The following is a 288,358-nucleotide window of genomic DNA, read 5'->3' as shown; positions in this document are numbered from 1 at the left end:
ACAACCTTCAGAATGGGAAAAGGGAACTCAAATTAATGAACAAAAAAAGACCCACAATCCCATATATCACTGGGCAAGAGACAGGAATAGAACCTTCTCTAAAGAAGATTGATGAATGGCTAACAAAAATTGAAGCATTGAAAACAAAAATTGAGCATTGAAAAAAATGCTCATTCTCCCTAATCATCAGAGAAATGCAAATCAAAACTACCTTGAGATATCACCTAACTCCAATGAGAATGGCCCACATCACAAAGTCTCAAAGCTACAGATGCTGGCATAGATGTAGAGAGAAGGGTACACTTTTACACTGCTGATGGGACTGCAAACTAATATAACCTTTTTGGAAGAAGTATGGAGAATTCTCAAAGAACTCAAATTAGAATTCTTTTAGGAAGGAAGTATGAAGAGTCTCAAAGAACTCAAATTACTCCCATTTGATCCTACAATCCCATTACTGGGTATCTACCCAGAAGAAAAAAACATTTATCACAAGGACGTTTGCACTAGATTGTTTATTGAAGCTCAATTTACAATTGCCAAAATGTGGAAACAACCTAAATGCCCACCAACCCAGGAATGGATTAACAAGCTGTGATATATGTATACCATGGAATACTATTCAGCCATTAAAAGAGATGCAGACTTTACATATTTTGTATTAACCTAGAGGGAGGTGGAACACATTCTTCTTAGTAAAGCATCACAAGAATGGAGAAACAAGAATCCAACGTATTCAATTCTAATATGAAGGTAGTAGATGACCTAATACATGGTGGGGTGTTGGAGAATCAGGGAGAAGGGAGGAGGTTGGAAGGTCATAGTGTATGGTACACCTCTTGGGGGTGAGACACAATTATAAGAGGGACTTTACCTAACAAATTCAATCATTATAACCTCATTCTTTGTACCCTCAATAAATCCCAAACAATCAAAAAAAATTGCCAGGTTAAAAAAATTATGAGCCAGCAATGCCTGTAGCTCAGTGGGTAAGGCACCTGCCACACCTAGGCTGGTGGGTTCAAGCCCTGCCCACGCCTGCTAAACAACAATGACAACTGCAACAACAACAAAAAATATCCAGGCATTGTGGTGGGTGCCTGTAGTTCCAGCTACCTGGGAGGCTGACATGGGAGAATCACTTGAGCCCAAGAGTTTGTGGTTGCAGTGAGCTGTGACTCCATGGCACTCTACCGAGGGTGACATAATAAGACTCTCTCAAAAAAAAAAAAATTATGAGCAAAATTAAAAAAAAGAAAACAATGAATAAATGTTACCTATTGTTTTTGATGATGTTTTACACCTTCCAATGTGTAGTTTCGATTTGTACACACGATAGGTGCTGAATGAATACAAATGAATAAATTTGGTACTAAAATTATTTTGGCTTAGAGTTGTAGTTATGACTAGCTATCTATGCAAAAGCCAAGCAACCCAGTGCAGAACAAAGAAAAGCTGAGCAAGTGGATAAATGTAAAAGATCCAATTCCCAAGTCAATCACCAAGGAAAACACTTAACCGGGTCTCAGAAAAGGCCCTAAGTTCAAAAGGAGTAGTCATGAGGATACCTTTATAGCTCTAACAAATACTTAGCCAAAGACTCTCAGATCCAATATGTTACTATTTTAATCTTCAAAATAAAGAAATAAAGCCCAAACACTTCAGTAAGGGTGCCTGGTTTGAGGACAGATATTCAGAAAGGCATGTCAGTTATTAATTCCACCACAAGAGTAAACTGAGGCAGAGGAAGGGATTGCTGAAAACGAAATGGGTAGACCTTAAGTGACAAACTGGAAGACTTACTCTCAGTCCTTGTAAGTAGAGAGGCTGACTCCTCAAGGTGGATTGAAAGACTCCAGCTCTCTCCGCCATCAGCTGCCTTAAACGGAGAGTAATTGTTTTTTGTTTTGTTTTTTTTTTTTTTTAGATTTGAACTATAATTGGTAGGAAGATGGTAGAACTTCAAACCATCCTATGCCAATATGGATAGACCAACCTTAGAGGGATTCAGCAGTGAAAAAAATCAAAATCTTGCATGCCAGGCGAAGCCTTCATCTGATAAGCAAGCAGGAGACATAGGGTCACAGCAGCAGGGAACAAGACGGATTGAAAGAATGAAAGCAGTGATTTAGAAAGGTTCATCTGAATCAGAAGTGCCTGCAATGAAAGTAGGACCCAGGTTCAGGAGGCATGAGGTCTTGATATAACTTGTAGACAGATAAGAAAATAAGCATAAATTTTGGGCAAGGAGAGTTCAGACCAGCCTATTAAATCTTAATTCTTAAAACACAAATGGCCCAGAGTAAAGGACCATGGTTTATACAGGAAATTGTGCAATCTTGAGTGAAGACTCTTGTCAACTTTGTTTTTTACCCTGATCATGACCTAACAAGTAGCAGAGAATAATCATTATAACAATAATGACTATTACTATTATAGCCAATAATAACAATTACCGCTACTTATAGAGTATTGACTTTGTGCTAGGTACTAACGTTAAGCACTTTAGTTTAATGTTAAGCACTGAGCCTTACAAAAACCCTATGAAACAGATAATATACTGCATAACACAGATGATGAAATCAAGGCTTAAAGAGATTAAGTAACTAAATCGAGATAAAATAAGAGAAATCTGAATTCCAAATGTAGGTTTTGAAAACTGTATCTGAGAAAAGCCGAAGCCTACTCTTTTACCATATCAGTATACAGCAAGTATGGTTTATGATTTTTATACTCGAAGTATTTCTTAGTTTTTCTGCGATCAATTGGTCAATAGGGTTCATCTCAGGTATGCCCAACACTATTCATGTATTTATTTCACTCATTCATTATTTACTGAGTGCATACTGTGTCTTAGGGGAATGCCATGGTAAACAGATGCAGTTCCTGCCCTGTAACATTCTAGTTAGGAGACTTATCCTGAAATGCATTCATTTTGACCAAGCATGGCATAATGGTAAAGTTTTGAAAAGCTGACAAATATGCCAGGTACTTTCCCAATTCCCCATAACCTGTATTCTTTTCCCTAAGTCGTGTATTATGTTATCTCCTCTTCTGTCCTTCACACCCTCCAGTGTCCCTACCACCCCTTATGGCATCTCCATCAGCTAGCCACAGACTCCCTCATTGTGGCAGCCCACAAGCCACTAAAGACAGTTACCTCCCAGACAGTTCTTATGACTGGGCTGACTGGATGGTATCAAGGACCACTGTAGACTCAAGGGATACTGCTTAATTTAAACCCATCTGACTGCACTGAAAAGACATGCATCCACAAAAGCTCAGATTGAGTTTACTATAAAAAGCAATAAGGAGATTCTCACATTAATCTAGCTGTTAACAAAGCCAACCTCAATAAATCTGCACCAGGAGTGTCACTCTGGAGATAGACCCTAGCAGCAGTATTTTACCAATCTTTGCACTTGTATTCCACAATTGACAAAAATTAACAGCACTCCACGTCTGCTTCTTTCTGATCTGTTACCAACCGCAATTTTCCTCTTGGTTACTTGGATTAAATTCCTGGCAAACAGTGAGAAAAAATCATCTCTGCCTCTGTTTGGGCAGTGCCAGGCATCACCAGGCAGTCTGCTAATGGACTCACCTTGTTTGGACATCCAGCTCTAACCAATTGAGGTACTGGCACAGGAGCATGTGATTCAAGAATGGTACCCTAAATTTTGTTTGGTTTCTGATACTTCTCATCTAAGTGCCCTACTCCAGTTCTGGGTCAAAAACTCCTCTCAAAATCCCCATACCTAAGACAAAATGTTCTATAATTCTAACAATCACAATATTTTGAAGTACCATAAATGGATAGATGCCATTTGTAATACTATTTACAAGATCTCATTGCTTTGAATCATTCAAAAAGTAGGGGGGTGTGCTAAACTAGGTTCAAGAGAGCAGTGTGGTATAAGGGAAAGATTATGGACTTTGGATTCACACAGCCCTAAGGCTGAATTTCTAATTTTCCTTTCATTCTCTGTTTGATACCAATTACTCATCATTTCTGAACTTGAGTTCCCTCACCTCTAAAACAGGGCTAAAAATTCGTATGAGAAGTAAAATTACATTTAAAGTTCTTGGTAAATGTAGGTGTTTGATAAATATAAATTCTTTTTCAACTAAAACTTAGTATTTGCAAATATATTCAATTATTCAAAAGATATAAAGTACCTGTATCTAGGCTGGGTGTGATGGCTCACACCTGTAATCCCAGCACTCTGGGAGGTGGAAGCAGGTGGATTGCCTGAGCTCACACGTTTGAGACCAGCCTGAGCCAGAGCGAGACCCCATCTCTAAAAACATAGCTGGGTGTTGTGGCGGGCACCTGTAATCCTAGCTACTTAGGAGGCTCAGGCAAGAGAATCGCTTGAGCCCAGGAGTTTGAGGTTGCTGTGAGCTATGATGCCACGGTACTCTACCAAGAGCATCAAAGTGAGACTGCCTTAAATAAATAAATAAATAATAAAGTACCTGCACCTACACTGAACCAGGCACTATATTAGGGGCTAGAGATATAATCATAAATGAGACAGGCAGTTCAAGTCTTCTCAAGGAACTTACAATTCAATCTAATTATTTAAAAAAATGTTTAAGGTACATTCAATTTATCCAATACAAATTATGTGCAAGGAATCATGCTAGGCAATAAGGGGAAGAGGGACAGGAGGATACGAAATGAATAAAGATATTTATTGTATATAAATAGGAGCACATTCTAATTAGGCCTGAGATATGTACTTTACAGTGAAATTTATAGTTCTTTGACAATAGCTTCAAAAATCCAGAAACACAATTTTCGACTTTTAGAAGATAGTTTCTTAGGTATTTTAGCTGTTCAGTAATCTGGTTACATCTATCTTAAATTCAACAACTAGATAGTTGGGAGTCTTTATTAAATTCAAATAGCTCCTTTGCAAGCAGTAGGCCTTCAAAATTTGCCAGTTTACTCAGTTCTTTACCTACACCATTTTTAATTTCTGCTTCCTTTCCTTTAAAGTTTCAAAACTCCACACTATGTAGAATAAAGTAATTTTTCAAAGCTTTCTATCAGGCAGCTTTATTCATAATTTTTGAGGTTATTTTTTTCCCCTTAATTTCACTGATTTGCAATCTTAACTCTATTTCTCTCCTTTTTTTTTTTTTTTTTTTTGTAGAGACAGAGTCTCACCCTATTGTCCTCAGTAGAGTGCCATGGAGTCACACAGCTCACAGCAACCTCCAACTCCTGGGCTTAGGCGATTCTCTTGCCTCAGCCTCCTGAGTAGCTGGGACTACAGGTGCCACCCACAATGCTTCGGCTTTTTTGTTGTTGTTGTTGTTGCAGTTTGCCAGGGGCCGTGTTTGAACCCACCACCCTGGGTATATGGGGCCAGCACCCTACCCACTGAGCCATAGGCGCTGCCTTTAACTCTATTTCTCAATCATGTTTGTGTTTCTTTTTCTCATCTTACATTCCTTATTTATCACAGATTTTTAAAGTATATAACTGTATTATTTTAAATATTTGCAAATTTCATACATTAGGGCTACTGCCAGGGTATTAGCTTGATCCAAAATAAAGCCTATTTTTAAAGGACCCTTTCAAAAACAGATAACTCGTGGGTTTTAAAAATATTCCATTCTTGGGCTAAGCTGTAAAGTGTATCCTCCCATGACTACAGCTCAATCAGAAATTAAAGTCTGCCAGTTATGAGACATAAAATTTCTCATACAAATGACTGACAAAAGAAAAGCTACTTTCTTCTAAGAAGGAAAACAATTTAATGCCATTGATTATACACAACTATTTAACCTTCTTAGGCATAAGGTTTCTAAAAAGAAAGGCTAAGTATTGTTTTTATTTCTATTCATGACTTTTCAAAATCATAAGAATTTCAGAAAAGACTGAGTTTGGGGCAAGGATGAAAACACATGTTAGTCAGAATTACTAAATAAGTGCCAGAGCTGGGATTTTCCCAGTTTAATTGTTTAGTTGCAATTTGCAATAAAATCTCAAGGCTTAGAATTCTTAAACTGATCGGTTAATTTCAGCTATCTCAAATCGAAAACCTCCTCATAGCTCTCGAATTCATTGGTAGTCCTACAACTTAGACCCTAAACCACAGAAGTGCATCTATAATTAAGCAAAAAAAAAAAAATGCTTACTTGAAATACACTTTTTATTATTAAAAAAAAAATCCTGTAGTGCAAGTAGGGAAGGTATTATCCATATTTTATAGACTAACAACTGAAATCAAATGCTTTGAGCACACAGAGTACGTAACAGAGACCACGTAAGGATTCAGGAGTTCTGATTTCTAGTCCAGCTGCCGTCACACTTCGAAGTTGGCTTTGTTAATCCCTGGACTTTACATTCCTGGCGTTTTGCCGTCAAGAGCCTCCGAATTCCTGTCCTGACACAATCCTACTGACTAGGGCCCCACTCAAAAGTGAAAAACAAGTGGGCGGCGCACCATGACGCGCTAACTCTCAAGGCCACATAATCAGCGCCTGGGCTGTTTACTGAGGCGGTCTTGGAGCCCGGGGTCAGGTCATCAGACTCGGGCGACTACAAAGAGCGGCCGCCAAAACCCCACCGGCTGAGAGGACAACTCCGCGGCCTGCAGGTCCCGCCTGGCTGGGCGCAGTCCCGCCACGCCGCGCGCCACGTGAGGCGGAGCCTGCCCGCGCAGCGGCGCGCGCACTCCCGGGCCTCGCGTCGCGTGACTTGGCCGGGGCCCGCTCGCGCCACTTCCGACTCATCCCTGGGTTCAGGTTCCGGGGCGCCGCGGAGCTCGCGGCCCGTGCACCGCGCGCGGTGTTCTGGGGAATCCAGCGCCAAGCGCCGCGCGGCCGCCAGGATGGACGAGGCTGGAGCGGCAGTGGCCACGGCGGGGGAGGCCGAACTGAACTGGTCCCGCCTCAGCATGTCCCCCGAGAAGCTGGAGTCCGAGCTGGAAGCGCGAGGCGAGGAGAGGCGCGGCGCTCGGGAGGCGCTGCTGCGTCTTCTGCTGCCTCACAACCATCTGGTGTCGCTGCCACGGGCGCTGGGCAGTGGCTTCCAGCACCTCCAGCTGCTGGACGTGAGCGGCAACGCGTTGACCACTCTCGGATCGGAGCTGCTGTCCCTGCGCGGCCTACGCACGCTGCTAGCCAAGAACAACCGGCTCGGCGGGCCCAGCGCACTGCCCAAGGGCCTGGCCCAGTCGCCGCTATGCCGCAGCCTCCAGGTGCTCAACCTCAGCGGCAACTGTTTCCAGGAAATGCCTGCCTCGCTGCTGGAGCTGCGTGCGCTGCAGACCCTGAGCATGGGCGGCAACCAGCTGCAGAGCATCCCGGCCGAGATCGAGAACTTGCGGAGGTGAGCGAGTCTGCCGGAGGTGGGAAGAGCGCGGTGCGTTTGTCACGCAACTGTTCTGGTTTTTTGCAGGCTCTCTCCTTAACTGTGTGGTAGTCAGTACTGCTTGGCAGTCTGTGTAGTGCAGATCTGGTAAGATTACCTATATGACATAATTTGGTATGTTGTGTCTGATTTCTGAAGATTTTCGGGCCAGTTTTCATGTCGTCTTTCTTGTATCTTGGGCGTGAACAGAACTCAGTGGGTAATCAAACAGATGTAAAGTTGAGGTTTTCACTGGTTGCTCGAAAGTCTTCGGATCCATACATGCCTTTTCCATTTGACACTTGCTTTCCACGACATTCCTATCTCCCTTTTTTCTCTGTAGCAATAACAACAGTACCATTGTGGAGTTCAGTGAGCCATACACTTTCCCATTTAGGAAAAGCAGCTTGTAGGTGCTGGCACTGGTACCCAGTAGTTAAATACTTGTTGAGTGGATGCAGTGCCTTTGTGCATGTGCTGTTGTTCCCTCTGCCTGGAATGTTTTCTTCACCTGGCAAACTCCTATTCATCCTTCAAAACCTATCACAAGGGTAACTAACCTCTTGATTCCTTTCTTTACTGCTCCCTGCACAATAAATTATTGCCTAATATGCACTTCGTCTGTAACTCATTCATCCTGCCATTGCACTTAGCATATTGAATACAATCCCTTGTTTACAGGAATTATCCACCACATCTATTAGATTATCTAGTAAATATATATATATACATTTTTTTGAGACAGAGTCTCACTATATCAACCTCTGTAGAGTGCTGTGGCGTCACAGCTCACAGCAACCTCCAACTTTTGGGTTTAAGCGATTCTCTTGCCTCAGCCTCCCAAGTAGCTGGGCCTACGGGCGCCTGCCACAACACCTGGCTATTTTTGTTGTTGTTGCAGTTGTCATTGTTGTTTTAGCCGGCCCAGGCTGGGTTCGAACCCGCCAGCCTGGGTGTATGTGGCTGGTGCCCTACCCACTGAGCTATGGGAGCTGCTTAGTAAATATATTTTTAATTTAATGTAATGTTAGGAAGGAGAGAGGCAGGATAATAAAAGTCCCCTATAGGTGCCGTTCGGGAGAGGGAAATAAAACAAGAGCATGTGTATTGTTTGAAGTGGAAAATCCTGTAAAATGTTTTCACAACCTTTGTTGCATTTTCAGAGATAATAGAATGTTAGAGATAGAAGTATCACCGAGTTAAATATAGTGAAAAGAACATTGGCCTGGGAATAAGAACTCTTGGTGTCCCAGCCTTAGGCAAGTCACTTAACCATACCTATGTCTTAATCATAGGCATGAACAAAACATTTGGACAAGAAGTCCCTTCATTTACTCCTCAACAGATATTTATTGAGCACCTGCCATTCGTCAGGCACTATCTTAGGTGCGAGATAAAGAGGTGAACATGTTCTTGCCCTTGTGAAACTAACATATGAGTAGAGGAGATAGACTTTCAACAACTCGCTGTAAACCTCATTGTTTAGTAACAATGGTTGTAAGTTCTATGAAGATGTGCAGAGTGCTTTAAAATAAAATGACAGAGGGACCTGACTTATTTTTGTGCTTGAGCAAGTAACATTTGAGATTTTGGAAGAAGAGTCAAATTAACTAAGGGGTAGAGCAGTGGGATCAGTCCAGGTAGAACAGTGCTTGTGAAAGCCCAGACTTAAGAAGAAAAGTACTTCATCCCTCATTCTACCACAATGGCCTCCTTCTAATCAGCCTTCAAAATCTCCTCTCATCTCTCTACCCTCTCCCCACTCCATTCTTGCAAAACAGCAGCAAGACACATGAGCTTAAAACTCTCCCATGTGCATTTAGATTAAAATCCAAACTCTTCCGTAGCCTTCAAGACCTGACATGGCCTGACTGGTCTAAATTTATATTTGACACTTTACCCTCTTGCTCAATCCCTAGTACAATGTCCTTCTTTCAGAATTTAAGTACTTTTCTTCTTAAGTCTGGGCTTTCACAAGCACTGTTCTACCTGGACTGATCCCACTGCTCTACCCCTTAGTTAATTTGGAAAAAAGTTCCCGAGAGGTAAGTATATACTAAAAATCTTAACTTATTGTTATGATCAACTTCATTCCCCTGGAGTAAATTAATCTGAGTGTGAGCCATAAGTTTGCCAAAGTAGATTCTTTCCCTCAAAATATGAGGTTACTTTGCTACAAATAAACATAACTGGCAACAGTCTATGGGCAAACTTGTTTTTGTTTCATAATGCTGAAAAAGTAGGTTTGATTCATATTTTGACCTATTTCTTCTTCTTACTCTCTATTTCTCTCTGTTAGCTTAGGCATTAATTAAAGAAGAGCTTAATAATTTGTCATCCAGGATAGCAGACTTTAAATAAATTAAAGCTTCAGGGTTGTTCGGCATCTGAGATGTTAGATATTTGGAGAGTAGGTTTGAGCATGAGTTTCATTGGTACTCTTCCCCCACAGCCTTTTCTTTTTAAATAATGCCTTTCCTGTTTCTGTTCATGACCCCTCTCACTATCTGTTTAATGTGGTTTTTGGAAGATTTAAATATAACGATTGTGATAAAATAAAAGCTAAAAATTAATGCCCTGGGATGTTTTGAATCTAGTGTACAACTGGTTTAAATCTTAGGAAAGACGTGACATGATCAGATAGTGAATAGAATGTGGTAAAACCTTAATAAAACCCTTTTTCCCCATTTAGACTCGGATATTGAGTTTGTCTCTGGTTCTGAACTTTTCCCCTCCACTTCTTTCTTTTATTGCCTAAGTTTTTGGCACAAATATCAAGAGAAGATGCCTCTATTCATGTGTCTACTTTTGAACTTATATGTACTTTAAAATCCTGTTGTGAGTGATAGCATTTGAAAATGATTTAAGGAGTATGCTACTTCAAGAAAACTCTTTATTCACAGATGTTCTTATCTGGGTTTCTCTTCCTTTCTGTTTTCTCCCTCTTAGTACATCTGTGTTTTACTTTAATACCATCTCCTTTTAACCAATCATATAAGATAAGACTAATGTTATTGTAGTATTTAATGTCTTTTTATTTGGGTGAAGAAGCAAAAAGCATTTTTCTCTTTTTACCTGGGTTAAGGTTGATTGGCACTAAGGAGGCCAAGTGTATGTTTTCAGTAGGTCATTTTCCCTTGATAGAGAAAAAGCACCCACTTCGATATTCCTAAGGATTGGAAAGGTGATAAACTTTTCAAGAAACAACTTTAAGGATGGTCTGTTAATATTAAATAGAAAGGATGTTCTATAAATTATTATTAAGTTTTCCTAATTTCTGTATTTGTCAAAGAATAGAATTATTCTAACATTCTAGCAGTGTAGTGTTGACAAACCCAAGAACTTAAACTCTACAGTTTTGCTTCAAATTCAGCAAATTTTCTTTTTCCTTACAGAAAAGTGTATTTGGAAACTGTGTATTTTAAGAATTTAATTACCATAAATCAATGAAAGGCATCAAGTCCCTAGAACTTTGGAAATTGAGGTTGAAAGTAAATATTTAAGTGTAAATTTAATATGTAATCTGATTAGTGATACTTATCAATTGCAAAAGAGAATTTACATAATTGGAAAATTTTGGTCTTGGTTATATTTTAGAACTTACCAGATCCTTCTCTGCCAAAGTCACAGCAGCTACAAATGTTTGACATTTTTTCTGTGTGTTCCTCCTTCCGAGGCACTGAAAGGAGATACAGAGTAGTAACTGACCACCAGAGACTAGTTTCTCTTGGTTCCGAGCTTAGTAAATTCAGGCAACTGTGACAAAATACCACAAACTAGGTGACTTACAAATAATATAAATTTATTTTTGCTCAACTCTTCCTTTACAGTCTGCTCATTAAAGCATTTCTCTTTTCCAGGGTAGTTTCTTCTCCATTCTTGTGATACTTTACTAAGAAGAATATGTTTCAGCTCCATTCAGGTTAATACAAATGATACAAAGTCTTCATCTTTTTTAATGGCTGAATAGTATTCCATGGTATACATATACCACTGTTTGTTAATTCATTCCTGGGTTGCTGGGCATTTAGGTTGTCTCCACATTTTGGCAATTATAAATTGAGCTTCTATAAACAATCTAGTGCATATGTCCTTATGATAAAATGATTTTTTCCCCTCTGGGTAGATGTCTAGTAATAGGATTGCCGGATCAAATGGGAGGTCTAAGGCAAGTTCTTTGAGGATTCTCTATACTTCTTTCCAAAGAGGCTATATTAGTTTGTAGTCCCACCAACAATATAAAAATGTTCCCTTTTCTCCACATCCACACCAGCATCTACAGCTTTGAGACTTTGTGATGTGGGCCATTTTCACTGCGGTTAGGTGATATCTCAGGGTACTTTTGATTTGCACTTCTCTGATGATTAAGGGCAATGAGCATTTTTTTTAATGTTGTTAACCATTCGCCTATCTTCCTCCAAGGAGGTTCTATTCATGTCTGTTGCCCAATAATAGATGAAAATCGATTAAATACTTTTCTAAGGGGAGAGAAAGCATCACTGATGAAGAGAGGTCAAGGCAGCCAGTAGTGAGAAGAATTGATGAAAACATTGCAAAAGTTCATCAAATTGTGTGTCAAAATCATTGGCTGTAAGAAGTCTAGCAGACCAAGTAAACATTGATAGAGAAACAGGAAAATCTTGGCATGAGAAAGGTGTGGCTCTTGCATCACAACAATGCACCAGCTTACATGGCGTCTGTGAGGGAATTTTTAGCCAACAAACAAATAACTGTATTGGAACACCCTCCCTAATCACTGATCTAGCCCCCCATGACTTTTTTCTTTACCCAAAGATAAAGGAAATATTGAAAGGAAGACATTTTGGTGACATCAAGGGTAATATGATGACAGCTCTGATGGCCATTCCAGAAAGAGTTCCAAAAATGCTTTGAAGGAAAGACTAGTTATTGATGTATAGTTTCCCAAGGGGAGTACTTCAAAGGTGAGTGTAGTGATATTCAGCAATGAGGTACGTAGTGCTTTTTGTAAGGTGAGTTTGTGAACTGAATTGTGAGACCTCATAATTATGAGGGCTAAATGGACAGAAATCCATTTAGAATGAATCCATAAGCTGAGAAATCTTACTGAGTTATTCTGCAGTGCAGCACAAAGAGGTAAAGAAATGCAAAGTATGAAAAAAATGTTAAGGTGTAGAGGATAGATTTTCCAATCAAACTGCTAAGAGCAATGCTAGAAAGAGAATAAAGGCCAGGTGCAGTGGCTCGTGCTTGTAATCCTACCATTTTGGGAGGCCAAAGTGGGAGGATTGCTTGAGGCTAAGAGTTTGAGACCAGCCTGTGCAAAAGGGAGACCACATCTCTATTAAAAACAACAACAACAAAACCAAAAAATGAAAAATTAGCTGGGCGTGGTGGTGTACATATGTAGTCCTAGCTACCAGGGAGGCTGAGGCAGGAGAATCACTTGAGCCCAGGAGTTTGAGGTTGCAGTGAGCTATGCTGACACCACTGCACTCTAGCCAGGCTACATAGCAAGACCCTGTTTTGAAGGAAAAAAAAAAAGAGAGAGAAAAGGAAAGACAATGTACAAAGTGTTAATGGTCAAATTTCCCACAATTAAAGAAAGTGCTCTCTAATCTGATTATCTTGAAATGTCAGAGTAAAACTTCAGAATAATAAAGATGAATAGAAAAAAAAATGTTTAAAGCTCCTAACAAGGAAAAAAAAAAAAAAGACAGATTATCTGCAAAGGAACAATAGTAATATTGACTATAATAAAATAATGGAGCAGCATCTTCCTAGGGCCAACAGAAAGTAACTGCCAACCGAGGATTTTCTGTTCAGCTAAACTATTACTCAAGAGGGAGAGTAAAAATATCAGAGACAAAGGAATCAAAGTTTAATAACCATGAGTTCTTGCTGAAAGATTTTCTGAATGTCGTACTCTAAGAAAAATGACCCTTGCAAGAAATAACAAGCCTCCAAAAATGAGCAAATAAAGAAAATCGGTAAAATCTATCGTAACTGCTGATTGGAAATAAACCTATTTAGTAAATCAAGGTGGAGCTAATTCCAGATGACAAAAAGAGAAAGACAGAGAAGGGAGCAGGAGTATGTATTTTAAGCTCAAAGGAAATTGAAGGAGACACCTATTAGCAAAATGGAAATGACATATACAGTTCAAAACAGTAGAGGGACGAGGGGTGTGGTACATGTTTTGGGGACGGGACACAAATATAAGAGGGTCCTTATCTAACAAAAGCAATCAATGTAACCTGGTTCTGTGTACCCTCAGTGAATCCCCAACAATAAAAAATATCACATTGCATACCTCAAATATATAATTTTAATACAAAATAAAATTTTTTAATAAATAAAAAATGAAATAAAAAAACAGTAGAGGGAGAATGGAACAAAAGGAAACTTGATGAGCACAACAAAAAACAGAACTGAAGGGGAAAAGGTACTAAAATATACCATGGTATAGAAAACACAATTCCAGACATGTCAACTATCAGTTACATTTAAAATAATCATAAACCAGTAAATTTAAAGTAAAGGGCTAGAAAAAGAAACACCAGGCAGATATTACTGCATTGGGCAGCAGTCTGCTCCTCCTGCTTCCACTCCTGCCCAAGGTGCTCCCCACCATTTCTTCAGCTATTGGTCACACAGCAGCCAAAGTAATCCTTCTAAAGAGCAAGTCAAAGTAAATGACTAGACTTTGTTCAAAACTTTCCTTACAAAGGCACAAAGGGCCTTCTGTGATCTGGCTTCCCAGGCTACCTCTTAGACCTCTTTGATCACCTTGGTCCCTCAGTCACTCTGATCTACCCACACTGGCTGTGTGGCTGTTTGACAACACCAGTCACTTTTCCAGTGTAGGCGTTTATACTCACTCAGTCATTTCATTTAGATCTCTGTTCAAATGTCATCTCCTGAGAAACCTCTCCTGACCACTCTAGGGTATCACCTTCATCACTACCTGATTGCCTCCCTTTTTCTTTATGGCACTTAAAACTATCCAGCAGAATAGATGTGCACTTTATGGCACTTACAACTTATGGTACTTAAAACTGTCTGGCATAGGCTCAGCCCCCATAGCACAGTGGTTACGGTGCCAGCCACATACACCAAGGCTGGCAGGTTCGAACGCGGTCCAGGCCAGCTAAACAACAGATGACAACTGCAGCCAAAAAATAGCTGGGCGTTGTGGTGGGTGCCTGTAGTCCCAGCTACTTGGGATGCTGAGGCAACAGAATCGCTTAAGCCTAAGAGTTTGAGGTTGCTGTGAGCTGTGACACTGCAGCACTCTACTAAGGGTTATGTAGTGAGACTGTCTCAAAAAAAAAAAAAATTTGTCTGGCATATGGACATGCACTTATCTATTTATTGTATCTCTCTCTCTCTCTCTTACTAGAATGTAAACTTCTTCAGGTCAAGAACTTGGACCTATATTTATACTGTATTCCCTAAAATGGTGCATGGCACATGATGTTAGTTCATATTAGTTAACTAGGCATTTTATATTATATATGATATTATTCCATTTTAAAGAAGAGGAAACTGGGGCACAGCAAGATTAAGTAACTGGTCCAAGTTTTTATATTGGTAAGTGGTGGAATTGAGATTGAGTGAAATAACTACTAACAAAAATAAAACTGCTGAGCAATAGATTTCAAGACAAAATGTACTTAAAGAACAAAGAGAAATGCTTCATATAATTGAGGAACACTTCAAGAAGTTTTAGCAGTCACGAATGTATGGCTGTATAGGTAAGAGAGAACAAAAATTGATGGAACTCTGAAGGGAAGAAAGCAAACCGTGGTGATGAAAGGAGCCTAACCACCAAACCAAGAAGGTGAAACAGTAAGAGACACTATAAAAAGTGTGTTCGGTTAGCAAGCTCAATCCTGAGAGCTATAAATTTTTTTATAGGTTCAATACATGAACAAAAATAGAATATCCTCAAGGCCACAAAGAAACAAAGTTCTGTGAACATATATTTAATGACAACAAAGCTCCCAACAAATTAATGAGAAAAAGCCATATAATCCATGAGAAAGATGGGTAAATGATGTGAATAGGCAGTTCTCTACGGATTTACAAACGGCTAGAAACATGTGAAAAGATGCCAAATTTCACTAATAATTGGGGAACTGAAGAGTTAAAAAACCCAGAATAGTGTCATTTTCACACCTTTAAGTAGTTTAAGAAAATTAAAGCTGATCTCATTTAAAACATTTAATAAAATATTAACTCAATGTTGAAAGAAACCGTAACTTTAATTTCATGACAGTGTTCAATTTAGATAGACTCTGAAAAATGTATTTGCTGTAATAAGAGCAAAGGAGAAATTACAGATTTCAAATATGGTTTTTTACTCTTTTCAAAAAGAGGATAGTGGTTTTTCAGTTGCCTGTTAGTGCAGCAAATCCAGGCATAGCAGCATGGAATTCAGGAGTCTATAATCTGGCCTCTCTTCAGCCTCATGTCTGTATGCCTCAAAATATTTTTTCTCTTCTTCTATTAAAAGGTGTACTTTCTATATCTAAGAAGCCCTCTCCAACCTAATGTCCTCTTTCCTCACATCTACATGGGCTAAATTCATAGCCCAGCTGAATCCATAACATCTTTGGGAAGGCTTTAGTACTTCTGTGGCCTCTTATTTCTGTTTCTTTTCATTCAACTCCTATATCATTCATGAATTGTCCCTCTTATTTTGGTATTTTAATCATGTAATGCTTATTTTCGACCTTTTGTTTAACTGTAATAATGTCTAACATGGTATATTCTTGTCTGCTTAACTATAGGACCTCGTATAAGCTCCTGAAGAATGCATTATTTCTCTAGGGCTGTATAGCACATAACAAATCCTAAGTAAAACATTTGCTGAATGAATAGATGAAATATGTTCATTGTAGTAGAAACAATGAGTATCTTGTCCAGCTTGTATTTATTTACTTTATTTTTTCATTTATTTATTTTTTTTGCAGTTTAGAAAGTTTATATCTTGGAGGAAACTTCATCAAAGAAATCCCACCAGAATTAGCAAATCTGCCTTTTCTGACTTACTTGGTATTATGTGACAACAAAATCCAAAGTGTGCCTCCTCAGCTTTCACAGTGAGTTTCAAGCATTTATATGTACACAGATATCCACGCCTGGTGATAATTGTTTTTGCATTTACTCACATATTTTATGTGTAGAAAAGAATTAGGTATTCTCAAAGTAAATGTTATAATTCTGAGGTTATTTTTAATTTTCCTTTTAAATGCTCTTGTTTACATGATTGCAAGAGGGACTTTACCTAACAATTGTAATCAGTGTAACTGGCTTATTGTACCCTCAATGAATCCCCAACAATAAAAAAAAAAAAATGCTCTTGTTTATTCCTCAAAAATTTGGTCAGCCTATTTTCTATAATCAAAGAATAAAGTATTACTTTAGCATAGATTTCCCTGGAATTTTTAGTAATTTTGCTTTGTACTTGGTACAAAGCATTCCTATCATAATGAGGCTTTACACATACAATGTGAAGCATCTTCACTCCTGTTGCATCTGAAATCTTTCCTTTTTTAGATATCTGAATGATAGAGCATTCCCTCTCCCACCCCCACCAAATATCTTTAACTCTGATATTTTATATCAGCTAATACTAGAATACTCTGTAAGTATTCTAAGCTTGCTGAGATTTCAGGGACAGAAGTCCTTCATGACATTTACAAATTTGCACTCGGATCTGGTTTTAGCACTTTTTTATTTTACTTCAGTTGACCTTAATCTTACTTGCTCATTCTAAGGGAGAAATCAAGCTCTATACAATATAAGCCCCCCGCCGCAAACACACACAAACTTAATTTTCTTAGTAGCTATGTTGCTTACTGCCATTGATTTTTTATATATATATACTGCATTTATTCTAGGTTGCATTCTCTTCGTTCCCTCAGTCTTCACAACAACTTGTTGACTTATCTCCCTCGAGAGATCCTCAGCCTTATTCATTTGGAAGAGTTGAGTTTACGAGGAAATCCATTGGTTGTTCGTTTCGTTAGAGATTTAACCTACGACCCTCCAACTCTCTTGGAACTAGCTGCACGGACCATTAAAATTCGAAATATCTCCTACACTCCCTATGATCTTCCTGGGAATCTTCTTAGATACTTGGGGTTAGCCACCAATTGCCCAAACCCAAAATGTGGAGGTAAGTTAATTTAGTTTTCATGTTTTCCACTCATTTAGCTATGTTTTTTAATTTAATGATGTAAGTATTGTTTTAGTTACCTAAATCTTCTTTCAGAGAAAGATAGTGTCTGTTTCTTCCTCTCGTTCTTTTGCCCTTTTACCAGAAAGATATTTTACCCTTTAGATTTCCTTCTTTTTTTTCTTAATTTTTTCCATAATTTTAGAATTCATTTTACACAAAGAAAATATCCAGGAGGTCTCATCCTGTTTTGGAACTGTTACAAGATAATAAATCAAGATGGTAAAATGAACAAAAATACAAAGAAAGCATCAACAGTTCTGATTGTTTAAAAAGAATTTCTAATGTTTTGGATAGCTTTCATGTTTGTTTGAAGGACATTTTCTTAAGACTCAACATTCTGTATATCATATATCTTTACAGGGTGTGATTCATGATGTATGAAAGTGAGCTAAATGTATGCTGATTTTAGGATATACCTTAGAACTTTATATTCTTTTAAATCCATGGTTCAAAATTTTTTGATTTTGGATTTGGAGAGAATTAAGTAATACAAGGCAGAGTAAGGTAAGTATGCTAAAGAGTTAAAAATGTTGGAAATCAAAGGAAGGAAAGAGTATATTGAATGAGATCTAGAAAAGATGAGATGATTCTTGAGGTATGACTTAGATTTTGATAGGGGTACGATTAAGATTATGAAACTTTTCAGATGCAGAGTGCAAAATGGAGACAGCAGTATGGGGTAGAATGTTGGATTAGCAATAATTTTGCTCAGATGTACAATTAGGAAAGTAATGAGAGAAAAGGTACAGTGAGGCCAGGTTGCTAAAGGCTTAAAGGGCCCCAGGGTATATGTGTGGGTATTGGTGATCGATAGCAGGTAATTTTGTTTTGATTCCCTCATAAAAGACTATTTTTAAAGAAATCCAGTAGGTACTGAGGTAGTCCTACAGAATGATGATCAAAACCAGTTGAGATATTCCCTGGAAGTCCCATCTGGTCTTGAAACTTTTATAAGGTTAAAAAGAGAAAGTGATTGAATTCCTCAAAGATTATTAAAAGTTAAAAAAGACACTTTGGGTTTAAAAGCAGAAAAAAAGACAATACTCTAGCCGAGGTCCTCAAACTGTGGCCCGCAGGCCACATGAGGCGGTGTGATTGTATTTGATCCCATTTTGTTTTTTTACTTCAAAATAAGATATGTGCAGTGTGCATAGGAATTTGTTCATAGTTTTTTTTTTCAACTCCAATGGTCTGAGGGATAGTGAATTGGCCCCCTGTTTAAAAAGTTCAAGGATGCTTGCTCTAGGCCATTTCTAGTCATTCAGCTGGTAGAGGTTATAGTACTGTGCTAAGTAGGAAGTGCTTAAGGTTTTCTCAGTGATTCTCCTTTCTTGAATTGGCTATCATCGTGACAGAGGAAAACACAGAGAACAGCGTTCACACCAGGCCTTCAGGCCTCATCTAAATCTAGATTTAGTCTCTTCTTCGCTTCTTTGAATTCATCCTTTTTTAGAAAAGAACCTTTGCAAGAATTCTCTCTCTCTCTCTCTCTTTTTTTTTTTTTTTTTGCGACAGTCTCACTATGTCACCCTTGGTAGAGTGCTGTGGCATCAAAGCTCACAGCAACCTCAAACTCTTGGGCTCAAGTGGTGCTCTTGCCTCAGCCTCCCAAGTAGCTGGGACTATAGACACCTGCCACAATGCCTGGCTAGTTGCTTTTTTTTTTTTTTAGAGAGGCTCTCACTCTTGATAAGGCTGGTCTTCAACTCATGAGCTCAAACAGTCCATCTGTCTCTGCCTCCCAGAGTGCTAGGATTACAGGCATGCCCAGCCTTCTGATATAGTTTCTTAAGGACTTCTTTATTATACTGGTGTGCTGTTTATATCAAGAACAAAAATGATTCTTGAACTTTCAGTATAAAATTTAAGATAATATATAAAATCAGAAACTTTAGAAATTTTTGTCTTCAGATTCATAGTTGTTGATTAGTTGTTGATCTGTAAGTTAAAAGTACTTATATATATATATTTATTTTTGCTTTTAATTTCAGCTGGCTTATTCATTCTTCTTCGTTTGAAGTTTGTTTTTTTTCTCCCGTTCTTCCTTTAGCAGTTCTCTTTCCCTTTGCCTCCCAAGTAGCTGGGATTACAGACGCCTGCCACAACGCCAGCTTTTTTTGTTGTTGGTAGAGACAGGGTTTCACTCTGGCTCACTCCTGCTCAAACTGGTCTCAAACCTCCAAGCTCAGGCAATCCACCCGCCTCAGCCTCCCACAGCGCTGGGACTATAAGCGTGAGCCACCACACCCGGCCAAAAATACTTTTATATTTTGTGAGATACTTTCTTTTGTAGTCGAAGATCTCACAAATGACATAGTATTATATTAGTTTAGCTCATAGTAACTCCATAATGCTTTATTTTATTCCATCTATTTTCAAGAAGCTAACATATTTTGGGAGGAGTAATCAGTCTTTTGATTAATTTATTGAATATATCTACTTTCCTAAATTGTTCAAAGTAATACATGTATACTACAAATTTCCCCCTTTAGACTAGGAGGTATACTTTCTAAGAGATTAGAAAACTACAGTGCTAGCAGGGAAGTATCAGGGAAAAAAGAAAAATAGGAATCATTGTTTCTCCTTTGCTTGGACCACATCTTTTTATTTTGGTTCCTTACATGATAAAGATAAAGTAGTTGGTGTCAACAAGAAACTTAGCAGAGTATAAAGATGGAGATTCCTCACCAGAGAGGCAATGAGACCCAAAGTTCTAAATATTCTGGTTTTACTTCAATCATTGTAACAGTCTTTGTGTTTTAGAGATGTACAGTATCTTTTTAAGGATCAGCTAGAATCTGGAGGCATGGTAACTTCCTCTCAGCTCTAGCTCTATTTTTACTTTGCTGAGTGGCCATAGTTTAGGAGCACTACTAACTCAGTAATCAAAAGAGTTTAATACTGCTTTCAGTATACCCGACAATATATGATTATGTAAGAATCAAATGAGATCATCAGTGAAATAGCTTTGAGTCCTGTAGACTTGAGCCTATTGGAAATGTAAAATGACATTTTGTTTCTTTCAATTTTGCCTTCCCCATACATGAGAACAGGAGTACCATAAGCCATCCTTTCTACAAATTTTGTGTATAATAACTAGTTCTTTAAGATCGTTATTAAAGGAGTTCTTGTTTTGTTTTAGTCTCCTGACTATAAGGAGGTACCAAAATGGGTAGCTTGGGAAAGAGAGGGAGGGTACTTTAGGTATCTTACAATTTCCATCAGCCACACTTCCTCGAGTCACCCAGAGAAAATAAGCTAAGTAAGCAGTGTCCTTTCTGTGCCTGCTCCCTTTAAGATAAATCTCCTCGCCTTCTCTCTGTAGCCAAATTTCCCTAAGACCTTCCAGTAGGTCTATATATAACTATAGAGGCAAATATTACCTCTGCTTAAGATTGACAGAAGTTCCGTCTTTTGTGACATTTCTCCAGCACTCTGGAGAAAGGGTTGGAAAAGAAACTTGTTCCTTGCTTTGTAAAGATCACTTTGTATTTCTTCTCTCTAGGAGTCTACTTTGACTGCTGTGTCAGACAGATTAAATTTGTGGACTTCTGTGGGAAGTACCGCCTCCCGCTGATGCACTACTTGTGTTCTCCAGAGTGCTCTTCCCCTTGCAGTTCTGCCTCTCACAGCTCCACATCCCAGAGCGAATCTGACTCAGAAGATGAGGCTAGTGTTGCCGCACACAGAATGCAGAAAGTTCTTCTTGGTTGAACAAGGATGCGGGGTGGTGTGAAATACTAAAAACTAAGCAAAGGTGGTTACAAAAGAAAATAGAGCTTGAATTTCACTAGAAACCTTATCTTCATCCTGAGTATCAATGAAAGAATCAGGGATGATGTGAAGCATTCTGTTTCATCTGCCTATTCAGCAGGAATGAGTCCTGTTCCATGTTGGGATTCTTTGAGTACAATTTACTCTGAATGGCAGTTCTAAATTTGGCGGATCATTTGCAATTTTCATTCTAGTTTTGCATCAGTCACATAGTAGAATGAAGCATTCCAAGGAGCTGAGCTATAAAAAGCCATGAGTAGTGTTAACTTGTGGCAGTTGGGATGATGAAAGCAAGAAATTACCAAAGCTCTAGTTATCACCAAAGTTGTCCTAGGGTTTAGGAACACTATACCATAATCAGGATTAGCCTTCCCTTCTTTGTTTCCCATGTGTTTAGATTACACAGCTATTCAGATAAACTCAGAGATGTTACATAGGACCTAAACTTTTCTGAACAATTACTGGTAGAGTAAGGGATGTAATTTTTAAGTGGGATATTAAAACTCTTCAGTTCTTCTTTGTTCTGTATGTTTGTTATTAACATGTAATCCATCACTGTAACTGTTACATGCCTTTGCCTTAATCCTAGCAAGGATACAGAAAGTTATTTAAGAAATAATGCCAGAGTAACCTAAACTATGACATACTATACAGAATACTTCAAAATATGCTTTTTTTTTGGAGACAGAGTCTCACTTTGTCACCCTTGGTAGAGTGTCGTGATGTCATGGCTCGCAGCAATCTCAAACTCTTGGGCTCAAGCGATTCTCTTGCCTCAGCCTCCCATGTAGCTAGGACTACAGGTACCTGCCACAATGCCTGGCTATTTTTAGAGACGAGGTCTTGCTCTGGCTCAGGCTGGTCTCAAACCTGTGAGCTCAGGCAATCCACCCGCCTCAGCCTCCCAGATTACAGGCGTGAGCCACCGCATCTGGCCCATAAAATATGCTTTAATAGAACTACATAAACAACTGTATCTCCACTATCCGATGTCATGGCCATTTTAACTTCATTTTTTTTTTTTTTTTTTTTGGTTTAAATGTATAGTAAATCTCTTGTAAGCATATCACTTTTGCAATTAATGGGAGGCCACAATCTTAATTAATCTTTTTGGCAGAAAATTCTGGAAGAGATGCAAGTTAGGAAAACTTTATATCTTATATCTAAATGAGTGGACAAAAAAGTGATTCTTTTGCCTATGTCATCTGCTGAACTATAACTTTCTATAAAAAACTTGACAAGCCAAATAAAATTGGAGGAACTCTTTATACACAATATAACAGTTTCCAAAACTACTTTAATCATGGAATACGTTTTGAAAATAAAGGATTGATAAAATAGAAAAAAATGTATTAAATATTTGTATCCTTAAAGTATAGCAGAAAAAAGTTTTTACAAATAAATTAGCAGTAGAACTTATCAAATGTTTATTAACTAGTTTAATATGTAATAAATATTGAATAGCACAACTATAAGTTGATATTATAAAGTGCATAATGCTTACTATAATTATTAGATAACCAATCTATAATAACATGATTTTTTTGGTAACTGCTTAATATGCAATAATACACACATTAGAGAAGTGTTAGAACTTATCTGTATGATTTCTTCTCTGACTTCTGGCATTCTTGACAGGGCACACCACATCATACTTTTTTTTTTTTTTTTTTTGATATCTCAAGATCATTTATTATGGGCACACTATTTCTAAAAAACAGATTATTGTATGATATATATATGTATTGGGGTTTTTATATAATTTTTTGTTTTAGAAGATTCTATAGTGTAGGATTATTTAGGGTTTATGTGTTTATTTGTATGTTAATTCATGAAACTTCATGAGAGTTTCATGAACTGCAGTTGTGGGACGCTGCTATAGAGTGAATCCCCTCACCTTCACCTTGATAAAATGTAGTTTTTTTTTGTTTTTTTTTGGTTCAGAAATGTTCTATGTCCGTAGAAGTTATCTAATGTTTCTACTGCCTAGTGAAGTAACACATGAGTGATTATATCATAAAATAGAGGTAGTAAATTTTGCTTACTTCTCCATGTGAGCCACAGCATGCTGCAAAACTTCATAATTATGAAAGGTAAAGTTGACTTAGGCCACACCTAAAGATCAACCTAAAATGTTTTTAAGGGACTTAGTTGAGATACTTAAAATATTTTTGTAGAAAATATATTCATATTAAAATACCTAAATTGATAGGACCAAATTTTTCTGGCTTAAATAGCTCTGCTTATTTTCTAATTAATTACCAGCTTGACCTAAGTAACAGCTTCAATAGTCTTCTAAGAGTTAATCTTTGTAAAATAAATTGGTAGGTATGTAAATACAGTATTTAACCTTTCATACTCTTTCTGGCTTCCCAGGAAGAAGGTATACTGCTTCATCTTTTAGAGATATTTTAATAAGTAGGTCCAACCAGAAATACTTGCTAACCTTTGCTATGTAATGTAAGTACATACTACAGTGTTCTTTGAACATAATGTGTTTCTGTCTGTGTACAGTTGAAAATTCTGTGGGATTACTGTGCCACTGTCTTGGTAACTTTTAATGCAATCTACATTTTAACTGTTAGTTTTATCTTTTAAAAAAATCTTTGACCTAACCTTTTATAAGAGCTGCTAATAATTTCTAAGATTTTCCTTGTTTTCTTTCCCTGCCTTCCCTTTTTTCAAAACTGATGATTATAAAAATTTTTAATCAGAAAGTGAGATACAAGGGATTCAATTATCTAGATACCATCTAATCAGATCTTAAGTCACATAGCTATATATTTAAAATGATAGTCTCTTTAGTTCTTAAGTCACATGTTTGTGTTTAATTACTGTTGAACTTTAATTGGCTTTTTAAAATACATTTACAGATTCAGCAATGTCTAATTTTCATAATGAAATAAGTTTTGATACCGCTCTACTTGCTCTACTTGGATGATTTTAGTGACCAAAACTGTGACTAAAACTACTTCAGCAAAACATTAACATATTTAGAAAGGAATTCTTAGTACTAATTGGAATTGGAATTGGAATAAATACATTATTAATTCTTGGTAGTCTTTATTTCTAGAACCCATTTCTCTCAGCATCTCCAAACTGAGTTGGTGAGATAATCTTAGGATATTAGAAGATAGGAGTTAATATAATATTTTGATTCTGTGGTTCCAGGGATTGGCTGACACAAAGACCAGCTGGTCAGGGTTCTCAGTATTCCTGTATTTTGATTATTGGAGATAGATCCAAAAGGGACTGGTCATATTGTACTTCTAAATGTGTGTGGAAGATGTCTCTTGTTATAAAATTCTTAATATTTAGAACCTTGTTACCACATTTAAAAGTAAAGATTTGTATTGTAAACTATACCTTCAATTTGAGAAATTTTTGTGTTGATGTAAATAAAAGTAAAGGTAGTCCATAATAGTGCATTGTAATACTGCAGATCAGTTCTACCATGTTATAAATATCACATTTAAACAAAAGAATGTAAGGCTGATTGCTGGAGTGCTAAATAAAATTTTTAAAAGCAACAAAGGGCTGGGAAAGAAAAGTCATCAGACACCTAGGGATATTCCTGAGCCAAAAAAGCCCTTAAAGTAATAGCGAACTTTTTAAAATTTAAGTTATTAAGTGGCCTTACTGACTACCATTTGAAAGCCTTTATCACTCACTAAGTTTATTCAGCTTCTGCTGTTGGGAGATTATCCATATCCCTCCACAATGAAGGGCCAGCACGTAATAGGATTTCTTTACAGCCAGCCTTACTCTCCAAAGGGAGAAAGTAATACCTCATTAACCTGGAATTCATGCTACAGCTGGTAGCCTTGGTTAATGTTTACCTTTCATTATATAAAAAAGTAAAAACACTAAGCAAGTAGTGCAAATAAAGTGATCATTGAAAACATTTTAGTAGTAGCTACTTAAGAAGTTAATGGTTATTTTTCCTACATCTTAGTAAGATCCCGTATAGATAGATTAGTTGGATGGATATATAAGATAAGTTATGCTGCATTTTCTTTTTGAGACAGAATTTTACTTTTGTCACCCTTGGTAGAGTGCAATAGCATCACAGCTCACAGCAACCTCAAACTCTTGGGCTTAAGCGATTCTCTTGCCTCAGCCTCCCAAGTAACTGGGACTACAGGCACCCGCCACAATGCCCAGCTATTTTCTTTAGAGATGGGGTTTCACCTTTGCTCAATAGGCTGGTCTCGAATATGTGAGCTCAGGCAATCTACCTGCCTCAGCCTCCCAAGTGTTAGGATTACAGGCGTGAGGCCTCACATTTAGTTAGAAGTATCTAATTTTTAGCTAAAAGATCCAAAAGAAGAGATCTTTTGTCTTTATGTCAGTATAAATACTACTTACTCCCTATTTAGTCTAAAGTAATGAGCTTTTAAGTTGTTCCGAGCGTTTAACAACAGTAGAAGCTATTACATAGGTTTTTAGATAGTGTGACCTGTAATATGTATTTCTGAGACCCTCTATATTGGGGAAAAAGTACTTGACCTTCACCATTTCTATGTTAAGCTATACCCTGTATAACATGAATGAATTTAATAGTGCATGATTTTGTATTTTCATTGTCATTAGTGTGACCTGTAATAAGTATTTCTGAGACCCTCTATATTGGGAAAAAAGTACTTGACCTTCACCATTTCTATGTTAATGAATTAATTTAATAGTGCACAATTTTGTATTTTCATTGTCTTGATGCTTTTAAAGATAGCAGTGATTTCAGTTATGGTTAGAAAGTGTGTGCCTTAAATCCTCCACTGTAGACCCAAAGTTTTGGAATGGTAAATTTGGTGAGTTGTTTGTAACAGCCTCGTGCCTTTTTGAATTTGACTTGAGGGAGAAAGACTGATGCTAAGAGATTCCTAATGGCTTGATGTGTAGAGTCTAGGTCTAAGTGGGGGAGGGAGGAACTCAATCATGCTTTGTCCCGGAAGGTCAAAGCCATAAGGATCAGGGTCCCCTGAAATAAAGTCAGTGAAAGGTATATTCTCTAATATTTTATTTTAAAAATGTAACTGGTGCCACCAAAGGATGACAGCAATTTCGGATCATCTTAATATTTATAGCATCATATGAAGATATTATTATTATGGGGCCTACTGTATTTTGCCACTGGTCTCCTTTGTAGTAGTATAGGTTGGAAAGGTGATGTGTTATAATGTTTTTGCTTGTAAACATCTCCATTCTTTGTCTATTTCTCCTTGGTTCATATGTACTAAGAATTATGTAAAAAATAACAATTCACTAACATTATACATTATTGAACATTCACAGGGTAATACTGATTTGGGTGCTACTAAACTTTTAACTACCATTGATCAGTCTCAATAATTCTTATGGACAGTATTCAATCTAATAAATATTAAAATCTATAAGTTTAATGAAGGTTATTTATATACAGTCATGTCAGAAAGCCATAGTAGAAAGACCATCTGCATTCACCAGAACTTAATCTGTTCATTTGGCTGTCACTATATTGCGTAAGACTGTTTTGTTATAAATTTCAGCTGGGAGAAGATGCTAGGGGTAAGATGGACATTGCTACAACAAAACCTTACAAAATTGCTTAATTCTGTCTACAATTGATTTTTAAGAGAATCCTTTTACTAACTTAAATGATTCACATTGATGTGTTCTTGAGAAAGAATATTAACCCCAGCAGTCACTTTACAACAACCATGTAAAGACTTGTGTGCCAGCAGTTGAGGTTCTTTGCATTTCTGAGCCCATTTTGTGTGAGAAACAAAGAAAGAAGAAAATGGAGAAAATTTTAGAATAACTAGTATTTTAACTTTTCAGAAAGTTTGGAACTTCAAAGTATCAACAAAGGATACAAAAAAAAAGATACATAGACTTTTAATCAGATTAGTTTTTTTGCTCCAATTTCTTAATTTTCTATATTTGAAATCTTGTGAATTAGGAAGGTGTACAACTATAGATACAGAGATAATTACAGCTTAGTGGTAAAAATAAATGTTATTCAGCAAAACAATTAAGTTTTGGTTTGAGATGATATAGTTTATTGTGTCAAATTTATATACTGCCTTGTAATTGTAACTGTTCTAAAAAGAATAGGCTACTTCAACTCTAGTGCCCCCCCACAACATACAAGAGAATGTGATCTTCTATTAACAAATCCTCTGTATGAATTTTGCCTTATTGAACAATGTGCCTTATTAAAAATGTTTTTGTTGGAATTCATTTCTATATTGTGTAAAAGTAACCGTATTTTAGTCTTAATTGATGAGCATTTACTTTTAAAAAAATCTAAAATTTATATAATATTTGTTATTTGCCTGATTATTTGTTACATAATTGATTACATAATCAAGCATGTATTAGCATTTCTCTGCTAGATGAAAGGGATAAAGTTGAATTAGGCCTACTAGAGTTCTTTCTGCTTCCGTAGTCTGAACAGACTTAGGGATGCATGCTCTAAAGAAGTTGGTCAGATTATCTTGCTGAGTAAGGTCAGTTACTTCTTGCATTTAGTCCAGAATCACACACCCTTAACCCAGAGTAATATAGTTCCAGTGGAGCACATTGATATTATAACACTTCATATTACTGTTTTATAGTGCCATTATTTGGGGGAACTTAGAACCCCTTATAATTTTCTAGATTCCAGAATATGGAAGAATATTGTGGTTAGTTATGAGTTAGGGTAAATGGAGTAAGAAAGACACATTCTTTGCAGAACAGATAATGTTTCAAATTTGCTGAGATGGAAGAAGCTCTGGTTGGTATATAGGAAGGCTTTTGGTAAAGATAGATCCAGAAATTTGAAGAACAAGAGAAAAATCATCAAATATAACTCCAGTCTCTTTCCTGAGGATAAAAGCATTCTCCAACCCACCCAATTCTCCTTAGAAGTGGTGCCAGAAGAAAATTTTTTTATAGATGCCACATAGAAAGCCAGAGTATTCCAAGGGATGTGTGAGTCTTAGACATGTTCTGCCCATCACACTAGTGGCTTCTAGCTTCATGAGCATTTTATCACCTTTCCTTAGAATGTTAGAACTAGAAGAAACTTTAGAAGTCTGAAGTTGACTCATTTATTTTGGAAATGAAAAAAATGCAAGCCCAGAGAGACATATCCAAGATTCTTAAGTGGCTGAATCTTAAATCCAGTTCTGGGGATTCTCACTTCAACCCTAGTTCTGCTATGGTGTGCTGCTTTCTTTATTTAATATGCCATGACAGGAAATCAGTAACAACTGGTACTGCACTACAACCGGCCTACCAGCATTGAGCAATGCTGTCTAGACTATATCTTAATGTATTCAGAATTTTAGACCTGGTGGGAGACCTTAGATAAGTAAATATCAGAGTAGCTCTTCACTATTTACAAAGCACATTCAAAGGTCTACCCTTATCTAACACTCATGACACTGAAGTAGTACTAGATTTGGTGGTATGTATTGCTGCGGTTAATCTTAAGTTTTCCCCCTTCCTCCTTTCAAGTTTAAAATCAGTCAAGAAGTTAAGTAGACATGAGATAGGGATCTAAATATCAGCCTTATCAAATTGGAAGATAGCTTCTTACATTCTTCCCCTTAAATTGAATGTAACCAACTCAAATCACAGGTTTCTCCTGCAAAGACAGAGTCTATCCTTACATAGTGTTCTGTAAAACTGACCAGATTATACCACTTGGGTCAGGCAGATTCAAATGAGGTCAAATTTTCACTTGATATTAGCCAAAAGACGGAGAAGCACTCCTTAAACTACCCAATAGAAAAATTTGGACCAGTTATCTTCAGTCTTCTGCCATCTGAGCAGATGAATTAGTCTTTCTCCCACAGGGAGGAAAACAATACTAGAAAGGTTTCTTAAGGGCAGCTGCTCTCAAACCTGGCTGCACACTAGAACCACCAGAGGAAGTTTTAAAATACACAGATGCAGGCTTGGCGCCTGTGGCTCAAGCGGCTAAGGCGCCAGCCACATACACCTGAGCTGGCAGGTTCGAATCCAGCCCGGGCCAGGTAGACAACAATGACAGCTGCAACAAAAAATAGGTGTTGTGGTAGGTGCCTGTAGTCCCAGCTACTTGGGAGGCTGAGGCAAGAGAATCACTTGAGCCCAAGAGTTTGAGGTTGCTAAAAGCTGTGATGCCACAGCACTCTACCCAAGACAACATAGTGAGACTGTCTCAAAAAAAAAAATAGAAAAGAAAAAGAAAATCCCCTTGTGATAACTTGAGGTCAAGGGATTAGGGTTTTAACAGATGAAGAAATGAGAACAAGGTGATAAAGCAACTTGCCTAAATTCTCTTAAATAGTAACAGAGCCTGGGGTAGAATCCATTCATCTATCCAAAAAAAGTTTTTAATTGAATGCCTACTTTAGACCAGACACTGATTGCTAATCCAGCATTCTTTGCTTCTCTCAAATGAAAGTATTTTTTCTCAACTGAAAGTATTTTGAGAGCATAAGATGATATATTCAAGTAGAAAGGCCATATTGAAGCCAATTTTACCTACGGCAATTGGCCACATTGTGGAAAACAAAAACAGCAAATAGATCAGAAACATTCATGAAAGCATGACTTGGTGAAATAATTAGGTTACAGCCACAAGCAGGAGACAGTCTTTTCATGTATGAGGAAAACCTTGTCAAGTTGTGCCCTGGTTCTTTTGACCACAGAAAAACACACTGCTAACATTGTAAACAAAAGTGAACAGCATGAAATTTCTAGGAAAAGAAAATGTAGACATCTGCCTTAGACATAGTTAATTCATAAACATAGATTTGCATGATAGAAAACAGTAAGGAAATTTCAACTCCTCTATAAACACTATACATAATTTCTACCCTAGTTTCATTTAGATCTAGCTGCAATACTATGTGTCTCTTAGGATACTCCAAACAGCCCTGAACCCCACTGAGTTAACAAAAGAAACAAAAACATATCTAAAGAAAAAAAAGAAAAGATTTTTCAACTTAATTTTCTACATGAATGAAAGGAGATGAGCACTGTTGAGACTCAGATTAGTGGGTTAGAAGATCAAATGGAGAAATACCTCAAAGCATGAAGGAAAGATAAAGCGCAATTAAAATGATAAGAGAAAGGATAAGAGACTTGAGGAGAGATCCAGGAAGAGTAAACAGATCAATATAAAGACTGATACAGGAATACAAAAAAACAAATTGTACATAGATAATCAAAGACTGAGAATGTTCAAATGTTGATACCAAACAACCTAAAAAATGTATAAGGCAAAAACTGTTTAAAAAAAATAAGAAATATAAAAGGGAATTATATTGGAAGACTTAAATACTTTTGTTTCAGAATTGTACAAATCAGATACACAACAAATGTGGGATGACATAGGAATTGAATATACAATCAATAAACTTGATGTAATTATCTACGTATAGGATCTAACATCCTTCAAACAAACAACAAAACCTGTTTGGGTACCTATATAATATTTACAAAAGTCAGTCACATTTGACCACAAGAAAACCTGAAAATATTCTAAAAATCACCTTCTCTGATTTCAACCCAACATGTTGAAAGTAAATGTAGAAATGACCAGAATCATATATAGAAAAGTAATGAAAAAAAAAATTTTTTTTTACCAAAATCTAAATGTCACAATGGAAAGTCTTCTCAGAAGAAAATGTATACCTTAAATGTTGCTTACTGCCATTGATTTTTTTTTTTTTTTTTTTTTTTTTAGTTTTTGGCCAGGGGTGGGTTTGAACCCACCACCTCAGGCATATGGGGCTGGCGCCCTACTCCATTGAGCCACAGGCGCCACCCAATTGGTTTTGGGTTTTGTTTTTTTTTACTGCATTTATTCCAGGTTGCATTCTCATCATCCCCTCACTCTTCACCCATGCTTATGTAATTTGTCATACATTAGCTATTGTTCCTATAGTCTCAATTCTTAACTCTGGAATTCCAAGATTGAAGGGGATGTGCATGTAACAAATTTATTTCAAATATTCTCTACACACACACACACACACACACCATGAATACTATCAAATACTCTTTTCTTGTAGAGTATAATATGACATGGTTGTTCCGGTGAAATAATATAAAAATAAAGTTAATTTTTAATCTCAAGAAATTAGAAAAAAATAGCAATGAAGTAAATTTTTAAAAATTAGGAAAAGGGGACTGGGTTTGGTGGTTTGCATCTGTAATCCTGGCACTCTGAGATTCTCAGGGAGGATCACCTGAGGTCAGAAGTTCAAGACCAGCCTGAGCAACAGAAAGACCCCCCACCTCTACTGAAAATAGAAAAACTTAGCTGGGCATGGTGACAAACACTGCAGTCTCAGCTACTAGGGAGGCTGAGGGAGGAGGGTCACTTTAGCCCCCAAGTTTGAAGTTGCAGCAAGCTAGGATGATGCCACTGCACTATATCCCTGATGACAGAGCAGGACTCTGTCTCAAAAAAAAAAAAAAAATTAGAAAATGTGGACTAATAAAAAAGCTAAAATTAGTGTAATAGAAAAGAAATAAAAAGTACAAATAAATATAAATTCCTTTGCAAAATTTGAATTAGATCTAGCCTGATTAAGAAAAAAAGACTGACCAAAAGTTGATAAAATTAAGAATTCTGCAAGAATTCTAGAAAACTACAGATAGAAGAGAAATACATAGTACCCTGTTTCCCCAAAAATAAGACAGTGCCTTATTGTAAGGTGTGCTCCCAAAGATGTGCTAGGTCTTATTTTCAGGGGATGTCTTATCTTTCCTGTAAGTAGGTCTTATTTTCTGAGGATGTCTCATTTTCGAGGAAACGGGGTATTATAAGAGAAACCTATGGCAACTAACTGGAATTCTAAAGAAAATGGATGATTTCCTAGTAAAAATACAAATTAACAAATCGGAAATAAATAAATTATAAATAGCACAGAAAAACTTGGAAGGGTCATTAAAACTCTTACATTGGAAAGTATCAAGAGAATGGAAAAGCAAATATCCCATGTACTCGATACTTATATAAACCAGTAGATGAACAACTACACACCCAAACAAAAGAAAAACACAATTAAATTCAAGTAGGGAGGGAAAGAAGGGAGCGAGGGATTGGTGTGCTCTCATCTAATGGGCACAATGAAAGGGTATATGGCACACCTCCTGGGTGAAGAGCTCAACTACAGCGTAGAGTTTACCCAACACGCACAAACATTGTAACCTAATGTAACCTAATTGTTTGTACCCTCGTACTGTATTAACCTCAGAGCGGGGTGGGGGGGTTGAAAACAAAGTGGCTTAAATAGAAATAAAAAAGGCACATCTAAGACAGTGTTATAAACTCTCTAAGGAAAAAAAATCTTATATCAGAAAAGATCCCAAGATTACATGGGCTTACAGCTGTTAGTAGACCCTTACTTAATTCCAATGTTATTTTAACAGGGCCTAGAAAAAAAAGTGGGACTGTCTTCATGGTTTAATGTCAAAGTTTGATATAGTTAACACATATCATCAAATCTAAGACGCCAATTGTAAAATTCACATTATTTTATGTACCATTACAGAAGTATTTTCTTAGCACTTAGAATTTTTATTTTAAATGTACTGAAAGTGCTGCTTTAGGCTTATTTTAAAAGTCTTTTTAATATCTACCATTCTGTGTGTTCATAAAAATGAAAATATTCTCATATTTAGAGTATTACCCTTCTGAAGCATTTTTAATTCAGAGCTGCTGTTGGGTGTTTTTCCACATAACATTGTCTTCTGCACCAAAAAACATTGGCTATATGACCTTTTCCAAAAGAAGGATTCATTATTATCTCTGAGATTTTTTTCCCCAACCCACTGACATTCCCTTGGCAAATTTTGCTTTTGCCAGCAGGTGTCGATGGAAGGTTTCGTGTAAGTTTCCACCTTTACAGGTCATGATAGCTGGCATGACTTAGGCCAATGGCAGTCATCAGCTACATCACAATTTCAGAGGTACTGAAGGGTGAAAAATAGGCTTCATGGAATCAGAGAAGTGTAGTAGTACAAAACAGAAAATGCTAGACTAATATCACATATGAAATTTGAACACAAATGCCGCGGACCACCCTGTCGGTGGGCTTCAGTCCGAGGGGGAGCAGGGAGAAGGAACGAGGAAAGTTGAGAGGTCGGCGCAGGAAAGACAGTCTGACACACTACGGGTTAAAGTATGCAGCTGCAAATTCATTGTGAAACTTATGCAAGTACTTATACACTTCTGCTCACAGGCAGGGGCGTCATGGGTTACACAAGGGTCATTCTGAATTACTGGGAAAGTTACAAATTTTTTCCTTACGGTTGCAGTTTTGTGTTTAGGTAAGCTCTGATTGTTTTAGATATTTTTAACAATGTAATTACTCTGTCTCTGTTCGTAATTGATAGCAGTTAAAAGCATACCTAAAATAAACAGTATCACTCATGGTTGTGAAATTGTTTTACTCCTAAATCATTGGTATTTACTGTGATGGTATTTATTACTTAAAATGTTTTAGTGCCTGACTTATAGGCGGCACTGAGTCTAGCAGGCTTGTGCCTTATCTTATTCTGTAGTGCGGTGGGTTCAGCCTTGAGAAAGTACATTGTGATTAGTGTCAGAGCACACAGACCTATGCTAAAGAAAAACAAAGTAATAAATTTTAAAGGCTGCCACGGTCGTTCAAGCTCCTGCGGGTGACTTGGCACGTAGAGCACCGTTTCTGATGCCGTTTGTGCAGGGGTCGCTGGGGGCGAAGCTCCGTGGAGCACAAGCCTCCTTACCAGCGTTCTAAAACGCGGACAGCGCTGCCTCACTACGGCTGTGGTGCCGTGGGTGCGGCACACAAACATTCTGCAAATGCTGTTTAGCAACCACAGTCTTGCAGTGTATCAAACCAGACCCTCAATTCTGAGGAGCAGTTGGGCAATTAGCAGGAAGAGTGAAGATACTGAAGCCATGACTAGAACAGTGCAGCTATCACTTTTTTTCTTTTTTAGAAAAACGTTAAGTATTTTCCTGGAGACTAGAGTTATAATCTTAGTTCAGTCACTCATCATCTACAGTCCTTTTCAGTTCTGATATTCCTGCACTTCACAAATCTGGAACAGTTTCTCATCCACCAAGAATCCAGCCCAGATTTTATATAGGATCTTGTACATGTCAAACCCTTAGGTACTTGGGTAGAAAACTGGTCGCACTGCCCAATAAATTCTCCTGCTCTTTAATTCCACATAACAGCATGGAGGATAATCATAGATCAAATACAAATAAAAAATTACCAGGTTCCCCTTCCCAACTTATTTCAGACAAATATGCACGTCCTGGATGCTCCCCCGCATAAAAGCCTAGGGAGTCCTCCTACAGGATAGTCTTCAGGGAGAGTCAAAGACAAGGCATTGAATGCGTTTCTACTGCTGCCTTGGAGCCTCTCACACACACTCTCTTCCAGCAACTTCTTATTCTCCTCTTGATATTTCTTTTTATTTTAAATCAATTGATGTATGTATGTTTATTTTCTTTTTTATTGTGGAAAAATACACATAACTTAAAATTCACCATTTTAACCACTTTTTAAGTGTACAGTTCAGCCACATTCAATACCTTTACATTACTGTACAATCTATTTACTTACTTTTTCCACTTTGAAAAATAATCACATACCCTTAGTAACAACTACAAATAGCACCTAAAGGTAAAAAGTAAAAAGTGAAAGTCTCCTAGACATTCTTTCCAAAGGCAATTACTCAAGTTTCTTGTGGAGTCATCTAGCAATATTTTAAATTTGTATATCAATACACATGTGTATGCGTACTTATTTACATATGAAGTTTTATTTTTAAAGATTTATCCACATTTTGCTGCCCTGTACTTTTTTCATTTAATGAAGTAACTTAGAACTGTTTCTGTGTCAACCCATACAGCTGTGCCTTCTTCTTTTTCTTGTTTTTAAATGTGTGTGATTATGAGATAACTGATTTAACAATTATCTTTTTGGTGGCATTATGTTGTTTCCAGTTTCTTATGGCTATTTTTTTTTCTTGTTGTTAATGTAGCTTTTGCAATTAGAAATGTCACCCGTGCTTATGTAATTTGTCATACATTAGCTATTGTACCTGTAGTCTCAATTTCTAACTCTGAAATTCCAAGATTAAAGGGGATGTGCATGTAACTAATGTATTTTGAATATTCTCTTCACACACACACACACCATGAATACTATCAAATGCTCTTTTCTTGGTAGAGTATAAATGTGACATGGTTTTTGCTTTTCTAATCATTGCTTCCAACTATTGGATGGTAAATGCCCTTTGAGCTCTTAAGGTCATCTTGAGCAGATTCCATAACTTCCCAGTGCATTTACACTTCAAAGCTGCTGATTCAAAGCTCTTCCCTTCCTCTGAAGGTCTTGGAAAAAGAGATAGGGAAGAAGAATGGAGGTGGGGAGGAAGGGCAAACACTTCTTGCCTTTAAAGTATTTTTTTTTTTTTTTTTTTTTTTTGTAGAGACAGAGTCTCACTTTATGGCCCTCGGTAGAGTGCCGTGGCCTCACACAGCTCACAGCAACCTCCAACTCCTGGGCTTAAGCGATTCTCTTGCCTCAGCCTCCCGAGAAGCTGGGACTACAGGCGCCCGCCACAACACCCGGCTATTTTTTTTGGTTGCAGTTTGGCCGGGACCGGGTTTGAACCCGCCACCCTCGGTATATGGGGCCGGCGCCCTACCGACTGAGCCACAGACGCCACCCTTTAAAGTATTTTTTTAAAGTCTGTGCCAAGGCATCATCATAGTTCACAGGAACCTCAAACTCTTGGGCTCAAGTATCCCTCTTGCCTCAGCCTCCCGAGTAGCTGGGACTACAGGTGCCCACCACAACACTGGATCGTTTCTCTATTTTTAGTGGAGATGTGCTGTCAGGGTCTCGCTCTTGCTCAGGCTGGTCTTGAATTTCTGAGCTCAGGCTATCTACCCACCTTGGCCTCCCAGAGTGCTAAGGTTACAGGCATGAGACACCAAACCCAGCCTCACTTCTTGAGTTTAGACATTTCTTGTTGACTGTGCCTGCTAACATGGGCAGATGATGGATGTTATTTGTGTGGCAGGCATCCAAGATGTTGAGTTCTTTAAGAGGGGCTTAGGAGGCCTCCCTCTCTGTTACACAGCTCCCTGATTGCCTCTAGCTCAGCCTTTTATATCCCACCTCTACCCAACTGGACCACTGGAGTCCATTTCATAGCTGTTTCTCTCCACATGGTGACCTTCTTGAATGGGATATTGGCAAGATAAATCAACCCTATAACTACTTTCTGTACAGTTCTATGAACCCTGTCAGCAGTCAGAAGTCAAGTGTCCTTGCCACCCTGCCAGATAGTGCAGAGCAGACTGCTGCATCCTTTCTCCAACTTTTTCCCGCATGTTGGGTAGACACAGAAAGACAAATCTGTCTGTGCCTAAGCAGAACTCTATTGTGGAATAAAATGCCTATCTTCCTTTCTTGTTGGCACCCCTAATGTTTATTAATGATTATCTTGGAATTCTCATTCACCTAGATTCAGGGTAAAATATCCCTCTTTTCCTCCCCCAAAGAGAAAGGAAAATAGGCAGGGAAGGAAATAGGAGGGCTGTGATCACTGCAGTCTTTTCTCATAAGACTACTAATGACCACTACTGTCATTCCTCCCCCGTCTTCTTAAATGGACTCAGAATATTACCAGGGTGGTGTCAGTGGCAGTAGTGATGGTTTTGTCTTTTACGGGAATAGGAAGAAGAAGAAACCAGACTAGGAATGCAAAGGTCCAATTCCCCTGCTATCACAGCCTTATCTCTTTTGTACATGTAAGTGTTTTGTGGGGGTATGCTTGGCCTCTTATAATTAGCTACAGAGTAAAGTCTTGGCTCTACCAGCAGGAGAGTAGATATTACCAGAGGTAGTGAATCTATCATGAATGCTGGACCTGCAATGGCAGAGGAGAAACTGGCATCCCTTGAAGTCAATATCAAGGTGCTTAAGAAGAAACCTCAAACCTGGCTTATTGTACCCTCAATGAATCCCCAACGATAAAAAAAAAAAAAGAAGAAGAAGAAGAAACCTCAAAAGGAAGCTAATAAAAAAATTGGCTGGTATCTATAAGAGTTTGGGGGGCAGGCATGGTGGCTCACACCTGTAATCCCAGTACTCTGAGAGGCTGAGGCAGGTGGATTGCTTGAGTCAGGAGACCAGCCTGAGCAAGAGCAAGACCCATCTCCAAAAAAAAGCTGGGCATTGTGGCGGGCACCTATAGTTCCAGCTGCCAGGGATGCAGAGGCAAGAGAATCTCCTGAGCACAAGAGTTTGAGGTTGCTTAAGCTATGACACTAGGGCACTCTACCCACAGTGAGAGAGTGAGACTCTCGGGGAAAAGAAAAAAGAGTTTTTATAACACTTTCTTCTAGAATTCCTACAGTTTCATGACTTAAATCTTTTATCCATTGTGAGTTAATTTTTGTGAGTGGTCCTCTTTCGATCTATTATGACAAAGTGGCATTCACAACAACATCAAAAAATAAATAAATTGGACCTGATCAAGTTAAAAAGTTTCTGCACAACTGAAGACAAAATCAAAAAAGCAAATAGACAACCTACCAAATGGGAACAGATATTTGCATGCTATACATGTGATAGAGGACTCATAATAAGAATCTAGAAAGAAGGGCAGCACCTGTGGCTCAAGGAGTAGGATGCCAAACCCATATACCAGAGGTGGTGGGTTCAAGCCTGGCCCTGGACAAAAGCTGTCCCCCAAAAGGCTGGAATTAAAAAAAAAAAGAATCTACAAAGAACCCAAGCAAATTAACAAGAAGAGATCAAATGACCCCCATTAAAAGTTGGGCAAAAGACATGAACAGAAATTTTCTAAAGAAGAAAGACTGATAGCTAACAAACACATGAAAACTTGCTCAATGTCTCTAATCATCAGGAAAATGCAAATCAAAACCACACTGAGTAATGAAAAATTACAAATAAAAATGTCCATTAAAACTCAAGGAAAAAACCCAACACAATGAGATATCATCTAATCCCAATGAGAATGGCTCACATCATAATGTCCCAAAACAGTACATGGTGTTGTGGAGGTGGAGAGAAAAGAACCCTTATGTACTGTTGGTGGGACCGCAAACTAGTTCAACCTTTATAGAAAGTAGTTTGGAGATTCCTCAAAGAACTTAAAGTAGAACTACCGTTTGATCCGGCAATTGCTCTACTAGAGATTTCCCAAATGAAAAAAAAGACATTTTATTAAAAAAAAAAAAAAAAAAAAAAAGATGCTTGCATTCAAACATCCACAGCAGCACAATTCACAATCACAAAGTCATGGAAACAATCCAAGTGTTCATCAATATATGAATGGATTAATAAAATGTGGCATATGTATACCATGGAATACTACTCAGCCATAAAAAAAAACATTGAACACTTAGTATCTTTTGTAACAACCTGGATGGAATTGGAGACATTCTCTTAAGTATCGCAAGAATGGAAAAACAAACACCACGTGTACACAATACTAAATTGGAACTAGTTGATCAACACCTATGTGCTCATAGGAAGCAAAACTCAAGGAAATTTAGGTGTGGAGGGAGAGAAAGAAGGGAAAAGGTACATTCCCACTCAACAGGTGCTTCGAACAGGTTCCTTGCACACTTTTTAGGTGAGGGGCATACTTATAACTTTGACTTAAAATTTACAAAAGCAAATTATGTAACCAAAACATATGTACCCCCATAATACACTGAAATAAACTTGTAAACAAATGAAAAGAAATTGGCTGGTCTTTGATTCCTGAGTGATAACCTCTAAATCCTTGGAATTTTCAGAGTGAACAGAATGTCTTTGTTATTCAAAGACTACACCATGATAGTTTATGCTAAAGAGGTGACTCAAGGTGGGCCACTGGATCATTTATGCTAATGAGAAGACTCAGGATAGAAACTAGTCATGTCAGAAAGACCAACCATCAACTTAGGAGGACTAGATGTTAAGTGATATGATATCAGCTTGACTTCCAGGAAAGGGTGAGGGGCCAGAAATCAAGTTTAACAATATGTATGATGATCCGATTAATTATGCCTAAGTGAAGAGATCCCAATAAGAACTCTGGACTCTAAAGCTTAGGTGAGTTTCACTGGTTGTCAATACTCAGTGTATTGTCACACATCAACATTCCAGGAAAGTAATGCATCCTTGAGAATGATGGAAGCTTTGTGTTCAGGACCCACTCAGACCTTGCTTTTTGCTTCTCTGTCTTTTGTGCTTTAAAACTGTAAAACTGTAATTGTAAGTATAGTGCTTTCCTGAGTTCTGTGTGTTATTCCAGGAAATTATTAAACATGAAGAGATTGAGGGCACCCTTGACTTCATAGTCAACTTGTCAGAATTGAGGGTAGCCTGGAGACGCTTCAACTTGCAGCTGTTGTCTGAAGTGATGGGTGGTCTTGTGGAGGACTGTACCCTTCATCTGTGAAACTTTGGCCTTATTCTGGGGTAGGTGGTATTAGAATACATTAGGAGAGAGAATGTCTAGGCAGAATCTGAGACTGTGAGGTCTAGTTACCCCTACACTGAGGGAGAATCTATTTCCATGACACAAAGAGTTAAGAAAATGAATTCCCATTCATGCTCATTACTGAAATGTTGAGCAACTTTGTGACTTAGCAAATGGACTATCCATCTGCAATGTTCTCCCCTATCACTGCTTTAAAGACTTGGCCTAATGGGCTACTTCTACATCCCAAGGGAAGATAGTAGGTTCACCAGGGACCATAAATTATTCAACTCTGTGAATAGCTCTCTTAAAAGCTACAACAGTGCTTCCCTATAACATACTTACAATAATAATAGTAGTGTAATAATTTAATGGAACTCAGGAAGGTCCACATGTGGTGGCCAAAGGGCTTGTAAATCATCTATCTTATGGGTTTAAAAAGAAAATATCAGGCCTAAACAAGGAAAATTGAAAGCAAATGATTTTCACACTTTTGTGATGAAAGTTTACCAAATCACGAAGGAAGTGGATAAGGCAACCAGAGAGAGTTTATTCTCCATTAAATTTCAAAGTATTTAAATCTTGAAGCAGGAAATTTTAACACAAGCAATGTACACAGTGAGTAATGGACTGAGAGAAATGTTAGTTAATGAGCTAGTGCAAACTGAAAATATCAAAAGGGTTTAGAGCAGCGGTTCTCAACCTGTGGGTTGCGACCCATAGGAATTATATTAAGGAGTCACAGGATTAGAAAGTTGAGGGTGGCGCCTGTGGCTCAGTGAATAGGGCGCCGGCCTCATATACCGAGGGTGGTGGGTTCAAACCCAGCCCCGGCCAAACTGCAACAAAAAAATAGCCAGGCGTTGTGGCGGGCGCCTGTAGTCCCAGCTACTCGGAAGCTGAGGCAGGAGAATCATGTAAGCCCAAGAGCTGGAAGTTGCTGTGAGCCGTGTGACACCACGGCACTCTACCGAGGGCGGTAAAGTGAGACTCTGTCTCTACAAAAAAAAAAAAAAAGAAAGAAAGAAAGTTGAGAACCACTGGTTTAGAGGAAACTAAACAGAAACAAACCAAAGTAGATTATTTCTTAAGGAAAAATAAAAACTTAGGGAATTTGTCATAACTTTCTGAGGTCATAGAGCAGAATCAAGCATTTATATAATATGTACTTAGGATTCATTCCAGAAGTGGCGCCTGGGCTGAGATGAATGGAGATGACTCAATCTCTTTTCCTGAAATGAGGGAACCCAATTACATCAGACTTGGCCAAACCTGCTTAGGACTCTGAGGCTTACTCAGTTGCTCAATCATGCTGGAACTCATTGACCTGCCCTCAGACGTCAGCTTACCCCCAGAGAAATCATTTTAGTCCTTGCTCTCATGTCTCTGACAAAGTTCATTTCTACCAGCACTGTCAGGTACTCTGGCAAAAAGGGATCCTGGAAGAGTCTTGGCAATTTGTTCTTATTTATTGAGGAATCCAGCTCCAGGCCAAATTCCTATGTGTGCTCTTACAGGCCAGACCATAGGTCCTCCTCCCATAGCACTTTCACTGCCAGTGCATTGCAATTTTCTTGAGGGTGGGGCTGTGGTCAAGAACTCAGCTCTTCTTTTTCCCCACTCTAACCAGCCATGCTTATAGCCAGGTACCTATTTCCGTTCCTAGCCCTGGTGCCTTCATTCAGAGGCTTCCTTATTGGGAGCCTTGCTGAGGCATTGTTCTCCACTTTGACGTAGTACCTTTCCTCTCCTAGTCCTTCCCACTCTCTCTCCCCACCTGGCCCAAAGGTCTACAAAGAGAAAGGAGCCTTTTGTTTCATGATCTTTTGATAATGAAAGGATTCCCTCCATGTGCACTGCACGTACCTGAAAAGTTTTCAAAATATTTACTTCAACAACCTAAATACCCAGCATAAGGATTGGGCAAATAAATTTTGGTGCATTTATAAGATATAATACCGTGCAAATATTTAAAATGGTAATGAACATAAATGAAAAGACTATTATTACAGGTGTTCCAAAGCAACATGTACTCTATGTTTGCATTCATGGAAAAGAAAGTATGCAGGTGATGGTTATTGATATTTACCTCCACAATATTACCAATAGTTACCTCTGGGGGGGGGTAAGGTTATTCAGATTATATTTTTTGTCTATCTGTACTTTCAAACCTAGGGTGATCATGTATTATTTCCATAATAAGAAAAAACAATAAAAGTTGTTATTTGATATATACATACTTCTTTAAGGAATAATTCTATACTTAGGAATTCATGTTAAGGAGAAAATTTTAAACATGAATGTGAAGGTTTAGCTGTAGTAATGTTTATTGCAAGGTTGTTTATAATAGGGAAAAATTTAGAAATAATTCAATAATTCAAATAATTCAAAATAATTCAGTTTCTAGTATTAGGAGATTGGGAAAATAAATTTTAAAAGATTCATAAATTACATATAATATTAGGCAAGTAAATTAAATATTTAATGACCTGGAAAAAGTTTCATAATATATTAATAGGTTAAAAAACCCAGGTTACACAATAGGGTATGTTCATACCCTTTGGACCAGCAATTCCATTTCTAGGAAATACTTGCACAAAGAAACAAGTATAAATATCTTGATTGTGTCACGTCAGTAAAAAAAAAAAAAAAAAGAGGCTGTGCAAATTTTATCAATGGAGAAAATACTAAAACAAATAATGGCACATTCATATAATGGATTACTAACAACTGTGGAAAAGAATGAGATAAATCTCTGTGAGCTAACATGAAAATGTGATACATTCTTAAGTGAAGATATACTTGTATAGAAAGATTATGAAGTACATTCTAAATTTTATATGTCTATGCCATTTTAATACCTTTTCACAGCATCTATAACTTCTATAATCAGAAAAAAAGATTTAGAAACATATGTAGTATGTAGATTGTATGTGTGTGCACGTGTGTTTAATATGCCTAGCTCTGAAAGTATATTTATCAAAATGTTATTGGTAATTGTTTCTGGGTAGTGGGATTAGAACTCTATTTTATTTTATTAGTGTTGCTAATTTTGTATTCTTTGAGATTTTTATAATAAATATATTAATTTTATAATAAAAAATGTTAAACTGCTTTAAATTGAAAAACTCTCAATTTTATGCACAGCTCCTGGATTTCTAAAATACAGCTTCTTGTGGTTAGAGGAAACTTAGTTAAAACCAAAAAAGACAAAGCAGCTCAGATACAGAGGACCACTTTTTTTTAATTCCATTCATATGAACACCCAGTATACGGTTTTCTATAGAGATAGAAAGTAGGTTAGTGATTGTTCAGGGGTGGGGATGAGGGCTAAGGTAGGAGTTGGGGGAGCAGAAGATGGGGACTAGAACGTGGCAACTAAAAGGTATGAGATTTCTTTTTTCTTTCTTTTTTTAAACTTATTTTCTTTTATGTTTTATGTCATTTTACAAGATCAGATAATTAAATTTGCTAACTCGTCTTAGGAAATAGGGCTACATACCCTATTGCTGAATAGCACTACAGTCACCTTCAAAGTACTCCCCTTGGGAAGCTAGGCCCTGATCCAGTGCCTAGTCTATCTTCAAAGCAGTTTTCAAACTTTTTTTTCTAGAATGGCCATCAGAGCTGTTGTTGTACGAAGTCTGACAATTAAGTTCACAAAATTATCCTAGAAAAAGTGCCTTGATGGGTGGATTAGGCACTGGTGTCAGGGCACATCTTCCTAAGGGGAGTACTTTGAAGGTGCCAGTAGCGCTATTCAGCAATGAGATAAGTAGCACTTTTTCCAGGATGAGTTCGTGAGAAATTAATTGTTTCCGACTCTGTATGTTGGAGAACATATGCTACAGTGGTCTCATGGAATTTTAGATTTCAAGAAAGCTGCACAGCTACCAGAGCCACGCTGTGTTATTATTCCCATTTTCTGGAAGTTAGAGAAAACAAGGAGAGCATGTGTTGGTCACATGGCTCGCAAGTGGAGGCGACAAGCCTGTCTGCCCCGGTAGTGCTGCCCTTTCTGCACTGCGACTATGACCTTTAGTTACGTTGGAGATGGACTAAATACTATCTTTCTTCCCAAATGCCTCTTCCTGATGTCCCTTTTTTGTAAATTGTGGTAAATACATACGTAACAAAATTTATCATTTGACCATTTGTAAGTTGTGGCATTAAGTGCATTCACATTGTCCTGCAACCATCACCACCATCTAACTCCAGAATGTTTTCATCTTCACCAACTAACTCTCCATTCTCCCCTCTTGCCAGCCCCTGGCAACCTCCATTCTATTTTCTGTTTCTATGATTAGGACAATTCTAGGTACCTCATGTAAGTAGAATCATATAGTATTTAATCTTTTGTTATTGGCTTATTTTACTTAGCATAATGTTTTCTAGGTTCATCCATTTGTCAGAATTTCCTTCCTTTTTAAAGTTGAATAACATTCCATTGCACACATATATCACATTTTATTTATCCATTTATCCATTGATGGACACTTGGGTTGCTTCTAAATTTTGGTCATAGCGAATAATGCTGTCACAAAGATAGGCGTACAAATATCTGTTTGAGACTCTGCTTTCAATTCTTTTGGGTTTATATCCAATATTGAAATGCTGGATCATAAAGCAAGTCTATGTTTTTTATATTATTTTATTTTATTTATTTGTTTTATTTTATTCATTTATTTAGTTTTATTTTTTTGAGAAGCTGCCACTCTTTTTTACAGTGGCTGTGCCATTTTATATTCTCACTGGCTAGAGTTTTTTTTCTTGAGGTAATAAAATTATTCTAAAATTGGCCAAGCATAGTGGCTCACACCTGTAATCCCAGAATTTTGGGAGGCTGAGACAGGAGAATCATTTGAACCCAGGAGCTCCAGGCTGCAGGTGAGCTATGATCACGCCACTCCAGCTTGAGTGACAGAGGGAGACCCCATCTATGAAATAAAATAAAATAAAATAAAATAGACTGGGCAGGAGTGGTGGCTTACGCCTGTAATTCTAGCACTCTGGGAAGCCGAGGCAAGTAAATTGCTTGAGCTCAGGAGTTTGAGACCAGCCTGAGCAACAGTGAGACCCCATCTCTAAAACCTAGCTGGGAATTGTGGTGGGTGCCTGTAGTCCCAGCTATTCAGGAAGCTGAGACAAGAGGATCACTTGAGCCCAAGAGTTTGAGGTTTCTGTGAGTTATGACGCCACAGCACTCTACCAAGGGCAAAGAAGTAAGATTCTGTCTTGAAAAAAATAAAATAAAATAGACTGTGGTGATAGTTGCACATATCTGTGAATATACTAAAAATTGTTGAATTGCAGAATTATATTTTGTATGAGTACATAAGTAACGATTTTTTAAAAAATGCAAAAAGACATTTTTGTAAGAGAACTAAGGCAGAGCCCTTCTTAATACCCATCCTCAGGAAGAGCCAGACAACTAGCAAGCCTCCTGATCTCAAATGTCTGGCAGTTTGAATCAACTGTATTGTATTCCAGACATCTAGTTCACGGAGTCTGAGGTTCTTATTAAAACTCTCCCTCTGATGGGGCCACAATGCATAAAACATTTGGTGATGAAAGTGGGTTGGAAAATGTCCACTTTATAAACTTAATTATTCTTAATATAATGTGTACTTCATTTCCCACAGGTGTTCACCTCCATATCTTGTTCCTGCTTGTCCTGTGGACTCACAGTGAGGTGTAGGAGATAGGTTCCCTGCCAAGACTCATAATGGCAACCCTTTCCAATAGCCTCTCTCATTAATCCCATAAAACACCAACAAAAGATCTCTCCAACCTTTTTAAATGCTTGCTGAGGATTGAAAAGTTAACCTAAGAGTCATTTAGGTGCATGATTATGACAAGAAAAAAACAAATAATAATCTGCTAATTATTATTAACTCAATCTCTCTGGTTCACACAAGACCAGTAACCACACATGTAAGGACCAGAATTTGTGCTCCTGAAACCATTCTCACCCACTGCGTTATTGAAATTCTGGAAGCCATCTGCCCTTCTTTCAAAGATGCTGCTGCTGAAGCTTTTATTTCTTGCGATAGATTTCTCATACTGACATCAGGTATGCACCTAGTGTTTATATGAATGCATATTCACTTTGTCTCTCTGAACTTCGCTCTCTCTCTTTTTTTTTTTTTGAGACAGTCTTACTCCTTTGCACTAGTAGAGCGCTCTGGCATCTGGCGTCATAGTTCATAGCAACCTCAAACTCCTGGCTCAAGAAATACTTTGCCTCATCTTCCCAAGTAGCTGGGACTACAGGTTCCTGCCACTACACTAGGCTTTTTTTTTTTTTTTTTGAGACAGAGTCTCAAGCTGTCATCCTGGGTGGAGTGCTGTGGCATCATAGCTCACAGCAACCTCCAACTTGAGGTCAACCAATCCTCTTGCCTCAGTTTTTCTACTTTTAGTAGAGACTAAAAGTAGAGACTAAAAGTCTTGCTTTTTCTCAGGCTGGTCTCAAACTTGTGAGCTCAAGCTATCCACCCGCCTAGGCCTCCCAGAGTGCTAGGATTATAGGCGTGAGCCACTGCACCTGGCCAGGCTCGTTTTTCTGTTTTTAGTAGAAATGGGGGTTTTGCTTTTGCTTAGGCTTGTCTGGAACTCCTGTGCTCAAGTAATCCACCTGCCTCAGCCTCCCAAGTGCTTAGATTACAGGCGTGAGCCACCTTGCCCCTCCTTCTTTCTTCATTTTTAAAATGAGAAGTTTAAACTAAAGTAAGTATTTGTAAGATCTTTGCTAATTTTGTTATTTTATTAATGTATACCAAATAAATTATGGAGTATTTATTTTTGCGACATTTTTTTCTTCTCTTAAGGAGGTTAGCCTCCACTGGGACTTTTTTTTTTTTTCCTAGCTGGTCTCAGTCTCATTGACACTTCACCCATAGAAAGCCACACACTCTAGTTCCCATCCACCCGTCTTGTCATCTCTTGTTACTCTCCTGTAAATCCCTCCAGTTTCATCTGAGGGAAACATGAGCTGTCTGCCTTCAGCATTCCTGCTTCCAGCTTTCATGCTATTTCCACTACCATTTCTCATCTCTGATTTTTGAAAGTCTAACAACCTTCTTAGGCCGGTTCAAGCACCCTTTTCTTGGTGAAGATTTCTTCATTAAGTCCTTGAGAGAAGAAATCACGATTTATCTCTGTATCCTCAGCACCTGTCATAAATTCCAAAATATTTGGTGATGATATATACCCAAATCCCCATTTGAATTGTCATTATTTGTGTAAATGTCTTATCTCCACTACAAAACTACCCATTTCTTGAGAGTAAGAACATGTGTCTAAATTCTTTGGTTTCCTCAGATTTAGTGCTACAACAAATGAGTCTTTCAGAAGACAGAAAAAGACACTAAACAGTAATTTAAATCCACATGAAGAAATAAGAATACTGGTAAACATAACCAAGCGGGTAAATATAAAAGACATTATAAATGCATTTGTGTTAGTAACTCTTCTTTTAAATTATTTAAAAAACAACTGCATAAAGTCATAATTATAAAATTGTGTTGGTGGGTTTATAATGTAGGAAATAATACAAACAATATTTGAATGGAAATAATAGCATAGGGAGGGAATGGAGCTATAATGGAGCAAGGTTTTGGTATACAATTGAAATAAAATTAGAATTAATCTGAATTATATTAAGTTCAGATGCTAATTGTAATGCCTAGGGTAACCACTAAGGAAATAACTAAATATATACAATTAAAAGAAATAGGTAGATTTTGGGATTTTTTGTGGATGAAATTAAGGTATTGACCTTAATTTAAGACACCTCCATTTTAAAATTAAAGTTTCTAGGATTCCATTAATTCCCCTCCCTTCACCTACCTCCTCCCTCCCTCCCCTCCCTTTCCCCCTTCTCCCTATTCTTAGGTTGTAACTGGGTTATATCTTTCATGTGAAGGTCCTACATTAGTTTCATAATAGGGGTGAGTACATTGGGTACTTTTTCTTCCATTCTTGAGACACTTTACTAAGAAGAATATGTTCCAGCTCCATCCATGTAAACATGAAAGAGGTAAAGTCTCCATCTTTTTTAAAGGCTGCATAATATTCCATGGTGTACATATACCACAATTTATTAATCCATTCGTGGATTGATGGGCACTTGGGCTTTTTCCATGACTTAGCAATTATGAATAGGGCTGCAATAAATATTCTGATACAGATATCTTTGTTATGGTGTGATTTTTGGTCTTCTGGGTATATGCCCAGTAGAGGGATTACAAGATTGAATGGCAGATCTATTTTTAGATCTCTAAGTGTTCTCCATATCTCTTTCCAAAAGGAATGTATTAATTTGCATTCCCACCAGCAGTGCAAAAGTGTTCCCTTTTCTCCACATCCACGCCAACATCTCTGGTCTTGGGATTTTGTGATATAGGCTAGTCTCACTGGAGTTAGATGATATCTCGAAGTAGTTTTGATTTGCATTTCTCTGATGATTAAAGATGATGAGCATTTTTTCATATGTCTGAAGGCCGTGCGCCTGTCTTCTTCAGAGAAGTTTCTCTTCAAGTCCCTTGCCCAGCCTGCGATGGGATCCCTTGTTCTTTTCTTGCCAATGCGTTTGAGTTCTCTGTGGATTCTGGTTATTAAACCTTTGTCGGAGACATAACCTGCAAATATCTTCTCCCATTCTGAGGGCTGTTTGCTTGCTTTACTTACTGTGTTCTTGGCTGTGCAGAAGCTTTTTAGTTTGATCAAGTCCCAGTAGTGTATTTTTGAAGCAGCTTCAATTGCCCGGGGAGTCCTTCTCATAAAAAACTCGCCCAACCCAATTTCTTCAAGGGTTTTCCCTGCACTCTCTTCTAGTATTTTTATAGTTTCATGTCTTAGGTTTAAATCTTTAATCCAGTGAGAGTCTATCTTAGTTAATGATGAGAGGTGTGGGTCCAGTTTCAGTCTTCTACAGGTTGCCAGCCAGTTCTCCCAGCACCATTTGTTAAATAGGGAATCTTTTCCCCACTGAATGTTTTTAATTGGCTTGTCAAAGATTAAATAACGGTAATTAGCTGGATTCATCTCTTGGTTCTCTATTCTGTTCCAGACATCCTAGTAAATGTGGAATGTAAAGGTCTTAGCAAAATAACTAAGAAAATGCTATGAAAGCTATGTTAACTAGTGTGATGAAAATGTGTCAAATGATCTATGAACCAAGTGTATGGTGCCCCATGATCATACTAATGTACACAGCTATGATTTAATAAAAAAAAGAAAAAATTTAAAAAAAAATTAAATTAAATTAAAGTTTCAAATTCCTGAGACAGGGTGTCAACTCATTTTATTTTTGTGTTTTATGTCCTCTATTGTGGTCAGAAGAGTAGAGTTTCCAAACTGGCAGACCAGTAGAATGGCACGGGAGTGACAGTGGAGGCCTTTTTCCAAGGGGTGGATTTGGGGCCAGCAGAAAGAAATGCATGGTGACCACTAAATGTGGTAACTCTTTGTTAACCAGAATTTTGATGAATCAATGTGACTCTGCCAGATAATAATATACAGAAAATTGATACTATGCTGTAAACATGACTATGTTTGTGAATGGGGCAATGTGGATTAACAGTGAACTAAGTATGGGATGAGGGAATAGGATGGTGTGCCATATTCTAGAATACGTTGTAAAATACTGAAATAGAAGATTGGTTTCCCAACGAAGTTTGAAACTGCAACATCTGTTTTTGTTTGCTAAGCACTAGTTTTAAGACAAATGTTACATTAACTTAATGTCAACCCAAGTAAGTTATAATTTGTTTTAAAAATTACAAACATTGTTCATACTGGTCTCGAACCTCTGAGCTCAGGTAATCCACCCGCCTCGGCCTCCCACAGCACTGGGACTAAAGGCGTGAGAGTAAGACCCCGTCTCTACTAACATCAAAAACAGCCAGACGTTGTGGTGGGTGTCTGTAATCCCAGCTACTGGGGAGGCAAGGGAATAGGAGGCAAGGGGACAGAGCATCACCAGAGGAAGAACATTTGAAAAAAGAAGAAAGAAAATGAACAAAAACAAAAAAAAAAAAGAGTACTTCAAACGAAGAAGAATGAACAAGCAAGCTGAAATTAAAAATAAAAATTAAAAATTAAAAAAACTTACAAACATCGTTAAAAGGTAAACAATAGAGTAGGGAAAGTGCTTGCAATACATACAACATATTACAGTTACTCTCCTATAGTTATTATTTATAATATACAAGAAATTCTTACACAATGAAAAGACAAGGAACTCTAAAGAAAAATGAGCTAAGTATATGAATAAGCAATTTACAGATCAAGAAGTCCTGAAGGTAAAGAAAAGAGAAAACAGGGCGGTGCCTGTGGCTCAAAGGAGTAGGGCACCAGCCCCATATGCCAGAGGTGGCGGGTTCAAACCCAGCCCCAGCCAAAAACTGAAAAAAAAAAAAAAAAGAAAAGAGAAAACATGAGCAACTTCACTAGTAGTCAGTGAAATACTAGTTAAAAGAACAACAAACTATTACCATTCATTTACTGGAATGGCTAAAATTATGGAGAGCAAATTGTTACAGCCTTGTAGACAGCAATTATTAACATTTTAAATAGATCAATTTCATATCTGGTCATCAGTTCCTTAGAAATTAAAGTACCAGGGCATTTGGATATACATAAAAAGACATTTATCACAACATTGATGGCATTGGTAATTTTTTAAAGAAGTTGAATGTCATGGCTAGGGGAAGTCTTGAATAAATTTCAGTATATTCTTACTGTGGAACATTATGCAGCCCTGAAAATGAAAGAATAAATTCAAACTATCCCAGTTTAATCAGAAGAATTTTTTTAAATTTCAGATTAATATGAGGGTACAAATTTCAGATTAATATGAAGGTACAAATATCTGGATTTGTTAAGTGAAGTCCAAGCTGTCAGAGAATTTTTATGACTCACTCTTTAATGAGAAAAGCAAGAATCAGAGAAGCATACATAGTATGACATCCCATTTTATAAAATAAACAATAACAAACACTTCAGATAGAATGATGGGTATAGATATATTAGCATGGAAAAATTAAGGAAAGCTATTCATGGCTTAACCTTTTAAACAGTTGGAAATAGGGAAAAGTAGTAAGGTCAGGTAAAAAAAAAAAAAAAGACTAGAAGAGGGGCTGTCCAAAACAAAACACAACATGCACAAAATGATTCCATCTGTATATATATGAATAGAAAGGTGTGTAAAGAGGTGCATGAAAATGTGATTACCAAAACATTAACAGTGGTTATTTCAGTATATGAGGATTTATTTCCTTCCTTATATTTTTGCATATTTGAACTTTTGCAAGAAGCACACAGTTTATCTTCAACCAAAACATGGTTATTTATTTTTAAATGTGTGTGTGTATGACTGATTGATTGCCTTGGGGGGTGATGATGAGACAGAAACATACCCTGCCGGCCCTGAAAGTTAGTGGGGTGATGAAGACAGAGCCAGCTGTAGCATGCAGCTGAAAACTTGGTGAGGTCTGTAACAGAGGAAATAGTGTTGGGGAAGAGACATTAATTGATCCCACAGATCTGACTGGGAAGATCTGGAAGAAATTTAATAAAGGAGAAAGCATTTGAGTTGGATCTTGAAGGCCTGGAAGCAATTCAACAGGTTAAGATGGAGATAAAGAGAAAACGAGGATAAGGGAACAGAGTGAGCAAAACCAGCAGAGGCAGTAAAAACCCAGTGCAGATTCACTAATGACAATTGGCCCACCTTGTTGTTATAACTGGAACATAGGTATTGAGCAGAGGGAAGAGTGGAAAGGTTAGCTGGTTCCTAATTATGGAAGAGAAGACTGTAACCTTACATTGCACAGGGGTGTTACTACCAGTTTAGGAGTGGGGTAGAAGGGAGAGGATGTTTGCTTGTTTTGTCAGGAGAGTGACATTTTTTTTGAGACAGAGTCTCACTCTATCACCCTTGGTAGAGTGCTATGGCATTACAGCTCACAGCAATCTCCAACTCTTGAGCTTAAGCTATTCTCTTGCCTCAGCCTTCCGAGAAGCTGAGACTACAGGCGCTCACCACACGCCCGGCTATTTTTTGTTGCAGTTGCCACTGCTGTTTTAGCTGGCCGGGGCCAGGGTTGAACCTGCCACCCTCGGTATATGGGGCCGGCGCCCTACCCACTGAGCCACAGGAGCTGCCCGAGAGTGACATTCTTAAGTCTGTGTTGGTGGTGGGGAGAGACGAGGTGAGAAAACCAGGTAGGAAACTATTATAATGATTCAGCCCAAGATAATAAAATCTAAGAAGAGCAGCAGTGTAGGAATGAAGAGATGACAGTTTCCAGAAACATTTCTGAGATACATATGGCAGGCCTGAGTGAAAGATGAAGACCTTAGTGCCTGTCAACTGAGGGGTTGGGGATACTGTAATCTGAGAAAGAGGACATGGGGACCAGGTTGAGAGAAAGATTCCAATATCTTGTGGAGTATAGAGGGAGTGATGAGGAAAATGGGCTAAAAGCCCAGAGGAATTTCAAAGTAAAATAAAAGCCCTACGGAAATCAGAAGGGCAAATCCTTAAACAAAACTATACAACCTCCCCCCTCCTCTCTCATCCTCCTCCACTTCCCTCCTTCATCCTGGGCTATAGTTGTGATCTATCTTTCACAAGAAAGTGTGAGTTTGATAGAGGGAAGGTAAACGGTGGGACCACACCTATGGAGCATATTGCAAAGGTACAAGTCAAATCTATCAAGTATAGAACATAAATGTCTTAACACAATAATTAAATAAATGAGGTGAAAGCCATATTAATTCATTTGATGTAAGTATGCCAAGTTGTATAAAAAATCAACACATTGTACCCCACAAATGCATAAATGTATTTATGATCTATGTGTATATGACTTAATAAAAGGAAAAAAAAATAAAACTATAGAACCAAAGATCTGGTTCTGGACCCTGAAGTTAGCTGTCCCAGGGAAAAGGTGGAGTCCCAAGCTTTCCTAACTCAAGCAGCCTCCAGGGAGATCAAATTAGACATTTTCAGTTTCTGCAGGTTCCAGATGAAAGGGTCTAGCTGTATAGATGAGAAATCTGGAGAGATTTCTGGGTAAAATCTCAGGCATAATTTATGCTCCTGGGAACCAGCTTTTTGCTCATTGCCTTGAGGAAAACCTTGGCTATCCTTTATTTCTCTTGTTTTCCCTAGAATGTTCTACTTTGTTGTTAGAACAGGGTCAATGTGACCTGACTTCCCCTTTAGCTGTAAAGAGGAAGGACTTACAGCTAAAGGTTTCCTCAAAGCAGTCATAAAAGTGAGGGATTTTTCAACAAGCATAAATAGATTTTAAAACAAAATACATGAAAATATTAAAAGTCTAAGTGGGCCAAGCCTGGTGGTTCACCACCTGTATTCCCAGCACTTTGAGAGGCGGAGATGGGAGGATTGTTTGAGGCCACGGGTATGAGACTGGCCTGGGCAACACAGTGAGACCCTATCTCTACAAAAACTTAAAAAAAAATAGCTAGGTGTGGTGGCATGGATCTGTAGTCTCAGCTACTTAGAAGGCTGAGGCAGGAAGATCACTCCAGCCCAGTAGTTTGAGTCTGTGGTGAGCTTTGATCATGCCACTGCAATCTAGCCCTGGTAATGAATGAGACATTGCCCTAAAAAGAACAAAGTCTAAATGGATCCCCAGGATCCTTTACAGATCTCTCCTTAAGGATGTCTGTGGAGGAGGGGGACGGGGGGAGAGGGACTGGTGTGCTCCCACCCAGTGGGCACAGTATAGGGGTATACGGCACACCTCCTGGATTTGAGACACAACTGCAACAGGGACCCTACCTCACGAAGGCAAACATCGTAGCCTAATCCTTTCTACCCTCGTATTAATCTGAAATTAAAAAAAAAAAAAAGGTGTCTGAAACGTCTCACACATATTAAGGGTTCTGGACTCTGAAGTGGGTTGGGGGTGAACGTCGTGTTTATGGCTTCCTTATAGCATTCCTGGAAAAAGTAATGCTCTAGTCTTCTGCCCTTTCTGATTATAAAATAAACACAAATTCGACATAAATGATTGGGAAGCCCCAGAGGGCATAAAATAAGAAAACTAACTGGTAACTCTATCCCAGAAATAAAAAGGAGCATTTGCTGGGAATCCTTCCGGTCTCGTTCCTGCAGCTGTGTGGGACGCAGCCCGAGGCTCCAGGGTCCCGCTGCTCTGACAGCAGCTGGCCGGAGGCCCGGGCGGGGGCGCCCCCCCAAGGAAGGGTCCCCGGGGAAGGGGCCCGCCCGGGGAGGAGGCGGGAGGCAGAGCTGAGGAGGCGGGGAGCCGCGCCGAGTGCCGGGTCTGCGGGACCCGCAGCCGTCGGCCCGGTCTGGGCGCCCACGCGGGGCGGAGCCAGGGACGCGGCCCGCGCGGCAGACGGTGCGCTCACTCGGCGCGGGCCGCACTGCCTTGGGCGCCTCCTGCCCTCCGCCTCCGGCCTCCCTACCCCCGGCCTCCCGCCCGGCTCCCCGCGCGGCGATGGGCGCCGGTCCGCGTCCCTGTCCCGCCGGCCCCGCCCGCCCCGTCCAGCCCCGCGAAGCCGGAGACGCTCCAGACCGCGGGCCTCCTGTGCGCAGCCTCAGGCCTGGCCTTTCTCGGCCGTCGGGGACCCGGTGAGGTGAGCATAGCGCCCTTGAGGACCCTACAGTCAGGATCTTGAGGGCCTCTCTGCGAACACCGTGCACCCACGAAACTTCACTTATTAATAATTACAAAGTAAAACGTGGACGAGGGCAAGGGGCTTTTTCTTCTCTCCTCTTTGGAATCTGGGCGTTTCTTTGGAAACTGTAAAGAAACTCTTAGAGACTTGCGGCGAGCGTGGGGTCGTTCGCTGGGATTGCAGACCGCAGTCCCAGGAGAGAGAGCGAGGAGAGGACTGGAGTTCGGTGTGAAGAGGAGCGGTGGCGGTGACGCCGAGTGAGCCGCAGTGCTGAAAAGGAAAGCTCATGCCCAGAGCGCTCATCGCGCGCCCGTGTCCCCGGCTTGGCCGGAGCACCTGCACAACCCGGGTGCAGAGCGGTGGGCAGGATGGGCTCCCCCCGGGACTGTGAGGTCCCCCAGAGAGACCGTTCCACTTCACTGGACTCTTCAACTGCTTGCGGGCTCGGTGGAAGGAGTCGCCCGGGGGCTGCAGCAGCCTCTCCCCTCACCAGCAGCCTTTCCCCCAACCAGCAGCCTTTCCCCAACCAGCAGCCTCTACCCTCACCAGCAGCCTCTCCCCTCACCAGCAGCCTTTCCCCCAACCAGCAGCCTCTCCCCTAACCAACAGCCTCTGCCCAACCAGCAGCCTCTCCCCTGACCAGCAGCCTTTCCCCCAACCAGCAGCCTCTCCGCTCATCAGCAGCCTTTCCCCCAACCAGCAGCCTTTCCCCAACCAGCAGCCTCTCCCCTAACCAGCATCCTCTGCCCAACCAGCAGCCTCTCCCCTCACCAGCAGCCTTTCCCCAACCAGCAGCCTCTCCCCTCATCAGCAGCCTTTCCCCAACCAGCAGCTTCTGCCCTCACCAGCACCCTCTCCCCCAACCAGCAGCCTCTCCCCCAACCTTTCCGAGTTAGCTCTGTCGGAAACTAGACGCCTTCTGTGCGAACTCTGGGTATCCACGTGCTACTGCAGCGTACGGGCCTTGAGGTTTTCTTTCTAAAAATTGAGTTCTGTTGTTAATATTTCCGGATTGAAACCTGCGGAGTATGGAAGTCGTGGCACGGTGTATCCCTTTGTTGGTTTTCTAGGTACGCGCGTGTGTGAATCGTGAGTAAATTACCTCCTAGCCTGTAACGAAATGGCTTTTCTTCTGTATGTAGTGCTTTAACGCAGAGAAAGATGTTCACGTGGGAGTTGAGGACTGGAAAAATTGTTGGTATAGTTGTGTTAGGCAGCAAGGCCTGCAAAGAAAAACCAATTTTTTCTCCACCAATGGCTAAATTTTGCACAGAGGTCTCCCAACCGGCAGGGTAGCAGCCACGCTTGTAGGATCGTGCCTTTTCATTGCTGGGGCAAATGGGCACGCAAACAAGTGGCTGGGGAAGCGCTTGCATGTGGGTTAAGGAACTTTGAATCTGGACGGTAAAGTGCTTCAGCAGACTTTGGTTGAGTTAGGGGTCTCTTGGGAAAGGTGGAGATGGCTCTGTGGTCCCCACTGCCAGTCCAATTCCACTTCAGGGCCACCGTTGTCTCCCTTGGTTTTCCCTTCTCTTCCACCCCCAGCTTTTAGCTTCTCCTTTTCCCCCAAGGAAGTCTGGAGTTGAGCCTGGTCAGAGGCAGAGTTATGGTAGCCTGGAGATAGAGAATCTCCAATATGGTGAAGGGACCAAAGTAACCCTAGGGGATGGTAGGATGAAAGAACTCCCAGTCTAGAAGGCTCTCAAGAGAGTGGAAGAGTAAGGATTCAGGGAAAGGGATTTTCTGGAAGGGAGAATAGGCACATAACAGTTTGTTTCCTGTTGAGAGTTTTAATCTTTCCTTTTTTGTTGCTTGACCATAAGGATATTTCCAGATAGGATAGAAGGATGAGGCCTTCTATCCCATCTGGAAATATAGAATATCCCTCCTGTCCCTGAATTCCCATTTTTATTCCATTCTTGAGCAGGTTTTCAGAGAGTAATTAGAGGCTGGGTGAGAGAGAAAGAAGCTCAAAGGCTCTGGCAGGCTGCAGAAATAATGGAACATGCACTGACTTGGGCAGCAAAGTTAGAGCAAGACTTGAAAGGAGTGTTGTGTTTAATTAAAAAATGAGAGCCTTCATTTTGCAGAAAGGTATTGAGAACCACAACATTCATGTTTAGTTGCTGATGAATTTTCCTCATAAAGGATGCAAATCCCTCTTTTACTTTTTCTCCAACCTTTTATTATGAAATACTTTGGACATACAGAAGAGTTACCTCTCTTTCTATAAACTTATGATTTTCTTAAAATATAAATGTGTTAATAAAAATCAGAGTTTAAAATATAGACATATGTGATCTGGTCCTGGACAGAGCTTGAATCATAAGTGGTTAAGAAGTAGATGTGTGAAGGATATTAAAAAACATTTTGAGGAAAAAAAATATGGATCTTACTCTTCTGACTCTCCATAAGAATCTTGGGCATATCTCTTAATCTCCTTCTTTTTCCCATTTATAAAACATGAGTTGAGTTGTATCATCCCACACTTACTACCCTGCAACACCCCTCCCCATCTCCCTTTTGAATATCATCCAGCTCTCTGGACAGGGCTTACTGAAGCCTGGTGTGATCTGACCTGTTTGACCTTGTATTCTATCCCTCCCTCTCACTTACCATGCTCCCTGCACCCCTGCTCTTCCTGCAGCCTGAACACTCAAATATTGGCACTACTTTCCTCAACTCACTCAGGTCTCTTTTCACATGTGACCTTCTCAATGAGACTTTCCCTGGCCACTGGATCTAAAACAACCCCTTGTCACTCCTGTTCTCTGACTCTGCTCTATCCTTTATTATGGCAGTTGGCACTATCTGACATTATACAGTTTACCTATTTCCTGTTCATTATGCATATCCCCCACTCTAATGTAAACTTGATAAGGACAGGGAATTTTTTGTTTTATGTGTGGCTGTGTTCCTGTTTGGCATATTAATAAGCAATTAAACAATGGAATCAAGTGACATTGGTCAATGGAAGACATTGATGCCCATGAGGCTGGCAGAACCCTTTGTAAAATACCAGAAGTCCTTTTAGGTAATTGGTATTAATCAATATTTTATAGGTAAATGATGATCCTTTAGATCAGTGGCCTCACAGTGCTTCTAAGTTAAATCCTGTGCTAGAAGTTGGACCAGTTTGACAAACCCACATCCCAAATAACACATAACATTTTTTAACCCCAGAGCTTTCCCTAGGCCTCTTTCTAATCACCCCCACCATTCAGAAGCAGCAAACTTTGTTCTGATTTCTATTATTATAGTTTAGTTTTTCTGGTTCTTGAATTTGATGCTATTATACAGTATATACTCTTATGTTTGGCTACTTTTTGTTCAACATAATGTCTGTGAGATTCACCCATGCTATTTTTGTTGTTATTGTTGTTGTTGTTGTTGTTGTAGTTTGGCCGGGGCTGGGTTTGAACCTGCCACCCTCGGCATATGGGGCCAGCGCCCTACTCACTGAGCCACAGGTGCCACCCACCCATGCTATTGAGTACAGCACCAGTTTGTATCTTTTTATTCCAATATAGTATTTATTGTATGAATGTTAACCACGTGTTTATCCATTGTCCTATTGATGGACACTTGGGTTGTTTCTAGTTTAGGACTGCTTCGAGTAAGGCTGCCATGAGCATCCTTATAGCATCTGCCTTATTTTGATTTCAGTGTGCTTTATTTGCAAATCTTCTTATGCCTCCAGTGCCCAGAGAAGTCTGTGAGCAAAGTGGCAGCCTGTCTACAGCCTAGCCAGTGCCCTCTCTGGACAGCTCCACTGGAGCTACCCTGCCTCCCACTTTAGAGGGAGAGCACTTGGAAAATGAGTGTCTATGCAAGTTATGGGATCTCCTGGGGTACACTTTAAGCGCTTTTAGGTCTTTGAAAGAGACACCATAGAATGCCTGCTGCCATTGCTGTTGTATTTTCCCTCTCCCATCTCAGTTCTTCATCCCATGTTGACTCTAATCAGCCTCTGAGCATTGTGCTACTGAGGAGTTTAAATATTTATAAGTGCGAGCCTTGTCCAGAGCCTGATAAAATATTTATGTGTTTCCATGGGGCATTGGTTTCCACCTAGACTTCTCAAGGTGTTTTTCTAAGATGCTTATCGAATCGTGAAGTGCTCAGAGATATATATGGCCTGAGAACACCCATGTTATTGAACCCTACCTTGCAGAGCACCCTGCCTTCTGGGAAAAGAAAAGAATGAACACATAAAAAGATGGGCATGAATGGTGGCTGGATCAGGGGAAAGTCTGCATGTGCTGATAAAATGACTTTAGAAAAGGGCCTATTAATGTAGTACCCATAAAGGTGTGAATCCTGAAAGGACAGAGGAGAGAACTTGTTAGAATGAGGAAGGATTAAGACGGGATGTATTCATTCCAAATAGAGGAATGGAGGCGTTGGTGTTGTACATGGCACAGTTCCTTTGACACTGGTGTGGACAAGGCCTGTATGAGACAACTGTGCTGTGTACTGCATGAGGTTGTCACAGCCTGGTGTGAGAGTATGCAGGTAGGAGTGGAGGCCAGCTAGGGTTTTCAGGTGGAGGACAGAGGGATATTCCAGAAGGTCATTATTTTCCTCTGAGGAAGAAGTGGCTTTTGAGTCAGGTTCTGATGGAGGTGACTCTTTGGCAGCTGTGGTGTGGAAGGGCCTTTCCAGAGAGACGGAATAACTTGAGATGACATTTGAGTCGGAGCCACAGTGCCAGTGTGGTGTGAGTAAGGTGAGGAGGGAGTGAGGAAAGGTCAGGGCTGGGTCACAGTGAGAAACAAAGCGGGAAGCTGAAGGCCAGCTTATGCAGGCTGCAGAAGGGACTTTAGTCTTTGTCTGAGGGAACCATGCAACTTTGGACCAGAGATTGGTTCATTTTTAAGCAGTTTTGGTGAGGTACATCTAACCCAGGCAAGGCCTTAGAGGTGTGTCTATGTCCAAGGCACTTCTATAATATTCCGCTGTATCCAACTCAGTCTAAAGACTCTGTGTAGTCTATTCTAAGAGAAGTAAACCAGAGAAGATCAGATTCATTCAATACGTGTACATCCCCAGGACTGACCTGCAGCAGGCTCACCAGCCACCCTCCTGCCCCCAACACATAAGCACACAGATATTGTGAGCTAAGCTGAACCCCCAGGCTGTGTGCTGCATCCTCCAGTCTTCTCCATCCCTGCTTTGCCTCAGTGGGGGAGCTGCGAGCATCTAAGCACCCCTTTATTGCCTGTGTGGTTGGAGTTGAAGGTATAGGAAGGGCCTGAAGGCATTGCCCTGGCAAGACTTCAGACCAACAAGGCCTTCCTTGGCTTTAATCTAAGATATTCCTTATTTCTGTGTGAGGTGGAGTCTCTCAAAGGTCATGTTAGCCTTAGTCTTTCCTCTGCACAGGTGAACAGAGTGCATGCTTGATTGTGCCTTTTCTGAACACAAATTTTGATGAGTTTGTGATTGTGCCAGAGCCGGTGATGGATACCTGCTTTTGGAGATCAGAGGAAAGAGAGAGAGGAAAAGATAATGACCGGAGGCAGAAAAGCAAAGACATTAGTGAAGTGCTGGGGTCATAGGTTCCCAATTACCTACGAGTGAGAAAATGGGATGCAAGAAGATCAAATAACCAAGCATGGGAATCTTTACATGCAAATATTGCTGACTTCCAAGGCAACGTGAGAAGAAGGGAAAGGAGGAGACATGAAGGCTGCTGTCACAGTCAGTCTGAGAAATATTTATATAGAATTGTCACACAAAACACATAGCCATATCACCACCGCACAGGTCGCAGCTGTCCAAACCCTTTTTCACATGTCCACGTGTTCACTCATATTCATTCCCAATATTAGGTATTTATGAGACATCCATATAAACTTGCAAAGATATGCAAATGCAGACTACTTAAAAGGGTAAACAATTCCAAACTATTACTGGTGAGATTATAAATGATGATTTCTGTTTTTTCACCTTATCTATATTTTCCAGAACTATATGATGAACATGGATTTCTATGAAAACATTAAGGAAAAACCTATTAAAGAGGCTAAGTAAGGAGACAGAGGAAGAATCAAGGGTGGGGGAGAGTGTGATTATAGAAAATAAAAAGATGTTGGAAGATGAGTGAACAATTTTAAAAGTTAATTCTTCATAGACTGTAGCTTCTGTGCATTTTTCTATTATTGAATATCCTGTGTCTGTTGCCCCCAGAAGATCTGAAAATATCTATGAGCATGAGACCAAATTGCAAATACTGAGCCAAGTATCCCACCTCCAAGGCCATTGCCCTGGCCATCCCATTCTGTGGGTGACACTGGAGGGCTCACAGGTAGCATCCAGCGGTGCTCAGAGTATCTTCCACCAAAGGGCCAACACAGAACACTTCGAACCTGGGTAGCAGCCTCTCTCCCACAGAGTTTAATATCTATTTCTGCCGAGGTTGGGCCAGCTTTGTGCTTCTCATGTCTTAGTAAGAACAGGAGCCAACAAAGATTGTCAATAGTTGGAGTAGTGGGATTTTCTCAGACAAAAGCCTGTGCTATTTTCATCCATGCCTTTTCTCACCACTCACTGCTCTAGGCAGGCCCTTGAGAAGCTCTGTGGTTAAGGATTTGGAGAAGTAGATACAGTTTTTGTTTCACAGCCACTTGCCTTTTCTAAAGACACTGTCAACTCTGTCAACCAAGCTTTAATTGGCTTCTGTTGAGCAATACTAGGTGAGCTCTCTCTCTTTCCAAATAGAAATAAGTTGCTATCTCCCTTTACTCACTAGGATCAATTTAAAACAAATGCCAGAGAACCACATACTCTACTGAACTCTACTGAACTCTGGGGTCTGGTTACGGGTAATTATAAAGTCTCAATAAATCCTTTCATAATATAACTTTGTTACGTTTTTAAATTATAAAAGTCCACATAGCAAGTCTAGTAAGACCACAGTCTCTAGGAAAATATTACCAATTTCCACTTTCTCTCCTTCCAACCAACAAAACCACTGTTAAAAGTTCAGTGTGAGTTCCTTTTCTCCTTTTCTATGTTCAGAAAGACATAGGTAGAACTATTTTCTTTTTTGTATGTAAATTGGATCATATAATATCAGTTATTCTGTTTTTTATATATAATCAGTTATATCAGCATATAACTGATTTATTATTTTTAATAGCTACCTAATATTCCATTATAGGAAGTTTTATCATTTCTCCCATTATGTCCCCGTTGATTAAATATTCATGTTTTTCTTCAGTCCTTTTTTTTAACATAACAAATTATGTCACAATAAACATTCTACATTTATCCTTACACTTTGGTTTTATTTCTGTAGGAGAGAGTCCCAGAGTTGGCATTTCTTGGTCAAAGGGAATACACAGTTTTAATTTTCAATGTAGGTCTCCTCTCCAGCAGTTGTTTCCTTCCCTCCGTTTGTCTTTGTCCCTGTGTCCCACTGCCTTTCTCCAGGAGGAGAGCCTGCAATGCGAACTCGTCCATGCCAAGAGTGGATTATAGCAGCCCAGTGGGGAACGGGGTGTACAGTATCTTGGTTGCATTGTGTCTCTCTTGCTTTTGGTTGCCCAGACTGCTTACAATTCCCCTTGCTCATTTATTCCATGCTGTGGAATTATACATGGTTTTTCGTCTGCGGTGGGAGCATCTGAGGGATGGCGGGGGGAAGGGTGCACATTCAGGGATTGACAGCACTTTCTCACAAAGCCATATCTGGCATGTTTTTTAATTATGCCCTTTCTTTAATAGTTGGATTGAAAAAGGTTCTTCAGTTTCCATCTCAGCCTTCTGTCTTCATTAAGGACTTGGGATTTAGAGAGTTTTATGAGTATATAGTCAATCAACTGTAACTGATTATTTGATGTGGGGATAATTAGTTAAGAAGGTAGGGGTCTTGGAGCTTAAGGACCAGTGCCAAGCAACAGATGTGAACAGTTTTAAACAAATGATTTTAACAAACCCAGGATTAGGAGCGAGCTTCCCTGGAGTACTTGGCTTTCATTTTTAGTTTTGCTCTTGTTGGCATGTAAAACTTTAGTCTCGTCCACCAGACTAGAGAGGAGTGGGAATTCCCACCACACCAGGGCTGGAAAAAAATGTCAGAGAAGCATTAAGGGAAACTGGAGAGTACAAATAAATGAAATATAAATGTGAACTGACAAACTAGTGAGAAGTAAATGAGATTTTAAAATCCTCAGCTGAAGATTGTTGTGTGACCAATGGACCTGTGAGCTAGTGGATACTTTATAGAAATCTGTGATCTCTAATCCATGTTAAAACCAGAATGCCAACCTGAGCTAAACAGGGGAAAGAAATTATTGAGTCCTGTCGGCAGATATTTTGCAGTTGGCTTCTATAACGTATGCCATGATTTTTACTTCATAGCTTTGGAATGGATTTCTGTGTCCTAGATTGAAGACTAAAGTAAAAGAAAAACAGAAGTTATTGCAATTAACTTACAAGGACGCGTTTGTAACTTTGGTTTGCATACACATATACCTGCAGAATAAGCTTTATCCTTTGTGTTAATATATATGTTTACATAAAATTTTAATTTTCAAATATGCACTGACATGCAGGAATGGTGATAGCAAACTAGACTCTGAAGTAGGTTGGTGCTTTGTAACTTAGACATTCTATAATGTATCTTAATTGGTCTCATGGTTAATAATGATAGTTAATACTGTTTGTGCTGTCATTTGTGTTAGTAAAGATTACCTCTAGACAATTTGGTCTTGTCAGTAAATAAAGTTTAAGGTTAAACATATTACAAGACACTAAACACCTGCTTCTGGCTATAGTAGACTATCTGATAGTATACCATTGCTCACATAGAGGAAATCTAGAAAAGCTGGATTTAAAAAATCTATTAGAAGGCATAGAAGACCTATTAAGGCATCGAGAACTTTAGAACTAAGACCTCAGAGAGAAGAGAAACTCATTAAGTGTGCCACACATTTCTAGGCTTCTTCTTCTCTTTAGACAGTTACTTTTTTTTTTTTTTTTGAGACAGGGCTTGCTCAGTCACCTTGGGGTTGAGTGCCATGGTGTTATAGCTCACAGCAACCTCAAACTCTTGGGCTTAAGTCATCCTCTTGCCTCAGCCTGCCCAGTAGCTGGCTGGGACTACAGGTGCCTGCCACAACGCAGATGGGGTCTCGCAGTAGCTCAGGCTGGTCTCGAATGCCTGAACTCAGACAATCTACCAGCCTCAGCCTCCCAGAGTGCTAGGATTACAGGCGTGAGACAGTGCACCTGGTTAGACATTTACCATTTATTAAGTGACATGCGAAGAAAAGCCCAACAATAAGCAACTGGTGAAATCAGAGAAGCTGAACAGAATATTCCACAGTCTTGATAGATCTATGGAAGAAGAAAAAATTGGAATATAAGGATACCAAATGGGCAGGACGTGAGAGGCCATGATCATTGGAAGAAAAGAGTCATAGAGAAATCAGCCTGGTAGTCTAAGCAATTTTCCTTCCAAGTCATTCACTGAGTTTTAAGTAGCACAAACCAAGAGGTTAAAAAAAATCCAAACAGAAAGAAGGCACTCAGAAACTGAGGAGCTAATCAGAGCTACTTACAGTCTTGTTATGCTGGGAAGATAGAGATTAGAGTATAGGGCCCATCGAGGTAGAAGGGCCTGGAAAACATCCTAAGCTTTCAGTTTGGATTCCTGAAGGATTATGCCTGACCAGTTAGGGGGAACCAGAAACAGATGAGTCTTATAAAGTACTGAAATCCAATTTCCAATCAGCTCAGTCACTGATTAGATTAAAATAATTTGGTTTTTATTTTAATACCTATCAGAAGCCTTCCCATGTTCTCTGGAGAAGAGAAAATGAACTAGAGGTTGTTTGTTTTTCATGCATGATTTCTGGCACTCAGTGGAAAAAAAAAAAATCAAAAACAGGCACACCAAGATACAGTTTCCAGAATATGATGCAAAAAGAGAGAACTCAGACTCTCTGAGTTAAACTAGATTTTTTTGTTTGTTTGTTTGTTTGTTTGTTTGGCTAGGGCCAGGTTTGAACATGCCACCTCTGGCTTATGGGGCCAGTGCCCTACTCTTGAGCCACAGGCACCACCCAGAAGCTAGAGTTTTTAGGACAGAGTATTGGAGAGGAGAGCAGAAAGAACTGCAGCGATCCTCACAGAGTACCTGAAGTATAAAGCTGAGTGATGGTCAGCACATGCAGGTGAAGAAACTACCTGGTTATGGAGGAAGAACCACCCAAAAGGATTAGAGGAGACAGTACTCATAGCTCATACAGGCTGGAATGCTCATAATTGATGGAGTATTGGATAGCATGCTCTGAAAAACCATGCCTTATTCGTGGGAAATACGTAGCCCTAGTTTGAGTAGTGCTCTGATCTTGCCTAACAAATCTTAAAAGACGATCTCCAAAGACCAACCTGATCCTAATAATTTGACTGCATTCCAAAACAAAGCTCAAGAATAGTTAGAGGTATTTGGGAGTAGCACTATCAGTATAAGAAAAAGTATATTACAGAGCAGAGAATATTATAGAATAGAAAATCTTTCCATAATGATAAAGGAGTCACTTCATTAGGAAGACAATAGTATTAAACATTTATGCATCTGATAATAGAGCTTCAAAATACATAAAGCAGAAATCAATAGAGCTTCAAGGAGAAATAGACAAATCCATAATTGTAGTCCAAAATTTCATTATCCTTCTCTCAGTAATGGACAAAACAAAAAGACAGAATATAATTAAGTATATAGGAGAAGGTAGCAGTTCAATCAACAACTTTGACCTCATTGCTCTTTATAGGACATTCTACCCAACAACAGCAAAATAAGATGTTTCTTTCAAGTGCACCTGGAACACGTATTGAGACAGATCATATTCTCAGCCATAAAATGAGTATCGATAAATTTAAAAGGACTCAAGTCATACAAAGTGTGTTCATGACCACAGTGGAATTAATTACAAAGTCAATAACAGAAATCTTCAAATATTTGGTAACTAAGTAACTTCAGAATAACTCATGAGTCAAAGAAGAAATAAAAAGGGAAAGGAGAAATTGGGGTTGAATGAAAGTGAAAAGTCATGTATCGAAAGCAATACTCACTTGGGATTTTACAGCATAAAGGCTTGTAAGAAAAAAAGCCTCAAATCAATATCCTCAGCTTTTAACTTAAGAAACTAACCTGTCTCCCCCCAAAAGAAGCAAAGAAAATGCAAAGTAAGCAGAAGACAGGAAATAATAAATATCAGAGCAAAAATCAATTAAGTAGATTAAAAAGTAGAGAAAGTCACTGAAAGCAAGTGCTATTTGTTGAGAATATCAGTAAAAATGATAAGCCTCTCAACAGACTAATCAGGAAAAAAGAGAGGAATATCAGAGATGAGATCTGTGACATCACTACAGTTTTTACAGATATTAACAGATAATATGGGAACATTATAAGCAGCTTTACTTCAATAGTTCCATCAACTTAGATAAACTGAACAAATTCCTTGAAAGACAGAAGCTGCTGAAGTTCACTCAAGAAGTTTAGAGAATGTGGCCAAGCATAGTGGCTCATGCATATAATTCTAGCATTTTGAGAGGGTGAGGTGTGAGAGTTACTTGAGATCAGGAGTTTGAGACCAGCCTGAGCAAGAGCAAGACACCCTGACCTCCACCCCTGGCCCCATCTCTACAAAAAATAGAAAAATTAGTTGAGTGTGGTGATATGCATCTGTAGTCCTGTCTGCTCAGGAGCTGAGGCAGAAGGATCACTGGAGCCCAGGAGTTAAAGGTTGCAGTGAGCGAAGAGGATATAACTGCACTCCAGCTCACAGCAACAGAGAGAGATTTTGTCTCAAAAATAAATAAATAAATAAAGACATATTAGAGAATATGAAAGCCCAGATATTTTAAATACAAAGTCTCAAAAAGCTGAGAATAGAAGAGAACTTCCCTAACCTGATAAAGAGAATTATGCAAAATCTGTATCTAACATCATACTTAATGATAAAAAAATAGTAATATAGTAATTTTTTTTTATTCAATAAACTGTTATTTTTCCAAATATACAGTTGGTTGGAACTATTCATGCATCTTCTCCAGTAGCTGGGGCTTCTCCACCGTTGGTATTTCTGGTGTAAATTACTTGGGCTCTAGTTTCAGAGCCCAAGTAATTTACTTGATAAGTCCTTTACTAAGGAGCTCCTGAAGAGCTGCCCTGGCCAGGGAACATTTAATCTTCAGTCTCTCAGAGACCACAGCTAGAGTTGCAAGATTATAGTTAAGAATGTCCTTATAGAGTTTGTCATATGTGGCTTTGTCAAACAAGACTAGGTTGTTGGGCTTGTCCTAAACTTTTTCTTCAGACCACTTCTTTTTGCCCTTGCCCCTAGATTTGTTCACTGGTTCTTTGTCTTTCTTGGCTGACTTTCTGGCTTCTTTCTTCTTCTTATTATCCTTGGGTGGCATCATGAAGCTCAGAGAGGAGCTGCTGTAACTGCAACCTTGCTAAAATGTTGGAGAAAAAACAATATAATCGATTTTTAACTTAAGTATAGATGACTCCAATTTAAAGGCAAAGACTGTGAGACTCGATAAAGAATAAACATATTCAAAATTATTAAAATGTTTTAATTGGTGATAATTTGTCACACCCCTTTATCATTCCCATGCATCATGCTTTATTTGTGCATGGTCATAAGGAAATATTTGCGTTTATGAGAACACTATCAAGAATAGCCAAAGAACTGTTTTCCCTTGGCTTCTGATTGGGCTTTGCAGGAGGGTTTGTGAATGGTCTGTGATTCTCCTATTTGATATTGTATGTAAAATATTGTATATTTATATATAATTTTTTTCAGGAGAGAGTCCGTACCTTTCATCAGTATATCATGACCAAAAAATATTTAGGAATCATGGCCAGAATAATGAAAGAATTGAGTACTATTCAAAGTGTCTAAAATCTCAATTATACTTTTCTGACATTAATTTTGGTAGAATAATTCAAATGACATCAATTTGTGGGCCTAAGCCTTATCAGAGTAGCCTGAAATAACAAGTTAAATGTTACTCTGAAGGTTATGTGGTTCAAACTCTAATGAAAGTCTTATATTTTTTATGATGGACTGGGGTTCTCAAGGTATGAGTTCCAAATCAGTAGCAGCAGCATCGCCTGAGATCTTGTTAGAAATGCATTCTTGGGTGGTACCTGTGGCTCAAAGGAGTAGAGCGCCAGCCCCATATGCCGGTGGTGGGTTCAAACCCAGCCCCAGCCAAAAACAGCAAAAAAAAGAAAAGAAAAGGAAAAAAATGCATTCTTAGGCCCCAGTTGATAGCTACTGAATCACAAACTCTGAAGGCAGGAACCAGCAACCAGTGTTTTTGAAGGAGCTCTCTAGGTGATTCTGATCTGCATTGAAGTTTAATAACCACTTAGACCAGGGGTCCTCAAACTGTGGCCCGCGGGCCACATGAGGTGGTGTGATTGTATTTGTTCTTGTTTTGTTTTTTTACTTCAAAATAAGATATGTGCAGTGTGCATAGGAATTTGTTCATAGTTTGTTTTTTTTTTAAACTATAGTCCGGCCCTCCAACGGTCTGAGGGACAGTGAATTGACCCCCTATTTAAAAAGTTTGAAGACACCTGACTTAGACTGTACTTGGAATGTCCTATTCTCCATTCCTGCTTCCAGGCCAGGTTTGGAACAGTTTGTTAAGAAAGTGTGCACAGAATGACCAGTCTAATGTTGATAGGTTATTATTTTCTATTTTTTTTTTATCCTGAAAGAGCCTAAATTACTCTCACACAAGTGTCTTTGGTTGTATAGCAATGTCTAACAACAGTTAGAGAAACCCAAAGTTCAGCAGAATCTGGAATTTAGAGACAAAGCTCACTCATAAAAATTCTGACCAGGAGGCTTTTCAGAGATAAGCCCCAGTAATTCCAAAGGCCTTGGCTCCTAGCCTGCTTTGAGGGGTAGAACATTCAGTCTCTTGAACAGAATGAACTTCAGGAGTGAGGTCTTATATATCCCCTTCTAGCTGTGTGGCTCCCTCACAAACATCCTTTAAAGGAGCGCTCAGTATCACCATGTTTCCATCACAAAGCAGCTTAATGAATTCACACAGCCAGTATTCTGAATACCCAGAAGGACAGGGATCTCATCTGTAGCAGCACAAACTTGAACTGTCAAAGCCAGCCTCTTGACGCCAACACCTCCAGGTGATCATTCTGTCGATCCTACTACTGCCCGAAGCTTGGTTTGTTGGGATGCCTTACTGTTTTGCTGATGAGATATAGCATAGGGTACTTCACAGCAGTTCTCATTAAAGGAGGGCAGCCAAGTGGAATTCATTCCTGGCTCTTAATAGTTTTCAAAGGAGGATTTTATTGCATATTAATGAGCACTAATTGACATTTCTGACTGGTTTTTATGGAAATTGTGAATATATAATTTGCATAATAGTACCTAACTGATTTTTGGTAACAGTGCAACTCTGGGAAGTTTGTGAAGGTTTTATATGGTGGTTTTTTTTTAAAAAAAAAAAAAGCCTCAAACCCCAGACCCTGGAAGAGTATAGAATATAAACAAGTCTCTAGGATTTGAATATAAAGCAGTAGTGATTCAGTTCTTGGGGCTGTGGCAGCTTGTAACTGAGAGTCAAACACATCAGAGCAGCTAAAAGCAGATGTTCCCAAGGTTGCCAGGGAGCCTGTCCTAGTGCTTCCTCTACCTTCATGAATCAACCTTCCTGCTTCTCCTGAGTTACAGGAGTATCTGGAAGGTCCGGAGGATTGTTCCTGGGACTCCTATGCTATGTAACGTTTTCTGAACGTCTTTGGGTCCATGTCAACCAACGTGTATTGATCATCTACTATGGACCAGGTACCGTGCTAGGTCCTCAAGCTAGACCCATGCTGACTTGCCCCCTGCTGCATCCCTAACTCTTAGCATAACTAGGAGGTAACACTATCAGCTAATGTTTATTGAATTAATGAATAGATCCCTTGAGGAGCTAAAATCCATTATTCTTAAAAAATCTGATTTTAAATACAGTATAAAGATTGTTGCTTTTCGTGTTAGAAGAAATACTAATAATTTAGAACTTGGGATTCTGTTAGGACATTTAGATAATCTTGGTTTTATGAAGTCAAATAGTTAAGTCTGAAAACTGATCCCAGAAACAGTGCTACACACTCCATTGCTGAATTTCATGATGGTCACCTTCAAAGGACTCCCCTCGGGAAGATATGCACCCATGCCAGGGCCTAGCCCATCCTTCAAAGCAATTTTGGAACTTTTTTTCTGGAATGGCTATCAGAGCTATGATATGAGGTATGACAATTGAGTTCACAAACTCATCCTAGAAAAAGTGCTACATACCTCATTGCTGAATATCACTGTGGTCACCAGATGGCCAAGGGGTGTATTTCAAAGAAGATCATAGTAGAACTTAATTGTCCTACCTTGTATGTGGCCCAAGTCTTCTGCATAGATGACCCTTCTAAATTGTAGAAATGACAGAAGCCAATATTCATTAATGATCTGGTATGTATCCGTTGCTTTTGCATATATCCTGTACTTTGCATGAGTTAAACATGAACAAAACCTATGCTATGTAGATAGTATTATCCCTGTTTCATTGAACAAGTAGCCAACAATTGGAGAAGTGACTAACCTAAGGCACCCATAGATATAAAATTATGGAGCTGAAACTTAAATTCAGCCTTGGCTTTATCTATCACAGTGCCATTATTACAGTAGATGATCCTAGGATATGTGGAGTGGAGCCCAGCTGTCTTGGGATGAAGGGGTGAATTGGCCCAGGAGTCCTGGAGTGTGCCTTTCATTCAGTTGACTTTATGACGAACCTACTAGACTCTGTGGGGAACCCAAACCAATAGCCAGTTTGGTTCACACTAATTCTATCCAGTAGCCAAAAAAGTTTAAACACCATGTAACAAAGGAATAAATCAAGGTTTAGTAGAAGAAAAGTTACAAGTAATGAGAAAAACTAAAAGGTTGAGAATAGTGTTTACCCAACCCTGCCCACCTTCCTGCCAATGATCCCATTGATCCCATTCTGCTTGTAAAATCCCTTTAGAAGGATGTGTCTGAAGCAGCCACCTCTCCTCTCCCTGCTATCCCTTATGGTGAACCAGGATTTCCACTCCATCAACCAGAGAAGTATGTAGAAAACTTAATGAGAGGCACTTCACAGGCTTTAAAAGGGAACTTCTATCATTTTTCCCTCTTTCATAAGGCAAATCTGAGTTTTGGACAAGCAGATTAATTCAGTCCACTTTACATTGCTGGGGAGAAAACATTCAAGTCCCAGCTCTTATATACTCCAAAGAGAATATTCTTTCATCTTTCCCCTTCCACTGGTGTGCCTTTTCTCTCTTGTGCCTGCTTCACAAACGTCTAACCACAGTTCTAGAATTGTTACCCCTGTGACCCTGCCTACTCCAATTGTCTCCACTTGTCCCAGACCCACTCTGTATATTCAGATCAAATTTATCTTTTACCCTTCTATAGTCTGTCTTTCCTTCTCCAAGTCCAGGCCTTTACCCTGACTCTCCAAACTGTGTAAAAGGTCACCCTTAACTCTTCTTTTAAATATCATTTAAAGTAGTGTACAAAGAGCACCAAACTCCGAAGACCTAGACTCTGTTCCTATACTTGCTATGTGATCCTGAGCCTCTCACTTAACCTCTGTGGAGCTCAGTTTCCTCACTTAAGAAATGATATCTAAGGTTGTTTCCAGTTCCAACATTCTGTGACTTTTCATCTGCTTTCTTTATCCACCTTAATCTCGGGCTCATGCCTGCTTAGCAAGTATTTATAATTGTGAGCTATCTTCTATGTTGAAGATCTGTGTGGCAGGTGGGCTGGGGAAAGTTTAATCCTCTCTGCCCTGGTTATACCAGCTTGCTTTCACCACCAGAGCATGGTATGTGCAGAGAATAGAAATGAATTTTACTATTAGTTATAGGTGACCCATATTCAAGATATTTGTAGATTTGCTATCAGAACAAACACAATGCATGAAAAGGACTTGAAAGTGCATTTTCTGACTGGGTGTTCACACCTGTAATCCTAGCACTCGGGGAGGTTGAGACAAGCGGATTGCTTGAGCTCAGAAATTCGAGACCAACCTGAACAAGAGTGAGACCCCATCTCTACTGAAAAATATAAAACAAATAAACAAACAAACAAAAAAACTAGCTAGGCATGGTGGTGCACACCTGTAGTGCCAGCTCCTTGGGAGGCAGAGGCAAGAGGATCACTTAAGCCCAAGTGGGTTGCTATGAGCTATGATGACACCGTGGTACTCTACCTAGGGTGACAGAGTGAGACTCTTTCTCTAAAAAAAAAAAGGAAGAAAATGCATTTTGCATTTCCATTTCCTGCTATTTATAATTAACCAGGTATCTATTCCTGACACTAAGATAGTAAATGAAGAGCTAGTTCTTCAGACAATATTGATGTCAGAAGGAAACTACACGAACCATCTAGTATGATGCTGTTGGTTTGCACCATCTATTGTTGGTTTGCATTATGCGTTTTGCATGAATTCACGTGTTGGTCTGTCTTATCTCTCTGAGTGGGTAATCTGAGACTGAAGTACTTCAAATAATGTATCTATTTGCTCACATAGGGTAGAATCATCCCTAGTACTTTAATTTAATCAAAACATGTTTCCTCACTTATAAAATCAGTTTTAACTTTAGGTTAACTTTTAATTGAAAACATATAGTTGGATGAAAGACACAGAGATAAGGAAATCAGGAAAAAAGAAAAATAGTCATAGGACAACAAAATGAACCAGAGATACCTAAACTGTACAGTTGCTATAAATGAGCCACAGATTTTATTCTAGGTTTTCCGGTGGCCAAAACAGAGAGAATCATAGTATTCTTCATGACATAAACATGTATTTGTATTCCTCTTATTGGAGAGGAAGAGAAATTTATACCATAGGCCTTCATGAAGAAACCACCACGTATATGTGGTAGACCACACTCTAAACAATATCCTATTACTACCTGCAATGCTGAATCCATTCACTAAGCGTTTGTTGAGTGCTTACTCATGCCCAATGTTTCAGGGCATTATAGTAGTTATTCTTTCTGATGCTCAAATTATCCTGTTGAGAGCCCATTGCGTTGACTCCTACATCCCTTTGCCATGATTCTGTACAAACTGATAATTTTTTTTCCAATATGACAGGATATCCCAGGCTCATCTTTTATATTTCTTGCTCCATAACTCAAGTCACCCATTTTCCTCAAGAAATTTGATTTCTTGGAGGCGGAGCAAGATGGCGGCCGAGTAACAGCTTCCTTGCATCTGGGCACCATGAGTCTGGGAGATAGGACTCCAGGCATCTCTGGCTGGTGGGATCTGCCCATCACCCCTGTGAGGATTCAAGGAGTCAGCGAGAGACTTCTGGACCCCAAGAGGAGGACGAAAACAGTGGAAAAACGTCCACAGGCACAAGAACTTAAAGAGCAAGAGGAAGTGAAAGGAAAATTAGGGCAAGGAAACAGATAAAAGAAATCACTCATGAGGAAGAATCAGCAGAAAACTCCAGGCAACATGAAGAACCAGTCCAGAAAAACCCTGCCAAGGGACCATGAGGTAGCTACTGCAGATGATTCCACCTATGAAGAAATGTTAGGAATGACAGAAAGGGAATTTAGAATACACATGTTGAAAACAATGAAAGAAATGATGGAAACAATGAAGGAAACTGCTAATAAAGTGGAAAATAACCAAAAGGAAATCCAAAAACAGAATCAAATAAGAGATGAACAATATGAAGAATATAAAAAGGATATAGCAGAGCTGAAGGAACTGAAACAGTCAATTAGGGAACTTAAAGATGCAATGTAAAGTATCAGCAACAGGTTAGACCATGCGGAAGAAAGAATTTCAGAGGTAGAAGACAAAGTTCTTGAGATAACTCAGATAGTAAAAGAGGCAGAAAAGAAGAGAGAGAAAGCGGAACGTTCACTGTCAGAATGATGGGACTTTATGAAGCGTTCCAACATACGAGTTATAGGAATTCCAGAAGGGGAAGAAGAATGCCCCAGAGGAATGGAAGCCATACTAGAGAATATTATAAAAGAAAATTTCCCAAATAACACCAAAGATTCTGACACACTGCTTTCAGAGGGCTATCGGACCCCAGGTCGCCTCAACTCTACCTGAGCTTCTCCAAGACACATTGTGATGAACCTGTCCAAAGTCAAGACAAAAGAAAAGATTCTGCAAGCTGCCAGGAGTAAGCACCAGTTGACCTACAGGGGCAAATCCATCAGAGTGACCGCAGACTTCTCTAATGAAACTTTCCAAGCAAGAAGACAATGGTCATCTACCTTTAATCTACTTAAACAGAACAATTTCCAGCCCAGAATTCTGTACCCTGCTAAGCTAAGCTTAAAAATTGATGGAGAAATCAAATCATTTACGGATATACAAACATTGAGAAAATTCACCACAACAAGACCAGCTCTACAGGAAATACTTCAACCTGATCTGCACACTGACCACTACAATGGATCAGCAGCAAAGTAAGAACTCAGAAATTAAAGGACAGAACCTAACCTCCACACTGATGCAAAAGATAAAACTAAGCAATGGACTCTCACAAAATATGACGAATAGAATACTACCACACTTATCAATTATCTCAATAAATGTTAATGGCTTGAATTCCCCACTGAAGAGACATAGATTGGCTGACTGGATTAAAAAACACAAGCCATCCATTTGCTGTCTGCAAGAAACACACCTGGATTCAAAAGACAAATTAAAGCTCCAAGTCAAGGGTTGGAAGACAATTTTTCAGGCAAATGGCATTCAGAAGAAAAGAGGAGTTTCAATCTTATTTTCAGATTCATGTGGATTTAAAGCAACTAAAGTCAAAAAAGACAAAGATTGTCACTTTATATTGGTCAAGGGAAAAATACAACAAGAAGACATTTCAATTCTAAATATTTATGCACCCAATTTAAATGCTCCCAGATTCTTGAAACAGATCTTACTCAGTCTGAGCACTATGATATCCGATAATACCATAATAACAGGGGACTTTAACACTCCTCTTACAGAGCTGGACAGATCCTCTAAACAGAAATTAAACAAAGATATAAGAGATTTAAACGAGACCCTAGAACAACTGTGCTTGATAGGCGCATATAGAACACTCCATCCCAAAGATAAAGAATATACATTCTTCTCATCACCCCATGGAACATTCTCCAAAATTGATCATATCCTGGGACACAAAACAAATATCAACAGACTCAAAAGAATTGAAATTTTACCTTGTATCTTCTCAGACCATAAGGCACTAAAGGTGGAACTCAACTCTAACAAAAACACTCGACCCCACCCAAAGGTATGGAAATTAAACAATCTTCTGTTGAATAACAGATGGGTGCAGGAAGAAATAAAACAGGAAATCATTAACTTCCTTGAGCATAACAACAATGAAGACACAAGCTACCAAAACCTGTGGGATACTGCAAAAGCAGTTTTGAGAGGAAAAATTCATCGCTTTAGATGCCTACATTCGAAAAACAGAAAGAGAGCACATCAACAATCTCACAAGAGATCTTATGGAATTGGAAGAAAAAGAACAATCTAAGCCTAAACTCAGTAGAAGAAAAAGAAATATCCAAAATCAAATCAGAGATCAATGAAATTGAAAACAAAAGAATCATTCAGAAAATTAATGAAACAATGAGTTGGTTTTTTGAAAAAATAAATAAAATAGATAAACCATTGGCCAGACTAACGAGGAAGAGAAAAGTAAAATCTCTAGTAACCTCAATCAGAAATGGTAAAGGGGAAATAACAACTGTTCCCACAGAGATACAAGAGATCATCTCTGAATACTACCAGGAACTCTATGCCCAGAAATTTGACAATGTGAAGGAAATGGATCAATATTTGGAATCACACCCTCTCCCTAGACTCAGCCAGGAAGAAATAGAGCTCCTGAACAGACCAATTTCAAGCACTGAGATCAAAGAAACAATAAAAAATCTTCCAACCAAAAAATGCCCTGGTCCAGATGGCTTCACTCCAGAATTCTATCAAACCTTCAAGGAAGAGCTTATTCCTGTACTGCAGAAATTATTCCAAAAAATTGAGGAAGAAGGAATCTTCCCCAACACATTCTATGAAGCAAACATCAACCTGATACCAAAACCAGGAAAAGACCCAAACAAAAAGGAGAATTTCAGACCAATCTCACTCATGAATATAGATGGAAAAATTCTCAACAAAATCCTAGCCAATACATTACAGCTTATCACCAAAAATGTTATTCATCATGATCAAGTAGGCTTCATCCCAGGGATGCAAGACTGGTTTAACATATGCAACTCCATAAATGTTATCCACCATATTAACAGAGGCAAAAATAAAGATTACATGATCCTCTCAATAGATGCAGAAAAAGCATTTGATAAAATCCAGCATCCTTTTCTAATTAGAACACTGAAGAGTATAGGCATAGGTGGCACATTTCTAAAACTGATTGAAGCTATCTATGACAAACCCACAGCCAATATTTTACTGAATGGAGTAAAACTGAAAGCTTTTCCTCTTAGAACTGGAACCAGACAAGGTTGTCCTCTGTCACCTTTACTATTCAACGTAGTGCTGGAAGTTCTAGCCAATACAATTAGGCAAGACAAGGAAATAAAGGGAATCCAAATGGGAGCAGAGGAGGTCAAACTCTCCCTCTTTGCTGACGACATGATCTTATACTTAGAGAACCCCAAAGACTCAACCACAAGACTCCTAGAAGTCATCAAAAAATACAGTAATGTTTCAGGATATAAAATCAATGTCCACAAGTCAGTAGCCTTTGTATACACCAATAACAGTCAAGATGAGAAGCTAATTAAGGACACAACTCCCTTCACCATAGTTTCAAAGAAAATGAAATACCTAGGAATATACCTAACGAAGGAGGTGAAGGACCTCTATAAGAAAACTATGAAATCCTCAGAAAGGAAATAGCAGAGGATATTAACAAATGGAAGAATATACCATGCTCATGGATGGGAAGAATCAACATTGTTAAAATGTCTATACTTCCCAAAGCAATCTACCTATTCAATGCCATTCCTATCAAAATACCAACATTGTACTTTCAAGATTTGGAAAAAATGATTCTGCGTTTTGTATGGAACCGGAAAAAACCCTGTATAGCTAAGGCACTTCTTAGTAATAAAAATAAAGCTGGGGGCATCAGCATACCAGATTTTAGTCTGTACTACAAAGCCATAGTGCTCAAGACAGCATGGTACTGGCACAAAAACAGAGACATAGACACTTGGAATCGAATTGAAAACCAAGAAATGAAACTAACATCTTACAACCACCTAATCTTCGATAAACCAAACAAGAACATACCTTGGGGGAAAGACCCCCTATTCAATAAATGGTGTTGGGAGAACTGGATGTCTACATGTAAAAGACTGAAACTGGACCCACACCTTTCCCCACTCACAAAAATTGATTCAAGATGGATAAAGGACTTAAATTTAAGGCATGAAACAATAAAAATCCTCCAAGAAAGCATAGGAAAAACACTGGAAGATATTGGCCTGGGGAAAGACTTCATGAAGAAGACTGCCATGGCAATTGCAACAACAACAAAAATAAACAAATGGGACTTCATTAAACTGAAAAGCTTCTATACAGCTAAGGACACAATAACCAAAGCAAAGAGACAACCTACACAATGGGAAAGGATATTTGCATATTTTCAATCAGACAAAAGCTTGATAACTAGGATCTATAGAGAACTCAAATTAATCCACATGAAAAAAGCCAACAATCCCTTATATCAATGGGCAAGAGACATGAATAGAACTTTCTCTGAAGATGACAGACGAATGGCTAACAAACAGATGAAAAAATGTTCATCATCTCTATATATTAGAGAAATGCAAATCAAAACAACCCTGAGATATCATCTAACCCCAGTGAGAATGGCCCACATCACAAAATCTCAAAACTGCAGATGCTGGCGTGGATGTGGAGAGAAGGGAACACTTTTACACTGCTGGTGGGACTGCAAACTGGTACAACCTTTCTGGAAGGAAGTATGGAGAAACCTCAAAGCACTCAAGCTAGACCTCCCATTTGATCCTGCAATCCCATTACTGGGCATCTACCCAGAAGGAAAGAAATCGTTTTATCATAAGGACACTTGTACTAGACTGTTTATTGCAGCTCAATTTACAATCGCCAAAATGTGGAAACAGCCTAAATGCCCACCAACCCAGGAATGGATTAACAAGCTGTGGTATATGTATACCATGGAATACTATTCAGCCATTAAAAAAATGGAGACTTTACATCCTTCATATTAACCTAGATGGAAGAGGAAGACATTATTCTTAGTAAAGCATCACAAGAATGGAGAAGCATCCCAGCTACTTGGGAGGCTCAGGCAAGAGAATCACCTAAGCCTAGGAGTTGGAGGTTGCTGTGAGCTGTGTGACGCCAGGGCACTCTACCAAGGGTGATAAAGTGAGACTCTGTCTCTACAAAAAAAAAAAAAAAAAAAAAAAAAAGAATGGAGAAGCATGAATCCTATGTAGTCAATTTTGATATGAGGACAATTAATTAAGGTTATGTGGGGGAAAGCAGAAAGAGGGACGGAGGGAGGTGGGTGGGGCCTTGGTGTGTGTCACACTTTATGGGGGCAAGTCATGATTGCAAGAGGGACTTTACCTAACAATTGCAATCAGTGTAACCTGGCTTATTGTACCCTCAATGAATCCCCAACAATAAAAAAAAAAAAACAGAAAAAAAAACACAAGTCACCAGGATGAAAAACAAAAACAAATCACCAGAAAAAAAAAAAAAAGGAATTTGATTTCTTTTATTGAAAAGTGGTTTTATAGAATACAATATAAGCACTTAGAGTATTATTTATCATTATTTATAAGACTTAGTGAAGTTTGAAATTTTAGAAAGATAAAAATAAACAACAACAAAAAAAACATAAATCCTGAGTCCATACTGATGTTTCTCACTTAAATTAATGATTAAGCATTTTTCAGGTAGGGTGGCTGTTATTAAAAAAACAAAATTAACAAATGATGGTAAGGATGCAAAAAAAAAAAAAAGGAAACTTTTATACATTGTTGATGGGAATATAAACGTGTAATACAGCCACCATGGAGTTTCCTCAAAAAACTACAAATAGAACTACCGTATGATTTGACAATCCCACTACTAGGCATTTAACCAAAGGAAAGGAAATCAATATATCAAAGAGGCATCGGCACCTCCATCTTTATTGCAGCACTATTCACAAAAGCCTTTCGCAGGGAGAAAGGGGCAGTGTAGGGGGCGGGGGGCGGGAGAAGATAGTCTGGAATGAATAGGCCAAAGTGTTAATGATTAATTCTGGGTGCTTTTCAGTCTCTATACTTTTGAGTTTTAAGCCTATCTAAGAAATAAAAAGCAGCTGTGTACCAAGACAACAAAGGAAAGCTCTCAGGAATCACTGAAATGTGAAAGTCAAATGGGATTAGATCAAAGAGAGAAATTTCAGGTGAGGATGTGCATAGGAAAATTCTGTAAAAGGTTGGCCCGGGTCTAAACAGAGAGCTCTAAATCCCCGATGAAGGTTATCAGGAATATGTGAGATTGCTGAACAAAAGAGAAGAAGCAAATACTCCCTAAATTTAGTTCTTAGTTGATAATTGTCAATTGACTTTGAGTCGAGTTGTTCTTTTGTCATCAATGCCATCCTTGTTCCCTGCAATAACAAAAGAGATTAATGTGGGAAGATTATGAGGACAAACATGACAACTTCACTTAAAAGTGTTTCACCCTCCTTCCAGTATTCCCAAATGCTCTTTCTGTGACCTGCCTTTTCTTCCACTGACCTCAACACCTTTTAACATTATTTGGTTTTAATTTAAAAATATTAAGGGGGTACAAATGTTTGTGTTATATGGATACTTTGTATAATGCTTAAGTCAGGGCTTTTGTGTGCCCATCACTAGAATAGTGTTCATTGTACCCATTTGGTAAATTTGTATCCCTCAGCTCCACTCCCATTCTCTCTCTTTTTGGTTTCCAATATCCTTTATGCCTCTTTGTGCTCATGTGTAACCATTGTTTAGCTACCACTTATTAGCGAGATCACATGGTGTTTGGTTTTCCATTCATGAGATACTTTCCATCACGGTCTCTAGTTCTATACAAGTTTCTGCAAATGACATCATTTCATTCCTTTTTATGGCTGAGTAGTACCTCATGATATATACATGTACACCACATTTTCGTTATCTACTTAGGAATTGATAGGCATTTAGATTGGTTCCACATCTTTGCAATAATGCTATGATAAGCATTAAAGTGCAGGTGTCTTTTATGATTTCTTTTCCTTTGGATAGATACCCAGAAGTGGGATTGCTGGATTTCATAGAGGAATCGCCATCCTGTTTTCCATAGAGGTTGTGCTGATTTGCATGCCACTAATAGTGTATAAATGTTCCTTTATCTCTGTATCCATGTCAGCATCTGTTGTTCTTTGATATTTTAATAATAGCCATTCTGATAGGGGAAAGGTATTATCATACCATAGTTTTAATTGTCATTTCCCTGATGATTAGTGATGTTGAATATTTTTTGTGTGTTTGTTTGGCCATTTGTCTATCTTCTTTTGAAAAACTTCTGTTAATGTCTTTTTGCTGCTTTATTTTTCTTACTGATTTGTTTTGAGTTCTTTGTAGATTTTGGATATTAGTCCTTTGTCAGATATATATTTTCTACTGATCTGTAAGTTGTCTATTCACTATGTTGATTATTTCCTTTGTTGTGCAAAAGCTTTTTAATTTAATTAAGTCCCATTAATTAATTTTTTTGTTGTTGCTGCATTTGCCTTGGGGGGTCTTCATTGTAAATTCTTTGCCTAGGCTGCTGCATAGAGAGGTTTTTTCCTGTGTTTTCTTCTAGAATTTTTATGGTTTCATGCCTTACATTTAAGTATTTTATCCATCTTGAATTAATTTTTGTTTATGATAAGAGGGTCCTGTTTCATACTCCTTCACGTATGAAACAATTTTCCCAGAAACCATTTATTGAATAAGGCTTCCTTTCCCCCATTGTATGTTGTCTGTTTGTTGAAGCTCAATTGCTTGTAGCTATGTAGTTTTATTTCTGGGTTCTCTATTCTGTTCCATTGGACTATACCTCTACTTTTATACCAGTACAATACTGTTTGGGTTACCATAGCCTTGTAGTATAATCTGAAGTCAACTTATTGATGCCTCCAGATTTGTTCTTTTTGCTTAAGATTGCTTTGGATATTTAGGCTTTGGGGAGCTACAAATAAAGGTTAGAATTATTTGGGGAGGCTCTGTAAAATATGACATTGGTATTTTGATAAGGATTGCATTGAATCTGTAAATCACTTTGGGCAGTATGGACATTTTAACAATGTTTATTTTGCTAATCCATGAACAAGAGATTTTTTTCCATATGTTTGTGTCCTCCATGACTTCTTTTATCAGTGTTTTGTAGTTATCTTTGTAGAGATCTTTTACCTCCTCAATTAAGTATATTCCTATGTATTTCATTTTCTTTGTAGCTATTGTGAATGGTATTGAGTAATGGATTTGACTCTTAACTTGACTGCTTTGAGTGTATAGAAATGCTAGTGATTTGTGTACATGGATTTTCTTTTTTTCATCCTTTTTTCTTTCTTCTTTTTTTTTTTTTTGAGACAGAGTCCTTCGGTCACAGCTCACAGCAACCTCAAACTCTTGGGCTTAAGCAATTCTCTTGTCTCAGCCTCCCAAGTAGGTGGGAATATAGGTGCCCGCCACAATGCCTGACTATTTTTTGTTGCAATTATAATTGTTGTTCACCTGGCCCAGGCTGGGTTCAAACCTACCAACCTTGGTGTATATGGCTGGCACACTACCCACTGAGCTACAGGTGCTGCCTGTACATGGATTTTCTAACCTGAGACTTTGCCAAACTGCTTTATAAATTCTAGTAGTCTTTTGGGAATCTTGAGGGTTTTCTAGATAAAAGGTCATATCATCAGCAGATGAGGACAGTTTGACCGCTTCTGTCCTGCTGTGGATGTCCTTTGTTTCTTTCTCTTGCTTGATTGCTTTAGCTTGGACTTTCAATGCTATGGTTAATCGAAGTAGTGACAATTTTTTTTTTCTTTATTGTTGGGGATTCATTGAGGGTACAATAAGCCAGGTTACACTGATTGCAATTGTTAGGTAAAGTCCCTCTTGCAATCATGTCTTGCCCCCATAAAGTGTGACATACACCAAGGCCCCACCCCCCTCCCTCCGTCCTTCTTTCTGCTTCCGCCCCCCATAACCTTAATTGTCATTCATTGTCCTCATATCAAAATTGAGTACATAGGATTCAAGCTTCTCTGGGGTAATGCTTTCAACTTTTCCATATTTGGTATGATGTTGCCTGTAAGTTTGTCAGATGTAGCTTTTATATTTTCGAAGTATATTCCTTCTATGCCTAGTTTGTTGAGGGTTTTTATAATGAAAGGGTGGGGGGTTTTATCAAATGGTGTTTCTATGTCTGTTAAGATGATCATAAGGTCTTTGCTTTTGTTTCTGTTTATGTGGTAAATCACATTTATTGTTTTACATGCATTAAACCATCCTTGCATCCCTAGGATGAAATCTACTTGGTCACAGTGAATTATATTTTTGACATGTTGTTGAATTCGGTTTGCTAGTATTTTGTTGAAGATTTTGCATCTATGTTCATAAGTGCTATTTGTCTGTAGTTTTCTTTTTTGTTGTGTCCTTTCCGCACTTTGGTATCAAGATGATACTGCCTTCATAGAAAGAGTTTATAGAGGACTCATCCCCTTCTTCTCAATGTTATGGAATAATTTCTGTAGGATAGGGTAACAGTTCAGCTCTGAATCCATGTGGTCCAGGGCTTTTGTTGTTGTTGTTGTTGAGAGATTTTTTATTCTGCTGTAACCTCATTGCTTGTTTTTCCCTGTTCAGGATTTCTATGTTTTCATTATTCATGCTGGGGAAGTTGTATGTTTCCAGGAATTTATTCTTTTCCTATTTTGTGTTTCTGTAATATCAGGTATAATGTCTCCTTTTTCATTTCTGATTGAACTTATCTAAGTTCTTTCTCTTTTTCTGGTTAATCTGGCTAGAAGTGTGCTGATTTTGTTTATCTTTTCAAAGAATCAACTTTGTTTCATTGATCCTGTGTATTTTTTTTTTTATTTTTGTTTCTGTTTTATTTAGTTATGCTCTGAGCTTTGTTATTTCTTTTCCTCTGCTGGTATGAATTTCGTTTGTTCTTCTTTTTCTACTTCTTTGAGATATGACATTAGGTTATTAATTTTTTATCTTTCTGTCTTCCTGATGTAGCCATTTAAGGCTATGAACTTTCACCTTAGGATTATTTTCTGTGTATAACATAGATTTTGAAAGCCTGTGTCCCCTTTGTCATTCTGTTCAAAGAATCTTTAGATTTCCATCTTTATTTCATCCTTGATGCAAGGATTGTTCAGCAGCAGGTTGTTTAATTTCTGTGACTTTGTGTAGATTTGTGTGTTTCTCTTGGAATTGATTTCTAGTTTTATTCCACTATGCTCTGAGAAGAAACATGATATGATTTTGATTTTTTAATTTACTGAAACTTGTTTTGTGGCCTGAGATATGATCAGTCTTAAAAATGTCCCATGCACTGATGGGAAGAATATATATTCAATTGTTTATGGGAAGGATGTTCTGCAAATGTCTGTTAGGTCCATTTGTACCAGAGTCTTCTTTAAGTCTAGTGTTTCTTTATTCATTTTCTGCTTCAATGATCTGTCCAGTTCTGTCTGCGGGGTGTTGAAGTCCCAGGAAATTAAAATGCTACTGTTTGCTTGCTTAGGGCTAGTAAAATTTTCTTTATGAATCTGTGAGCTCCTGTATTAGGTGCACATATATATAGGATTGTTATGTCTTCTTGTTGAATTGCTCCCTTTACCCTTATTTAATGACCATCTCTTTCTTTCTTTCATCCTTTGTTTTGAACCATTGTTGACTTAAAGTCTATTTTATCTGATATGAGTATGGGTACACCTGCTTGCTTCTGGTTTCCATTTACATAGAATTATTTTTTTCCATCCCTTTACTTTAAGTCTGTGTGAGTCCTTGTGATTTAGATGTGTTTCTTGAAGACAACAAATAGTTGGGTTGTTTTTTTCAGCTATTCATCCAGTCTATGTCTTTTAAGTAGGCCATTCAGATCATTCACAGAAGTATTAGTATTGATATGTGTGGTACTCTTCTGTTCATCATGTTGGATGATACTTTATTGTTTTCTTTTCCTTCTTGTGCTATTTCTTAAAGGAGCTGTGAGCTTCAACTTTTGGATGTTTTTACCCTGGTGGCTTTTGAACATTTCCTGTAGAGCAGAACTACTACTGACAAATTCCCATAGTGTTTGCTTGTCTGGGAAGATCTTTTTTTCTCCATCATTTATGAAGCTTAGTTTTTCAGGATACAAAATTCTTGGCTGGCAGTGATTCTATTAAATCAAGAAGACAAAAAATGAGGCCCAAATCCCTTTTGGCTTGTAAGACAGACTCCATTGAAAAGTCTGCTATTAGTCTGATGGGCTTTGCTTTGTATATTAGTTATTTTGTCTTGCAGCATGTAGAATTCTCTCCTTTATTTTGACTTTGGTCAGAATGATGACTATGTGTCTTGGAGATGTTCTATTTGCTATGAATTTTCCTGGAGTTTGCTGGCCATCATGTATCTGGATATCTGAATCAATGGTGATACTAAGGAAATTCACCTCAATAATTTCCTTGGATATGTTTTCCATGCTTTACACTTTTTTCTTCTTCTCTCTCTGAGATACCTATAATTCATATATTGGTTCATTTCACATGGTTCCATATTTCTCTGTTTATTCTTCTTTATTATTTTTCTACATATTTGACTGACTAGGTTAATTCAAAAGCCTTGTCTTCAAACTCTGAGGTTCTTTCTTCTGCTATCAAGATGGCAAGATGGTGGTGGCAGATGCCGACGGCTATTGGTTACCTGCTCTACTCTAATTTCTGGGAGGTGGCTGGTACACAGCATCTAGTCAAAGTGCAAATGAAAGTGACTGCTCTTGGCTGGCAGGGATATTGGGTAAGTGGTTGCAGTGGAGATGACCCCTCTGTAGACATGGTGCTCTAGGGTTAAGAGCACAGAGTGCTGTCCGTTGCAGCAACTTGAGATCATAAGCTGGCAAGAACCCACTGTGCCTGGTCTCTAGTGTAATGCTGCTGTATAGTCTTCAAGCAGCTCCCCAATCAATTTAAAGGCCTGCTGTGGTGGAGGAACCCCCTCATAGCTTTGGTTGCAGTGTCCACTGGGGAAGTGAGGACTTTCAGGGTTCTCTGATCTGACCCATCCCTGTATGTGGATTCTTTCCCCCGGTACTTTCCAATCTTGCAGAGCAGATAACCCCACCTCTCTCTCCTACTTTAGGTGTCTCCAGCCACTTCTCTGATAATTCACAGTGCTCTCATCAAGGTGATCCATTCATGGGCAAAACTCTACATGCAAACCTTGATCCTTGAGAGTAGTGAGTGCAGGCTGCTTCTAGTCTGCCATCTCGTTCCTCCCCTCTTTAACGTTATTTTGTTCATTTATGTATTGTGCCCACTTATTATTGTTTGATTACTCCCATTGGAGCACAAATTAGTTAAAGGTAGGGATTTTTATTTTGTTCACAAGTGAACACCAGGTGCCTAGAATAGTGCCTGTCATATTGTTGGTGCTCACAAAAAATTATTAAGTGGATGAATATCAGTGGCAATAGAGTTTTGGGGAAAAAGGGGATGTAACCATGGAATTCTGCACTAATATATATTTATTATACCCTTATGTATTCATCCCATGACTTCCTAGCTCCAGAACTCTGTTGTGATTTGGTTTTATTGTTGGTAGTGCAGGCTGCAGCTCAACTGGCAATGAAAGCAAGGCAGTAGTGTGTGAGAAATGAAAGAATAAAGGTGCCACGCATGTAAAGGAGAATTCAATATATGTGTTATTTTCCAATAAGTATATGTTTATGAGCATAGCTTTAAAAAATAATAAAAACAGTTTTTATATTTACTCATATATACAATTTTGAGCAATCTTCATTCCTTTGTATATATCAAAATTTTCAGCTGGTATCATTTTATTTCTTCCTGAAGAACTTCCCCTAACATTTCTTTATGGTGCATGTCTCTCAGATTTTTTCTGAGAATGTCTTTATTTTACCTGCATTTCTGAAAAACATTTTTAGTAGGTACTGTATTTGGGGTTGACTTTTTTATTTTTTGTACCACTTTAAAGATATCATTCCATTCTGTTCTGGTTTGCATAGTTTTTGATGGAAAATCTGTTGTGGGTGTTTTTGTTATTCCTCTGTACGTAATCTGACTGCTTCTAAAATTTTATCTTATTTCCGCATTTTAGGAATGTCATTATTATGTGCCCTTCTTTTATGTTTTTTAGTGTTTATTCTGCTGGGCACAGGTTGAGCTTCTTTCATTTGTGAGTTTATACTTTTGAACATATGTGGAAAAAATTTGATCATTATTTCTTTCAAATATTTTTTCTACTCCTTCTGCCATTTTCCTCTGGAACACCTATTACACGTATGTTAGGCCACTTGCTCTTGTTCTGTAGTTCACTGAGGCTATATTTATTTTCACCAATCATTTTTCTCTCTGTAGTTCCTTTTGGATATTTTCTATTGCCACCAATATTTCTAATCTGACATATATTTATTTTAGGTACTGTATTCTTATTTCTGGTAGTTCCATTTGGGTCTTCTTTATATCTTTAATTTCTCTCCTCGTTTTATTAATGTTTTGCTTTATATCCTGGAGCATGTTTATAATACTTGTCTTAAGATCCTGTGTGATTGTTATTTCTGTGTTTATTTTATTGATCTGTTTTTTTAAATTTTTGGTTATGCATCTTTTTTTTGTTGTTTATTGAATGCCTGATAATTTTTTATTGGATATTGGACATTTTGAATTGTATGTTATTGAGTTTTTTGTGGATCACTTTAGTCCTTTTGAGACTTTCTTTTAAGTAATATGTAAGCAGATCCAGAATAGCCTCTATTGTTGAGGTAATTTAGTTTCACATGTAAGACTTAGTTTTTCTAAGGATTCTATACATTGTCCTGTTTGTTGTGGGGTCTCTCAACTCTGGCTGGTGGGAACACAGAGTAGTCTCAGCTCCTTAAGAGCTCTGGGAATTATTCAGCTACTGCCTACCAGTGGTTATTTCTTCAACTTCAAATAGTTACCTCTCAGTCATGCCCATATTTGTACTCAGTAAAAGACTGAGGGAATCTCCTGCAGATTTTCAAAGTACCTCCTGTCTCTCTCTTGTCTATACTCTGCCCCACAAATCTAGCCACCTCAACCTCCCCAAACTCCAATCTATTCTCCTTATCTCAGGAAGATTTTAAGTTTCTGTCTGGTTCTCCCTCTAGGTTCTGTGGCCTGGAAACTACTTCCAGGCAATATGTCTTAGAAACCATATTCCTATGGTATGTGTTATCCAGTGCCTGAAAAGAGTTGTTTTATATGTTTTGTTATTCCTATAGTAGTTAATTCCTCATGGACAAAAGCAGAAGTTCTATTAATTACAACAAAACTTGTTAAAAGACAGTAGTGGTATGCTTAGTTTTTCCATGTCCAGAAATAACATGCAGAAGAAGAGGGGAGATTTTGTGGGGGAAAAAATAGGGCTGTTAAGAGTTATGAATCTATAAATTGCCATCAGTATAGCTGATGCAGTGTCTTTTGCCTGGTCTTAATCACTGGGCAGGATTTTATAATTGCTATCAAACAAATTGCAATCATTACCATGCATAACTTTGAATCCACTGCTTTCTATGACATGAACAGTGTACCCTTAAAAACTTCTGACAGAAGGGTTGCTTTTGGGGACCTGACAGAAGGGTTGCTTTTGGAGGGCCCTGGCAGACCTTTCTCTTTGTGCTTTGGATTCTGTGTCTGTCTTGTGGCCAAGTGCATCACCATTACCCCCTCTGACTACTCTCCACCTATTTTCCCAATCGCTCAAGAATTTTCAAAACTATTTAACTCTTTGCTGTCAGTAACTGAGCCATCACTATTTAACCATACTCTCATGTGTGAACCTCTGTGAATGTTTGCCAACTTGGAAGTTGAATGCTTATTCTGTGGGGGGCTCTATGTTATGGTATATAAAGTTTCTATACTGGATGTCCATAGACTAATGGGGAACCTGGCATTCAAAGTTCTATGACAATGAGTTCAGTATTCAAGGGAACATTTAGAATATACCCAAACATTTATCCAAAGTCAGAGTTGCATCCCCTGTGACTTTCAGATGAACAGGCCCATCATGTTTACAGAATCTCTCGAAGATTATTTGGGCTTATGATTATGTTAGCTCTTTTGGAATCCACAGTGTTGGCCAGAGTTTCTTTTTGTTTTTCTTGAGACAGAGTCTCACTATGTCACCCTTGATAGAGTGCCATGGTGTCACAGCCCACAGCAACCTTGAATTCTTGGGCTTAAGCAATTCTCTTGCCTCAGCTCCCGAGTAGCTGGGACTACAGGCGCCTGCCAAAATGCCCGGCTATTGGCCAGAGTTTCTTAACCCTAGAACTATTGATGTTGGGGAGCCAGATAATTCTTTGTTGTTTGGACCATCTTGTGAATTGTAGGATATTTAACAGCACCCCTGGCCTCTACCTACTAGATGTGAATAGCACCCTTTTCCCAATTTTGACAACCACAAATGTCTCCAGACATTTCCAAATGTCCCCTGATGGTGCAAAATTATGTGGTTGAAAACCACTGGCATAGATATGCTATGGTATGCCATACTCCAGGGAACACACGGAAGCACAGCCCTGAACCTAAATCTGGAGAAACCCAACAGACCATTAATGTCTTCTGGGGAGAAATCAGTCCTGAGTGTCTGCTCCATGTGCAATGTACTGAGAGAACATTGACCTTGGAATGTAAACTCCTAGATTCCTGCCTTTGCAGATTTCAAGCAGGGTTCTCCATTTCTTGCTCTTTAGTTTCCTTATTTGAAAATGAGGAATGATGCTTGTTATGTTACATAATACTCCTATAGTGAGAATAAAATGAGGTTTTTTACATATAATTATACATATTAATACATATACATATATATTTCTTCCATGTCAGGATATATAAACATGAAATTAATAATGCTTCAAATGTAAGTGTACTTATGATTACAAGACAAAATAGGAAAAATACATCTTCTTCCAACCCTTCATGTAGCATAGGCCTCCCTGTGATTTGTGATATGCTAGAAGGCATAATAGGAAATGTAACTTTTTTTAAAAGGAAAAAAAATTATTTTTAGCAATTAAAATCTCAACCAAATTAGAATGCAAATAGGTTTTTATATTTGCTCCTTAATTTTGCATTCTGTAATCTGACCAGTCTATGCAAGAATTTAAATGTCTTGACAGGAGATTGTGGCTTTTAGATCTCTGGGGATTTCATTGTAATGAACCTGGTAAATAATTCAGGAACATATGAGAGGCCAGTGAATGGGCAGCACCTGGTGCTGTATTATTTGTGCCTAAGCACACAGAATCCAAAGATGGCATTCTACACCTGTCACCATTGTTCTAACTTAAATATGGGCCCAATTTTGGTGGGTACTGAAATAGTAGTAATTTATATTTTTTGCCTTGTCCAGTTTTCCTCCGTAATCAAAGAAAACTGTGCTAAGCTATTTCAAAAGCACAAGGCAGAAGTGGGATCCTTTTTTAAATTGCCACTGGTAACATTTCTAATCTGTTTTCTCTATTAAGGGGTTGATTACCTTAAAGAATTAGGATATGTCTCTTTTCTACTGGTGCTAATTTGAGCCTTTGTGTTTTTCTACCTTTGCTCTACAAGACTGAGCTTCTTTTTAAACACAATATTCATATTGCAAGCATCTTCTGAGAAAAACACCATCCTCTGGCCACTCACTCTCTCTGTGGGAATTCCCAGAGCTCCTCAATTTCTTTCCCTATTGCCCAAAGTAGCCTATGTCACCTCTTTTAAAAACAAACAACAAAAACTCTTGCAAAGGGCTTGACTGTGACCCCAGTTAACTAGACATAGAATGTTCCTCTACTTACTGAGAGAACAAGAGCTAGAGTGACTAACAGACCACGTATGGAGACAGTACAAGGCACCTGAGGTCAGTGCCACCCAGGGTCACACAGAGCTTATGCCATGAGCTGCATGGAGAGCTCTTGAAAGGTTAGCGTGTTTCCTAGTAGGGGGAAAAAGAAAACATCTAAGGTTTTTACAGTGCTCAGACATAAAAAGGATTTGAAGAGGGAGACTTCAGAGTTTTTACCTGGTAATTTTTAGATATGCTTTATTTTTGTTTTTAACATATTGTTTATTACAATGGCTTAAAATATTTTATTTAAACATATTATATTTAAAACCTTGGTAATATATATAACAATGTATATCATTAAAATGTATAAAATATTTTCAAAAGTCTGTAATAAACCATTTGTGTGTCTGTGTATTTATTTAACAGATTTTATTGTTTCCTTTTCTTCAGGAACCCATGTGGAGTCTTTGGAGCAGTGACTGCCATCTGGTGGTAATCCGGAATCATCACTTTGTGTATCCTGATGGCTACTAAGAGGCACACTGGTGACTCATGTTGTATGCTGGAGGGTGTCTGATGAAGAAACCTACTGAAATAATCCTGTGCCTTCCCCTGGATGAGTTGTTCATTCTGAATTCTGAACCAGGAGCCAACTCCAAAATGGGGCCTCTGAAGAAAAGATTTGAGTTGCTCTTGTGTTTTAGTCCAAGATCTGCTTCTCTACCAGTGGATAATAACCAAGACTGTGAATAAACACACACCAAGAAGGGCATGTGGTGACATGGAGCCTGAAATAAACTGCTCTGAATTTTGTGACAGTTTTCCTAGCCAGGAGCTGGATCGAAGACCCATTCATGATCTCTGCAAGACAACCATTGTAAGTAAGCAGCCTTGCGGTATCAGGACTGCTCAGACATACCTGGTGGTGGTCGCTTTAGTGGGAGGAAGAGGTGGAGGAGAAGGAACTGCTCAAACAGGACGTGCATTTCCCAGCTTTGATGACGATGGGGCGGTTCCTGTTTGATCTATTGGAAGATCCTTCATTCCAAATAGCTTCCCTTTATTCTGTCCTCAGACATCTTCCCACCATAGCAGTAAGACCATCTCTTCATTATCTCCTGTCCTCTTGGGTATTGTTTGGACATTTCTCAGCTGTGGACTTCTGCTGATGCTTTTTTTTCTTGCCTTCACAATTCGCTGCAGGAAGAACAGGTAAGCATCCCCATGCCCAGTTTCTCATTGCCCATAGCCAGTCTGAAACCCAGACTGCTGGTATCATTTGGCACTACAAGCTGCTAGCTGCGGTCAGCAAAGATTGTCTCTCACTGTGGTGTTAAGCTACATGAGACATTCCCCGTGAAATAGTCCGGCCTTGCAGTAAAGTTCCCTCTTGTGAAGCAGAAAGATCTAACCCAGTGCTGGGCTAGCTACTGCGAGGAAATCCGAAGAAGAGAATGAAGAAAGTCTCTCCCCCAAAAGGAGGTGTAGTCCTGAGATGATGAAGCATTTGTATTAAAAAATGAAGACATGTAGAGAAAGATTCCAAAGCAACATAAAAGTTTGTAGACAGCACAACGGAACCAGTCAGGGGTGTTAAAGTTTCTGCAAAAACAGTGAATCTCTACTGCCTGGTTATTTGCTAGAAAATTCTGGAGGCTAGAAAGTAGGTGAATCTGGGTGAATTTTTTCCAGAGAGATTTATAGTATCTTGCCCTGGCTGTAATTTTATTCTCCTCTCAGGGCCCATCCCTACCCCAGCCCTCTGCCCTCTTCCTGCCCAGCGTGTGGGCTGCCTCCTGATTAGCCCTGCTTCTACCCTCTCTTCTTGGCCCACCACTGACTCGCTGGATGGAACAACTTCCTCAGACAGTTCAAACACATCCAGCCCACTCTAGCTTTACGCTGAGTGGTGACCAAGCATCATATTGTGCTCCATTGCCTATGGGTTAAGCACTCAGATGTGGATCCGTCAGTAACTTTTGGGGGTGCCATTTGCCATTTTAGGCATGGAGGACCTGGAATTGTTAAGCAGCAGTGACTTGGTTGCTGAGTCAGCCTCAGCATAGTGGTGACATGTGCCACTCCAGCTGGAGTGTACCCAGAGGCTGCCCCAGCCACCTTACGTTCTGTTTTGCAAACTCACTAAGCTCGCTCCCAACTGGAGGCCTTTATACTTACCATGCCTGTTCCTCTGCCTGACAGTCTCCCCAGATCTTCCCAGGCCTAGTTCCTTCTCATCTTACAGGTCTTGGCTTCAGCATCATCTCTTCAGAGAAGTAGCCTCACTACCCAGAGGTCATCTCCTCACTCACTTCACATCACCCTGTTTTAATTGCTTTATATCAAGTATAATCCGATATTACCATATTTATTGATTTACTTCTTGGTCATCTGTATCCCCCATTAGAATGTTAAGTCTGTGAACAGAGAGACCTTATCTGTCCTATTGTGCTCTCCACTGTTTCCAGCATTTAGAACAGACTCTGGAACACAAGAATCAGTAAATGTGCATTCAGTGAGATTAGGAGGAAGGAGATTTAAATTCCTAGGAACGGCGCTCATAGCTCAGTGGGTAGGGTGCCAGCCACATACACCAAGTCTGGCGGGTTTGAACCCAGCCTGGGCCAGCTAAAACAACAATGACAAGTGCAACAACAAAAATAGTAGCTGGGCGTTGGCCTGTAGTCCCAGCTACTTAGGAGGCTGAGGCAAGAGAATCGCTTAAGCCCAAGAGTTTGAGGTTGCTCTGAGCTGTGACGCCACAGCACTCAATTCACTGTGACAGTTTGAGACTCTTGTCTCAAGAAAAAAAAAAAAGAATATTACTAGGAAAATCATCATTTCAAGATTAGAAAACTATGGAGTACAGTCTATTCAGCTGCAACACATTTCTATAATGCAAATTAATATTCAATTGGTGATAGTTGGTTTAAGAAAGTATGTCATTGTTTTATATGTAACTTTTCCTCAGTAAATCAGTGGTTTAAAGCATTCAGAGGCAAGCTTTCTCCTAGTTAAAAAAGGAAGTCTTAAGCTAAGACTACTATAGCAGTTCCTTCTCTGAGGGCAGGTGGTGGCTGATTTAAGTCTTTAAGAACTGGTGTCCTCCCTTTAACATGAAGCTGTAAGAATAAATGAAGAAACAGAAAAGACATTTGCCTTATATTTAAAAACTTGTATTGATGGTTGCAGAAAGCACAGATCCACAGCAGATTTTTTTTTTTTTTTTTTTTTGTAGAGACAGGGTCTCACTTTATGGCCCTCGGTAGAGTGCCGTGGCCTCACACAGCTCACAGCAACCTCCAACTCCTGGGCTTAAGCGATTCTCTTGCCTCAGCCTCCCAAGTAGCTGGGACTACAGGTGCCCGCCACAACACCCGGCTATTTTTTGGTTTCAGTTTGGCCGGGGCCGGGCTTGAACCCGTCACCCTCGGTATATGGGGCCGGCGCCTTACCGACTGAGCCACAGGCGCCGCCCCCACAGCAGATTTTTAATTTTGGTGACTGTATTATCTATTATAGAGAATGCCCTCGTGGACCTATATTTTGAGATTTAAAACTAGAAATCAATTGTGATCCTGGGTCCAAATAATAGTAGACATATACTGAATGATAGTGGTTTAGCTGGAATAATTATTATTTTATGAGTACTCTGGTTACAAAGCTAAAGGTTTTGAGTGTCATGCCCTCCTTCTATTTTTTTCCCACAACCCATTATTTTTATAAACAATTTTGCAGAATGCAAGGTTTATCAAGCATTTATATATACTGTTAAAGGACGAGCACCTATACACAGCATTATAGTAGAAATACCTGTATTTCTTTCACTCCATCAAAGATTTTGCTGTCCATTTTGTTTACATGAGAGCATGACTTGGAATAAAGAATAAAATATTAAAAGGCACTGTGAATAAAGACACGTTCTATAATTAAGTAGCTTACAAGGTCAGACAAGGAAAGATAAAATAACCCAGTTTTGAAAGTGCTTTATTGAATAATAAAATCTGTTCAAAGATGCAGCATTATAGTTGGATGTGTTATTTCATTCCAGTTCTGGGATCTCTAAATTTGTGATTATGGGTGTATATACGCATACATGGGTGCCTACAAGAGGAAGAAAAATATTTTAACAAAATAAAAATAATAACAACAATATTTAAATTCAGTAACAAAACTAATACAACAATGTTTAAATTCAGTAGTAGGTATTGCATTTTGGATAAAAATTTTAAATGTGTATAAAAAAATTAGTAAAGATATAGAAAACTTGAACACTATCAGCCAACTTGACCTGACATTCATATTACCCTCCCCCAACAATTACAGAATACATATTCTTCTCAAGTACACATAAAACATTTACTAAGAAATATCATACTCTGGGTCACAGAAAAAGTCTTATTAAATTCAAAAGGATTCAAGTCATATAAAGTATGTTCTCTAAAAACAATGATATTGAAATAAAAATCAGTAACAGAAAGATCTCTGGAAAATCCTGAAATATTAGAAAAGAAATAAGACACTTTAAAATAACCTGTGGTCAAAGAAAAAAATCAAATGGGAAGCTAGAAAGTATTTTGAACTGAATGAAAATGAAAATACAACATAAAATTTATTGGATGACAATAAAACACCACTTAGGGGGAAATGTGGAGCATTATACTCCATATTAGAAAAGAAGAAAGAACTCAAATCAATCATCCCCCCCCTTTACAAATTGAAAATAAAAGAGAAAATGAGTCCCAAAGTAAGTAGATGAAAGGAAATAATAAATATTAAAGTGGAAATTGATAAAGTAGAAAACAGAAAAACAATAGAAGTCAGTAAAACCAAAAGCTGACTGTTACGGTCTCTAAAATTGATCAAGTTCTAGCCAAAGTGATTCAAAAAAAAAAAAAAAGAAGAAGAAAGAAAAAAAAAAAAGAGTGGGAGAGGTGACATTACTATAAATTCTCCAAATAAGAGAAGGATAATAAGGAAATGTTGTAGGTACTGTGGCTTGAAGATGTTCTCCAATGATTCCCACCTCCTTGTAGTCACACTCTTATGAAATCCCTTTCTTTGAGTATGAGCTGGCCTTACTTTCTTATTAATGAGATGTTACTTTTGGTATTAGGTCGTGACCATTGTGGCTTCCATCTTGGATCTCTCTCACTCTCCACTGGCTTACTTTGAGGGAAGCCAGCTGCTATGTTGTGAGTTGCCCTGTGAAGAGGCCTGCATGGCAAGGAGCTTATATTTCCAGCCTGCAGCTGGCAAGTACATGGAGCTTACTAACAGCTATGTCAGTGAACTTCAGAATAGATCTCCCGCTGATAGCAATGTCAATGAGTATGGATGGAGGCAAGGTACTCCCCCAGAGGAGCCTTCAGGACTGCAGCTGTGGTTGACACCTTGACTGCATTCTTGTGAAACCCTGAGCTAAGTTATGCCTTAGAAATATTACCAGTTCAACTCAAACTCTTTTGAAAAACTGAAAATAAGGAACTACTTCCTAGCTCAGTCTGTAAGGACAGCATTACCCTGATACCAAAATCTAACAGGCATTAGAAGAAACAGAAAAAAACAAACAAATATAGGCTAAGAACCCTTGTGACTATAGATCTGAAATTCTAAACACAATTTTAACAAATTGAGTACAACCAAATATTAAAAGAATAATGCATCATGACAAAGTCAGTTATATTGCAGGAATGCAGAATGCAGGTTTATTTAATATCCAAAGACTGATCAATATAATTCACCATATTTACCAACTAAAAAAGAAAACTATACATTCATCTCAATAGATATAGAAAAAGCATTTGACAAATTTCAACATCCATTCTGCTTTCTTGATAAAATCTCAACAAACTAAGAATAGAAAAGAACTGATAATGTGCATCTATAAAACCATTTAGCTAATATTTTGAATGGTAAAGACTGAATCTTTTCCCATTAAGTTCAGGAAAAAAAAATGTCCATTCTTACCACTTTTATTCAACATTGGAGGTTTTAGTGCAATAAGATAAGAAAACAAAATAAAAAGTTTTTATATTTAAAAACTAAGAATGAAAATATCTTTACCTTCAAATGACCTGATCGTCTATGTAGAAAATCCAATGGAATTCATTTAAAAAGAAAAAGCAGGGCCAGGCATGGTTTGCCTGTAATCCTAGCACCCTGGGAAGCCGAGGTAGAAGAATCATTTGAAGTCAGGAGTTTGAGACCAGCCTGGGCAAGAGCAAGCCCCTGTGTCTATTAAAAATAGGAAAATTAGCCAGCTGTAGTGGTATGTGCCTGTAGTCCCAGCTAGTGGGGAGGCTGAGGCAGGAAGATCACTTGAAGCCCAAGAGTTTGAGGTTGCTGTGAGCTATGATCGTACTGGTGCACTCCAGCCAGGGAGACAGAAAGACTCTGTCTCAAAACAAACAAAACACAAATTACTAGAACTAATAAATAAGTTTAGCAGGGTTGCAGGATATAAGATCAATGTACAAAATTCAACTGTATTTCTATATATTAACAACAAACAATTGAAAAGTCAAATTAAAAGCAGTATCATTTACAATAAATAGCATAGTATGAAATATTTATGAAAAATCTAACAATGTGAAATACTTGCACACTGAAAACTGTCAAGCATTGCTGAGAGAATTAAAGACAACCTAAATATTAGCAAATATATACTGTATTCATGGCTTGGAAGGCTCAATATTGCTAAGATGTTCGTTCTCCCTAATTAATCTATAGACTTGACTCTATCACTGTCACATTCTTTTTTAAAATATATATACATTGACAAGCAGATTCTAAAAGTCCCATGAAAATATGGAAAACCTAGCCAAAATAACTTTTAAAAAGATGAATTTGGGGCCAGGCTAGGGAGGGCGCGACGCTGAGATGGGGGCACGGCGGCAGAAGTGGACTAAACGCTTCCTGTGGGCAACCTTGAAACTAAAGTGACAGAGGAGCTCCTTTTCAAGCTTTTCCACCAGCAGATATGAAAGAACTGTGGACATGACTCCATCATCACAGATAATTCAGAGGTCTTTCTCTTCTCCAGAAAATTTTCAGAGACAAGCAGTGATGAATAGTGTTTTAAGACAGATGTCCTATGGTGGAAAATTTGGTTCTCCACCTCTGGATCAATCAGGATTTTCACCATCAGTTCAGTCATGTAATACTTTTAAGCCAGTCTTCAAGCTCTCAGTGGCACCAAGATACACCATCATCACAGCATAAAGTCCGACAGAACTATCAGCCCTACCTAGCAGATAGACATTATGGCCGGGAACAGTGTTACAGTGATCAGGGGTCTGACCATCATTATAGAGGAAACAGAGATGATTTCTTCTATGAAGATAGAAATCACGCTAGCTGGAGCCATGACTATGATAACAGAAGAGGCAGTAGTAGAGATGGAAAATGGCGCTCATCTCGATACTAGTAAGTGTTCAAAAGACACTTTTTTAAATAGAGTCATGTTAGGCCCTTTGACTCAGTTGATCTGGAAATAATTTTATTGAAAACTGTACAGAGCTGCTTTAGAGGTTGACACATTTCTTTATAAAAATTTAAAAACCTGGTTACAATTTAATACAGAAATGAGAAGAATTGTGGTTCCAGTTTTATTATATTAATAACCTTTCACCTCAGGGTTTTATGAAGAGGAAGGGTTTTATACAAAAGAAAGTGCCACAATTCCTAATCATTTTAGACACTTTTGGAAGTGAATTATATAGCTTGGTTGTATGATAAAGGAAATATTTTAATTATTTTTTATCTTTTTGTATTGCAAGAAATTTCTTGTTAGGGAGTCAGATTTTGGTGTATATAATAGAAAACAATCCACATTGACAGTCTGAAATGGCTATTGCTATATTTGTTAATAAAACTTTTGGCTTGGTGCCTGTAGCTCAGCAGCTCGGGCGCCGCATACACCAGAGCTGGTGGGTTCAAATCCAGCCCGGACCTGCCAAACTATGACAACCACAACCAAAAAATAGCCAGGTGTTGTGGCAGGCACCTGTAGTCCCAGCTACTTGGAGTTTGAGGCAAGAGAATCGCTTAAGCCCAAGAATTTGAGGTTGCTGTGAGCTGTGACACCACAGCACTCTACCAAGGGCAACAGCTTGAGACTCTGTCTCAAAAAAGAAAGAAAGAAAAGAAAAAGAAAATATAACTTTTCAGTGATTCGTTTTACTAACATTTGATTTGAGAAAGCTGATTCATAAAGTTTGGGGATAAATCATATTGCTTAACTTCTTAGAGAATTTAAGTATAAATTCTGTAACATGCTCTTGAGTTTTACCCTAGTTGAACATAAAAGTATAAATCTGCACATACTGTTTCATTCTAAAATCTTAGAATCTCTTCTCTAAATCATGTTTTTATGACTGAAGTCTACAAGTATATTTTTACATTTAAAATACAATGTTAGGGTAAATGCCATTTTCAAGTACAAAAATGTCAGTGTATGGTCAGATAAAATGGTAAAATGTTTTACTGAAAGTATACCTTTTTGGAAGAAAAGTTCACAAAGCCTTTTAAGTGCTGCCTCTATTAGACTTTAAAAATGTTAACATTGTCAAAGTGTCCAGCACACGTATAAGGACACATTTTATGGAGATTGTATAGGTTGCTTTTGTTTGAACCTTTAAAAGAATTTATTCTTAACATTTTCTGATTTAAAAAATTTAAAATCTGTTTAACAAAACTTTTATGTATCAAGCTAGTTTCCTTTTCATTGATGAGTTTATAAAAATTTATTCCTTGAAAAATATGAATCCTTTTTAATACCACAACATTTGTACTATGTTGCTTTATAATATATTAAAAAAAATAAAAGGACGGAAAAAAGATGAAGTTGAAGGACTAGGACCACCTGATTTCAAGACTTATTTAAAAAATTAATGATAATGAAGATAGTTTGATAGTGGGTAAGGATGGATATATAAATCAACAGAACAGAAGAGACTCAAGAAATACGTGTAAACTCACATGTATATGGTCAATTTATTTTTAACAACCATAGAAAGGCAATTCAGTAGAGAAGGGACAGTTTTTTCAACAAATGGTGCTAGAATAATTGGATGTGCAGAAATGAACTTTGATCTGTCTATATTTTTCACTCTATTCAAAAATTAATTCACAATGGATTATAGACCCAAGTATAAAACCTAAAACTGTAAAACGTATAAAAGAAACAAGATAAAAATTTTGTAACCTTGGAATAACCAAAGATTTCTTGGATACAACACCAAAAACACGATTCATGAAAGAAAACACTGATAAATTGGACTTCATAAAAATTAAGAGTATCTCCTCTTTCAAAGGGAATCTTAAGAGAATGAAAAGAAAGACACAGACTAGAATAAAATTTTTGTAAATCAAGTGTCATTAAAATACTTGTATTCTGAATATAAAAAAGATTCTAAATGTACAGTATAGTACCACCCTTATCTGTGGTTTCACTTCCCATGGTTTCAGTTACTCATGGTTAACTGCGGTCAAGAAGTTCTAGATATACAAGCAATTATATTGCTTATATAAATAAGCAATTCATAAGTTTTAAATCGTATACTTTTCTGAGTAGCATGGTGAAATCTCATGCTGTCCTGTTCCCAACCTCCTGAGACATAATTGTCCCTTTGTCCAGCATATCTATGCTGTAGATACTACCCACTCTTGATTATCAGATGAATTATTGTGGTATCACGGTGCCTTGTGTTCAAGTGATCCTTAATTACTAATGTTTACTTACTAACGGCCCCAAAGTGCAAGAGTAGTGGATTCTGGCATGTTGTTATAATTGTTCTATTTTACTATTAGTTATTGCTGATAATGTCTTACTATGCATAGTTTATAAATTGAACTTTATGATAGAAGGGGGGAAAAAACAGTATATGTAGGGTTCAGTATTATCCATGATTTCAGGCATCCATTGGAGATCTTAGAACATATTCTCCCTCAGAAAAGAGAGGACCATTATAATAAGAAAAAAAGTTCAGTTAAAAAAATGACTAAAAAATTTGAATGATACTTCACCAAAGATCTGTGGATGGCAAATAAATATGTGAAAAGATATTCAACACCATTAGTCATTAAGGAAATGCAAATAAAACTATAATGAAATAGTACCACACACATGTCATAATAGCAAAAATTTAAAACACTGACTAACTCAAACATTGGTATACACTTTGGTGCAAACATAATATGGTACAACCACTTTGGAAAACAATCTGGAAGTTTCTTTGAAAGTTCAACATACACCTACCATATAATCCAGTCATTCTACTCTTAGGTTTTTACCCAAAAGAAATGAAAGTATATGTCTGTACAAAGACTTGTACACCAATGTTTATAGTAGCTTTATTTTCAATAGCTAAAAATTGGAAATAGCACAGTTGTCCATCAGCAGGTGAATGGATAAACACATTGCAGTATATCTATACAAGAGCAGCCTGCTCAGCAGCAAGAAAAATGAATTTTGGGGTACTTGGAGGAACATGAATGAATCTCAGAATAATTGTACTGAGTGAAAAAAGCTAGGCAAAAAAGACTAAGTACTATGTAATTCCAATAATACAAAATTCTAAAAAATTAAACTAATCTATTGTTAACTAATCTGTAGTGACAGAAAGCAGATCAGTAGTTGCCTACAGGTAGGTGGGATTGATGACGAGAGAAAGAGATTACAAAGGGGTATGTGGAAGCTCTTTGGGGTGATGGATATTTTCATTACCTTGATTGTGTTTATTTCACAGATACACACACGCATACACACAAACACAGACATACATAATCAAAACTTACCAAATCATACATTTTAAATATGTGCAATTTATTATATGTCTGTTATCTCTCAATAAAGCTATTAAAATATATTATTATTAAAATATAACATTATTTTTCTGAGAAGGTTCTCATGGGTAAAAAATATACCATATCTAATGTCCTTTTCCAGAGCTCTGCTAGGTGTCCTTAAACCCCATCTGATAACTTTATTGATATTAATGATTGATATGGGGGAATGTTTTCTTTTTCCTAGGTTCCTTTGGCAGCTGAATAAGGACGGTAATAACTCAACTCTTTGAACAAAGCAGATATTTCAGGCCCAAAAGGAGGCTCTTCTGATGCCTCCTCTGAAATGCACAAACTAAGGGAAATGTTGCACAAAGCTAAACTTGTTCAATTAAACTAAGGGAAATGTTGTACAAAGCTAAACTTGTTCAGTTAAAGGACTACCTTTTATCTTGAGATGTTCTTTCACTATCATTGGTAAAACAATGATAATTGTTGTATGCATAGTGTTACTTCTCGGAATTAAAGGAGCCATCCCCACAGTGATATCTGAGATTTTACTGCCTGGGAAATCAGGAAGTTTGAGTAACAAGAATTGTATGAGCTTTTACCTTACTTGCAACTTAACAAGTTAGCCTGATACTGTTTCATGGGTAAAAGCAAAAGACGTGAGACTCCTGGTTTAGAAATAAAGTACTTCATTACTCACAGCAAAAAGAACAGTCAGAACTTCAGAACTTGGGCTTGTGCTGGTTCCCACATGCCCAAGCCATGTGAGGACAATGAAGGGCCCATGCTGGATGCTCACACACACAGCGGGCTGCTATTCAAGGAGAGGAACCCTGAGCCTGGCAGCTTCACTGCTTTTATCCTGAGATGTGACAAGGCTGTTCTTTGTCTAGAGGGAGATGCTAAACTGCAGACGCAGCCCTGAGAAATGGCCTGGATAAAGAGTACTCAAGTCCTTGCTTCTTGGTGAACTTTGCAAGAATGTACAGAGTTGTTTGGGGCCCCTGGTGGGTTTGGCTCCAACACTGGGAATTGTGCATAAGGAACCTGCCACCTTTGCCTGTACACTGGGCTGACATGGCAGCCAGAAACCCAGATGCTGGTGAATGGAGAAGCAAGTCCATCCATGTGGCCTCCTCATGCCACTACAACTTCCTTCCCAGTTGTGGTCTTTATGCCGACCTCTGGCTACATCTGGCAGGGTTGAGTTTCATATTTTCATGTACACTGTTGTGTTTGTCTTCTCTGCCTTTAGAAGACCCAATATGCTACTTAAGTTACGATTCTCAAGCATGTTCTTGTTATACTCTTCTCAGAATCTCTCTGACTCCTTAGGAGTCACACTATTTCCCATTATTATAAAAAGTTTCAAGCTCTCTGTGCTTTTTAGAAGGGCTAGATTCATCTTTTCTTTATTCTTTCCATTCCTGAAAGCCTTATAATTATCATCAGAGTGAATTTTATCTGTCAATGTAAGTAGTTAGTAAATATTTACTGAGCCAAATACTTACTGTATTCAGGATACTGTGTAAAAGGTGATTTAAAGGCTCCTAGAAACTTTAAATGCATCACCTGGGTGGAAAAACATGAGCATGTCAAAAAATTATCCTCTCTTTTTTATTAAATGGCTTATAAAATGCCTTACTGCAGGGATAGAAGCTGGGCTCCATTTATATTGATCATCTCAAAGTCTGTCCTCTTTGTGGTTTGAGTAACAGGAACTGAAGGGAAGGTGACTGGGAAGAAAGGAAAGCAGTACTGATCTTTTTGGCCGTAAGAAAATGTGCACACTATTGTGCCCTCTAAGGACTGGGACCTCCTCTATAACCCCTGCTTTCATAGCTACTGGCCAAGAAATATTCTAGGCCTGACCAAATAGCTCATTCTGGGAGTGGTTGTGCAGGGCCAAGGACTGAATGGAGGAGAGCAGGGATGGGGTCTTTCTTGGGTACTGGCCGTGGGATGGAATGCAGGTCAGTCAGAGGAAGTTAATGAGTAGGATCAGGGTTAATGTATGTGAGCAGTTTCTCATGCTATTTGTCTATCCTGCAATCAGGCCTAAATCAGTATCAGCTCTACGTGAAGTGGTCACACCGCTTTTTGTACAATTACTGTTAGGACATGGCTGTCATCATTCCATCATCAGTGAATGCCGATGGCGTTTACTAGATTGAAGGAAGGGGGCTCTGTATCCCTCCAGATAACAGGCTCCTTGAGTTTATTCATCTTTGTGTTTCCATTGTGCCTGGACTACACTTTGTTTCCTGAATGAACAAATTAACTGCCCAGAATATAGTAGATGATGAAGATGAAGATAACTTCTTAGAACAGTGATCCCCAACCTTTTTGGCACCAGGGACTAGTTTCACAGAAGACAATTTTTGCAAAAACAGGCATATATGGGGTAGTGGGAAGAGATGGCACAGGAGGCAGTGAAGTGAGTGATGGGGGGCAGCTGTAAATACAGAGGAAACTTCCCTCACTCAGTCGCCTGCTGCTCATCTCCGCCAGGTGGTCTGGTTCCTAACAGGCCACAGCCCAGAACCTTTTTGGCACCAGGGACTGGTTTTATGGAAGACAATTTTTACACAGACGAGGCAGAGGTGGAGTGAGGAGAAGGGATGGGACAGAGGCAGAGCTCAGGCAGCGATGCTGTGCGGCCCAGTTCCTAACAGGCCACGGACTGGTTTATGGCCCAGGGGTTGGGGACTGCAGCCTTAGAAGATAACAGTTTTCATTTCTCAACCTGCTTGATATCATATGAACTCTACATAAAACTGTGCCATAGCTAAGCAGTTGCTTTTCACGGTTCTCCTCCCTCCCTCCTGGTGGTTGCTCCTTCCAGTAGCCTAAAGCATGACTTCCAGAGCCCCAGATTCCCAGCCCTCCTGGTTAGGGCTCTTCATTCTAAACTATCATTTCAGTCTTATTTTACCATTAAAATCTGCTCTTGATGCATTATGGGTCACCAAGCTCTGTATTTCTTATAAGGCCTTCTTATAATCAGGTTCTTAAAAATGTACCCATTGTTTTGAGATTTTTGTAATGTGGGCCATTCTCGCTAGGGTTAGATGGTATCTCAGGGTGGTTTTGATTTGCATTTCTCTAATAATTAGGGATGATGAACATTTTTCATATGTTTGTTAGCCATTTGTCTGTCTTCTTTAGAGAAGGTTCTATTCATGTCTCTTGCCCATTGATATATGGGATTGTTGGCTTTTTTCATGTGGATTGATTTGAGTTCTCTATAGATCCTAGTTATCAAGCTTTTGTCTGATTGAAAATATGCAAATATCCTTTCCCATTGTGTAGGTTGTCTCTTTGCTTTGGTCGTTGTCTCCTTAGCTGTACAGAAGCTTTTCAGTTTAATGAAGTCCCATTTGTTTATTTTTGTTGTTGTTACAATTGCCATGGCAGTCTTCTTCATGAAGTCTTTCCCCAGGCTGATATCTTCCAGTGTTTTTCCTATGCTTTCTTGGAGGATTTTTACTGTTTCATACCTTAAATTTAAGTCCTTTATCCATCTTGAATCAATTTTTGTGAGTGGAGAAAGGTGTGGGTCCAGTTTCAGTCTTTTACATGTGATATCCAGTTCTCCCAACACTATTTATTGAATATGGAGTCTTTCCCCCAAGGTATGTTCTTGTTTGGTTTAGGGGAGAGCAGAGAGAGAGAGGAGGGAGGGAGGTGGGGTCTTGGTGTGTGACACACCTTTGGGGGGCAAGACACGATTGTAAGAGGGACGTTATCTAACAAATGCAATCAGTGTAACTTGATTTCTTGTACCCTCAATGAATCCTCAACAATAAAAAAAAAAGTACCCATTGTTTCAATAAATACATATTAAAGTGGCCTTCAGGCACTATACTAGGTGCTAAGGTAAATCAAAGAACAAAGTACGCAAAAATCACTTCATCATGGACTTTGCTTTCCTAGAGGGGTGGGCAGGCAATACATAAAATAAATTATGAAATATATGGAATATGAGTAATCTTAGCAGAAAAAGAAAACAGGGAAAATAAACAGGAATGTCAGGGTGGTAGCTATGACTTAAAATAGTTTGACGAGGGAAGGCCTCCCTAACGAGGTAACATTTGATGGCAAGAAACAAGTCATAGGTAAAGACCATTCCAGGCAAAAGGAACAGAAAAAGAAAAGGGGCTCGGTGCTGTAGCACAGTGGTTACGGTGCCAACCACGTACACTGAGGGTGGCAGGTTCAAACCCACCCCAGGCCAGCTAAACAACAATGAGAACTGCAACAACAACAACAACAAAATAGCCGGGTGTTGTGGTGGGCACCTGTAGTCCCAGCTACTTGGGAGATTAAGGCAAGAGAATCGCTTAAGCCCAAGAGTTTGACGTTTCTGTGAGCTGTGACACCACAGCACTCTACCTAGGGTAACGTAGTGAGACTCTGTCTCAAAAAAAAAAAGAGAAAAGAAAAAAGAAAATGAATAGGTTCTGGGTTAGGAATATACCTAGTGTTCAAGGAAAAGCAAGGAGTCCAGTGCAGCTGGAGCAGAGTAAATGAGGCAGAAAGCAGGAGATGAGGTGGGGAGGTGGTAGGGGCCAGACCACGTGGAGTCGTGTAGGGCAATGTCATGACTTTGGCTCTTACTCTGAATGTTATACTAGCCATTGTAGGATTTGGAGCTGAGAAACGGCATAACTTGACTTACATTTAACAGGAGATTCAGCTGCTATATTGAGAATAGACCTTTAACATTTGAAAGAGCTATGTATAGCACTACCTTAAATAAAGTCATGCTTCTTATACCTTATGGCTAGAAGTGGAATTTAAGAATCCCTGGAAATGTTAGGGGGCGTCCTCTTTGGTTTCCTTCTGCTTGGGCTGGTAGATGAGCAGCAACTCTATATCTTGGCTGGCTGGGGTTTCCTGGCAGAGCAGTGTGCACATGGATTCTTTTATCCTCTGCATTCTTTGCCACAGGTTCACTGTAAAATTGATAGTGCACAGTAGAGGCTATCTCAAGGGGCAGTGCCCTTATTTATCTAAGCCAAGAAAAATTTAGTTCTGAAAATAATAAGTAATTACTGCCAATGGCACTCCTTGTATGCACTTAGAGTGAGCATGGGCCACAGAATAAAAAAAAAAACTAAAAAACAAATAAATAACAAATAAAACAAAATAAATAAATAAAAAACAAAAAAAAACTAAAAAGCAAATAAATAACAATAAAAACAAAAATAAAACTTGGCCTGAAGGACTGTCGGATTTAAAAAGAAGGAAAAAACTTATTTGTAGATAATATGATTATATGTATAAATAATTCAAAATATTGTTCATATAAATTATTAGACTTAATAAGTGGCCTGAAATTCTGGGAATTTCAGGTATAGTGATAGTGGCAGTGGTGGGATAGGTTTTAGATCTTCCTGAATTTCATAAAGACAGAGAAACTAAGTAGAAAACATAAAACTCCATGGGCAATAAAACAAAACCTATTTTTGTTTCCAAGAAAACTAGATGACAAGGTATTTCTGTGAGCTTAAAAATATAGTCATTTGGAGACAAACCACCAGTAACAGCCACAAGAGCTGTGTTATTTGTGTCTGTGTAGGAGAAATAAGAGATGCAGTGGACATCTGACAGACCTCAGAACAGAGAGCCCAAAATAGCCCAAAAGTATTCACTGGAAAGCGTGAGTGGGGCAATTTGAGATCAGCAGCTGAAATCCAATAAGGGGTGAGTGCAAGGGATCCATGTCTGGAAGATCTAAAAGGGATAGAGAGTCTAGCTGCTAGGAAATTTCAAAACTGATCTGCTGAGGTTCCTTTCCAACATAGAGCTCCATACAGCGGAGAAACTGCTGGGAGTAGAATCAAGACTGAGCAGAATGAAGGTAATATAGATAATATAAATGAAGGAAAAACAAGATCCAGATAAAAACAGAGGAACATACCAGAACCAGGAAATCTTGGAAAGCAGCCAGAATATCTTTTAAACACTATATGATGAGCTGTGAAGTTAGAAAAGCTACATGAACCAAGTGTCTTTTTAAGATCACATAAAAACAAAATTCACATGCACAAAAACTTAGCAACAGAAAACATTGAGGCCAAAACCAATAGAACATTAACTTAAGAAAATAAAGATAATAATATCTTGTAGACAATGAAAGCATGCCATAAAAAGGTGTGCTCAAACGTAGATCAAATCTCTGATGTACATTTTTGTGTATGTTCAGTGACATTAAAGAAATCATGTAAGACATGGAAAAGCAACAGAAATCAAATTAGTAAGTTCACAAATGAGAATTAACAATTAAAGAAAGAATTCAAAATAAACATTTTGGAAATGAAGACTGAACTAGAACTCAATAGCAAATGGATACAAGGTAATTCCTTAAGAGAAATAAAAGTAGAAAGGAAGAAAAATCTTTAAAAAATAAAAAGAAATGAATAAACATTTTTAAAAGCTTTGAAAGAAAGCAACACATTTTGAAAATAGGCAAAGAAGATCAAATGATTAATAGGAGCTCCTGAAAGTGAAAATTAAAAAAAAAAAAAAGACAGAGAGGCTGGGCGTAGTGGCTCACACCTGTAATCCTAGCACTCTGGGAGGCCAAGGCAGGTGGATTACTTGAGCGTAGGAGTTCAAGAGCAGCCCAAGCAACAGCGAGACCCAGTTTTTACTAAAAATACAAAAACTAGCCAGATGTAGTGGTGCATGCCAATAGTTCCAGTTACTTGGGAGGCTCAGGCAAGAGGATTGTTCAAGCCCAAGAATTGGAGGTTGCTATGAGCGATGATGTCGGGCGTGCTACCCAGGGCACAGAGTGAAACTGTCTCAAAAAAAAAAAAAGAAAAAGAAAAGAAGTATTAAACAAGCAAACAAAACCCTCTAAGACAACTGAAAATTTAAAATTACATGTTGAAAAAACATAGTCTGTTGAGTATATCTGTTCACAATGACCAACACCAAGACATTCTATTAAAATTACTGAACTTATAAAAAGAAAGAAAGAAAAGACTCATATGGGGGGAAATGCACATAACTTATAAGGAAAAGACAATTAGATTATCATCAGATTTTTTTTTCACACCACTATTTAATACCTCCCAAAAATGGAGTAAAATTTTGAAATATTTAATAACAGAAAACGTAAACCAAAGATTTTATATACACATAATATACCTTAAGTTTAAAGGGAATAAACAGAGTGTTATCAGCATGTGAGGACTCAGAAAATATTTTTTCCATGAGCCCTTTCAAAGTGGTCAGAGAGTTATCTACAAAAGGGCTAGTGATGAGTACAAAAATATAAACTTACTTGTGGAACAAAGACTAAATGGGGGGTTAGAAGTGAGAGAATACATCACATAATGACTATGATGTGGCATTGTTGTTATAGTCCATCCATTGGAAAACAGGAAGAGGATAGCACATACAAATAATTTTAAACTGTTTTCAGTACCCATATTTTGGGGTGATATTCTTAGTATTGTTTTGTTATGCTAAGACTTTTGTACATATAAAAGGGGATAAAACAACAAGTAATTACGAGATATTCAAATTCTATTTATTATCCTCTGTATCCTTTGAGAACCAAGATTTGGTGTGATGAAAAAAGATGTGCAGATGTAAATTAGTTAGGAGATTAAGCAAAACCCTGTTATGGGACTTTGAAACAACAGTCTGAAATTACATGGTTTGTGTGTGTGGTCACTTTCTGAATATGACAGGGACCCAACTCATTACCTTGAACACCAGGAAAACAGAAAGAATCAAGCCTTTCCTATATGGACTATTGAGCAAATGAAAAGAAATTAATAAGAAATACCTTATAGAATTATTCCAATTAATTAATGAAAAAGAAATGATCAAATCAGCACATAACCCACTTCACAACTCCCAAGGGATTGATAGATCTAGGCATTGGTCATATACAACTGCAAGTATCAAAGAAAAGCAAAAACTAGACAGGTGCTTTTCAAAGAAATAACATGCTATCACTTGTAGTCTTGACAAAGAACCTTGATTAAGCCTCTAGATCCAGATGCCAATTGTTAAGAACTATTAGGGACACTGGAACATGTTGAAATGCACCATGATTGTATAGTCAGCAAAATCCAGACTATGGGGAACTGCATTGGTTGAACAGGTCAGGTTCTCAAAGAGATAAATTGCAAGGAAGGGGATGAGAGGATACTAAAAGAAATGCAAAGATATATCAAATTCGAAAATAGGCAAGACTAAACAGTAGTGCCTTAGGGGTGTACACTTAGATGATAAAACCATAAAGGTATGCAATATTTTCAAATCATATATCTGATGAGGGACTTATATTTAGATACATAAAGAATTCTTACAACTCTTAGTGAATAATAAAAAGACAAATAGACCCATCTGAAAATGGGTAAAAAATTTGAATAGAAATACCTCCAAAAAAGATAATATTAATGGCCAATAGGCACGTCATTACCCATGAGGGAAATCAAAATCACAATGAGATACTAATTTACATCCACTATTCACTTGTAATAAAAAAGTTACTAGTGTTTGGGAGGATGTGGAGAAATTAGAACACTCATATGCTTCTCCTAGGAATGTAAAATGGTGCAGCTACTGAGGAAATAGTTCGGAAACTCCTCAAAATGTTACAGAGAGCTACAGTATAACCCAACAATTAAATTGCTAACCATCTACCCAAGAAAATGAAAACATGCCCATGTAAAAACTTGAACATGAATATTGAGAGCAACATTGTTTATAATAGCCCCCAAACAAAAACAAACCTAAATGTCCATCAATTGTTGAATGGATAAATGTAGTGTAATATTTCTTTTTTTTTTTTTATTGTTGGGGATTCATTGAGGGTACAATAAGCCAGGTTACACTGATTGCAATTGTTAGGTAAAGTCCCTCTTGCAATCATGTCTTGCCCCCATAAAGTGTGACACACACCAAGGCCCCACCCCCCTCCCTCCTTCCCTCTTTCTGCTTCCCCCCCATAACCATAATTGTCATTAATTGTCCTCATATAAAAATTGAGTACATAGGATTCATGCTTCTCCATTCTTGTGATGCTTTACTAAGAATAATGTCTTCCACGTCCATCCAGGTTAATACGAAGGATGTAAAGTCTCCATTTTTTTTAATGTCTGAATAGTATTCCATGGTATACATATACCACAGCTTGTTAATCCATTCCTGGGTTGGTGGGCATTTAGGCTGTTTCCACATTTTGGTGATTGTAAATTGAGCTGCAATAAACAGTTTAGTACAAGTGTTCTTATGATAAAAGGATTTTTTTCCTTCTGGGTAGATGCCCAGTAATGGGATTGCAGGATCAAATGGGAGGTCTAGCTTGAGTGCTTTGAGGTTTCTCCATACTTCCTTCCAGAAAGGTTGTACTAGTTTGCAGTCCCACCAGCAGTGTAAAAGTGTTCCCTTCTCTCCACATCCAAGCCAGCATCTGCAGTTTTGAGATTTTGTGATGTGGGCCATTCTCACTGGGGTTAGATGATATCTCAGGGTTGTTTTGATTTGCATTTCTCTAATATATAGAGATGATGAACATTTTTTCATGTGTTTGTTAGCCATTCATCTGTCGTCTTTAGAGAAAGTTCTATTCATGTCTCTTGCCCATTGATATAAGGGATTGTTGGCTTTTTTCATGTGGATTAATTTGAGTTCTCTATAGATCCTAGTTATCAAGCTGACTAGGATTGAAAATATGCAAATATTCTTTCCCATTGTGTAGGTTGTCTCTTTGCTTTGGTTATTGTCTCCTTAGCTGTACAGAAGCTTTTCAGTTTAATGAAGTCCCATTTGTTTATTTTTGTTGTTGTTGCAATTGCCATGGCAGTCTTCTTCATGAAGTCTTTCCCCAGGCCAATATCTTCCAGTGTTTTTCCTATGCTTTCTTGGAGGATTTTTATTGTTTCATGCCTTAAATTTAAGTCCTTTATCCATCTTGAATCAATTTTTGTGAGTGGGGAAAGGTGTGGGTCCAGTTTGAGTCTTTTACATGTAGACATCCAGTTCTCCCAACACCATTTACTGAATAGGGAGTCTTTCCCCCAAGGTATGTTCTTGTTTGGTTTATCAAAGATTAGGTGGTTGTAAAATGTTAGTTTCATTTCTTGGTTTTCAATTCGATTCCAAGTGTCTATGTCTCTGTTTTTGTGCCAGTACCATGCTGTCTTGAGCACTATGGCTTTGTCGTACAGACTAAAATCTGGTATGCCGATGCCCCCAGCTTTATTTTTGTTAGAGAGAACTGCCTTAGCTATACGGGGTTTTTTCCGGTTCCATACAAAACGCAGAATCATTTTCTCCAAATCTTGAAAGTACAATGTTGGTATTTTGATAGGAATGGCATTGAATTAGGTAGATTGCTTTGGGAAGTATAGACATTTTTACAATGTTGATTCTTCCCATCCTAGAGCATGGTATGTTCTTTCATTTGTTAATATCCTCTGCTATTTCCTTTCTGAGGATTTCATAGTTTTCTTTATAGAGGTCCTTCACCTCCTTCGTTAGGTATATTCCTAGGTATTTCATTTTCTTTGAAACTATGGTGAAGGGAGTTGTGTCCTTAATTAGCTTCTCATCTTGACTGTTATTGGTGTACACAAAGGCTACTGACTTGTGGACATTGATTTTATATCCTGAAACATTACTGTATTTTTTGATGAATTCTAGGAGTCTTGTGGTTGAGTCTTTGGGGTTCTCTCAGTATAAGATCATGTCAGCAGCAAAGAGGGGGAGTTTGACCTCCTCTGCTCCCATTTGGATTCCCTTTATTTCCTTGTCTTGCCTAATTGTATTGGCTAGAACTTCCAGCACTACGTTAAATAGTAAAGGTGACAGAGAACAACCTTGTCTGGTTCCAGTTCTAAGAGGAAAAGCTTTCAGTTTTACTCCATTCAGTAAAATATTGGCTGTGGGTTTGTCATAGATAGCTTCAATCAGTTTTAGAAATATGCCACCTATGCCTATACTCTTCAGTGTTCTAATTAGAAAAGGATGCTGGATTTTATCGAAAGCTTTTTCTGCATCAATTGAGAGGATCATGTGATCTTTATTTTTGCCTCTGTTAATATGGTGGATAACGTTTATAGACTTGCGTATGTTAAACCAGCCTTGCATCCCTGGGATGAAGCCTACTTGATCATGATGAATGACTTTTTTGATGATAAGCTGTAATCTATTGGCTAGGATTTTCTTGAGAATTTTTCCAACTATATTCATGAGTGAGATTGGTCTGAAATTCTCCTTTTTGTTTGGGTCTTTTCCTGGTTTTGGTATCAGGGTGATGTTTGCTTCATAGAATGTGTTGGGGAAGATTCCTTCTTCCTCAATTTTTTGGAATAGTTTCTGCAGTACAGGAATAAGCTCTTCCTTGAAGGTTTGATAGAATTCTGGAGTGACGGCATCTGGACCAGGGCATTTTTTGGTTGGAAGCTTTTTTATTGTTTCTTTGATCTCAGTGCTTGAAATTGGTCTGTTCAGGAGCTCTATTTCTTCCTGGCTGAGTCTAGGGAGAGGGTGTGATTCCAAATATTGATCCATTTCTTTCACATTGTCAAATTTCTGGGCATAGAGTTTCTGGTAGTATTCAGAGATGATCTCTTGTATCTCTGTGGGATCAGTTGTTATTTCCCCTTTATCATTTCTGATTGAGGTTACTAGAGATTTTACTTTTCTCTTCCTCGTTAGTCTGGCCAATGGTTTATCTATTTTATTTATTTTTTCAAAAAACCAACTCCTTGTTTCATTAATTTTCTGAATGATTCTTTTGTTTTCAATTTCATTGATCTCTGATTTGATTTTGGATATTTCTTTTCTTCTACTGAGTTTAGGCTTAGATTGTTCTTCTTTTTCCAATTCCATAAGATCTCTTGTGAGATTGTTGATGTGCTCTCTTTCTGTTTTTCGAATGTAGGCATCTAAAGCGATGAATTTTCCTCTCAAAACTGCTTTTGCAGTATCCCACAGGTTTTGGTAGCTTGTGTCTTCTTTGTTGTTATGCTCAAGGAAGTTAATGATTTCCTGTTTTATTTCTTCCTGCACCCATCTGTTATTCAACAGAAGATTGTTTAATTTCCATACCTTTGTGTGGGGTCGAGTGTTTTTGTTAGAGTTGAGTTCCACCTTTAGTGCCTTATGGTCTGAGAAGATACAAGGTAAAATTTCAATTCTTTTGAGTCTGTTGATATTTGTTTTGTGTCCCAGGATATGATCAATTTTGGAGAATGTTCCATGGGGTGATGAGAAGAATGTATATTCTTTATCTTTGGGATGGAGTGTTCTATATGCGTCTATCAAGCACAGTTGTTCTAGGGTCTCATTTAAATCTCTTATATCTTTGTTTAATTTCTGTTTAGAGGATCTGTCCAGCTCTGTAAGAGGAGTGTTAAAGTCCCCTGTTATTATGGTATTATCGGATATCATAGTGCTCAGACTGAGTAAGATCTGTTTCAAGAATCTGGGAGCATTTAAATTGGGTGCATAGATATTTAGAATTGAAATGTCTTCTTGTTGTATTTTTCCCTTGACCAATATAAAGTGACCATCTTTGTCTTTTTTGACTTTAGTTGCTTTAAATCCACATGTATCTGAAAATAAGATTGCAACTCCTCTTTTCTTCTGAATTCCATTTGCCTGAAAAATTGTCTTCCAACCCTTGACTCGGAGCTTTAATTTGTCTTTTGAAGCCAGGTGTGTTTCTTGCAGACAGCAAATGGATGGCTTGTGTTTTTTAATCCAGTCAGCCAATCTATGTCACTTCAGTGGGGAATTCAAGCCATTAACATTTATTGAGATAATTGATAAGTGTGGTAGTATTCTATTCATCTTATTTTGTGAGAGTCCATTGCTTAGTTTTATCTTTTGCATCAGTTTGGAGGTTTGGTTCTGTCCTTTACTTTGCTGCTGATCCATTGTGGTGGTCAGTGTGCAGAACAGGTTGAAGTATTTCCTGTAGAGCTGGTCTCGTTGTGGCGAATTTCCTCAATGTTTGTATATCCGTAAATGATTTGATTTCTCCATCAATTTTTAAGCTTAGCTTAGCAGGGTACAGAATTCTGGGCTGGAAATTGTTCTGTTTAAGTAGATTAAAGGTAGATGACCATTGTCTTCTTGCTTGGAAAGTTTCATTAGAGAAGTATGCGGTCACTCTGATGGATTTGTCCCTGTAGGTCAACTGGCGCTTACTCCTGGCAGCTTGCAGAATCTTTTCTTTGGTCTTGACTTTGGACAGGTTCATCACAATGTGTCTTGGAGAAGCTCGGTTAGAGTTGAGGCGACCTGGGGCCGATATCCCTCTGAAAGCAGTGTGTCAGAATCTTTGTTGATATTTGGGAAACTTTCTTTTATAATATTCTCTAGTATGGCTTCCATTCCTCTGGGGCATTCTTCTTCCCCTTCTGGAATTCCTATAACTTGTATGTTTGAAGGCTTCATAAAGTCCCATAATTCTGACAGTGAACGTTCTGCTTTCTCTCTCTTCTTTTCTGCCTCTTTTACTATCTGAGTTTTCTCAAGAACTTTGTCTTCTACCTCTGAAATTCTTTCTTCTGCATGGTCTAACCTGTTGCTGATACTTTCCATTGCATCTTTAAGTTCCCTAATTGACTGTTTCATTACCTTCAGCTCTGCTATATCCTTTTTATAGTCTTCATATCGTTCATCTCTTATTTGATTCTGTTTTTGAATTTCCTTTTGGTTATTTTCCACTTTATTAGCAGTTTCCTTCATTGTTTCCATCATTTCTTTCATTGTTTTCAACATGTGTATTCTAAATTCCCTTTCTGTCATTCCTAACATTTCTGTATAGGTGGAATCCTCTGCAGTAGCTACTTCATGGTCCCTTGGTGGCATTGTTCTGGACTGGTTCTTCATGTTGCCTGGAGTTTTCTGCTGATTCTTCCTCATGAGTGATTTCTTTTAACTGTTTCCTTGCCCTAATTTTCTTTTCACTTCCTCTTGCTCTTTAAGTTCTCGTGCCTGTGGACTAAGGGTTACAGGACCAGAAGGGTGAGAAGGTTGAAGAGCAAAAAAGGGATGAAAGAAAGGAGGACCGAGTGTTAAGAAAAAAAAAAGAAAAATAGAGAAAGGAGAGGGAGTGGGTAAAGGAATATTGACAAAAAGAAGAGAGGCACAGAAAGAGGGAGACAGAGCAATATAGGTGTACAGTAGGGTACTTTGATACAACCTTAAAAAAAAACCACCTTCTGGGGGTGCCCAGTTGGGTGGTTCCCTTGAGGTCAGCAGCTCTTTGCTAACCTGATCAGACACAGTACCCCACCTCCACCAAGTAGAGAGGAAAGACAAAAATGCTATAAATCAAACCAAAACAAGCAAATAGAAAACTTTACGGGATAAAATTGGGTGGAAAACCAAATAATAGCAGTAAAAATACTAACAAAAATGAAGTTCTAATTATTGAAATAGGCAGCAATGGGAAATTATAATTAAACTAGAAAATTGAGAAAGAAAAAGGATCTGTATGGAAAAGGTTGAACTTAAAAAACAAAACAACATCAACAACATCAAAATAAACAAAAAAACCACCAAACCAAAAAAAAAAAACAAAAACACAACCAAAAATAAAGCAGTATGTATATGTTATTGAATATTGTCTGGGCAACACGTGGTCTTCTGGGGTATGAGATGTTAATCACAGTTCTGATACGACTGGAGGCTGCTAGTTTCTCAAACCCCAGCAGGTAGACACCCTAAATCTCTCTTCAGCCCACTTAAAAGGCACTTTGATCTTGTTCACTTGCTGAGCAGAAACTTTCCCAGGGAAGTGCTTGTCACTGGAATCACTGCTGAAGTGGCTATCCACTTACCCTGTGTGCCAAAACTGGTCTCCCTCTGCCCCCGAGGGTTAGGGCTGCAAAGCGGCTCAGACCCCGCCCTTAGGCTACTTGGTCGCTGGGTTACCAGCTCCCACCCAATTCTAGCTCTGCGACCCTGAGGGTGGAGCTTGCCGGGGCAGATCGCTCACAATGGCTGCCTGTGACCCAGAGCCAAACACTATTAGCTCCGTCTGGCTCAGCTCCTTAGACTGGGGCCCTAGACAAAGGCCAAAGTTCTCCACACTCCGGCTCAGGCTCTCCCCAAGGCAGTTCAGCTGAGTGCCAAGTCCAAAGACACCAAAACAGTTCACAGGTAAGGCCTTTCTGGTTTGCAGTCTCGCTGCTACTGAACTTACAGTTGCGGGCGGGTTTAGACGGATTGAACACATGCGACCACTTGCCAGTTTTCCACTGTTTTAGTCCTCCTCTTGGGGTCCAGAAGTCTCTCGCTGACTCCCTGTATCCTCTCAGGGGTGATGAAGGCAGATCCCACCAGCCAGAGATGCCTGGAGTCCTATCTCCCCAGACTCACGGTGCCCAGATGCAAGGAAGCTGTTACTCGGCTGCCATCTTTCTCCACCTCTGTAGTGTAATATTTCCATACAATGAAATATTCATCAACTAAAATGATGTATTAATGCGACATCAATGTAATGATGTGACAATGATGAAACTTGAAAACATTATGGTAAGTGAAAGAAGCCACTTACCAAAGACCACAGGTGGTATGATTTCCCTTATATGAATTGGCCAGAATAGACAAATCTATAGACACAGAAAGGAGATTAGATTATATATAATTGGAAAAAAATGCAAATTAAAATTGAAAAGAGAGACATACCAAAGATTGGCTTAAATATAATGGTAAGATAAAGATGTGAAGCTATGAACCTCTTATCTTTTTATGGTGAGAGTGCAAACTGGTACAACCACTTTGGAAAATAATTTGGCATATCTTGTAAAATTAACAATACATATACTTTGTGAGCCAGTAAATCCACTTCTAAGTTATACCCAATAGAAATATGTGCATGTATATACTAAGATATGTATTAAAATATTCATAGTAGCATTATTTGTGATCACCCAAATGTTCATGAGTAGTGGTAGGAATAAGTTACGGTATCTTCCTGCAATGCAATACTATATAGCAGTGTAGATGAACAAGCTGCAATTATACCCAGCAACATGGAGGAATCGCACAAACAACATCAAATAAAAAGGCTGATCACAACATAGCCTGCACTATATGATTCCCCTTTATAAAATTCAAAAGTAGGAAGAACTATAGTATTAAAAGTCAATATTTTTAATACAATAATGGTTAACCTTTAGAAAAGGTAATGATTATGAGGTGGAAGTTTGAGGTATTATAATTTTCTCTTTTTTGATATGGGTTATGGTTACATAGCTGTTTTCTTTGTGATAATTCACTAAGCTATGCATTTATAATTTGTGCACTTAAAAAATGCTTTTCTTGACCCAAGATAATTTTTTTTAAAGGGAGTCTCTCAGGGATTTACAGTAGTAGGAGTCATGAATAGAAGTGGCAATGTCTTCAGGGGACTATTACATATGAGAACATAGAATCAGTTTCCAAATACCTATTTTATGTAATACCAAATGTTATAGAACAAATTTGTTCACCCAAAATTCGTATGTTGAAGCCTTAATCCCCAATGTGATGGTTCTTGGAGACAGGGTGTTTGGGAAGGTACTTAGGGTTAAATTAGGTCATAAAGGTGGAACCGGAATCCAATCAGGATTTGTCCTTATAAGAAGAGGGAGACATCTGGACCTCTCCCTGCATGCACAAGAAGAGGCCGTGTGAGGACACAGCAAGAAGACTGCTGCCTAGGAGCCAGAAGGAAGCCTCACAAAAACCAACGCTGACAAAAGCTTGACCTTGTACTTCTAGCCTTCAGAACAGTGAGAAAATAAATTTCTGTTGTTTAAGCCCCCCAGCCTCTGGTATTTTGTTATAGCAGCCCAAGCAGACCAATACACCAAACGTTCATGTGTTCAACTGTTTCACCAGAATAGCCTTTCTTACTTTGATTGAATTACTGCATCAGAATTTGATCTTAAATTTCCTGTTCCTTTTGCTTTTGTAAATGTAGCTGAGCATCCAAATTTCACTTGATTTGGATGCTAACAAGATTAGACAGTAATCTGACATTAATCATTGCCTGATCCTAGCCTGTGTCTTCCCTCACTACTAAGGAGCTTGCTTTTTTTGTTTCTTTTGGTCAAATAGTAAACCTTTTTGCAGGCTTTTGGATTTTGCCTTTGCAAATGGTGAAAGATATTCTCTGTTTCTCTCTGTATGTGTGTGTGTGCTTGCGTGTGTACGTGTTGGGGAGGTTGGTGATCAGGATGCTAATCTATGCACAGTGACCTTTGTTTCTATCTGGCTGAGCAGATGTAGGAATTAATCATTGTCACTCCTGGATGGTGCGGCGGCTGCTGTCCCCCACTGCCTTTCTGCCCCTGATAGATTTATTGGAGTGTTTTGTTTGCTGGAAAACATGCCTCAGCACAGAAGGAATGACAGATTAGAGCAGCTTATCTGTGAGTATAATTTTCTAGAAACATGTTTTTTTTTCCTATACATCTGTACCTATATGCTCTGAACTCTTTCTAAAAAGAGGAAGAAGAGGAGAAGAGAGAAAGGAAAAGAGACAGGTAATATTGTTTCTTTAACGACTGAAGTTATTCCCCATCTGAGAATTTTCACATTGGATCAGTGTCATGGCTGTCCAGCCTAGGGTTGCAAAGAATTGATTGTCTTCTAACCTCTATATTCTACTTTTTGTGAGTGCCCCTGACCCCTAGTTCCCATCTATTAGCCAGAACCTTGACATACTTTGGCTCTAAGCACAAGAAAATATGTGGTCTGGGTTTACTTAGTGCTAAATTCATGTTATAGCAGGCCTTGCTACAACCTTCAGACTATAAACAATACTTTCTGGGCCCCCTACACCCCCACTATGTGGACATCCCTGCAGCTTCACCAAATTCACCTGTGAGGATACTGACACCAGCCTGCATGGCAATCAAAGTACACCTTGGACACTGGGAGTCAGCCCCAAATTCCAGCATAAGTTTCCTGGGCCTGGTCTGTCTATTTTCATTTCACCCTCCCATCCCACAGGGGTAGAACCTGTGGCCTTCTGAATCCTTGAGTGTAGCCTTTCACCTGAAGCCAAATTTAACAAAACAAATCCTTTTAATAAAGGGATTTGGTCTGTGAAGTCTGGATTCAGTCAGCATGCCCTCAAGAAGAGTGGCCAGGGCTTATTCAGAGTCGGGTTATTCTGTTCTAGTGATCCATCAGCTGCCCAGAATCCTGGACCTCAGCCTTAGAAATCTATACTAGCCTGGGCCTTTCTGGTACCACTCCTCACTCACTGGGACCTCTGAAAATTGTCTGCACTCCCTGACCCTGTTTGATAGACTATGACTCTCATAGTTTACTCATTTCTTGACTCTTTTGCTATCTTCCTCAGAATGATGTCCTGGTTTAAATATCCTTGCAGTTTCTGTCCCTAAATCACCAATGCTTGTTCTTACTTTCATATTCCCAACTGTGGCATATGAGTCTCCCTCATCTTATGGGTCTGCCTAGACTCCTGAATTTAAACTCTTCCGGTCTCAACTCCTTGGCCACCATTTGAGCCTCAAGTCTGAGGATTTTTCTGTCCCTAATAGTGATTCCAAGCATCTTAGTATGAGAGGACCTCTGAATGTCAACTAAGTGGTTAGGCTCATCTCCCAAGAAAAATGAAACAAAAATTCCATCAGAGGTAACTCATTTTGGTTAAACCATCTATTTTGGGACCTTTCCTTTAAAATTTTATTTTATTACTTATAACATCTCTTGCGAGATAACGATCAAGCTTAAATTACTATTTTTTGTGAAGTTAGTACTTTATTTTTATGTCCTACATTTGCATATCTAAACCTCTAAAAAGTATCTTCACAACTTTAGGCTATGATGAAGGAGGGAAGGGGAGGGCGAGGGATAGGGAGGGGGTGGGAGGGAGAGTAGGGGATAGTAGGGGGACCACAACTATGGAGCACATTGCAAGTACAAGTTGGTTCTATCATGCGTAGAACACAAATATCCTAATTTCATTGGGTAAATGAAATGAAAGCTATGCTGATTAGTATGATGTAAGCACTCCAATTTGTACAAATAATCAACAACTGAAATGGGCACAAATGTATTTATGATCTATGTACAAAAGATTTAATTAAAGAAAAGTATCTTCATTTTCAAGTATTTTAGGATTTCATTCTGCCGTACTTCATATTTTATTGTGATTTAATAGGTTTTGATGACTTCCTCACTGACCTTCTCCTTTCCAAGCAGCAGAATGGTCTGTCCTCATTCAGTAGAGACTCTGACCTTCTAGTTTTCCTTCTCTACCATTTATTTTCTTCATATCCTTCCTAAGTAAAGGTGACTAAAGCCACATGTTTCCATTCTGGCACAGTATGAGTCTTTACCTTGGGCTTTATACTCTCAGAAGAAGAGAGGAGGTGGCCTACTTTTATATGAAACATATACTGAACAATAGTAAAAATAGAAATGTTACAGGCAAGGGGAATCTTTCTTAAATATCCAGAAGTAAGAATTTCTCAAACACATAACAATAGGAATAGACTTAACTTTTTTTTTCTTTTGCAATATTATTAGCATGCCATAAATTCACTTTTTTTTTTTTGTTTTGAGACAGAGTCTCACTATGTTGCCCTCAGTAGAGTGCTGTGGCATCACAGCTCACAGCAACCTCAAGCTCTTGGGCTTATGTGATTCTCTTGCCTCAGCCTTCCCAGTAGCTGGGGCTACAGGAGCCCACCACAACGCCCGGCTTTTCTTTTCTTACAGTTGTCATTGTTGTTTAGCTAGCCCGGGCCGGGTTCAAACCCGCCAACTTTGGTGCATTTGGCCAGCACCATAACCACGAGGTACGGCGCTGAGCCAAAAATTCACCTTTTTAAAGTTTGCAATTTAATAGTTTTTCACAAGGTTGGATAAGCATCGTCACTAATTCCAGAACACTTTTGTCATTCCCTAAAGAGAATTACCTGTTACCTGTTCACAGTCTCCCCTCCTTCCTCCCTCTCCCCCGCCCCTGGCAGCTACTGGTCAATTTTCTGACTTTATAGATTGGCCAGTTCTGGACATTTTATACAAATGGAATCATACAACATAGAGCCCTTTGTGCCTAGCTTCTTTCATTTAGCACAGTCTTAGCATAATGTTTATAATTTTTATCCATGTTATAACATGAAGAATTAGCTAATTCTCTTTTATGGGTGAATATCCAATTGTATAGATATTCCACATTTTGTCAGTTGATGAATTATTTATTTGTTTTCACTTTGAGGCTACTGTGCAACTTTTATGTGTATATATGCTTTTACTTATCTTGGGCACATACCTGGTAGTGGAATTGCTGGGTTATATGGTGACCCTGTGTTTAACATAAGTGGAAGAATTGTTTTACAAAATGCCTGCACAATTCTACAATCTCACCAACAATGTATGAGGGTCCAATTTTTTTGCATCATTGCCAACACTTGTTATTTTCTGTCTTTTAAACTCTAACCATCCTAGTGAATATAAAGTGGTATCTCATTGTGGTTTTGACCTGCATTTCTCTTCTGACCAATGATACTGATTGTCTTCTTATGTACTTTGTCTGTTTCTATATCTTCTTTGAGAAGTGTCCATTCAAATCCTTTGATAATTTTTTAAGAGTATTTTTGTATTAGAGACAGGGTCTCATTTTATCACTCAGACTGGAGTGCAGTAGCATGATCATAGCTCACTGCAGCCTTGAGCTCCTGGGCTCAAGCAATCCTCATGCCTTAGCCTCTCAAGTAGCTAGGAATATAAGTGTGTGTCACTTTGCCTGGCTAATTAAAAAAAAAATTTTTTTTTGGAGAGGCAGGGTCTGGTTTTGTTGCCTGGGCTGGTCTTGAATTCCTGGCTCCAAGAAATCTTCCTTCCTCTGCCTCCTAAAGTGCTTAGATTATAGGCATAAGCCATTGCACCCAGATGACAGTTTTTAAATCCAGATTGTCCTTGGTATATACTTAAATCAGTAATTCTCAAACTTGGTTCCCATTAAAATCTCCTAGAGAGCTTTTAAAAATCCTGATACCCAGGCTTTACCCTTGGCCAGTTAAATTACAATATCTGGGGTAGGACCAAGGCAACAGTTTTTTTTTGTTGTTGTTTGTTTTTTTAAACAAATCAGGTAATTATAATGTTTGAGAATCTTTACTAAAGACTAGAAGACTAAGCTGATGGTAACAATACAGAAATGTTAAATATTTGGAAATTTAGAAATTATTCCAGGTATTAAAAATGGGAGACTTGACCCAAAAGTAAATTGTAAAGTGCCTAATCAGGTCAAGAGGTAGAAGTGAGCTTTTCAATAAAGATTTCTGATAGGATGAACTTTCCTACAATAAGCAGTTTCAAACCACCTATAGCTAGAGAAAATGTCCTGATTGTGGTTCTTCCAGAGTGATTAGTAGTTAGTTTTATGAGATAACCATGGGTAAGCCAATAAATGTGAGTGATCATGACACAATTAAATCTCTAAGCCCAGAAAATTTATCTCAAATATTCAGTGTTCATTGAGGAAACTGAAAAAAATGTGAGTATTAGCTAGGAGAAAAGTCATAGGGAGATTGGAGACTATTTTAGGAGACTTTATTGGAAGCAGATAAAGAGTAACTGAGAATTTTTGAAAAATCCGGGCACATAAAAATCTGACAGTCACAGTAAATGTAAAAAGAATGTAAAAAGCTCTCAGAGGAGAGCAGGGAGCTCACAGCATATGTTAGGTTAGGTACAAAATAAGAAAAAAGACTTTGAGAAACACTTTTGAAAAGAATCCAGAACACACAAAGTTATTATTTAAAGTCTATTAAAAGGAAAAATCTAGGAATAACAGTGGGATCTTTTGCTGAGAATAAGGGGGCACAGGGAGTGTTCAAGTACCAGAATACAATAGACTAAACTAATTATATGCCTCTGGATTTATTGAGAAAGATATGAAAGTGATTACCCCTGTCAAACTGCGTGCTATAAATGGATCAGTAGGAGTTGAATAAATGGTTTTCTGTGTTTTGCAAATTTTAAGTTAGGTAGACAGAATAAATATTGATTAATAAGGGAAACTGTTGGTGTTCCTCTTGAGACTTTTGAAGGCCTCTGGAAGTAATTTTTCTCTTAGTCATGCCTCTCCCTGAAGTCCCTGCCCCAGCCCTCCCTTCCTGTTCCTACCAAGCTTCTTAAGCACAGTATTTACTACCCACCTCCACTTTCTCATCTCCAATTCCTTATTCAACTCATTCTTCTAACTTTATTGAAAGGTCATTACATCTGACTCCTTGCCAAAGTCAACAGATCTCTTTCTAGATTTCGTTATTTTTTTTTTAGCCTTTAAGACATATAACACTGTTAACCATCTCCTTTGTTCCTCCTTTCTGAAACCTTCTCTTTTCTTAGCTTCTACCATACATGAATGTCCTTTTACCTCTCTGCTTCTTACCAGCTGTTTTTACTGGCCCCAGAATTATCTATCCATTTAAGTTTGATATCACCCTAGGTGCCAATCTTTATTCACTTCTTACACACCTTTCACCTTGTTTTAACCTCTCCTATTACATATCCCCAGCCCTGCCTCTCTTTAATCCCATTTTCTAATCCCAGCTTCACAGTTGATGTAGCTATATGGATTTTCTATAGTTCACTCAGACTCAGTGTCTAAATGCAGTCTCATATCTTACCACCATATGGCTCTCCCTCCATGTAATTCCTATTTTTGTTAATAGCACTACCATCCACTCATTTTCCATTCTGGATTACTTTGTCTCCCTACAAAATCCAGGTAGACACCAGGTCTTAGGTATTTATTTATTTATTTATTTTTATTTTTTTATGTAGGCATTTGTATTCTGCATTTAGTAAGTTTCGCCTGTACCCATTCTAAGATGCATCGTAGGTGTGACCCCATCCATTACCCTCCCTCCACCATAACCTCCCCCCTCCCTTCCCCTTCCTTGGTCCTTTCCCCATAGTCTTGTGTTATAGTTGGGTTATAGTCTTCATGTGAAAGCCATAATTTAGCTTCATAGTAGAGCTGAGTACATTGGATACTTTTTCTTCCATTCCTGAGATACTTTGCTAAGAATAATATGTTCCAGCTCCATCCATGTAAACATGAAAGAGGTAAAGTCTCCATCTTTCTTTAAGGCTGCATAATATTCCATGGTATACATGCACCACAATTTGCTAGTCCATTTGTGGGTCGATGGGCACTTGGGCTTCTTCCATGACTTAGCAATTGTGAATTGGGCTGCAATAAACATTCTGGTACAGATGTCTTTGTTATATTGTGATTTTTGGTCTTCTGGGTATAAACCTAGTAAAGGAATTATAGATCGAATGGCAGGTCTATTTTTAGGTCTCTAAGTATTCTCCAAACATCCTTCCAGAAGGAACATATTAGTGTGCATTCCCACCAGCAGTGTAGAAGTGTGCCCTTATCTCCACATCCACACCAACATCTCTGGTTTTGGGATTTTGTTATGTGGGCTACTCTTACTGGGGTTAGGTGATATCTCAAAGTAGTTTTGATTTGCATTTCTCTGATGATTAAGGATGATGAGCTTTTTTTCATGTGTTTGTAGATTGGGTGTCTGTCTTCTTTAGAGAAGTTTCTCTTCAAGTCCCTTGCCCATGCTGAGATGGGGTCATGTGTTCTTTTCTTGCTAATACATTTGAGTTCTCTGTGGATTCTGGTTATTAGACCTTTATCGGAGATATAACCTGCAAATATTTTCTCCCATTCTGAGGGCTGTCTGCTTGCTTTACTTACTATGTTCTTGGCTGTGCAGAAGCTTTTTAGTTTGATCAGGTCCCAGTAGTGTATTTTTGATACTGCTTCAATTGCCTGGGGAGTCCTCCTCATAAAGTATTCACCCAGGCCGATTCCTTCAAGAGTTTTCCCTGCACTTTCTTCAAGTATTTTTATAGTTTCATGTCTTAAGTTTAAATCTTTTATCCAGTGAGACTCTATCTTAGTTAATGGTGAAAGGTGTGGGTCCAGTTTCAATCTTCTACAGGTTGCCAACCAGTTTACCCAGCACCATTTGTTAAATAGGGAATCTTTTCTCCACTGAATGTTTTTAACTGGCTTGTCAAAGATCAAATAACGGTAAGTAGCTGGATTCATCTCTTGGTTCTCTATTCTGTTCCAGATATCTACTTCTCTGTTTTTGTGCCAGTACCATGCTGTTTTGATCACTGTCAATTTATAGTACAGTCTCAGGTCTGGTAGCGTGATTCCTCCAGCTTTGTTTTTATTGCTGAGTAATGTTTTGGCTATTCGAGGTTTTTTCTGATTCCATATAAAATGAAGTATTATTTTTTCAAGATCTTTAAAATATGACAATGGAGCTTTAATAGGAATTGCATTCAAATTATATATTGCTTTGGGTAGTATAGACATTTTAACAACGTTGATTCTTCTCAGCCATGAGCGTGGTATGTTTTTCCATTTGTTAACATCTTCAGCTGTTTCTTTTCTTAAAGTTTCATAGTTCTCTTTGTAGAGATCTTTCACGTCCTTTGTTAGGTATACTCCCAAATATTTCATCTTCTTTGGCACTACTGTGAAAGGAATAGAGTCCTTGACTGTTTTTTCAGCTTGGTTATTATTGGTATATATAAAGGCTACAGATTTATGGGTGTTGATTTTGTAGCCTGAGACATTGCTGTATTCCTTGATCACTTCTAAAAGTTTTGTAGTAGAATCCCTAGTGTTTTCCAGATATACGATCATATCATCTGCGAAGAGTGAAAGTTTGATCTCTTCTGACCCTATGTGGATACCCTTGATAGCCTTTTCTTCCCTAATTGCAATGGCTAAAACTTCCATTACAATGTTAAAGAGCAATGGAGACAATGGGCAACCTTGCCTGGTTCCTGATCTAAGTGGAAATGATTTCAATTTAACTCCATTCAGTACAATATTGGCTGTGGGTTTGCTGTAGATGGCCTCTATTAGTTTAAGAAATGTCCCTTCTATTCCAATTATCTTAAGTGTTCTGATCATGAAAGGATGCTGGATATTATCAAAAGCTTTTTCTGCATCAATTGCAAGAATCATAAGGTCCTTATTTTTTAGTTTGTTTATGTGTTGAATTACATTTATAGATTTACGTATATTCAACCAGCCTTGAGACCCTGGGATAAATCTCACTTGGTCAAGGTGTATAATTTTTTTGATGTGTTGTTGGATTCTGTTTGTTAGGATCTTATTGAGTATTTTAGCCTCTATATTCATTAGTGATATTGGTCTATAATTTTCTTTTCTTGTTGGGTCTTTCCCTGGTTTGGGGATCAAGGTGATGTTTGCTTCATAGAATGTGTTGGGTAATATTCCTTCTTTTTCTATATTTTGGAAGAGGTTTAGTAGTATAGGTACTAATTCTTCTTTAAAGGTTTGGTAGAATTCTGACGTAAAGCCATCTGGTCCTGGGCTTTTCTTTTTAGGGAGATTTTGTATAGTTGATGCTATTTCAGAACTCGATATAGGCCTGTTCAACATTTCCACTTCGTTCTGGCTAAGTCTTGGTAGGTGGCGTACTTCCAAGTATTGGTCAATTTCTTTCAGATTTTCATATTTCTGAGAGTAGAGTTTCTTGTACTATTCGTTAAGGATTTTTCGAATTTCTGAGGGGTCTGTTGTTATTTCATCGTTACCATTTCTGATTGATGAAATTAGAGATTTTACTCTTTTTTTCCTGGTTAGATTGGCCAAAGTTTTATCTATTTTACTGATCTTTTCAAAAAACCAACTTTAGGATTTATTGATCTGTTGTATAATTCTTTTGTTTTCAATTTTGTTTAGTTCTGCTCTGATTTTGGTTATTTCTTTTCTCCTGCTGGGTTTGGGGTTGGAGTGTTCTTCCTTCACCAGTTGCTTGAGATGTCCCATTAAGTTATTAACTTCCTCTCTTTCCGTTTTCTTGAGGAAGGCTTGCAGTGCTATAAATTTCCCTTTTAGGACTGCCTTTGCAGTATCCCAGAGGTTCTGGTAATTCATGTCTTGATTGTTGTTTTGTTCCATAAATTTGGTGATTTCATTCTTAATCTCGTTTATAACTCATCTATCCTTCAGGATAAGGTTGTTAAGCTTCCATGTTTTTGTGTGGGTATGCAGGTTGCTGTTGTTATTGAGTTCAATTTTTATTCCATGATGGTCTTAGAAGATGCAAGGAATAATTTCTATTTTTTTTAATTTGCTGAGGTTAGATTTGTGGGCTAGGCTGTGGTCGATTTTGGAGTATGTTCCGTGGGCTGATGAGAAGAATGTGTATTCAGTTTTGTTGAGATGAAATGTTCTGTAGATGTCTGTTAAGTCCAGATGTTGAATGGTTGAGTTTAAATCTAAAATTTCTTTGCTTAGCTTCTTTTTGGAGGATCTATCCAGCACTGCTAAAGGGGCGTTAAAATCTCCAACTACTGTGGAAGTGGAGGAAATCGAGTTGCTCATATCTGTTAGAGTTTCTCTTATAAATTGAGATGTGTTCTGGTTGGGTGCATAAATATTAATAATTGAGATCTCATCATATTGAGTACTACCTTTAACAAATATGAAGTGTCCATTCTTATCCTTCCTTATTTTGGTTGGTTTAAAGCCTATTGCATCTGCAAATAGGATTGCAATGCCTGCTTTTTTCTGCTTTCCATTTGCCTGGAATATAGATGACCATCCCTTCACCTTGAGTCTATATTTGTCTTTTAATGTAAAATGCGATTCTTGTATGCAGCAGATGTCTGGCTTGAGTTTTTGTATCTAGTCAGCCAATCTGTGCCTCTTTAGAGGACAGTTTAAGCCATTCACATTAATTGAGAATATTGATAAGCCTTTCGAGAGTCCGGTGGACATTTTTAATCCTTTTGTGACTGTGGAAGGTGGAATTTGATGAAAATTTTCTGGGTGGGTTTACTTTGGTGGTGGAGGATTACGCTGGTCTTTATGGAGGATAGGTATGAGAATATCTTGGAGAGCTGGTTTAGTTATGGCAAATTTCTTCAACATGTGAATGTCATTGAAGTATTTAATTTCTCTGTCATAAATGAAACTCAGTTTAGCTGGGTACAATATCCTGGGTTGAAAGTTATTTTGTTTTAGGAGATTAAAAGTAGATGACCATCCTCTTCTAGCGTGAAAGGTTTCAGCAGAGAGATCTGCAGTTATTCTAATATTCTTCCCTTGTAGGTGATGGTTTTCTTTCGTCTGGCAGCTTTCAGAATTTTCTCCTTCATATTAACTTTCGTGAAATTGATTATGATGTATCTGGGGGATTTCTTTTTTGGGTTGAGTCATGCTGGAGTTCTGAAACTGTCTGCTATCTGAATTTCAGAATCTCTTGGCATGTCTAGAAAGTTCTCCTTCATAATCTCATGGAGAAGAGACTCTGTGCCTAGTAATGCCACTTTGTCGCTTTCAGGGATCCCTATAAGACGAATATTGGTTTTCTTTGAATTATCCCAGAGCTCTCTAAGAGAGTGATCTGTTTTTGCCCTCCATTTCTCTTCCTCTTTGAGAGTTTGGGAGCATTTGAAAGCTTTGTCTTCCATGTGAGAAATCCTTTCTTCTGCTTGCTCCATTGTGTTACTGAGGGATTCTACTGTGTTTCTCAGATCTTTGAGGGCTACAATTTCTTGGCTCAATGTGTCAAAATTTTTGGTCATTTGGTCTTTGAATTCTTTGAATTCTTGAGATATCTTTTGGGTTACTGCGTGGAATTTTAATTCGATCTTATTTGCTATCCAGATTCTGAATTCGATTTCTGACATCTCAGCTATTTGTTTGTGCAAGGGATCTTGTGCTGTGTCTGCCCCATTGATCCTTGGGGTAGTTGATCTACTCTGATTATTCCTATTGCCAAAGTTTTTCTGTTGATTTCCTCTCATGATTGTTTTTCACCATTGCCTCTGGCTGTCCTCAGAGTTGGGGAGGTATCTCTCCAAGATTAGACCCCAGTGGGATCACTCTATTGTTGCTGGATCTTTGTAGGGAGTGACCCTGTGTAGTTCCTAGGGGGCTGACCCAGCTAGGGACTTCTGGTTGTGGAAGCAGCTCTGGCGTGTGACACACCTGGATCCAGCAACAGGGCGGGAGGTGATGCACATGGTTCTGGGAGTGCCTGGTGCTCAGTAACTTTGGCACAGAGCGCCCAAGGCTCCATCAGTCTCTTTCCAGGAGAAGGGCTCTGCCAGGGAAGGCTCCAGAGGGCACGTGGCTACCAGTATCCCTGGCCAGATTAGCGAGCCAGTGTGGAGGCAGGGAGAGGAGGAAGGACGCGGGGTTGCGCGGCTCCCGCAGTTTTTGGTCAGGGCATGCGGAAGACTGGAGGGCACGGGTCGCAGGTCGGGGGTTGTGGCACAGCTCTTAGGGAGATCCAGGTGGTGCCAAGCCCTGGAGTTTGAGGTTGCTATCAGCCATGATGCCACGGCACTCTACCCAGGGCAACAGCCCGAGGCTCCAGTGTGCCAAAACCAGTCTCACTCTGCCCCTAAGGGTTAAGGCTGTAAGGCAGCTCAGTCCCCGCCTTTAAGCTGCTCAGTCACTAGGTTACTTGCTCCCACCTGATCCTTGCTCTGGGACCCTGAGGGTGGAGCTTGCCGGGGCAGTTCTCTCACAATGGCTCCCTGCAGCCCAGCTCAGCAGCTCAGTCTGGGGCCCTAGACAATGCCCAAAGTTCTCCGCACTCCTTTCAAGCTATCCCCAAGGCAGTTCAACTGAGTGCCAAGTCCAAAAACATCGAAACAGTTCACAGGTAAGGCCTTTCCAGTTTGCAGTCTCACTGCTGCTTGTACTTACAGTTGCCGGCGGGATTAGGTCGATCGAACACTTGCCAGTTTTCCACTGTTTTTGTCCTCCTCTTGGGGTCCAGAGGTCCTTCGCTGACTCCCTGTATCCTCAAAGGGATGATTATAGGCAGGTCCCACCAGCCAGAGAGATGCCTGGAGTCTTATCTCCTCAGACTCACCATGCCCAGTTGCAGGGAAGCTGTTACTCGGCCACCATCTTGCTCCACCCTCCAGGTCTTAGGTATTTAATCTCTGAAATGTCTCTCAAATCTGTCTCCCATTTTTTCTTTCTTTCTTTCTTTTTTTTTTTTGGTAAGTCCATACTGTCTCCTATTTTTCAACTCCATTACCCAAGTACAGTCCTAATTTGCTTTTCATCTGGTCTTTTGCAGTAGTCCTTAACTAGTCTTGCCCACTTTATTACCCTCTTGCCAGCATGTTTTTCCCCCAAAGCCCAACGTACTTTTGAAATAGACTTCTATTGCCTACATGGTCCCCAGGTAAGCATCTAAGGTCTTTTGTAGTTTTGTCAATTTCCACTCTTCTCTTTTAAATTAAGCTGTGCTCTGGTCATATAAGAGAATGGCTATTTGTCAAGCATACCATGCTTATTTATCAGCATACCTTTGTTCACACTCTCCCTTATTTCTTATTTCTCACCTGACAAACTCCTGTTCATCCTTTGAGATAAACTCTTCTTTCAAAATGTGGGCTCTGGGCCAGCAGAAACAGTATCACCTGGGAACTTGTTAGAAATATAATTTCTTGGGGCCCAACTCTATACTCTACTCTTTATACTCTACTTATTCAAAAACTCTGTGAGTTGAGAGCTAGTAAACTGTATTTTAATATGTTCTCCAGGTGATTATGATACATTCTAAAATTTAAGAGCCATGGCATGATTTCTTTATAAATGCCCATAGTACTTTGTACTATATTATTTACTGCATTATTTCATAACCATGTTTACTTATTCATTTATCCATCTATTTCAATAAATTTTGAGTCCTCAAAGTCAAATACAGTAATTTTGCATCCTAGCACCTGCCACATGGTCTAACACATAGGAAGTGCTTGATAAGGGTTCAGCATACTAAAACATATTCCCTGCCCCTCCCCTCCAGGATTCCATCCAGTTAGAGTACTACAAACGTAGAAAGATATCCCATGTTCATAGATTGAAATAATTAACATTATTAAAAAGTCCCAATGAAATCCCTACCAAAATTCCAATGTCAGTTTTCACAGAAACAGAAAAAAATCCAAAAATTCTTATGAAAAACAAAAAAGGCCCCAAATAGCCTAAGCAATCTTGGGAAAAAAAAAATAAAGCTGGAGGCATCACACTACCTGATTTTAATATCTACACAAAGCTATAGTAATCAAAACAGCATGATACTGGAATAAAAACAAACACATAATCCAATGGGACAGAACAGAGAGCCTAAACATAAATCCATGCATTTACAGACAATTGATTTTTGACAAAGTTCCCAAGGACACATAAAATGGAAAGGACAATCTGTTTAATAAATAGTGTTGTGACAACTGTTTATCAACATGCAAAAGAATGAAGTTGGACTCTTATCTCATACCATATGCAAAAGTCAGCTCAAAATGGATTACAGATTTAAATGTAAGACCCGATACTGTAAAACTACTAGAAGAAAACAAAGGGGAAAAGCTGCTGACATTGGTCTGGTAGTGATCTTATTTTAGATAAGATCCCAAAAGCACAGGAAACCAAAGCAAAAATAGACAGATGGGATTACATCAGACAAAAAAGCTTTTTTGTACAGCAAAGTGTGTATGTTGTCTCTTCACCGTATACAAAATAGACAATCTACAGAATGAAGAAAATATTTGCAAATCATACATCTAACAAGAGGTAAATATGCAAAAAAATATAAGAGATTCAAATCAATAGCAGGAAAGCAACCTGATTAAAAAATGGATCAAGGACCTGAATAGACATTTCTCAAAAGAAGATATATAAATGGCCAGCAGTTATATGAAAAATGCTCAACATCACTAATAATCACAAAAATGCAAATTAAAACCACAATGAGATAGCACCTCACACCTGTTCAAATAAGTATTATCAAAAAGATGAAAGATGAGTATTGGAAAGAGTGGAGAGAAAAGGGAAGCTTTGTATACCATTGGGGGAATATAAATTAAATTATGGAAAATATTATGGATGTTCCTCAAAAAATTAAAAATAAAACTACCACATGATCCAGCAATTCCACTTCCAAATATATATCCAAAGGAAATGAGATCAGTATGTGGAAGAGATATTTGTACTCCCATGTTCATTGCAGCATTATTCCCAATAGCCAAGATGTGAAACCAAGAGTCCATCAACAAAAGAATGGATGAAAGAAAATGTGGTATATGTTTACAATGGAGTACTATTCAGCCTTAAAAGGAAGGAAATCCTGGCTTGGCACCTATAGCTCAGCTGCTGAGGCGCCAGCCACGTATACCAGAGCTGGTGGGTTCGAATCCAGCTGGGGCCTGCCAAACAACAATGAGAACTGCAACCAAAAACTATCTGGGCATTGTGGTGGGCACCGGTAGTCCCAGCTACTTGGGAGGCTGAGGCAAGAGAATCGCTTAAGCCCAAGACCTTCAGGTTGCTGTGAGCTGTGACACCATAGCACTCTATCCAGGGTGACATAGTGAGACTCTGTCTCCAAAAAAAAAAGAAAAAAGGAAGGAAGGAAATCCTGTCATTTGCAACAACAGAGGTGAACCTGGAGGACGTTGTGCTAAGTGAAATAAGCCAGACATGGGACAAATACTACATGATCTCATGTGTGAAACCTAAAGAAATTGAACTCATACAGATAGAGGGTAGAATGGTATTTTATAGTTGCCAGTGAGTGACTGGGGTCAGAGTGGAAGGTGGAAATGGGGCACCGTTGGTCAGATCAGAGCGTACAAAGTTTCAGTTAGAATGAACAAGTTCTGGAGAGCTATTGTGCAGCTTGGGGACTATAGTTGTATACTTGAAGAATGACGAAAGATTATATTTTAAATGTTCTTACCACAAAAAAATAATAATAATAAGTATGTGAGGTGATGGGTATGTAATTACCTTGATTTAATCACTTCACAACATATACATATATAAAAACATCATGTTGTATACCATAGATATAAAATATTTGTCGATTATACCTAAATAAAGCTGGGAGAAAAAAACACTGGAAATAATCTAAATGTCCTTCAACAGGTGAATACATAAACTGTGGGACATCCATACAATAGGATACTACCCAGCAATAAAAATGGAACTAACTATTGATATCATGCAACAACATGTATGTATCTCAAGGGAATTATACTGAGTACAAAACTCCACTCTCAAAAGCTTAGACATTGTATGGTTACATTTATATAACATCCTGGAAAGAAAATTTATCATGATGGAGAATAAATCAGTCATTGCCAGGAGTTAGGTAGGAGAAAGGTTTGACTATAAAGGGTGGTGTGAGGGAATTGTGTGTGTGTGCACATATGTGTGTGAGCGAGAAGAGTTCAGTATCCTGGCTCGATGCCTGTGGCTCAAGCAGCTAAGGCGCCAGCCACATATACCTGAGCTGGCGGGTTCAAATCCAGCCTGGGCCCGCCAAACAACAATGACAGCTGCAACCAAAAAATAGCCGGGCATTGTGGTGGGCACCTGTAGTCCCAGCTGCTTGGGAGGTGGAGGCAAGAGAATCGCTTGAGCCCAGGAGCTGGAGGTTGCTGTGAGCTGTGATGCCACAGCACTCTACCCAGGGCAACAGCTTGAGGCTCTGTCTCAAAAAAAAAAAAGAGTTCAGTATCCTGATTATGGCTGCGATTACATGTGATAAATTTCACAGAATTACACACACACACAGAAAGAGTGTACATAAAAACTGGTGAAATTCAAAGAGGGCTCATATCAGGCATCCTCATACTTTTTAAACAGGGGGCCAATTCACTGTCCCTCAGACTGTTGGAGGGCCGGACTATAGTTTAAAAAAAAAAAAAAAACTATGAACAAATTCTTATGCACACTGCACATATCTTATTTTGAAGTAAAAAAACAAAACGGGAACAAATACAATCACACGGCCTCATGCAGCCCCCGGGCCACAGTTTGAGGACCCCTGGTAACATTGCAGCAATATCAATTTCCTGGTTTTGATCATGTACTCTGGTTATGTAAGATGTTATTGGGAAAGATGAATAAAGGGTACACAGGAACTCTGTAAACTGTTTTTGCAACTTCTTGTGAGTCTTAAATAATAAAAAAATAAAAAAAATTTTGAGAAAAAGAAAGCACAGAGAGCTTTAGTGATAGTTAAATTAGAAAGTTCTGCTTGCCATAATGCTAAGCCCAGAAAGTGGAAAGCTTGCTGCTGGTGGAGGTGGGAAAGGAGGAAAGAGAAGCGGTAGACACAGCCTCTCTCCTGTCAGACTCCTTGCTCAGGGAACAGTGTGTGTTGGGCCTGGAGAAGGAAGAGGAAAATCTTTCCTCAATAGGACTAGGTGGGACAATGGAGAGAAGAGGATAAAAGTTCTTTTAACAGTGTTCATAAAAGGTTAAGTATGTGAATGGTGAAAGATTAAATTAAATGGTATAAGAACTCAGGCTCTCCAATCAAACCCCACCTCCAATCCCAACTCTATCACTTACTAGTCACGTGGTTTGATCACTCTATTGAACTTTTCTAAATCCTGTTTCCCTATTTAAATACAGGAATAATGATACTACCCATCTCAGAAGGCTGTGACAATTACAGCAGACAGTGTATGCAGAGCACTTAGTAACTGCTTAGCATGTATTAAATATATACTCAATGTTGGCTGCCCTTTTTGATATTATTTTATCATTACCAATATTCTAAGAAGTAAAAAAAAATTGCACTCAGATCATTCTGACTATAATGTAATTTTTTTAAAACAAGGGTCTTGCACTGTTGCCCAGGCTAGAATGCAATGGTATTGCATAGCTTGCTGCAGCTTCAAACTCCTGGACTTAAGTGACCCTCAGCCTCCTGAGTAGCTGAGACTGTAGTGCACTACCACACGTCTAATTACTCAATTTTTTGTAGAGAGGCTCTCTCTATGTTGCTCAGGCTAGTCTCAAACTCCTGGCCTCAAGTGATTCTTCCACCCACCCCTCCCAAAGTGCTGGGATTACAAGCACGAGCCACCACACTTGGCCTCTAATGTAATTTTGATGATTCAAAAGTTCTTCAGGATCTGTCAGTTCTTTTCCAAATTCATAAAGTCAGCACTTAGTTCCTATATGTGTAAATACAATTTAGCTTAAAATCAGTAGTTGTTACTTTCTATTACGTATCTCTTACATGCTTTTCACTTTACACGCATTATCTCTAACCTTCATAGCATGCAGGGTAAATACTATTTTCCCCATTTTCAGATGAAGAAACTGCTTCAGCGTGGTTAGGCGAATCACCCAATATACATAGATAGGTGTGCTCCCAAAGATGCGCTACGTCTTATTTTCAGGGGACGTCTTATTTTCGGGGAAACAGGGTAGTAAATCCCAGGCAGTCTGATTTTGAAGCTGTTTCTACTACACCATCTTACCTCAATATTAGTCCATTAAAGATGCATAAACATACACGGACACACAGTCTCTTAGTTCTTTTTATATCAAATTACAGGACAGACTATATAACTCTTGCCACAGCCTGAGGCAGACACTTCCAAGCCATTGTTGGGGCCAAGACTTAGAGACATTAGACAATGACAGAAATCAAGAACCTGAAGCCGACTGTAGCAAGAATTCAGACTGACGTTCCAGCCACTTAGGCAAATCCAGGAGGCATGATGTGAGTGAGAGCCAAGGTCCAAGTTCCAAGCCAGCCATCAGAATCTGAAGGGGCTGGCAAAGTCCCGCAGAAGGCACTTTGGGCTTTGTGCACCCCAGGGGACTCAAGACAGCCTCCTGTCTCCTCTTGATGACTCTGCCAGCTAAACGGGGCCTTTGAAGGGCCTCAGTTGAGGGCAGGTGAAAACCTTTGTCCTACCAGCACTACTCCAGGGTATTAGAAATCAGGCCCTGGGCTCAGGTTCAGTAGGATCTAAACAGGGTCCCAGGCATCAGGACGTCTGGATTAGCTGTCCCAACGTGGTCCCTACCTGGCTGTAAAACCACATGAAAGTTCCTTCATCTTAAAATGAAGGAATAATTTCAGGTCACTGTTTTCAGGCTGTGTTCCTCAGCACGCTGGGACCCAGCCCTGCCCTAGGGAACCGGTCGGAGTGCAGTGGTAGGGAGCAGGCAGGCCCTGCCTTCACAGCACTGTTCCTTTGATCTCTTCCAAGTGCTGACTTCTGAGAACCCTCTAATTCTAATGACATATACAGTTTAGCAAACATTTAAGAAGTTTCTATTAGGTCCAGGACCTCAAAGAAGGTGCTGATGGGAGCAATGGTGATTAAAACCCAGTCCCAGACCCATGAACTCTGAATTCTGGCCTAGTGGGGAACAGCTCTAGGAGCTGGAGTTGTTGAGTTCTTCTCAGGTTCCCAATGTTCTCCGGCCACTAACCTGAGGCAACCTGAGGATGAGAAGAGGGGAAGGAAACTTAAGGCAGGCAGTCTTTCCTGCCTCTGAGAGATCAATTTACACATCTCCTGGTAGCTGATCACATTCTGGTTCAGCAGCAGACTCCTCCTGACTGTTTCCAAGAGCTGACTGTTCTATGCTTTATGCCCTACTTAAAATCAGGGCATCTGCTTTGCCCTTTTGGAATAGCTCAAGTCTCCTGCTAGGAATTGCTCAAGGCTTTTTCCTGCAGCTAAAAGGAGAAAGGAAGTCGAAATCACTGCCTTATAAATTATAGTACATGTTGTAACCGTAGGGTCTATGGTTTTAGGAAAAGAAAGGATTGATGTGTGTTTCTGGTGTTCCCCTCCCAACCCTGCCCCTGGCCCTGTACCCTGTTGTTTAAAGGCACAATTAAGGGCATGTGGGCAGCAGAGCCAGCTGTGAGGATGCGGGCTGGGCAGGAGCTGGTGCCGAGGAGAGAGAACAGGTGTTTCTCTCTGAAGGCGTTACTCCAGTAAGGCACAGTTGATGTCATAGTCAGTGTCTGTGTCACCTGCTCCTCTCTGAATTCTTAATGCTGGCTCCAAGATGAGGTAAACAAGGGAGAAAACTCCTCAAAACAGCATAAAAATTCTATTTTTCTATTTCTGAAAAAAAAGGCACAATTAAAATAGATTTATAATTGCATGAGATATGGCAAAAATATATCTGGAAACTGATTTTTTAAAAAATTCAATGTGGCATGTGGTCATAATACTCCTAAGTAAAGCCATACAACCCTTCCAGTAAGGGGACCCTTTGGGGTTTTTTCCTCCTTTCTCCTCATCAGTTTACCTTGAATTTATCAGTACACTTCTTCACTTCCTAAAGTGCAGTTGTTACAATGAGATTATAGTCATTTGGTCTTATGTCTGAATTTCCATATTTCAACTTGTAAATTTCCATATTTCAATTGTAAGGACACATTTTTTAAGTTGATCCTTAAGCCGAGTTATAGTCCAATAGAGCTATGAATTCTGAAATTTGTACATGTCAATTTATATGTATATTCAGATATTAATATTCATAGTAGACATACATTCATATACATATACAGGGACAGCTCTGATGACCACTCCAGAAAAAAGAGTTCCAAAATTGCTTTGGAGGGTAGACTAGGCGCTGGTGTCAGTGCGTAGCTTCACAAGAGGAGTACTTTGGAGGTGACATAGTGATATTCAGTAATGAATATATAACACTTTCTCTAGGATAAGTTCGTGATCTTACTTGTCTGACCCCATACATAGATTTTGTTAAGTATCCCGCTGTATGTTGAGATAACAACTCCCAATATGAAATTAAAATGTTATTCCATCTAAAAGAAGAAAAGAAAGAATAAGAAAGTTGTATCTGCAGTGAAAAAATTAGAAACCAAGGAGGTAGTGTCCTAATGAGCTGAAGGCAGAGATTAGATCTCAATTGCCTTCCTATCTCCAGTTCTGAATACCCCAACAAGTTGAGATTTAGGAATTGTTGAATTAATTATTTGATACATGGAGATCATTAAAGTGATAACTAAGAAAGCATGGAAACACTGAAGTCATCTGCTAATGGAGATTTAGGGAGCAGAAATTTTTAACTAAATATTTTGTTTGGTTGATTGATTAATTTGTTTGATTGATTGATTAATTGTAAATTGTACTGCATTTCTGGTAATCAGGTCAGCCTGTTGTGCGTGGTTAAGGAAAAGAGGCAGAAATGCAAAGTGTGACTGGCTTATTAAACCAGGGGTGTGGGAAAGAAATTTGCCTTTAGAATAACTTGAAAAGGGAAGAGCTAGACCGGAACTTTGGTTTAACCAGATCCCAGCACTGCTACCCATTCAGCTATTCTGTGGGCAGAATGCCTTTGTTCTTCCAGGTGCTCTCCACCTTCAGCAGCTGTGGGCCTGAAATGACAGAACAGGGGAGAGGGAGCTCACTCTCAAGCCCTCTGGGAAAGCAGGTGAATTCAGAGAGGCCAGGCCCACCCAGGACAAATGGTAATGCTGAATGTTTTGGCTCATGATAAAACATAATTTACTGGCTTCAAGGATGTAAAAAGAAGACATGCTTCCTAGCCCAGCTGCAAGGACCAATTCAGTCTAAGATCAGCAGATTTTCTGAAGCCTGGGAATGGGACGCATGTTCTTAACCTCCACTGAGAGTCTGTAATCTGTGTGGTCGTGAAGATAAGTTGTCGTCCATCAACTACTCTACAAGGGCTTCATATCCCTGGACCTGCATGGCGCTCAGCATGCGATGTAAGAGACATATTGGAAAAAGAATTTCCTGGGGGAATTCCCTAGGAAGAATCCAGCCAATGAGAAGGAATCTCTCAAATGGCCTGATCTCATTGGAGACAAATATATATATGCACGTGCATCTGTGAATACACACTGACCAAGACGCTGCACTTTTCTAGAAACAAAAAAAAATGAAAAAGCAAAAAGCTTCACACATGTCCCACTAAGATCCTTTTGAGCACCATGCTGAAAGGGGAAAGCAAAGGAAGGGCCAACCCAGACAACCAAGTTTTTAGTGAGGGATTGGGCTATGGAGATTTGCTAAATGGTCAAAACACAGTGACTATGGAAGTCCAGTGCACTCAGAGCCCCCAAATTATCTCTGGCCCATTTATATTCAGTAATGTCAGAAAATTCTTAGCCATTGCAGGGAAGACCATGGGGATCCTCCTAAAACCACTACCATCACCCAGAATGGGCCCCTCTTGTCTGAACACACAGGCTTTTAACCCATTGATGACTCTCCCTCTGACTCTCAGGCGTCCCTGATACTGTAGAGAGCCATTGGGCTCATCTGCCTTGCCCTTATCCTTCTGTCTGACAGAAGAGAACGTTGACAGGAAAAAATGAGAACAGTAAAGAGAATAAAGAAAGGAAGAAAAACCGGGGCTTCCAGTTCCATTAATGAGTTCATCATTCAACAAATAGTTGTGGAACATTTACCATTTTCCAAAAACTATGCTAGGAGCTGGGTTTTAAATGAATAAAAAACAGCTTGGCTTTTGAGGAGTGAAAGCTGTCTGTTGGGGCTAACATAAAAAGGCAGTAATATAACCTAACAATTGTGTTGATGCACATAGAACCAGGTGGTATGGAGACATAGAAGGAAGGTATGGGGACACCAGACCCGGACCAAGGGCATCATCCAGACAGATACATGCCCTCATTTCTTTGAATATAATGAGTTAATCGCTCACAATGAGAATAAAAAGAAATACCTGCTAGAACAAATTTAAAAATTGGTGATATAGTACTGTTGGGTGATTGATGTTGTAGACCCTTGATTTTGGTGGCAACAATCTGCAAAGTTGTATAACTTTCTCCTACACACTCAGCTGCCTGATGTGAAAGCAGACAATGGATTATAATTTTTATCTGAGTTTTATTGGACAGATGCTGCAGAAGGGCTTTTGTTGGAAAGGGAATTGAGTGTTGTTGAGATCAACAGTTCAGAAAACCAGTCAGGAGGTTGAAATTGGGTAGAGAAAGGAAGAGACTGACAGACGGTGTCAAAGCAAAAACCCAAGTAACAGAGATCCGTAGGGTGTCAGTGATCATGAGAGTTAGGAGTAAGTGTGTGAGACAGCTGGAGGCCAGTGGAGTGGCCCATCCACTCAAGTGTTGGTCGGGTATCTCCAGTGTCCAGGCAGCATTCTAGTGCGGAGAAGACCTCATGATCAAGTCTAATTGGGAGAAGAAAACAATGAGCAAGAATGATAATACACAAGTCGTTATGTAGTATGTTAAAAGGTTGTAAGTACTATGAGAGGATGGGGAAGGAAAGAACAGCAGGATAAGAAGGATTCAGAATTCTGGGAGGAATAGTCTGATTTTAAATGGGGTTGTCATCATAGCCCTGGTTGAAAAGGTAACATTTGAACAAGAAATCAAGGGAAAAAGAGAATGAACCATGCATACATGTGGGTTGAAATATTCCAGGCACAGAGAGCAGACTTCAAAGCCTCACGGTGTCTGAGTGTCTGGTCTTCTCAAGCAACAACCAGGAGGCTGTGTGTCTGGAGTGGAGCAGGCATGGGGAAGAAGTAGGAAATGAGGTAGAGAAAAAATGGGGACCAAATGCGTAAGCTTTGTAGACACTGGTAAAGACTGGCTTTTCCTCTGGAAAATGGAGAGCCATTGTGGGGTTTTGAGCAGAGAATCACATGACCTTATTTGTCTTTAATGGATCACTCTGGCTGCTCTGTTAAAAATAGACTTTGGGGAAGTTACAGGGTAGAAACAGGGAGACCAGCAAGGAGGCTGTGACAATAATCCAAATGAGAAATGCAAAGTAAACTTTGATCAGGTGGTGGCAGCAGAGGTGGTGAAAAGTGGCTGGATTCTGGATGTATTTCAAGGATAGAGCCAACAAGATCTCAGAACAGATTGGATGTGGGTGGTGAGCAAGAGTTAGGATGACACCAAGGTTTTTGGTCCAAGCAAAGGGAAAGATAGACTTGCTGTTATCTGAACTAGAGTATAATGTGGTAGAAAGTTGAGGGACTAGGGGTCACAGACAGTGCCGTATGAGCTCTTTCCTTTTTTTTTATCAGTGAACTCCATTGGGACCATTTTGCACACACTCTCATGCCAAAATTTTCATTAAGATTTTCCTAACTTTCTCTATTGATATTTACTTGGTCTGCTATGCTTCTCACAGACAGCCAGTGATTTTGACGCACAATTTAATGAATTTTTGCAATGTTTTTGTCAGTGCTGCTCATTGCCAGCCTCCCTGACTGCTCTTCATCAGTGATACTTTTCTCTTTCCTCAGAAAAATGTTTAACCCATTTGTACACTGCTGTTTTCTTCATGGCATTATCCCCATAATCTTGGACAAACATATCCCTGATTTCACTTCCACTCTTGCCAAGTGTAACGAGAAATTGAATGTTTGTTCATTGCTCTAATTCAAGCTCCATCTGACGTTCTTGCAATGGCACACAAAAACACGCAACAACAATAGTGAATGCCACTCAGCACAAACACAGCTATAAGATACTGATATGCTAAGGTTATAAAACCTTACTTAGCTCTTTCTACAGTGCCACCAATGTAAACACATGATGGCAAGTTCCCACAATGGCGAGTTCACCAACTTGTCAGACCTCTTCTACACTAGAAATAAGCAAGATAGCAAAAGATCAAATTTACTAAGCATATCAGATAACATGATAAAGCTGTTTGGAGGGTTTTTTCTTTTTTTTTTTTGAAATAGATTTATAATCCCCTTATAGCATGGATCAAACACAGTGGATTAAAAATAAATTTCCATAATTTAAACCTTAATCATTTTATTGGAAATATTTTTGGAAAGTGATTAATATTTGTTTTTAGATATGTTAAAACTCAGTGATATCATTTATATCAATTCTTGGAGCATTTTAGAAAGCATGGAAGGCACAGTCGTGTGATGTTTTAGGAAGGTTTGATCAGTCATAGCATACCAGAAAGCATTTTCTACCCCGTTTTCAGGCCATGTTTCCAAACTCAATAACTCCAAATATTACTAAACCCTCAAGTTGGGACATCATATCATTGAACTGGTGGATGTCACTTAAGTGTCTGAATTCATTAAAGACTATTGAAATGATAAGCTGGGATTATACATCTTCTGCAGATGGAGATGGATATTTATCTAGAGGTGTTTGAGACCTGACTTGAGAATAGAAAAATCAAGCACGCTCTTGCCTTACATTTCTAGTCAATAAATAAAGAGGAGGCGATAACCACATGATCTTTTTTTTTTTTAAATCTCGCCTTGTTTCTGACTGCTCATTAACCCAAGCTAGGCTTTTAGTGTTTCAAAAATGAACACAAGTAATCTAGATGGTACTGGCTATTTATAATTAAGTATACAATGCTTAAATCTTCTTGCTTTGTGGAAATTATGTGTGTTTGTGACTAAAATATTCAACCATGTAAGCTTCATCATTTAGTTCAATAGATAAATATAAATGACATTGGTGGTTGAATTCCTACCAAAGTGGCAAAGACATTCCCTAGACATATATAATTTATCAGTTGAATTGGTGATGATTCACCTTTCAGTGACTTCACAGGTGTTAACACGGCCAAGTAAAATAGGGAAATCATCTTCTATTCATTTTTCCCCTAAGGCAAGTTTTCAGTAAAATTATTCAGGAAAAGTATCAAAATATATAAGTCCATAGCATGTCTATTTGAACAATGAATTAGCATCAGCATCTGAGATGTGGACTATGTGATGTATACTTTGTCAAAAATCACCAAATTTAGCTCAATCTAAATAAATCAGAGAGGGAAGGAATTCCAAGTCAGGAGTTCATGTGGTGCTGCATCACTCAAAGAAAACCTGATTGCACAGTGGTGGTCAAATAAAATGGATTGAAGAAGAGAGAACTCTACCCATGAGTTGTGCAGACACGATAGACGCGTGGCTGTGAAATTCAGACAGTTGCTCGGTGAAGAGGTCACCCTAAGATAGCCATGGCTTGTGTGTAGGCACATGTGAGTGGCCATGGGGAAGAACAGACTGTTGTTGGCCTTCTAGGAGCCCACCCCCTGGTTTTGCCACTGCCCAAGCTTCTGACTACACCAAATAGCCAGTCCCAGATTAGTAATGCCCTCTGTTCTAAATCAGTGTCAGCACTGATCTTTTTTTTTTTCACTTTAAAAAAATTTTTAATGTGAGGGTACACATGATTAAGTTACATTGTTTGCATTTGTAAGGTAAAATCAGAGTTGTAGTTGTTTCCTTCACCCAGGGAAGGAAACATACTTACAACATACCCATGCTTTGTTCTCTTTAGGGGTCTTGTCAATATATTATTTTTCTTTAAAAAGAAAGGTCTTTGTAAAGCTGCTGGTTATCATTGTTCTTACTTCTGTAGTTAATATTCACTCACCGCATACTTTATGTGGAGAAACAAAGACAGTAATGATGATCACTCTCTCTAAGTCTGCAGTTTGAAGACATTAGACCTGAATGAGTAAATGGATAGTAGAATAGGGCTACACCTTGAACTTCAACACAGGGCACTTAAGGAAAGCAGTAGAAGATTGTACTTCACACATGTAACTCTTTTGCTAAGTGATAAAGGTGGTATTTTAAGAAAATAACATACAGGATCTATTAAACGGGAAAAAGAAATACATGTTACAGAGGGCAGAAGGTGACACCCAAAATCTAAAAATTAATATTTTTGCACCACCTTAGAATTTGCAGTTTTGACACACACCTCATTTAATCCTCACAATAATCTGTGGGGTAGATACAAAAAAAATGATATTATGTTCATTTTACAGATGAAAAAACCCGAGCCTGTTTCCACATTAAATGGGCTCAGCGTCACCCTGCCGTGCGTGAGTAGCAGAGCCAGTACTCCCACCTGTTACACTAGATTCCAGTCCCCTTATTCATCACGCGACTATATCTTGGATAAACATACTGGCAGGAATAGAGAGTTAGGGAAACTCGGAGGAACTTTGAAATAAAAAGTGACAGAATTTGGCAATTCATTTGGGTATATCTGATAAAGAAACAGAAGAAGGAAAAGCTGTCTACTAGGTTTCTAAAACCTGGAAGAGGAAAATGGTGGAATTAATAACATCAGCAGTTAATGTTCACAACATCCAAATCTATGTGCCAAACACTTTGCCATATTGCCTCATTAAATCCTTACAATTCTTTGGGGAGTTTTGAGGGAAGATATTGTAATTATTATTATTTCCATTTAACAAAGGATGTAGATCAAAGTTGTTTCTCCTTTTAGGAAAAGAAAAGAAATCTTCTCTCCAAGATGAGGTTAGGCTCAACTGGACGCATGGGCCAATGGTGACAGTACTAGTGGCCTGAGTCCCAAGAGCAGTGGTTTGGTCTTCTTGTATGAACATACTGCATTGCGAGCCATGAAGTAACCAAGCTGGACCCATGGTGGTTATGGCATTTGCAAATCCAGCACTGTCAAACAGTTTACTGTCTCCTAGGTACTTTGCGTCATTGAAATAGGCTGCACTAAGTGGATGGTTTTGCTTAGCCCTGGCCTTTAAGGTGGACGGCCAGGTAATCAAGAGACATAGATAAGAATGCTTTCCTTCTTAGTTATTATTTGAAAATGAAAGCATTACGTATATATCCCTGAGACTATGTACATACTCATCAAATGACTATTAGTAGAAATGTTGCATTTTGTAGAGTATTATTTAGATTAAAATTCTTAAATGCAATTGCATTCCTTCTTGATACTTGTTACTTTTAATTAATGATTATCAGTCTCTTCCCCATGTACACCCAGCTCCTGAACCTCTGTTGCTGTCCAGGGTTTGTCTGGAGACCACAATCATCCATGTCTCCCTCTCCCCTTCCAACTGCTCTCCAACCTCATTTAAAACTACTTGGAAAAGACCATTCCCCAATTTCCTGCTCTTGATTCCTGCTTCCCATTTCTCTCTTGTTAAGTAGAAAGAGGAAAACAATTTACGTATAAAGTGAATAGTGGCCAGGCGTGGTGGCTCACATCTGTAATCCTGGCACTCTGGGAGTGGGTGGATCACCTGAGCCCAGGAGTTCTAGACCTGCTTCAGCAAGAGCGAGAGACCCCATCTCTACTAAAAACAGAAAAACTAGCCAGGTCTTGTGGTGGGTGCCTGTAGTCTTAGCTACTCAGGAGGCTGAGACAAGAGGATCACTTAAGCCCAAGAGTTTGAGGTTGCTGTGAGCTATGATGCCAAGGCACTCTACCCAGGGCAACAGAGTGATATTCTGTCTCAAAAATACATCCATGCATACATACATACATATGTACGTACATAAATGGATAAAGTGAATAGAATATGAAGAAAATCCCAAACCCCTTTCCAAGCAGCAGTTTCTCTTACAGTTCATTTCTAGAAGCTCTGAACTGTCTCTCTAGCTATTCACCTGCTGATTATTTATTCACTCAGCTGCATACAGCGGTCCCATGGCAACCATAGATTTCATGGATAGAATCTTACCTCTTCTCTGATACCACCTGTTTATAGGTAGTCAGCCTTCTTTTAAAAGACTTGAAGTTATATATACGCAAGAAGTGCCAGAATTTCATTCTTTTTGAAAATAAATTTAAATAAATCATGAGTTTTCACAGGGCTACAAAGTGGTTTCTTCCCCACAGCCCTTCACCCAGAGGCTGCATTGGAGACACTGCTGGTGGGGAAGCTTTGATCTTTATAGGTCATGGACCTCAGGGCAAAGGGCCCTGGCTGTGTCTTTCTTCCTGATCCCTTCTAGGATTGTGAAGATGTCCAGTCCCAATCTAAACATTGTGACCTTACTGGGCAGCTGTCTGACTTACAGCAGTGCTTACCTCTTTGGGATTCAAGATGTTTTCATTGGGAGCTCAATGGAAACTCTCATTCAGGTAGGTAAAGTTTTTAAATTTAGTTTTGAATGTAGTATTAAAGTTTTGATGATTTTTTGTGAAGTGTCTCATTGAAGTTATAAATTCTGATGATTTTTGAAGCCAACTGCTCCTGTGGGTAGGGGTTACCTTCATCCTTTGTGTGGGTGCTTTTAGAGGCAATCCTTGGAACCCTTAGAAAGGTAGCCTTCCACCCCGTGCCTTCTTGTGGGTCCGAGGCTTTGCAGATCACAGTTTGTGGGGAACCAACAAAGCTTCCTCTCTTGTGACTCTTGATTCTGTCCCCTTCACCTGTAGATAAGGCTGTCCATGCTGTGCATTGGGACCTCCCTTGTGTTTGGCCCCATTCTGGGGAAGAGCTGGCGACTCTACAAGGTGTTTACCCAGAGGGTCCCAGACAAGAGAGTGGTGAGTAGGTGGCAAGTACACAGTGCTTGGCTGCAGATGGCCTCTCCACTATTGATTAAAGGCTAGAGAAGCTTGTGTGGATTTCTGAGTCCTGCTCCTTTTAGGACATCTGAAGTTCTTGTTTGTCACTTGAATGCTTGGACTTGTGTGGCCTCATAAAGCCACAGGCCTGGAGGGCTGAGGGTCAGTGCTGTTGGAGGACAGGTCTTTGAATCTGGGCCCCGTGTATATGGGTAAGTGAGCTGGTCAATACCTGGTGCTGGGGTGAGAGGGAACAAGATGCCCAGAGAGACTATTGCTTGGCACAGGGGTAAGTTGGAAGTGAAGAGAGGGAAAGTGATCACAGAGAAGCTATAGCAAGTAAGCAGAGTTATTTCCTTCCCTGGAGTCCAATTCTTTTGTATGAAGAAGGCAGTTCTCTGTACTGAGAAGGGTATGCCTAGAGCAGTGAGCAAGGAAGAGCACACCCATTTAGCAGATATTACAGAATCAGCCCTAGAAGTTCTGTGGCCACCAGATCACCTACATGTCTCTGATATCAGGCATCAATTTAGCTACATTCCCTCATTAGGTTCCCTTATAAGACTGGCCAAACCTCCATGCCTGACCAGCAGCATCTGTGGCTGCAGGCCCAGACCTAATCTATCAATCAGTTGGTGTTTATTTCTCTGGAATTATGGGATTGGTTTTTTTAGCAAATGTTATTGAATCATGGGAAATACTTACCAAAAGCTCAGCTGAGTAACTGTACATATGAAGATGATTGTCTAAAAGGACAAAAAAATTCATCCATCCCTCTAGACTAGAACACTGATTCATTTTTTAAAAACAGCTGTTTTGAGGTATAATTGACACGTAGTGAACTTTACGTATTTAAAGTATATGATTTAATAAATTTTGGCATGCAAACACACCCATGAAACGTGGTGTGTGAAGAACGCGCACACTATTCCCCAAAGCTTCCAGGGGTCCCTCTGTTATCTCCCTCTCCTGTCCAATCTTTACATCCCCATTCCTGTCCTCAGGAAACCAGGGAATTGCTTTCTGTCACTATATATTAGTCTGCATTTTCCAGAATTTCATGTAATTTGTGTAAATGGAATAATACAGTGTTTACTCTTTTTTTTCTTTTCTTTTTTTGGTCTGGCTTATTTTACTCACTGGATTATTTTATGAATATTATAATTATTCTTCCTTGCTGTGTGCACAGTAGTTCTTTCTTTGCTTAGTGGTACCCCAGGGTGTGCACGTACATTTGCTTGTCTGTTCAACCTGTTGATGGATGTTTAGGTTGTTTCCAGTTTGAGGCTATTAAAAACAAAGTTTCTATGAACATTCATGTACAAGTCTTTGTGTAGACTTGTGCTCTCATTTCTCCTGGATAAAAACCTAAGAGTACAATGGTTAGACCATATGGTAAGTATATATTTAATTTTTAAAGAAACTGCCAGACTGCTTTCCAAAGTGGTTGTACCACTCTACATTCCCACCAGCAGTGTATGAGGATCCATTTCCTACACATCCTTGCCAGCACTGGATTTGGTCAGTCTTTTGCATTTTACCTATTCCAGAATTACATGTAGTAGTATGTATCCTTTGGGGTTTTAACTGGCACTTCCCTAATGCAATGGTAAATCAGTGAGTATTCTCTAACTTTCTTCTTCTCTTTCAATGTTGTTTGGCTAATTTAGGTCCTTTGAGTTTCCATATGATTTTTTAAATCAATTTTCCAATTTTTACAAAAACTCTTTTGGGATTTTGATTGGGATTGTGTTGACTGTATGTATCAAATTGTGCTAAATTGACTTCTTACCAACGTTATGTCTTTTGACCCATAAACACATTTATTTTGGTTTTATTTAATTTCTCTCAGCAATTTTTTTGTACTTTTCAATATTGGTCTTTCATATCTTTTATCAAATTGATATTATATTTATATTTATACTTATATCTAAGTATTTTATTTTTATGCTAGTGAACATGTTATTTTTTAAATTTCATTTTCCAATTGTTTGTTGCTAAATATAGAAATATAATTGATTTTTGTATGCTGATCTTCTATGCTGCAACCTTGCTAAACTACATATTAGTTCTAGTAGCTATTTCATAGATTTTATCAGATTTTCATATGATCACATAATCTGTGAAAAAAGATAGTTTCTTTCCATTTTCTTGTCTAATGGTTTGAGGTAGAAATAATAATACAATCATGAACAGAAGTAGTGATAGTTTTCTGTTTTGCTCAGAGTTTTCCATTAAGAATTAATGTTGGCCTGGTGTTTATTGAGATAATTATATGGTTTTTCTCTTTCAGTTTATTGACATGGAAAAATACATTAAATGATTTTAGGATATCAAGCCAACTTTGCATTCCTAGAATAAACTCCACTTGGTCGTGATGTATTTATCCTATTCATGGATTCTTGTATTAATTTTTGTAAAAATTTTACTTGAAATTTGTGTATTTATGTTCTTAATAAATAGGCACTGCAGTTTTCTTTTCTTCTAATATCTTTTCCTAGTTTTGTTACCAAAAGAATGCTGGTTTTATAGAATGAGTTGTGAAGTATTCTTTACTCTTAAATTTCTGGAAGAGTTTGTATATAATTGTATAATTGGCATTCATGTATATGTGTCTTAACATAGCATGTTTTCATTTCTTCCCAGCCCAATCTTTGTGGCATTATCTTTCATTTTAAATATGTTAGAAGACTCACAATTTTTTTGAACAATCAATTATTTTTTAGAGATACTTAAATAATGAAAATTAATCATTTGTTTTCCACGTAGTTACCATTTCCAGTGCTTTTAATTTTCTGTATAGCTCCACAATTTTATTTGATATCATTCACCTTTTTCCTGAAGGATAACTGACCATCTAGTATGGGTGTGGTAATGTTGAATTCTTTCAGCTTTCAGCTTTTGATTATCTGAAAAAAATCTTTGCTTTACCTTTGTTTGCTGAAAGATATATTGCTGGCTATAGAATTCTAGATTGGGGTTTCCTATTTTTCTTTTGGTACTTGGAAGATGTTCCTGCACTTCTTCTCAGTTGGCCTTATTTCTGATGAAAAGTCTGATGTCTTTCTTATCTCTGTTCCTCTACATATAACGTGTCCTTTCACTGTTTGCTTTGAAGATTTTCTCTAGATTTGAATAGTTTGAGTAAGCCACCAATTTGTTTTTATCTTACAAACACCTTGAATCATGTAACTGGTTGTGCTTCTTTCTTTTACTGGCTGTCGAAAGCTCAGATTCACACTTCTGCCCCAATTAATGAATGCTGTACACACTCTGTATTTGAGCTTTTATCATAATTCCCCTTATTTACTCTTTATTGATAATTTCAAAGTTTTAATGCTAGCACAGTATATATTTTTTCTTAATTTTATTTTTGTAGTCACAAAAGTAACACATTCTCTTCATATTAAGTCAAATACAGATGGCCTCCAACTTACAATGGTTTAATTTAAATTGTTTTAACTTTACAATGGTGCAAATGTACTGTATGTACATGTATTTGGTAGAAATCATACTATAAGTACCCAGAAAACCATTCTGTTTTTCACTCAGTATAGTATTTAATAAATTGGATGAGATATTTGATACTTTATTATAAATTAGGATTTGTGTTAGATAACTTTGCCCAATTGTTGGCTAATATAAGTATTCTAAGCACATTTAAGGTAGACTAGGTTAAGCTAGGATATTTGGTAGGTTAGGTGTATTAAATGCATTTTAGACTTACAATATTTTCAATTTACAATGAGTTTATCAGCACATAACCCCATTGTAAGTCAAGGGACATCAGTAGTTCATGTGTGTATAAAGAAAATGCTAATAATTCTTCCTGCACCCACCCCTATCTCCGAATGCTACCCTCTGAGTTAACAGTCATTAATAGTTTAATGTGAAAATTTCTATATCTGTGTATGGGTTCCACACTTATTTATTTTATAAGACCCCTCAAATCCTTTGTAGAAAAAGGTAGGATATGGGAGAGTTAAACAAGTGGAAACGCTTAATGGTAATGATGATATAAACATAGAAGTCATTGCAAATATTTGGTGTCTATTTCCTTTTTTTTGTTTGTTTTTTGCGACACAGTCTCATTTGATTGCCCTTGGGGTCTCGCTTTGGCTCAGGCTGGTCTCGAACCTGTGAGCTCAGGCAGTCCTCCCACCTCAGCCTCCCAAGTGCTGTGATTACTGGCGTAAGCCAACATGCCGGCCTCTATTTCTTTTTTGATGGCTGGATTTGAAGCTCCTTAGTAAGGCTGACCTTCGGAGTCTGTAGCTCAGAGCCTGGGGAATGCTCTAGCCCTTATATCATATAGCCAGCAAACAAGGGGAAGTTTTGACCTGGACTCTTTTGCAGATTATCAAAGACCTGCAATTGCTGGGGCTGGTGGCAGGTCTGGTGATGGCTGATGTGATTCTGCTCGTGACCTGGGTACTGACTGACCCCATCCAGTGTCTCCAGATCCTCAGTGTCAGCATGATGGTGAGGCGCCCAATCCTTATGGGATCTAATTCATGGACCAGTCTGGCTTCTGTGGTTACACAGGGGTCATCCTTGCAACAAGAAGATAAAGCTGTCTAGAGGAAGGAGAGTCAGCAGCTGGGGCTGCCATGCGTGCCTTGCCTGGGCCTGCAAGGTGTGCTGCTGCACGCACTACCTCTCTTGCCCCACGTCTCTTTATGGGTGTCTGCTGCGTTGTCAGCAGCACACTGGGATCTCGCAGTTCTCGCTGCTTCCACGTTATCAGTGAGGAAAAATTCCTGCCATGAGCCCCAGCCATGATGTACCCCTTATCGCCAAGAGGTCAAGGTAGTCTTTGGAGGTGGCGTTTGGAGCCGGTCAGGTCTGGTTCAAATCCCAGCCCTGCCAAGTTCACCAGCCTTGTGACACTGGGAAAGTTATTTAACTTCTCCAAATCTCTGTTTCCTCAAAGGTAAAATGGAGATGTTATTACTACCTATCATAGGGCTATGGTGACGATTAAGTGAAACAATGCAGGTAAAGGACTTAAGTGTCCCCAGTGCTCACTGAATAGAAAGTATTATATGTCTCCAGTCTCACAAAAAGGTGAGGAATCATGACGATGTGATATAATGTTAAATGTTCAACTATTTGAAAACAGCAGGTCCGTGATGAAACAGTTTGTAATTTGCTGAGGCACTAATTTGAGGCACAGCTCCACTGTGGCAGCAAAGCACATCACTGAGGATAAGTCCTGCTGCCGCTAGCAGCTAGGCATGAACATGTCAGCTCCAACGCTGAGTCACTCTCATCTACCTTCTACTGGAGTCACGTACATTTACAGTTTTTACATACTGAGGGGGAAATGGTGTGCTGTAGAGGAGCTCGCGCTCCAGAATGTTCACAGAGATCTGTGTGTCCCTGGTAATTGTGAGTCCTGACTCTGTGTCCCTCCTAGGTGACGGGGAGAGATGTGTCCTGCTCTTTGACCAGCACTCAATTCTGTGCTTCCCGGTACTCCGATGTCTGGATCGCTCTCGTTTGGGGTTGCAAGGTTGGTAACCACACCTCCCTGGAATGCAGTCTGTCACCAACAAAATGGATATGAAGAGAGAACACAGGAATTAACGAGATGATGTTTGCAAAGAATCTTGAACTCTGAGGGGGGAGTCACTTTTCCAACTCTTTAGACTCCCTAGTTTAGTCCTCCCCAAATCACACTGTTTCTCTCATTTCTTAGTCTGGCTTTTTAATTGATTTAGCAGTGCCAGTTTTCGGAGACATCTGACCCAACTTAATTTTTTCTCCTAAGTGCCCCTTATTATGCTTCTGTGTTTCTTCAAGATATGGGTCAAGGTGTCCTGCTGCCTTTCCTTTCATCCACCTCACTCTTGCTCTGGTGGGAAGCAGGGCTGGCTCTGAGACAGATGACAACATTCAGGGCATCCTTTGAGGTGTCCCCACTGTCTCAAAGTGTCTCTCATACTGCCCTAGTCTCCTGTCTTTAGACTCATTTGTCCTGTTAGATGAGCAGAAGTTGGGTATTGTTCCCAGAGAGTACAAGATACCTGCCTGAGACCCTAAGGGAGGTCCTCAGAACAAGATGGCTAGTTTTTAGCCTAGAGGACTGGCTCTGAGGGGTAAGGACAGACCTGTTTCAATGTACAGGGCACACCCTACGTGGCAGGAGGCTGCCTGTTGACTATCAGAATAGGAAGGCCTTATGAATTGATTAATGGCAGGGAGGAGGCATTTTTTTTTTTTTTAAGACAGAGTCTCACTCTGTTGCCCAGGCTAGGATGCCAGGGTGTCAGCCCAGCTCACAGCAACTCTAAACTCTTAGGCTTGAGCAATCTTCTTGCCTCAGCCTCCCTATTAGCTGGGGCTACAGGTGCCTGCCACAATGCCTGGCTAATTTTTCTGTTTGTAGTCGTTGGAAGTCTTGCTTTTGCTCAGGCTGGTCTCGAACTCCTGAGTTCAGGCAGTCCTCTTTCCTTGGCCTCCCAGAATGCTGGGATTATAGGCTTGAGCCACCGCGCCCAGACGGGAACTTTACTCATTCCTCCATCAGGAAAGTCTAAGAAGTGGTTGCTTCTGAGGAGCAGCCTGGGGGTGGGAAAGGCTAGGGCAGGAAAATGTTGCTTTATAACTATGTGTGTAAGTCACTCTGATGGAAATGTTTAAGAGAAAACGCTAGGAAGTGAACAGCTCTTGATCACTAGTATCTTGCTAATGGTTAAGAAAATGAGCTTCAGGCGGCGCCTGTGGCTCAGTGAGTAGGGCACCGGCCCCATATGCCAAGGGTGGTGGGTTCAAACCCAGCCCCGGCCAAACTGCAACAACAAAAAAATAGCCGGGTGTTGTGGCGGGCGCCTGTAGTCCCAGCTACTTGGGAGGCAGAGACAGAGAATCACTTAAGCCCAGGAGTTGGAGGTTGCTGTGAGCTGTGAGGCCATAGCACTCTACCCAGGGCAACAGCTTGAGGCTCTGTCTCAAAAAAAAAAAAGAAAATGAGCTTCAGAATGTGACAGACCAGAGTTTGAATTCTGACTCTGCCCTTTCCTAGTTGCTCTTGAGCCTCACTGAAAGAACCTCATTGAGTCTCAGTTCCCATGTTGTAAACTGGGCGTGAGGATAACAGCTTTTCTGAGCTGCTCTAAATTTCTAAAGAGTTCATGTATGTTAAGGGTTTCAGCCACTCCTGGCACAAAAGAGCTCAATAAATACCAGATATTATTACTACTTTTTTTCCACTGCCCCCGGACAGTTCTGGAAAATACAGTTCCTCTGTTAGCTCTTTGAGTCCCTATAGAAGAACAAGTCCTCCCAAGCCCAGAAACGTGGCATGTGCCCCACAGCAACTCACTTTGTGACTCAATTTGATTTATTTCCTCCATTGCCTTTTATATGCTCCCATTTCCATTTTATTTCACTATAATATCTCTCTACAGGACAAAGAAGAAAAAAAGAGTGGTGAGCATCAGGAGCCAGACCCCAAAGGCTCCCTGGCCAGTAAGGTGCTCCTAAAGAGAATTCCAATCTCCAAATTAAGTTCCAAGACCCCCACACACATCTGAGCCTATAGTTACCCCACAACCCACACTTCTCAGCAGTTAACGCAAATGATATGCAAGGATCAGATATGACTCACTCAAACGTGAGCCATGGATATGTAGAGGTTTTATTCATAGTTACTTCTCTTTTAACAAGAATTTTAATGAAATTAAAACCTTTGAATATTATTTGAACATTTCAAAATCATAAAATTAATTTCATTTGCCTTGATTAAATTACTAATGATCCAACTCTGCTGATTACCACCTGATGGCATCAGTCACCCAAAAGTCAGGCCACACTGGCCTCCTGACTTATGGGTCCTCTAGTGGTTGAAGATCTCAGGGTGGCCACATTTGGCCCTCGGGTCACATTTGGGAGACAGAGACAGCTATAGGCATTTCTGCCATGTTGATTCCGTCCCTCCTGGCACGGCCATTTCTCAAAAAAATTGTCTTTAGTGCTATCTCGTCAAGTAGGGTCAGTCAGTTGTATGATTTCAGGGTCACTAACAGGTATCCTGCTGACGCCTGACCTCACTTTCTTATTTTTGCAGTTTTTGGCTGGGGCTGGGTTTGAACCTGCCACCTCCCGCATATGGGGCCAGTGCCCTACTCCTTTGAGCCATAGGCGCTGCCCTGACCTCACTTTCTTTATCAGCTCCCCCTCTGAATACCATGGCTCCCACCCCACCTGGTTGCCCGTGGCATCTTCACATGCTGTGTTGTAAACGTGGACATTTGTGTGCTTATGTTAGATCTACCTGCCAGACTGGGTGCCTTAAAAGCCAGGGCCATGACACATTCTTTATAGCACTGTTCTCTGCCCTACACTTAGTACGCGACTTTGAACATACGTTGAACTTAGATACTGTGTATTATTGATTAAAAGTGTTGATTTCTATATAAATGGAGCTCCTCTGGGAGAGGCAACACCTTAAGGGGCTGCAAAATATGTTCTTCCTGGTACAAATGAGAACACCGAGAGCAGGTTTATATTCCCAGGAAAGAGGAAAGAATAGGGCTCTGGGGTCCTTGTGGTGGGGGCAGGGAATGTCACCAAGAGAGTGAAAGGTAAAGACGGGGCTTTTGCTGTCTGTGCCTACCTCACAGTCCTGCCTAGGTCCCAGCCTGCCCTTGTCTTTTTTCATCTTCCATAAACACTCACTGGCACAGAGCCACAGCTAGCCTATAGAGAGCCTTTGTGTATGTTAGGAAACAGTATCCCTTCTAGGCAGATGCAGTTTTGCAGTTGCAGAGCTTGGCAAGCAGATGGTTCCTTTGGGTAAATTAGAAAAAACAGCTCCTTCCTCTGGGCACCGCCCCTACTGTGGCATGTGACTTGACAAACAGATCAGGTCAATTTCAGCTTCCAGGCGGCTCTCTGTCCTCCTGGTGCCCAACAGCTCTTTCTGTAGGACTGAACCCACCGGTGTGTTCCTGTGCCTTGTCGCAGAAGAATCCTGTCTGGTGGGTGACTTGCTGATTCTGATTAACTAATTCTTAGTGAAAGAGAATAAAATATCATTGATGAAGTACCTACTAGGTATAAGGGGCTGTCCCAAGTCTTACTATTTGTTACCTTAGTAAATTCTCATGGAAACCTTAGATGTATTATTGGTATTATTATTATCCCAATTTTACAGAGGAGGAAATGGGTTCCCACCTTACTGCTCTTCACCGTGTGATTCCACTCCTTTGAGCCTCTGGTTCTCCTCTCTGCCCCAGGGTCTGCTGCTGCTGTGTGGTGCCTACCTGGCTGGCCTCACTAACCACGTCAGCTCTCCTCCTGTGAATCAGTCCTTTACCATCATGGTTGGGGTCAACCTCCTGGTCCTGGCTGCTGGGCTGCTTTTTGTGGTCACCAGATACTTGTACTCTTGGCCCAACCTGGTCTTTGGACTCACATCTGGAGGCATCTTTGTTTGCACAACCACAATCAACTGCTTCATCTTCGTCCCCCAGGTATGCTACAGGAAAAATCTGACAAGACTGGTCCTCTTGGTCACGCTATTGTTTTTGCTGGATGCAACCAATTGCTCACTTTGTTCTCTACTGATAACCCCTCTATGTCATTTGTTGGAGAGTCAGAAATCAGGCAGGATTCCCAGTGAGCTGGACAACTCTGCCTTTCTTCACTGTCCTGAAGGAAGACAGCACTGCTCCCTGGTCATCAAGGATGGGAGGCCAGAGTGGACCACGCAGTGATGGCAACCCCCATTTCCACCCTTCGCAGCTGTGGTGCCTGTTCCTTGGGCAGGCATCAGAAGCAGCTCCACCCACCCTCCAGTCCCCTGCTCTCCTTCCCAATCCCCCCTTCACTTCAATCATGTTATTTTTTTCATTTGTCTGGAAACCTTTATGTCTTTCCAATTGGGGATTGCAGATTTACAAGGAAAGATCCATTTAGAGCTGTATGATTTAAAATGCTTTTCCTGTCTTCTTATTAGAAGAATCTTTATGAAATATTGCTTTTTTTTATAAGAAGGAGAAATAAAAATATGTTTCATATTATGAGGATTAAGAAAAATATCAGGCTGGGAGCAGTGGCTCATGCCTGTAATCCCAAAACTCTGGGAAGCCAAGGTGGGGGGATTGCTTGAGTTCAGGAGTTTGAGATCATTGTAAGCAAGAACGAGACAGGCCCCTCCCCCATCACTATTAAAAACAGAAAAAAATTATCTTGGCATTGTCATAGCAGGTGCCTGCAGTCCCAGCTATTTGGGAAGCTGAGACAGGAGGTTCACTTGAACCCAGGAGTTTGAGGTCATGTGAGCTAATTTGCCACAGGACTCTAGCCTGGGCAACAGAATGAGTCCTAGTCTCAAAAAAAAAAAAATAATAATAAAAAAAATAAGAAAAAGAAAAAACGTAAATGAGGAAGGAAAGTAGAAGCAGAAATAGCCAGATAGCAAAAAAAGAAGAAAGAGAGCCAGAGGAAAAGAAGGGATCCACAGGCTCAGAAGGGAAAGTGATCAGTAATGTTCGTGTTGTGCCCTAGGGATTGTGGAACCACTTACATCTAAGTTAATGAACTCAGCGTTAGGCACTCCCTGTTTCCCTCCTAGTGCTCCTTTATTCCCCTGTGAGGCCCCCCTCACCCTTCTCTTCCTGAAGACCCCATGCTGATTCCCAGTGAAGCTTCCGGTTGACTATTAACTGCATCCTCTGGAGGGAGCTAACTGATCATTTAAGTGTTGGCTGGTGGAGGGTTATGGTGCATTTTTGAAAGGGGGAGTGTACCTTGAGTTGTGATGGTGTGACACAAGCATGGGCCCTTTACACTTCTGCTTGTTCCTAAATTCTCATGAAAACACTGAACAGAATAAATGAACATGGAAAACTCTGCTGCAGCAGCACTGGAAACCAAGGACGGATATTGCCTCCATGCCAGAAACTGAAGGGACGTTTGCCAAATCTTAATGTTATAAGAACTGGAACGAAGGAAAGAACTGAGAGCTGAAGCTTATTTGTCTGGAATGTAGCAGAAATGGTCTCTGAAAAGCAAGGACTTTTGCTCCCTAGGAGATGGAGAAAAGCAAGTGGGCAGCGGACTTTGGGCAAAGCCCGATGGCTAACATCATTGATTGTTAACTTCTTTGCCAACCCTTTTCTTCCATGTTTATCTCCACTAGAGAGATTGAAAGAACTAAACTATTGCTTTGCCAGCCTCCTTGACAGCTAGTAGTGCCAAAACACCACTATTTTGAATAATAGCGGTTTTCTGGGAAGCTTCTGAGAAAGCTTCTTCTCTCCGGAAAAAAAAAAAAAAATGATGAGCATGGTTGAGATCACCTCTTTTACCTTCTTCCTGCCTTGAATGTATGCGATACCTGGAAATATAACAACCATCTTGTACCCATGAGGAGAATATAGCTCTTCTCATGTAAGACTATAAATTTAGGGGGAAAGGATCTATGAAAGAAATCTGCAGTTCACAAGAAAAAGACCACACATTTCTCAAGTTCTCTGAAGTAGAACAGAAGTTTTTAGAAGGCACCTGATTTGTCTTGGCAATGAAATTCAAAAAATATTGCCTCTGTCAAACTAAAGCAAACTGTCATGAAAGGACATAATCTTAGATAATGAAATATTGAACAAGGATGAGAAACAGTGTATTAAATAAGAAACCCCAAAAGAAATACTGAATAGACAATTAGACCTTGCAAAACATTGAATTAATGAATTCATTTAAGGAGACAGAAAGGAAGAAAACAAATAGAAATGGGAGATTAGGTAAGAAAATAAGGAAAGCATCTAGGGATATAATTGAAAGCTATAATAGGAGTCTCTGAAAGAGAACAGAATAATTCGAAGTGATCATCAAGGAACTATTAGAGGAAAGCCTTCCTGGCCCCAAACAAGACCACTGTCTGAAGATGAAGTGAATCAGTGACCTATAATGTTGCCCTGCTTACATCTCTGTCCACCCTCTCCTGTCACACTACCTCCTTGTACCCCAAACCTCTGCCACATGACTTCTGCTTCCTCTGGTGCACCTAGGACAGGAGTGACATCTGAGTGCTCTGATCTACAGACCAAAGGGCAGGATAAAGGACAGTTTGAAATGTGACTTGCAGGTTTGAGCTAAGCCACAGGCACTGGATTTGTCGGAATAGGAGTAGAAATGAACGACTGTGGGGTGCAGGAACTGGGGAGGGACAACACTGGCCTTTCTCTTTCCTTCTGTCTGGCCCTCTTCTCCTTTTCCTCCTAGTTTTCTTGAACTTCCTTTCTCTTACTCTATCTTTCCTCTTCTGTTTTCTTTCTCATTCTTCCCCCACTGAACTGATGATGATTTGAAACTAAAAAATATATTTTATAAGCTTAGGAGGTAAATTCTTTTACAAAATGTAAAAATAACTGAGGTTAGTCAGTCTTGTGTGTGTTCCTCTCAGGCTCAGAGGTCTGAAGTAAACGAACAGATTCTCCTCGAGAGACTTACACTGGGTCTTCCCAGGAGAGTGGGACAGCTGACAACATTTAAGCAAGTGTGTGAGGGGAGCTGCGTGGTGGCAGGTTGGAGGGAGGGGCGCTTGCAGCCGGGTGGGCTTCCCTCCTCCCACTGAGCTGTCAGACGGGGTGTGACGGGCAGGGGTTGGGAAAGCAAAGGCACAGATTACCCCCCAGGGGCAGCCAGGCGGCGCCAGAGAGCTGGGTGAAATGGATGACGTTACTGAAGAGGCAGGTGGATCCAAAGCTTTCTGCACAGGCCCTCAGGAAATGCCAGGAGTGTTTATGCCAAGCAGTAGCCGTAATCAGCCTGTCTCTGCTTTTGTGACTGGAATGTGACCCGTCCTACCCCTCACTCGCTCTGAGAGGCAGGCAGGTCCTGAGGTAAGACATTTTTTCTCTAAGCCCCAAAGTGTTTCATCTCCCCTCCATGAAGACAGTTAGGGCCTTGTACTCTGGTTTATAGTTACTTCTTGATGTCCCAGCACCCTTACTAGACCATCGTTTGTTAAAGGAAACCTTCCTTCATTTGTTCATGTATCCATCCATCCAGGTACTAACTTCTGGGAACACAGTTGAAGACTTGGCCTCACCTGTAGGTTTAGTAGGGAGCAGACATGAACCAAATCATGATACATGTGTCGAGAGCTTTGGGTACGCCAGGCTAAGGAAGACCCTCCCCGGTTTGCCAGGGAACTCAGTGACTCCTTCTCAGAAAACAGAGTGTTTGAGCTCAGTCCTGAAGGAATAGTAATAGTTCATTAAGCAGATGATGGCATTTCAGATAGGAGAACCTCATGACCAGAGGCAGAGAGGTGTAGGGAGAACAGGGTTTATTTAAAGCACAACAAGTCTTCGGTATTTTTGAAACACAAATGGAAATGAGGAGAGAATGACAAGAGGTAAGAAGGGCAGGCCCTGGTGTGTCCTGTCAAAGACTCCACATTTTATCCCCTTGTAATAGCTTCCTATTGCTGCTGTAATAAATTACGACAGATTTAGTGGCTTAAAATAATGGAAATTTATTAAGTTACAATTCTGGAGGACAGAAATCTGAAATATATTCTGACTAAAAAAATCAACATGTCAGTGGATCTGTACTCCTTCTGGAGGCTGCAGGGGAGAATTCGTTTCCTTATTTTTTCCAGTTTCTAGAGGCCACCTGCATTCTTTGAGTCACTGTTCATCCCTCCAAATCTGAGCCAGCAGTGTGGCATATTCAAATCTCCCTCGATAGCCTCTGTTTTTGTTGTCACATCTTCTACTCTGCCTCAGACCCTCCTGCCTCCCTTCTGTGTTACTTTGGGTGCACCTAGATAATCCAGACTAATCTCTCCATCTCAACATCCTTAATTTGTTCTCATTTGGAAAATTCCTTTTGCTATGTAAGGTAGGATATTCACAGGTTCCAGGGATTAGAAGGTGAAGAACATCTCCGAGGAGCCGTTATTCAGCCTTCCACATCCACATAGCCCAGAGGCTGAGAAAGCCGGAACATGTCTGTCCTTCTGAAGGGTCAAGTCTTGAGGACCAACATCTTCACAAATAAGGAATTAAGGGAGGTGGAGGGAGCTTTAGTCACCGAGTACCTGACTTGACTCCACCTGGCCAACTTAAAGAGAACAGACTGGAAGTGCCCTCACGCCAGTGTTGAACTATCCTCCAGCAGCCCTGCAGAGATGCCTCAGACTGGGGGTGCTAAGGGAAAGAAAGGAGAAGCTGTACTGCTAAGGAAAGGGGGGCAGGGACCTGAGCAGAAGCAGAAACACTGCAACACCGCCAGGGTCAGTGCTAGAGGAGAAATCCTAGGAGGTCTGCTCCGTTCCCCAAGACCAGGGAGTGACTGTGTGGTGCTGGCTCCATTGGTTCATGAGTCAGGTGGTGAGCTGATGGCATCCCTCAGGGGGAGAGGGGCCTTTGAGAAGGGCATCTGAGAGGTGACATTCCTGGCCTGACCCTGCACAGGTCACACAGGCTCCTGACAAGATGGACTCATGCTGAGTCAACAGAGGACCCAAGAGGACTTGGGTGAGAATGTGGTGTTGAAATTGATGGTGGGGATTTAGAATTCTATCTGAGATTTGTAAAATCTGAGTTGCATTCCATAGTCAGAATTTAATAAATGTTTGATGAGTAAGCCAGGAAATTCCACATTCCTTCTGAGGCTACCCATAGATACCTCAGCACCATTTCTAGAACTCATGCACCAAACCCCCCAGCATCTATCACTAGGATGTTTAGTTATGGGGATTCCTAGGGGAAAAAGAGAGGTCTCTACCACAGTGGCATCCTCTGTCATTCACATCGCTGGCATTCCCCAGGTAGAGACAGTGTCCCAAAGGCTTGGGAAGACCCCTGTTTGTGAATGTTCTCTGTTCAGCTCCATCCCTGCTAAACTAAACAGCTCATGTTTGCACAGATTGTTTCCAAGCTCAGTTTTTCCTAAAGAATCTTCCCTAGGACCTCCACAGTTAACAGTCTCTCTCTTCATCAACTGCGTGAGCTCATATGGAGGGGCCCAGTGCCCTGGTTACAGCTGGCGTTCTGCTGGTAACTCTGGCTTAGACAAACTCCTTTATGATCTTTTCTCATTTGTCAGCTCTCAGACCTAACATTCTATCACAGTGTTTCTCAACCTTCCTAATGCCGCGACCCTTTAATACAGTCCTGTGGGTTGAGAACCACTGTTCTATCATGTTTATTGACATTTGTGGCTCTCTGTTTGAGCCTTAATAATTGACTTGGATTGTAAAGTCCACCAGCAAGGAACTGGGTTTTCAATAGAAGCAAGTACACCATTAGTGAATAAATGAGAAATAATTAAGAATAGCTTCATACAACTAGAAATGAGTTCATTTGAAGCATTCAGTGTATAGATGGCTTGAACCTATGATAGCTCCTAAGGGCTGGCTTTAGAACATGGCTCTGGAAGTGCACTTCAACTCTGGTTGTGTTTGATAAGTTTGGCAATGGGGCAGCATATGGGCCAAGGTTGTTCTATTTCATCTGTCATCTTTTGGCATTTTTAAAACTCTCTAACCTTAACGTTCTCTTTACATTCTGTCATTACTGTCTATGAGCTCTCCAGAGGAGAGACAAGCTGGTGCACGTGTATATCCATGGCAGTGCCCTCCCTTGGTGTTTGCGAGAGAGAGAGAAGGAATGTGCTTCTTGATGTGTAATTAAATAAGTAACATGTGTTCTTTTTATCTGGCAGCTGAAGCAATGGAAGGCATTTGAAGAGGAAAACCAAACAATCAGACGCATGGCCAAATATTTCAGCACTCCCAGCAGAAGCTTTCCTACCCAGTATGGTGAGGAACAGAACTGCCGCCCAAGAGGAGAGAAAAGTTCCATGGAGAGGCTCCTCACGGAAGTAAGCTGCACCCCCGCCTGGCAGATCCCCTGCAAAGAAGAATTCTGGTCATGCAGCAGCGGCCCCCCAGATGCTCTCATGGCTACTATTCTTTTTTCCTCCCATTCTCCCACTTCCCTGAACAGCAAGCAAAACTTCAACATTTCCCCCGTGACCCACATTTGCTTCATTCATTCAATGAACAGACGTATATTAAGTCACTCGTCAGCATTATGCCAGCCATTGTACTAAGTGCAGATGGGCAAAAACATAGTTCCCACCCTCATGAAGTTCACAACTGAGGAAACAACATATAAATTGTGATAAGAATTATGAAGGGAAAACTCAGTGTGGTAAGACAGAAAAATGGGGTAGTGAGGGTGAGGGAACCTGGTCAAAAGATTCTCTGAGCTAAGGGCTGAAGGTAACAGTACATAGTGGTTGGGCAAAGAGTACAGGGAAAAGCATTCCAAATAGAGGGAACAGCAATGTAAAGGCCCTGAGCTGTGGTGGACACTGGCTTCTGTGTGATACTCTTTTCACATAGAGTGGTGCCATCGTGTCCAAGATCTTATGGGGCCCTGACTCTTTCCCAGATAGTGACTGAGGATCTCAATCAGCCCAGAGAGTCCAGACATGGGGAAGGGGACTAAAAAGGGGCTTCTGAATGTTACTATAGCACCAAGGAGGAACCAGGCAGCCCCTAGCTCTTATTTCTTCTGTGCTCGAGCCAGAGTTGGCTGCTGTCCCAGACTTGGGCAGTGTTGTGAGTGCTTGAAGAAAGCACGTGGAAAAGCTTGAAGGCTGCATTGACTCAGGAAGAAGGCACAGGGCCCAGAGGAATTAGTCAGTATTTTGACACTAATTGAATTATATTCCATATTTTATTCAGTTCAGAACACATCTAAGTAGGTGCTATTTGGAAAATTGGGCCTTTGTGTAATTGGACTGCCACCTGGGAGGTAATAGTCCCTGGTGAGAAGACGGTTTGATGGGAACCTACAAAACACAATAGATGAAAGGGTCTGGTCTGCCTAGGCACCCACCGTCCTCTGGTCTCCCACTCAGTACCCTTGGTTCCGGGCCTCTTTTGTCCACCAGAGAAATATCTCTCCATCTCTTTTTTATTTATTACGTATTTGTGATATTATTTCAAAGCCAGATTTCTTCCCACCTGGAAAGTGAGTAGCATTGCCTTTGATACTCTATGAAGTATCAAAGAAGCATTTCCCCCCCAGCTAAACAGGAGGCCAGAAACTTGGCTGAAACACCCAGGACGGTTTTCATTCACCATCAGTTAATGTTGCAACAGCCAAGTGGACTGACTCTTAGCCTTATGGTAATGTGCAGCATGCTATTTGTACTCCTGCCATGCTGCCCTGCTTCCCACACAGGGACTCAATCTGCTCCATTCTAAAGGATGCCTTGAGTCTGCAGAGGAAAGGCCCTCCACATAGGCAGTAAAAGCTGGCCTTCCCAGCACACACTACCCTGCAAGCCCTTCCCCAGAGCTGGCCTGAGAACCAGCATCTGATCCTAGGGCCCCATGGCAGGCCTACACAGAACCCAGTAGTTTCGTCCCCAGCTCCAGTGCTGCCCACCAGGTAAACATAAATCTCTCTCCTGCCTCAATATGTGCACCTGGGGTGGCTCATGGTTGGAGGGCCCTATAAAGGGCCCTCTGCCGTTCTGGTGCCCCCTTTACTTTAACATGCTCTCAGCATCCATCTTCGCATTCTTATCTCTTCTTGCCCCGATGGCCAGGGGTCCACCAGATGCTGTTTAGAATGGCTTTCCTATCTTGAGTGAAGCCCGGTAGATAGAGACTTCTACATTCTGCCACCAAGGAAACCCACCTATGACTTTTCTTCCTTGAACCCCAGAAACAAGAGGTTGATTCCATTTCTCCTCATGGCCTGCACCCTATGAAACACACCAGTAGTCATGTTGCTTTCCCTAATGTACCAAGAGTAATAATTAATAAGCTCATTGAAATGCAACTGCAACTGTGGTCAGATTTTGGTCTCACAATGGCAGCACCTCACACTACGCCTCTAATGAGTATGCAGCCAGGGTGAAAACAGTCGCACTTCCTTTTCTGGTAGAAGGGGTATTTACTGTTTAGGTTGACATTTCTAAATATGTCAGCAGCCAGCTTCAGATGTTTGGTTTGCTGAGAGAAGATTATTCTTCCCAACTCAGTATTTATTCTGTTTTTCTATACTCAAAAGACTTTGTGGATAAAGCACTAAAGGCAGCCCTCAGATTTTGCTCACTGGAGTATTTGTCATCAGATAACTGCTTCTTCGTAACTCTGTGAGGCAACAGAGGCCTGCGGAAGGCCTCTGTTGAGAAAGTGCAAGGTGGGCTGCAGAAGGAGGGGCTGGGAGAGGAGGGCAATTGGGGTCCTTCCTGTGCAGCCATCACAGTCACCCCGTGAGATCCTCAGAGAGAATTGGCACAGGCCAGATGCCATGAACAGGCCGAGTGTCCCCTGGTACTCATCCACACGGCTCCTAGTGAGTCCTTGAGTCATCTGCACTTAACCAGCAATGCCCAGACCTTATCACTCTGTAGGTGCTTAGCTGAAAGTCCCTTCTGCTTTATTCATCAGCTGCTCACTGGTCCTCAACTCTCTCCTGATGGTAAAAGAAGTAGCTAAGCCAGGGTGAAACTGGAACTGCTAACTATTAGAAAAATCCCCTTCCTGCTCATACATGGGGAGCAGTGCGGCTGCCTAGGGTGGTACTAGTCAGAATATTGGGCTATTTTACTTAACCTATGTTCCCTTAAAGCTACAGTCTCCAGCCCCCAGGCCGTGGACTGATAGAGGTCCACATGTGGCTGCACATAGCAGTGGGAGAGAAGCAAAGCTTCATCTGTGTGTACCGCCATTCCCATCACTCACTGATTCTACATTATGATGAGTTGTATAATTATTGCATTATATGTTACAATGTAATATAACAGAAATAAATTACAGCCAGGTGTGGTGGCTCATGCCTATAATCCCAACCCTGTGGGAGGCTGAGGAGGGAGAATTGCTTGAGTTGAGGAGTTTGAGACTTGTCTGAGACCCTGACTCATAAAAAAATGAAAAACCCGCCAGGGCACTGTGGTGAGTACCTGTAATCCCAGCAGCTTCCAGAGGCTGAGGCAGCAGGATGCTCACAGCTGGAGTCTGAGGTTGCTCCCCTGAGCTATAATGCCATTGCACTCTGCTCAGGGCATAGGATGGAACTCTGTCTCAACAACAACAAAACAAAACAAACAAAAAAAAAAAAAAAAAAGCAAGGAAATAAAAAGAAAGAAAGTACACAATAAATGTAATGCATTTGAATGAATCATCCTGAAACCATACTCCCACATCTGGTCCATGGAAGAATTATCTTCCATGAAACTCGTCCCTAGTGCCAAAAAGGTTGGGGCCTGCTGCCTTAGAAGATCATTCTAGGTCCCCAACAATAAAAATATATATATATATAAAAGAAGATCATTCTAGGCAACTTTCTCATGTAAACTTGGTTCAGTCCATAGGCAGCTTATATTATTATCCTAAAAAGGGAACATCCTTTTGTTTCTAGGGCATAACTATTGTATGTCCAAATGTCCATCCTCAGTTTCTAAAGGTGATGGCAGCAAAAGGCACCATTTTGTTATTCTGATAAGCACTTCCTAGAACATAATACTTATGTTTTTACCTTCCCTGAGCTCTTAACACCATGTTATCTGCCCAAGCCCAGCTGTTCCCTCCTGAAGATCTCATCCCTGCTTCTCTGCTTCTGAGCAGAAGAAATTTCCAAAGGGACACATAGCTGCTGTATCCAGGAAAGCTGTCCAGGGTCTAGTCGTTCCCTACACATCCACTGCCAACAGTGCCCCAGAATCTTGCAGTTGGGATCACATACATCTCTGTAGTTGTCATCTGCCAGCCCTCTTGGGCACAGTCTGGTGGTCAGCTATGTCTATGTAGCAAGTAAGCAACTCGGCAGCAGAGCTGCCCCAGCCTTGTTCATCTCCTGGACTCCATTCTAGGTCAGTTGAATCAAGCTTTCAGGGACTTAGGCCCAACAATCCTCTTTTTTGTTTTTTTTTTTAAAGCTTCTCTGATAGTTCTGATGCATTCACTTCTTTAGGAGATGCCAGCAACCGATACCACCCCAGATTAGCTCTGCCTCTCATCCAGCCTAAGGAAGTGCTGACACTGACCTGAGATTCTCTTTGGCCCCTCCTAGCTCCAGTCTTTTTTATTTGGCCCAGGAACCTCCACCCTTCTCCTTGTTCTTTCTATCTTCTAGACTGTTTAGCAAGAGGCAAAATATGTGTTTCCTCATTTGTTCATCCCCTACAGATGTACTTCAGATTCATTAATATTTTGCAAAAGTATGATAAGCCCAGAGTTGGACCATCCCAAACGTCACTCAGGCTGGCGTCCTGCAGAATGACCTGACCCTCTCAGTTCTGGGGTAGGGTCAGAGGGTGCATCTAAGCAGCACCGGAGACAATGCCACACAACCTGGGGATGTATGGGGGAGATGACAACAATGAAAACTTGTCGCTATTTATTTCACCTCATCACTGCCAGGTGTTGTGCATATCAACTCATTTCACCTCATGGAGGAACCTCTTCATCGGGGAGGCTACCAGCCAATAAATCCCTTGGACAAACTGGAATTTAAACCAAGGTCTGAAGCCACAGTTTCTCCATCCTGGGAGGCAGCATGAGACCCTCAGCAGCATCTTTTGTTGATGTTTTTCCTTTTATTTTACAGAAAAATGCTGTGATTGAAAGCCTGCAGGAACAAGTAAATAATGCCAAAGAGAAACTAGTGAGGCTGATGTCAGCTGAGTGCACCTATGACCTCCCAGAGAGGGCTGTCCCACCTGCCTCCTCCCAGAGCAAGAACGTCCAGACCACAGCCTTGGCCCTGCGGCCTTTGGAATGCCTCTCTGGCTCTCAGAATGATACCGGTGTGGCTGCCCAGGACCAGCATAGCTCAGTGCCCGCCTTAGGTGCACTAAGCCCTGAGAGGCCTGAGAAGGATACCAGCCCCTCCCGAGGGCAGCAGGAGAAGTCTGATCTGAAACAATTTTCGGATCATTTAGACTCATGTTGTAGCCAGAAGGCACAGGGTGAGCAAGCCAAGAACACAAAAGGAGGAAAGCAGGTTTCTATTGTCCCCAGCCACAGCCTCCTACCAGCTATGGGAGGCACTGATGCCCAGACACTGAGGCAGCTGGAGAACTCAGAAGCACCCCCAGAGCAGCCGTCAAGGGTCAATTCAGTGATCAGGGAGAAACTTCAGGAAGTCTTACAAGATCTGGGCCTGGGCCCTGAGGCTCCACTGCCCTCCTCCCCGGCTCGTCCCCAGCAGCTATGGAATATCTGTTCTACCTTAAGCCCCCAGAAGATGCCCGTTTCCAAGGAGCTGGGCTTCAGCCCGTACCTGATTAGGAGAAGGTGGGCAGCTCAGCGGGCTTGCTCACGCCTTCCTGGCTCTGTACCCTCATGCAGACCAAATAGGGCTTTTCCTGGGGCACACGGTGGGCTGAATATGCAGAATACGGACAGCCCCAGGCTGGCCCCCCAAACTGCTGATTCCAGGGTACCAGGACCTTCTTCCAAGAAGCCTTCTTTCCTTCCAGATCCTCAAGGCAGGCCAAGCTCCCTAGAGGGGAGCAAACAAAGCCAGACAGATCCCCAGGGAACTGGAGGGAGCGATGTGGTCTTTCCTTACCAGCCTTCTGGTTCTGCTGCCCCATGTCTACCCACACCCTCACCTAACTTGCCTGAACAGTGGCAGCTGTATCCCCCAGCGTCCCCAGGCTGTCCCTCCCTGTCTTCTCAGTACAACTACTTTGACACTGAGTCCAGCAGCTCAGATGAGTTCTTCTGCCGCTGCCACCGACCCTACTGTGAAATCTGCTTCCAGAGCTCCTCTGAGTCTAGTGACAGTGGCACATCAGACACTGACCCTGAGCCTGCCAAAGGGGTGGCTTCCTGGGAAAAGCTGTGGGCCCGCTCCAAGCCCATAGTGAACTTCAAAGATGACTTGAAACCCACACTGGTGTGAAAAGCAGCAGAGCTGGTCTGGACCTAGAGGTGAGTCCATGAGAAGCCCTACGAAGGCCCTTGGGCAGAGAGCCGATTTCTGGTCTTTAGGAAACAGACCAGTGCCCCACACTGAACCAGCCCTTAACATGTTTCGGCTGTGCTCCAGCTTGCTCCCTGTGTTACTATGAGCACTTCTTGATCTATAAAAAGAAGGGTATTGCCTGTCTTCTTACTATCTCACAACATCACTGTAAAAGACTCCAGCTGAGTGACCATAAAAGATGCTGACTCCTTAGATGAAAGGTGCTAAATGAGCACATAGGGTTTTCTGTCTGGGTCAGCCTGCATTCTACAGAACTAGTAATATGTGATACATAGCAGGTGGACGGCTGAATGGACAGACAGGCGGAGAAATGGATAGGAAATTTCTGTAGAACTTGCACCATGGGGTCCAACGGGCCTTTTGGTGGACAGACCTGCCAGGAAGGTGGCGATTTTGTTTCTGCCAAAGTCTGTGAACAGTACCACCCTGAGATTCTGGTTTCTGGACCGACTGAGCTCAGAGCCACATTTACACTGCTATTTCTTGTTCTCGTCTTTCCACTATTATGTCACCTCACCCTTGTCCCTGAGACAGCCAGATCTCCACACACCCAGAGAATACCAGATCTTTCTCCTGGGCTCAGTATGTGCCTGACACCCAGACTGTCCCCTGCTCTGATGGCCCATCCCTTTGACTCTCCCACTGGTGCAGTTTTGCACTGAGAGGAAGCATGTACCAGAACTCTGTTGGGGCAGGGGAGGTTTTGGTGCCACTGGGATTACGTGACTACAAATAGCACACAAACCTGGAAGCCGGATGAGGAGATCAGAAGGAAGAAGTGTGGGGCAAGAAATCAGGAAAGAAAAAAAGTCTAGCACTGTACTGGGCAAATTTCAGTGATTCCTCATGATAGCTCTGTGAAGTAGATACTCTTGTTTTTATAGACGGGGAATATAAGGCTTAGAGGAAGGAAGTAACTTCCCTCAACGCCACACTGCTGGACAGAGGCCAATGGAGGACTTCCAGCTCCTGGAACTCCATGTTGGTGGACTTCCCTGGGGACACAACTCTTCAATCATTCTTCTGGGAGCAGCGGGCAAGGCTTGGTAGGTCAGATAGTAAAGCAAGGCCAGTGTGAGACACTTGCAGTCTGGGATAACAAAACTGATTCTTCATCTCGGGAAGCAGGCCTCCACTTCCTTGCTGCCCTGGGGCACACCCCCACCTCCCCAGGAAGCTGGTGAAGGATGAGCGCCAGGAACTTGTCCACTGCCAAAGCCACAGGGGGAGCACAGCTGGGTCCACTCTGTTTATTGCTGAGCTGATTGTTGACAGGCTGTCATCTGCCCCAGTCCCGTGTGTACATCTGTGGGTGTGCACATGCGTATGTGAAGGACTTTGGCCCTCATTAGATGTGCTCAGTGGGGGCCTTTGGCTCTACAGGTCTTGTGGATTTATCATGGACTCTTGAGGCTGCTGACACCCTGTGATTTCCCCAGCCACTGGACCAACAGGCCCTCCTGGTAGCACAGCTTCTTCTATCATCTACTTCAACATATGAACTTCTTAATTTATTCTATGTGTGGGTTTATCATTTGTTCTGTGTTTGCTGTCCAAGTGGTACTTTAATAAAAGAGAAACGACTCCCAATGCAAAGCTCTTCAGAAATTTTAGTTTTGGGCTGGGGAAAACGGGCCCCGAGTAGACTGAACCACCCAAAAGAGGGGAACCACAGAAGTTGCTACTGGATGACCCTGAATTCCAAGGGTACCTTCTACCAGACTTCTGTCTGTAACAGACCCTTCTGTTGTCTCCCTGTGCAGCATCTTACCCCAGAAACACTTCCCTCACTGGGTAGAGGAAACACTGGAGACCCTGAACTCATCCCACCCCCTGGGAGTCCTGTGTCTGGGCTTCCCCTCCCTCAGCCCCATCCCGCAGTCTACCACCACTAGCAGCCTATTATTCACTAATAAGGACCCTGCAGACGCTAAACCTGGCAGTCCTTCTTGCCATGTCACACTGCTTCTAGACCAGTGATTTTCAACCGGTGTGCTATGGCACCCTGCTGTGCTGTGAGAGGATCTTAGATGAGATGTGCTTTGAAAATATGTAAAGATCATTAAATTATTTTTGAAAGAAGTTCAAAGCATGGTAAGTATATTCTTTTTATTTTTTCACTCTTTTTTTATTAACATAATTTGAGTGCCGTGGAAGTTTAACTATACATTCAAGTGTGGTGTGAGATTTAAAAAGATTGAAAAACACTAGTCTAGACCCTTGGCCTCCCCATCCCAACCCTTCCACACTTCCATCCTTTTATCCAGAATTTCTTTCCCCACTTTGTGTACCTTGTGAATTAGTCACCTTTCCAGACTCAGGTGTGAACGTACATTCTCTCTTCAGCTCTTCCTGAACATCCCCAGGTAAAACTGATGGGTCCTCTAGTTAAATAAGGAAGAACGTTTAGGGGGTTGTCCTTTGGATTCAGCTGTATAGAAACTTCTATCATTCCTTTGACCTAGAATGACTTTGTAATCCTTGCCAGACCTAGTGGAAAAGGTAGAGAATTTACCCTAGATATTCCTTATTTGTCATTTGGTTTGAATACTACATACCAAACACCATGACTGCCTGCCCCAAAATATTGTCTCCAAATCTACTGTTTGTTCTGTGTACTAGTCGTCTTCAGCTCCTTTCCTAAATCTTCTACCCAAGACCAGCTAATCCACTGATGAAATTCTTAAAAGGCTGAGTGTGCAATGAATTGTAGCCTGCTCTTGGTTGTTAAGCTCTTGAAGAAAGGGCAGTAAATTGTGCGAAGGAATCTAAAATAAGTAAACATTGTCTCTGCTGCTGTCACTATGCTATGCAAGTCTCTGTTTGTCCCAAGGTGCAGCATGGAGCCAGTCTGACTCTGACCCCAGCATATGTTCTCTGCTGACTGAACATCTTGGACTTGGACTTGGACTTGCATCCACTCTGATCCCAAAGTCTTTTCTTATCTCCTGGCTTGTCCCAAACCCTCTTTGTACTTGGCCTTCCTGGACTTCAAAGAGGAGAAAAAGCATTAGATATAGGAGGCCTAGTTTTTGTTTGTTTGTTTTTTAATTTTTTTAGGGCCAAGTTCTTACTATGTTCTTCAGGCTGGCCTCAAACTTCTAGGCTCAAGCAATCCTCCCATCCCAGCCTCCCAAGTAGCTGGGAATACAGGCATGAGCCACCACCAGGCCTAGTGTAGGAGGCCTGTTTTTATGGAACCACATCACTTGGATAATGTGTCATGAGATTAGAGAAAAAAATGAAAAATAAATAAATAACAAAGAATCATGTAACTTTGAAAATGAAAAAGAGGAAAGCCTGGAACTTGTTATAATTACCTTAGAATCCCCTCACACTTAGCACTGTGCCTGGAACATGGTTGCCCAGCAAGTGTTCGTCAAAAGAAATCAATTAAGAGAGAGTCACTTCATTAGAGCTATTTCAAGGGGGAGCACGGTAAGGCAGCTCACAACAGTTCACCCAGGAAGCAGGGCTTAGGTATCTTATCAGCTTATATTATATATCCCTATATTATATTATGTTGTTGACTCACCTAAGTTTAAAGTTGTTGTGCTAATATTTGAACCCCTTGTCAAAATTAGTAATTTTAGATGGGCTCTCTCTTGCATTAAATTTTTTTTGAGACAAGGTCTTACTCTGTCACCCAGGCTAGAGTGTAATGGCATCATCACAGGTCACTGCAACCTCAAACTCCTGGGCTCAAGTGACCCTCCTGCCTCAACTGCCCAAGGAGCCAGGACTACAGGTGTACACCATCACACTTGGCTAATTTTTCTATTTTTTGTAGTGACTGGATCTCGCTCTTCCTCAGGCAATCTGCCACCTCAGTCTCTGAATGTGCTAGGATTACAGGTGTGATCCACCATGCCCAGCTTCCATTAATTTTTGTACAATAATTTTCTACCCCTATTGCAATGCCTGGGCTTAGACACCCACGTGTCTGTGTGGCTGCTAGCAAGTTGCATACATAACCTTTTTGTGGCTCAGTTTCCCCAGCTACAAACCGGGATAAAGCACCTACTTCATGAGATTGTTATGAGGGCTTAATAAATTAATATTTATAAAATGGTTTGAACTGTGTCTGGCATATAGCAAGCATTATACAAGTGTTTTTGAAATAAATAGATAAAATGTTTTAGAAAGGTGTTTGGAAAACACCTTTATTTATTTTCAAAAATCCTCTTCATGTTTTCTTGCTTTATACCAAAATTCCCTATCTCTTCAAATTGTTTCTGAGGGAACAGATCTGGCAAAGTGACAATTGCCTTTAGGGCAACGTAATTTTGTCCCTGAACCATTCTGAATCAGGTGCACTGACTGTGGGGAGCACTTCCAATGTCAGGATGAGACCTAAGGGAAAAGTGTACTTGGTAAGTCAGGAAATCTGATGTTTTTAGGATGGAGCCAAGCAACACAACTAATTTTCTTTGTAGAAATATTATGCAACTTTATAATTTAAAAAAACATATACGGGGCGGCACCTGTGGCTCAGTCAGTAGGGCGCCGGCCCCATATACCGAGGGTGGCAGGTTCAAACCCAGCCCCGGCTGAACTGCAACCAAAAAATAGCTGGGCATTGTGGCAGGTGCCTGTAGTCCCAGCTACTTGGGAGGCTGAGGCAAGAGAATCGCTTAAGCCCAGGAGTTGGAGGTTGCTGTGAGCTGTGTGATGCCATGGCACTCTACCGCTCTACAGAGGGCCATAAAGTGAGACTCTGTCTCTACAAAACAAAAAAAAAAAACAAAAAAAACATATACAGGTCTTAGTAAAGCATTCCAAGAATGGAGAAGTATGAATCCTATGTACTCAATTTTGATATGAGGACAATTAATGACACAGTGGGGGTGGGGGAAGGGGAGAGCAGAGACAGAAGGAGGGAGGGGTGGGGGAAGGAAGAGCAGAGAGAGGGGAGGATGGTGGGGCCTTGGTGTGTGCCACACTTTTGGGGGGCAAGACACGATTGTAAGAGGGTCTTTACCTAACAAATGCAATCAGTGTAACCTGGTTTCTTGTACCCTCAATGAATCCCCAACAATAAAAAAAAAAAAAGAAAGAAAAACGTATACAGGATACCCGCTATGTGCCATTTAATACTTTTGTCATTTATTTATAACCACCCAGAAAAGTAATTATTGCCCCTGTTTCACAGATGAGGAAACTTTAACTGAGAGAGGTTGGATAACTTGCTGAAAATCACACAAGTTAGAGGCATAGTCAGAGTTTGCACTGAAATCTGACTTAATTCCAAAGCCCTTTTTGGATGCCCCAGTGCTGATTACTGAGCATGTGTTTCAGGCATGCTACAGAAGAGAGTAAGAATTTTAAGGCAGCAGGGCAGGGACCCAGGCTGAGGTTTTCTTAGGACACAAAGGCTTTCTTAGGAAAAGCTAGCTGGTCTGGTTCTGCAAGCCTATTGCAAAACCCTCTACTGCTGAGTCATTGAGTCACCGTCCTGAAGGCTAGAAGGAAGCTCTTTCTAAAGCTACCTGGTTACTCCCTACTTCAGGAAGTTCAATACCGGATATGAGTGATGCTTGTTCAAAAAGACCAGTGAGTCCCCTGAACTGAAAATATTTTCTCAAGCATTGTGCTCATTAAGTGGCACAAAAAGATGATGAGGGACCCAGATGACCCTGTGACAACTTGACCTCAGATCTTCTGCTGAACAGGGGGAAGAGACACAGACTCTCTTTTCAATTCACATAGCTACTTTGCTGAAAAACCTTCCTTGCTCTCCAATTCCTACAGGATGAAATCTCACGTTGGTTGAGGTTTGAGAGCTCCCCTGTCCTGAACTTAACCTTAAACTCCCCTTGTTCCTGCCAAATGGGTTTACGGTCTATTTCTGGAGCATACCCAGGCCAGGTCAGACTCTGTACTTTTGTTTACACCTGCCCCTCTCTCCTTCATCTCTCAACCCCAGCCTGAAGTGGTCTCTCCTCCTGACCAGTTCCAGCTGTTCTCAGATTTACTAGGCAATAAATCATGTATTTCTGACGTGATCCTTTACAACAGTTCTATTGATGTGCTGGGCTGTTACATAAATCCTTTATTGTTAACTTTTCACATGCTCATATCTTGCCTCTCCCAATAGATTATCAGAGACTGGAGAGCAAGAGCCATGTCTAATTTATTGTTACATTTCCATCCTATCTTATGTGTGTCCAATACTTAGTAGACATTGGACCACTGTTGAAGATGAGCCCTCCCTTTGCTCCCACCTTTCTCTTGGTACTAAGACTATCCTGAGCAGATAGAGAATTTGATGATATTCTTCTCTCAAACTGTACTTGAAGTTTAATTTCAGAGAATCTCTGCTGTCTTATTGTAAAAGGAGGATACAAACATTTCTGAGAGCCTCCTGTAAGCCAGGTATTACAAATGGGGGTTAGATATACTGTTGGAAGAAACTGAGCCAACAAGACCCAAGCAGGAATGTCTTAGTCCATTTTGTGTTGCTATAACAAAATACTACAGACTGGGTAATTTATAAAGAATATAAATTGATTTCTTACAGTCTTGGAGGCTGGGAAGTCCAAGATCAAAGTGCTGCCTGGTGAGGGATGCACCCTCTGCAAGGGAGGGACATTGGGTCTTCCCCTGATGGAAGGCACAAGGACCAGGAAGCTAAAGGCTGCATGGAGGCTCTTTCATAAGGGTCTTATTCTCATTCATACTGGAGCAGCTCTCATGGACTGAGCAGCTCTCATGGACTAATCACCTCTTAATCACCTCTAACTCTTAATATCATAGCTCAGTGGGGTAACACTTGAATTTTGGAGAGGAGACATCCAAACCACAGCAGTTCCTAAAACCATGAAAAAAAATTTCCCCAACATCCTCAATATCCTCAACAAATAAAAACAACAACAAAATACCTCTCTGGATGGTTTCTATCCATGAACCACTGCAGGAAGTTGAAGGGGGCAAAAAAAAGAGGGAGACACTAGTTAGTCCTGCTACTGTTGCTCTGTTCCCACCATAAAATATAGCATAAATTGGAAACAGGATGCAGATCCATCAACACATTCTACTGATCTCATAAGCAGCTTTTTATTCTCAGGAAAAGCGGGCCATACCAGTGGAATGCAACCAAATGCCTTATTTCCAGCAGTTATACTTGTCACTCTGGAACTGCAGATGCCCCATGCCTGGGCCAGAGTGGCCTAGGCCTTGTAGTTGGAAGCCACTGCTTCCCACCTAGGTCCTAAAAGGATTTCTTCCCTCTGGAGCCTTGCCTGAAGTACTGGGATAGACTATGTCAAGGTGAGATCTTGAGGTTAATGTTTTTTAAGTTTCTAAGATGATTCTAATGTGTGGCCAGAGTTGAGAACCCCTGAGCTTTGGCTCTGATCTCTTGGGATGCCAGAGTAAAGCTTCTGGGTTCTGTCCATCATCTACATCCCCAGCCCTTGCCCAAGTCTGGCCTGGGCCAATCCTACTCCTCCCTATACTTAGCTTCTGGGTATTAGGGAAGGCAATGGGTATAAACATTTTATTCCCCTATACTCTCACAGGTTCCCTCTTTCATCTCAAGTCCAGGGGCCTTCTTCTCCATTGGCCATTTCCTACATACCCTCGCCCACTGCACCTTCCTTTTGGCAGCAGTTATGGTTTAGCACCTGGCCAACACACACTCACCTATCACATGGTACTGGAATGCCACCCCTTATGTGGGCATGCTTTAAGTCCTCCACGAAATCAGAAACTTCTTGGAGACAAGAGCCATTCCTTGTACCTCCTCATTCTCTGATAGTGACAAGCATGGAAGACTATGCACACAGTAGACAAGTAGACATAAGAGGAGCTCAGGTATTTAATAGAGAGATGGGGGAAAGGAAGAATAAATTATTATTCAACACATATTTCTTGGACATCTATCACGAAGGTAGTAGTGAAACAAGTAAACAAAGAATAGGGGAGAAAAAAGATGGCTGACGCCAGCTGCCAGATCATCTCAGAAAAAGGAAAAGTTTTAGATGGAAAAGAATAAACAAACAAACATAGATTGCATGGAGGAAAGCGCCAGAAACTACAAGAGATTTCACAGGAAGAAGTTGTAAAGCCGAACAAGAAGGAACATGATGTAAGCAGAGGTCAACTCCCTGGAAAGCTTAGAGTCCAGCAAAAAAGGTAGGTGGAGAGGATTTTTCTCCTTCCTTCACATTTCTGGCAGTCAGCAGGCTCTTCAGCAGCTGGAGAGCCTTTCTACCCTCACAAGCACAAAAGCTGGTGCATTAAGTGAGCCAGGAACTTCTTGAGGATAAAACACAGGGCTGCCAGACCCTTACGGCACTTGCAGTCACCATGGACCCAAGCTGAGAGAGCAGGTGCCATACTGCTTCTCCACCCACCCTGTATCTTTGTCCTCAGGACGCTTCATCCCCTCAGTTTTCTTCTTGCTCATTCCCACACAAATATTTCCTAACTAGCCCAGACCGTGGGAGCCACAGGGAAACAAAACATACTGCTGATAGATAGATTGTGAATTTCAGATGGCCCTTCCCCAACACAAGGATTTTGTGGCTGGATGGAACCTCCCCAGCCCCTCCCTGGCAACTATCCCCAGAAGCCCAGGAGCAGATCTTTCATCCCTGCTAAAACAGTTACCTTACCAGCTTTCGTGGAGCCTGAGGGAAGGCTCACCCAACCCAGCCCCGCCCAGCCCATTCCCCTACCTGCCTCTGCTGTGGTGGAGAACAAGGACTCACCTAGAAGTTCCAGGCCCTTGCCCACCACCCAGGGTATCTGAGTCTTTCTCTTGACAGGCTAGAGCCCATCACAGGGCCAAAAAACAACACTGGGCCAAAAAACAACACTGCAGCTTATTCCTCTGGCAAGTGCCACCTATTGACAGGGAGGTCAATTTTCACAGCCCTTTATAGTATTTGCTGATTCAGTCATATAGAGTGTGGTTAATTACTTTCAAACACCACGTACTGTCTCTGAGATTAAATGTGGCATGCCAATACAATTCACACTGTTAAGAATAACACAAAGTTAGATGAACAGAAAGTATTCCAAAGATTTCCATCCTCCTTCATCAAAGAGAGACAAGGAATATGCCCACACACATAGCTCACCACTGCTACAGGCAACAAAAAACTAGCAAGTGAGAAAAACTACCATACTAAAAATCTCTATAACCAAGGCATCAATCCATAACGTGGATCACCATTAAAGTACCCACAAGCAAAGCCAAAGGGAATAAATAAATAAATTTATGGGAATAAATCAGTGAAAAAACCCTGGACATATAAAAAATCAGAATAAAAGGACATCCTCAACAGTAAGCACCAGCTCTCTAGCAATGGATATGAACCAAAATAAAAATATTGACATGACAGATAAAGAATTCCAAATATAGATTGTAAGAAAGGTCAATGAAATCCAAGAGAAAATAGAAAAACAAACCAGAAAAACAATTCAGGAAATGATTGAAAAATTTGCTATAGAGATTAACCTATTAAAAAAACATAGAAACTTCCGGGAATGAAAAATTCTTTTAAGAAAATACAAAACAGGGCGGCGCCTGTGGCTCAACGTGTAGGGCGCCGGTCCCATATGCCGGAGGTGGCGGGTTCAAGCCCAGCCCCGGCCAAAAAAAAAAAAAAAAAAGAAAATACAAAACATAGTGGAAAGTTTTAAGAATACAGTAGAATAGGCAGAAGAAAGAATCTCAGAGATTAAAAACAATTCCATCAAATTATTTCAGTCAAAAAAACAGAGAATTAAGAGGAATGAACAACGCCTATAGCCAAATATAAGAATCATAGGCACCCTGATGGACGAGGGCTGGAAAACCTATTGGAAGGATTAATTGAGGAAAATTTCCCTTGTCTTACCAAAGATACAGACATCCAGGTATAAGAAACTGAACAAACATCTGAGAGATTCATTGCAAAGAAGCAATCACTAAGACGTACAGTATTCAGACTCGCCAAAGTCAGCACAAAGTCATGAAGTAGGAAGTACTGTGAGCTGAGGTGAAAACATAAAGTAACTTACAAAGGAAAACCCATCAGGCTAACTCCAGACTTCTCAATTGAGATATTACAAGCCAGAAGGGATTGGGGCCCTATCATCAGTCTTCTTAAACAAAACATCTGTCAGCCTAGAATTTTGTGTCCTGCAAAACCAGGTTTTATATATGAAGGAGAAATAAAGACTTTTCCAATCCAGTAAACACTAGGGGAATTTGTCAAGACCAGAGCTGCCCTGCAGGAAATACTCAGAAGCAAATTATACATGGATCAGCACAATAGACACCCACCAGTGTAAAACCACTCAAAAGCTAAAGCTCAGAGCACATATAAAACAATAGCACAAGAGGTAAAACATAGCAATAAGGTACTACCAAACAGGATGAATAAAATAGCATCCCACATATCAATTCAATTAATTAGCATAAACGGTCTGAATGCCCACTCAAAAGACTGGCTGAATGGAGGAAAAAAAAAATCAAAACCTAAATATCTGCTGTCTCTGGGAAACACATCTAACCCACAAAGACTCATACAGATTCAAGGTGAAGGGATGACAAAAACATTCCATGCAAATGGAAACCAAAAGAAAGCAGATATAGCCATTCTCAGATCAGACAAAATTGACATTAAATCTGAAATAGTAAAGAAAAACACAGATGACCATTATATAATGGAGCAATTCAACAAGAAGATATACAAATTTTAAGTAGCTTTGCACCTAACACAGGGGTACCCCAATTTATAAAGCAAGCCCTGCTATATCTAAGCAAAGAGATAAACAGCCGCACCATTATTGCAAGGGACTTCAATATCCCACTGACAGAACTGGACAGATCATCAAAGCAGAAAATAAATAAACATTGGACTTAAATGGCACTGTAGAATAAACAGGCCTACTGGACATCTACAGAGCATTTTACCCCAAAATAGCTGAATATGCAGTCTTCTCATCAGCACATGGAACATGTTCCAAGACTGATCACATCTTAGGCCACAAAACATATCTCAACAAGTTCAAAAAAAAATTGAAGTCATAACATAAATCTTCTCAGACCACAGTGGAATAAAACTAGAAAACAACTCTAAGAGAAACACTCAATTCCACATAAAGTCATGGAAATTAAACAACCTGCTACTGAATAATTAGTAGGTCAATAATGAAATTAAGATGAAAACCAAAAGATTTCTCAAAACTAAACAAAAAATGAGACACAAGCTATCAAAATCTATGAGATTCATCAAAAGCAGTCCTAAGGAGAAAATTCATATTCTTAATTGCTAACATCACAAAGACTGAAAGATTATAAATTAACAATCTCATGACCTGTCTCAAAGAACTAGAAAAGAAAGAGAAAATCTAACCCAAATCTAGCAGAAGAAAAGAAAAAAACTAAGGTCAGAGCAGACTAAATAAAATGAAAAACAACAACAAAAGTAATACAAAGGACCAATGAAAAAAAAGTTGGTTCTTTGAAAGATAAACAAAATTGATAGACCTCTTTCTAGATTAGCCAGGAATAGAAGAGAAAGGAGCCAAAAAGCCAATCAGAAATGAAAAAGGCCAGGCATAGTGGCTCATCCCTGTAATCCTAACATTCTGGGAGGCTGCTATGGGTAGATTGCTTGAGCTCAGGGGTTTCAGACTAGCCTAAGCAAGCAGAAGACTCTGTCTCTACTAAAAATAGAAAAACTAGCTGGCATTGTGGCAGGTGCCTATAGTCCCAGCTGATCAAGAGGTTGAGGCAAGAGGATCTCTTGAGCCCAAGAGTTTGAGGTTGCTGTGAGCTATGATGCCACAGTACTCTACTCAGGGCAACACAGTGGGACTCTGTCTCAAAAAAAAAAGAAAAAAAGAAAGAGAGAGAAAGGAAAAGGAAAAAGGAGCTATTACAACTGATGCCACAGAAATACAAAATATCATCAGTGGTCACTATGAAAATCTCTAAGCACATAAACTTGAAAATTTAGAGGATATTGAAAAACTCTGAGAAACATACAACCTCCTGTGACTCAGGAAGAAATAGAACTCCTGAACAGATTAATAATGAGCAAAGCATTTGAAGCAATAGCAAAACAAATCTTACAACCACAACAAAAAAGCCCTGGATCTGATATATTCACAGCCAAATTTTACCAAACCTATGAAGAAGACCTGGTACCCATATAGCAGAAATTATTCTGTAACATCAAGAAGGAAGGAATCTTCCACAACTCATTCTATGAAGCCAGTGTCACCTTGATACAAAGCCAGTAAAGGACAAAACAAAAAAAGAAAATTATAGACTAAGAAAAATTCTTCTAGATATTGGCCAACACAAAAAAAAATAGATGTGGGCTCCTGTGACTCAAAGGAGTAGGGTGCCAGGCCCATATGCCGAAGGTGGCGGGTTCAAACCCAGCCCAGGCCAAAGCATACACACACACACAAAATATATATATATATGCAAAACTTCTTAATAAAATATTATCAAACTTAATTCAACAACACATCAAAATTAATCCACAACTAAGTGAGCGTCATCCCAGAGATGCAAGAATAATTCAACATATGTAAATCAATAAACACCACATAAATAGAAGCAAAAACAAAGACCATATATTCATCTCAATAGATGCATAAAAAGCATTTGACAAAATTCAACCCCTTTTCACAATAAAAACCCTCAACAAACTAGGCATAGAAAGAACTTATCTCAAAATTTAAAAAGCCATATATGACAAACCCACAGCCAACATTATACTGAATGGGGAAAAGTTGAAAGCATTCACACTAGGAGTAACTTGGATAAGACAAGGGTTCCAACAGTCACTACTTCCACAACATTCAGCATAGTGCTGGAAGTCATAGCCAGAGCAAATAAGGCAAGAAAAAAAAATAAAGTGTGCACACACCAGAAAAGAGGAAGTTAAACTATGACTTTCTGCTGATGATATGATCTTTTCTTTTTGTTTGTTTGTTTTTGAGACAGAGTCTTGCTCAGTCACGCAGACTAGAATGCTATAGCCTCAGCCCACCTTACAGCAACCTCAAACTCCTGGGCTCAAGCAATTCTCCACCTCAGCTTCCATAGTAGGTAGGACTACAGGTGTGTGCCACCATATCTAATTTTTCTTTTCTTTTCTTTTTTTTTTTTTGCAGTTTTTGGTCAAGACTGGGTTTGAACCTACCACCTCCTGTATATGGGGCCGGTGCCCTACTCCTTTGAGCCACAGGCACTGCCCTAATTTTTCTATTTTTAATAGAGATGGGGGTCTTGCTTCTCTCAAACTACCCTTGAACTCTTTTTTTTATTATTATTAAATCATAGCTGTGTACATTAATGTGATCATGGGGCACCATACACTGGCTTTATAGACCGTTTGACACATTTTCATCACACTGGTTAATATAGCCTTTCTGGCATTTTCTTAGTTATTGTGTTAAGACATTTATATTCTACATTTACTAAGTTTCACATGTACCCTTGTAAGATGCACCACAGGTGTAATCCCACCAATCACCCTCCCTCCGCCCTTGACCTCAAGTGATCCTCCTACCTTTGCCTCCCAGAGTGCTACAATTACAGGTGCGAGCCACTATGCTTGGCTGCTGATGACATAATCTTATATATAGAAAACCCCAAAGACTCCACCAAGAAAATCCTGGAATTGATAAATAAATTCAGCAAATTTCAGGTTACAAAATCAATGTACAAAAATCAGTAGCATTCTTATATACCAGCAACAGTCAAGTTGAGAGTCAAATCAAAGACTTAATACCATTCACAATAACTACAAAGAAAATAAAATACCTAGACATATACTTAACCAAGGAGGTGAAAGTTCTCCACAAAGAGAACTGCTAAACACTGAGGAAAGAAATCACAGATGACACCAAAAAATGAAAAAAACATATCATGCTCATGGATCAGTGGAATCAACATTGTTAAAATGTCCATAAAACCGGAAGTGATTTATATATTCAGTGCAATCCCCATCAAAATACCAATGTCATATTTCACAGATCTAGAAAAAAATATTTCTATGCTCCTTTGGAATCAGAAGAGAGTCTGAATAGCCAAAGCAATCTTAAGCAAAAAGAGCAAAGCTGGAGGTATCACACTACCAGACTTCAAATTGTACTACAAGTCTTTAGTAACCAAAACAGCATGGTATTGGTAAATAAAACTAAGACACAGACCAATTTGGGACAGAACAAAGAACCCAGTTATAAGACCATCCATATGCAACCAACTGATGTTTGACAAAGCAGATAATATACACTGGGGAAAAGAAGCCCTATTCAATAAACGGTGCTGGAAAAGCACATGCAGAACACTGAAACAGGATCCTTATCTCTCATGAGTCACAAAAATTAATTCAAGATGGATAAAAGACTTAAATGTAAGTCATGGAACCATAACAATCTAGAGGCAAATGTTGGCCAACACAAAAAAATATGTGATTAAGACGCCAGTGGAAATCACAGTTAACAATAATAACTAAATGTGACTTGATTAAATTAGAAACTCTGCACAGTAAAGGACATAATCAACAGAGCTAATAGACAACTACAGAATGGGAGAAAATATTTGCAAGCTGTACAGTTGATAAAGGGCTAATCACCAGAATCTACAAAGAACTCCAGCAAATCAGCGAGAAAAAATCAAACCACCCCATCAGAAAGTGGACAAAAGACATGAACAGAAGCTTTTCAAAAGAATATAGACAAATGGTCAATCAATGTATAAAATAATGTTCAACATCATGAATCATCAGGGAAATGCAAATTGAAACCACAATGGGATATCACCTTATTCCAGTTAGAATAGCTTTTATTAAGAAGTCCAAAAATAGGCTCGGCACCCAAACCACAATGGTTACAGCACCAGCCATCTACACCAAGGGTGGTGGATTCGAACCCAGCCCAGGCCAGCTAAACAATAATGACAACTGCAACAAAAATATAGCCAGGCATTGTGGCAGATGCCTATAATCCCAGCTACTTGGGGAGGCTGAGTCAAGAGAATCGCTGAAGCCCAAGAGTTTGAGGTTGCTGTGAGTTGTGACGACATAGCACCCTACCAGGTGACATAGTAAGACTCTGTCTCAAAAAAAAAAAAAAATGTCCAAAAACAATAGATGCTAGCATGGATGTAGAAAGAAAGGAATGCTTACATACCATTGATGGAACTGCAAATTAGTACGGCCTTTATGGAAAACAGTATAGAGATTCCTCAAGGAACTAAAAGTAGACCTAACATTTGATCCAGCTATCCCACTACTAGGTATTTACACAAAGGTAAAGAAGTCCTTTTATCAAGAAGACACCTGCACTTGAATGTTTATTGCAACACAATTCACAATTGTAAAGATGCAGAATCAACCCGAGTGCCCATCAATTCATAGGCGGATTAACAAAATTTGGTACATAGACATACACACACACACGCGCGCGCACACACACACCATGAACTATTACTCAGTCCTGACGGATGAATTTTTGTAGCCATTTGGATGGAACTAGAAATCATAATCCTAAGTAAAGTATCCAAAAAATGGGAAAACAAACACCATATGTACTACTAAATTGGAACTAACCAATGAACACATATGTACACAGAGGGAAGTAAAACTCAATGGAAATCAATCAGGGAGGGAAGATTGGCAAAAACATATTGGTGGTACAATAAACATTATCTGGGTGACAGGCACATTTATAACCCTGACTCAAGCATCACAAAAGTGATCCATGTAGCCAAAAGATAAAATAATTTTCCAGAGAGTGGTTAAGTGCAATAAAAATAATAAACCAGAGTAAGGATATAGGAAATTATGAATAAATAAATGAAGGACAGAATTTATCAAATTTCTAATGAATGTAAACCACACAAACTTTTAAGTTATGTCCACCCAGGATTTTTCCCATCAGATTGTACACAAACAAGCAAGAAGTTATCAAATATCTATCTTAGTTTGATAGAGCTGTCAAAATATCACAGACTGGGTGACTGTGGTATGAAATTTATTGTCTCAGAGTTCTGGAGTTTAGAAGCCCAAGATCAAAGCATAAATAAGGTTGGTTCTTTCTGAGGACTGTGAGGGAAGGACCACATTCTGAGGTCCTGGGGGTTAGAAATCTTGGAGGACACAATTCAACCTCTAACTAGTGTCCAAACAAAGTTTTCACCTTTCTATCAGTATCCACATATTATTCAGGCTTTACTACTTAAAGCGTCTCTTAATTGCAAGTGCCTTGAGGTCAGAACACTGTTATTCTCCACACCTATCTCTTGAGTCACTAGGACCATACCTGGCACATAGAATATACTTCACAACTGTTAGACTGAATTCACTTTTGACCGAGAAAACTCAAGGCCAATGGTGAAGTCATTTAATGCAGTAAACTAAAAAAGATTTACAGCCTACAGCAATTCCTGGAACTCTCTGAGTCAAAGGAAATTATGTCTCCATGACACAGAATCTGACTCTGGATTTCTTAATTGGGGTATTTGCATATGAGTGGAGACTTGTTTCTGAATAGTCATTGCCTTCCTCCTCTCCACTCAGTGGTCGCTACTTCTGACATCAGGATTATCTCTACAGCAACTACATGAGTCAGAAAGAGAAGGTTCAGCTCTCAGCAGGAAAGAGGGAAGGGACCTTAAGACAGAGACCCCTCACCAGGATGTACAGGAGAGAAAGGGAAGGCCCCAGTTCAGCCTCTCAGGTACCAAATACAGCAGAAACAACAAAACAGCTTTCAACCAAGAGTCTCCTTGACTCAGCATCTCCTGCTACTTCTCTTGTAGCTGCTCCGTAAAGGTCCCATAGGTCCACATCAGCAGGGCCCTCTGCCCTTGATTCCTGGACCAACTGTGAGAAGCTCAGTACCCAACCACTCAGAGAGAAGTTATCAGGCATGTGAGAGCTCTGGGCTATTACCACTATCCTTCCACGCACCCATTGACTCACCGAGGTCTACTGTGTACCAGCATTGTCCCCTAGAGTCTTGAGATACAGTATCTTGATCTAGCCATCCTGGATTCTCTGAATGGACTATTCAGAGACACACCTGAAGACATCCATCACTAAAAATGTTGAACGAAGATCTCAGCAAAGCTTTTGTCAATATGGGCAGCATTCTTGAAATCTAGCTGTTCAGTTATGAACGACAAGTTATATGGCTAAGCAGGAAAACATTTCCATGCTTGCCAACTGACAGTCTGGGTCAGGTGTCCAGGCATCCAGATTGGGCACCAGGCAAAACCCTATCAATGACTTTGAGAAGATGACATCAACCATAATGCAGATGGTAATAAAGACAGACAAGGACCTTTTGTTCACACTGCTGTGAAAAGGCTACTGAAGATCCACAATACATCTGAAAATGGCTTAAAGCAATTAAGGGCTTTTAGTAGTGTCTTGAGGGAGAGACACAGAAGCGGCCAAGACTAAAGCCTTAAACTACACAGTGAGAGGACTCTGGCAGCAAATGCACGCTGCTTATGATTACAGGACTTTGGACCTTTGCTCCAGGAAGTTGGGCTAGAGCTGGAAGGGTGTAGTTTGCTCCACTGTCCTAATTAGATTGGTATTTCTCAAACAAGGAAGATATTTTCAGGGATCTGCAAGATCTTTCTGAGAAATTTTGGAAATTTGGCTTTTCTATTTTAATGACAACATAAAAATAATTCTTAGCATGTTCTGAATCATCTGGATGACTACCTCAGAATACTTCACGAAATTTCAGTGCCTAAGGTTGTGCTTGTGAATGTTTTCACAACAAATAAAGTTCAAATGACGTCAAATCCCACTGTATAAGAATTCTGAAATGACTTGAATGTAAAAAGTGATGGGAGAATTGAATCATCATATGGCAGATGGTAAATGTGGAAAACTGTATTTTCCAAAAGTGAGCTCAGTAGTATTTCTGATACCGTATGTTCTTCCAGGATCTTGTCACTGTCCTGTCAAGAGGTGGAATCCATATTTCCTCTCCTTCAACCCAGATGGGCCTTTGTAACTGTCTCAATAAATAGCATGGTAAAACTGATGCCTTATAACATTTTAGGCTAGATTATAAAGAAGACAGAGCTGCTACCTGGCTCTTTCTGAACACTTATTTTTGAACACAGCTCAAAAATATGAGGAATCTCAGACCTCATGGAAAGGCCACATGGAGAGATGTTCTGGCTTGGAAGACCAAGAGAAAGTCCCAACCATAAGGCAGCATCAACTGCCAAACATGTGAGTAGCAGATTTTGAGCTGTGGGCCAAATATGGCCTGGTGCCTATTTTTATAAATAAAGTTGTTTTTCTTTATTAAATCATAACTGTGTACATTAATGCATTTATGGGGTACAGTGTGCTGATTTGATAATATAATATAGAATCCTTACATCAAACTGATTAACATAATCATCACCTCACTTACTTGTTTGTTGTGGTAAGACATTTATATTCTATTCTTAATAGTTTTGAAATGTGCCATTGCATTATGTACATTAGGTGAGGTCCCCCCAAATACCCTCCCTCCTCCTAGCCTCCCCGCTCCCTCCTTTTCCCTCCTTTCTGGACTATAGTTATGTTTTACCATTCATATGAATGTGTAGGTGATTATATATTGGTTTCATAGTAGTATTGAGCACACTGGATATTTTTTCTTCCATTCTTGAGATACTTCACTAAGAAGAATATGTTCCAACTCTATTCAGGTAAACATAAAAGATGTAAAGTCTCCATCTTTTTATGGCTGTGTAGTATTCCATGGTATACATATGCCACAATTTGTTAATTCATTCATAAGTTGATGGACACTTGGCTACTTCCATGACTTGGCAATTATGAATTGGGCTGCAATAAACATTCTGGTGCAAATGTCTTTGTTGTAAAATGATTTTTGATCATCTGGGTATATACCTAGTAGAGGAATTGTAGAACCAAGAAGTAGGTCTACTTTTAGTTCCTTAAGTAGTCCCCAAATTTCTTTCCAAAAACCTGTATTAGCTTGCATTCCCACCAACAGTGTAGAAGTGTTCACTTCTCTCCACATCCATGCCAACATCTGTAGTTTTGTGATTTTGTGATGTGGGCTAATCTTACTGGAGTTAGGTGATATTTCAAAGTAGTTTTGATTTGCATTTCACTGATGATTAAAGATGATGAGCATTTTTTGTTTGTAGGACATGTGCCTATCTTCTTCAGAGAAGCTTCTGTTCAAGTCTCTTGCCCACAAAGAAATGGGGTTATTTGTTCTTTTCTTATTAATCAGTTTGAGTTCAGACCTTTGTCGGAAGCATAACCTGCAGAAATCTTCTCCCATTCTGAAGGCTGTCTGTTTGCTTGACTTACGGTGCTCTTGGCTGTGCAGAAGCTTTTTAGTTTGATCAGATCTCAATAATATATTTTTGGTGTTGCTTCAATTGCCGGGCGTGGGCAGGGTGGGGGGGCAGGGTCTACTGGAACACAACCATGCCCATTTACTTGTCTATGGCTGCTTTTGCAATATCCGTCCACAAGCTGAAAATAATTTACTATCTGGTCCTTTATGGAAAAAGTTTACCAACCTCTTCGTCAGATGATTCCAGCCCCCTTCTTTGAGCCGCCCAAGCTAACATGTAGTGGAGTAGAAATAAGCTGCACCTGCCAAGCTGTGCCCAAATCATACACTTGTGAGCCAAATATTCTTTCAAGTCAGTAAGCTTTGGGATGTCTTGTTTCACAGCAATTAAATTAGTTCTATAGGCATGCTGAACTCAGGAGAACCTGGTCATGGCCTGTGATTTTATATTCAGATTCTATTACTTGAAGCTTCTCTCTATATCTACTAACCTGCAGCAGTTCATTAGCAGTAAGTATAGTAGATATTCACACCAAAGGATTTTGTTGTTCCCAATTCAAACAAAAATTAAATTAAGGCTCAACACCTGTGGCTCAAGTGGCTAACGCGCCAGCCACATACACCTGAGCTGGCGGGTTCAAATACAGCCCGGGCTCACCAAACGACAATGACGGCTGCAACCAAAAAATAGCTGGGCACTGTGGCAGGTGCATGTAATCCCAGGAACTTGGGTGGCTGAGGCAGGAGAATTGCTTGAGCCCAGGAGTTGGAGGTTGCTGTGAGGTGTGATGCCACAGCACTCTACCTAGGGTGACAGCAGCTTGAGGCTCTGTGTCAAAAAAATTAAAGTAAATGCCCCCTTAATTCATATTTCAATAATACCATAGTCCTAATCTTATCTCCAAGAAAAGATAATTTTATTTTATTTTTAATTTTTTTTTAAGACAGACTCTTACTATGTCACCCTCAGTAGAGTGCTGTGGCATCACAGCTCACAGCAACCTCAAACTCTTGGGCTTCCGTGATTCTCTTGCCTCAGCCTCCCAAGTAGCTGGGACTACAGGTGGCTGCCACAACACCTGGCTAAGGAAAAGATAATTTTTTATCATCGTCTAGTAGCACCTCATTAAAATTAGCCTCCAAAAATTGCTTGCTGGCAGTGTTATGGATAAGGATATGCTCTGATTATTCTGCACTAGCATATGAAGTCAAACATTTTCTGTGACATACATGTAGAAAATACATAAGCAGTGTTAATTACTTTTTGTGCTAAAATAATTGAAGGCAAAATGCAAACACAAGTTAAATATTCAAACAGATCCAAAACTATTTCTATAATTAAACAACTTTGGGGTTTCGTTTTAGCAAAACATAGTCTCTCACATTAAATTGAATTATGTAAGATTTTGTGAATTTTTAGGTTGAGTTTGATAACTTGATTTTATAATTATACAAGCTATACATAGACCAATAAGCTTAGAATTTTACACCTACTTTTATGTGTGTATGTATGGTGTGTGTGTGTGTATGTGTGCAACATCAGAGTATTCAGTAGAGCAAGCCTGCAACATATAATTTTATTCATTTAAAAGAAGCCTATACAAGATGCAAAAGGACAAATATGATTGTATGAGTCCTCTTACACAAGGCATCTAGAATTCACAGAGATAGCAAGTAGAATAGTGGTTAACAGGGGCTGGATGGAGAGCGGAATGGAGAGTTAATGTTTAATGGGTATGGAATTTCAGTATGGCATGATAAAAAAGTTCTGGAGATGTAGCCGGGCGTTGTGGCGGGCGCCTGTAGTCCCAGCTACTCGGGAGGCTGAGGCAAGAGAATCCCTTAAGCCCAGGAGCTGGAGGTTGCTGTGAGCTGTGTGAGGCCACGGCACTCTACCGAGGGCCATAAAGTGAGACCCTGTCTCTACAAAAAAAAAAAAAAAAAAGTTCTGGAGATGGATAGTGGTGATGGTTGTACAAGAACGTGAATTACTTATTGCCTCTGAAATTTACACTTAAAAATGCTTAAAAGCTAAATTGTATGATATGGGTATTTTACCACAATTTAAAAAAATATTTTCAGATAAAAGAAATCCCAGCTCAGGCTAAAAGGAGCTGAGGGTCTTTCTAGAACTCTTTTTCTCCGGCCTAGCTGCTTAAGGCCTAGACCTCTCAGGTTTTAATGGTCAAATGGTGAAAAGGGCCCTTTTGGGAAAGGAAACCAAATAATTTGTGCGTAAGGAAAAGAGCATCTCTCGCTCAGACTTAGCAGTGGGCCACCTACGCCGAGACCTTGGTCAGGGGCCGCTTTGCAGTCCCTTGCATGGAAGGAGGAAGTGATTTCAAAGAGGAGTAGGGAACTCTGACAGGAGAGGGTCCTTCACCTGGAATACAAAGATTTTAACACCCCTTGGCAACTAGAAGCTTCATCCTTAAAATATCTTTCTTGGAGAGGTTTTGTTTTGTCCCATATGAGAACTCCGCCTTCTAAAAGAGAGGAATCTCTGAGCAACACTGGAGATGGAGGTAACCTTCCGACAGGAAAGGCGCAGGCACGGTGAAGGAAACGGGGTACATTTGGAGGTAAGCACTAAAAAACCATGGCAGCACCTATGTGGGGCTAGACTCTGCGCTTTATAATCTCTTTTAAGTTCTTTATGTTTTTATATCTTTTAAATCTTCACAGTAATGCTAAATATTTTTACTTCCATTTTATGAAAGAGAAAACTGAGCCCAGAGAGAGGCGCTAACTCGCTAAATTGTCACATAGCCCCTAAGAAGCCAGGATGAGAACCCGGGTCTGTCTGACTGTACAATCTCTGGTCCTGACCTGTTCTGCCTGTTTGACTAATCTCAGCCTCCCTATGTCACGGCCTGTCACTTGCTCTGTAATGGCTCTGTCTCACTCCATATCAGCCTCCTTAACAAAAAATATCTTCTTCACAGTCGTTAAGGAGCCTTCGGGCTCAGTCTCTGGCTGATGTTAAGAATTTGGCAAATAATAAGGGACCCTGAAGAACTGGAGCCCAGTGGGAAAATGGTGAAACATACTCTGACCAACTACCCCTAGCTGGGCACTGGCAAAGGCCATCCAGGACCCCTCATGGTGCCAAGAGAGCCACCACACATCATCCAGGGAGCATGTAGATGGACTTCTTTCTTCAGAATGTTTAATTCACCATGCTGGGGAATCTAGAAACAAAGCTGCTTTATAACAAAACCACCATGCTAAACACTCTTGCTAGGAAAACAGCCCACAGCCCTTTCTAGCCACACTATTTGAAAATAGCTCTAAAAATAACTTCAGGAGCAACTTCTATTTTCCCATTCCCAGGAAAAGATAAACAAGTAAAATCAAAGGCAGCTGCACCCACAGCTCTGCTTCCTGTATTTGTTCCTTCACTAAGGGACAACCTGCTCCCCACCCACTCCTGTTCATCCGCCTTCTGCAGTCCCTCCACTGACCCCACTCTTCTATCAAATAGGACACCTAGGAAACATCACTCACTCACATTGATTTCAGTAATTCTTTACACTTTAGTATGAATTAGTTTCTGGTGTGATACTGTTCCTTGGACATTTTCTCAATTGGATTAATGTTCTCATGTAACCAAACTAAGGGGGTAGGTAGTGGAAGAAGACAGTGGAGGGTATGCTAAATGCCTTATATAGGCCATGGCGATTCCTCACCTGAGGAGATTATACATACTAAAAATGGAGTTCACACTTGTGGGTTTAGGCCACTAGATGGCAAGTATGCCCCTTTCCACTGTTGCACCTGGCCCTAGGCAACAGGCTGGTCCCTAGAGCCCTGTGATCAGTCTGTGGAGCACTTTCATCTCTTTTTGGTGCAAAAATCTTTGAGAAGCTCTTAAATACCCCTTTCAGTACAGTGATCAACTCTTTATAATCTCCCTTTAACTTTACTGGAAATACTAAATCATTCAGAGAGGCCAGGCCCCATGGCTCATGTGGATAATCCCAGGATTGGGGGAGCCAGGGGGTGGTAGGATCACTTAAAGCCTGAAGTTCAAGATCAGCCTGAGCAACATAGTGAGACCTTGTCTCTACCAAAAAAATAAAGTAAAATAAACATATATGTGATCTATCTATCTATTAGCTGGACGTGGAGTTACATATCTACAGTCCCAGCTACTCACATATTTGAGAGGCTGAGGCAGGAGAATAGCTGTAGCCCAGGAGTTTGAGGTTGCAGTGAGCTATGATGACACCACTATAATTCAGCCTGAGTGACAGAGCAAGACATTGTCTCAAGGAAAAAAAAAAAAATTACTCAGAGAGGGGGCAGCACCTGTGGTTCAAAGGGGTAGGGTGCCGGCTCCATATGCTGGAGGTGGCAGGTTCAAACCCAGCCCTGGCCCAAAACTGCAAAAAAATTAAAAAATAAAAAATCACTCAGAGAAATATTAAAAGTGAAAAGAGAAAACTTTCATATCTCAGTCGGAGCTCCATCTGACCAAACATTTATCTAATATTCAGCAAGAGTTTTTGCTCTGCTTCTAGTCACCATACTTTGGGGAAACCTTGGTTGAGGGGCTCCTATTTAGATCTGCTCAATCTTAGTGGCCTTTCCCTGAAGGACACCTGTCAGGAAACACTAGTTAGAATACCCTTTCCTCCTTCCTCCTCCACCTGGAAAAGTCCTAGCTCCCAGGCTACCCTTCTGGGAAGGCTTTCTAAGTCCTTTCCCAAACCTCATCCCCAACCCTCTTGCTAAGTATGCTCAATACAGATATTTGCCATAAGTTTCTCAGAGAGTTAGTGCATTGTTCTGTTATTACCTGCCCGTGTGTGTCTTTCTCACTCAATAGTACGTGTCTAGAAGACAAGAATGAGCTTTTATGTGTTTGTTTCTGACTTTCACAGTTCCCAAATGAGTGAGCTAGCAATTGCTTCCTGGACAGCAGGTGGAGATTGAAAAGAACCCTGCCATCATCTCTAAAAATCCCTGCTATCTTTTGTCTAATCTGAGCAATTTCCTATTCTCTCTTTTGCCCTGTCCTAGAGCCTGAAGGCTGAACCACACAGTCAGCAACACTGGGTGGGTGGGTAAAGTATAGGATGTCATTAGGTGAATATTTGAGGGTGTTGAAGTATAGTGAGGTAGAAATACCTACATATGGGAGGGTTCCTCTTGAGCACTCATCAATTACCCTGTCTCTTCTTGCTTATGAAGAAATGTCATCTCTCTGGGAGGAGATAAAAAAGATCAAATGGATGAAGGCCATTTCCCGTTCATCTTAAAGGTCCCTGTCTTTCCAGCTATAAGAGAATTAGGTCCATGGAAGAAAATCTGAACTCTGGGATATTTTCCTTCCGTTCAGCTTCCTTCAGAGTCTTGCTACTCAAAGTGTGGTCCTTGGGCCAATTAGCATCACCTAGGAACTTGTTAGAAATGCAGAATCTCAGCTGGGTTTGGGGGCTCACACCTGTAATCCCGGCACTCTGGGAGGTCAAGGCAGGAGGATCCCTCAAGCTCAGGAGTTCAAGACCAATCTGAGCAAGAGCAAGAACCCCCTGCCTTTACTAAAAATAGAAAAACTAGCCAAGCATCATGGTGGGTGCCTATACATCCAGCTACTTGGGGGCTGAGACAGGAGGATCACTTGAACCCAGGAATTTGAGGTTGCTATGAGCTAGGTTAACACCATGGCACTCTAGCCTGGGCAACGTAGTGATACTCTGTCTCAAAAAAAAAAAAAAAAAGAAAGAAAAGAAAAGAAAAAGAAAGAAAAGCAGAGTCTCAGGTCCCACCCAGATCTGCTGAATCCAAATCTATGAATCTACATTTTTTGGAAAATCCCCAGATGACTCACATCCCCATTATAGTGTGAGAAGATTGATCAAGAGCACACCTTGAAGCCACAGTATTTCATGGTGGGTGTGGGGTCTCTATAAACTCCAGGGTGCTCTGTCTTGTCCAAAAAAGTCAGGGTCCCATTGAGATTAGACAAAGTCTGCATGCTTTAGGTGTTCAACAGGAAGCCCATTATTTGGCAATGTTGGGGCATTAAACAACCCTGACACTTCTTTAAGATATTGGAAATTAACCTTTAAGCCCCAACTGATGAAAATCTGGACCCTAGACGAGGTGCCTCTGTCAGGCTATCAGAAGCTTCCTTTACATAAACCAGGGCATCAATCTCTAGAGTCACCTGGGATTGTATATAGACCAGATAAAGACCAAATGAAGGATTTCTCATAGGCTCTGCAGAAATGCTGCACTCCGGGTGGGGTTTTCTTAGTAAATGCATCTGACAGTGTAAGAATGATCAAGCTAAGCTTGGGGGTCAGAAGGAGGAGTCATGTCACTGAGAAGGGCATCTATCCCCTGAGCTTACTTGAATGATATCCACGAAGTCTAAAAAGGCCTGGAGGCTGGGCACAGTGGCTCATGCCTGTAATCCTAGCATTATGGAAGGCTGAGGTATGTGTATTGCTTGAGGTCAGGAGTTCGAGACCAGTTTGAACAAGAATGAGGCCCTATCTCTGGTAAAAATAGCTGGTGTGGCCAGCACCTATAGTCCCAGCTACTCAGGAGTTTAAGGCAAAAGAAGCTCTTGAACCCAAGAGTTTTTGAGGTTACTATAAGCTGTGATGCCCTGGCACTCTACCCAGGATGACAGAGTGAGATTCTGTCTCAAAAAAAAAAAAAAAAGAGAGAGAGTGACACTTAAAAAGGCCCTTGAAGTTAAACAATGATAAACCTCAGAAATCTTCCACAGGATCATAAGCCCAGCAAGAAGGTCCTGATGCTAACCTTAACCACACTCCATTTTCTTTAAATGGGACAGAACATTGTTTCTAAGCCTTCCTAAAGTCCAATAAATCATGGGTCAGAGAAGAGCATATTCTTGGGGAAGATAGGAATGAAATCAACCTGGGAAAAATACAGATTGCCAGGGTCTGTACCAAAGCTCATCCCTAGTAAACGAACATCTACAGGGCAAGACAGCAGGTGTTCATGGCCTTCTTAATGTAGAAGAATCTCCTGAGGCTTAAAAGGGCATCATGTGAGGACGAAGATGTGGTAGTTGAAAATAAGGCTAGAACTGGAGCTCAGGAACACGGAGGGCAGAGAACAAGCTCTTGTGCTAAGAAAGCCCCAAGAAACAGAACTAAGTAAAGCAAAGAAATGAAACATATTTTAACAACCTTTAATAAAGATAGGAAGGAGAGATAGAAGAAAAAGTGGTCCAAAGAAATGAAAGTAGGATGGGATGGAACTCTGTCCACAAGACAAAATCACCCTAAGCAGATCCTGATGTCTATAGAGACTGTATCATTTTCTTTCTTCTTTTGCCTGTTTTTTTGGGTACAGACCAAAGTGGTGTACAGATGGTGGCTCCTCATCTTCCTTCTCCCTATTTACGCCCTAATAGAATCCTTTCTTCCTCTGTCTCCAAACACACGGGCTTTCTACTAGAATTTGAAAAGGACAACAGTCCCTCATGTAGCAGCTGTCACTGACCCATGAAGTTTCCAGTCAGAAATTGTTCCCAAACCAACATGAACAATGTGTGCCTTGAGCTGTACATATATAAAGGTACACCTTGAAGATACTGCAGTTTCAGTTCCAGACCACCACAATAAAGCAAATATTGCAGCAAAGCAAGTCATAGAAATATTTTGATTTCTCGGTGCATATAAAAGTGATTTTTACACTCTGTTGTAGTTCATTAAGTATGTCTTAAGTATGTACATTCCTTCATTTAAAAATACTTTGTTGCTAAAAAAATGCTAATCATCCTTCAGAATGCTAATCATCCTTCAGAGAGTGAGAATCTTTTTACTGGTGGGGGGTCTTTACTAGCTAACCAGGGTGGTGGTTGCTGAAGATTGACGTGGCTGTGGCAATTTCTTAAAATAAAACAACCATGGGCGGCGCCTGTGGGTCAAGGAGTAGGGCGCCGGTCCCATATGCCGGAGGTGGTGGGTTCAAACCCAGCCCCGGCCAAAAACCAAAAAAAAATAAAACAACCATGAAGTTTGCTGCATTGGTTTACTCTTCCTTTCACAAAAGATTTCTCTGTAGCATTAGACAATGTTTGATGGCATTTTACTCATAGTAGAACTTTCAATCCTCTTTTGAGAGTCAACCCTCTTGTCAAAACCCTCTTGTCAAAACCTGATTTATCAACTAAGTTTAAGTAATATTATAAATCCTTTGTTGTCATTTCGACAATGTTCACAGCATCTTCACCAGAAGTAGATTCCATCTCAAGAAATAACTTTCTTTGCTCATCCATAAGAAGCAACTCCTCATTCATTTAAGTTTGATCATGAGATTGCAGCAATTCAGTCCCATCTTCGGGCTACACTTCTATGATAATTCTAGTTCTCTTGCTATTTTCACCACATCTGCAGTGATTTCCTCTAATGAAGTCTTGAGTCCCTCAAAGTCATCCTTGAGGGTTGAAATCAACTTCTTCCAAACTCACATTCATGTTAATTGACCACCTCCCATTAATCACACGTGTTCTTAATGACATCTAGAATGGTGAATTCTTTCCAGATGGTATTCAGAGGAATAACTATCTATGGCAGCTATAACCTTATGAAATATATTTCTTAAGTAACAAGACTTGAAAGTCAAAATTACTCCCTACAGAATGGATGTTCTGTTAGCAGGCATGAAAATAACATTACTCTTTTAGTACACTTCCATCAGAGCTCTTGGGTGACCAAGTGCATTCTTGATGAGCAGTTTTATTTTATTTATTTTATCTTTCTGAGCAGTAGGTCTCAGCAGCAGGCTTAGAATATTCAGCAAACCATGCTGCAAACAGATGTGCTGTCACCCAGGTGTTGTTATACCATTTGTAGAGCACTGGCAGAGTAGATTTAGCATAATTCTAAAGTGCTGTAGGATTTTTGGAATGATAGTGAGCATTGGCTTCAACTTAAAGTCACCAGCTGCATTAACCCCTAATAAGAAAGCCAACCTGTCCTTTGAAGCCAGGTATTGACTTTTCCTCTTTAGCAAGGAATGTCTTAGATGACATCAACATTCAATAGAAGGCTGCTTGGTCTCCACTGGGAATCTGTTATTTAGTATAGCCCCCTTCATCAATTATCTTAGCTAGATCTTCTGGTTAACTTACTGCAGTGTCTACGTCGCCACTTGATTGTTCACCTTGCCCTTCTACGGTACGGAGAGGGGTTCTTCCCTAGAACCTCATAAATCAACCTTTGCTAGCTTCAAACTTGTCTTCACCTGTCTCAGCCTTCACAGAATTTAAGAGTTTGGTCCTTGCTCTGGGAATGCAGTGGTTAGTTTGATCTTTTATCCAGACCACTGAAACTTTCTCCATATTAGCTGCAAGGCTGTTTTTCTTTCTTATCATTCATCTGTTTGCTGGAGTAGCACTTTTAATTTCCTTTAAGAACTTTTCCTTTGGGCGGCGCCTGTGGCTCAGTTGTTAAGGCGCTGGCCCCATATACCAAGTGTGGCGGGTTCAAGCCCGGCCCCAGCTGAACTGCAACAAAAAAATAGCCAGGCGTTGTGGTGGGCACCTGTAGTCCCAGCTACTCGGGAGGCTGAGGCAAGAGAATCGCGTAAGCCCAGGAGTTGGAGGTTGCTGTGAGCTGTGTGATGCCACAGCCCTCTACCGAGGGCCATAAAGTGAGACTCTGTCTCTACAAAAAAAAAAAAAAAAAGAACTTTTCCTTTGCATTCACAACTTAGCTAACTGGCACAAGAGGCTTTGCTTTTAGCGTATCACAGCTTTCAACCTGCTTTCCTCACTAAGCTTAGTTATTTCTAGCAGTTGATTTAAAGTAAGAGACATTTGACTCTTTCATTTGAACACTTAGAGAATATTATAGAGTTATTAATTGTCTTGATTTCAATATTATTGTATACCAGGGATCAGGGAGGCCTGAGAAGAGGGAGATGGGGAAACAGCTGGTGGACGGAGCAGTCAGAACACACACAATATTGACTGATTAAGGTCACCATCTTATATAAGCATGGTACATAGTGTTCCAAAACAATCACAACAGTAACACTGATTACTAATAGTATTAAGATTACTAATCACTGATCACCATAACAGGGATAATAACAACAAAATGTTTGAAATATCATGAGAATCACCAAAACGTGACACAGAGACATAAGGTGAGAATATGCTTGTTTGATGTGGGGTTGCCACAAATCTCCTATTTGTAAAAAGCACAATATCTACAAAGTGCAATAAAATAAAGTATGCCTATACATATATAAAATGTATATTAGATGTATATATGTGTACATATTTTTAAAATAGAAATGTGGTAACAATTTAATAACATTTTTATATTTATAATATTTGCTAACTTTGTGGTAAAAGTTGAACAGTATATTCATTATTATACTGTTACCACAGACATTACCCATAACCCCTTCACCTAAACACAGCTATTTTTATCTCTCTGTCCTTCCTGTGTGCCTTAAGATGACAAATAAACACATCTGAATATAACCCATGTTGCCCCAGGCCACACCTGTCTGAAATAAAAAGAAAGGTCATAGTAATGGTAAAAATGGTGTTTCTCTGACTGCACTGTCACCTTGAACTGTGGAAAATCTGACCCCTCTCAAATCCCACTCAACTATTTCTGGAAGTCCTGAAGCTGGACATCGCCAAACAAGGATTTTCCAATCACAAGGCCACTCTACTATTCCTCTCCTCCCTGTCCTGGGAGCTGTGGTGTTACCTGCATGTCTCTGTACTCAGACTGGAACTTCTTTCCCAACATCTCCACCACATTGGTAACCACTGAAGCTACGGCACCAGGAATAGATTTAGAGTCATCTCAAGGATCGTCCTTTCCCTTAAATCTCAGCATGAGGACTGTCAGTGTCTTAGAGTTTCCTGAGACTCCAGCGTGAGCCCTGGGTACTGGTCTAAAGCACAAGCTGAGTAAATGACAAGGTGTGACACTCAGAATCACACAGTGAGACACACTGTTGAGCAGACCCAAGGTGATGTGCAGTTACCAGTACCAGAGAAGTGGCTCCACATCCCACAAAGCCCAGCAGGACTCAGGCAATGGACAGTGGTGTTCGTATGGGAAAGAATCTTCAAAATGCTTCAATTATTGTTTAAAATTCATAATATTCTGCTTTAATGATTAGTGATAACAAATAGTCTTGCACTTCACAATCTAAAATCACCATTAAGAACTAGAAAGTTGAGTGTTTTTTACTATAGGAATTTGAAAGATTAAAATCACTGGGCTAAGATTCAGAGAAGTCTTCACCAGCGCAGAGGATATGAACCTGGTTTTGAGAGATCAGTAAAATTGACATGGATAGGAAGAGTAGGGAAAGCTTTTCCAGTGAAGAAGACGGTGTGAACATAGGCCCAACACGGAGAAAGCCTGAGACCTGCTCAGGGGCCCATTTGGCTGGAAATGCAAGCTCAGGGAGGGAAATTGTGGGGAAAGCAGCTAGAAAGTAGGTATGGGGCCGCCTTGTTGGAGAGAAATCTTTATGCCAGTTCAGGAGTATAGATTTTTACTAAAGGCACAGAGATACATTGAAAGGTTTTGAGCATGTGAATGACATGATGTCATTGACATTTTAAAGAAAACTGTCCTGGCTCGGCACCCATAGCTCAGTGGTTATGATAGAACCACACCAAGGCTCGCAGGTTCGAACTTGGCCTGGGCCTGCTAAACAACAATGACAACTGCAACAAAAAAATAGCCAAGCTTTGTGGCAGGCAGCTGTAGTCCCAGCTACTTGGGAGGCTGAGGCAAGAGAATCGCTTGAGCTCAAGAGTTTGAGGTTGCTGTGAGCTGTGACACCACAGGGTGACATAGTGAGATTCTGTCTCAAAAAAAAAAAGAAAGAAGAAAAAAGTCATCAGGAGGTGGAGCAAAATGGCAGCCGAGTAACAGCTTCCTTGCATCTGGGCACTGTGAGTCTGAGGATATAGGACTCCAGGCATCTCTGGCTGGTGGGATCTGCCTATCATCACCCCTGAGAGGATACAGGGAGTCAGCGAGAGACTTCTGGACCCCAAGAGGAGGACTAAAACAGTGGAAAACCGGCAAGTGGTTGCGTGTGTTCAATCCGTCTAAACCCGCCCGCAACTGTAAGTTCAATAGCAGCGAGACTGCAAACCAGAAAGGCCTTACCTGTGAACTGTCTTGGTGTCTTTGGACTTGGCACTCAGCTGAACTGCCTTGGGGAGAGCCTGAGCGGGAGTGCTGAGAACTTTGGTCTTTGTCTAGGGCCCCAGTCTGAGCCGCTGAGCCAGACGGAGCTAATAGTGTTTGGCTCTGGGTCACAGGCAGACATTGTGAGCGATCTGCCCCAGCAAGCTCCGCCCTCAGGGTTGCAGAGCTGGAATTGGGTGGGAGCTGGCAACCCAGCGACCAAGTAGCCTAAAGGCGGGGTCTGAGCTGCCTTGCAGCCCTAACCCTCGGGGGCAGAGGGAGACCAGTTTTGACACACAGGGTCAGTGGATAGCCACTTCAGCAGTGATTCCAGCGACAAGCACTTCCCTGAGAAAGCTTCTGCTCAGTAAGTGAACAAGTTCAAAGTGCCTTTTAAGTGGGCTGAAGAGAGATTTAGGGTGTCTACCTGCTGGGGTTTGAGAAACTAGCAGCCTCCAGTCATATCAGAACTGTGATTAACATCTCATACCCCAGAAGACCACGTGTTGCCCAGACAATATTCAATAACATATACATACTGCTTTGTTTTTGGTTGTGTTTTTTTTTTTGTTGTTGTTGGTTTGGTTGTTTTATTTGTTTATTTTCATGTTGTGGATTGTTGTTTTGTTTTTTAAGTTCAACCTTTTCCATACAGATCCTTTTTCTTTCTCAATTTTTCTAGTTTAATTATAATTTCCCATTGCTGCCTATTTCAATAATTAGGACTTCATTTTTGTTAATGTTTCTACCGCTATTATTTGGTTTTTCCAGCCAATTTTATCCTGTAATGTTTTCTGATGGCTTGTTTCGGTTTGATTTATACCATTTTTGTCTTTCCTCTCTACTTGGTGGAGGTGGCGTACTGTGTCTGATCAGGTTAGCAAAGAGCTGCTGACCTCAAGGGAAGCACCCAAATGGGCACCCCCAGAAGGTGGTTTTTTTTTTTAAGGTTGTATCAAAGTACCCTACTGTACACTTATATTGCTCTGTCTCACTCTTTCTGTGCCTCTCTTCTTTTTGTCAATATTCCTTTTACCCACCCCCTCTCCTTTCTCTATTTTTCTTTTTTTTTGTTTATCACTTGGTCCTCCTTTCTTTCATCCCTTTTTTGCTCTTAAACCTTCTCACCCTTCTGGTCCTGTAACCCTTAGTCCACAGGCACGAGAACTTAAAGAGCAGGAGGAAGTGAAAGGAAAATTAGGGCAAGGAAACAGATAAAAGAAATCACTCATGAGGAAGAATCAGCAGAAAACTCCAGGCAACATGAAGAACCAGTCCAGAACAACCCCGCCAAGGGACCATGAGGTAGCTACTGCAGAGGATTCCACCTATACAGATGTTAGGAATGACAGAAAGGGAATTTAGAATACACATGTTAAAAACAATGAAAGAAATGATGGAAACAATGAAGGAAACTGCTAATAAAGTGGAAAATAACCAAAAGGAAATCCAAAAACAGAATCAAATAAGAGATGAACGATATGCAGAATATAAAAAGGATATAGCAGAGCTGAAGGAAATGAAACAGTCAATCAGGGAACTTAAAGATGCAATGGAAAGTATCAGCAACAGGTTAGACCATGCAGAAGAAAGAATTTCAGAGGTAGAAGACAAAGTTTTTGAGATAACTCAGATAGTAAAAGAGGCAGAAAAGAAGAGAGAGAAAGCAAAACGTTCACTGTCAGAATTATGGGACTTTATGAAGCGTTCCAACATATGAGTTAAAGGAATTCCAGAAGGGGAAGAAGAATGCCCCAGAGGAATGGAAGCCATACTAGAGAATATTATAAAAGAAAATTTCCCAAATATCAACAAAGATTCTGACACACTGCTTTCAGAGGGCTATCGGACCCCGGGTCGCCTCAACTCTAACCGAGCTTCTCCAAGACACATTGTGATGAACCTGTCCAAAGTCAAGACAAAAGAAAAGATTCTGCAAGCTGCCAGGAGTAAGCGCCAGTTGACCTACAGGGGCAAATCCATCAGAGTGACCGCAGACTTCTCTAATGAAACTTTCCAAGCAAGAAGACAATGGTCATCTACCTTTAATCTACTTAAACAGAACAATTTCCAGCCCAGAATTCTGTACCCTGCTAAGCTAAGCTTCAAAATTGATGGAGAAATCAAATCATTTATGGATGTACAAACATTGAGGAAATTCGCCACAACAAGACCAGCTCTACAGGAAATACTTCAACCTGTTCTGCACACTGACCACCACAATGGATCAGCAGCAAAGTAAGAACTCAGAAATTAAAGGACAGAACTAAACCTCCACACTGATGCAAAAGATAAAACTAAGCAATGGACTCTCACAAAATAAGACGAATACAATACTACCACACTTATCAATTATCTCAATAAATGTTAATGGCTTGAATTCCCCACTGAAGAGACATAGATTGGTTGAATGAATTAAAAAACACAAGCCATCCATTTGCTGTCTGCAAGAAACACACCTGGCTTCAAAAGACAAATTAAAGCTCCGAGTCAAGGGTTGGAAGACAATTTTTCAGGCAAATGGAATTCAGAAGAAAAGAGGAGTTGCAATCTTATTTTCAGATACATGTGGATTTAAAGCAACTAAAGTCAAAAAAGACAAAGATGGTCACTTTATATTGGTCAAGGGAAAAATACAACAAGAAGACATTTCAATTCTAAATATCTATGCACCCAATTTAAATGCTCCCAGATTCTTGAAACAGACCTTACTCAGTCTGAGCAATATGATATCTGATAATACCATAATAACAGGGGACCTTAACACTCCTCTTACAGAGCTGGACAGATCCTCTAAACAGAAATTAAACAAGGATATAAGAGACTTAAATGAGACCCTAGAACAACTGTGCTTGATAGACGCATATAGAACACTCCATCCCAAAGATAAAGAATATACATTCTTCTCATCACCCCATGGAACATTCTCCAAAATTGATCATATCCTGGGACACAAAACAAATATCAACAGAATCAAAAGAATTGAAATTTTACCTTGTATCTTCTCAGACCATAAGGCACTAAAGGTGGAACTCAACTCTAACAAAAATGCTTGACCCCACCCAAAGGCATGGAAACTAAACAATCTTCTGTTGAATAACAGATGGGTGCAGGAAGAAATAAAACAGGAAATCATTAAGTTCCTTGAGCATAACAACAATGAAGACACAAGCTACCAAAACCTGTGGAATACTGCAAAAGCAGTTTTGAGAGGAAAATTCATCGCTTGAGATGCCTACATTCGAAAAACAGAAAGAGAGCACATCAACAATCTCACAAGAGATCTTATGGAATTGGAAAAAGAAGAACAATCTAAGCCTAAACTCAGTAGAAGAAAAGAAATATCCAAAATCAAATCAGAGATCAATGAAATTGAAAACAAAAGAATCATTCAGAAAATTAATGAAACAAGGAGTTGGTTTTTTGAAAAAATAAATAAAATAGATAAACCATTGGCCAGACTAACGAGGAATAGAAAAGTAAAATCTCTAGTAACCTCAATCAGAAATGATAAAGGGGAAATAACAACTGATCCCACAGAGATACAAGAGATCATCTCTGAATACTACCAGAAACTCTATGCCCAGAAATTTGACAATGTGAAAGAAATGGATCAATATTTGGAATCACACCCTCTCCCTAGACTCAGCCAGGAAGAAATAGAGCTCCTGAACAGACCAATTTCAAGCACTGAGATCAAAGAAACAATAAAAAATCTTCCAACCAAAAAATGCCCTGGTCCAGATGCCTTCACTCCAGAATTCTATCAAACCTTCAAGGAAGAGCTTATTCCTGTACTGCAGAAATTATTCCAAAAAATTGAGGAAGAAGGAATCTTCCCCAACACATTCTATGAAGCAAACATCACCCTGATACCAAAACCAGGAAAAGACCCAAACAAAAAGGAGAATTTCAGACCAATCTCACTCATGAACATAGACGCAAAAATTCTCAACAAAATCCTAGCCAATAGATTACAGCTTATCATCAAAAAAGTCATTCATCATGGTCAAGTAGGCTTCATCCCAGGGATGCAAGGCTGGTTTAACATACGCAAGTCTATAAATGTTATCCACCATATTAACAGAGGCAAAAATAAAGATCACATAATCCTCTCAATAGATGCAGAAAAAGCATTTGATGAAATCCAGCATCCTTTTCTTTTTTTTTTTTTTTTTTTTTTTTTGTAGAGACAGAGTCTCACTGTACGGCCCTCGGTAGAGTGCCGTGGCGTCACACGGCTCACAGCAACCTCTAACTCTTGGGCTTACGCGATTCTCTTGCCTCAGCCTCCGGAGTAGCTGGGACTACAGGCGCCCGCCACAACGCCCGGCTATTTTTTTGTTGCAATTTGGCCGGGGCTGGGTTTGAACCCGCCACCCTCGGCATATGGGGCCGGTACCCTACTCACTGAGCCACAGGCGCCGCCCCCAGCATCCTTTTCTAATTAGAACACTGAAGAGTATAGGCATAGGTGGCACATTTCTAAAACTGATTGAAGCTATCTATGACTAACCCATAGCCAATATTTTACTGAATGGAGTAAAACTGAAAGCTTTTCCTCTTAGAACTGGAACCAGACAAGGTTGTCCTCTGTCACCTTTACTATTCAACGTAGTGCTGGAAGTTCTAGCCAATACAATTAGGCAAGACAAGGAAATAAAGGGAATCCAAATGGGAGCAGAGGAGGTCAAACTCTCCCTCTTTGCTGACGACATGATCTTATACTTAGAGAACCCCAAAGACTCAACCACAAGACTCCTAGAAGTCATCAAAAAATACAGTAATGTTTCAGGATATAAAATCAATGTCCACAAGTCAGTAGCCTTTGTATACACCAATAACAGTCAAGATGAGAAGCTAATTAAGGACACATCGCCCTTCACCATAGTCTCAAAGAAAATGAAATACCTAGGAATATACCTAACGAAGGAGGTGAAGGACCTCTATAAAGAAAACTATGAAATCCTCAGAAAGGAAATAGCAGAGGATATTAACAAATGAAAGAACATACCATGCTCATGGATGGGAAGAATCAACATTGTTAAAATGTCTATACTTCCCAAAGCAATCTACCTATTCAATGCCATTCCTATCAAAATACCAACATTGTACTTTCAAGATTTGGAAAAAACGATTCTGCGTTTTGTATGGAACCGGATAAAACCCCGTATAGCTAAGGCAGTTCTCTGTAACAAAAATAAAGCTGGGGGCATCAGCATACCAGATTTTAGTCTGTACGACAAAGCCATAGTGCTCAAGATAGCACGGTACTGGCACAAAAACAGAGACATAGACACTTGGAATTGAATTGAAAACCAAGAAATGAAACTAACATTTTACAACCACCTAATCTTTGATAAACCAAACAAGAACATACCTTGGGGGAAAGACTCCCTATTCAATAAATGGTGTTGGGAGAACTGGATGTCTACATGTAAAAGACTGAAACTGGACCCACACCTTTCCCCACTCACAAAAATTGATTCAAGATGGATAAAGGACTTAAATTTAAGGCATGAAACTAAAAATCCTCCAAGAAAGCATAGGAAAAACACTGGAAGATATTGGCCTGGGGAAAGACTTCATGAAGAAGACTGCCATGGCAATTGCAACAACAACAAAAATAAACAAATGGGACTTCATTAAACTGAAAAGCTTCTGTACAGCTAAGGAGACAATAACCAAAGCAAAGAGACAACCTACACAATGGGAAAGGATATTTGCATATTTTCAATCAGACAAAAGCTTGATAACTAGGATCTATAGAGAACTCAAATTAATCCACATGAAAAAAGCCAACAATCCCTTATATCAATGGGCAAGAGACATGAATAGAACTTTCTCTAAAGACGACAGACGAACAGCTAACAAAAACATGAAAAAATGTTCATCTCTATATATTAGAGAAATGCAAATCAAAACAACCCTGAGATATTATCTAACCCCAGTGAGAATGGCCCACATCACAAAATCTCAAAACTGCAGATGCTGGCGTGGATGTGGATAGAAGGGAACACTTTTACACTGCTGGTGGGACTGCAAACTAGTACAACCTTTCTGGAAGGAAGTATGGAGAAACCTCAAAGCACTCAAGCTAGACCTCCCATTTGATCCTGCAATCCCATTACTGGGCATCTACCCAGAAGGAAAAAAATCCTTTTATCATAAGGACACTTGTACTAGACTGTTTATTGCAGCTCAATTTACAATCGCCAAAATGTGGAAACAGCCTAAATGCCCACCAACCCAGGAATGGATTAACAAGCTGTGGTATATGTATACCATGGAATACTATTCAGCCATTAAAAAAAATGGAGACTTTACATCCTTCGTATTAACCTGGATGGACGTGGAAGACATTATTCTTAGTAAAGCATCACAAGAATGGAGAAGCATGAATCCTATGTACTCAATTTTGATATGAGGACAATTAATGACAATTATGGTTATGCGGGGGGAAACTGAAAGAGGGAAGGAGGGAGGTGGGTGGGGCCTTGGTGTGTGTCACACTTTATGGGGGCAAGACATGATTGCAAGAGGGACTTTACCTAACAATTGCAATCAGAGTAACCTGGCTTATTGTACCCTCAATGAATCCCCAACAATAAAAAAAAAAAAAAGAAAAGAGAAAATTGTCTTGGTGTTTGTACTCAGAAAATTCAAAAAAAATTCAAAGCAGATAAAGGTAGATACACTTTATTGTATATTTACCCTGTTACCCCGAAAATAAGACATCCTCCAAAAATAAGAACTACTTACAGGAAGGATAAGACGTCCCCTGAAAATAAGACCTAGCGTATCTTTGGGAGCACACCTTAAAATAAGACACTGTCTTATTTTCGGGGAAACAGGGTAGTATATTTGAATTTTTTTGAATCTTGCTCTAACTTGCTTATTTAAACATGTAATAGTTAATGTTAGTGAATGTTTAATTCAATACGTGTTATTCTAACCATTCTTTTATTTATTTATTTATTTTTTTTGTAGAGACAGAGTCTCACTTTATGGCCCTCGGTAGAGCGCTGTGGCCTCACACAGCTCACAGCAACCTCCAGCTCCTGGGCTTAAGCGATTCTCTTGCCTCAGCCTCCCGAGTAGCTGGGACTACAGGCGCCCGCCACAACACCCAGCTATTTTTTGGTTGCAGTTCAGCCGAGGCCGGGTTTGAACCCGCCACCCTCGGTATATGGGGCCGGCACCTTACCGATTGAGCCACAGGCGCCGCCCCTCTAACCATTCTTTTTATTTCCAATGGCAAAAAATATATAACTGACTGGGAAAATATTCTTTATTACTCATGCTTTTAGGAAGTTCAGCTGCTTACAACATCAGACTGTATCTAATTATCTATATTAGAAGAGAGTGACAATGAGAGAGATTGAAAAGATGGCGGGAATTCTGAATCAAACTGTTGGTTAGAAAACCAAGAGTTTCCAATGTGAAAGATATATATATTCAAATGACTTAACAAAAATTGTCTTCCTCCCTAATGTGTCTACTTTTTCTCTTTAAAAAAATTAGTGATCTTAGGGTGGGCCTGTGGCTCAAAGGAGTAAGGTGCCAGCCCCGTATGCTGGAGGTGTTGGGTTCAAACCCAACCCTGGCCAAAAACTGAAAAACAAACAAACAAAAAAACACATTAGTGATCTTGTTTAAAGTGCTTACATTGATATTACACTTTTGGTTTGGTTTGATTTGGTTTGGTGTAGTTTGGGGGGGTTTTTGTTTTGTTTTGCTTTATTACTTTGTCAAAAATGTTACAAGAATAAATGAAATTTTTGATTTTTATTTTGACTTCTATATTCAAAGAACATCCTACCTTATGAGTCTGGGTGTGTCTTGCCTTCCACCATAAAAACTGAAGATCAGATTTTCACTTTCCCAGTTTCTTTGTCTTTGGGCATGGAAAAGTATGCCAAGCTCAGTCACAAGTGCCCAGATGTTGAAGCAGAGACTATTATCATAAAGAGGCAAGTTTACCTTTTGCTGACAGGTGAAGGCAGAAAAGATAGTAACATTGAGTTTTCAGGTTAGCAGCTATGGTGTCCAGAATTAAAGTCTAGGTAGGAATGTGAGCTGTGGTGGCCAGGGTTTAGTGGCAGCAATGGCTAAGGATTAATGGCAGCAAAAGCAGCATCCTTACCAGAGTTATTCCAGGAGTGGTTTGAAAGCTCCTACTTATTGCCTTTCTTCCAAACCTGGTTTTGCGGACTGCCAGGTGGTTTATGAGTTCCCAATATTCATTCAACAAATTCCTCTTTTGTTTAAATCAGGGTCCGTCAGTTGTATTGCTTGCAAGAACCTTGGCTGATACAGGTTGATTATAAAAAATAAAAATATAAACAAGGCAAAAAATAGAATCACCTCATTACTCAGGTAACATTTAACATTTTGTTTATGTGGTCTTTAAGAATTTACTTTATAGGGGCGGCGCCTGTGGCTCAGTCGGTAAGGCGCCGGCCCCATATACCGAGTGTGGCGGGTTCAAACCCGGCCCCCGGCCAAACTGCAACCAAAAAATAGCTGGGCGTTGTAGCGGGCGCCTGTAGTCCCAGCTACTTGGGAGGCTGAGGCAAGAGATCGCTTAAGCCCAGGAATTGGAGGTTGCTGTGAGCTGTGTGAGGCCACGGCACTCTACCAAGGGCCATAAAGTGAGACTCTGTCTCACAAAAAAAAGAATTTACTTTATATATCTGTATATATTAAAATATCCAACACATGCACACACTCTATATACATTAAAACACACAACATACCCACATATACACACTCACAATTAGATAGGATGCTTTTAGATGCAAGTAATAGAAAACCAACTCATATTATCTATAACAGCAGTTCTCAACCTGTGGGTCGTGACCCCTTTTTAACAATGAAAATAGATTGCGGCATTAGGAAGGTTGAGAACCACTGATCTATAACATGGTTGCTGTTCATGGCATCCTGACCTTTGACCTTACATAGGCCTTGTAGACTACAGAGTACAGACTGACCTCCTAGCCACCTTTAAATTCTGGCTTGCCTCACCCTACGTTGAGTCTACCAATATCACTTCAGAGAACCATGAGGTCCTGGCTTGCCGCTAACCACAGTGACTGCCTCCTGACTAGATGCAACCTCAGCAGCTTCTTGCAAAGCTCCAGGCTTTGTAGAGCAGCATAGGCCCATCCATAAGAGGGCCCCGAGGGGCTCTGGAAGAGTCTAGGATGCTTCCTAGACTACATAATCCGGATCTATGACATATCTACTCTGGTCCTCTTCCCTGGTCTCTCTACAACCCCTTCTGCCTACATCTAAGAGTCTCTCTTGGATCTTCACTCTCATACTTGTCCTTTCTTGGGCCTTACATCTTCTGTGGTTGTGGGTGAAATCTGGCCTTGAACCACCTTTAATTCCACCCTGTCCTCACAGGCATTCCTATCTTTAATTGTTACATTGTCTTACTTCAGCCAGCTCCTGATTTATGAGTTGGCATTTCAAGATGCCCCTATTGGACTCAGGTCAGGATTTGTGGTCCCTAAGCCTGGTGCCAAGAATTGGATCAAAGTGCCATTTCTGTTTGCACAAATGGGTATCTTAGAATTCTGGAAAACCTAGGAAAAGGAAGTAGCAGAAAAAGAACCAAAATCTGGGTATTATATCAGCAGAGGCAATCTGGAAGATTATGGGCCAATTTTTCTTTTCTCTTTGCAGTTTTTTAAAATTTTTAAATAGTGTAATAATTTTGACAACATGAAAACCATTGCGAGCTCAACAGGGCTTACCCATATTAATAAATCCATATTAGAATAATAGTTTCAAAGTATATCTTAAACCCAACTGACCTTGGAATGCTTTTGTTGTTATCTTTGTTTCTTTGTTTTGCCCTTTAAAGGAGGTGATATCAATTGTTCCAACTGGTACAAGAGAAATAAAAAAATTAATAGGTCAAAATGTCTTCCAGTTATTGGGAGCTGCTACTAATTGCAGAGCCTCAAAGCTAAGGGTGCCTTTGTTTCACCAGGAGGCTTAAAAAGAGTCTAACTGCATAAAGGTAAGCACTGACATCTCCCCTACCCCCAGGCTGATTGCCCTTGAGTTTGGGAGCCAAAGGAAGAGGAGGAAGGGACACAGGCTAAGCAATACCTAATGTTCACCTAAACCTCCAATCCACCCCATGTCTTCAGGGAACTCTACCACATACTCCAATGTCTCATGGGAGATATGAGGAGGCAGAGAGGGGAAAGAGGATATCACCCCTGACCCCCTAAAAGAAGTTAAGCTCCATATTGGGTATGACACAGGGGCACAGGGAGAAAGGAACTACCAAAAATGAGATGCAAATGAGACATCAGAAACAAGAGCTAGAGTCAAGTGACCATGACAGTGTGGGCTGCCCGACCTTTCTCCCAGTGGCAGAGGGCTGCACTGTCTCTTCTGAATGCAAGTGGGTAAGGGGCTTTATACTTCTGAAATTTTGAAGGATAAAGTCACCTCTCCTGACATCTGGGTTTAGGCACCTTTTCCAATCTACTTTATTTTTCAGAAGCCTGTTATTATCGCCATCTGCACTTTGTTACAGTAGGAGGAATCACCTACCCAACAGAGGAAAACACATTTAAGGAACTTATCATGCAGAGCTAAGTTTTTTGGTACTAATCGAGTACATTGGTCACCAGGAGCCACTGACACTAATGCCAAATGATGTTGCCTAAGAAATCTACATATTTAAATTGTACAAGTAACTTAAACATGACCGTCTACCTATAACATCCAAAAGACAGAAAATAGGAACTAATGTGCACACCTAACTCCAGAAGTGAGTGAATGAATGTGTCACAGATAAGGAATGAATGAGTGAATAAATAAGCCTACCTTTCACAAAATCCTTTCCAAGAATAGGTTTCTTTTGAAAAGTGTTTCCTTCTTAGGCTGGGCCTGGTGGCTCATGCCTGTAATCCTAGCCCTCTCAGAGGCCAAGACAGGCAGATTGTATGAGTTCAGGAGTTTGAGACCAGCCTGAGCAAGAGCAAGCCCTAGTCTTTACTAAAAATAGAAAAACTGAGCCAAGAGGATCGCTTTCACCCAAGAATTTGAGGTTGCCGGGAGCTATGATGCCACAACATTCTACCCAGGGCTACAGAGTGAGATTCTGTCGCAATTAGGTAAAGAAGGAAATGTATATATATATATACATTTCCTTCTTTACCTAATTGAGAAAAATATGCTTCTCTAACCTGATCTGTTCTTCAAATTCTGTTTATATCCATTTCCATTTCCATTGTTTACCCAATATGATCTCACAGCTCCTGGGACAAACGCCAAGGAAAGGAGATATGCTTTCAGCTAAATTTAATGTAGGAGTCATAGAATCTACATCATTATTATATTATTATTATTATATTATTTCATTCCTTTTCATGGCTGAGTGGTACTCTGTCACATGTATATACACCACATTTTCTTTATCCATTCATGAACTTACATTGCTACATCTTTGCTATTGTGAATTGTGTTGTGATAAACAGTCAAGTGCAGGTGTCTTTTTAATAAAATGACTTATTCAGCAATGGGATTGCTGGATTGAATGGTAAGTCTACATTCATTTCTTTGAGAACTCTCCATACTGTTATCCATAGAGTTTGTACTAATTTATAGTCCTACCAATAATACATAAGTGTTCCTTTCTCTCTGCATCAACACCTACATTTACCGTTTTTTGATTTTTTAATTATGGCCAGTCTGACAGGTGTAAGGTTGTATCTCATTGTGATTTTAATTTGAATTTTCCTGATGATCAGTGATGTTGAATATTTTTTCATATTTTCGTTAGCCATTTGTCCATCTTCTTTTGAAAAGTTTCTGTTCATGTCTTTTCCCTTCTTATTTAGTGGGTTTGTTTGTTTGTTTTCTTGCTTGTTTGAGCCTTTGTAGTTCTGGATATTAGTCATTTATTGGCTGTATAGTTTGCAAATATTTTCTCACATTCTGTAGGCTGTTTATTTACTGTGTTGATTATTTCTTTTTTTATTATTTCTTTTGCCATGCAAAAACCTTTGAATTTAACTGTCTCATCAAAAATACAGATCTAAAAAAATTCTAAAGTTTATTTGAAACAAAATAGAGCCCAAATAGAGAAAACAATCTTAAGTAAAAAGAACAAATCTGGAAGCATCATATTATCTGACTTCAAGTAACACTGCAAGGCTATAGTAACCCAAACAGAATGGTACTGATATAAAAGTGGAGACATAGACCAACGGAGAATAGAGATTCCAGAAATAAAACAACTGACTATCTTTGACAATGTAGCCCACAATATACACTGGGGAAAGGAAGCCCTATTCAATAAATGGTGCTGAGAAAACTATTAACAGATAGCCACAGATAGAAGAAGAATAAAACAGGACCCCTGTCTCTTGCCCTATACAAAAATTAATTCAAAATGGATAAAAGACTTAATGTAAGGCATGAAACCACAGAAATTCTAAAATAGAAAGTAGGAAAAAACTCCTCTAGACATTGGCGTAGGCAAAGAATCTTTCTTTTTGATTATTTCCTATGAATTCCTGCCTGCCTGTCCAGATGCTATCAGCTGCAGGTTTGGATGTCCCTAATGTACATGTTCCTGAGGTGATATTGATCAAGGAAGTTATCCCAAATCTACCTGCTAATGGGGCCCGGACATAATCTTAACATGTTGTGAGTCTCAGGGAACCTTAGCAACACAAGTGCCACTATGCTAACGCATATCCCCCAATACATGTTTGTCCAGCTGTACTTGACCTCCTCCTGCTTGCCCAGAGTTTTGCCCCAAATTCTGGTCCATTTGGCCACTTGTTTGCGTGGATCTCACTAGCCATTTCCCTCCCTCTTTTTTTTTTTTTTTTGCCTACATCTCCAAACTCAGGCTTGGCAGGGATTTGAATGAACAGAACTTTGAAAATTATTCTCCTATCTCTTCCTTACTTTAACTGCTAGCATTGCCTGAAAACAGTTCTCATATCAGCCTGGAAGTCAGCAACAGTCTCAAAATGATATCCCTGTTTATCTAGGCCTACGAGGTGTACATGGGACTGGGCATATGGATTGAAAGTCAGATAATTGCCATTTGTAGCAATTTCTTAGTTGGAGACCATCTGTTCATTCTTAGCAGGTTTGGTGGCTGGGTCTCCACTCTTGGGAAAAGATAGATAAGAACTAGACCTTACTTAATTGGGCTGGAGTGTAAGGGATGTCTCCAATTCTAATAGGCTACTGGCTTGCCAGACAGGAAAACTCACATAGGTACTTGTTTCCATATATGGGCTCTACATAGCGTAAGGGAAAAAATTATAGAGCTTTTCAAACTGTAGGTCTCCCTGAACTAGTGATTTCGAAATCAGTTTAGGGGGTCTCTACAAATATTTTTCAATAAAATGAAGAAAATAGAATGCATCAAACTACATTGAATGTATTAAGGAGAAGTATGTTTATGAAACTTTTGCTTCAGCTGAAAATGCCTGTGTATGCACTGTCTCCAAGCCAATATGTGAGACACAAGAAAAACGTCAGGATGGAGAGAGAGAGATTTACGTTCATTTTCAGTCTGAAGTTTTTTATCACATGCAAAAGATAAAAATGTAAGCAAGAGAAAAATACTTGCAACAAATCTAACAGACAAAAGCTCAATATTCAGAATATACTAAATCCTACAAGATAACCACTTGAAGATATATATGTTGTTTATTACAACACTATTTGTGATAGCACCAATTGGAAATGATTCAAATGTCTATTAATAAGAAGCAAATAAACTATGCTGCTAAAAAGAACAAGAAAGAGCTATAGGTAACAACATGAAGAGATTTTAAAAATGTATCATTCATTGAGGAAGCAAGTTCTATAATGATATATATGTTACCATATCACTTTTCTATAAATGAGAACTTATTTATTTAATAAATATTTATTAAATACTTACAAAGTGCTGGACATTATTATAGCTGTTAGGGATCCAGCAAGGAATAAAACCGAGACTGTAAACAAATTAAATAAGTTTTGTAGCATAGAGGTGAAATGTACAGTGGAGAAAAATCAGAGGAGGAGATAAGGGTTGCCATTTTATTTTATTTTATTTTATTTGGTTTAATTTAGTTTTTTGAGGCAGAGTCTTTCTCTTTCTCCTGGGATAAGTACAGTGGCATCAGCATAGCTCACTGCAACCTCCAACTCTTGGGTGGGGTCAAGTGATCCTCCTGCCTCAGCCTCCCTCCTGAGTAGTTGGGACTATAGGTGCACACCACAATGCCTGGCTGATTTTTTTTCTTTTTTGTAGAGACATGATCTGGCTCTTGGTATCAAACTCTTGGCCTCAAGCAATCCTCCTGCTTCAGACACCCCAAATACTAGGATTATAAGCAGGAGCAGCACATCTGACCAAGGGTGCTATTTTAAATTAAGTGATGGGAGAAACAATCTGTAGAGGATGACCTTTGAGAAGAGACTTGAAAGAGGAGAGAAAGGGAAAGAAAGAACAGCAAAATTGGGTGGCGCCTGTGGCTCAGTCAGTAAGGCGCCAGTCCCATATACCGAGGGTGGTGGGTTCAAACCTGGCCCCGGCTGAACTGCAACCAGAAAAAAAAAAAAAAAATACTTTTAAAAAAATAAAAAAAGAAAGAACAGCAAAATCAACGAACGGTTCTGAGGAGGGAGCATGCCTGGATTGTTCAGAAAGAACTAAGGCCCATGTGACTGGAATAGAATGAGCAGAATGAATATCAGTTTTTTATTTTTATAAATTGAGAAACACAGGCAAACACATACTTAACAAATACTTAGACTCCCTGAGCAAGTAGGCACGGCTATGATTAAGTAGTTCACATAGGAAGAAATATAGAACCAGGAGCCACTGGCTCAGACCTATAATCCCAGTGTTATGGGAGGCCCAGGAGAGGGTATCCCTTGAGACCAGGGGATCAAGACCAGCCTGGTTAATATAATGAGATCCCCATCTCTACAAAAAAAATTTTTTTTTTTTTTTTTTGTAGAGACAGAGTCTCACTTTATGGCCCTCGGTAGAGTGCCGTGGCCTCACACAGCTCACAGCAACCTCCAACTCCTGGGCTTAAGCGATTCTCTTGCCTCAGCCTCCCGAGCAGCCGGGACTACAGGCGCCCGCCACAACGCCCGGCTATTTTTTGGTTGCAGTTCGGCTGGGGCCGGGTTTGAACCCACCACCCTGGGTATATGGGGCCGGCGCCTAACCGACTGAGCCACAGGAGCCGCCCTCTACAAAAAAATTTTAAAAATTAGACAGGCATGGTGCCTATAGTCTTAGCTACTCAGGAGGCTGAGGCTGGAGGATCACTCGAACCTAGGAGCTCACAGCTATAGTGAACTATGATTGCACCACCACATTCTAGCGTGAGCAACAGAACAAGACCTTATCTCAAAAACTAGAAGAAGATAGAACATAAACCAACATTTAGAATGTTTGCTCCTATAATGCAAAAATCAAATACTCGAGGCAGGCCCTCTTCTCAGCATGTTCCTTTGCCATACCCCCGCCTTCTGCTATTGTAACTGTGAGTATTCCCAACTAGACTCTGGGCTTAGTGAGTGTAGACATAGTTTCTGTACCCATCATGTTTATAGTTATCTGTCTGGAGTCTAGCAATGTTCCTGGCACTCGTGGCCATTCACAATGGCCTGCAGTTACAGTGCTTACTAAGATGCCAGTAACAGTTCGAAGCACTCAATTCATTTAATTTTCACAACATGGCTTTGAGGTACATACCATTATTGTTGCCATTTCAAAGAGAGACTACTGAGACATCAAGAAAGCAAGGAACGTTACTGAAAGTTACACGTCAGAGTAAGAATTTGAACGCAGGCATTCTGGAGCAAGAATTTGAGTGCAGACATCCTTGACTTAAGTCACTATAGTGCAGGGGTTCTCAACCCCTGTGGGGGGGGTTAATACAGTTCCTGTGGGTTGCAACCCACAGGTTGAGAACTGCTGCTATAGTGCCTTTTAATAAACATGCTCAAATTCATCAGGTACGGGATATAATTCAATATTTATCAGATCAACTAAAATAAAAGGAATACAACCTCTTGTTGGAGAGGTTCTGGGAAAACAAGCACACTAATCCATTCCTCGGAGCACAGTGACTTAGTAGAATGCTTGAAGGGAGCAGTCAGTCTACACAGGCAATAGTAGTAGAACTGTTCATTCCTTTGATCTACAACTTCTTTTTTTCCTTTTTTAGTAATGTACTACCTGTAAGGGAATAATTAAAAATGAGAAAAGTCATTTGAGTAATGATATTTATAACTGTACCATTTATAAGGAAAACTTGAGTACAACATACAAATAACCAGATTCAAAGACTGATTTTGCAAAATATGTGGTAAAACAATGTTTAAAATGACAACTTTGTGATCTATAATTATGTATTGAAAAGTGCATATGAAATAAAACTAAGTGGGAAAAGAGCCAAATATGTGCAGAAGCATTAAAAGTATATATCTTTACAATGATGAAAATCAAGAGATGTACATAAATAGCTGCACTAATACAATAACCTCTTTGTGCTCTTTTTCATAATTTTTTAATGTGTATTAACAGAGACAGTAATGTACATCATCCTTTACTGGGGCTGAATTTATGAGGCAAGTTCTACAAAGGATATTTCTTCTAAGAACTAGGTCTGGACTCTGATATATGCATGTCTGAGCTTGAGTTTAGGATGGGTAGAGCAGCTCTTTCAACTCTGCTCCCAGGTATAGAGAATTGAAAGAGAGTTAAATTAAAGCCCTTTACACTAAAAATTGTTTTTTTTCATAAAGCGAGCCATTCATATTTAATAAGTATGTAATTAGTTAGCTATTATCTATAAATGATCAGTTCTCAACTCTAGCTCTAAATCAGAATCCTATGAAATATTTTCAAACTATGATATTCCCATGGAATATTTTCAAATAGACATCATATATGTAAGCTCTAATTCAGTCCTTCTAAATCAGAATCCCCAGGGATGTGACTTAAGCATTTAAGCATCTATTTTGAGTAAAGACTCTAAGGGAGTTCTGATAAACAGCTAGGTTTGAGAACAATTGCAATGGTACTTGAGCAACACACACACAAATATATATGTACATAAATGCATATTTATATGTATGTACACACACTCACATACAGAGGGTGCAGCGTCCAAAAAAGTATACACAGTTGAAGAAAGAAAAAACTGTATTGGGTGGCACCTGTGGGTCAGTGGGTAAGGTGCCAGCCCCACATACCAAGGGCAATGGGTTCAAACCGGCCCCGGCCAAACTGCAACAAAAAAATAACTGGGCGTTGTGGCAGGCACCTATAGTCCCAGCTACTCGGGAGGCTGAGGCAAGAGAATCGCTTAAGCCCAGGAGTTAGAGGTTGCTGTGAGCTGTGACTCCATGGCACTCTACCGACAGTGATAAAGTGAGATGCGGTCTCTAAAAAATAATAAAAGAAAAAAACTGTATTAAAATTATAATACTCAATGTATATCAATAATAAAAGATGAATTCAAGTCACATTGTGAACTTCATGTAATTGCAGAAGTAAAATATGACTTGACTACAAATTTAATACAGTTTTTTGCTTTCTTGAAATATGTGTGCATTTTTTGGCAACTTCTGTATATATATTCATAAAACTAATCAGTGTGCATGTTTTTCCATACCCTCATTAGCAATGTATCTAAACCTTTAGCTTTTAGCTACTTTGATAGGTAGGAAGTATTATCTCCCAGCTGATGTACTTATTAAACATAGTCATTAAAAATCATCATTATGGTGCATACTTTTTTAAAAAGCAGTGGGAAAACAGTAGCAAAAAGTAGAAACAATCTAAATATTCATCGTTTTCAGACTGGTCAAATAAAGTTGTACTTCTATACAATGGAAAACTATGCTACTGTCAAAAAGGATGAAGTGAAACTGTACCTAAAACTAGGAAACATCACAGAGATATATTGTTAAAAGTTAAATGTGAGGTACAGATACAGATACATTCCCAAGCCTGTGGCTCAGTGAGTAGGGCGCCTGCCCCATATGCCGAGGGTGGTGGGTTCAAACCCAGCCCCGGCCAAACTGCAACAAAAAAATAGCCGGGCGTTGTGGCGGGCGCCTGTAGTCCCAGCTGCTCGGGAGGCTGAGGCAGGAGAATCGCGTAAGCCCGAGAGTTAGAGGTTGCTGTGAGCCGTGTGACGCCACGGCACTCTACTGAGGGCGGTACAGTGAGACTCTGTATCTACAAAAAAAAAAAAAAAAAGGAAAGAAAGAGCAACACAACACAGAGCAGTGTTTCCATTATGGTTCAATTATGCCCTTCCCTGCCCTCCCCACCCAACTCCCTGCTTGTAAATTCATAGAGTGTCTGGAAGAAGACACCAGAAACTGGTAATGGTAGTTGCCTCTGGCTATGGAACTAGGTTGTTTGGGGTCACAGTGATTCGGTAAAAGTATAGATTAACTTTTCATTATATACCCTATATTTATTTGTTCTAAAATAATAAAATATGAACACTTACATACAAATGGAATTCCAATCTACTGAAATTTCATCTATTATTATTGCTAAATTATCTGAATGTCAACCCAGATCTGCATTTGACAGTCACTACAAATCTTTTGTGGGCCTCAACAACTTTACTGCTTAGTTTCCAGGGCTGTTGTGTTGATCTTTCTTCCAGTATTCAGCTCTTAATTAGTTGTGTATCTTATTTCCTTAGGAATGTATGTATTCTTATATCTTGAAGCATTCTCATTTCAGCTACCTGGGAGGTATAATCCAGGGTATAATCCGTTTCACCTGGAGCTTCCCAGTGGCACAGTTAGGAAGAGGACTTTGTTCTCCTTCCACTGACCTAAAGAAGTCAGAGAGATACCTAAGTCAAACACCTACCCAAGAATCCAGTACACACAGCACCATCTTTCCTTGTAGTCTCATCCTCCTGGAGGTTTCTTTTTTTTTGTAGAGACAGAGTCTCACTTTATGGCCCTCGGTAGAGTGCCTGGCATCACACAGCTCACAGCAACCTCCAACTCCTGGGCTTACGCGATTCTCTTGCCCGAGCCTCCCGAGCAGCTGGGACTACAGGCGCCCGCCACAACACCCGGCTATTTTTGTTGTTGTTGTTGCAGTTCGGCTGGGGCCAGGTTTGAACCCGCCACCCTCGGTATATGGGGCCGGCGCCCTACCGACTGAGCCACAGGTGCCGCCCCCCTGGAGGTTTCTTTTAACAACAAGAATTTCTTCTACCAGGCTTCTCTAATCCTAACAAGTTCAAAATTTCTGTGCAATGGAATTTCTTTATTGAACAGTAAAGTCTTGAGGATTTATAATGAATTTCCTGCTAAAGATTCCCTGGAAAAAAATTTAAAAGAGTATTTTAAATACAATTTTAACGTGTTTCCTTTAAAAAATATTGGTCTATTGTTTTGCTGTATGTAACACTGGCTGTAAACATTCAAATACCTATACATGGCTTGCTTATAATTTTCATTCTTGGAGGCAGTATGTCTCAGCCTGAGGTTACCACAAAATCATCACTGCCATAAGGGAACTGAAGGGGTTGACTAGTTTCTTCTTCCACTATGGTATTCTGGAACTTCTAGAAAGGCATTTTCTCCCAAGGCAATCGTTTCCATTGCTTAATGGTGTGCACTGTTAGAACATAGCTTGCCATTAAAAAATAAAAACAAAAACTTTCTGTCTTCTATAATTTCTTCCCTCTTATTTGCCCTCTATTAGGGAAAAAATTGATATAATACTGGTAGGAAACAGATGAACATTCACAATGGATAACTAAAGAGAATTTGATAAAAGGCCTGTTTACAAAGATAGGTCTTTTCCCCTTAAGATCGGGAAGAAGGCAAGGATGTCTATTTTGTATGTAACATTGTATTGAAGGTTCTAGCCAATGCAGTAAGGCAAGAAAAAGAAATAAAAAGTGTCCATATAGGAAAGGCAGAAATAAAAATGTCCTTATGATTTCTTTTCTTTTCTTTCTTTCTTTTCTTTTTTTTTTTCTGAATGTTTCATTCTGTCACCCAGGCTGAAGTATAGTGATCAAAGCTCATTGCAACCTCCCACTCCTGGGCCCAGATGATTCTCCTGGCTCAGCCTCTGAGTACCCAGGACTATAGCCACACACCACCATCCCTGGCTTTTTTTTTTTTTTAATTTTTATAGACATGAGATTGGTCCTGAACTTTGGGCCTCACGCAATCCTCTTGCCTTGGCCTCCCAAAGTGCTGGGATAACAGGCATGTGCCATATGCCTGGCCCAAAGATTTTCTTATTTCTTATAGTAAGAGTGTGCTGCTAATGATTTTTTTTCAACTTTCAGTATTTGTATTTCTGAAAATTTTCATCATCCTGCCTTTATTTTTGAAAAAATTTTTTCTTTCAAAAAATTCAAGGTTGACAGGTTTTGTCCCCCATACAGTACTTTTAAGACACTATACTGCCCTTTCACTAGTATTGTTTCTAACAAGAAATGTCCTGGCATCCTTACCTATCTTCATTCCTCTACATGTAACATGTCTGATTCCTTTTAATTTTTTCCTTTACCACTGGTTTCAAACAGTTTATGATATGTCTTGGTGTAGTTTTCTCCAAATGTCTTATATTTGGGTTTCCTCAGCTTCTTGGATCTGTGGGCTTATAGTTCTTCTGAAACTTGAAAAAAATTCAGCCATTGTTTCTTCAAATATTTTTCTGTCCACTCCTTTTCTTTTTCTTTTTGTTTTTTTTTTCTTTCTTTTTTTTTTTTTTTTTTGAGTGCTGTCCTGTCACAGCTCACAGCAACCTCCAGCTCCTGGGCCTAGGCAACTCTCTTGCCTCAGCCTCCCGAGTAGCTGGGACTACAGGCTCCTGCCACAATGCCCAGCTATTTTTTATTGCAGTTTGGCCAGAGCCAGGTTTGAACCCTCCACCCTCGGTATATGGGGCCAGCGCCCTACTCACTGAGCCACAGGCACCGCCTCTCCACTCCTTTTCTTTTTCATGAATTTCACTTACATGCACTTTAGGCTTCTTAAAGTTGTACCATCTGTCATATTTTTTAAATTATCTTTTCTCTCTTTGTTTAATTTTGGGTAGCTTTTATCACTATGTCTTTAAGTTCACTAATCTTTCCTAATAGCTGATTAGATATCACATCAATAGATATTAATCACATCTATTGTACTTTTCATCTCACACATTGTACGTTCAATCTTTAAAAGTTCATTGAGCTTTTTATATAGCTTCCATGTCTCTATTTAAGATTTTAATTGTTGAGGTATCATTTTAATATCTTTGTTCAATAATTCTATAATCTACCCTGTTTCCCCAAAAATAAGACAGTGTCTTATTTTAAGGTGTTTTAAGGTGCATCTCCCAAAGATGCACTAGGTCTTATTTTCAGGGGATGTCTTATCTTTCCTGTAAGTAGGTCTTATTTTTGGAGGATGTCTTATTTTCGGGGAAACAGGGTATGTCAGTTCTGGGTTGGTTTTGATTGATTTATCATCCCACAATGAGTTTTAATATCTTGCTGCCTACTAATTTTTTTTTTTTTTTAAGACAGAGTCACCCTCAGTAGACTGCTGTGGTGTCACAGCTCACAGCAATCACAAACCCCTGGGCTTAAGCAAGTCTCTTGCCTCGGCTCCCTTGTAGCTAGGACTACAGGCACCTGCCACAACACCCAGCTATTTTTTGTTTTTGTTTGTTTGCTTGCTTGCTTTAGCAGGTTGGGCTGGGTTTGAACCCAACAGCACCAGTGCATGTGGCCAGTTCCCTAATTGCTGAGCTATGGGCGATGAGCCTACTAATTTTTTATTAGATTCCAGATATTGAAAATAATAATGATATGAGAACAAACTATAGACACACACTCACACATATACACACCCCTATGCAATTTCTTTATACAATGGGAAACATTCCCTAATTATTAGTTTTTATCAGCCCATTCTCTAGGATATTAGAATATTCTATAATCCAGGGTTCTTTTGTGGTTCTTATATATTGAGTTCTAAATCATGTATTATTATATGTAGTTTCTTATTTCTAATAATGCTGAAGGCATTGAGTTAGAGTTGATGAAATCAAAAGCCCCATTTTAAAACCAGTATAGAGTAGCAAATGGGATGAGATTTTATTTTATTTATTTATTTATTCATTCATTCATTTATTTATTTATTTGAGACAGAGTCTCACTATGTCACCCTTGGTAGTGGTGTCACGGATCACAGCAACCTCAAACTCTTGGGCTTAAGCAGTTCTCTGGCTTCGGCCTCCCAAGTAGCTTGGACTACAGGTGCCCACCACAACACCCAGCTATTTTTGTTGTGGTGGTGGTGGTGGTACTTGTCATTGTTGTTTGGTAGGCCTGGGCAGGGTTCGAAACTGCCAGCCCCAGTGGCAGCGCCCTAGCTGCTGAGTTACAGGCACCGAGCCTGGGATGAGATTTTAGATTCCTTTCTGTTCTCTGTGGTTGATGAATGACCTGGATGAGACCAACTGTTTATCCTTTAGAGAAATCTGACTGTTCTATTTATTGATTTTTTTTTGACATGTATCCACATGATTTTCTGGAAGTATATACTGTACTTTCTTATCACATTAGGTTAATAAAATTATGATTTTTTTGTATTTTTGTATGGCCACCAGTAACTAGTAAGTAGTTTTTAAGGACAATTTCCAATAAACCTAAACATTCTGATCTTCAGTTTTCTTTTTCTTTTTTTTAAGAGACAGAGCCTCACTTTGTTCGGTAGAGTGCTGTGGTGTCACAGATGACAGGAACCTCCAGCTCTTGGGCTTAGGCAATTCTCTTGCCTCACCCTCCGGAGTAGCTGGGACTACAAGTGCCCGCCACAATGCCCGGCTATTTTTTTGTTGCAGTTTGGCCAGGGCTGGGTTTGAACCCACCACCCTAGGTATATGGGGCTGGTGCCCTACTCACTGAGCCACAGGCACCGCCCTGATCTTCAGTTTTCTTATGGGTAATAAGGAGAATAAAACTTAGCTATTAGGCAGTGCCTGTTCAAACCCGGCCCCGGCCAAAAACTGCAAAAACCAACCAACAAACAAACAAAAAAACTTAGCTATCAAAAATGGTGTGAGGACTAAATGAGATAGCATGTTAGAACTTCCTGGAATAACGTCTGGCATATAGAAGGTGAATATCTATTGATATTAACTTCATCCATTTTAAAATTTATAACAAGTCTACTTTCACAGTTGAAAATTTTACATGATTTTTTTCTCCTTGAATCTATATTTCCATCCCACTGTCTCCACAGATTTTAACATAATAGAGAATATTCTTATGCTTAAAGATGGTGAGCTCCTCTATTTTGTGGTTGGGCAGGGATGCTATGAAACTTTGAGTCAATGTTTTTTTAACTATGGTCCTTTTGCTCTGGTTACTGCTTTAAGTTAATCTAACCCTTAAGAACTTTTAGATTGCATGGTACCTGGTACATCTTTTCTGATGCTAGTCTTAGCTCCAAAAATGAAGGTGCCCACCATTTGGCCACATGCCTTCTGGTGAGCAGACCAGACATTAGTTTAGAGCAGTGGTTCTCAAAGTGAGGTCTCCAGATGAGCATCATGGCAATCTCCTTGGGAATTTCTTCAAAATGCAAGATTTCAAGCCCTATTCCAGATATACTAGGTCAGAAAGTATGAGGGAAGAACCCCATAATCCATGGTTTTAAAAGCCCGCCAGGTGATTCTGATGTATTATAAAGATTGAGAATTTCTGCCAGGTGCAGTGGCTCATACCTATAATCCTAGCACTCTGGGAGGCCAAGGCAGGTGGATTGCCTGACCTCAGGAATTTGAGACCAGCCTGAACAAGAACAAGACTCTGACTCTAAAAATAGCTGGGTGTTGTGGCAGGTGCCTGTAGTCCTGGCTACTTGGCTGAGATCAGGGGGTCACTTGAGCCCAAGACTTTGAGGTTGCTGTAAGTTATGATGCCATAGCACTCTACAGAAGTTGACAAAGCGAGACTCTGTCTCAAAGGAAAAAAAAAGATTGAGAATTTCTGTTGGAACAGTAAATGAAGGAAGAAGCTGACTATCTCCTAATACCCAGAACAACTTCAACAAGAGGCTAATAAGTATGTGGAAGGAAAAGTGAAAAGTTCAGATGGAAATGAGCAGGTGTGTATGTCTGGCTGATAATAGTACCAAGTAGGGACCACCTGTGGCTGCTCACGCCTGTGATCTAGCACTCTGGAAGGCTGAGGCAGTTGGATTGCTTCAGCTCAGGAATTCAAAACCAACCTGAGCAAGAGTGAGATCCTGTCTCTAAAAATAGCCAGGAGGTGTGGCGGGCACCTGTAGTCCCAGTTACTCAGGAGGCTGAGGCAGGAAAATCACTTGAACCCAGGAGTTTGAGGTTGCCATAGCACTCTACTGAGGGTGACAAAGTGAGACTCTATCTCAAAAAAAAAAAAAAAAAAAAAAAAAAGATAGGGCTTGGAGCAAAAGAGATACCCTTAAAAGGCAATAGAAGAAAATGTTGGGTTGAACATATAGGGTCAGAGAAAGAAGACACAAAGTCCTGGGGATAAGTGGTCTCTCTCTCTCTCTCTCTCTCTCTTTCTCTCCTCTTCAAGAACCCAAAAGGTAAAGCTTTCCCTCACCCGAGGACCAGAATAAGGGTATGACTAAAGTACCTGTAGTCTTTTCCTTGGTAGTGTAGGCGCTTACTCTTCTTCAAAGAATTTTGAAAATCTGTGTTCTTTATAATGCATTTTTAAGTTGATATTTAAAGTTTTCATCATAATTTTGAAGTACTGAAAGGGACATAATTTCCAGCATATTATAAATAAATCTATTTCATAACTCTTTTAAGTTTTTTCAATGATATCTAAATACCAGAATCTCTTGATATTCACTTCATCCATTTTAAATTCATAACGAGCTCTACTTTCACAGTTGAAAATTTTATACGATGTTTTTTCTCCTTGAACTTATATTTCCATCCCACTTTCTCCACAGATTTTAATCTAATAGAGTATATTCTTATCCTTAAAGTCTTATATTGATTACCCTATCAGTATTCTACAAAAATATATAAATACATATGTAAACTGAAGTTTTGAAAATTTCCTGTGTCCACAAAGGTCTAAATGTTGAAAAGTATTATATGTGTATATGCGTGTGTGTGTGTGTGTATTGAACCACTAAAACAATTATTAGGAGTGCACAAGTAAGCAAAATAGCCTATTTTATTATAAATGTTAATAATTGTATTAAATCTCAAACCTAAAATTTTTATCAGAATTAACTCTCTCTTTCTCCCTCTCTCTCTCTTTTTTTTTTGACACAAGATTTCACTGTTGCTTAGGCTGCATTGTACTGACTGTTCATAGGCACAATCACAGCACACTGCATAGCATCCTGGCCTCAGTGATCTTCCTGCCTCAGCCTCCCACATAGTTAGGACTACAGGTGGATGTCACCAGGCCCAGATCAGGACTTCATCGCTTAATGAAATTGATTGAGGAGCTATTTATAGACGTTGATTAAAAGAATTGTTATAATGTTCCTTTGTTGCTTGCAGGCTTTAACACTTTAGCGGGATCTGTAAATTTAAATCTTAAAGTTGTACGTCTGTAAGAGTTAAAATGTCTTTCTTTTATAAAGTAGAAATATGAAGAAGCAAATGAAACTTCCAACTGTAGAAGCATCTCAGATCAATTTTAGGGAAAAATTTCATATGAAACTTGAGGATCTAGAAATCAATTTTCTAAAGACAATCTATGCTCATGCATCCCTTGGAAAGTCTTCATACACCTCCAAGTGTACCTTGATTTGAATACCCCTTTGTATGAACAGGGCTCTGGGCTGGAAGCCAGAAGATCTAGGTTTGCTTTGAGTTTTGCTTCTGTCACATTAGCTGTGGAACTTAGTGCAAAAGGGGAAGGAATCAATCTACTGTGTCCCAGGCACTGAGTAGGTGATTTCCCATTTTATTCTTCCAATTCACATTGCATCTATATCAGAAAGGTGTGACAACCACTCACCCCATTTTTCAATGAAAAATGAAACTGAGGGTCAGGAACCTAATGCCATACAATCAGGTAATAATGGATCCAGGATTCAATCCCAGCTCAGACTCTTGACCTCATGCTGCAATCACTCGGTAACAATTCTCCCTGAACAAGTCATTTTCCCACTGTGTACCTCCATTCACTTACCTATGAAATTGAAGCAGATCAGCTAGAAGAATCCTAACATCACCTCCAGATTTGTCATCCTATAAGTCTATATGTGGTAGAGGCCAGGTCTAGATGTGAAAAGGGGCTTCCCAGACATTCACTTCCCAAGGAGTTTGTATACAATATAGAAGAGATCCAGAAATTCATTAGACTTAGTAGTGATTCTGGCAGAATCTAAGTTGTATTAAAGTTTTAAAGGCTTGATCTGGCATCCAATCCAGGCAGAATTACATGAGAACAGATCTCAAAGAAAATGACTGTGCATCTAATAATTAGACACCCAAAAGGGAATGAAGAAGAAAAAAAAACAGCAAGAAAATACATGTAGCCCTATTTAGGTTCAATGAAATCTATCCATGAAAATGTATTTCCATTTTTCTATTTCTTAGAATCAATTAATTAATTAATTAGTTAATTTCTGAGATAGAATCTCACTCTGTTGCCCTGGGTAGAGTGCCCTGGCATCATAACTCAGAGCAAACTCAACCGCTTGGGCTTGAGCAATCCTCTTGCCTCAGCCTCCCTAGTAGCTGAGACTCCAGGTCTGTGCTACCAGGCGTGGCTAGTTTATCTATTTTTAGTAGAGATGGGATCTTGCTCTTGCTCAGGATGATCTTGAAGTCCTGAGCTCAAGTAATCCATCTGCCTTGGCCTCCCAGAGTGCTAGGATTACAGGCATAAGCCACAGCACCTGGCCTAACTAATTAAATTTTTAGAGACAGGGCCTCACTATGTTACCGAGACTGGATCAGAATATATGTTCATGTTCACAGGCATGATCATGGTATACTACAGCTCAAACTCCTGGGCTCAAGTGATCCTCATGTCTTAGCCTCCCAACTATCTGGGACTCTATTTTTCTCCTTTATAGAGTAAGATCTGCCAAATACCTGGTGTAATCATAAGACCTATAAAGTGCTTCATTCTAAAGTCGGTTAGAAATTACAGTGAGGCTGGGCAAGGTGGCTCATGCTTGTAATCCTAGCAGTATGGGAGGCCGAGGCTGGTGGATCACTTGAACTCAGGAGTTCAAGGCCAGGCTGAGCAAGAGTGATACCCCATCTCTAGTAAAAACAGCTTGTGTTGTAGCAGATACCTATAGTCCCACTTAGGTGGCTGAGGAGGCTGAGGCAAGGGGATTGCTTGAGCCCAAGAGTTTGAGGTTGCTGAGAGCTATGATGCCATGGCACTCTACTCAGAGTGAGATTCTGTCTCAAAAAACAAAGAAGTAGAAAGTACAGTGAAATAGTAATTAACCCTACATTATATTTTAGAATATATGGATGATAAAAATATCATAGGGATTTGCATCTTTTTACTGTACATGTATTGCATAACATCTTCCCCAAATAGTCTACATTTACTATTTTAACTTCATTGCTACAACTTACTCCTAACTTGTTTCTTAACTGCTTGCAACACTGCTCTAAAAATTCACTGAGATTGTTTTCTCTAAGGGCATTAAACTGCCTCTTCATTGATAAACTCTGTAGCATTATAAGAATTTTTGTTCTCTAGGAGCTTGCTGCTTCATTTGATGTGACTGATTTATTTTCTTTCTGCAATAATGTCCAGCTTCAACTGATCCAACATTAACCTCATCACATTTTCCTCATCTAACTATGAGCACTCCTTTCTCTGTTTTTGGGACATTCCTCCTCCAAACACCCATTTTATGTGGCCATTGTTAAAAGTTTTGTTCTTAGTCTTGTCTCTTTTTAGTCTAGATATTCAACATTCTCATCCTCCGGGGAAGGCTTCAGTCATCTCTGTTGATGACTCACAGATACACGTTTCAACTTTGCACTCCAGAGACAAAGTACTACAAAATTTCCAACTGCTTTCTAGATGTCCTCAGGCCTTCAAATTCAACATGTCCCAAATCAAATTGGTCATGCTCCTGAATTTCCTACCTCAGTAACAGAACGAGCATATTTTCAGTCACCCAGACCAGAAATCTTATTGCCTTTGACTTTGCCTAGTATGTTTCTAGGTGCAACTAAGGAAAAAAATGTATAAAGGACTTGAAAAGAGTTATGCTTGCTTCAAGGACAGGGAGGTAGGGAAAAGCTGGGAATTCACTGCTAATTCATGAGTGTTCTGAAGGGAAAGGCAACCATTAAGAAATGTGCTGTGCAGGTCCTGTTGACAAATGCCTCCAGTGGGTTTCTCTTTTGTTTCTCCTTTTCTGGCCACGCTGCTCTAATTCAGTACCTTGTGTCTTTTGTCCTGGATTAGTGTAATAGCTTCCTAAATGTAAGGCCTGGGATTGGTTTTCAAAATCTACTCATACAAATCGAGATGAGAGAGATGTGAGCAAGCAGTAGAACACAGAAAAGGGTGAAGAGAGTGGAAAGCAGGTGGCTGACAACTAGGGAAACACGAGGCAACAGTGTGGAGTGGACCTCGACAAAGTTAGCGCATCTTGGGTCATGCTGTACAATCTATAAGAAAGGTGCTAGGGCTTGGCACCCGTAGCACAGTGGTTACGGCACCAGGCACATGCACCGAGGGTGGCGAGTTCAAACTCAGACCAGGCCAGCTAAACAACAACTGCAACAACAACAACAACAACAAAAATAGCCGGGCATTGTGGTGGGCACCTGGAGTCCCAGCTACTTGGGAGGCTGAGGCGAGAGAATCACTTAAGCCCAAGAGTTTGAGGTTGCTGTGAGCTGTGATGTCATAGACCTCTACCGAGGCCAACAAAGTGAGATTCTGTGTCCAAAAAAAAAAAAAAGAAAGAAAGATAAAGAAAGGTGATAGGACCTCTCTGGTTTGAGGGTATCACAAAGTTGGACACCCTTTTTCTGCCTTCTGTTCTTGCAACATTACATTAAAAGAAATAGAGACAAAATGGAGTTTATTCGAGAGAGCGATCGAGATAGCAAAGGGCCCCACAGTTATTTCTCATGTGGAATTATGAATTAACTGGAGACATCTAACTTAGAAAAGATACAAGAGGGCTGGTAGTTGACATGATATATGTAAGGTACTATATTGTGGAAATCACTTACAAACTTTGTGACAGAGTTGTGCTAAGATAGAATGCATTCATTTCAACAGATACGTATTGTTGTATGCCTGCTGTGTGGATTGTATCGCTGTGTAGGCCCCGGGGATACCTGATATGCAAGACAGTATCTATCTTCATCAAACTTGAGTTCTGGTCTGGCATACAATAAGAAAATAAACAAATAAATAAGTAATGTAGTTTCAAAAGTAATGGGATCAATTTCCATAGGAGAAAATAACATATTTGATGCTAGGAGTATCTGAGCCTAGCTTTGATGACCACTTGAAAGGAAGTTTTTTTTTTTGTTTTTTTTTGTAGAGACAGAGTCTCACTTTATGGCCCTCGGTAGAGTGCCGTGGCGTCACACAGCTCACAGCAACCTCCAACTCCTGGGCTTAAGCGATTCTCTTGCCTCAGCCTCCCGAGCAGCTGGGACTACAGCCGGCCACCACAACGCCCGGCTATTTTTTGGTTGCAGTTTGGTCGGGGCCGGGTTTGAACCCGCCACCTTCAGTATATGGGGCCGGCGCCTTACCGACTGAGCCACAGGCGCCACCCCGAAAGGGAAGTTTTAAAAGAGATTTAGGCATTGGATGGGTATTGGATTAGATGTCCTTTAAGGACACTTCATTTCCCAGATTTTATGGTTTTTGCCTTTTTTACTATCATCTACCATATTAGGACTTCCTCACAGATACCCTAAGGCTTAGAAACTCCAAATTCCTTGCTATTCCAGGAACAAGGCCTGCACTGAGGTTAGTGACTCAATAGTGACTCAGTAGTGAATATTTCTCTATGTGGTTCCCTTGCCTAGAATATCTTTCTCTCACTTCTCTGCCTCCACAAATCCTACTTGTCCAAAAAGATGCAATTCAATTATGAACTTTTTAATTGCCTCCTGGATATTATTAAAATATGCTCTTTCCCTTTCTGGGCCCAGTGGCACTTAAGCTTGTATCACTATTAAAGCACTTAATGTATTCTACTTGCATCGGAATTTATTATTTCTTACCTGCTTCCCTACTAGCTTCTGATTTTCTTGAGGGTAGGAACTATTTTCTTTCTTATTTTATAATCCTCCATAGTGCAGATCTCCTAGTATAGAGGATGTTGCACCAAGAAGATATTCAACACGTAAATGAAAGTTGAAGGGTGTAAACAGCAGCCAGAGTGCGGATATTCAGGCCACATTTATTGAAAGGAGCCAGCAACCTGCCTAGGCAGGGCAAATGCACCCGGGAGCAGTTAGAGACCCTTTTTATATGGGGAATAGGGGTTGGGCAAATTCTTCAGCTCTCCTGGAAGGCTTTGGTGAGTTAGGTTCTTTGTTGAGAATTTCTGGGGGGTGAGGGAGTGGGGCTAATTAGGTCCTTTGCGTCCCTTGTCTTGGAAAAAAGGGAGGAGGAGAAAGGGGGAGCGTTCGTATGGGGCTGCATTAAGTCCCCATAACAAATGTCACACCAGACAATGAATTTACTTTTTATTTTCTGAACTGAATTAGAACCACTGCTGGAATGAGAAAGAGAATAACCCATTGCTATTGGTTTAATTAAGAACTTTCTGGGCGGCGCCTGTGGCTCAGTCAGTAGGGCGCTGGCCCCATATACAGAGGGTGGCAGGTTCAAACCCGGCCAAACTGCAACAACAACAACAACAAAATAGCCAGGTGTTGTGGTGGGCACCTGTAATCCCAGCTACTCGGGAGGCTGAGGCAAGAGAATCGCCTAAGCCCAAGAGCTGGAGGTTGCTGTGAGCTGTGATGTCACAGTACTCTACCGAGGGCAACAAAGTGAGACTCCGTCTCGAAAAAAAAAAAAAAAGAACTTTCTCTGCCAATCTCTATTGTATCTCTCTCCATTTACTTGCTGTGTGACCCTCAGCAAGTTGCCTAACATCTTCATACTTCAGTTTCTTCATCTGTGCAGTGGTAATAATACTTACCTCATGGTACCTACTTATGAAGTACCTACTTCATAGGATTGTTGCAAATACTAAGTGCAATCAATAATCTAGGTCAAGTGCCTAGTGCAGTACCTGCCACATAATTAATCCTCACAGAATATTAGCAACTATTATAATTAATCTTGGGCACTCCTGCCCTCCCATAGTTTTGTGGCTTAGAGATATGGTTTAAGGATACGAAAAAATAAAAATTTTTGAACAGAAATAACAAAGAAGGCAGATTGATCTTGTATAAAGTAGTTTCTATAATCCTATCAAAGATAACTTGAGATACAAGATTAAGAGCCTCTACTTGTATTGAATTTGAAAACAGCACAGTAAAAACACTAAATGTACATATTCTGTAAGTGATGGGAATTTGAGATAAAACAAATGGTTCAGAGAGGTACAGTGACTTGGCCAAAGCCACATAGTTAGGGGGCACAATGGGGAGACCAACTTTAACTTCCCAGGTCTGCCTGACTCTTTAGGCACTGCTCTCTCCACTGTACTTGGCTGTTTTCCAGTTGCGTGGCTGAGACCAGCAAAGACTAGAGATGCAGTTACTCCAAAGCCTTACAAGCTCTGAGGCTTTACTGCAAGCACAATATAGGCAGCAAGCCTAATTTCAGACTTTCGGGCTGCAGCTGCTGATAATCTTCCAGCTTTAGAGAACTGATTCACAGGCTCAGGCAGGCTGGGGCCTGCAGATGAAGGTTATCTGGGGTCCATCTGTGAAGGACTAAGGACATGGCAAAGGCAGAGAACCTGAGGCCTGTCTGATGTCCATTTAACTTGGACAAAAAAGAGAATGTTGCCTGATTCTGTACCTGTGTGTCAGGAAGACTAACTCAGGAATGGATCCAGACTTACCCCAAATGTCAAAGCCAAGCAAAAGGGCTTTCAAGCTATGTTTGGAGCAAGAAGCAAAATTCAGAAAAGGACAGCCCCTCACTCCTTTGCTCTTTCAGAAGTGTGTAATGTTAAGAATTGAAAATGAAGCACCATTACTCAAATATCAAGCAAGGGAATGGTTCACCTGGAAAAGTTAGAATGAATAAAAGAAATTGAAGCTGGGTTGAGAGAGGAGACAGTAAAAGCACAGGTTGTTCTTTTTCCTGAGTCTTGGGCTCGAAAGAAGTCCTATGTACCAAAGGACTGCCTAGTCAATGTTTATGTTTAATACATTACATTTATATAGGGATTCTCTGTTACAAAAAGTTTCAGTGGGGCTCGGCACCCATAGCACAGTGGTTATGGCTCCAGCCACACATACCAAGGCTGGCGGGTTCAAATCCGGCCCGGACCAGCTAAACAATGACAACTGCAACCGAAAAACAGTCAGGCATTGTGGCATCTGGACCTATAGTCCCAGCTACTCAGGAGGCTGAGGCAAGAGAATCACTTAAGCCCAAGAGTTTGAGGTTGCGGTGGGCTGTGACATCATGGCACTCTACCGAGGGCAACATTGTGAGACTCTATCTCAAAAAAAAAAAGTTTCAATGGTTAGCAAATTCAATTTAATAAACATTAATTGAGCTTTTCTCACATACAAAGAGCAGCCACTGGTCCCCTGCTTGAAGGGGGTGATATGCCCTCTAAACCTGTTTTTTTCTAAACAGAAATTAAGCACACCCTGCTTCTCACTTTAGGTTATGGAGGGCTCTTCCTATACCTCTGCCATGTGTCAGGAAAGGGTCAAGCTGTGAACCATATGAAGCATCTTCCTGAAAGTCAGTGTGACGGAGTATGTGTGAGGGAGTATGCACTTTTATATTAAAACAAACAGCTATTTTGTGGAGTAGAGGACAAATGCTGCCCTGTCAGGCTGCTTTGGGGCTTTGTTAAGGGCAGGTGACAGCGCCATAGGGTAGATTTTCAGTGGTAAAATTTGAAAAGTATTAAATCTTAACTTGGATGCTTGGACTAATGCATTAATTTTAGGCACATTAAAACTTCATCAGGCCAGGTGCAGTGGCACATAACTATAGTCCCAGCTACTTGGGAGCTGAGGCATGGAGGTGACATGAGGCCAGGAACTATGGGCTATTATGTACCAAGCCAATTGGCTGCACCAAGTTTGGCATCAGTATGGTGACCTCTCAGGAGTGGGGGACCACCAGGTTGCCTGAGGAGGGGTGAACTGGCCCAGGTTGGAAATAGAGCAGGTCAAAATTTTCATACTGATCAGGAGTGGAATTGTGCGTGTGAATAGCCACTGAGCTTCAGCCTGGGCAGTGTAGCAAGACCTGTCTCTAAAAACCAAAAACAGCCCCAGTTCTCCCGAGTCTAGTCCTCTCCTCTTCAGACATCATGTCCTTCACTACTCCTTCCACCACCTTCTCCAGCAATTACCGGTCCCTGGGCTCAGTCCAGGTGCCCAGTTATAGTGTCCAGCCCACCAGCAATGCAGTCAGCATCTATGCAGGACCAGGGGCTCAGGCTCCCAGATCTCCATGTCCTGCTCCACCAGCTTCCAGGGTGGCTGGGGGTCTGGGGGCCTGGCCATGGGGATGGCCGGGGGTCTGGCAGGAATAGGGGGCATCCGGACTGAGAAGGAGACCATGCAAGAACTGAACAACCTCCTGGCATCCTACCTGGACAGGCTCCATGTATTTGGAATGTGTACCTGGACAGAGTGAGGAACCTGGAGACTGATAATCGTAGGCTGGAGAGCAAAATCTGGGAACACCTGGAGAAGAAGGGGCCCCAGGTCAGAGACTGGGCACAGTACTTCAAGACTATCGAGGACCTGAGGGCTCAGACCTTTGCAAATTCTGTGGACAATGCCCGCATCGTTCTGCAGATTAACAATGCCTGTCTTGCTGCTGATGACTTTAGAGTCAAGTATAAGACAGAGCTGGCCATGCGCCAGTCTGTGGAGAGCGACATCCATGGGCTTGGCAAGGTCATTGATGACTGCAGATTAACAATGCCTGTCTTGCTGCTGATGACTTTAGAGTCAAGTATAAGACAGAGCTGGCCATGCGCCAGTCTGTGGAGAGCGACATCCATGGGCTTGGCAAGGTCATTGATGACATCAATGCCACTTGGCTGCAGCTGAAGACAGAAATCAAAGCTCTCACGGAGGAGCTGCTCTTCATGAAGAAGAACCACGAGGAGGAAGTAAAAGTCCTACAAGCCCAGATTGCCAGCTCTGGGTTGACTGTGGAGGGAGATGCTCCCAAATCCCAGGACCTGAGCAAGATCATAGCAGACATGTGGGCCCAGTATGACGAGCTGGCTCGGAATAACCAAGAAGACCTGGCCAAGACCTGGTCCAGCAGATTGTGGAGAGCACCTCAGGGGTCACCTCACAGTTTGCTGAGGTTGGAGCTGCTAAGACAGTGATCACAGAGCTGATGTGTACAATCCAGTCCTTGGAGACCTAACTGGACTCCATGACAAATCAGAAGTTCAGGTTGGAGGACAGCCTGAGGGAGGTGGAGGCCCGCTACGCCATGCAGATGGAGCAACTCAATGGGGTCCTGCTGCATTTGGAGTTAGAGCTGGCACAGACCCGGGCAGAGGGGCAGTGCCAGGCCCAGGAGTAAGAGGCACTGGGGAACATCAAGGTCAAGCTACAAGCTGAGATCGCCACCTACAGCTGCCTGCTGGAAGATGGGAAGGACTTCAACCTTGGTGATGCCCTGGACAGCAGCAACTCCATGCAAACCATCCAAAAGACCACCATCTGCAGGATAGTGGACGGCAAAGTGGTGTCTGAGACCAACGACACCAAAGTTCTAAGACACTGAGGCAGTAAGTGCAGCATGCCCTTATACCAATAAACAGTTCAGAGGTCACTGGAGAAAAAAAACAAAAAAACCCAATTTCATTAATTCAGGCTGCACGTATTTGGAATGTGTAATAAGTACTATAGTCTACGTATAGTTATAATATAAAAATGATGGTGAAATGTTTTACTTTTTCAGTTTCATAGTAATGATTTAAGTACTCCAGAAAACTTTAAAAAACCCTTCAAACACAATATAAGCAGTAATTATATTCAAATATTTAATATACAAATTACAAATATTTTTCTTTCTGTTTTATTGTTGGGGATTCATTGAGGGTACAATAAGCCAGGTTACACTGATTGCATTTGTTAGGTAAAGTCCCTCTTGAAATCATGTCTTGCCCCCAGAAAGTGTGGCACACACCAAGGCCCCGCCCCCCTTCCTCCTTCCCTCTCTCTGCTTTTCCTTCCCCCCCATAACCTTAATTGTCATTAATTGTCCTCATATCAAAATTGAGTACATAGGATTCATGCTTCTTCATTCTTGTGATGCTTTACTAAGAATAATGTCTTCCACTTCCATCCAGGTTAATACGAAGGATGTAAAGTCTCCATTTTTTTTTTTTTTTTATTGTTGGGAATTCATTGAGGGTACAATAAGCCAGGTTACACTGATGTCTCCATTTTTTTTTAATGGCTGAATAGCATTCCATGGTATACATATACCACAGATGTTAATCCATTCCTGGGTTGGTGGGCATTTAGGCTGTTTCCACATTTTGGCGATTGTAAATTGAGCTGCAATAAACAGTCTAGTACAAGTGTCCTTATGATAAAAGGATTTTTTTTCCTTCTGGGTAGATGCCCAGTAATGGGATTGCAGGATCAAATGGGAGGTCTAGCTTGAGTGCTTTGAGGTTTCTCCATACTTCCTTCCAGAAAGGTTGTACTAGTTTGCAGTCCCACCAGCAGTGTAAAAGTGTTCCCTTCTCTCCACATCCATGCCAGCATCTGCAGTTTTGAGATTTTGTTATGTGAGCCATTCTCACTGGGGTTAGATGGTATCTTAGAGTGGTTTTGATTTGCATTTCTCTAATATATAGGGATGATGAACTTTTTTTCATATGTTTGTTAGCCATTCATCTGTCTTCTTTAGAGAAGGTTCTATTCATGTCTCTTGCCCATTGATATATGGGATTGTTGGCTTTTTTTGTGTGGATTAATTTGAGTTCTCTATAGATCCTAGTTATCAAGCTTTTGTCTGATTCAACGTATGCAAATATCCTTTCCCATTGTGTAGGTTGTCTCTTTGCTTTGGTTGTTGTCTCCTTAGCTGTACAGAAGCTTTTCAGTTTAATTAAGTCTCATTTGTTTATTTTTGTCATTGTTGCAATTGCCATGGCAGTCTTCTTCATGAAGTGTTTCCCCAGGCCAATATCTTCCAGTATTTTTCCTATGCGTTCTTGGAGGATTTTTATTGTTTCATGCCTTAAATTTAAGTCCTTTATCCATCTTGAGTCAATTTTTGTGAGTGGGGAAAGGTGTGGGTCCAGTTTCAGTCTTTTACATGTAGACATCCAGTTCTCCCAACACCATTTATTGAATAGGGAGTCTTTCCCCCAGGGTATGTTCTTGTTTGGTTTATCGAAGATTAGGTGGTTGTAAGATGTTAGTTTCATTTCTTGGTTTTCTATTCGATTCCAAGTGTCTTTGTCTCTATTTTTGTGCCAGTACCATGCTGTCTTGACCACTATGGCTTTGTAGTACAGACTAAAATCTGGTATGCTGATGCCCCCAGCTTTATTTTTATTACTAAGAACTGCCTTAGCTATACGGGGTTTTTTCCAGTTCCATACAAAACGTAGAGTCATTTTTTCCAGATCTTGAAAGCATAATTGATGTTCGTATTTTGATAGGAATGGCATTGAATAGGTAGATTGCTTTGGGAAGTATAGACATTTTAACAATGTTGATTCTTCCCACCCTTGAGCATGGTGTGTTCTTCCATTTGTTAAAATCCTCTGCTATTTCCTTTCTGAGGATTTCATAATTTTCTTTATAGAGGTCCTTTACCTCCTTCATTAGGTATATTCCTAGGTATTTCATTTTCTTTGAAACTATGGTGAAGGGAGTTGTGTCCTTAATTAGCTTCCCATCTTCACTGTTATTGGCGTATACAAAGGCTACTGACTTGTGGGCATCGATTTTATATCCTGAAACATTACTATATTTTTTGATGACTTCTAGGAGTCTTGTGGTTGAGTCTTTGGGATTCTCTAAGTATAGGATCATGTTGTCAGCAAAGAGGGAGAGTTTGACCTTCTCTGCTCCCATTTGGATTACCTTTATTTCCTTGTCTTGCCTAATTGTATTGGCTAGAACTTCCAGCACTATGTTGAATAGTAAAGGTGACAGAGGACAACCTTGTCTTGTTCCAGTTCTCCATTTAGTAAAATATTAGCTGTGGGTTTGTCATAAATAGCTTCAATCAGTTTTAGAAATGTGCCACCTATGCCTATACTCTTCAGTGTTCTAATTAGAAAAGGATGCTGGATTTTATCAAATGCTTTTTCTGCATCTATTGAGAGGATCATATGATCTTTATTTTTTCCTCTGTTAATATGGTGGACAACATTTATGGACTTGCGTATGTTAAACCAGCCTTGCATCCCTGAGATGAAACCTACTTGATCATGATGAATGACTTTTTTGATGATAAGCTGTAATCTATTGGCTAGGATTTTGTTGAGAATTTTTGCGTCTATATTCATGAGTAAGATTGGTCTGAAATTCTCCTTTTTGTTTGGGTCTTTTCCTGGTTTTGGTATCAGGGTGATGTTTGCTTCATAGAATGTGTTGGGGAAGATTTCTTCTTCCTCAATTTTTTGGAATAATTTCTGCAGTACAGGAATAAGCTCTTCCTTGAAGGTTTGATAGAATTCTGGTGTGAAACCATCTGGACCAGGGCATTTTTTGGTTGGAAGATTTTTTATTATTTCTTTAATCTCAGTGCTTGAAATTGGTCTGTTCAGGAGCTCTATTTCTTCCTGGCTAAGTCTGGGGAGAGGGTGTGATTCCATATATTGATCCATTTCCTTCACATTGTCAAATTTCTGGGCATAGAGTTTCTGGTAGTATTCAGAGATGATTTCTTGTATCTCTGTGGGATCAGTTGTTATTTCCCCTTTATCATTTCTGATTGAGGTTACTAGAGAGTTTATTTTTCTATTTCTCGTTAGTCTGGCCAATGGTTTATCTATTTTATTTATTTTTTCAAAAAACCAACTCCTTGTTTCATTAATTTTCTGAATGATTCTTTTGTTTTCAATTTCATTGATCTCTGATTTGATTTTTTTTTTGCAGTTTTTGGCTGGGGCTGGGTTTGAACCCACCACCTCCAGTATATGGGGACAGTGCCTTACTGCTTTGAGCCACAGGCGCCACCCCTGATTTGATTTTGGATATTTCTTTTCTTCTACTGAGTTTAGGCTTAGATTGTTCTTCTTTTTCCAAGTCCATAAGATGGCTTGTGAGTTTTTTGATGTGCTCTCTTTCTGTTTTTCAAATGTAGGGATCTAAAGCGATAATTTTTCCTCTCAAAACTGCTTTTGCAGTATCCCACAGGTTTTGGTAGCTTGTGTCTTCATTGTTGTTATGCTCAAGGAATTTAATGATTTCCTATTTTATTTCTTCCTGCACCCATCTGTTATTCAACAGAAGATTGTTTAATTTCCATGCCTTTGTGTGGGGTCAAGCGTTTTTGTTAGAGTTGAGTTCCACCTTTAGTGTCTTATGGTCTGAGAAGATACAAGGTAAAATTTCAATTCTTTTGATTCTGTTGATATTTGTTTTGTGTCCCAGGATATGATCAATTTTGGAGAATGTTCCACAGGGTGATTAGAAGAATTTGTATTCTTTATCTTTGGGATGGAGTGTTCTATATGCGTCTATCAAGCACAGTTGTTCTAGGGTCTCATTTAAATCTCTTATATCTTTGTTTAATTTCTGTTTAGAGGATCTGTCCAGCTCTGTAAGAGGAGTGTTAAAGTCCCCTGTTATTATGGTATTATCGGATATCATATTGCTCAGACTGAGTAAGGTCTGTTTCAAGAATCTGGGAGCATTTATTTTATTGTTTATTTATTTATTTATTTTAAAAACAAATCTTACACAGCCTTACCTTTCAATTTTTTTTCTTTAAAAGGATTAAGTTGTGTACAGGGTAGTTAAATGCTTTATAGACAAGAAAAAAAAATGTACTGGAACCAACTTATTCATCATCATCTTCTTCATCATCTTCCTCCTCTTCTTCCTCCTCTTCATCCTCCTCATCTTCCTCCTCTTCCTTCTTTTTATTGCTTCTTTCATCTTTGATGACTCCCTTTTTCGCTGCATCAGGCTTTCCTTTAGCTTGGTACGCAGCAATATCCTTTTTGTATTTTTCCTTCAGCTTTGCAGCCTTCTTTTCATAAGGCTGCTTGTCATCTGCAGCAGTGTTATTCCACATCTCCCCCAGCTTCTTTGCAACATCACCAATGGATAGGCCAGGATGTTCTCCTTTGATTTTTGGGCAATACTCAGAACAGAACAAGAAAAAGGCTGAAGGAGGCCTCTTGGGTGCATTGGGATCCTTGAACTTCTCTTTGTTTCCCCTTTAGGAGGGATATAGGTTTTCATTTCTCTTTCATAATGGGCCTTGTCCACCTTTGCCATATCTTCCAATTTTCCTTTCTCTTTAGCAGACATGGTCTTCCACCTCTCTGAGCACTTCTTAGAAAACTCTGAGAAGTTGACTGAAGCATCTGGGTGCTTCTTCTTGTGCTCCTCCCGACAAGTTTGCACAAAGAATGCATATGATGACATTTTGCCTCTGGGCTTCTTACGATCTCCTTTGCCCATGTTTAGTTATTTTTCCTCAGCGAGGCACAGAGTCACCCAGTGCCCATCCGGCTCTCACTTGCCCTGGCGCTGTCTCTATAGAGCTCAATGTACTCAATCTGGGAGTGTTTAAATTGGGTGCATAAATATTTAGAATTGAAACGTCTTCTTGTTGTATTTTTCCCTTGACCAATATAAAGTGACCATCTTTGTCTTTTTTGACTTTAGTTGCTTTAAATCCACATGTATCTGAAAATAAGATTGCAATTCCTCTTTTGTTCTGAATTCCATTTGCCTGAAAAATTGTCTTCCAACCCTTGACTCGGAGTTTTAATTTTTCTTTTGAAGCCAGGTGTGGCTCTTGCAGACAGCAAATGGATGGCTTGTGTTTTTTAATCCTGTCAGCCAATCTTTGTCTCTTCAGTGGGGAATTCAAGCCATTAATATTTATTGAGATAATTGATAAGTGTGGTAGTATTCTATTCATCTTATGTTGTTGGAATCCATTGCTTAGTTTTATCTTTTGCATCAGTGTGGAGGTTAGGTTCTGTCCTTTAATTTCTGAGTTCTTACTTTGCTGCTGAACCATTGTGGTGGTCAGTGTGTAGAACAGGTTGAAGTATTTCCTGTAGAGCTGGTCTTGTTGTGGTGAATTTCCTCAATGTTTGTATATCTGTAAATGATTCAATTTCTCTGTCAATTTTAAAGCTTAACTTAGCAGGGTACAGAATTCTGGGCTGGAAATTGTTCTGTTTAAGTAGATTAAAGGTAGATGACCATTGTCTTCTTGCTTAGAAAGTTTCATTAGAGAAGTCTACAGTCACTCTGATGGATTTGCCCCTGTAGGTCAACTGGCGCTTACTCCTGGCAGTTTGCAGAATCTTTTGTTTTGTCTTGACTTTGGACATGTTCATCACAATGTGTCTTGGAGAAGCTCGGTTAGAGTTGAGGCGACCTGGGGTCCAATAGCCCTCTGAAAGCAGTGTGTCAGAATCTTTGGTGATATTTGGGAAATTTTCTTTTATAATATTCTCTAGTATGGCTTCCATTCCCCTGGGGCATTCCTCTTCCCCTTCTGGGATTCCTATAACTTGTATGTTGAAATGCTTCATAAAGTCCCATAATTCTGACAGTGAACGTTCTACTTTCTCTCTCTTCTTTTCTGCCTCTTTTACTATCTGAGTTATCTCAAGAACTTTGTCCTCTGCTTCTGAAATTCTTTCTTCTGCATGGTCTAACCTGTTGCTAATACTTTCCATTGCATCTTTAAGTTCTCTCATGGACTGCTTCAGTTCCTTCAGCTCTGCTATATCCTTTCTATATTCTTCATTTCGTTCATCTTTTATTTGATTCCGTTTTTGGATTTCCTTTTGGTTATTTTCCACTTTATTGGCAGTTTCCTTCATTGTTTCCATCATTTCCTTCATTGTTTTCATCATGTGTATTCTAAATTCCCTTTCTGTCATTCCTAGCATTTCTTTATAAGTGGAATCCTCTGCAGTAGCTACCTCATGGTCCCTTGGTGGGGTTGTTCTGGACTGGTTCTTCATGTTGCCTGGAGTTTTCTGCTGATTCTTCCTCATGAGTGATTTCTTTTATCTGTTTCCTTGCCCTAATTTTCCTTTCACTTCCTCTTGCTCTTTAAGTTCCTGTGCCTGTGGACTAAGGTTTTGATGAGTCCTTTTGGTACAGGACCAGAAGGATGAGAGGGTTGAAGAGCAAGAAGGGATGAAAGAAAGAAGGAAAGAACAAAAAGAAAATAGAGAAAGGAGAGGGGGGTGGCTAAAAGGAATATTGACAAAAAAAAGAGAGGCACAGGGCGGCACCTGTGGCTCAAGGAGTAGGGCGCCGGTCCCATATGCCAGAGGTGGTGAGTTCAAACCCAGCCCTGGCCAAAAACCAAAAAAAAAAAAGAAGAGAGGCACAGAAAGAGGGAGACAGAGCAATAAAGGTGTACGGTAGGGTACTTTGACACAACCTTAAAAAAACCCCAACCTCTGGGGGTGCCTAGTTGGGTGGTTCCCTTGAGGTCAGCAGCTCTTTGCTAACCTGAGCAGACACAGTACCCCACCTCCACCAAGTATAGAGAAAAGACAAAAATGCTATAAATCAAGCCAAAACAAGTAAACAGAAAACTTTACAGGATAAAATTGGGTGAAAACCAAATAATAGGGGTAGAAACACTAGCAAAAATGAAGTTCTAATTATTGAAAAAGGCAGCAATGGGAAATTATATTTAAACTAGAAAAATTGAGAAAGAAAAAAATCTGTACAGAAAAGGTTGAAATTAAAAAACTAAACAACAACAACATCAAAATAAACAACAAACAAACAAAAAGAAAAAACCAACCAAAAACAAAGCAGTATATATATCTTTTTGAATATTGTCTGGGCAATAGGTGGTCTTCTGGGGTATGAAATGTTAATCACAATGCTGATACGACTGGAGGCATCCGCTGATTTCTCAAACCCCACAGGGTAGACACCCTAAATCTCTCTTCAGCCCTCTTAAAAGGCAATTTAAACTTCTAAACATGCTAAGCAGAAGCTTTCCCAGGAAAGTGCTTGTCGCTGGAATCACTGCTGAAGTGGCTATCCACTTACCCAGTGTGCCAAAACCAGTCTCACTCTGCCCGTGAGGGTTAGGGCTATAAGGCAGCTCAGTCCCTGCCTTTAGGCTGCTCAGTCACTAGGTTACTAGCTCCCACCCGATTCTTGCTCTGCAACCCTGAGGGCAGACCTTGCTGGGGCAGTTCTCTCCCAATGGCTCCCTGCAGCCCACAGCCAAACACTATTAGCTCTGTCCGGCTCAGCGGCTCAGTCTGGGGCCCTAGACAACGCCCAAAGTTCTCCGCACTCCTGCTCAAGCTCTCCCCAAGGCAGTTCAACTGAGTGCCAAGTCCAAAAACATCAAAACAGTTCACAGGTAAGGCCTTTCCAGTTTGCCGTCTCTTGTACTGTACTTACAGCTGTCGGCAGGATTAGACCAATTGAACACAAGTGACCAGTTGCCAGTTTTCCACTGTTTTTGTCCTCCTCTTGGGATCCTGAAGTCTCTCGCTGACTCCCTGTATCTTCAAAGGGATGATTATAGGCAGATCCCACCAGCCAGAGATGCCTGGAGTCTTATCTCCCCAGATTCACGGTGCCTAGATGCCAGAGTGAGTAAATTTTCAAATCCCAAGAACCAGGAGCTCCAATGTCTGAGGGCAAGAGATGATGGATGCCCCAAGCTTGAGAGGCAGAGATAGAGACAACTCATGACAAATATTCTTATCTACTCACCAAAGCAGATATGGAAAGTTGAGCAGTTTCATTTGAATTATATTATGTATTTGAATATTTACAAAACCTCCTTTGATTTATTTAACAATATTTTTATAATCAAGGATTTTCCTTCACTTTTTCCCTTTTCTTGTCATTCCTGATATCAATAAGGAAGTCACCTACCATTTTCTGCCACATAAATCTTCCCAAGAAGGTGTGCTTTCCTATCTTCTCGTAGGGCAAGTTGTTAACAGGGTCATTACACTGAAGTTCCCCAGGATGATTACCCTTGAAATGACCTTGTTAGGCTTCAATTCAAAAGAAAAACTTGGCAACCAATAATCCAATGAGCCATTCCCCTGGGAAAGTCTGATAAATCTGTTCATCATTAACAGCCCTGAATCTTTCATTCAATGAAAGTAGAAGACAGTTGTCACAAATGTTCTTTCCAAAGCAAAACCAAACACAACAAACAAAAGTTTGCACATTCATTCCCAGCTTTAGTGAATTCCCTACTAAGAGGACAGCAAATTGTACGTAAGTTCATTTGCTACATAGTATGTTGCAAGCACACTGGAGTATTAAATTCTCAATATTGCTTCATGTATCATTTATCTCATACAATACTGTCCCCTACCAGTTATACTTACCCTGTCCCAGTGTTTAGCACAGACAAGAGAAACAAATTGTGTGTGGAATGGGAAGCATGTTGTCCAGGCCACAGTGGAAGTGCTGTATATGGTCTCAGGAATATTACCTCACCTCTCTGGGCTTCAGTTTGTCTAATTATGAAATGTGCAAATGTTGGATAAGCACTATTTGGGGATGCCAAAAGGTAACATTAGAAAGGTGGGGGAGGCTAGGGTGGGTAGTTGAAGGAAGACTTTGAGTGAAAGACTGGAGAGTTAGATTTTCTGCCGCAGATGAGGAATCAATTTAGGTCCCTGGGAGACAAGGTGAAGTGATGACAGTGTTGTGAGAGTTAGAGCAATCTGACAAGTGTGTAAGATGCACAAAAGTAGATTTAGGGATGTCACACATATACTGTAATAGCAAAGCCAAGGCAGACGTATCTTACTATTTTTGCCTCCCAGAAGGGAAAAGATTCCACTCTAGTCTTCTTTAAAGAGATAGTTAAGTAAGAAACACTAAGTCTAAGGAAAAATTCAGAGTGGAAAGCTTAACACTTTTGTTTTCTCCCAATGATCATCCTCATCTTTAAAGTTAAGGCCTTTAAAGTTTTCAGGCAATTTTCATAGGTGCCACCTCATTTCATTCCTTCAAGCATCAAGTATTTTCCAACAAAAGAAATAGTTCTAATCCAGCACCAAGTCAGCACCAACTGAGTGCATACTCTTTTAGGCAGCCTGGTCCCATTAGCATTCCTTATGGAATGATTCCCTTGGCCAATAGCTACTCAGAGCAGTTACTCTTGGGGAGTAGGCCATGAGTAATGAAGCATGAAAGGCTACCTCCTAGAGCAAGCTGAATGGCAAGTGGATCTCTGGCCTCCTGGACGTCTCCCCAAGTTCAAGATTGACTCGATGATTCTGCCCAATCTCTTGGGAGACGAGAATTTCTCCCACAACCAAGTGCTTTTCAGGATTGCTCTCCTCTCAAGTAGACTAAGCATTTGAGGTCTAGCCAGAAAGTATCCAGCCATTGTTAATATGAGAACAGTTTGCAAGACATCATTGTAACCTGGCCACCAAGGAGAGTGGATTGGAATGCGTGTGTCTGAACAATGACGACTTCACTGTACTAGTCAGTGGGATACTACCCTATTTCCTCGAAAATAAGACATCCTCCAAAAATAAGACCTACTTACAGGAAAGATAAGATGTCCCCCGAAAATAAGACCTAGCGCATCTTTGGGAGCACACCTTAAAATAAGACACTGTCTTATTTTCGGGGAAATAGGGTAGACGCCATTGGATTCAGAGTGAGCAAGTACAGAATGAATCTGCATCAGATTTTGCATTAAGCTTGAACTTTCCTTGAGGAAACTATTTGGATGATTCAGAAGGCTTTTGGGGACTATGCAATGAGAGCAATGCAAACAAAAGTACAGCACAAATGCTTCAAAGATGGTCAAGGACCAGTTGAAAGTGATCCCTGTTCTGGAGGGCCTGCAACAAGCAGAATACCTGAGAATGTTGAGTATGTACAGGCTGCAGTCAACAAAGATCAGTGACTAACTGTGACAACTAGAAGCTGATCTGGGGATTCCAAAAACTACTGCATCTGAGATTTTTAGGCAGGATCTTGGTATAAAAGATTTTGTGGCAAAATGCATTCTATGGCTTCTGCTACCAGAGCAGAAGGAATAGTGTGCTGCATTTGTTTTTTTTGTTTGTTTTTTGGCCGGGGCTAGGTTTGAACCCGCCACCTCCGGCATATGGGACCAGCGCCCTACTCCTTGTGCCACAGGAGCCGCCCTGCTGCATTTGTTAATGATGTGGTTCAAACCGCCACCAATGAACCAAATTTCCTCAAGAAGGTCATAACTGGAGATGAGTCCTGGGTCAATGGCTATGATCTGGAAACGAAGGCCCAGTCAGCCCAATGGAAGCTAGACACTTGGTTCTCCACACCTAAAAAAAGGCACTGCAAATTTGCAGCAAGATCAAGGCCATGCTAACTGGGTTTTTGATAGAGAAGGTGTTGTCCATCATAAGTATTCTCCTCCATGCCAAACAATTAATAAGGAGTACTACCTCAATAGTCTTTGTGGGTTGAGAGATGCGAGGCATGAAAAATGGCTGCAGCTATGGGCAACTGGTGATTGGCAGCTTCATCACAACAACACATCCCACCCCTGACCCCCACTCCCTCCAGTGCATCATGTCTTATGCAGAGTTGTTTTGAGAAACATCAAATCACCCAGGTGACTCAACCTCTCTACACGCCCAGATTTGGCACCCTACAACTTCTGGCTTTCCCCAAACTAAAATTACCTTTGCAAAGGAAGAAATTTTAGATCATTTGTGAGATTTAGGAAAATACAATGAGGCAGCTGATGGCGATTCCAACAAAGATTCTGCTGAGCGTTTTGGACAGTGGAAGAGATGCTGGGAGAACATGCAAGGTCCCAAGGTGCTTACTGTGAAAGGGACTGAGGCACCATTTTCCTATATACAATGTTTCTTACATCTTGTATCTTCTTTAATAAAGGTCTATTTTTAATAGTACCTGGCTGGATACTTTCTGGACAGACCTGATATGTCACATGGGAGCTATCATAGACAAAGAAATAGGTCAAAAATGACCTGATAGTAGCATTCAATAAATGTGCCATTATAAATAATTTCAGTCAGTACTTACTAAACTCTATCTCATCTGCTTGTATAAAGTCCAAAAATGGAGCTAGAAAGACAAAGGCCCTTTTTAGAGTCCACTACTAGTTTTTTTTTGTTGTCTAATTGATGAGTTGTGAACCCACTGCTCACCACAGTAATGACATCTGAATCCCAAAACCCCTTGTACTTGTGCTAAAATATTGTTTCTGTTTCTTCATAAAGTTAACATGGAAACAATCTTCTTTGTGATATTGTATAAATTACTTCAACATTTTAAAGTTTGGCTCAGTTTGGTCTGCTCTATATTCAAAAAGTCCATTGTGATATAAATTATAAAGTATTTTGAGGTGACCTGAAAATTAAGCATTCTTCTAATCAGTAATTAAATATATTTATAATTGATCTAATTCATATTAGCATAATAAGGAAATTTTAAAAATACAATGTACTTCTACAGAGACATCCAAATGCTGCAGTGCCTCGTTTATCCAGGTTTTGGTTTTTCTTAAAAATACATGAATTATTATCTAGCAAGATCAAAGAATCAGATACTTCCAAACCAGACTCTCTGGGTAATAAGTTTTATAAACATTATATATCTTCAAGATTTTAAATGTTCTCAATGGATATGTATCACATAATATTACACAGTCCCCCTTTAAAAAGAATAGCACAACAAATATAATCTCACTTTTTCTCAATGATCATCATTATCAATGTCAATTTCGTGTGCTATGCACCATCCTGGAATACAATGGTACCCTAAAGTGCTATTAATGAATGTAAGGCTATTTAAAAAAAAAAAAAAGACCTGATAGTTCCCCTTGATAGATGTGGCTGCCTAAAATTCTATGTTGATATAGAAGGATCCTGACACTGAATTTTCTATTATCCATGTCTGCCTTGGGTAAAGAAGGGAAGAATGGTAGCAAAGGTCCTCATATTTGTCATGCCTATCCTAGGCCTGAACACTTAGGGCTTAAACTTCCTACCCAAAGGCTTACCTTTACCAATATGGTTTTCAATTTACCACGTCATTAAATTAGTGAAATGCTCGGGTACTACTATTTTACTTTCAATACAGCCTTCAGCAAATTCCTCATCAATAGTCTGTAAGGCTATCTCCCCCCATCTGGGTTATATGAGGTTCCTTTTGCTATCCACAATGAAGTTTAGTTTTTTGGCAAATTATTATTTGGCTGTCAGCGTAGTATGTATCTTCCTCCTAAAGCAAGGTAATCCTAATTTTGGCAGGGAACACGTTGTTTTTTTCGGGAGCATGATGAGGCCTCTTTTATAAGTCGTCACTGGGATGCCAATAGGTTATAGCCTCTGCACTAAAGTTCAAGGCGAGGACCCAGCCACTCTTTTAAATGGAAATCTGGCAAAAGCACTGAAATTTGTCCCCAGATTCACTGGGTCCTGGGCCACTTTCCGGGGGGCGGGGGGGGGGGGGGGAATCTATTATATTGCTTGTGAGGCTTTAGCCAGTCTCTAAAATTTGCATCTTTTGACTCATTCCCTTTGGAGACAAATTTAACTGTATCTTTGACAAGATCCTGTATGCTGCCATTGTTCCTACTAACGTACATAACATCAGTGTGGATTATTTCAATTTAATTTGTACTTTTTTCATAAGAGAGATTCCAAACTACAGCTCAATGTTCCATTCTATTACCAAGTAATGCAAATCTTAATTTAGTTGGAAGAATGCCTGTCTCCGTGTCAAGTCTTGGCTTCCAGAGTGAGCATCATACTAGCCTGGAGTTACTACTCCAAGACAGAATGGGGGGTAGGGTGGGAAGCAATCAGGACAATTTCTATTTTGCTTCCAAGAGAATATTTAGTTTTCCTGTATCTTCTTAGTGTACTGTATCTAACGCCAACTCTTGATTTCCTTTATTTATGTATTTATTTTTCTATTCAAAGTTGCCCTACAACGTGACTTTGCCTTCAGAGTTCTGACTCTACGTAGTTGTAGAGGCTTCTAATGACTTCCTAATGATGGATCTAGTATTGTTTTGTAGTCCTTTAAAAAAGCTGATGAAATGACCTACTGTCTATATTCTTTGATCATTTTTTCTACTGATTCCATACCTTCACCAGCCTTAAAAGTGAAGGCGTCAACATCCCAACTCTCCATCCTCATATTTGTCATCCTCATATAACTCATCCTTACAGGGTTAGTGATCAATGCCATGCGGGACTGATCTCCGGCTATAGTTCCACATTTCCTTCTAGGCGCTGGTCTTGTACCTCCTCCTACTTTTCCAGTATAGCACATAAATATACTGTTGAATATCTTAACTAAATTAGCCTATAGCAGCATGGGGTAACTTTGCATTTGGTTTGTCCAGTGTGCCGTTGCACTTCATCTTTTATTTTTTTTTGAGACAGAGTCTCACTATGTCGCCGTGGGTAGAATACCAAGGCATTGCAGCTCATGATAATCTCAGACTCTCGGGCTTAAGCAATTCTTTTGCCTCAGCCTCCCAAGTAGCTGGGACTATAGGCACCTGCCACAATGCCTGGCTATTTTTTTTTTCTTTGCGGTTGCCATTGTTGTGTTAGCTGGCCCAGGCAAGGTTTGAACCTGCTAGCATGGGTGTATGTGGCCAGCACCCTACCCACTGAGCTATGGGTGCCGCCCACTTCATCTTTTTTCATTTTTGTGATGGAACTCCTCTTTCTTGTAGGGATGTTACTCTATCTACAGAGCTAGGTGTGTGAGATGGATCTTGCCATTAACAGTATTCCCTTCCTCAGTTCATTTATCCCCTAAACGCTCATGTATATACATATTCCTTCATTCTCTCGGTATTCATCCGATGCTACCTGAGGCCAGTAACAATCCATCTATTCATTCATTCAACAAATATTTCTTAAAACACTTCAGCCTGTATCTTTTTTCACTTTAACCTTTAAAACACTTCAGCCTGTATCTTTTTTCCAAGCCAGATCAAGCCAGCATTATTGTTAATGTTATTGTTATTTTTTAGAAACAAGGTCTCATTTTGTCACCCAGGCTGAAGTACAGTGGCACAGTTAATAGCTCACTATAACCTCAAACTCTTGAGCTCAATGATCCTACTGCCTCAGCCTCCCCAGTAGATGGAACTACAGGTGCATGTCACAATGCCTGGCTAATTGTTTTTGTAGAAACAAAGTCTTCCTATGTTGTTCAGGCTGGTCTCTATCTCTTGCCCTCAAGCAATGCTCCTGCCTTGGCTTCCCAAAGTTTTGGGATTACAGACTTGAACCACCATGCCTGGCTAACATTTCTTAAGGACAATGATGATGTCTTTCTCTGTTCTTTTTTTGATTCACTCTCATTAAGAACAACACTTGGTACACAACGGGTATTTGATAATTGTTCACTAATTAAACTCCAATTGCAATTATACTTCTAGTCTGGTAGAAATCCATATGTACATCTTTCCTTTTTAAAAAATATCATATATTAAATACCATGGACATCATTCTGTATTTCAAGAGTATTGATTTCTAAAGCATCTGTTTATTTTTGTGCACTTATGAAATACCAATCACTTAGCTGGCCCCACACACCAGGCGTGGAGGGTTCCAGCCTTGCCTTTGCCTAATAAGCAAAAAACAAACAAACAAAAAAACAAAAATTACTATAGGGCGTAAGTAGGCCAAGGAGAAAAAGAAGGATCATGAAGAAATAGAGGTCACCTTATAAACTACTCTCATTTTATGAGAAACTTCTCTTGCCTACTCAGAGCCTATCTTCATGACTTTTCTTTAGTTATTCTTTCAAGAACATGGTGGAATGCCATGTACCTGTGGCTATTTAATGAATACTTATTAATATCAGTGTGGTAATGTTGAGCCAGAAAAGGTAATCATAGTTTCTGTACCTCTATGTTTTGATCTGTAAAATGAGAGTAATGTTACCTGTTTTGTCCACCTTGTAGATTTGTATGCACATCTCACACTATTATATAATGTTCATTAAAAGCCATCAAGCATTATATGAAGGGTAAAACCTTGGAGTTTCTTCTTCAGCAGGATTTAGGTTCTTAAAATAGTGTTTTAGGTACAAATCACAAACTTTTAAATTTACCCTTTATGGCGGCGACTGTGGCTCAGTTGGTAAGGCGCCGGCCCCATATACCGAGGGTGGCAGGTTCAAACCCGACCCCGGCTGAACTGCAACCAAAAAAAAAAAAAAAAAAATAGCCAGGCGTTGTGGCGGACGCCTGTAGTCCCAGCTACTCGGGAGGCTGAGGCAAAAGAATCACTTAAGCCCAGGAGTTGGAGGTTGCTGTGAGCTGTGTGATGCCATGGCACTCTACCGAGGGCCAGAAAGTGAGACTCTGTCTCTACAGAAAAAAAAAAAAAAAAAAAATTTACCCTTTAAAAGGTCTTAAACATCAATAAATTCAGTTTAGCCACCCCTCTCCCCCAATATTGGAACTTAACACCGTTTCTTTGGTTGAGCACCAGATGAAGAATTGTGTTTAACTTGCATGTGTGGATCATGTTGTTTTATTTATTCATTTTTTTAGAGACAGAGTCTCACTTTGTCGCCCTCAGTAGAGTGCTATGGCATCACAACTCACAGCAACCCCTAGCTCTTGGGCTTATGTGATTCTCTTGTCTCAGCCTCCCGAGCTGGGACTACAGGCGCCCACCACAATGCCCAGCTATTTTTTGTTGCAGTTTGGCCAGGGCTGGGTTTGAACCCACCACCCTTGGTACATGGGGCTGGCGCCCTACTCACTGAACCACAGGCGCCGCCTAGGATCATGTTGTTTTAAAAAAGAATGCTCTGGCTCGGTGCCTGTAGCTCAGTGGTTAGGGCGCCAGCCACATACACTGGGGCTGACGGGTTCGAACCTGGTCCAGGCCTGCTAAACAACGACAACTGCAACAAAAAAAATAGCTGGGCATTGTGGTGAGTGCCTGTAGTCCCAGCTATTTGGGAGGATGAGGCAAGAGAATTGCTTAAGCCCAAGAGTCTGAGGTTGCTATGAGCTATGAAACCACAGCACTCTATTGAGGGTGATATAGTAAGACTCTGTCTCAAACCAATAAACAAAAAAATGCTCTGAACAGTATTTTTATTTTTTTAATTCTTTAGTAAATCATAACTGTGTACATTAATGCATTTATGAGGTACAATGTGCTGATTTGATATGCAATGCGGAATGCTTACATCTGATTAACATAACCATCTCCTTACTTACTTATTTGTTGTGGTAAGACATTCATACATTCATATCCTATTCTTAATAGTTTGTTTAATAGTTTAGAAATGTATCAATGCATTATGCGCATTAGGTTAGGTCCCCCCAAATAACCTCTCTCCTCCCGGCCTCCCCCCTCTCCTGCCTCTTCCCTCCTTCTTTCTGGACTATAGTTATGTTTTATCATTCCCATGAATGTGTAGGTGATTATATACTGATTTCATGAACAGTATTTTTAAAAATTATCAGTACCCTCAATTCGGTGAAATGTCATACAAAAAAGCAGCATGTGGGACTACCAAGTAAAGGAACAGAAAAGCTACTTCTCATGTATCATATTCTGTATGAGCTAAAAAACCTAATCATGAACTAATTACTAATAGTTTTGCAATCCACAGTTCAGCAGGATTTGGATCTCCAAGCTCCTTGCAAAGTTCTCTGACCATAACTTCTAAGAGATTCTAAACAGTGTTTTGTGTGGGCTCTAGAAGAGTATTTGTGGTCACATGGACTTCCTGCTGCTGAGATTTCTGTTTTCTTTGAACACTTTTGGTACCCTTCCATGAGCAATCCTTATTAAGCCAGGTCACTGTCATCTTGTGTTGGACATCTTCATGATCTCCATTGTGGCTGTCAAAAAGCCAAAATGCTTCTGTGGTTTCTGGCGTCCCCAATATTGCAAAATTGTGCCATATTTTCTGCACAAAAGGAAACAATTCTCAAATGCCTCATCTTCAGATATTTTGTGATGTAATAAAGACGTTAGCATACTCCTATTTTGGCTTTCGGTACTCTCCAAGAGGACTCCATGAGGCTTCATTGGAATATTAATCTTCAAGATAGGTAAGGCATTGTCCTCTGAAATCCAGGGGGTAACAGCTGGCATGGCACAGGCACTGACCAGTTGGAACACTGGCAGTGGTTCACTGGTACTTTGTAGTAGAGCAAAGTGACTGAGAAGCAGCCTGACCCAACCCCCGCTCTTTGGCACCCGCACTTCTCGGCAGTCTTTCTGCCAAAATCCTTATGTAAATCACCTCTTGGCAGCCTGAATCCACCAATTTACCAGATATGCCAAGAAATGTTTGAAGCCCAGTGGTGGACAGAGCCTTGTCTCAGGCTGTGATTCTCTACTATATATGAATGTATCTAATTAAAAAAAAAAGATACCCAAGCGATTCTCCCTCCTCAGCCTCCCACAGTGCTGGGATTACAGGCGTGAGCCACCGCGAGCGACAGTGAGACCCCAACTCGTGAAAAAAATTGAAAAACCCAGCCGGGCGCCGCGGCGAGCGCCTGTAATCCCAGCGGCTTCCGGAGGCTGAGGCAGTGGGGGTGCCCGCAGCCGGAGTCTGAGGTTGTGGTGAGCTACCACGCCCACTGCACTCTGCTCAGGGGCATAGGGTGGGACCCTGTCTCAACAAAAAAAAAAAAAAAAAAAGATACCCAAATTGTATAAACAATAGTGGGAAATCTTAAAACCCAGTAGAAACTTTTCAGAAAACCAATAAATTAATGTTATCTGTTTTTATTTTGGATTTCCTCCCAGCACTTGTCCATATGCAATTATTTTAGAAAATTGTAATTTTAACAATTTTAGGTAGGTTTCATTTCTCAGTTGCAACCACATTATTCATTTTGCCACTTACTGAGTTCCTACTATGTGATAGTCTTAACTGAGATCAAGAGAAATGCTTTCCATTTGTCTGTGACTCTATTTCAAAGAAAGAAAGCTAGTTTTATGAAGGCAAACCATGTGTGTGGTTGCCATATATATCCCTGTTGATTTTTTTCCACTAGATGGTTTCTCTGGTGCTTAGAAGTCCTTCACTTTAACTCCTCTCATGCTAGATTAAAAGCTTAACCTCCAAAGAATAGTTTATTTACTCAGAGTTCCAGCTGACATGGCTCTATAAGAGATTTGTTTTTAATTCTAAAAGGGCCTTGGAAATATATTGAAAATGCAGTTAAATAAACCATAGTTGGATTTTAAAACATATACAGCAGTTTTCTCAGTTTGCTGCAAGCAAATGTGTTTCCCACAATTTAGGTACACAGTAGACAAACAATAACCACTTTTTGGTGGAAGCAGGATATTCAATATTGTGTCTTTTCATGTGTTCTCCAACACAGACCAGCAAAATTTATGAAATTTTATTCAATCATGGTCAAAGTGCTTAATGATGAAACTGGACTAATTGGAACACTTTTGATAAGAAGACTAAAAAGAAAAATTGTATTCAAATTGTTAAGAAGTAGTTAGAGAAAGCAGAAGTGTAGTAACAGGAGGAGCTGCTCAACTGTCTTAGACATGTTGATTCCTCAAAAGAAAAAAATACTCTGAATTGATATTTTCCTGAGATTCTTGAATGGTCCTAAAAGAGTAGTAAGAGTTATTCAGGGGAAATTACTATTTTTGTCTTCAAATATTAGACGCGACTAGTGCAAACAATATAAAACATAAAGAACAGTAGTTAAACATTAATGGTTTTACAAAACTGAACCTTAAACCCTCTTCCATAAGACTCCTTTGGGTCTGCTGTCAGGCCCTACCTACCACTGTCTGATCTGGATGTCATACAGGAACACACATTCCTTGGAGCTTTGTGTCCTGCCTCCCATTTCCTTTCAGAATTATATCTTACAGGCCCCAGGAATGAAGTCAGAGCCATGATGCATCTTGATGGCCACAATTCAAACAAACCTCTGGCCTGGCTGAGGAAGACCGGAATTCCTGCATTCTCAAATTCCTTTTTGCTTGATCCATGGGACTTAATATTTTTTCCAAGTGTTTCCCTCCTCCAAGTCAAGATATTCAATGGCAAAAAAAACAGAATGCCAATTTCTTGTTGCTTTCATATTTAACCATACACATGATGATTAAGGACACAGAGACTTTCGTTGTTTTGAGAGACTTGAGTCCTACTTCCATGTGAAGAAAATTTGACCCCTTCTGGCTTACAGATGGCTATTGAGGCCTAAAATATTTGTTATGTAGTACAGCAGAACCTCTGTTAAGTTGACCCCTTAAGGGACAGTAACAACTAGTCAACATATGGAGTGGTCAGTGTGAGAAACTAGGCCTGCTATACTGATACACATGGTGCATGTCTGGTTTAGGAAAATTAGATCAGCTTGAGATAGTCAGCTATGGAGGTTCTAATGTCTTTAATCAACACATACTGTTTTCAATTCATTTATTCAATTCAAGGTGAAAATATTTGTGCTCTTGTCTAAAAAAAGCTCTTTTCAAAAAATGTGAATGGTGAGCAGCGCCTGTGGATCAATGAGCAGGGCGCCGGCCCCATATACCAAGGGTGATGGGTTTGAACCCAGCCCCGGCCAAACTGCAACAAAAAATAGCTGGGGGTTGTGGCGGGTGCCTGTAGTCCCAGCTACTCGGGAGGCTGAGGCAAGAGAATCGCTTAAGCTCAGGAGTTTGAGGTTGCTGTGAGCTGTCACGCCACAGTACTCTACCCAGGGAGAGAGAGAGAGAGAGAGAGAGAGAGGGAGAGAGAGAGAGAGAGAGACAAGAAAGAAAGAAATAAGGAAGGAAGGAAGGGTGAATGGAAATGGGGTAAAATAAATAAAATTGAAGTACCCAACAATAAAAAAAAATTGAAGTAATCTGAAATAATCCAATTGGTAACAATATAGTAAATGATATAATTACATCCTCTTAGCAAAAATGTGACAAGCATAAAAAATGAAAAGGATTCATCAAGGGTTTTTTTTTTATCATCTTAGATGGTACATTCTTTTAAGATATCAAAATTAGAGTACTTATTGTCTGTCAAAAAGGCTTGATATGAAACTTTTAATACCATCCAAGTCTACTCCATAGTGACAATGTTGCAAATATGCTCTGCTCTCTCATCCATTACTCTCCCATTTGGACACACCTCTTTGGTTAGAAGGAGCATGACTAAGTTTGCTGTGTCTTGTTACTCTGGGCACTTTTCAACAACAGAACAAACCACACAGAGCATATTACTTCAGAGACTTTCCTACAATGGTAATGACTTACATCTGCTAAAATACAGGCCATAATTCTCTGTCTATAGGGCAGGTTTCTTGGTGTAACAGTCAACGCTCCCTCAAATTACCTTTTAAACTTTATCTTCCATTAGTTTTCTCTATCAGCCTTCTGTCCAGCCAAACTGGTTTTCCTAAGTCAGACGGACTGGCTCACTGTCCTTAATTGCTCTGACAACTCCACCCACCTAAGGGTTTACTAAGAGGCAGGAGGTGTTTTTCATGGATTGGAAATGAAGCGGTGAAAAGTAATTTACTTCCCTTCTCCTTTTTTTCTTTTTTTAAATCTCTAATCCTACTACTCATCCTTTAAGACCACTTTAGATTGAAGTACCCAACTCTGGAGACCACAAATTTAAATACAATTTGGAAAACAATCTCTGGTATACTTCCTTTTCTTGGGTTAACTAAAAAACTGCTGAGATGATATCATGATGTTGCCAGTTTACTTTTCTCATCTGCTGTAGACAGTAGTCATCTCTGGATGGTTTTTAATATCACGCTTTTACTCCTGTACTACTTAGGCCTAGCATGGTGTCCTACAAAGATATCAGAAGCTGGATAAATGCTCACTAAAGGGATCTGAGTGAAGTTCAGTTTGCTGAGTGAAGTTTAGTTTGTTTCTTTTGAATGATTTTCTAAGGAGAAATTCCCAAGGCTGTGGTGCAAGTGATAAGCTATAGGTTTGAAAACTATTTTCTAACTGTGAATTTAAGTCACTTCTCTTGTTTGTCAGTTTTCCAAACAGTAAAACAGAGGTACTAATAAATTACACCTATCATATAGAGTTCTGATCATTATACACCCCAAACACCTAGCATAGTACTTGGGATGAGTTAATTTTTATTATTGATCAAGGTATGATTTTTAAAATGGCTGTGATACTACTACCAAATTGAGCTCCTTGTGATGATTTCTTTACAGTCAGTAGGTCACTTCATCCCTCCACTTTGATATAAATTGACTGCTTTACATGGTATACTAATGGTTAGGCATAGTCAATTTCTTTTTGGTATTAAAGGCTGCCTAGGGAGGGACAAATTCCTGCTGCTGCTTCAGAGCTTTTAAGGGTACCCTGATTTTCTAATTCTTTCTTCTGTTCAGACCTGAAACTTTCCCTCTGAAAGTGACCCTAGCTGCTGCTACATGCTTTTCCTGTTAGATTACTTTCCTGTGGAATACATATAAAAGTTTTTGACAAAAGGTAGAAAATGAAGGCAATACTAGAAAGCAGGAAGACAATAAAGATCATGCAAATCTCCACCAAAGTTAATATTTCCAGACATTTATATGTGCATGTATAAGCACACACACACATATACAATTTTACATAAATAAGATAAACAGTATTATTGATGGAAGGCAAAGTGATCTAGTAAAGAGATTTGACTCAAACACTTACTTAGTTGTAAATCCCATCTCAGCTCTACCACCTTCTAATTGTGTGACCTTGAGCAATGTACTTAAGACTAATTTTTTTCTCATCTATTAAAAAAAAGGCTTATGATGCCTATTTCTTGGGGTTTTGAGGAACAACTGAATAGGTATTCACTAAAAGTCCACTTATTTCTTTCTCCTCCTCCATAATAATCTTCATTTTGACCTTGATATTGGAGGGCTTTCCTAGGGTCCATTACTAAACAATTCTTTCCCTCCCATACCATCTGATTACAAGTTTCTGGAGCACAGAAACCATATCTTATTGAATCTTTGAAAGACTGCCACCCAGTACCATTTAGGTATTTATATACATTGGCTAAGTCAATGAGGTCCTAGGAAGAGTTTACTCATGGAATTGTTTGGAATGGTTCACTCTGGCTTCATCTACATAAACTGCATCTCATATTATACATACTACTTAATTATTAAAACTACCTATATTTCTTCTTTTTTTTTGAGATGCGGTTTTGTTATGTTGCCCTGGCTAGTCTTTAATTTCTGGGTTAATCCAATTCCCCAACTCATTTTTCTTTGCAAAACGCAACAAAGTGATTTTGAGCAAGTCACTTTATCACTCTATGTTGTAGTCTTCATTTGTAAAAATAGAACAATTTCCCTTCCTATTTGACTGGATTGTTATGAGATTCAAATGATACAATGTATGTCAAAGTACTTAATTAACTGCAAAGTGCTATATAAATGCTTCTTACTAAAGAATATATAAAGCCATTTCTTTTTTTTTTTTGAGACAGTCTCACCTGATCACCCTTGGTAGAGTGCTGTGGCATCTTAGCTCACAGCTCTTGGGTTCAAGTCATCCTCTTGCCTCAGCCTCCCAAGTAGCTGGGACTACAGGCACTTGCCACTATGCCTGGCTATTTTTTTTGCTGCAGTTCAGCCCGGGCTGGGTTTGAACCCGCCACCCTCGGTATATGGGGCCGGCACCCTACTCACTGAGCCACAGGCACCACCCATGCCTGGCTATTTTTTAGAGAGAGGGTCTCGCTCTGGCTCAGGCTGGTCTTGAACTTGTGAGCTCAGAAAATTCACCCGCCTCAGCCTCCCAAGTGCTAGGATTACAGGCATGAGCCACGGTGCTGGGCCCATAAAGCCATTTCATTGTGTGCTTTAATTCATATGTATTATCTTGTAGAATGCTCATCAACTATTTTCCCTGTTACACTACTCACCCTTTTGGACTACCCAGCTTTTTTACATGTATCTTTTCCTAATCCTTTGGTTTAGATTCATTGATCTCTACAAGAGACCATCTCAGGAAACAAAAATATTATCATAATAGTGGGTGTGTTCACATCTAGGTACACAAAGTACAAGGCATTAAGGTTTTAGACTGTAAGATAAAGCAAGGTATACCAGGAGAGGTGGAGACTATGTGCATAAGAGGTATGGAATAGAGGCTAGGAACAAGAGATCTGAGTCCTGGTTCTGGTACTTTTAAGTTTTATGAACCTTCACTGTAGGTCAGTAAAAATTTCTGGGCTTCATTTTTCTCATCTGAAAATCAAAGGTGGTAATGGCACTTACTTGATAGGGTTACTAATACATTTAAGTGAAATAGTTCGTGTGAAGTCTGGCACAGTGTAAATGTCTAATAAATATTAACTATTACAATTATTACAAACTGGAGGTTGACAGCAAGTGAGCAGATGAAGAAAGAGTGGGTTTGAAAGTTGTGACAATCTCTGAATGTTAGTTTGAGTTCTAATATTCTCATTTTAGACTGAAATGTACTTTTTTCCTCTAAAATTTTCCCCTCTTGGTCACTTTTTTTTTTTTGTAGAGATAGAGTTTCACTTTATTGCCCTCGGTAGAGTGCCGTGGCGTCACACAGCTCACAGCAACCTCCAACTCCTGGGCTTAGGCGATTCTCCTGCCTCAGCCTCCCGAGTAGCTGGGACTACAGGCGCCCGCCACAACGCCCGGCTACGTCACATTTTTTAAACAGTATTAGCTCAAAATATTTGAAGGTAGCAACAGTAAAGCTACTAATCATATCCTTAAAGTGGTCTATTTTTATCCTTATGTACAAAGTAATAGCCATGTTCCCGAATTGTACAACAACCTAAATATTTGTTATTTACTTTCCAGCGAGTATAATTGGGAGTAGAGATGGAAAGTAAAGATTTAAAACTTTGCCTCTCAGTATTTTAGGAAACAGTGGCAAAAGTCTTTAATAACAGTATGGACAGGCACCACTCAGATGACAAAGCTGCCAAGCATGAGTCTGCTTTTAACATTCTTTACCCTCCCCCATGGCATCCAGTGACCTCCTGCTCTTTTAATTGCAAATAACAAGAGCCACTGCTTAACAGCTCTCCCCCTTATAAAACCTGTGCTCAGGTTTGAGATTACATGTTGCCCGTTGGCCACCTAGGGATGTTTCTTAGTTTGGTCCAAAGAGTTCGAAATATTGGTTGCCAACATTTAAAAATCCAATGATTACACACAAAAATCCAAGTTTAGGGTTTCTTCTGGGAGAAAAAAAAAAGACTAAGAACACTGGAACCACATTCCCGAGGGCCACGATTTGCTAGAGCTGAGCAGCTGCTCCCTTTATTTATGCCATGGATATTTCAATTTGCTACATTCCCTATTATTCCCCATTGTTTCAACACTCAGCCAATGTCACTCATTTGCTTTACTTGTTTGGCTACTGAAGACATCTGAGTCTGCAAAACCCTATCCAGACCTTTCCTATCTTCCATCAAAGCTTATTTTGCTTTGTCCCAAGTCTCTCCCCAATTTTTCAAAGCGATAGCTAGTTAACCTCATCGAAGTATGTGTACTTTTACATATGCTTTCTGGCGATAGCATCTTAACAGAAAGAGATGACTGCAGGTGGAAATTACAGGCACCACCGGATTACAGTTAGGATGGCAACTGTCCGTTCTACTTTCTCTAATACACGGACCTAGCCATGCCCCACAGTTCTCAGGCAGACCAAAGGAATTGGTTCTCCGGTAGAACAATGGATATAGGCCTATGGTAAAATCTACTCAAACACCACTTTGTAGATCACCCTAGTTCCAAATGACCCAAAGCTACTGTGGATTATTCTAACTCCCCGTTTCCTCAGAGGCTTCAGGATATCCGGCCTGACTGCATTTCCCCTCACCTGCTTTCGGGGCCAGTTTTGCGATGGGCAGTCGCGCCCAAGGAGCGCGCGCATCCCAAATGAGCTCATTTCTCAGGGGCGTTTCTAAGAGGCCCGGCCTGGCCGCGCGCACCAAGCTCGGTGAGCCTCTTTTATCAAAGGCCTCCGCGGCTGGGCGGGGCGTTGATGCCCTAAAACGCTGCCTCTCTGGAAGCTTTGTTCCCACTTTAGTGTCTAAGAGCTTGTACCCGGTTGGGGCGGCCCCCCTAGCCGATAACCTGAACGCGCAAACCCGCACGGAACCAAGCCTTGGGCGTGCAGAACTAGCCGCGCCCCGCCAAGAGCCTCTCGTAGGGTGGGGAGAGCTTCTCAATCCTCAGCGCGCTTGAGCACTCAGGGTCCTGTCCCGCCGGCCACAGCAGTTTCGGACCGGCTGTGCGGAGGGCCTGCACTCCCTATCTGCGGTTTTCACACTGGCGGGAAGCAGCCGCAGGCAAGCCGGTCAGACCATCAGCAACGACCCCAGACGAGCTTCACCCCGTTTCTGGGACCGCGGGCCAGAGGCCAATCACACTGCGGCTAGGTCTTGCGATTCGATAGCAGCGAGTGCCGATTGGCCACCGCTACGAGTTTCGGCCTCCCTTCCTTTCCTTTTGCCTCTACTCGACCGCTCGAGCTTCAGGCCAATGAGACCGCACCTTATAGACGCCCTCCCTTCGCTTTCTACTTCTCCCCACCTCAGCGAGGGAGCCGAAGTCCTCACTGGTCAGACTGTCCTCGGAAGCCCCCTTCCCTTCACCAATCACCGAAGGAGGTACACTCCCAGCGGAGTTCTCCAGCCAATTACAAAGCGGCCGCGGCACCCAGCCGTGCAGTTTCACCAGCTACTCCGGGTTTCACCGTCCTTAACGCTTTAAGCCTTTTCGTGAGGGCGGACGACTCTGATTGGACACTGTTGCCATTGTCGAATTTCTCCTCCAACCAGCCACAGAAGGCGGCGAATTCACCTTCTTTCCGTTCGTCTGCCTTCGGCATTTTCCGCTCTTCGGGCGTGGTTTCCCAGCAACACTTTCTAATTGGTTTCTCAGGCTGATCGGCTCTTTCCGTAAAATAATCAACGTCCGTGATTGGCTCCGTTTGGGCTTCTCGCAGCTGAAGCGGGCGGGCTCGGGGCTCGGCCGCCGATTCCCAGACGCCTGTTACGCGGGTGGCGGGGCACTGGGCGGTGTAAGGCTGGGTGGGGGAGGAAGGAGGCGGAGGACGAGTAGGAGGGGGGAGGGGGAGTGGGGAAGCGCTAGGCGGCTGCGCAGACGGCGCTCCTCTAACAGAGCAGCCCCGACCCGGGCGAATGCGGGCTTGTGCCGCCGCCGCCGCCGCCCGGGCCGAGTGACAAAGGAAGGAAGCAAGGAGGAGCCGGCCCCGCAGCCGCTGACAGGGCTCCGGGCTGGGGGCAAAGCGCGGACACTTCCTGAGCCGGCACCGAACAGAGGCGAGGGGCGGCAAGGCGGCCGCGCTGGTGCCGTGGACGGGGGAGGGGACCCGAGGGACGGAAGCGGTTGCCGGGTTCCCATGTCCCCGGCGTATGGGAGCTGCCTGGGGTCTGAAGGGAGCTGCCGCCGCCGCCGCCGCCATGGCCGCTGGATCCAGCCGCCGCCTGCAGCTGCTCCTGGCGCAATGAGGAGAGAAGCTGCCGCCACCGCCAGCCTCTGACTGACTCGCGACTCCGTCGCCCTCCAGTTCGCCGGGCCCCCGCCGTCATCCCGCCGGATCCCGCGGCAGCCGGAGCCGCAGCGTTTCCCGTCGCATCTCCGAGCTACCCCCTCCCTCTCCCTCCCTCCTTCCCATCCCCCTTTCTCTTCAAGCGTGAGACTCGTGATCCTTCCGCCGCTTCCCTTCTTCATTGACTCGGAAAAAAATCCCCGAGGAAAATATAATATTCAAAGTACTTATTTACAATCAAGTATTTGTCCCCGTTTCACGTGATATATTTTTTTAGGATCCCCCTTCCCCTTTCTCCCTTCTCACGAAAGGGAGGGGAGAGGATTGTATTTTTTCCCCCACCTCCAAATCATCTATATGTTAAGTATCCGTACAGATCTGTCTTGAAGGAGAAAAACATCGCTTTTTTAAAATAGTATACAAAAGGAGTGAAAAGCCAAGAGGACGAAGTCTTTTTTTTTTATTTTTTCTTGTGGGAGAACTTAATGCTGCATTTATCATTAACCTAACACCCCAAAATAAGACAAAAGGAAGAAAAGAAGGAAGGAAGGAAAAGGTGATTCGGGAAGAGAGTGATCATGTCAGGGCGGCCCAGAACCACCTCCTTTGCGGAGAGCTGCAAGCCAGTGCAGCAGCCTTCGGCTTTTGGCAGCATGAAAGTTAGCAGTGAGTATTGATTTTATTTTACACCCTTTCTCCACCTCACCTTGAAAATTGGAAACCTCGAAATACCAGGGTCTTAAAACATTAGACCTTCTGATACAGCAGTCAGACAGAGGTAATGGAAAAGGGCAAAACCTGTCTTCAGTCAAGGATAAGGCAGCTCCCTCTTTTCGTCTTCCTTACCCCCTCCCCCCAGTCTCATTAACCTTGAATTGAGAGAATAAGATTTTTGTTTGGAAGATTCGATTTGAAACTTGTTTCTTACACTTTTCTAGGTGTTGGTAGTTAGCCTTATCAAGTGCTTCAGTGTTTCCATTTTAAAATAGTGATGGAAGTGTTTAGAATGAAGAGAACAGGATTTGATTCATAAACCATTATGTACATTTGGAAGGAGGGAGGATATTTTAGTTAGCTTCGGTGTCAGGAGATACCATAGTTTGGTGTACTTCATAGAGACATTAAATGTCCCACCATTTTATTAACATGTCTTACTTGCCTTGTGACTATACAAAATATTTGTTCTTAGTCTGGGGATGAACTTGGTCAGTGACCAGCGTTCACATGTGGAGGTGAGCATTGATTTTTCCCTTTACAAGGGGCTAGGAGCTGATAGATAAATACTCAGCAGCAGTAGCATCTCTAAATGCATTGTCTTCAATTGGATAAGTGATTTGATGTGTTATCTCTTAGCCTTCCTGTTTTGACATTACCAATCTGTCACTATATAATTCATCATTAATTAAAAGGTAACTTGGAAGTAGGTCCAAGTTTTGATTGAGGTTTGTATTGTCATTGTGCCAGATACTAAGTAAAATGTTAATTGTCACTGACTCATTGTCATTTAAGTTCAATTTTGGGGTGCCATTGCATTCATTACTTGTTTAGAATATGGTGGTGTTCATTTTAGGGCTATTTAAAATACTCTAGTTTCAGTTTTGGTAACGTTTAGTTAAGATTGTGGATTTAGTCCTTTTCATCCTAGCTTTTGCAGAAAGCTGTGGTCCTGGAAATAATAGGGATATTTGGGTTGTGTTCTGAGTTGTCGCTAGACTGTACTCTTGTCCTGAATTTGTGCAGAAAAGTATGTTCTTGAGGTGTTTGGTATACTAAGTAATGATCCAGTGTACCTCTGTTTGTGGAAATGTTTATGTGGTATTTAATGACAGCTAATGTAAATACACTTTCAGAATGTGACATATATTTTGTCCTTATTCTCTAAGAAAGGGACAAGATAAGGATGAAGACATACTATTTTGTTGCCTAGAAGAATTGAGAGAAGTGAAGAGATTAAAAACGACAAAAACCAAACATAATCTATTATATGAAATTGATTATATCTATATCGTTAAGCACATGAAATGATCACTTTTAATTGAACACAGGATTTCAATTCATGTTGGCTTTTGGAACTTGTCTGAAACAGGGTAGTCCAAGGTAATAGCCGAATCAGAGATTATTTTGAAAGTTTTTTTTTTTTTTTTTTAATTTTGGTGACTAGCTAGTGGAGAATGCAGGGTATGTGACGAGGGAAGCTGATTGTGCATCTTTCAGAGAAGGGGCATGCTTTCTAAGCACTTCATGGGGTCATTTGAAAGGATATTTTAAAATTGTACCGTGATTTTCAGCTATGATGAAGCAAAACTTATAATAGCTACCTAACACTTGCCTCTTGTAGTACTGGAGTGTTTCTATGTTTTACATCTCGGTAATACAGTTTAAAAAGAAAGCCTCAATCAATTTTAGGTAATTGATCTATTTCAGAGATCCATATTGCTAAATTTTAATACTAAATTTGGGACTTTTAATTTTGTTTCCAGGATTTTCTTTGAAAATGACTCAATTCTTGATAGTATACATGTTGACTGAGGATGGAGTAACTCTTGTAAAGTATATAGATTAAAAATGTTTAATTTTCTATTACCATATACGTCAACTTAATGTTTAAAACATTGGAGTTCAGTGCTAATTATGTTTTAACGACCTTAACTTTAAAGATATTTAAAGGAGAGGGGAATCCTTCAGTATTTGCTAGGGTGCTAGTGTTCTGAGGGACCCCTGTTCAAAGTAGAGATACATACAAAATAGGTCTCAAAAGCTAATCATTTAGTTGTAGAGGCAGGCTATGGGAAAAAATAATTAAATAATAGCAAGATGACTACAGGATTATGAAATACAAATTGAATCTTTTGTTCTGAGGGACATAGTATAAAAGGGATGAGACAAATGGGTTGGAGAGGAAAGACTTCCTGCAGAGAAGCTGTGTTTAAGACTGGTGTTAAAGAAGGCTGTAACTTGAATTGACAGAGAAGCATGAAGGATTCTGTCTAAGTAGAAAGAACATAGAGAGGTACAGAGATAATGAGTTTTGTATGGGAGACAGTGAACACGTTGGTAAGCTGGAATTCAAGGGGACTAAATAGAAGAGGTGGAATTTGAGAAACACGGCAAGGTTAGCTGATTGACGGCAGAGGGTTCCTACAAAAGTTTGGTTGAGATTTAGAAGATATCTGGATATACTGTAGGTGTGAACAAGATATTTAAAGATGATTTTGGCAGCCAAATTGATGGTTTAGAGTAGAAAGATGTTAAGTCCTTTTAGAGAGATGATAGCATATATTCTGAATCATGAGGGAGTAAAGTAAATGTGAAAATAGGATGAAAGGAACAGAGTTGAGAAACAGTGTGAATGAAAAACTGGCAGGATTTTGGATAGGACTGAAGGGGAATATTTGTGAAAGAGTCAAGAGTTAAAAATAAATTCTGATGTTACTGGTTTGGAAGACTTGACTGCTGAGTTATATTGTTAATTGTAATAGGAAAATTGAGAGACTGCTGAAATGAGAGGGTAGATGAGTTCATTTAAAATTTAACATACAGTAGGTTCCCTTGAAATTTAGCAGACAGCAGTTATTTACTGGCAATGATATTTGACTTTCCAGTTTATTAATTGCACAATTTCTAATTTTTCTACACCTAAAAATGTTGGGTTTATATCTGGGAGCGGTAAAGTAAGGGTTTTTATTTAAATATTTTTCATTTAAGTACTACAAAATAATTTTTAATGTAGATTTAAAAGCCTCACACTTAAAATTACAGTAGTTTCATTGTGGTTTATTTGAAAACAATGAAAATACTTTTTGGGCTAAACTGTGACTTAAACATTTTAGACATTTCATATATTATAGCCTTTGCTTTATTCTTTGGTACATGTTTAAAACTTGTTTTTCATAAGTAATGATTATTCTTGGGTTAAACTTGCGTTTAAAATAATAATAACAATAATGATAATATAAGAGCTTTCACTTTGTGAAGACTCCAGCAGAAATTAAAAGCTGACTTTTTAACAAGTATTTTTTTTTTGCCTTTTTTTTGTTAAGGCATTTTAATCAATGTTTTTGAAATACTTCTTTTTACTTTCTATGATGAAAATGTTTTCTTTTTGTTCACGTCCAGGTTTACATGTTATTAAATATGTTAATGTTAATATCTATGCAGTTCCTTCTTTAGAATTGCATGAAAATTTACCCAAAATAGAGACAATAGGTGCTCTCTGTGGGAATTTTGCTTAAAATACATACAGCAATCTTGGTATACCACTGGAGAAAATTTAGCTAAGTGGTTAGGTTCAGTGCTCATATGTAAGATTTGGAAAGATGAAAATAAGTCAATGAGTTTCACTCAAGTTGAATAATTAATAGTAGCTGCATATTATTCTGCAGTATTAAGTAGTGTAGTGATTAAAACCAAGAAGTATGTAGCAATTTAAAGTCCCTGTATTCCCAAGGAAATTTAATCTCTTTGTGACATCTAAAAATTAGATTATTAGGATTTAGCTAATTTCTTGATTATCCTTGGAAAAGAGCTCACGTGCAGGGCAGGAAACCAGAACCTTATTTTCTTTTATTTCCCAACCAGATCTACTCAGTTATTAAAACACTTACCATGCTCATATGAGAATTACATGTTCTCTTGTTGCATGTATCTGTAGAATGCTAATTGTGAAATGACAATAAGTCATGGGCAGAAGGGAAAAAACTTCAAAGGAACCCAGGGATTCATAAATCCATTTATGGCTGATTGGGAACCTTATTTAGAAAATGAGGTGACATCTCATTTCACCAGCAAAGTGCAGCTAAAAATCAGTACTGGACCACATGCTGTCAGTCCCTTATGTTGGACTTGGGTTGTAGCTGTGAGATAATGTTTTGGAGAAACAGTAAGGCTGGGAAAGCCAGAGATTTTCTAAGTGCCAGCAGCAGAGTCTGAGATTGGGGGAGTTAACTTTATGCATAGAGTAGGTTGTGAGACATACATATGTTGACTCTGGTGCTGCAGTTCCATACTTTTAAATAAGACTCAAGGGGTTTGAGGCAAGGATAGGGATGAGCAGGATGTGAGACTGTGGTGCCTCTTTCGATGCTCCACCCTACAATGGAGAATGGAGGAACAGAGCACGTGGGTGTGACATAAGTGTGTGCCAGTGCTAACAGGATCAACTTGATTCCCCGGATATTGTCCTAAGAACATAATCACCACATGTAAATGAATTTGTTGGAATGTTTAGCATCATTTTCTAGTTGTTTTTTGGAGAGTGGTGGTTGTGTTGTGCTGGGAGAATTTTGCATGATTTCAAGAATAAAGGCATAGGTTTTAAAGTAGATGTTGCAGTCATTGCTCCTATTTTGCGTTATGTAAATTATCCTTGGTGATAAAAATTGTTTTTGAAATCTATTGAGTGTAATGTAGAAATGTTTATTTATATAAAAACCTATGTGAGTAGAGCAGCAAGGAAAAACTGAGCATGGAGTTATAGGAGAACAATTGGTTTTCTTAAAAGCTTCCTATCTTTAAATTTATAAAATAAAAGAATTTTAATTCCATTCTATTAATTGAGTTTTTCAGTTTTTTAAAATGAATTAATAGTCAGAATATAACATATAATAAATTATTCCATTATATACTTAGGACTGTAATGCATTTTGTCTGGTACAAGGTGTTACAGAAACTTACAACTTTGTAGATTTGGGTCCTAGTTTATAATACAGTCCTTCTCACTTGTGCTTATATTTTGGAGGCAAAAGGTCTACTTTCAAAGGGTGTGACGTTCTCTAATTTTGTAAACGATGAAATCTTCCATTTCTGTGTTGACAATTTTCTTAGCATTTTTGGTATGGTCACATTGAGGTAATGATGTATTTTTCTTACAACAGATTTTGCCAAAGCACCCTTTGTTTTTGTTTCTGGGATACCATGGCTAACAATAGCACAAAGCTAACCCTTAACATCTTCCCTTAATAGTGTGGTCTATTAGTGTGTTAATTTCTTGATTGTCCTTTCAAATCAATTTAGTAATAAAAAGTAAACATTTCTGAGGAAGGAAGAACTATTTTTCTAGAAACTTGTATTTTAGATGGTTATATAACTTTGATGAATTTGTAGACTTAGGATTGAATGAGCATTCCCTAAAGCCAGAAGGTAGTAGATAAGCAAGCAAAAATATTAGAAACATTGTTACAACACAGTAACATATTCCATATTTTTATTTCTATTAATCATATCATGGCACAATCTTTGGCTTCAGAAAGTAAAAAATTAATAGGTTGCTTTAATAGAAAGTGTTCACAAATAATAAGTGTTTACTAGGTACTAAGCATTCTGCCAAATCACATGCAATATAATTTTAATCATTACCTTAACATTAATAAGTAGCTAATACTAGTATCTCACTTTATGGGTGAGGTAAACGGGAAGTTACTTGTCCAGGATAACCTGGCCAGAAAGTTACTCAGCCAGAGTTTAAATATAGGCCTTATGATTCCAGAGCCCTTGCTCTTTTTTTGTATATGTTACAGAGAATGGAGTACTGTTACCGTAAATTTAGATTCCAGAGAGTTTGTAACCTCAGCCTCCTGGGTTCAAGCAGTCCTCCTCTCTTAGCCTTCCAAGTAGCTGAGATAAAGTGCCTTTTGCTTTTAGGATAGTCTTTAGCTGATAACTTAACTAATGACTTTGTAAGACTTTTTTCATTAGTACTTCTTTGAAATTAGTTTTAGGCACGCCTCTTAGAAAATACAGTAACTTATACTTATTTATAGTTATATTTGGAAACTCCTCAATTCTTTTAAAACATCGGGAAAAACTTCTGTGACAGATGTTGAAAATGAAAATATTAGGGCTTATGCCAGCACAAGAAGAAAAGTAATATAGTTTTTTTTTTTTTGTCTGTTTAATGTTCAGTCAGGGCATTGGTTTCTATTAAACACTACTAATTGTTCATAAATAAATTTGGTACATTTAGTATTAGAATGTGATTCTCTAAATTAGGCATTATTAAGGATTTTTATTTCATTTCACTTTTCATTTCACCACTCCTGTGGGTTGTGGAAGGTGTTTTACTCCTTTTAAAATTTGGCGTTAAACTTCATGAAAGATTTTTTTGTTACAATTTTATATACTACCAATTAAGCATATGTTGGACATTGTTACATTTGTAACAATGTAACTGTAACTCACTTTCTCCCTTTTAGTTCCCCAAAGAGTAACAGTTACTCATCAATGTGGAACTGGTTTATTTGGAACCTCACCTTTTCAGAATTGGTTGGTAGTTGACAATCAGGAAGTAAACCAAAATGGCTCCTGAGTAGCTGATATCCACAGAAAAATGGAGCATACACTTTGCTCATAGGTTGGTCTTCAGGCTTTTATTAATACTTCCTTATTATTATTTAACACAGTCTGTTTTACTGTGTTTTCTGTTTTTTTGAAAACCACAAATTAGGGAATAGATGGATACTGATGTTAAGTGTTATGTTACTAAAAAGAATTCAGGGAAATGAGCATATTGGTGTTACTTAGGGCGGTCTCAGAGAGCTTCAGGGGAAATCACTGTAATATCTGTTCAAAATGTTCACCTAGAGAAATTATGCTAATTTGACTCCTAGAGGGGCAAGAGGCAGAAAGTTTTTTTTTCTGTAGAGCTGGTTGTTTTTTATTTTTTAATTTTTTGAGACAGAGTCTCACTTTGTTGTCCTCAGTAGAGTACTGTGGCGTCATAGCTCACAGCAACCTCCAACTCCTGGGCTTAGGCGATTCTCTTGCCTCGCCTCCTGAGTAGCTGGGACTACAGGCGCCCGCCACAATGCCCGGCTATTTTCTGTTGCGGTTTGTCCAGGGCCGGGTTCAAACCTGCCCATGCCCTATGCACTGAGCCACAGGCACTGCCCTGCTCAACTAATTTTTTAAAAAAATTTTGTGGTACAGGGTTTTGACATATTGCCCACGCTTGTCTTAAACTCCTAGCCTCAAGCTGTCCTCTCATGTTGGCCTCCCAAAATGCTGGAATTAATAGGTGTGAGCCACCATGCCTGCCAAGAGCTTTAGTATTTTACATACATTACAGTTTTAAATTCTGAAGGAAAGGGGGAAGCTTTTGAGTTGGTGGAGTTTTAATAATAATATGTAGTTATATATATGTAAGAGCAGTAACTGTAATATCACAAATTGGATGGCACATCCAGATAATTGTATGTTTATGTCATTTACATATTTTGCTTTAAACTTAAAGTATCATTTACTCACATGATTTAAATTGTAAAGGTATTCTGCAAAGTCTTCCTTTTCTCCTGCTCTGCAACTGCTAGTTTCCTTTCTTGGAGACAGAGCCAGCATTACAATTTCTTATGTATCCTTTCTATCAGCTTTTTGTAGCTTTAGCAGAAAAAGTGTTAGGATTAGAATGAAATTTAAATCAGTAACTTTAGAAAGTTGCTATTGTTTTTCAACCTAGTAAATTACTAAATATTTCTTTTAATGTGCAAGATCTCTCTTGGCAAATTGAGGTAAAGTGTTAATAGTGTTAACTGTTGAACACTTAATAGCACATTTAAAATAGACATTTATTTCATAGTAAGAAAGAGACAAAGAATAATTTATTTTTTCCTTTACTTTTTTAGTTTCCTAACATCTTAGATGAGAAAACCTGTTCTCTTGAGAGATCAGAGGCGCAGAGTACGTCGATGTCAATAAAGCCTGTGCCTTTTACCTCTTTAAGAGCGCATGGTTTCATTCTGCTCCTAAACCAAGCAGTCTTAGCCTTTAAAAAAAAAAAAAATTAGTTTTACAAAGTAATATGTTCATATGATTTAAGGAAATCGAATAGTATGGAAAGGCTTATGATGGAAACTGATCTTCTGTCCCCCAGTCTTGCTTTTCAGAAGCATCTTTGATGATGACAGCTGTTTCTTCACATAGTTTTGGTCATATTTTTTAATTAGTATAGTTTTTATTTCCTAAAAGTATTTTAGATATAATTTTTTGTCTTCTCATTATGGTAGGTATCATTTGTTGTCATATCCATTTCCCTTTTGCTTTCATGATATGTAATTATACTACTATTTGTAAACTATTTTACTTATTCAGATTGTTTTTTTTATTCAGATTGTTAATTCTCAATATCTATACATAGAACAATAAGCAGAAGCAGGTAGTATATGATTACATTCCTTTTAAAAACAGCTTTATTGGGTGGTGCCTGTGGCTCAAGGAGTAGGGCGCCCATACCATATGCTGGGGGTGGCTGGTTCAAGCCTGGCCCTGGCCAAAACTGCAAAAAAATAAATAAAAGGATCAAACTGTTTAAAAAATAAATAAATAAAAACAGCTTTATTGATATATAATTCACATACCATAAAATTTGTCAATTTAAATGTGTACAGTTTAGTGGTCTTTAGTATACAGGTATTGACGGAGTTGTGTAGTGATGGTTATCACTACAGTCTAATTTTTCTAGGATACTTTATCACTCCAAAAGGAAAGTTAGTACATGTTAGCATTCTTTTCCCCAGTTCAAGGGAGCCACTAATCTGTTCTCTGTCTATAGTTTATGTATTCTGAATATTTCGTATTATTAGCCATTTATGACTGGCTTCTTATACTTAGCATAATATCTTCAAGGTTTTTCCATGTTGTATCATGTATTAGTATGCCATTCTTTCTTATTGCTGAATATTTCATTGTATGGGAATGCTAAGATTTATCCATTCGTTAGTTGATAGACATTTGGGTTGTTTCTGCTTTTTTGGCTATTCTGGATAATTGCTGCTATGAATATTTGTGTACAAGTTTTTGTGTAGACATAGGTTTTCAGATCTTTTGGGTGTATACTTAGGAGTAAATTTGTTGGATCATGTGGTAACTGTATGTTTTAACATTTTGAGGAGCTATAAAACTTCTTTAACAATCACATTTCCTTTGCTTTTAAGTTTTTTAGGCTTTATTGTTGCCATTTTCCTTTTCTGGTCCTATTTGAAATGATTGTAATCTCAATTTCCTCCCCCAAATGTACCATTGTATCAGACATTCTCTGGATTCCTGCCTGCCACCTGCCTCCTTTTCTGGAGTGTCCTTTTTCTTAGAACCTCATCCTACATTAGCCAGGCTCTCACCTGGTTGTTCTATAGGCTCATTCGGTTGTCATCCTCTGATTTCTTTCATTACTCTTCAGGATTGACTTTCTTAGTTTTCTGGTCCCTTGCCTTTGTATTACAAAGTGTCTTACCTAATATAACCTGTGACATTAGCCAACAATGTTCAGAGTATTAATTGTTTGGTATATGCATCCAGAAAAGTTGTTAGTTTTTTTCTTCCATATTTGCTGCAAAAACATACATTTCCGTATTTGACACATTTTTTTTGGCATTAACCTTTTCAGTATCCAGACATGAGAAATAGATGTTTAGAGATTACATTGTATCATTATGATCAAAACATTACCCTGCCAGTATGAAGCAAGTATAGAAATCTGAAAAATATTAACATTAAGCAATTGTTTAGATTAGTTCTATTCAGTAGAAATATAAGCCATAAATGTGTCACATATGTAAATTAAAATATTCTATGAGTCACATTAAAAAAAGTAAGAGTATAGGTGAAATTAATTTTAATAATACATTTCATTTACCTAGTATATTGAAAATATTATTTCAACATCATTATTAAAATTGTAAGTGAGATATTTAACATCACTTTTTGGGTACTAAGTCTTTATAACAGTGAATATTTGACGTGATGTGCTAATTTGGAGTAGCCACGTTTCAAGTACTCAGTAGCCACATATTGTTATGATTATTGTATTAGGCAGTGCAAGTTCGGAATTCTGTCTAGGAATTATATTATTTTAGTTATTTTCAAGTAATGGAAAATGTATGTGTGGTTAAAAACATTTTTGTCATTTTGTTTTTAGACATATTTTCAGTTTATTTTAAAATTTTACATCTCATTAAAGGAAGTTGAGAAATTTTATCTTCTTTAGAAAGATACTTAGTATAGGGGGAAATGATTTTTCCCCTGCTTATATTCCTGTAAAACTTTAAAAATATAATTTGAAATGTTTACTGTTAATGCCTGTTAGCTATTGTCATTGCCATATTGTCTTGGCCCTGATTGAATTTATTAGCCCATGTGTCCTTTGTCATATGTTCTCTTTCCTTCTTGTATCAAATACCCATTCCGCTTTCAGAGTCTCAGTGGTACCTCAACAACTTTGTCATCCATGCTTTACAACTAAGCATGAAATTCACTTGCATGTGTATCTGCTGCAGTACTCTCAGTGACTCTTCTTAGTTCAAATATGACAAAAATGTATTTTACTCACCTTTGTATTTCTTGCAATGTGGATGACTTATTCAAATTGAAGATATTCTGTCATGGTGATACGGTGAATACTAGTGGTATGGTAAGTTTCCGGGTCACCAAATGATCACTCATGTTTCCAGGAACATTTGAGTTTTGATATTAGAAATTATAAAGTAAAACCTGGATTTTTGTATAAACATGAAGGAACAAGAGTAGGGAAAGGAATGAGATGCAAATACAGATGCATTTGTTGCCCCATGTGCTTAGCACTGAGTGATTCTGATCGCTGACTGAGTGAATGAAACAGTTGAGTACTATGTTGCACTGGTTGGACCCAGGCCCTCCAGACTTTAAGAAGCAAAGTTTTTAGTGCCTATGGTGGTTTACACCTGTAGTCCCAGCTCCGTAGGAGGCTGAGGCAGAAAGATTGTTTGAGCCCAATAGTTTGAGGCTTCAGTGAGCTGTGATTACTCTTAGAAAAAAAAAAAAGAAAGAAAAAATTGAAGTACTTACCATGTCATGCTACTATACTATGTGGTTTATATTTTTAAAAATTTATTTGTGTCTTTAAGCTGTACATGATGTTATAAGATACATACTATAAAAAAGTGGTTACTGTAGTAAAGCAGAGTAACATTTCTATTATCTCACATGGTTACACATTTTCCCCCAGGTGGTAAGAGTAGCTATAATCTACTCACTTAGAAAAATCCTTATATGTATATAATTATTAACTAATAGTCCTATGCCATACCTCAGATTTTTCCACTTGTTCATCTTACATATTTGCTACTTTGTATCTTTTGACCTACCTTTCCCCTTTTCCTCCCCACCACCAAGACTGTGGTAGTTTCTGTTTTAATTTGTTTCTGTATATGTGACTTTTTTTCTTAAAGATTCCACATGTAAGTGAAGTCCTACAGTGTTTTTCTTTCTGTGTCTGGCTTATTTCACTTAGCATTATGTCCTCTAGATCCATCTGTGTTGTAGCAAATAGCTGGAGCTTCTCTCTCTCTCTTTTTTTAAAGGCTGAGTAATAGTCCTTTTTTTTTCTTAATGTTTCTGTATCCATTCATGCATTGATGGACGCCCAGGTTGTGTCCATATTGTGGCTATTGTGAACAGTGCTGCAGTGAGTGTGGAAATGCAGATATTTTTGTGAAATGATGAATTCATTTCTTTGGGCATATACCCAGAAGAGGGATTCCTGGGTTACAGAGTAGTTCTATTTTAATTTCTTTAGGAACTCCCATACCGTTTTCCATGATGGCTGCTTCAATCTGTTTTCCCACCAACGGTGTGTGAGGGTTCCTTTTTCTCTACTTACCAACATTTGTTATCTCTTGTCTTTTTGATAATAGCTATCCTAACAGGTGTAAGGTGGTATCTCTTAGTGGCTTTTATGTGTATTTCCCTAATGATTAGTGATGTTAAGCCTTTTCATCTAGCTGTTGGACATTTTTGTGTCATGTTTAGAGAAATATCTGTTCATGTACTTTGCCCATTTTTAAATTGGATTACATGTTTTCTTGGTATTGTGTTCCACGCCTTCTTTATAAATCTTAGATTTAACCCTTTATCTGATACATAGTTTGCAGATGTTTTTTCCCAGTCTAGGTTGCCTTTTCACTTTGTTGTTTAGTTTGAAGAAGTCCCACTTGTGTATTTTTGCTTTTATTCCTTGTGTTTTGGTGTCAAATTCAAGAAGTTATTGCCAATGCTAATGTCAGGGAGCTTTTCCCCTGTATTTTCTTCTAGGGGTTTTATGGTTTCAGGTTTTATGGTGTAGGTTTTTTAATCCATTTCGAGTTGACTTTTTTGTATGATGTTTGTCAGAAAGACGAGGGTTCAGTTTTATTCTTTTGCAAATGATTGGAAATCCACTTTTCCCAGCACCATTTATGAGACTATGCTCCCCCCTTGTGTTGGTGTCTTTATTGAAAATAAGTTGCATATGTTTGGATTTGTTTCTGGGCTCTCTATTCTGTTCCACCGATGTATGTGTTTTTATGCCCATACCGTACTGTAGCTTTGTGATACAATTTTAAATCAGTAAGTGTGATGCCTTCAACTTTTGTTTTCTTCCTTCAGAATTGCTTTGGTTATTTGGAGTTGTCCTGGTTCCATGTGAATTTTAGGTTTTTTTTTCTATTCCCAGGAAGATACCATTGGGATTTTGGTAGAGATTGCATTTAATCTGTATGCTGCTTTGCGTAGTGTGGTCATTTTAATAATACTTATTCTACTGATCCATGAGAATGGAATATCTTTCCATTTATTTGTGTCCTCTTCAGTTTTTTCCATCAGTATTTTATAATCGTCAATGTGTGACCTTCTTAATTACATTCATTCCTAAGGTTTTTTTTTTTTTTTTTTTTTTTGAGATAGAGCCTCAAGTTGTTGCCCTGGGTAGAGTGCTGTGGCATCACAGCTCACAGCAACCTACAACTTCTGGGCTCAAGTGATTCTCCTGCATCTGCCTCCCAAGTAGCTGGAACTACAGGCGCTTGCCAGAACGCCTGGCTATTTTTTGGTTACAGCCATCATTGTTGTTTGGTGGGCCCAGGCTGGATTCGAACCCACCAGCTCAGGTGTATGTGGCTGGCACCTTAATTGCTTGAGCCACAGGCGCCGAGCCTCTAAGGTTTTTTTTATGCTATCATAGATGAAATTGTTTATTTGATTTCTTTTTTTGACTTGGTTGTCTGTGTATAGAAATGCTGCGGATTTTTATTTGTTGATTTTACATCCTGCAACTTTGCTGAATTTATTAGATCTGACAGTTTTTGGTGGAGTCTTTAGAGTTTTTACGTATAGTATTATGTCACCTACAAATAGAAATTTTACTTTTTCCTTTCTGATTTTTTTTCCTTTTCCTATATAATCATTCTTGAAAGCGCCAATTGGAACTATGTTGAGAAGTGATGAGAGTGGGCATTTTTGCCTTGTACCATGTCAGGGATAAATTTTCTCCCCATTGATTATGATGTTAGCTCTGGCTTTTTATAAATGGCCTTTATTTTGTTGAGGAACTTTCTATGCCTAAACTGTTGAGAGTTTTTGTCAAGAAAGGATGTTCAACTTTGTTGAATACTTTTTCAGCTTCAGTTGATATGATCATGTGGCTTTTGTCTTTTAATGTGATATATCCCTTTGATTGATTTGCATATGTTAAAAATGCCTTGCATGCCAGGAATAAATCCCAACTGATCATGATATATAATCGTTTTGATGTGTTGTTGAATTCAGTTTGCTATTTTAATGAGGGTTTTTGTATCATTGTTCATCAGAGATACTGATAGTGGCATGTAGTTTTCTTATGGTATCTTTGTCTGGCTCGGGTATCAAGGTAATGCTGGCTTTGCCAAATGTATTCCCTCCAGCTTTATTTTTTGGAAGAGTTTAAGAAGTATTGCTATTAATTCTTTGAAAGTTTGGTAAATTCATCTGTGAAGCCATCTGGTCCTGAGCTTTTCTCTATTGGGAGGTTTTTAGTTACTAGGTCAGTCTTTTTGTTATTGGTCTGTTCAGGTTGTCTCTTTCCTCCTGATTAAGTTTTGGTAGGTTATGTTTTTCTGGGAACTTACCCCTTTTCTCTTTGTTGTCAAATTTGTTGGCTTGTAGTCCCTTATGACCTTTTTTTTTTTTATTTCTAAGACGTGTTGTGATGTGTCCACTTTCATTTCTGATTTTATGTATTTGTCTTGTCTCAGTGTAACTAAGGGTATGTTCATTTTATTTATTTTTTCAAAAAGAACAACTCTTTGTTTTACTGTTTTTATGTAGGTTTTCTGTTCTCTATTTTAAGTAATTTATTTAACTAATTAAATTTAATTAATTTAATTAAATAATTTTCACCCCAGTCCTGTGAGGCACTTATAATTTATAAATGAAGAAACCGAGGCTTGGAGTGTTTTACACAGTCAACAAGATTCAAGCCATACTTTGTACTTGTCTTAAGTGCTCTACTATATGGTCTTTATAATTTGAAAAGGGAATAGGAAAATTATGTGAAATTGGATGAATTAAGGTTTCTTAGGATAAAGCTTAGGAATTTTTACTTTTTGAAATGTTATTTACCGAGAAAAAAGTAATTGTCATTTATATATAAGTAAAGTTTAAATTGTTTTCTCCTTTTAAAATAAAAAATTTAACAGCAGATACCTCACTGTTAAAATTGATCAAGCTATCCGTAAAATAGTAGCAGTTGAAATACATATTGCAGAATCAGCTAGAGCTCCTTATGTTTAACTGAGGAACTGAAGCTTAAAGAGGTTAAGTAACTTGCAAGGTTTTGTAGCCAGCAGGTGGCAGAGCCTCAGTTCTAACCCAGATAGTTTCTTCTAGAGCTCTCATTCTTAATAACTTTGCTGTCCTAAGAGTATATATGTATGTGAGTGTGTAAATTTGGAGCTTTGGTAATTTGAAGGCACCATTTGAGCCCAGTTAACATAGTTTTTGATTCAAGGCAATACTTGCAGTGTAAATATGTCACCTGCTTTTATTCTTCTTATTTTCTGTGATCACTGGTCTTAGTATTTTTTGTTGTTTCTTTGTATTTTTTGCATAGGAAGATCCTCTTTGCTTAGTTGGCATTTAATAAGTGATAAATATTGAAAAATAAACCAGTAATTTAAAGTTTTGATTTTTTTTTTTTTTTTTGTAGAGACAGAGTTTCACTTTATGGCCCTCGGTAGAGTGCCATGGCATCACACAGCTCACAGCAACCTCCAACTCCTGGGCTTCAGCGATTCTCGTGCCTCAGCCTCCCGAGTAGCTGAGACTACAGGCGCCCGCCACAACGCCCAGCTATTTTTTGGTTGCAGTTCAGCCAGGGCCGGGTTTGAACCTGCCACCCTCGATATATGGGGCCAGCGCCTTACCGACTGAGCCATAGGCGCTGCCCAATTTAAAGTTTTGAATCTCAAAGATAGAGACCAAATTTTAATACATTAGTCATAGTATGTTTTTCTTTTTCAGATGTATTTTTGAATTGTTTGAAGGTAATTAAATATTAATAGAAAAGAGTAGTTTTTAGTTTTTATGACTTGGAGAACAATTTCTGTGCCTCTTAGTTGAATTTTTCTTAGTTGAGAAATTTAAGTATCAAATTTTAATAATCCTGTGATGATACAAAATTCAGATGCAGTATAATTGGCTCTCATCCTCTGCTGTGCCTATTGTCTGCAAGAAAAGGACCAGCGAGACATTTCTTTGAAATAATTGGCCTATGTATTTTTAATGTATATTACAATATTTCTAATAAAACTGACATATGAACTTTTCCTTCTCTTTCTCATGTGCTCTGTTAGAAGACTAGTGGAAAAATACTGTTTTCTTTTATAACATGCCTTGTTTTTCATGCAGTTGGATTTTTTTATACCACACTTCGAAGAGTATGTCTGCTTTTTAATATACAGTATTATATGGAATATTTGGATTTAACATATGGAATACCCATGTATTTAGAAGTACTTATTTGCCAGCTCAACTATATAGAATTAAGGTAAAAATTAGATGGGAGATAAAATGAACACCAAAGAGCCAGAAAAGCTATCTTGGAATCTGAAGAAAAGTTTTTTTTAACCCATATGAAAGTCCTTTGGTCAATGTTTCCTACAACAGTCACTCTAAACAATGTAATGTTGAAATAAATATTCTGTAGCCAAAAAAGTTTAGGAACTGTTGCTTGTAGCATCCCTCAGTGGATTGGTATTTGCATCATTGGAAGCTGTGCCTTAGATTTATTTGTGTTTTGCTTTCATTTGAGAAGGGAGGGAAACCAGCATTTAATGGGCATTTACTCCACAAGGTGTAGGTGGTGTCTCTTATACAAAGGATCCCAAGACCCTCCTGGTGGGTAAAGGATACAAAACTAGTAATGGACAGAACTGGGGCTATTTTCTAATCTGTATGATTTCTAAGTTTTTGCTCTTTTTGACCTTAATATGCTACTATGTGATTGTAATGAACTGCTGCCCCTTGGATTTTACTCCCTAGAAACAGCAATTCAGCAATGATACTAGGAAAAGACTAAGCTGCCCTATTTAGGGAAGAAGAAAAGTATTATTATAATAAATGACTATCTGACACATTCTTTGTTTTACATAGATCAACTTCATTGTTCCATGGTAGAAGATTTGAGACAACACTGTAAAGTGCTTTTTGAGTGAAATTTGATGTTATCTTTAATTAGTCTCTAGCTTCTGATTTATGTTTGCTATTTTAAGGCCATTCTGTGCCCCTCTGAACAAGTAGGGTAGAGCTTAGGCAAGTTATTAACGTTTTATAGACTCATTTTCCTTATCTGGAAGGATAAATACCTATCTTCCTGAGTGTTTGCAAAGCTTAAAGGGGGTAATGATGCATGTAAATTGTTTTAGCGCAGTGTCTGTCACATAGTAATCTAAGCTGCTGCTGTTACTAGCAGTTGTAATAATAATAAGTCTTAGGTTGTATTGTTACCACTCTATCCTTTGTATTTTTTTAAGCAGTTGTGTAGAGGGTGGTTATAAGGAAAATCTCCACATTGCCTCCCCCCAACTCCAGACATTTATTTGGGGGAAAATCATCATCACGTGCCTTTTTGAAATAATAGAAACAGGTGAGGAACCTTTGGCCTCAAGGCCCATATGGGCCTCCAGATCCCCAGTGTGGCCCCTTGACCGAATCCAGACATTCCAGAACAGTGTGGCCTCTTTTAGGGATTTGTTCTGTAAAATTTGAATTTGGTCAAAAGGCCACACTCAAAGATCCAGAGGGCCACATGTGGCCAAGCAGTGGTGCCGTCATAGCTCACTCCAGCATTGAATTCTTGTGCTTAAGTGATCCTCCTCGTGAGTAGCTGGGACTATAGGCACACTCCAGGCACACTTTACCATACCTTGCTAATTAAAAAAAATTTTTATTTTAGAAACAGGATCTTACTGTATTGCCTAGGTTGGTCTTGAACTCCAGGGCTCAAGTTATCCTCCTGTCTTAGTCTCCCAGAGTACTGGGATTACAGGCATGAGCCCTGTGCCTGGCTTTGTTTGTTTTTTTATGTGAGATGTGTATTTTAACGTTTTTTTTTTTTTTTGAGGCAGAGTCTCACTATGTCGCCCTTGGTAGTGCTATGGCGTCACAGCTCACAGCAACCTCAAATTCTTGGGCATTGGTTCTCAACCTTCCTAATGCTGCAGTGTATTTTCATTGTTAAAAAGGGGTCTCGACCCACAGGTTGAGAACTGCTGTTCTTGGGCTTAAGCAATTCTCTTGCCTCAGCCTCCCAAATAGCTGGGACTACAGGTGCCCGCCACAATGCCCAGCTATTTTTTGTTGGAATTGTCATTGTTATTTAGCTGGCCCAGGCTGGGTTCAAACCCGCCACCCTTGGCGTATGTGGCTGGTGTTGTAACTACTGTGCTATGGGCGCCAAGCCTGAGATGTGTATTTTAAATACTGCCTATCTGATATTTCTATGGTTATTTTTTTTAGGCTGCATGTTTTTCTTCTGAAACCTATTTTCAGGTTGTCTGTATGCTGTGACAGTTGAGTTTTCATTGACCATTAGGTATTAAGTATTTAACTAAATGTTTAAATATGATGGACACTACAGTACTGTGAGATGTGATGATGGTCTTGCCCTCCAAGTGAGATGTCAACAGCCTTATTTAGTAGAGCAAACTTAAATGGTCTGAGTTGCTCTCTCAAAACTTAGGACTATTCAGAACCAGTATATGTATTAACTGTGAATTAACAGAATACTGTATTTTTTCCTTCTACTTTTATTCCCCCACCCCTTTTTTTTAATTTTGAGGAAGGGAATAGAGAAGATTTTTTTTTTCTCCCTCTCTGAAAAGTTTCTTTTTCCTTCCTAGCTTTACATTTCCTACTTTGAAGTAGTGAGGATCCTTTGGGAGCTCTAAGAACATCAAACAGTTTTTACAGTTTGAGGCAGAGTGATTTTCATGGGAAACCTTTTCTCATAAAGTAAAATACTCTGTCTTTGCCAGGACATTTTTAAAGGAACAGTTAGCAGCCCCTTACTGCTTTGTCATTAGCTAGGGTGAAGGAAGGGAAGAATGAATTTACAGGTTCCTTCTTTCTTTACCACTTTCCTCCCTTTCCCTTTGTTTTTGGTTTTGTTTTTTCATGGCATCATAGCTCACAGCAACCTCAAGCTCAAACTCCTGGGCTCAAGCTGTTCTCTTGCCTCAGCCTCTTGAGTAGCTGGGACTATGGGCACCCGCCATAATGCCTGGCTGTTTTTAGAGACGAGGTCTTTCTCTGACTGATCTGGAACGTGTGAGCTCAAGCAGTCCACGCGCCTCAGCCTCCCAGAGTGCTAGGATTATAGGCATGAGCCATTGCCCCACCCCCACCTTCCCTTTCCCTTTCTACTTAGCTCTCTGTGAGTACTGAATTTGGCTTTTAGTAGAGTGGAATGATTTTTATTAAACTTTTTTAGTTAGGGAACCCGGTACTCCCAAACAGATGACAAATATTTTTTCATTTTGGGATTTTATTTTTAAATTACTTCTGAATTATTAAGAAACTTTCAATTACCGTAGAACCTCTGTAAGTTGACCATCCCAGGTACTCAAACTGGTCAACACATGGAGGTGGTCAACATAATGATATTCCATTGAATACACGTGTTGCATGTTGAGTCTGTGACAATTAGGTCAGCTTGCGAAGATGGTCAGTGTAGGAGGTGGTCAGCTATGCAGGCTCTGCTGTGTATAAAATTAGGTAGAATAATTTCTACCAATTTTTATAATTGCATGGCCAATCTTGTTTTATCTAGACCTTAGCTATGACCCCACAAACATTTGTAAAGCACATTTCAGGCAGCATGTGATATTTTTGGCAAATATTATATATTTCTCAAAGATATGGATGCTTAAGATAAATATAACTACAGCACCACAATTCCATTTTGTAAAAATTAAAAAAAATTTCTTTTTTTTTTTTTTTTTTTTTAACCTTTTTTTTATTTTTATTTTTTTATTTTTTTGGCCGGGGCTGGGTTTGAACCCGCCACCTCCGGCATATGGGACCGGCGCCCTACCCGCTGAGCCACAGGTGCCGCCCTAAAAAAAATTTCTTAACATTATCAGATCAGTGTTCATATTTCCCTACTTGTATCTTTCTTTTTCCTTAAAAATATTTGTTTGAATTAGGATCCAAAACAGGGTTCATAGCATTTAGTTTTTATTTTTAAATCCCCTTTGAATTGATTATTTTTCTTCACCCTTCTTTCCCTTGCCACTTATTTATTGAAGAAATCAGATCATTTGTTCTTTGGAATTTCTCCCTTTTTGTATTTCCCTGATTGTATCCTTGTAATCACTTAATATGTTCCTCTAACCTTTATTTCTTGGAAACTGTTGGTTAGACTTTTCAGTCAGATTCCTTTTTTAAGTGGTGCTAAATGCAGACAATCCCTGGTTAGGATGAATCAGTTTAGGAATTTTGAACTTTATAATGGTGTGAAAGTGATATGCATTTAGTAAAAGCTGTACTTTGGATTTGGATTAAAATTTTTTTGTAATTATAAAATCAGCTTTGTGTTAGATGATTTTACCCAACTGGTAAGCCTTCTGAGCATGTTAACATAGGCTAGGCTGAGCTTAAAGTATGACGTTTGGCAGGTAGGTGTATTAAACCGTTTTCGATTTACAGTATTTTTAATTTATGATGAGTTTATTGGGATGTAAATCCTTTGAAAATAAAGGAGCATCTGTATTTCCTATTGCATAACATTAGATGGCATATGAGATCTAGTTACTTCTCTTTGGTGATGTTACAGTTGATCACTGGGTTTATTCTTGTCAGCCTGTCACCATCCATTGCAAAGTTCAGCCTTTTGGTTTTAAGAGTCTTTGATGATCAGTGTCTAGATCGAAGTTTTGGCAAACTATACGCTATGGGCCAAATCTGATCTGCTGCTTATTTTGTAAATAATGTTTTATCGGAATGTAGCCACGTTTGTCCTTTACGTATTGTCTCTTGCTTGTTTGGGGATTCAATGGCAAAGCTGAGTAATTAAAACAGTTTGTGTGGCCTGTAAAACCTAAAATATTTACTGTCTGGTCCTTTATTGAAAAATAAGCTGACCTCAATCTTGATCATTATTTCATTAGGCATTGTCAGTGGTGATATTATTATATCATTCCTTTTGTATTTTGTAGCTGGAGTTCTATAAAGAAGCTTACCTCACCAATTATATGATTATCCTGAGTAAAAGCAGGATAAAATGCTTGATTCTTTTAGTAGTATTTGGGGGAGGCAGTCAAGGAGGTGTTTTCCTTTAAGTATGTGTCTGTGTGAACCTCTGGTTTTGAATATGTTTGATGTTTTAATCTATTATAGTTATTCTTTTTCGTTCTCAAATTGTCCCATTTTTGCCATTGTGAGCCTCTTCATGGGGGCTCTTTTATCTTTCCTTATAACCCCAGTAGCCTTTGGTAACCCCGGGTTCTAGTTTGACAAGACATTCCAGGCTCATTTTATACATCACCTGTCTCAGATCTAGAACCAGTCATTTCTCTAACGGATTCTGATTCTGTTTAGTGGGAAATAATATTTACTGACCACAGTTTGAGTGTTTTGTTGCTATGGGATGGTTGTTGTTTTGAGGATCTTTTAGTAGACAGCTAGGATGCGAGTATGTGTCTATGCATGCATGATTTTTATTGTGGTAAAATATACATAACTTTGAATTGACCATTTGAACCATTTTAAACTTAGCACTTTTTGTATCTGCATAGCAGTTTTAATTTTTTTATTTAAGCAATTCCATATTGATGGACATTAGAGTGTTGCATAGGGAAATTTCAGTGGGATCAGATGCTTGGCCTTTTGGCATTTAAACTTTAAGATATTTTATTTTCATTTTTATTATAATGGCGTTTTACCATGGATGCTCAAAAATATAGAACTATATGTAATAAAAAGTTCTCTCTGATCCTCCTCTGCCCACTTTTCATCTATTCCTATCCTCAAACAAGACTTTTTTAAAAGGTGAGTGTAACAAAATTGGGATCGTGTTATGAATCATGAATATTTTGCAACTTGGTTTTTTTTAATGTAGTGTTATCAGTTTGATAACTGATCAATGAGAAAAGATTCCTGAATATAAATAAGGCTTTAAAAATGATTTTAAGACATTTTTATGTCATTAATACTGGATGTATAATTTATCTGGGTGTGTACATATGAATGTATATTTCCTAATTTTTCTATATTGTGATTACTGCTCTAAAATTGAGAAAGTGGCGTATACAGTATCTTCTCTGTAGACTCAAATTTGTGTTTGGAAAGAAATTGAGAAAAATTTTATTTTTCAGTCTATTATGGTTTAATACTAAAGTAAATTCAGATAAAATTGGAATGCCTGTTAACCACTAGAATTGAATACAAGTTTCTTAAAAACAGGGAAAAACCTTGTCAGTCTTGTTCATTACTGGGTCCCTAGCACCTAGGACAGCGACTACCTTTCCATTCTCTGTATTTGTTTTATGTTTTGCTGTATGAATTATAACTGGATCACTCTATACAGACCATTCTTTGTTCTTCTTTCACTTGTCAGTATATCATGGATATTTTTCCACATCAGAGGTTACTGTACTTTATTCTTTCAAATGAATGTATTAATGATGATACTATATAAGGATGTATAATTAGGTAGTTTTAAAGATTTTAATTTGAGCCTTAGACTTTGGCATTAGTATTTTGCTTGTGAATATTAGTGGAAGATAGTAAGTTGAGGGTTATGATGACATAGTCAACATGTGAAAGAATCTTAAATTTAGTACAATTAAACAAAAATAAAATGAGATAAATTTACACTTCTTGTCTCCCAGTCAACTTGTAAAAGATTAGAAATACAATACTGAATTGGTGATAAGGGTTTTGGGAGCTGTATTCCTGAAGGAGGATAAATTTGTATTTTCTTTCTGGAGGGCAGGCAATTTGGCGCAGAGTTTCAGAAATTCTACTTCTGAGCCTTTATTTTAAGGTAAAACTTAAGGATATGCCCACACACTTTAAAATATATAAGAATGTTTATGAAAATTTTATTCCTGGAGCAATGAATAGTACTTAGTCTTTCTGCTGTGCCCACCATTATAGTTATCCAGACTTCTCAACAATCCTGATACTCACACAAAAGGATTTAAATGATGACATAGAATATTTTACATGGAAATAAATTCATGATAATAGTGAGTGAAAATAAAATATCACATTTCAAAGGAGTTTGTGCAGTTTGATTCCATTGACTACAACCTGTGAGACTAACTTGTGAGTAAAATATTTAGTTTTACTTTTAATCTTGTGACTCAAATACATCTTCTTCTTTTTGCTATCTTTATTTTTTAGTTTTTCTACAGTAAATATATATTGTTTAATAAGAAACCTGAGTTATTTTTAAAAGTGTCCTTTGAGGGCGGCACCTGTAGCTCAGAGGAGTAAGGTGCTGGTCCCATATGCCGGAGGTGGTGGGTTCGAGCCCAGCCCTGGCCAAAAAAAAAAAAAAGTGTCCTTTGATTTTATATAAGATTTTACTTCAGGCTTCCTGTAAACTGTGTATATCCTAAGCTGCTTTGAAATAGAATTTTCTTAGTAATAATTTAAATCTATAAGCAATTCTAGGTGAAAACCCAAAGTAAGTGGTTGAGATGAAGTATCCTTGTACACTTGTTGATTTCTGCCAATTTAATGGTCTTTTTTGATGATGAACATGCAAACAGTAGACAGTTAAGCTTAAGCATCTCAAATTTGAAGCCTGACAATGGCAAAGTAGCAAAATAATTTTAATATTTGTTTTGTAGTTGTTGTCAGTGCAGCCTTACCATAAATAAATAGACTTCCTACATTTTTGTGGTATTGTTATAATTAGGCATTTTCTTTTTTCCATTGGGAACACAGTAACTCTTGAAATTATTGTTGCACCTTCTTAGGAATTGGTTTCTCTCACATTTTATGAGTCTTACACTGCCTGTCTTGTTCCTACTCTTTTCAAGAATTGAAAAATGTACTTCACCAGGGTTGTTACTAATAAATCCGATCTATCTAAAGCTAATACTTGTGCTAGTTTTATGTAATTTCATCTTTAAGACCTTGGTTTTTTTTTTTTTTTTGTTTGTTTGTTTGTTTTTTGCAGTTCCTGGCCAGGGCTGGGTTTGAACCCGCCACCTCTGTCATATGGGGCTAGCACCCTACTCCTTTGAGCCCAGGCTCTGCCCAAGACCTTGTTTTTCTTAGTAATATCTTCTTTTACACCTTAGTTTAAAAATTGTACCTGCTCCTGTTTTCATTTTTCTTCATTTTTCCTTCTGAACCTCATATACTTTCTTTAGCTATGTCTACTGTTCTCTCTTCCCTGTTCCTGCTCTGAAGATGTAAGCTTTCTGAGTGCAGAGATTTTTGTTCCTTTTGGTTCATTGTGTATTCCCAGAGTTCAGAGTGATGCCTGACACATAATAGGATTTCAATACTTTTTTTTCTTTAATAAACAAATAGTGGGCATTCAGAATTTATGGGATGATTGGATGTTCTATTTGGTTGATAGAAGTGAAATGTATTCTTAGTATTTACAGAGGAAAGTTAGGGTTTTATAGTTGTTTTGTAGTTTGGCTGTTTCATTGTAATGCTAATAACAGAATTAAATTTATAGTTAAGTTGGGATTTCAAAACTTTGCTCCCAGGCATATAATAGGTGCTTATTAAATGCTGCCAAATGAATGCCAAAAGGTCAGTAAGGTGAGTAGGGGGAAAATTTAGCTTACTGTGAGATTCTGGCCTAATTGGCTTAGGCTTTTTGAGAGTTAGACTAAGATTTCAGAACTCTCTTGCTGTCTTACTTTCCTGCTTTCTCATTAACTTTAAGATCCTCTCCAGGGGCTGTGTATTTGTTAAGTATAATTCTTTTGGAAACATGAAGTTATGAGGAAGTGAGCTGGATGAAATTTGCTGCAGGATTACTTTTTTGGAATCAAAACTGTTGTTGAGTGAATGTTAATTAGCACCACTGCCTTGTGTGAAGGCTTTTAGATTGGAGTGATAATGAGACTCATTAGTAGAAAGACAGTGTGTTAGGTGTTCCAAGACCTCCACATTTATTCATCCAACACTTGAAGGCCAAGTGTATGCAAGGCCTTTTGCTAGAACCTCTTGAAGATACAAAAGTCAAAGGCTGGGGGTGGCGGCTCATGCCTATAAGCCTAGCACTCTGGAAGGCCAAGGTGGATAGATAGCTTGAGCTCATGAGTTCAAGACCAGCCTAAGCAAAAGCAAGGCCCCCATCTTTACTAAAAATAGAAAAACTAAGGGAAGAGGATCGCTTGAACCCAATAGTTGGAATGTTGTGAGCTATGACACTACAGCATTCTACCCAGGGTGACAGCTTGAGACTCTGTCTCAAAAAAAAAATAAAAAAAAATACAAAAGTCATATAGGTCAGATTCATTAAGAATGAGAAGGTGAAAATGTTCCAGAGTGCTTCTTCAAGGCTTGGGGTTTCCCAAAAGGCAGGGGAATTTATTTTCTTGGATATTTTTGTTTTGTTTTGTTTTTTGGCCAGGGCTGGGTTTGAACCTGCCCCCTGTGGCATATGGGGCCGGCGCCCTACCCCTTTGAGCCACAGGCGCCATCCCGGTATTTTTAGTTTTGATTGAATTTAAACTAAAAGTGAATATGAGCCATTAACTATTGAGATTATAATTTTAATATCAATTTCAGAGTTTGTATCTCTATATGTCTTTTTGATGGAATTAGCATTTATTATTTATTATATCTTACATTTTTTACATGCATTATTCTTTTAACATACCCCTCATAACAATCCTGAGAGACAGGCATTTTACAAATTTTTTTTTTTTTTTTTTGGCCAGGGCTGGGTTTGAACCCACCACCTCCAGCATATGGGACTGGCGCCCTACTCCTTGAGCCACAGGCGCCGCCCAGCATTTTACAAATTTTACAGATTTTGCAGAGAGAGACCTGCATTTTACAAATAAGAAAATTGAGTTTAGAGAGGTGATTCTCAACCTTCCTAATGCTGCAACCCTTTAATACAGTTCCTCATGTTGTAGTGACCCTCAACCTTAAAATTATTTTCCTTGCTACTTCATAACTGTAATTTTGCTACTGTTATGAATCGTAATGTAAATATCTGATATGCAGGATGGTCTTAGGCGACCCCTGTGAAAGGGTCATTCGACTCCCAAAGGGGTCGTGACCCACAGGTTGAGAACCTCTGGGTTAGATAATTTATTAAAAGTTTATAATCTATAAGTTGTGGATTTTAAACCAGGGTTTTTTTGTTGTTGTTGGTTTTTTTTTTTTTTATGCTAAAGTACCTTAACTTTTTGGGACACTTTTCAAAGGAAGCTAATATAGGGTGGCCCCTGTGGCTTTAAGGAGTAGGGCACTGGCTCCATATACCGGAGGTGGCGGGTTCAAACCCAGCCCCAGTCAAAGGAAGCTGATAGGTATTTTTTTCTTTTGTCTGTAGTAATGTTAGATAACAAGATGTTTTGAATTTGAAAGCTGTGCTCCATTTTTTCCTCCAAATTAAATCTCTGGCTTTTGAGCCAAAGTATTTTAAAAAAATACTCTTTTTTTTCCTTATTAAAACTGTAAAATATGTTCATTGTAGAAAAAAATACAGAAGATGGGAGAAAAGAAAAAAGAGAAAGAAAAATATTAGCTGGGATGGGGAGAGAGATATTTTGGTTGATCACTGTTAACTCTTTTGTGTATGGGTGGTATTTATAATTTGGACTCCAAAGTCTATGAAACCTGGAGTCAAATCTCAGCTCTACCATTTAATGGTTTAATGGTTTGGTGTTTTCATGGTTTGGGGAAAATCGCTTATTACAGTTTTGCAGATGAGAGAACTGAGTTTTAGATGGATCAGTCTACATGTTAGGATTTTGAAGATTAAATGTGAAATTTCCAGATGTACCCTAGTTGTTTACACATAGATTTATTATCTTTTACAGAAATGAGTCATCAAAAATTATAATTACCTTTT

The 288,358-nt window shown here is 39.6% G+C and overlaps 3 protein-coding genes and 2 pseudogenes across 5 annotated transcripts in view; all 5 read left to right on the top strand.

Annotated features, from left to right (window-relative positions):
• The first annotated feature begins 6,537 nt into the window (after nt 1-6,537).
• LRRC58 (leucine rich repeat containing 58) lies at nt 6,538-27,673 on the top strand. Of its 2 annotated transcripts, XR_008374987.1 has the most exons (5): nt 6,730-7,348; nt 16,327-16,455; nt 17,257-17,534; nt 17,958-18,101; nt 21,103-21,165. XR_008374987.1 is itself a non-coding variant. In XM_053565802.1 (4 exons), exons 1-4 carry the CDS (start codon nt 6,849-6,851, stop codon nt 21,309-21,311), a joined length of 1,116 nt encoding a protein of 371 aa, XP_053421777.1. In that variant the 5' UTR covers nt 6,538-6,848; the 3' UTR covers nt 21,312-27,673. The 2 variants fall into 2 exon arrangements, 1 of the variants encoding a protein (XP_053421777.1); XM_053565802.1 differs by lacking the exon at nt 17,958-18,101 and having other exon boundaries at nt 6,538-7,348; nt 21,103-27,673.
• A 26,676-nt stretch (nt 27,674-54,349) lies between these two features.
• On the top strand, nt 54,350-171,115 carry GPR156 (G protein-coupled receptor 156). Its single transcript, XM_053564183.1, has 11 exons — nt 54,350-54,488; nt 90,166-90,592; nt 90,791-90,927; nt 145,121-145,250; nt 145,548-145,658; nt 150,036-150,161; nt 151,099-151,194; nt 154,922-155,158; nt 161,364-161,522; nt 166,274-167,604; nt 168,544-171,115. Exons 2-10 carry the CDS (start codon nt 90,497-90,499, stop codon nt 167,573-167,575), a joined length of 2,394 nt encoding a protein of 797 aa, XP_053420158.1. The 5' UTR covers nt 54,350-54,488; nt 90,166-90,496; the 3' UTR covers nt 167,576-167,604; nt 168,544-171,115.
• LOC128568064 (RNA-binding protein 7-like) lies at nt 94,937-97,144 on the top strand (annotated as a pseudogene).
• A 61,502-nt stretch (nt 171,116-232,617) lies between the features above and the next one.
• On the top strand, nt 232,618-234,092 carry LOC128567186 (keratin, type I cytoskeletal 18-like; annotated as a pseudogene).
• A 26,552-nt stretch (nt 234,093-260,644) lies between these two features.
• Nucleotides 260,645-288,358, top strand: part of GSK3B (glycogen synthase kinase 3 beta) — a 236,684-nt gene continuing 208,970 nt past the window's right edge. For both annotated transcript variants that reach the window (XM_053564177.1, XM_053564176.1), the window contains exon 1: nt 260,645-261,705. In XM_053564177.1, the coding sequence (XP_053420152.1) occupies nt 261,618-261,705 (88 nt within the window). In that variant the 5' untranslated portion in view covers nt 260,645-261,617. The remainder of the gene's footprint in view (nt 261,706-288,358) is intronic.

This window comes from Nycticebus coucang, chromosome 16 (assembly GCF_027406575.1).
Source record: "Nycticebus coucang isolate mNycCou1 chromosome 16, mNycCou1.pri, whole genome shotgun sequence".
In the NCBI taxonomy this organism is placed as follows: Eukaryota; Metazoa; Chordata; class Mammalia; order Primates; family Lorisidae; genus Nycticebus; species Nycticebus coucang.
Note: the sequence above shows the minus strand (reverse complement) of the source record. Positions and strands in the feature narration are given on the sequence as shown.

Coding starts and splice junctions, on each gene's coding strand:
- LRRC58 (XM_053565802.1), top strand. CDS start 6,849: ATGGACGAGGCTGGAGCGGCAGTGGCCACGGCGGGGGAGGCCGAACTG. Junction 7,349..16,326: donor GAGATCGAGAACTTGCGGAG/GTGAGCGAGTCT, acceptor TTTTTTTTGCAG/TTTAGAAAGTTTATATCTTG. Junction 17,535..21,102: donor CCCAAACCCAAAATGTGGAG/GTAAGTTAATTT, acceptor TCTTCTCTCTAG/GAGTCTACTTTGACTGCTGT.
- GPR156 (XM_053564183.1), top strand. CDS start 90,497: ATGGAGCCTGAAATAAACTGCTCTGAATTTTGTGACAGTTTTCCTAGC. Junction 90,593..90,790: donor ATCTCTGCAAGACAACCATT/GTAAGTAAGCAG, acceptor TTCTGTCCTCAG/ACATCTTCCCACCATAGCAG. Junction 145,251..145,547: donor CAATGGAAACTCTCATTCAG/GTAGGTAAAGTT, acceptor CTTCACCTGTAG/ATAAGGCTGTCCATGCTGTG.